Source organism: Medicago truncatula, chromosome 4, assembly GCF_003473485.1.
Source record: "Medicago truncatula cultivar Jemalong A17 chromosome 4, MtrunA17r5.0-ANR, whole genome shotgun sequence".
Taxonomy (NCBI): Eukaryota; Viridiplantae; Streptophyta; class Magnoliopsida; order Fabales; family Fabaceae; genus Medicago; species Medicago truncatula.
The window spans coordinates 61,022,272-61,290,481 of NC_053045.1; the positions used below are offsets into that span (position 1 = coordinate 61,022,272).

General features: G+C 32.2%; 27 protein-coding genes, 2 long non-coding RNA genes, 5 other non-coding genes and 1 pseudogene across 48 annotated transcripts; 10 read left to right on the plus strand and 25 right to left on the minus strand.

Moving 5' to 3' along the window:
* Nucleotides 1-9,292: 9,292 nt before the first annotated feature.
* LOC11441754 (protein CHLOROPLAST IMPORT APPARATUS 2) lies at nt 9,293-12,663 on the plus strand. The gene is made up of 3 exons (XM_003610006.4): nt 9,293-10,913; nt 11,676-11,840; nt 12,407-12,663. Exons 1-3 carry the CDS (start codon nt 9,945-9,947, stop codon nt 12,452-12,454), a joined length of 1,182 nt encoding a protein of 393 aa, XP_003610054.2. The 5' UTR covers nt 9,293-9,944; the 3' UTR covers nt 12,455-12,663.
* A 916-nt stretch (nt 12,664-13,579) lies between these two features.
* LOC11425442 (uncharacterized) lies at nt 13,580-17,888 on the minus strand. The gene is made up of 4 exons (XR_003011666.2): nt 17,736-17,888; nt 17,560-17,629; nt 16,527-16,838; nt 13,580-14,102 (listed from the first exon to the last, which is right to left on the minus strand). It is a non-coding gene; the product is annotated as an uncharacterized lncRNA (long non-coding RNA).
* Nucleotides 17,889-19,695: 1,807 nt separating this feature from the next.
* Nucleotides 19,696-23,777, plus strand: LOC11431040 (putative clathrin assembly protein At5g57200). Its single transcript, XM_003610008.4, has 15 exons — nt 19,696-19,885; nt 20,024-20,093; nt 20,349-20,446; nt 20,793-20,931; nt 21,057-21,187; nt 21,284-21,376; nt 21,495-21,545; nt 21,669-21,734; nt 21,819-21,884; nt 21,981-22,061; nt 22,142-22,219; nt 22,431-22,607; nt 22,701-22,779; nt 22,930-23,042; nt 23,326-23,777. Exons 1-15 carry the CDS (start codon nt 19,796-19,798, stop codon nt 23,731-23,733), a joined length of 1,740 nt encoding a protein of 579 aa, XP_003610056.2. The 5' UTR covers nt 19,696-19,795; the 3' UTR covers nt 23,734-23,777.
* An 881-nt stretch (nt 23,778-24,658) lies between these two features.
* LOC11431041 (TBC1 domain family member 5 homolog A) lies at nt 24,659-30,005 on the minus strand. 2 transcript variants are annotated; one of them, XM_003610009.4, is made up of 5 exons: nt 29,340-30,005; nt 28,549-28,652; nt 27,538-27,714; nt 25,083-26,944; nt 24,659-24,948 (listed from the first exon to the last, which is right to left on the minus strand). In XM_003610009.4, the coding sequence occupies exons 1-5, from the start codon at nt 29,552-29,554 to the stop codon at nt 24,796-24,798; spliced, it is 2,511 nt and encodes an 836-aa protein (XP_003610057.2). In that variant the 5' UTR covers nt 29,555-30,005; the 3' UTR covers nt 24,659-24,795. The 2 variants fall into 2 exon arrangements, with proteins under 2 accessions (XP_003610057.2, XP_024637876.1); XM_024782108.2 differs by lacking the exons at nt 28,549-28,652; nt 29,340-30,005 and having other exon boundaries at nt 27,437-27,681.
* Nucleotides 30,006-45,963: 15,958 nt separating this feature from the next.
* Nucleotides 45,964-51,643, plus strand: LOC11443780 (subtilisin-like protease SBT2.5). Of its 2 annotated transcripts, none has more exons than XM_003610011.4 (12): nt 45,964-46,184; nt 46,284-46,339; nt 46,463-46,680; nt 47,101-47,245; nt 47,358-47,752; nt 48,120-48,215; nt 48,300-48,372; nt 48,537-48,822; nt 48,945-49,270; nt 49,498-49,765; nt 49,874-50,155; nt 50,889-51,643. In XM_003610011.4, exons 3-12 carry the CDS (start codon nt 46,502-46,504, stop codon nt 51,293-51,295), a joined length of 2,457 nt encoding a protein of 818 aa, XP_003610059.2. In that variant the 5' UTR covers nt 45,964-46,184; nt 46,284-46,339; nt 46,463-46,501; the 3' UTR covers nt 51,296-51,643. The 2 variants fall into 2 exon arrangements, with proteins under 2 accessions (XP_003610059.2, XP_024638508.1); XM_024782740.2 differs by having other exon boundaries at nt 46,284-46,325.
* A 390-nt stretch (nt 51,644-52,033) lies between these two features.
* On the plus strand, nt 52,034-54,720 carry LOC11424704 (oxysterol-binding protein-related protein 4C). 2 transcript variants are annotated; one of them, XM_003610012.4, is made up of 6 exons: nt 52,034-52,257; nt 52,512-52,679; nt 52,899-53,247; nt 53,583-53,877; nt 54,058-54,160; nt 54,270-54,720. In XM_003610012.4, the coding sequence occupies exons 1-6, from the start codon at nt 52,246-52,248 to the stop codon at nt 54,525-54,527; spliced, it is 1,185 nt and encodes a 394-aa protein (XP_003610060.1). In that variant the 5' UTR covers nt 52,034-52,245; the 3' UTR covers nt 54,528-54,720. The 2 variants fall into 2 exon arrangements, with proteins under 2 accessions (XP_003610060.1, XP_003610061.1); XM_003610013.4 differs by having other exon boundaries at nt 52,035-52,263.
* A 4,546-nt stretch (nt 54,721-59,266) lies between these two features.
* Nucleotides 59,267-63,930, plus strand: LOC11441755 (oxysterol-binding protein-related protein 4C). Of its 2 annotated transcripts, none has more exons than XM_024780314.2 (7): nt 59,267-59,539; nt 61,396-61,545; nt 61,642-61,887; nt 62,647-62,743; nt 62,912-63,206; nt 63,342-63,477; nt 63,557-63,930. In XM_024780314.2, exons 1-7 carry the CDS (start codon nt 59,537-59,539, stop codon nt 63,806-63,808), a joined length of 1,179 nt encoding a protein of 392 aa, XP_024636082.1. In that variant the 5' UTR covers nt 59,267-59,536; the 3' UTR covers nt 63,809-63,930. The 2 variants fall into 2 exon arrangements, with proteins under 2 accessions (XP_024636082.1, XP_003610062.1); XM_003610014.3 differs by having other exon boundaries at nt 59,277-59,539; nt 63,342-63,447.
* A 4,057-nt stretch (nt 63,931-67,987) lies between these two features.
* On the minus strand, nt 67,988-68,748 carry LOC11445795 (uncharacterized). Its single transcript, XM_003610016.4, has one exon. The coding sequence runs from the start codon at nt 68,637-68,639 to the stop codon at nt 68,082-68,084; it is 558 nt and encodes a 185-aa protein (XP_003610064.1). The 5' UTR covers nt 68,640-68,748; the 3' UTR covers nt 67,988-68,081.
* Nucleotides 68,749-76,224: 7,476 nt separating this feature from the next.
* On the plus strand, nt 76,225-83,113 carry LOC11446017 (glycosyltransferase BC10). Its single transcript, XM_003610018.4, has 11 exons — nt 76,225-76,451; nt 76,779-77,291; nt 77,983-78,081; nt 78,757-78,857; nt 78,954-79,025; nt 79,150-79,240; nt 80,371-80,451; nt 81,266-81,325; nt 81,415-81,537; nt 82,438-82,476; nt 82,554-83,113. Exons 2-11 carry the CDS (start codon nt 76,902-76,904, stop codon nt 82,686-82,688), a joined length of 1,191 nt encoding a protein of 396 aa, XP_003610066.1. The 5' UTR covers nt 76,225-76,451; nt 76,779-76,901; the 3' UTR covers nt 82,689-83,113.
* Nucleotides 83,114-88,834: 5,721 nt separating this feature from the next.
* Nucleotides 88,835-89,291, minus strand: LOC112420967 (uncharacterized; the record flags this gene model as incomplete). The annotated part of the gene is made up of 2 exons (XM_039832832.1): nt 88,835-88,979; nt 89,104-89,291. Coding segments are annotated over 2 exons (333 nt in total), but the record flags the coding sequence as incomplete, so codon positions are not given.
* A 3,364-nt stretch (nt 89,292-92,655) lies between these two features.
* LOC11446018 (probable calcium-binding protein CML46) lies at nt 92,656-93,556 on the minus strand. Its single transcript, XM_003610019.4, has one exon. It carries the CDS (start codon nt 93,326-93,328, stop codon nt 92,729-92,731), a length of 600 nt encoding a protein of 199 aa, XP_003610067.2. The 5' UTR covers nt 93,329-93,556; the 3' UTR covers nt 92,656-92,728.
* A 10,338-nt stretch (nt 93,557-103,894) lies between these two features.
* Nucleotides 103,895-108,841, minus strand: LOC11418636 (importin subunit alpha-2). 3 transcript variants are annotated; one of them, XM_024781904.2, is made up of 8 exons: nt 108,686-108,841; nt 108,502-108,593; nt 108,274-108,402; nt 107,433-107,593; nt 107,218-107,317; nt 106,475-107,129; nt 104,952-105,079; nt 103,895-104,850 (listed from the first exon to the last, which is right to left on the minus strand). In XM_024781904.2, the coding sequence occupies exons 6-8, from the start codon at nt 106,694-106,696 to the stop codon at nt 104,304-104,306; spliced, it is 897 nt and encodes a 298-aa protein (XP_024637672.1). In that variant the 5' UTR covers nt 106,697-107,129; nt 107,218-107,317; nt 107,433-107,593; nt 108,274-108,402; nt 108,502-108,593; nt 108,686-108,841; the 3' UTR covers nt 103,895-104,303. The 3 variants fall into 3 exon arrangements, with proteins under 3 accessions (XP_024637672.1, XP_039689200.1, XP_024637673.1); XM_039833266.1 differs by having other exon boundaries at nt 106,475-107,317; XM_024781905.2 differs by lacking the exons at nt 107,433-107,593; nt 108,274-108,402; nt 108,502-108,593; nt 108,686-108,841 and having other exon boundaries at nt 107,218-107,426.
* On the minus strand, nt 107,036-109,027 carry LOC112420968 (importin subunit alpha-1a). Its single transcript, XM_024780830.1, has 7 exons — nt 109,020-109,027; nt 108,747-108,814; nt 108,502-108,593; nt 108,343-108,402; nt 107,527-107,593; nt 107,218-107,317; nt 107,036-107,129 (listed from the first exon to the last, which is right to left on the minus strand). The coding sequence occupies exons 1-7, from the start codon at nt 109,025-109,027 to the stop codon at nt 107,036-107,038; spliced, it is 489 nt and encodes a 162-aa protein (XP_024636598.1).
* A 247-nt stretch (nt 109,028-109,274) lies between these two features.
* LOC11440752 (putative inactive cadmium/zinc-transporting ATPase HMA3) lies at nt 109,275-117,387 on the minus strand. Of its 2 annotated transcripts, none has more exons than XM_003610021.4 (10): nt 117,259-117,387; nt 116,903-117,122; nt 114,736-114,993; nt 113,671-113,768; nt 113,166-113,421; nt 112,942-113,079; nt 112,074-112,401; nt 111,768-111,970; nt 111,388-111,593; nt 109,275-110,906 (listed from the first exon to the last, which is right to left on the minus strand). In XM_003610021.4, exons 2-10 carry the CDS (start codon nt 117,096-117,098, stop codon nt 109,488-109,490), a joined length of 3,102 nt encoding a protein of 1,033 aa, XP_003610069.2. In that variant the 5' UTR covers nt 117,099-117,122; nt 117,259-117,387; the 3' UTR covers nt 109,275-109,487. The 2 variants fall into 2 exon arrangements, with proteins under 2 accessions (XP_003610069.2, XP_039689199.1); XM_039833265.1 differs by having other exon boundaries at nt 116,903-117,106; nt 117,259-117,348.
* Nucleotides 117,388-138,833: 21,446 nt separating this feature from the next.
* LOC11424706 (small nucleolar RNA SNORD14) lies at nt 138,834-138,955 on the minus strand. Its single transcript, XR_003011781.1, has one exon. It is a non-coding gene; the product is annotated as a small nucleolar RNA SNORD14 (small nucleolar RNA).
* A 75-nt stretch (nt 138,956-139,030) lies between these two features.
* On the minus strand, nt 139,031-139,155 carry LOC112421452 (small nucleolar RNA SNORD14). The gene has a single exon (XR_003011782.1). It is a non-coding gene; the product is annotated as a small nucleolar RNA SNORD14 (small nucleolar RNA).
* Nucleotides 139,156-139,194: 39 nt separating this feature from the next.
* On the minus strand, nt 139,195-139,283 carry LOC112421500 (small nucleolar RNA snR60/Z15/Z230/Z193/J17). Its single transcript, XR_003011826.1, has one exon. It is a non-coding gene; the product is annotated as a small nucleolar RNA snR60/Z15/Z230/Z193/J17 (small nucleolar RNA).
* A 59-nt stretch (nt 139,284-139,342) lies between these two features.
* On the minus strand, nt 139,343-139,426 carry LOC112421504 (small nucleolar RNA Z43). The gene has a single exon (XR_003011830.1). It is a non-coding gene; the product is annotated as a small nucleolar RNA Z43 (small nucleolar RNA).
* Nucleotides 139,427-143,462: 4,036 nt separating this feature from the next.
* Nucleotides 143,463-147,594, plus strand: LOC11441756 (protein ALTERED PHOSPHATE STARVATION RESPONSE 1). The gene is made up of 5 exons (XM_003610023.4): nt 143,463-143,598; nt 144,118-145,308; nt 145,581-145,768; nt 145,956-146,179; nt 146,701-147,594. The coding sequence occupies exons 2-5, from the start codon at nt 144,177-144,179 to the stop codon at nt 147,371-147,373; spliced, it is 2,217 nt and encodes a 738-aa protein (XP_003610071.2). The 5' UTR covers nt 143,463-143,598; nt 144,118-144,176; the 3' UTR covers nt 147,374-147,594.
* Nucleotides 147,595-148,702: 1,108 nt separating this feature from the next.
* On the minus strand, nt 148,703-151,825 carry LOC11425443 (mitochondrial outer membrane import complex protein METAXIN). Its single transcript, XM_003610024.4, has 6 exons — nt 151,600-151,825; nt 151,140-151,480; nt 150,745-150,824; nt 150,543-150,603; nt 149,877-150,015; nt 148,703-149,160 (listed from the first exon to the last, which is right to left on the minus strand). Exons 1-6 carry the CDS (start codon nt 151,742-151,744, stop codon nt 148,982-148,984), a joined length of 945 nt encoding a protein of 314 aa, XP_003610072.1. The 5' UTR covers nt 151,745-151,825; the 3' UTR covers nt 148,703-148,981.
* A 981-nt stretch (nt 151,826-152,806) lies between these two features.
* Nucleotides 152,807-157,155, minus strand: LOC11421941 (18S rRNA (guanine-N(7))-methyltransferase RID2). 2 transcript variants are annotated; one of them, XM_039833757.1, is made up of 9 exons: nt 156,964-157,155; nt 156,796-156,871; nt 156,549-156,722; nt 156,247-156,302; nt 155,981-156,037; nt 155,682-155,731; nt 155,334-155,486; nt 153,737-153,869; nt 152,807-153,246 (listed from the first exon to the last, which is right to left on the minus strand). In XM_039833757.1, exons 1-9 carry the CDS (start codon nt 157,060-157,062, stop codon nt 153,079-153,081), a joined length of 966 nt encoding a protein of 321 aa, XP_039689691.1. In that variant the 5' UTR covers nt 157,063-157,155; the 3' UTR covers nt 152,807-153,078. The 2 variants fall into 2 exon arrangements, with proteins under 2 accessions (XP_039689691.1, XP_003610073.1); XM_003610025.4 differs by having other exon boundaries at nt 156,639-156,722; nt 156,964-157,153.
* A 1,035-nt stretch (nt 157,156-158,190) lies between these two features.
* LOC11431043 (spermidine hydroxycinnamoyl transferase) lies at nt 158,191-159,736 on the plus strand. The gene has a single exon (XM_003610026.3). The coding sequence runs from the start codon at nt 158,214-158,216 to the stop codon at nt 159,597-159,599; it is 1,386 nt and encodes a 461-aa protein (XP_003610074.2). The 5' UTR covers nt 158,191-158,213; the 3' UTR covers nt 159,600-159,736.
* A 1,601-nt stretch (nt 159,737-161,337) lies between these two features.
* LOC11431044 (villin-4) lies at nt 161,338-171,527 on the plus strand. The gene is made up of 23 exons (XM_024781873.2): nt 161,338-161,540; nt 162,730-162,843; nt 163,015-163,114; nt 164,104-164,172; nt 164,278-164,514; nt 164,644-164,821; nt 164,899-165,031; nt 165,370-165,532; nt 165,618-165,765; nt 165,900-166,000; nt 166,986-167,141; nt 167,415-167,483; nt 167,586-167,654; nt 167,752-167,889; nt 168,003-168,131; nt 168,534-168,681; nt 168,814-168,824; nt 168,917-169,057; nt 169,434-169,559; nt 169,644-169,709; nt 170,350-170,677; nt 170,783-170,979; nt 171,113-171,527. Exons 2-23 carry the CDS (start codon nt 162,788-162,790, stop codon nt 171,224-171,226), a joined length of 2,877 nt encoding a protein of 958 aa, XP_024637641.1. The 5' UTR covers nt 161,338-161,540; nt 162,730-162,787; the 3' UTR covers nt 171,227-171,527.
* Nucleotides 171,528-173,124: 1,597 nt separating this feature from the next.
* Nucleotides 173,125-173,196, minus strand: TRNAK-UUU (transfer RNA lysine (anticodon UUU)). The gene has a single exon. It is a non-coding gene; the product is annotated as a tRNA-Lys (tRNA).
* A 1,843-nt stretch (nt 173,197-175,039) lies between these two features.
* Nucleotides 175,040-176,744, plus strand: LOC11444192 (peroxidase 16). The gene is made up of 4 exons (XM_003610028.4): nt 175,040-175,305; nt 175,409-175,600; nt 175,757-175,922; nt 176,022-176,744. Exons 1-4 carry the CDS (start codon nt 175,099-175,101, stop codon nt 176,426-176,428), a joined length of 972 nt encoding a protein of 323 aa, XP_003610076.1. The 5' UTR covers nt 175,040-175,098; the 3' UTR covers nt 176,429-176,744.
* A 509-nt stretch (nt 176,745-177,253) lies between these two features.
* Nucleotides 177,254-180,056, minus strand: LOC11428346 (uncharacterized). Of its 2 annotated transcripts, none has more exons than XM_003610029.4 (3): nt 179,580-180,056; nt 178,294-178,527; nt 177,254-177,881 (listed from the first exon to the last, which is right to left on the minus strand). In XM_003610029.4, exons 2-3 carry the CDS (start codon nt 178,375-178,377, stop codon nt 177,474-177,476), a joined length of 492 nt encoding a protein of 163 aa, XP_003610077.1. In that variant the 5' UTR covers nt 178,378-178,527; nt 179,580-180,056; the 3' UTR covers nt 177,254-177,473. The 2 variants fall into 2 exon arrangements, with proteins under 2 accessions (XP_003610077.1, XP_039688864.1); XM_039832930.1 differs by lacking the exon at nt 179,580-180,056 and adding an exon at nt 178,838-179,513.
* A 6,057-nt stretch (nt 180,057-186,113) lies between these two features.
* LOC11421942 (uncharacterized) lies at nt 186,114-188,496 on the minus strand. Its single transcript, XM_003610030.4, has 3 exons — nt 188,241-188,496; nt 187,978-188,157; nt 186,114-186,543 (listed from the first exon to the last, which is right to left on the minus strand). Exons 1-3 carry the CDS (start codon nt 188,396-188,398, stop codon nt 186,291-186,293), a joined length of 591 nt encoding a protein of 196 aa, XP_003610078.1. The 5' UTR covers nt 188,399-188,496; the 3' UTR covers nt 186,114-186,290.
* A 4,153-nt stretch (nt 188,497-192,649) lies between these two features.
* Nucleotides 192,650-193,725, minus strand: LOC11424707 (transcription factor bHLH146). Its single transcript, XM_024780331.2, has one exon. The coding sequence runs from the start codon at nt 193,324-193,326 to the stop codon at nt 192,871-192,873; it is 456 nt and encodes a 151-aa protein (XP_024636099.1). The 5' UTR covers nt 193,327-193,725; the 3' UTR covers nt 192,650-192,870.
* A 1,606-nt stretch (nt 193,726-195,331) lies between these two features.
* Nucleotides 195,332-202,049, minus strand: LOC11445796 (plasma membrane ATPase 4). Its single transcript, XM_003610032.4, has 16 exons — nt 201,777-202,049; nt 199,721-199,840; nt 199,393-199,629; nt 198,286-199,047; nt 198,078-198,200; nt 197,891-197,995; nt 197,647-197,791; nt 197,365-197,529; nt 197,011-197,249; nt 196,886-196,918; nt 196,699-196,780; nt 196,433-196,593; nt 196,185-196,352; nt 195,918-196,100; nt 195,632-195,813; nt 195,332-195,523 (listed from the first exon to the last, which is right to left on the minus strand). The coding sequence occupies exons 1-16, from the start codon at nt 201,831-201,833 to the stop codon at nt 195,427-195,429; spliced, it is 2,859 nt and encodes a 952-aa protein (XP_003610080.1). The 5' UTR covers nt 201,834-202,049; the 3' UTR covers nt 195,332-195,426.
* Nucleotides 202,050-229,136: 27,087 nt separating this feature from the next.
* LOC11446019 (lysine--tRNA ligase-like) lies at nt 229,137-235,331 on the minus strand (annotated as a pseudogene).
* On the minus strand, nt 235,268-237,201 carry LOC112420969 (lysine--tRNA ligase-like). Its single transcript, XM_024780831.1, has 7 exons — nt 237,154-237,201; nt 236,957-237,082; nt 236,591-236,873; nt 236,402-236,501; nt 236,159-236,315; nt 235,426-235,569; nt 235,268-235,342 (listed from the first exon to the last, which is right to left on the minus strand). The coding sequence occupies exons 1-7, from the start codon at nt 237,199-237,201 to the stop codon at nt 235,268-235,270; spliced, it is 933 nt and encodes a 310-aa protein (XP_024636599.1).
* On the minus strand, nt 236,954-240,208 carry LOC112420970 (lysine--tRNA ligase, cytoplasmic-like). Its single transcript, XM_024780832.2, has 8 exons — nt 240,095-240,208; nt 239,531-239,562; nt 238,626-238,729; nt 238,450-238,534; nt 238,191-238,276; nt 237,873-237,997; nt 237,742-237,791; nt 236,954-237,082 (listed from the first exon to the last, which is right to left on the minus strand). The coding sequence occupies exons 1-7, from the start codon at nt 240,206-240,208 to the stop codon at nt 237,750-237,752; spliced, it is 588 nt and encodes a 195-aa protein (XP_024636600.1). The 3' UTR covers nt 236,954-237,082; nt 237,742-237,749.
* Nucleotides 240,209-241,444: 1,236 nt separating this feature from the next.
* Nucleotides 241,445-242,355, minus strand: LOC120580156 (uncharacterized). The gene is made up of 3 exons (XR_005645846.1): nt 242,147-242,355; nt 241,869-242,018; nt 241,445-241,755 (listed from the first exon to the last, which is right to left on the minus strand). It is a non-coding gene; the product is annotated as an uncharacterized lncRNA (long non-coding RNA).
* A 4,768-nt stretch (nt 242,356-247,123) lies between these two features.
* LOC11423898 (lysine--tRNA ligase) lies at nt 247,124-250,475 on the minus strand. The gene is given in 12 exon segments (XM_003610038.4): nt 247,124-247,259; nt 247,386-247,437; nt 247,527-247,544; nt 247,546-247,674; nt 247,969-248,037; nt 248,127-248,270; nt 248,561-248,717; nt 248,811-248,910; nt 249,014-249,296; nt 249,380-249,505; nt 249,945-250,004; nt 250,092-250,475. Coding segments are annotated over 12 exon segments (1,203 nt in total). The 5' UTR covers nt 250,149-250,475; the 3' UTR covers nt 247,124-247,251.
* A 2,411-nt stretch (nt 250,476-252,886) lies between these two features.
* LOC11424708 (homogentisate phytyltransferase 1, chloroplastic) lies at nt 252,887-260,729 on the minus strand. Of its 6 annotated transcripts, none has more exons than XM_039833621.1 (14): nt 260,513-260,729; nt 260,154-260,279; nt 260,006-260,059; nt 258,253-258,527; nt 258,024-258,107; nt 257,842-257,916; nt 257,401-257,484; nt 257,214-257,303; nt 256,241-256,342; nt 255,746-255,841; nt 255,573-255,644; nt 255,401-255,496; nt 253,552-253,656; nt 252,887-253,147 (listed from the first exon to the last, which is right to left on the minus strand). In XM_039833621.1, the coding sequence occupies exons 2-14, from the start codon at nt 260,212-260,214 to the stop codon at nt 253,106-253,108; spliced, it is 1,236 nt and encodes a 411-aa protein (XP_039689555.1). In that variant the 5' UTR covers nt 260,215-260,279; nt 260,513-260,729; the 3' UTR covers nt 252,887-253,105. The 6 variants fall into 6 exon arrangements, with proteins under 6 accessions (XP_039689555.1, XP_003610087.2, XP_024636696.1 ...); XM_003610039.4 differs by having other exon boundaries at nt 260,472-260,729; XM_024780928.2 differs by having other exon boundaries at nt 260,431-260,729.
* Between the last annotated feature and the right edge of the window lie 7,481 nt (nt 260,730-268,210).

Genomic DNA, 268,210 nt, shown 5'->3' on the forward strand with positions numbered 1-268,210 from the left:
TCAAAGATAACATGATCAACACCTCTGTTACACACCACTTGAATTGCCTCAAAACTCAAGTAACGTCGCAACCTCTTCTTCCCTTGGCTCATTCTTCCGGCTTTGAATGCAAGTACAAATTCTCCACCGTTGTTCCGAATACAACAACCAAATACTTATTTAAAATGATAAAATGCAAGATCATTTCTATTATGAAAGAAGCCATCCATAATAAAGACAAGAACAATACTCCACTGAGAGAAATTATGTAAGCTAAAAGCATGATAAACAAGCTTATATGCACGATGATTACCTTCTCTATAAATATGAGAAACAATATGAGGAGACTTGTAAGAAGAAATCACTAATTGAGAATTACACTCAAGCCACAATTTTCTTTATTCTTTAGAGCAGGACCGACCCAATGTATTTGTAGCTCTAAAGCGAATTTTCAAATTGATGCATTTTAAGTGTATTGACATAGTAATATAAAAATTAAGAACAATAAATCAATAATATTATTTGAGGCATGTCAGACACTAAATATAAATATCACTCTCAATCAATATTCAAATATTGATTTATCAGGTTGTAAAAGTCTAATCCTTCTATTAGACCCGACCCCATCAGTGCATGAACTTTTTAAAAACAAATTAAAATATTTAAAAATCAATAAAGTAGCTACCTTTAACATCAAACTTGCAACATGAACTAAAAGTCTGCCTCTCCATTTAACTAGTAATCGATCTAGGCGCAAAAAATATTTAAAGAATTTGACTTACAAAAATATATTTAAAATGAAAATGATTAGGGGACCTAATATGAGACTTAAAAACTTTGAGGGCTTAAAACCCTTACTTTAGTGGCAACTCCCTTAGGCTAACCCCACTTTAGAGAAAGATATTTCAATAGTTGTCATATCCTCAATTAGTTCAGTGTTGTGCGCAAAAGGAATGGCAATAGGAAGCCAAAACAACCCAAAGCAGCGTCATCATAATCTAAAAAAATACCGCCACGAGAAGCAATGTCAAGGCTACCCCTAACGGCACCATTTGTATTACATAGTAGCCAGTTGATGTTTGGACCTTAACAGTAAAAACCTTTTTTTCCTTATAAATTACAGCAACCGCTAGGAGGAAAACCCAATGAACTTAAGACAGTGGGAAGATGAATACAAAAAGAGACAGAAGGAGAGATAAACTTTGAGATGTGTTCATATGGCAAATAGGAACACTCAAGTCTGTCCATGCGTATGAATGATGGAATATATGGTCCCCAATATGTGCTATTTTTCGTAACTATATGGTTTGTTGATCAACTAGCTTGCTGCATTAGATAGTGACACACCGTGCTACAAAATATGGATCCTTTTGGTGATCCATATATGTAATTAAACCTTATAAGGTCATTTTAATCTTCAATGTACTAATAAAGATTTTTCTTACTTAATTGGGTATGTTTAGTATACAAAAGATGGCTCATTTTATACTACTGTACTAATTTGTTTTTCCTTGTTGCACAAGCAGCTGCTACTACTAATACTCAATATACATTTGACAACTGATTTCAAGGGATAATATGACTGAAATTTTACCTTTTTTTTATCAATAATTTTTTTTTGGGTACAATTTATGTACAAAATTTAGATTAGATAAGGAGAAACACAACCGTATATATCTAAAGGTTGGAGAAAATAACAGCGAAAAATATAATGAAATATATGTATACCTTTTTTTTTTTGGAGAAATTCAAACAAAGTTGATATCTGAACACAAAATTTTGATATTATAAAAATTATATACAATTTCAGTGTGTTTGGGATCTAAGTAGATAGTAATAATTAAAGGGGGTATTGGCTAGGAACCCGGGGGTGTGCTTCTCCTCAAGGTTTTAGATTTGATTCTCTCTGATGCCAATTTAAGGGGGTTAGTTTAGCTTTTTTTTTTTTTTAAAAAAAGTAGATGGTAATAATTAAAATAAACTTGAAAACTAAATAGAATATATTTGGAATACGGTATTTGAGTCAAACTCTAATGTCTAAAATGCGTTAAAAATTTATTTAAATTTGAACTTAAATCACAATTGGCGTGAACATGAGATCCAACCATCTATGTCATTCCACAATTGGTTAAGTTACATCTTTTATAAGATTGGATGGAGAGGAGACAATTTGCTAGATTACAAATTTGGATTTGTATACTAGCAGAGTTCAGTTTTTAATCAACCATGCGTAAAAAATTTAGTCCTAACAATGTGAGTATCTTTAATTTGGTAATAATTTCATACTTAACAATATTAATTCAATTGACTTGGTTTTTTTTAAATATTTTTGGCTCAAGTAGTACAATGTCTAGAAATTCACTATTAAAATGAATATAAATATAAATGAAATATTTAAGGTTTGAATTCTAACACCGCATATATTATGTAATATACTTTACCAACTATTCATATTAACTTAAACTAATCTATTAACTTAAATTTAAAATTTAGGCTTAATACATGCTTTGCTCCCTTAACTTATTTTCGGATTTTTATTTTGGTCCCCTAACTATAAAGTGTCTCAATTTGGTCCTTTATGTCTTTTGCCGTTACCTCTTTTGGTCCTATCCGTTACATTTTAAATCTTTGATCTATTTTTCAAATAGAAACCGTTGGATCATGTAGATTTATTGTAGCCTACGGTGAATGATTAACAACTGAATTTTTTGAAGCCAAAAATATATAAAAAAATTCGTATTTTTTTATAAAATATGAAGAAAAAAATATTCCAGATTTTTTATAAAATCATTTTCAAAATTTAAAAAATTAATTTTTTTACGAAATTTTTAAAAAAGGACAGATTTTTTTTTCAAAAAAAAAGGTTTTTTAAATTTTTTCCTACAAAATATTTTAATTTTTAAAAATCTGGAAAAATATATAAAAAATTCAGATTTTAAAATTAGAAAAAAATATATATATTCCAGAATTTTTGTAAAATCTTTTCCAAGATTTAAAAATTTGAAATTTTTTTAATTTTTTACGAAATTTCAAAAAAAGGTCAGTTTTTTTAACTTTTTTCTACAAAATTCTGGAAAATATTTTAATTTAAAAAGATTATAAAAAAGGTCATATTTTTTTTAATTTTTTCTACAAAATTCTGGAAAATATTTTAATTTTGAAAAATTTATAAAAAAATTATTCCTGAATTTTGAAAAAGATTTTTCATAATTTATTTTCCAGAATTTTGTAGAAAAAAATTAAAAAAACATGACCTTTTTTTGAAATTTCGTAAAAAAATAATTTTTTTCTAATTTTAAAATCTGAATTTTTTATATATTTTATCAGATTTTTAAAAATTAAAATATTTTCCAGATTTTTGTAGGAAAAAATTAAAAAAAATCTGACCTTTAAATATTTTGTAAAAAAATAAATTTTTTAATTTTGAAAATGATTTTATAAATGTTCTGAAAAAAAATCTGGAATATTTTTTTCTTCGTATTTTATAAAAAATATGAATTTTTTATATATTTTTGGCTTAAAAAAATCAAATGTTAATCATTCACCGTAGGCTACAATAAACCTACATGATCCAACGGTTTGTATTTGAAAAATAGATCAAACAGTTAAAATGTAACGGATATGACCAAAAGAGGTAACGACAAATGACATAAGGGACCTAATTGAGACACTTTATAGTCAGGGGACCAAAATAAAATCCAAAAATAAATTAAGGGACCAAAACATATATTAAACCTAAAATTTATAATAACATAAGAATCTTGTATACTGGATTGTAGAGGTATCAACGAATTCGTCAAGTAATTCTAAAGAACATGAGCTTGACTTCTTTCTGCTCTCATCATTCTAGCATTTGAAATCCAACTTATCTTAACTGTTTTTCCCTAAAAAAATCCTCTAATTCCAAAACATAAATAAATTTGTCTTTAGTCAAAAAAAAATATTGTAAAGATAATCCCATTCACTCAAATAATACAGGTTCAATATATCAAACCGTGGCTTGCTACAATCCACTCGTTAAAAAACTCACATAACATCATGAAGATAACATTTTGATGACATGAAGCCTAAATAATTGTTTAAAAAAAATGAAGCCTAAATAATTACCTAAAAAATAAAAACAGAAAACATAAAGCTCAAATAATCGATGCCTAACCTTGCTACTACCATAACACAGAGTCACATGTTTTGATGAAATTTCAACCTTACATAACATAATACTACCCTCTCTGCCAGGATAGTTTATCCAAATCCAATGGTTGTGGGGAGCCCATGTCACTCACCTGTAATGATAAGGTACGTACAGCCAAATTCAATTAACTTTCTTTATTTGGATTTAATTAATTTTACCTTACACGTCTTTTAAACAAATTAATTCACCTTTTTTATGAAGAAACAAGTACATTCACGAAAACATAGACACCTTTTTTAGCCAAAAATCAAAACGGTGAATTAAACATAATATTATATTAAAAATTAAACTGTGATAATTTTTTGAAAAATACGAAACCTATATAGACTATAGTTGGACAAAAGGGACCATAAAATTTGACCAAAAAAAAAAGGGACCATAAGATAAATAATTTTCTTGTAAATAATGTTTTTTCCGTTGTCTGTTGTTACTACCAAATTTATCTTTTAAAGTTTCAAATTTCAAGTGGGAATGTGCAGTCGGATATTTCGTTAAAATATCTTACTAGAAAAGGACATTCGACTAATCGGGCTCTCAGACACAAACAAAAAGTGCAACATTTATTATTAGTACTTGTCAACATTTATATAAGGTTTGTACCCAAAAAAAAACATTTACATAAGGTTATTTAAATAAAACATTTATATAAGGTTATTTTAAAAATAAAAAATTACATAAGGTTCCTTAAAAAAAACATTTGTTAAGCTGATTTTTCAAAATGATTTTTTCCGATCAACAGTAAATAATTATGTTCAAGGTGTCGTACACAAAATCGTAGACATCTTTTCTAATGAGAATTGAAAAGCCAGTTTGCCATCTTGATAAGCAAAATGAATTCCTTACTTAAAAAAAAAAATAGTAAAATGAATTCCTGCCAAATTTTTGAACATATTTTTAAATTTAAATGTTTTGATTGAACTAACTTTGATGGAATATAATCTAAAAAGGAACCAACTTAGATTGACTTAATGAGATTTTGAAGAATACTCCTCTTAATGTCTCAAGTTCAATTTTCTAGATGTTGACTTTGGTAAACAATTCAGCGTGTAGTCACCCTAACTGAAAATGATCAAGTATCCATATTTGTCGATCTCAAAAAAAAACTTCACTAAATCTTTTTATAAGAAATATAATTTGATGACTACCACCAAAAATACGAGTTCTCAAATTTGTATGGTCATTAAGGGTGTGTTTGATTCGGAGAAGAAATAGAGAAGAGAGAAATAAGGAAGAGAGAGTATAGTAAGAGAGAAAGATAAGAGAAATAGAGTAGATTTGAGGTATTGTTTGGTTTAATGGAAAGAGAAGAGAGATAGAAAAGATAGAAGTGTTGATGATTATTGAAAGTCCTAAAATATCCTTTTATTATAAACCCATGAAACTCACTTTTTTTTTTTAATATATATAGTTTAAATTTAAACCCATCAATTTCAAGTAATTATTTGATTTGAGAATTGAAAATATAGTCAAATTAATTAAATTATTCAAACTGCATTAGGTAATTTATTTTATTTAAAAAATAATGAACTTATTAAAAGCTATATTAACATATGAACTACCAAGAACAAAATTCGGTTAAGAATAAATTTTTTAGAAAACTGAGAAGTGGGTCCGAGGGTATTAGTGGAAATTGAGCTTTTCTCTTAGCATTTTTCAGATTTCTTCGCACCCTAGAGAAGAAAAGCAAAAGTGGTGGGGCCCACCATAATTCTATCTCTCTTCTCTATTTCTTGGCGTACCAAACAAGAGAAGTTGGGTATCTCCCTCCAATTTCTCTCTTGGCAATCTCTCTCCCCCCTATTTCTCTGATACCAAACAGAGTGTAAGTAAGTATTAACTCTTTATCTAAAAAAAAAAAGTAAGTATTAACTCCTTCAAATAAAATTAAGTATTGACGACATCAATCACCCCCTTAGAATCTAACTCAAAAATGAACTCTTTTATCGTAGTGTGAGGATTGAAGAGAGCGGAGTGAAAAGAGCAAATGATAATGCGATGTGAGGATTAATATGAATTGGTTAGCATTCTTCAATCTTAATATATAAAAAATATTAATGGTTTAAATTCAAACAAAACATGTTGTTAATTGTGTGGTAGCCAATCTTAGGCGTTGTTCGTTTGATGAGCACCAAAATGCCTACTAGTAGTGATTTGATGAGCACCAAAATGCCTACAGGTGCTGTTGTGTGCAAGTGTGAGTTATATGTCCCACATCGGATAAAATAGTAAAGGTTGAACACCTTATAAGTAAGATGATCGATAAACCCATTGCCTTAAGGTTTTGGGGTAAGAGTGTGGTGTCTCTCTTGCTTGTGCGGTTGATCTAGCCTCGATGTGCGTGGTCCCCGTGGACTCACACTTGAGGGGAGTGTTGTTGTGTGCAAGTGTGAGTTATATGTCCCACATCGGATAAAATAGTAAAGGTTGAACACCTTATAAGTAAGAGGATCCATAAACCCATTGCCTTAAGGTTTTGGGGTAAGAATGTGGTGTCTCTCTCTTATTTGTGTGGTTGATCTAGCCTCGATGTGCGGTTGATAGAAAAATGGTGTTCGAGGTTGTGTGTTGATCAAGGAAGGTCATGTTGGTTTCTAAATACGAGATTGCGGGAGGTCATAATAGGGAAGAGTTATTAAGGCGGTTATTTGGTGGAAGAATTTATGTGGTGTTAGGGGAGGGGTTGGAGCGGGTTGGGGTGGGTGGTTTGAGGAAGAAATGCAATGTGTTACTTTTTCTTAAAAAAAGAAAGAAAAAAAGTCTAAGTAAATTGTCTTAAAATATCGATCATGTAATACTAACCGTAAATAACTATGATCCACCATGATTCACTTGTCCCACTTAGCTCTTGCCTGGATAACGATGACAATATACTAAAGACATATACAAATGTATTTATAAAGAAAATATAAAAATAATTATACATTATGTACGGTTCTGGACTAGGCCTAGTCCAATCCAACAAAAAAACCGATCACCGTACACTATAAAACCATACATTGGGCTCGCCCTAAAAGGCACACCCAAGCGAGTTCAGAGAGCCAATTAAGATCGTGTGATGAATATCTTATAATGATATGTCAATATTTGTCTCCAAAGAACATGTCCAATTAAGGCTTTCATCCTAAAAGACCAACTCATGACTCAAGTACATCTTCTCTAAACTTAAAACTTAAGACTCGCATTTTATCACTGACTTAACCATTGTAATGTTTGCAGGTCACTCCTATGTGCAGTAACCACCATCTTCAATCACTCATTTGTCTCTTAGGTCGCCGATCTAGTCACCTCAAATCACTTTTTTTTGTTGTTGTTATTATTACAAATGACATATCATTTCATGTACGCATTATATTAGTATATTTTTGCATTAAAATTATCTTTTCTCGTCCTTTGCCATACAAAATTGTGTAGTAAAAAAATATCGATCGTGTCTCCAAATATATATCTCCAAAAACGTCATAATTTATGATTTTACTAGAGAACAAAACTGAAGATACATATGGATTATGGGTATATTAGCAAGTGTGTGCGTTTTAATATTGACATGGAAGTTGAAAAGAAAAGATTTTGAATTGCTAATAAGGAGTCATTGAACATAAGAATGGCAACGTATATCGTTAAGATGCCACAGATAAATTGCGAAAGAGAACAAAAAGGTCGGAATCATTGATCACATAACACGTCCAAGAGTTCACCTCTTTCATTGATACACGTGATAACTGGTGAGCCACTATGTCATACCACGCAAGCCATGAAAATCTATAACATCCAATCAAATCTTGCCTCGTCATCAGATAAGAGCCTTTTCCATATATCCTAAAGAAGCTTTTTTTTTGCAGTATTGGGTATGGTATGAAATTATCCTCTAGGTCGGGATTGCCATACTTTTAAGATTTTAATTGCTCAATTACTAAACTGCCCAACTTCAAGAACCTCAAAACATCCCTTTTATGTGATTAGAATTGCAGTTCATTATTTTATTTACATGATTAGTGATACAAATTGAATTCAATATTGTGCATTTGGGTTCAAGTTTGAGTTGGCTTTATTTTGCAAAAGCAACCCTACTTTGCTTTCATTTCAAAATAATTTTCTGAGTTTAACCTAAGCAAAACTTATTTTACATTTTTTTTTTGAGGGGAGCTTATTTTACAATCAGACCCAACAGAAAATTAATATGAAATTTTTCAATTTGACTTTTTAAATAGTTTGACGAAAATACCTTCCACTTAAATTGTTTTTCAATCGAAATTTCAATTTTTTTTTAAATTTACTTATTTTTAAAATATTTAAATGAACCTATAGGCATTTCGTTACGATGCTTACAATAAAATAAAAAATAAAAAAACTAACTAAGTTTTTTTTAGATAGACAAAATCGTAAAAATCATAAAAACTGATACAAACAAATGGTGGGAGCGATTCAAACCTCGATTTAGATATCCGATCTATAAATTACGATATTTTTATCAATTGAGTTAGAGCTTGCGAACAAATTAATCACTTTAATAAAACATAAATAAATTGATATTGTAGAAAAACTAGTTAATACATTAAAAATAATATATATTTTTTAAAAGATTCCGTATATTATTAATAAAAAAAAAAAGTATTAATGTTTACTTGTTCAAGATAAGTAAAAAAAGTATTTTATAACAAAAAGAGTGTCCCCAGTTTTTCAATTTTTACTAAATTAATATAGTACCCCTACTAAATAACCTCTCATAAATTGCATATTTAAAAGTTTTTTTATTTTGAAAAAATATATATGACTGGTCAATTATTTTTAATATTTGTTCAATTTGAATTCCCCTAAATATTAATTCTTCTAGAAGTCCTAAACTAATGTATTTTTAAAGAAAATCGGAAGTACTACCATTTAAAACTTACACATGTAATCGTATTATTCATTCATTTATGAACATAAAATGAGTGAGCTAAAGTAAAGTATTAAGAAAGAAAAAAGCAGAAAGGAAGGACATTATAGTAAATAAACAAGGTAGAATAATTGAAGAGATAGTAAAAAAGATACTGAGGAGGTGAATGGTAGTGGTCCCACAATAGGAACAAGAAAGAAACTGAGCACTGTCTCTTCCTCCGTTCTCATCTGTATCTTACTAAGGTAAGGTGAGACCTCCACTCTGCAAGTGTATGTTACTGTGTCTCTCTCTCTAGAGTCGGTGGTGTGCTTATTCTTCTTCACTCTCTCTCTATATGTCAGTCTTGCCTATATCTACACACTCTCTCAACGGACCTTTTCCTTTTATCTTCCTTCTCCCGTGACCCTTCTATCTCTCTCTCTCTCTCCATCTCACTTATAACTCTTCTTATAATTAACACTCTTATCCTTCAATTCATTGGCCACCCTCCTTTCTTCACTGTACTTTCCTTTCTCCTCGGGCAACTCCAATTTCCTTTCTTTACTCTCTGCCACTTTGCAATGCCCTGTTCCTGTTTTAACTCACTTTTCCCTTAATTCATATAAATTCCGGAATTGCAGAATTTTCAAACTTTTTTTTTTTTTTTTTTTTTTTTTAAAAACCAATCAATTTCAGGTTCTTTGTTCTTTCTCTATATTCTAAACTAAACCCCTTTGGCTTTTTCTTCATTTGTCTATCTCTTTTTTTAAAACTAAACTTTTGTTCCTTCTACCTTTTTGGGTTTAGGGTTTAGCTTGTACTTTTTCTTCCCATCCTCAATATGCAATTCTTAATTCCTTTTTGAATTTCACTTCTCCTTTGTCACTGTTTATTACTTGCAACCACTTGCCAAAAATGTCTTCTTGTTTTAGTGGAACAGGAGGAAGAACCATCGGTTTGGATTTAGATATAGTTAAATCATCACCACCATGTTCATGGAGTCGAACATCACAAACATCTTCTTCACCTTCTTCAACAATCTCCGAATCAAGCAATTCACCACTTGCAATCTACACCACTAAACCCAGAACCCCAAGAAAACGACCCAATCAAACCTACAACGAAGCTGCAACACTCCTTAACACCGCATACCCAAACCTCTTCTCCAATCCAAATCTCAAAACAAACCCAAACCATAACAATAATAAATCCACCAAATTGGAAAAAGCTTATGAATTCGACTCTTCTGAACTTCTTTTACCTTTCAGAGTATTGGACACGTCATCGTCTTTTTTACTTCACGGCAAGCCCGATTTTCCATCGGAGCCTAAACCGGTGAAACCATGTCAGAGTCCCGGAGAGATTAGTTCAATGGTCAATTGTCTTGAATTGAATGATGATGATGATGATTTTGATGCGGAATCGATACTCGACGAGGAAATTGAAGAAGGAATTGATAGCATCATGGGAGGTAGAATTGAGGAGAATGAATCTAATGTCTCTTCTTCTCATCCATGGATTGGTTTTGGCGGGAAATTCGATTTCCGGTTAGGATTACAGAGAGGTGGAGTGAGAGCTCTTCGCCATGTTGATGAAGGGAATTGGTGGAATTTTCCGGCGGTTGATATGCTTAAAATTTCGCCCAAAATATGCAGTGTCGGTGGTAAGACGACGGCGGCGGCGGTGACGGAGAAGAAGAAAAAGAAGAAGGTTGTTGCAGTGGAGAGACTGAATGCAGAATTGAAAGAAATGGAATCGCCAAAGTTGAAAAGTGGATTGTTGTTGAAATTGAATTACGACGGCGTTCGGAAAGCTTGGTCTGACCGAGGAACGCCATTCGCCGATGACAGCCCTGTCTCCGATGCTTCGGGAAACGATGTCAATGTATGTTTCTCATCTACCCAATCAAAATTCAACACCTGTTTTTTGTTTTTGTAGTACTTGTTTAAACCTTAATTAACGAGTTACTATTACCGATTTCAATGCTATGTTTTCCGACATTTTCAGTACCTTAATCCCTCATATGTCAATTGAACAACATATATTAGACAAAACATTACTCCATTTTTCTCTGTTTTGAAAATATATATAGATAATCCCTCTAGTTTTTTTATAAGACTACCTAGGTGAGATTTTAATCACGTGGAATATGGGAATAACACCTTTTGAAACTAAAATAGTAAAGTATTTCATGCATGTCATGCCCCATTCATTTTTTACTTTACTTTTCAAGACAATTTCCTTTTTCTATTTAAAAAAAATAGAAACATTCTCTTACAATATGTTATGTTGTTATCCAATAAAAAGGTTAAAGTAAAAAGATATTTGTGGTCTCATATTCTATAGTTTTCAGTCTCACTTTTTATGAACCAAAATGTTGTAATAAAATTATGCTACATACTATCTTTGTGTATTTTCATTCAATAGGACTACATGTATGTTATGTTAAGATTTTGTCTTGGGTCAAAGGTATGGGTGATGTGATATTTTTTCTCACTTTCTAGTTTCTAGTAGCATAAGTATGTTATAATTTAGGTGACGTTGTGGCATTATTTGAAATAAATAAATAATATCATAGTCGTGACACATTTATTTAATAGATAGTGTGTGAAGGTATGAATAATTAATTGATATTGTGGGAGACAGGCACGGTTGTCACAAATAGATTTGTTATGGGAGAATGGAGGAGGAAGTGGTGTAAGAGAAGCCAGCGTGATGCGTTACAAAGAAAAGCGTCGTACACGCCTCATCTCTAAGAAAATCAGATATCAAGTTAGAAAGGTCAATGCAGATCGACGGCCAAGAATGAAGGTATGATCAATCAGTTGAAGAAGACACTAGAAGAAATTTGATTAGAAAAGAGAGGAAATCTATCTAGTTTATGATAATTGGATAATGAGCATCGTCACCATAGTTTCTTTTTTGTTTATGGAGAGTGGACCCCCTTTGTGGTTGTTGCGTTGGTCACTTTTTGTCCAACTTTTGAGGATCTATCTATTTCAATTTTTCAATTCGTTTAGCTCTACTGCAGTCTGCACCAATGTTTAGGTTTTCTTTATGTTTTTTTGAAAAGAATAATAAATAATTCATCAACAAGCCTAACGCTTGTCTTGTTTTGGCTATCTCTTGAGATTCTTTTTCAATTCAAAAAATAATGTTTTTGTCTACATTCTTATGATATACTACATCATGAACTTTGTCTCCGTAACTCGATTAGTAACTAGTCTCAACTGCAGAACTATGAAAAAAGAGTTTGTGATTTTCACGCCAAACTGAAAATAACACGTAATTACTTCTTATTACAAGCGAAGGTGAAAGCGATTTGAGCAGGTTCATCATGTTTGTCACAATTAACTCAATAGTTTGTGATATGGCAGGGGCAATTTGTTAGGAGGCTGAATGCTAGCTCAAATGCACACAAATGATAGTACAGTAGTTTGTAGTAGCAGTAGAGCACATGTTTGAATTTCTATTACACTTTGAATTTCTTTGCGTTATGGCCATCCGGGAGAGGTTCTTCACCTTTATACTTCCTCCCAATGTGGCTGGTATAGATAGATAAATGTTGTTGAAGTCGAATGTATCACCTTGGTACTAAAGATTTTTTTTTCCTTGATATATTTTTAATACTAAAGAAATGTTTTTTTTTTTTTTTTTATATAAAATAATAATGTAAATGCTATTAATGGCATTCTCAGCCCAACTTTGATTACTTCATAAATTTGACAAAAAGAAGATTAATTTTCGATTTCCATAAGGGTAAATGCAATTGATGATAATTGATAAAATAAAAGGAAAAGGAAACCGAACCTAGTTGGCAAACTGCTTTCCATCGTTGCTTTGATTTTTTAGTAGTCGATTAAGCAATATATGATATTTATATAACCATTTTGGGACAATTCTATTTCAAATATCTTTGTTGTGTTTTTATTTTCTTTCTCTTTCTCTATTGTTTTTATCCAATAAAAAAAGATAAAAATAGTTATCTTATAAGTTGTCACAAGTTGTACAAATGTCATAACTTTTTTACTACATATTTTAAATTAAGTGTAGTTAGTAGAGTGTTTTTGTTTGTTTGTTACAAGGCTAATCAACAAACAAAAAAATGAGACATAAAAGAAAATAAAGAACTACTCACTAATAAAGAAAGTTCGTAAAGCATTATTTTTAGGAAGATCAATAATAGGATCCTTTAATACGAGTTTGAAACACTAATATGATAGGATCAACTCTTCTCCTACTATTGATAACTAAACATTGATAACCACCTGGCTAATTATGCATCTAGTACCCATTCACGTCATATTTTGAGTTTGTCTGATCAAAACTAAAAATATACAAAAATACAACACCAAACTTCACCATTTAAAATAAGAGTAATATTATTTGAACAATCAAATGAGATAACTTATGTGACAACTTTTTTTTTTCTCTCTCTTTTCATTGGTCAAAAACAATGGAGAGAAAAAGAAAGAGAGAATAAGAGCATGATGTGAGTATAAGAGAGAAAGTTGTCAAAAAGTTCTTAGAAAATAGTTGTACACATATCATTTCTCTTGTAATAATGAATAACATTCAACCAAGTTCTATTGCATAACAAAAAAGTTAATCTTAAATACATAAAATAAGTGATCTCTACTTTTGTCAAGACGGTAACATAATCAAGGAAACCACATGTAAATATAATTGTAAAATGAAAATTGATGCGAATCCGAACTTTGTAGATAAACATGGTCTAAACTTTATGTCGAGTTAGAGACATTTGAGTTTCTCGGGAACCACTTGCTCTTAATTGAGATTACAATTCTTGAATGACACAATCGTCAAGACATTTGCTATAGCTCCTTTTTGTACACATTGCGATATCCATGGAAATATGCTCCCCGATTATCCTTTGTTCTATACTGCACTCCATGTGACATTGTTATATCCAAATAGTTTTGCAACAAAATGTGGTTTATGATGGACCACATAATTGTTGGAAAAAATTGGAATGACCCTCTTCGCCCAATTGAAATCCGACTGGAGCTGAGCTGACAGTTCCCACCCTTCTTAGGGTAACCATGAGATGTCCTGTCATAATGAATATTAGAAAAGTAATGAAAATTAGAAAAGAATGAGTATATTGTTTTATCCAATGCCTAATGTAACAAAAACATGATAAAAATTCGGTTAGTTTTTTATTACAGAATAGTAAAAGTTACTATATATTGCTTCCCTACTCAACAGATTGGATGATTTATTTTTCCTTAATGACAACAATATTGAGTCCAGCAGCAAGTATCATAAAAATATGTAATTTCCAAGCACCTGAAATTCATCATATATATAATCTAACAAACCAATTACTTCCTTAACCAGAATAATACAAGTATCATATCAAAAAGCGACTCGCAAAAGCAATAAGGGAATAATTATTCATCATTGAAAAATCAAGTCCACAACAATAATCCCAATCACCAAGAAAAAAAAAATCGGCAACGCAAGTATCATGTATGCATGACGCAATGCATCACTACAAGATGAGTTAACTGCTCAGGCAACAAACCAGTACACGTTTACAGCAATTAGGATCACAAGAAAGAAATGCAGTGCGGGTTTTCGAGATTATGAATGTTGGCAATCTAAAAAAGTATGAATGCTAGAACAATATATCCTAATAGACCTTTTCTCAAGGTGGATGATAGAACACCGGCCCCAAAGTACAACTTACAACTGGATGAACCAGATTAATATTAAATAAGGATCAAGAATATGCTAGAACAAACCATAGATGTCATCTTCAACACCAAAGTGCTACTATCCTTATGGAAACAAAGTTCATTAAAGTTCAAAAACAGCAAGCATATCAGAAAGAACAAATACCCTATTTCCAATTTCCATAGTTTATATATGCTACCTAATTGCTAATGCAAATCTCCAAGTTTCTAACATCCAGAAATCTATTGTCATGAATCATGATGTAAAGTAATACAGACTTACATTATAGGCAGTATGAGTAGTATTAATTGCAGCATGTTAGGCATCAAAATATTTATCATCCTCACTAGACATATGTTAGCTACACTAAAGAGATAATTATAAAAATCCTTAAAAGTACAAATAACCATCCCCACTGGACTGCTCAACAACAACAAATTCACATTTCTCACACAATCTAACTGTCACTATAGTCAGCAAGCTGCTGCATGGAACATTAACATGCTTGCATATACCAATTTTATTATCACATACACATGCAATTTCACTAGTAGCTACCATAAATTAAAATCAATTAACAAGGTTGAGAGGGAGCAAGAGTGAGGTGTGTACTTTAGAGGCATAGGAAGGAATGTGCATGTGCCATAAAATGAATAAAATAAAAATTTGTTATTATAGCTAAAGGAAGCATAGCATAGGACCAAACGAATTGACATCGGTTAAATATGGTAGAAGTTAGCACTCACAAGTGGTGCGCATCACTTCTCTAATTATTGACACTGCAAATGCGAATATGATAAAAGATAGAAATTGTGAGGCCTCGTCTCATATTGAGGAGGAAAGGGAGTAATGAAAATGACAGGACTTCATAACTCTAAACATATCAAAAGGTATATAGTATAGAGCTATGAATGAAGAAAAGTTTCAATATTTTAATCGATTCATCATGAACGAAAAACACAAGAATTGGAGTAAGAGGTGAGACAAAATCTATCATTTTAGTGAATTTAATTTAATTAAATATCCATACTTTGGTTGTATTGTGTTAGTTACATGGACTTGGTGAATTTCTTTGTCATAATAGTGGAAACAGAAGAAAAACAAATGTTGGGAACTTTTAGTCGTCAGTGGAAAATATAAACATATGAATTGGAAGAAGAAACACTCCTTCGAGTATATTTGCTAGGGGAGCCTATGCACTAAGAACCAAGGTAAAATAATAAAACATATGGAAATCAAAAGGCATTGGTGGTCCAAAAACTTTTCTCATATCAAGGCCACATACTTTTTGCTCACAGATGAAATCAGAGATGGAGAGAAGGAAAATTTCATGCATACACACAACAAGAAAGATCATATATTGTTGCAATAGGAATACCATGGAGATTAATTAAATCTAAGGAGTCAGGCATACTTTTGTGTTTTGACATGATAATTAAAAAACTATCAATAAATATGCAGGTTGAAATTAAAGGCTAAAGTTACAAAAACATACTGGAACAAAAGGACCATTCAAACATAAAGATTGTAATAAGTTTGAAAAACAAATAAACTTAAACATCAAAACCCTTCTAATCTGGATTAAAAAATAATCAAATAAGCAAAAGAGGGATAAAGAAACTAATCAAATGTGACAATAAAATTGAACTTCCAAGAAATTTCCCCATTTGATTGCAAAGACAGGTAAGCATGAAAGAAATATGGTATACTATATATAAAAGGGTGCATTAAGGGGACAATTATTGAACTCAAGGAGATAAAAGCTGTCATAAAAAAAAACGCAAATGGAATTGTTACCAAGCTTCACTTCACTCTTCCAACGTCAATGTGTTCCTCACTCTGCTGGGTCCAGGTGTTCGTTGATTCTTCTGATACTGATTTGCTGCCTGTGGGTGGTGGTGAACATTTGAATGTGAATGATAATGATTCTTGCAGAGAAATTCCAATGGACGAAAACCCTGTCCAAGAGGAAAATGTTGCTCAAAATTCTGGTGGAAACAAGTCAAGTTATGAGTTTGGAGAAGGTTCTGGAAATGTTAACTTGGTTGAGGGGCACAACAGGTCAAGTGGTGAGGTTGGAGAGGTCAAGTGGTGAGGTTGGAGAAAGTTCTGTAAGTGCACAACAGCAGCACAACAAACACATTAGTTCCTTTTTAACTAGAGAAAATGATATTTGTACAACCATTTCATGACAATTTTTGTGACAACTTTATCTCTCATAATCACATTATGTTTTTATTTTATCTCTCTATTGCTTTGATTTTCGTGTCAATATCTACATTTTCTTTGTAAATCCATGGTTGTCAAATGAGTTGTCAATCAAATGGTTGTTCAAATAAGTTGTCAATCAAATGGTTGTTCAAATAACACAACTCTTTAACTATATACTACCTCGATAACTAACAACAACAACAACAACATAAAGAATATGAACCCAAAGCGCATAAGAAATTCATTGGACACACAATTAATAAGTTTGTTCCTCTTTTATTTTTATTTTTTCATTGTCTCGAAATTAAATAGCTACCGTAACAAGAGTTAGAAATGAAGTAAAAGTACATATAGAGTAAGACTGCACAAACTGAACATATGACTAATCAAACAATAAAAAAAAAGGGTCCTGCTAACCGGTGCAATGGTTAAGGAAACCAAATGTAGTATATTTACATTGAGTTCAAGCATGTTTTGACTTTTAAAAAGTTAAAATTTTCACTTTTCACAATTTCTCAATACAATGTTTCTATTTTTATCATCTTAACAAATGCCCAAAGACACTCTTTAGCATTTCCCTGAATAAAAAAAAAAAAAAAAGTGTGATAAAAATTCTTACTTTTGAGAGATACACATTAATCAAGGAAATTACGGTGGATAATGAATGTTCAACAGATTGGAGATATTCCCTGGAAGTGAAGATGGCAGATGTGAAAGTTAGACGAGAGATTAAAAGAAGATAGAAAAGTGGGATGTGGAATCAGATCCGACGAACAAGTGGGGATATTGATTTACCTGTAGTTGAATTGAACAGAGATCATGGCAGCGAGGTTTGACGGTGGAAGGAAGAAACGAACGGCCGACTACCCAAACTTTTGTAGCTCAAAACCCTATATCTCAGAGGCGAGAGTGAGAGTCCATTTTTACTCGTATAAAAATTAGTCTTGAGACTCCTTTGTAAATATTAAATATTCGACTACAGGTTGGACTAGATTCCACGCTGTAACATGCATGTAACCATTAAAACAATGAGTAAATAGTCAATTACCCTTTGAAATTGTAACTTTCGTCAAAAACCCCTCTGAATTTTGTAAAATGTCAAAAACCCTCTTGAAATTGTCAAGCGTCTGTCAATTACCCCCCTCCGTTAATTTCCTCCATCCAACATGCTGATGTGGCCGTTAACTGCCACGTGGCACTGACACATGGTCAAAAAAGTCATGTCACGTCATAGGGGGGTAATTGACTATATTTTTTTTTTCTTTTTGAAAAAAATCTGATTTTTTTTTTTTTTTTTGAAAAAAATCTGATTTTTTTTTTTATTTTAAAAATCTGATTTTTTTTTTCTTTTCATAATTAACATTTGTGTCATCCACTGAACATGCAAATACCCCCCCTGAAATTAAACATTTATATGCAAATACCACCCTCAAATTTAAAATTTATGTAGCAAATATCCCCTCAAATTTATAGCTTATATGCAAACATCTTCTCCAAATGTAAAACTTATATGCAAATTACACCTTGAATCATAAAACTTTAATGGTTAAGTAAAACTTATTCTTAATCTATAATTTACTATATCTCTAATAACAATAAAAAAGAAAAAAAATCACATCTTTAAAATAAAACAAAGGGGGAGAGGTTATTGGTGCATGAATGGATGGTTGTGTGTAGGCTCACGTAGAATTGTTTTTTGGCCAAGAGCTTGAGAATATTTCTAGCTATGCTCCTTCAGGGGTTCCCACGGAACACACCACTAGTTCTATATCTGTTAAGGCTTAAGGGTGTTGCTCGAAATGATGACAAATTATTGCCATTACACTTTTGCTGTTGGAGAAAATTTAACTTCCCGCTGTAATTACACTTTGCCATAACTACCAAATTTACCTTCATATATTATATATATGTCTTGGTCAAATCCTTGTTAATTTTTTTTTCTCTTTAGGATCTGCAATTATTTGCTCTCAAAACACAACATTTTGATGCATATGCATCTCTGTTTCCATGTTATTTTAAAGATGTGGTTTTTTTTTCTTTTTTATTGTTATTAGAGATATAGTAAATTATAGATTAAGAATAAGTTTTACTTAACCATTAAAGTTTTATGATTCAAGGTGTAATTTGCATATAAGTTTAACATTTGGAGATGATGTTTGCATATAAGTTATAAATTTAAGGGGATATTTGCTACATAAATTTTAAATTTGAGGGTGGTATTTGCACATAAATGTTTAATTTCAGGGGGGGTATTTGCATGTTCAGTGGGTGGCACAAATGTTAATTATGAAAAGAAAAAAAAAATCAGATTTTTTTCAAAAAATAAATAAATATAGTCAATTACCCCCTATGACGTGGCATGACTTTTTTGACCATGTGTTAGTGCCACGTGGTAGTTAACGGCCACATCAGCATGTTGGATGGAGGAAATTAACGGAGGGGGGTAATTGACCGACGCTTGACAATTTCAGAGGTTTTTTTGACATTTTGCAAAATTCAGGGGGGTTTTTGACGAAAGTTACAATTTCAGGGGTAATTGACTATTTACTCTTCAAAAAATTATTAAAACCATTCAAAATATTATATAGGCATATTTGTAAATTAACATGACCAAATCTGCAGACAGCCGGTTGAAATAAATTAGTTATTAGTTAAGGCTCATGCAAACAAAACTACCAAAATACCCTTTTCATCGTTGGTATTTTGTTTTTATTATTATTGGAAAACGAAACATTAACAAAGAAAAGAAGAACAACAACAACAAGATTGTAAGAAGAAGGACAACAACAAGATTGTTTGTTCCTTCTTCTTTCTTTGTTTCTCTCTTTGATTCCAAATTTAATAGCAATTGATGCATGGGAACGTTCCAAACATGGAGAAAGGCCTACGGAGCTCTTAAAGATTCCACCAAGGTTGGCCTAGCCAAGGTCAATAGCGAATACAAGGTTCATATATATACTATTTCTCTATGTATCTCTATTTTCATCACCAAATTTTATTTTCTAGCCCAATATTCACATTTTTATTTTCCTTCTTTATTCATTCAAATTAATTATATGTGTTTTTTCATTTTGTTATCATAGGAATTGGACATTGCAATTGTAAAAGCTACAAGTCACTTAGAATATCCACCTAAGGAACGTCATGTTCGAAGTGAGTTTTCAAAATTTGTTGAATATATATAAAAATGATTATAACTATTTCAATTTCATCTTTCCGATATTTGAAAAAATTCTTGATCGGAGCATTGGTTGATCAACCTATTATGTTTGTTAATTTTCCATGACATTGCTTGCATTAGAAGAAATTAGAAATGAAAACAATACAACAGGGCCAAATTGGAATATTAAACTTATTTGCTATTCCAATATTGTGTTAATTATTTCTCTCTTTTGCTCTTCTTTGCAGAAATATTCTATGCTACATCAGCTCACCAACCAAGGACAGATGTATCTTACTGCTTACAGACCCTTTCCAAGAGACTTTTAAAGACTCGAAATTGGATAGTAAGTCCTTTTCATACTTAATGTAGGTTTATGTACACCGGCAGTGAATTTGACATAATTATGGTGAGCCCCTATGATTTTGACAAAATTTATTCTTTCGAGCTTTAACAAATTGACTGTATCAGCGTGATTTCAAACATATACTAGTCTGGCATCATTTCAATGCACTAACAGCTAAAGAAAAAAAGTTCAATTCTTCTTTCTTTTAATATGATATGTAGTAAAAAGTTTTGTGCCTGTGTCAGAAAAGTGTAGGTAAGGTTTTTTGTTATGCCTGCATTCTTCGTGTAATATATTTTTGCTCTAAGGCATTTATTTGTATGATAACTGAATAATGAAATTACAGGTTGCCATAAAGACATTGATTGTGGTCCATAGGATATTGAGAGAGGGTGATCTTAGCTTCAAAGAAGATCTTGTAAACTACTCACACAGAGTACGGTTTCTCCGAATTTCCAACTTCAAAGATGACTCAAGCCCTCTAGGTAAATTAATTGGTTTTATGGATTAATTATTTGTTGTGACTCTTCTATTGTGTGGTTTAGACTTTAGACCCTTTTGTTATTTGAATTTTCTTGTATGTCATGCCTAATTAGATTCCTCTATGCAGCTTGGGATTGTTCTGCATGGGTTCGAACCTATGCACAATTTTTAGAAGAAAGACTTGAATGTTTTAGAATTTTTAAATATGACATCGAGTTCGAGCGTTCAACAAAATTATCATCGCCGGCTTCAACTAAAGTGTGTACTTTTCCCTCAATTTTAATCACACGCTATATGTTCAATGCAAATTTTTGTTACTGTTTTCAGAAAATGAGTAACTTTCAGCTTTGACAGACACATAGCAGAACAACAGTGTTGACTAGTGATGAGCTGTTGGAGCAGTTACCGGCGCTGCAGCAACTTCTTTACCGACTTGTTTGCTGTCAAGTATGAGTTTTTTTATAAGAAAAAGTTAGATTTGGAATCTGCATGAAAAAATTGTTGCGCTTTTTTTGTGCTTAGATAACATATTAACATTTAATTAATTTGCTTTAATATATTGCAGCCTGAAGGAGCAGCTTTCAACAATTATCTAATACAGTATGCATTAGCGTTGGTATGAATATTTAGTTTGTTCTTTTTCACATAATAAAAAAACGTAGCAGTTTTAATAAGTATTGTTTAGAAAATGATGTCATTTCTCTAACAATACTTTTTCTCGTATGGAAATATCATTCAGATTTTGAAAGAGAGTTACAAAATATATAGTTCCCTCAATGATGGAATCATAAAACTTGGGGATGTGGTAATGTCTAGCTATCTCAGTTTAATTTTTTATTTTGATCACCTCACTTGAATTTTGAATGGTACTAACTAATGAAAAATGCAGTTCTTTGATATGGCGAAACACGACGCTATAAATGCTTTGCATATATATAAAAGAGCTGGCCAACAGGTTCATAATGATGTTTTACGTAACACACATCCTTGTTGTCCAAATTGAATTATATTTATGCTTAACAATTGATGAATATTTTTGCTATGTATGCAGGCTGAATGTCTTGCTGATTTCTATGAATATTGCAAGGGCTTAGACCTTGCAAGAAATTTTCAATTTCCAGTTTTGAGACAGGTTCTTTGTTGGCCGTTAATAGTTATATTTCATTTTGACATAAAATAATTTGTGACTAAGTTCTTTCCTACAATAAACAGCCACCGCCTTCTTTTGTTGCCACAATGGAAGAATACATTAAAGAATTAGCACCTACATCAGGCAGTGTTAAGAGCTTGGTAAGAAAAGTAATAGCTGTTAATACAAATTCATAAGACATGCTTATCTATTCTGCATATCGATTTTGACGCACTATAGTTTTTCACAAGTTTTTTATCATTATATTTTGCTCAACAATCTCGCATCTATGTTTTAGTTCAATTTTTTCATAAACTTTCATGTATGTCCCCGATGTATATGTATGTTAATGAAGGTCATTTTTAACGTCAGGATCAAGAAAATGAAGAACCACCGAAAGAAGAACCAGAAGAAAAAGAAACTGAAGAGCCTGAAGTAATTGAGGAACAAGCTGAAGAAATCAAGGAGGAAGAACCTGTTGAAAAGGAACAAACAGAGGAGGCTGAATTTCCTCCTTTGATATTGACTGATGGTTATGATGATTTTCTGGTATACTTTGGTTATGAACTTATATGGTAATGGCTTTCATGTTTGTGAAACTTGGTTTCATGGAATATATAATATATTGTTTTACATTTGCAGGGTCTAAATGAAATAAATCCAAAAGCTCAAGAACTAGAGGATAGCAATGCTTTGGCACTTGCAATCATACCACCTGATGGTAAGGACTAGATTATATGAAATTCATTATCTAGTCTTCTGGATGCTCAAATAATTACAAAATATGCTTGTTTGGATTTCCATCATTTATTTAACCATGCTTTTTTGTTTGATACTTGATCCAATTCTAAGATTTTCCTACTTTATGTAGGAAACAATTCAAACAATCTTGCTTTGACTAATATAACTGGAACTACTGGTTGGGAACTTGCACTTGTTACCACGCCAAGCAACCACACCTGCCAAGCGTCAGATCAAAACATGGTTTGTTTTACAACTTCATCACTTGCTATCATATAAGTTCACACTTCAATACCAACATAAAGAGTTGTGTTTGGAAATAGTTTTTATATGCACACACTATACATACTCAAAATATCAAATTACTACTAGTATGACTGTTAAGAAAAGCTCAAATTATATTATGTTGCATTTAAATCATGCTGAAGTTCTTTTCGTATTAAGTTCAATGAGGTTGCAGACAATCCTTTAAACCTGTAAGAAGAAAACGTTGATGTTCACTCTCTTCCTTCTTATGTTGAGTCAGGCTGGTGGATTTGACAAGCTATTGCTAAACAGTTTGTATGAAGATGAAAATGCAAGGAGACAACTTCAACTCCAAAATGCAGGTTATGGATATGGGGGGGCGGCTACACATAATCCGTTCAATAGTTATAATCAGCATGATCCATTTGCAGTATCGAATAATGTAGCGCTTCCATCTAACGTACAAATAGAATTAATGTCTCAACAACAAATGATGTTCCAGCAACAGCAAATGATGTTCCAACAACACAACACAATGATGGTACCTTACCAGCAGCAGCAGCCATATACTCATTACCCTCAACAGAAGTCCGTTATGCGTTCTTCTAATCCATTTGTAGATCCTTTACCTGTACCTAGCTATTCTTATGGTTCCATGCCCCACCAAGGGAGCTACAATATAATGTAGACTTCAGTCTCTAAGAAAGGATGTATTGTTTGTTATTTGAAGCAGGGTTAATCCAAGTCTTGCCTGTCAATGTTGCATATGATGTACATTTTTATTTGTAACCATCGATCATTTATTTTTCATTGAGCCTTCTTGGTTGCACACTTGCAACCGCTCACATTAAATGGTTAACTTTTCTAAGTAAAATGCCAAGAGTAAAGGTCCAAATAGAAACTAATAAGGACGGGAATAAAACTCCATTAACAATTATTCAAAGCCCAATGATTCATTAACCTTACTAAATCAACCTGACAAAGTGTACTCAATGTCGGTGATGGCTTAACAGACCCCTTGAATTGCTCAAAAATTCATGAAAACAAACATTAGGAGTTAGGACCCAGTCGGCGCTAAAAAATGTCTAGTGGGAGTTACGGTCCGATGGGATGAGCAATTCTGAGGAACCTATTGAGTAATCATTCTCAATGTCACTGAACTCTACCTACAGTTTGGGGGGTCAAACCATTTAAGTGCCTTGTGTATCCAAGATCAAGGAATTTGTGGTCAAGATTAGTCAAGAATGTAATCTAAGTGCCAATAAAATTTAAATTTCCATCTAAAAGCAATCTTAAATATCATAGTCAAGATCGAACTGCCGATGTTTCAACTTCGTAATTTTATTCCAAAATACATGATTAGAACACCAGTCATTCAATGTCGATTTGGCTGTCCAAGTTGCGACTTTGTAGACGTAGTAGGAAATTTAAATCCATCATAATTTAATAGTAGTAATAGTAGTTTAGGATTGATTTTTGCATCCTCCGAACACGAAAAACGCGAACAGGAAAAAATCATCATAATTTATTTCATTTCATGTAACACGAATACATGTATTTACATATTCATCCCTCTAAACATCTGCAAACTTTATATTCATGAATTGCAGAAGTAAAGCATACGAATGACACTTTTATATTATCACTGCTAAAGAGACACTTGTATATTATTACTGCTAAAAATTGTAATTAGAAATTACAAAAAATATACATAATATATATACACATGTCAACCATCGTAAGGCTCGTCTCACATCTCAGACAAAAGGTTGCTAATTTTGCGAAGCTCCTTGAGAGCTGACATGGCAGTAACCTGCCCTTTGCCAACCAGAACATTTTTAGACGTATTATTATCCAATGAAGTTCCCTGACCACACTCTTGTTGGAAAGCATACTCAATCACCTGTTACACAACCACACGATCCTTAAGATAAATTCTCTGAAACATAAGTTTAGGATTTACGCATCACATTATTGTCAGGTCACTCACCAACTTGTTTTTGATAAAATTTAAGTTACTACAAAAAAGAACTTTACCTGAATATGCTCAAGCATGGACTGCCCAATATTCTTTAAAGTTCCCATGACATTCTGGTCAGCAGAATCTCCATTAAAATTAACAGAACTGCAAAGATCACCAGCTGTAGAAGAGGAAGCTGTATTACTTTGATCGTTATACTTGTTGGTTTGTTTTACAGCCTCAGAAGCAAGTCCTCTTTTCTCAGACATCAACTCACCATTATTACGGCCAAACTTCCAAAGCCATTGGAATTTATTCAGTTTTATATTCCTAGAAAGTGTGGCGGAATTTCCTGTGGAATCATTATTGCGCCCTGCCACCGGAGATAGGTTGTTCTCAGGATGATCAGAAATTGGAAGAGGTGAATCGATGGGACTGCTATATGAAATTTCATTAATTACATCAAGGGATAAATTAGACCCAACACTACTTTTCTGTGAGACATTTTCATGATCTTTGAACTCATTAGGAGGACTAGCTAGGTTGAATGAGTTTTCCTCGCTGCCGGTGTTTCTGCTAAGACATCTATCATCAGCACCGTAATTGTTGCTTACGTCAGAGTCATCATCTTGTTGCTCCGCCTCAACTGCTAAAGAATGATTATCCTGCTGGCATAAGGTTTCATGACAGCCGAGATTTTCTATATCTTCTTCTGACCCAAGTTCCTTGGATAGATCTTCTAACAAACTGCGCTTAACAGATGTCTTAGATTCCTTTTTACCATTCTTGATTGTTGACGAAGATGGTTCAGATACTGTTCTTTTTAAACTTAACTTTACCTTTTCTGTCCATCTCTTTTTCTGAGATGGAACCTGCTTTTCTACTCCATCTTGTTTAAGTTCTTCAGCACTGTGGACAACTCTCCACTTTTCTTCCCAGTAGCTATTATCAGGTAATAAACTCTTAGGAGTTTTTGGTGAACCTGATTCACATGCAATGGTGGTAACAGATCTTGTAATAACTGATTTACCCTTGTTGTTATATTCTACAAGTGCAGGTGTCGAGGATGAAATTTCAGTACTTAATGCAAGAGTCTGCAAGGATTTAGCTTTCTCTATTAGTTTTTTAATGTTTGTGTTCTCAGGGAAGCTTAATAATCTCTGGAGACATGTCGTAGGATTTTCAGTTGCAAGTAGTGAAGATCTTATATGAAGTAACATTGCCACAGCAATAGCTGAGATAAATGCTCCGCGAGATGAATGAAAGATCCTAAAACAAGTGTCTGTGTTGTCCTCTGCATGCTTTTCCATTTTACTATTATCTGATAAAAATATTTCATCCCAGACGATCAAGAGGTTGTCAAGTGAAAATTCTCGTCCAAATAAAACTCTCAACCAGCGGAGAGCAAAGTACTGTGGTTCAACCCCGAGATCAACAAGATGGCTATACAAAGATGAATCCACATGCGACAATAAATGATACAATGCAGCAGAAGCTTCAATTACAGGTGGCAAACCAGTATGGGACCCAGCAACAGGAGAATAAGAGAAAAAATCAGCCATTGCAACTGAACCGTGAGCCCCATTCATTAAAGCTTCAAACATACAGTAAGCATCATGCTCAATAAATTTCTCAGATAAAACAATGCCCAGTTCACCTTCAACCCCATAAGCGTCACTTAGCAATACAATGGTCTGTATCTTAGGATCAAGCTCATCAAGACTCTTGATTTTCATTCCTTTTCCGTGAGAACCGATTTCGTCATCCGTCAAGTCTGAAGATTTTTTAAAATCAAAGCTGTAAGAAAGATCATTCTCTTGACAAAAGAGACCATCAAATCTGTCTGTAAAATGATCTTCATAAAGTTTTCGAACTTCTGCAAGGCGCTCCACATCAACTTGGAGAACATAAAGCAAAGGAGCAAGCAACTCGTGCATACCTACAAAATAAATAAAAAGAAGCTCATTAATGTTGGTTCAAAATTCAAATAGTTGCATTTGCATAACATAAACAAGTTATACGGAATCTGGAAGCCCAAGAAAGGCAGTTCATAATTCATCAAGTATCAGGTTCGCCAACAAGTTAATCATTTAATGTCCAGTAATTCATGAGCCTTTCAATAAACCAGATGCAGGTTTTAACATTTCATTCATACAGATAATACGGCAGTGGTCAACGCAAAAATATTTATAAACTTGTTGCCATTAAAGATTATATGACAAAAATAGTAACTAAATCCCGTTTCCGATAGTGTAGAGAGCATGAGATTTGCAATGAGTAAATCATATGAAGTGCCGTTTTTTATTAGTTAACTAAAGCTTTCATTCAATTAGACGTGCTAATGCGCTAAGGCTAGTTATATAAGGTTGCAAGGAAATAACATAAATGAAAAAAGTTTAGAAAAGCGAACCAATTAAGCACGGTTACTTACCGAGTTAGAAGGAAAAGTAAATACCGTCCCAAAGTGAGCAAACGTATTTAGGAGGAAGGTAAACATATTGTGTGTAACTGTTGCTTGGCTGAGGAATTTACCTTGTCTATAACCACAATCGGGATGTCTAAGACACCATAATAATAAAATCCGTCTCAATATGCCTTGGCACCCTTTAGTCTGGAAATAGTTGCCATGTTCTGGGTATAAACGTGATAAATCCTGATCCACCATCCTCTCCAGCTCTGCATTGTGAAAAAAGCGACCCCATGTACTATCTGCATGTAAAGAACATTTTATTGTCACCACAGATGGAGCCAGCGGAAAGAGAGGGTTAGATAAACTAGATAAAAATCAACTTAATAGCATTCCAAATGCTGGAGACAGCACTAAGACAACATATTCAGCAACTTAGGCCCCGTTTACTTTCTGAAAACATTTTCAGTTTCATTTTTAAAATCTATATTCGTTTTAAATTGCTAACAAGGAGATGGAAGACTCGTGTGGTGAACAATTATGATAGAGAGAAGATGGAAGACGAGTTTTAAAGAATGCATTTTAATAAACAATAAAACAGTGTTTTGACCTTTCAAAATTTCTGAAAATGCTAGATTTGTTTTCAAAAACGGTGAGGAAAATACTTGATCTATATTCTCTTATGATTATTAGTTGAAGTGAAAATGAAAACAGAAAACATTGGAAGTAAATGCCCCTTAGTTTCTTATCTTCTATTATGCTCTCTCGTCACACCAAGCATTTGTTGATTGCCATTATTGTTTAGCTTAACCTTCTTGTGAGTTCGGTTGGCACTAAATAAGCATGTAGCATCACTAAATTCCTCCAGGGAAACATAGTTTGATATAAATTATGGAAGTTGGAACGTAGAAATAAGTATATAATCTGGCCGAAAACAAATAGACGGATAATGGATGATTGAGCTCTTGTTAAACCTATCTCATGAAAAGTGCAAGAAAACAATATACATTAGCACTACATAAATCTAACTTGCTCTATACTGAGTAAATAGGAATTTATGGCAGTATAACGGCCAAATCCTGGAAATAGATTTATCCAGATGACATAATGGGGTGTAAAAATTTGCAAAGATTTACTTGGATTTTGTGAAAGCGGGTTGTCCATGACAAGATTGGGTGAACTACTTTCATCCTTTGGAACGTGGGGATCAACCAGGAGCCGCCCTCTCAAACTAGCATACCTGACAGGATTAGAAACATTACATTACATGTCAAATAAGCAAGAATATCCAAAAATAAAATGCAATTGGATCATATGTGACAGACATCAAGAAAGACCAAGTTCTATTAACTATTATCTCTCAAGATGGCAACAACACTTCACATGACGAATAAATTAACGCCAAATGCCCAAATCTATATAATTGAAACAAACAAAGCTCAACCCAAATGGAAAAACAAATTTCTATTCATTTCTGCCGATGAAACAAAACAACTACACCTTGATATACAATGATAATGATCTGACAGAAAATCAAATAAAAAAGTAGTATTGACTTTAACATGATGCATAGAGATCAACATTCTCATTGTCAACAAAAAAAAAAAGTATTTCCATGTATTGTGCTTGTTGAGAGTTGAAAATCATAAGTCATAATCTGGACCAATCATATGCAAACAAAAACAATTACATGTATAATTGTATATGTTATGCTTATCAACAATAATAGCAAGGAACTTGGGATATTTTAAGCTAAAAAACCCATCAATAAAGCTCTGAACTTTGCACTGAGTCTAAGGAATACAATTATCCAAATACCATGAATTGGATTAAAACATGTAAGAAAAAATGGAAATAATTTACTTCTTCTATAATTGGATCAAAACAAAGACACTATAAGGCATGTTTACCAAGTGAATTGGCTTACCTTCTTCGAGAATTAGCAGTGGCACGACGAAGATCATCAACGGAAGTTGAAGATGAAGAAGATGGCAAAACCCCAAGATTTATACGCCACTGCAAACCTCTAAGATCATCGAATAACCGATTCTCCGGCACCGGTTCCTGAGAAATGGTGCCGGAGATTAAAGATGAAACCGACGATGTTTTTGACAATGGTGGATCCAACAGAGCCGGTGGCATGATTTTCCGGCAATCGGTCACCGACCCAATTGCTTAAAGGCAACGATGATCAAGAAAAATGGCAGCTTAGGAGAAAACAATAACAATAAAATTGGTCGAAATGTCTGAAACACAAACCATAAAATGAAACGAAAAGCTTCAATTTGTGTATATATGGAAGAAGAAAAAAGAAAAAAAAAAGGTTAAGTTTGTGTTGGGGATAGGTAAAAATTGAAGATTTAAGGAAAAGAAGAGAGAATTGTTGAAGAAAAGGAATTGAAATGTGTAGGAAGAAGGAGGAGAGAGAAAAATGAGAATAAAACGAAGAGAATTGGGTTGTTGAAATTACGTGGCAATAAATGATTGGTAGACTTGCTATAATGTTTGTTCTTGCCCGTTTTGATTGTGAGAGGATACAGAAATGGAAGAGACCAATAGAGAAAGAAAGAATACCACTGTTTTCCTTTTCTCTTTTGACTAGGAAGGAAAGAAAGAATGCAAGTTTGTTTGGGCATGGAAAAGGGAAGAAAAATAATCCCACTTAGGCGTAAAAAAAAAAATACTAGCTTATAGTTGTTGGACTAGCTTATAAATTAGTTGGATGAAAATGTGATGTGTTTGATAACCAGTTTCACGAGCTTATAGCGTTTTTTTAAAAACTATTTCAAATAACTTTTTACCTTACAGTGGATAGCTTTTTACATTTTCTTCTAATAATGACCTTATTATTTTATTTTTATTACTCTTTTATCACTCACTCACGTTTTATTTTTTCCTCTTCTATGATACTATTTCGTTTGTTCCTCTTTTCCACCGTTCCCTCTTTTGATGAATTGTCACTTTAATCCTTGTATAGAGTTGCAAGTTAAAATGAATAAATCTTAATAAGTAATATAATAAAACAGTAGATTAGTGTGTTTTCACATTAGTTCTTTAAACTTTTGTCATTAACATATCAAACATTGAAATGCTCCATGTTACTGTTGTAAAAAGTTTGGGAGCTTCATTTTTCCCATTGTTCTCTAAAAAATCACTTGAAACTGAAAGTATATTTTTATACAGAAAAAATGTGTTTTTGTCTAGAAGTTTATTTTCAATGGGCATAAAAAATCCCAGGTGTTTTTAAGAAAGTAAATTTATGAATGAATGTGGGTTAAAAAAAAAAACCATCATTTTTTTTCTTTTCTAAATCAATATCTTGAAAATACACAAAGTCTAGTATAGTTTTTTAGATTTGTGAGATGATAATTTAGTCACTTAAAATAAGTATATAATTGATTTATTCTTTTTCAAATTTAGCATTATAGTACATTCATTTTGATGTATGAAGAAGGGACCAAAGACAATACGTGACTTTCATAGGTTTTGATGAATATTTATTTTCAATGCTTAAATATGTATTTCATCTTTGCAATTAGGGGTCGTTCAAAAATTGGTCACTGTAATCGCTAATCCTGACAATTTACCCTTGCATTGTTTAATCATTTAAAATTTCGTCCATCTCCCCACTTAATCACTGCCATGTCACTAATTTGATGATGTGGCAATCACTGCCATACATGAAATTTCAATTTTACCCCTGGGTTTCCAATTCTTTCTTCAATATTTTGTCCTCTTCTTAAGGGCAAAATTGGAATTTCATGTGTGGTTGTGATTGCCACATCATCGAATTTGTGACGTGACAGTGATTAAGTTGGTCAAAGGACGAAATTTTAAATAATTAATGATTGCAAGGCTAGTTTGCAAGGATTAGCGAATACATAGACCAATTTTTAAATGATCCATAATTGCAAGGATGAAATACATATTTAAGCCTATTTTCAAAGGTTATATTTTTTTGACATAATTTTGATTTATTTTTAAAATTAAATTATCATGTAATTTTAGATCATTTTATATTTATAAAAGCTAAATTTATCAAAACTTTAATTTTAAATTAGTAGCCTTTAAGCTATCGGCTAGTTTATAGCTTCTTTTTACCAAACAGAGCTTGCAAAATCATAGTACTCCTTTTAGTTGGCAAAAATAAGGCATAATAAATGTTTGAATTCGAACCTCAAACACTATATATATATACTCTTTTTATCGGTAGGTAGTGGTGTTAAAATATATAAAAAGAAAAAGGTGTTTGTCTATTTAACGAGAGACAGCTTCTTTTTCTGGTAGTGTCCTTTTTGTTTTTTATAGCACTTATGTACCATTATGGTATATACCATTGATCAATTAGGGTGTGCCACGTGGCATACCTTTTAATTTTTTTATCAAATAAAGCATTTATAAAGTAATATTGGTAGGTGGCACACTTTAATTGGCCAATGGTATATAACATTGGTACCATTATGGTACACAAGTGTTATCCCTTTTTTTTTTTTTTGGTAGTGACGAGAGACGGCTTCTAGTGCGAGCAAAACCAATTATATTGTGCAAGTTTAAAACTAAAGGATGTGTAAATATCATTTTAATAGGCTTTAAAGGAGATAAATGTAACTTTTCCTACGTTATGATGAATTTATGTAGAATTTTGTTTTTGAAACTTCTAAATATATTTCAAAAAAGAATGAAAGGAACGCATGGAAACGATGCTTCAGTCTTTGAAAGTATTATGAAACTAAAGGGAGAAATGATTTGAAATGAAGAAACTAAAGAGAGAAATGGAAAGCATTGTATTATTTTTCAATGAATCAAATGTTACAATAGTGATGAATCAAACTTATAGGTTAGCTCTAGACTAGGATAACAAGCGTGATACCAATTCTAACTACTTCTAACTGTAATGCCAATTGACAGTGAGCTATTGATACTCGTAATTATTTGTTAGTTAAGGTTAGATGAGTTAGCTTGGTTCTCAAGTAATCTTTTTTCTTCCTTTTTAAGAAAGGAAGACAATCACAAATTGTGATGCAAAGACAATTCAAATACCTCATCCTGTGAATAAAATCATACATGGTGAATAAAAGAAATTGAATAGATCAACAGATCATTTGTAATAACAGTACAAACCCCCTTTTTATATCTAACACTTAATTTTGAAAACTGGCCAAATGATTCCATAAAAAAAAAATGTTCAAATGATCAAGTTTCTTTTGTTGAAGACAATAATTAAGATGTGATATAAAAATAAAACTGAACAATCCATGGTGGTTTTTATATTCTAACCACCAATCAGCGCCTTTAGGCTCTCATTTTTTTTATCTTCGGACCAATTTTTTATTTATTATATTTTTGGTTGATAGATGAAATGACAAAAGTCATCGAAAACTCACATATAACTGGAGGAGCCGGACTTTGAACCTAGTCACGGTGTCCAACCTAATAATTTTGGTATTCTTGTTAGTTGAGCTAGAACCTGTGGACTCTTGAGACCAAATTAGCTTAAATGGTTTTATTCTTTAGTATTGTCTATTCCCACCCCTAATTTTAATCTACACATATTCTATTTTTTGTTTTTTGTGAAAGCAACATAGCAGTGGCCGGCCGTATAACTCACAAGTCAAATTGACAGGCATAAGGCAAATGGAGCAACTTTTTACACCTCCCTTTTTCCTATTACACTTCTTTTAAAGAGGACAATAGCCCCTTGCAAAGTGTTATCGACACTTCTGACTTGAAATGACAAGGACAAAAGTAGTCCATGCATAATTATGATCTTAAATATCTTTAATAATCTGTTAAAAAAATAATAAAAATTTGTTATTTTAAAAATATGTAGATTCAACAAGATCTTATATGCTACCATTTGTGTTTGTATATTAGAGAAAAAAAAATATGATCAAAACATATTACATAAATAGTGCACATTTTCAAAGTAGGCCATTTAAATTGGAGCAATGATATATGAACAACCATTGGTGACAACTTCAATTTTCTCTATTTCTATTGGTCAAAAATAATAGAGAGAGAAAAATGAAGGGAGATAATAAAAACATAATGTGAGTATGAGAGAGAAAATTGTCAAAAAATTATTGCAAAATGGATACGAGTTATGTCAAATTATGTTTGTCCCTTGGTTGTATCATCAGATATGGCTAACTTTTTTAGACCCGAATTCAACCATATGATATGTCACTAAGTAGTAATAAATGAACATATGTTTTGTTAAAAAAAGTTAATCAACAAATAACTCATAATATGTTCCCTCCCTCCCTCAAAAAAAAAAAAAAAAAAAAAAAAAACTCATAATATGCAAGAAAGATCTGTAATTGAGGTAGTATTGTTTAGATAAGTTTTTTTTTTTTTAGTGGTTTAGAGATAAGTATTACGAATGAATGAAAGAGAGGGAAAATTATCATATACCGACTAAATTGACATATTGAATGACAAATGAAGCAACCAATTCAAATAGTTGTTTTTGACAGAGTAACCAAACATCAATCATGTCATGTTCGGTACTTTTCTTCGGTGCCGTTTACAGTAGGAGACGTGAATAGGTCTCCTACGGTAGGAGATCATATAAAATACAGTTTTTTTTTTTTTTTTACCAAAATGACATGTGTTTGTAGTTTGTGGTACATTGGTAACCTACTGTTGAAGGTAAATTCTATATAAGTTATTTATTTAAGAGTTTTTCTATTTACACCCCATGTTTTTCTGGTTACACCCAAATTTTCTTTAAAAAAATTTATAATATCAAAATTGCCCTTTTATATAAATTTTCTTAAAACCCTAATTTTATTCATTGTCAGTGAGTTTCGCCCTCTTTCACCCCATAAAGCGATCGATCAAACAATTTGATGTTCAATATCAATCTCCATGAAAATTAAAGAGTGAATCAAAATATTTTTCATCCATACTCAATTGGATATAAGTAAGTGAATTTCTTCTTCTATTTGCTAGTTTCAATTTTTTTCCTTCAACTGCACTGATGCACTGTACGATTACGGTTTTAATTTACATTGGCAAGGTTAACTTAAATTCAGTTTAAGTAGGTTCATGTAAACACATGAACCTACTTAAACTGAGTTTACATGAACCTACTTAAATTGAGTTAACATGAACCAACTTAAACTGAGTTTACATGAACATACTTAAACTGAGTTTACATGAACTTACTTAAACTGAGTTTACATGAACCTACTTAAACTGAGTTTACAAAATCGCAGAACTGTGAATCGCAGAACAAGGAAAACACAAAATCAGAACTGAGAACCCATAACAAGAAAAACACAATCGATTGAAGAACAACACTTGCTAACCTGATTTACTTCGAATTTTCTTTGAAATCATGAATGGACGTGAGAAAGTATGGTTTTGAAAATCTTCGCAGAACACAATCGATCGGTTGGAGAATTATGGTTTTGGAAGAAGGGTTTTGGGGTGTAACCAAAAAAGAAGGAATAGGCTTTTTGAAAATCAAATTTTATGAAAGGGTAATCTTGTCATTTTGGGGTGCAACCATGATTAACTAGGGTGCAAGTAGAAAAACTCTTTATTTAACTGTTGGGCAATCTTGGAATTTCCTCCGAATTAAAAAATTATTTTCCCAGCAACATTGTAATTGCAGCATCGTTGCTATTCCTTGAACGCCATTAACATAATGGCTGCAATTTCTTTTTAGAGAAATATAATGACTGTAGTTGAAAATATATTTACGATTTTACTATACATATTGAAGATTATGAGTTTTTTAAAAAAAAAATAATTGAATATTATTAGTTGAATGGTCAATATACAACAAGAGTTAAATAAGTTTTTAGTCTCGAATGAAAAATAATTTGACATGTTAATGTCTCAGCGAAAAAATTCAACCCCCAATTTCATTCTCTACTTCATCCGTTTTTAAATATAAACAAAATTTACTTTTTAGGTTCATTCATTTAATATGAAATAACTAATCAACAAATAATATTAGCGATTAAAAATTGCTATCACACATGATTTGATTATTGGTAGCTCTCATACGTTATTAACTGTTTAGAAGATATTTTAGATTGATCATTGAACATTCTTTCATAGTGATGTATCCAAATAAATATTTTCGTGTCCTGCCGTGGCATTGGAGTTATGTTTGAAAAAATAATAATAAACGTTGATATAAGGTAAATTAGTAGTATATTCAAATTTGACTTTTTCATATTCCAAGGTAAATAAACGTAAAAAAAGGTAAATTAGTAGTATTAATTAGGGTTATGTTTGGAGTACAACTATAATAAGCAAAAATTAACATTTTAGATTCATTCATGAAATGATGTATATAGTCTTTATTATAGACCACATACATCATTTAATGAATGAATCTAAAATATTAATTTTTGCTTATAATAGTGACCTTATGGTGTATTTAGAAACAATTTTTTCTCTCAATGGGTGCTTAGAATTAGGGACGGAGGGAGTATTATGTTTTTTTGAGGGAACAGAGGGAGTATTATGTTGTTAGCCGTAATCTTATTTAATTCAAATATTCGTATGTTTTCTATTATTGTCTTTTGCATTAAAAATTTAATTATAATACAAAATCATGCCCCAATTAGTCAAATTAACTAACCCTTTAATAAACATCCCCACCCAAAAATTCAATAAGGAAAAATATGAAATTAACTTTTTGCTTAAAGGGTTCGTGAAGCAAAGATTTTTCTGCGAACATATGCACAAGAAAACCATATGCACAACAAAATCATTTACTTAAATTGACAATAACACCCTTTATGTAAATTGTTTGCAAAATCATTTAAGTTATTAAAGATCAACTTTAAAGATTAAAATATATTATCCTAGTGGGTCAACCTGTTAAGAAATTTGTGTCATTTAAAACGTTCTCTCTAAATCCAATGGCTCACAACCAATTTACAAACCAATAAAAAAAAAAAATTGTAGTCTCGTATGATAGAAGGCCCATTAAGATCGCCTACCGTAGCCAGAGCCATTTTCTTCTTCTTTTTTCATTTTACACACAAAACTACAAAGAAAAGTTTTTTTTTTTTACCTCAATTTGATTTCTGTGTTAATTAAATGGATTTTTTTTTTCACACAAGTGATCTAAGAATAGTATTGCTTACGAAATACATAAAAGAAAATTTTATTTTAAAAATATAAGTCAAATCCTTGTCAAAGTAATAACTACACATCCTATCTTATATATATAAATGTAGGCTAAATTGTATTTTTGGTCCCTTAACTATTTAGGTAGTATCGCTTTGGTCCCTTAATTAAAATTCGATTTATTTTGGTCCCTTAACTTCTCTCTGTTACACATTTTGGTCCTTTCGGTTAATTTTAATTCAAAAACGTTAGGTTTTCTTCATTTTCTTCTGGCACTTTTCTGGGATTCTTGTTGTTGAAGGTTGATGGAGATGATATGAAGATGAAAAAGAGGAGAAGAAAACCTAACGTTTTTGAATTAAAACTAACAAAAAGGACCAAAATGTGTAACGGAGAGAAGTTAAGGGACCAAAATAAATCGAATTTTAGTTAAAGGACCAAAGCGATACTACCTAAATAGTTAAGGGACAAAAAAAATGCAATTTAGCCTATAAATGTATTTCTTCTTTTTAGCATTCTTCTCAACAAAAAAAGTTATTCATATCTTCACAGATTTTTTTTTTTAAGAAGAAATGAAACACTACTATCATCACTGAAAAGTGTGCATTACGTGGACAGTTGAATAGTATTTCCTCCGTTTCAAAATGAGTGTCGTTTTAGGTCTTTATACACATATTAAGAAATACAATGATTAAAAGAAAGAGAATGATTATTTTACCAAATTATCTTTATTAGCTATTGGTTAGTTTTAAAAGTAATACTTTGGAAGTAGTGTGCAGAGTATTAATTGGATGATACAATTGAAAAGAAAAAGTTATTATTGCATTGGAAACTGAAAGCGACATTCATTTTGAAACAATTTTTTTTGGCTAAAGCGACACTCATTTTGAATCGGATGGAGTATTATAATTTTCCAAATTTCAAGTATGCATTCAATCTCTTAAATGAGAAAAATATCCTATTGTGTAAAAAAATAAACCAGGCCAAATATAGTTTGACATTTTGCTTTGGGTGGCATTTAGGGTGGGTAGGGAAAAGATTCTCCTACCATGGGAAAGTTGTATCAAACCATTAGATCTAATCAAGATTGCAAATTTACTATGGTCAGTCAGTATCAAATCTCTCTCAGTTTCTCTCTTTACCTCCTCTCTCCTACCTCAAGAACAAATTACAAAACCACCACCATTTTTAATTTCAATCTTCAACCTTTACCATTGAACAATCTTCATTGTATTTTAATTTCACTTGTCATTGAAAGAAAAAGAATTAAACATTTTCATTGAAATATTGGATCCATTGCCCTTTTAAAAAAAGAGAAAACGGTAAATAAAATTAAGCAAAAAGAAAAGAATAGAAACCACACCCTTACAGTAGTACATCCATAAAAACAACGTCTCCTAAACTAAAACCCATAAAATCTAAACTTAATTTCAAAAGCAAAGTTAATTGTATAAAAAATGTTGTTCTACAATTCCTCTCATATGTTCCCTCATTACCTCTATCCCAATCTTCTTTCAAGTCCAGTAAAAGAAATATATATTTCTTTATTGTAAGAGAAAAGTGTTTTGTTGATCAGATCTGTAGTTTTTGTCTCAAATCTGAAATTGAAGAAAAATGGATGGGAGAGAAGGTTTTCGAATCTAAAATTGGTTCTCTTGTTTGATGAAACTAATCAATTGTTTTATTTATTTTTTGTTTTAGCATAGGCCTTTGGGAAGATAAACAATGGAAGTATGAAACTCTGTAAAATTCCAGATATAGATGATGAAGAAATGTGAGAGAGAAAAAAAATAAAGTGTAGATAGACCATGATAAAATCAATATACACCTTTTTAATCTAATAGTAAAAATATAATTTTCCCATGGTGGAAGAATCTTTCCCTTACCCACCCTAAATGTCACCTTTGCTTTGGTTCTATGACTCTATCCTCTTCTAAATTTTCGGTTTTGGTTTAATAATTTGATCTCTCACTGAAACTCATGTATCTATCAATTGGGAGTACGTAATAATTTGATTCAATTGGTTTAATGATTTGATTCAGCAGGTACGTACATTACCTGACCTGACCAGAAGTGAAGGGCCCCTCCCTGACTCTTTCCCACCCTATGCCTTTCCTCGCACACCCTATTTTTTTCTTCCAATTTTACCCCTAGTCTGGATTTCGTTTTCCGGATTGCATTGTTAGAATTTTGCAGATGTTTTCGGATTTGAAAATCCAGAATAATGTTTTACCAGAACTTTTGCAATTTTAATCTTCAAAATTCGTAAAATAAAATAAAAAATAGAAATAAAAGGACACAAACATAAAAACAACTGATTTTATTAATATATGAACAATACATTACAATAACTTTCAAGCTTTTAAGCTTATTGCATAAGATCCTAAATCTATTTCTACTATTAACTTATTACATAAGTATTACTGGTGGCTCCAGCCACCGTTGGAGAGGAAAGAGGGGGGAGGAAAGAAGGTGGCGGGAAAAAAGAAACTAATGCTGCCTGATAGGACATACCAGTAACTTTGGTGTTGGTGGGGAGACAGAGGGGGCACAGGGGCCTCTAGGGAACAAGAGACCATGATGGTCAACATGACACCTAGGCAAACCAACCTCACACCCATACTGACCCCTTCCCTATTGACCGATCATATGACCCCTGATGGATTTCCAAAGAGGCCTCTTTGTATGAAAGGCCAACGATGGAAACACATTGTTGTAGAGGAGAATAGGAGAAAGAAGAAGGTGTGCAAATGTTTGAGGAAATGAACCATATTTATAGGGGAGTGGGATTAAAAAAACGTGTGAAAGCCATCAATGTCGGTCAAAAAACGTGTAGAAACACGTTTTTCAACTTGACCACCGTCCAAAGCGTTTGAAAAACGTTTTCTTTGTGGTGCAGACCACCGACCAAAAGTTTCTGGGTTAATCCATAATATATAATCTAGAATACACATATATTCCGGAAACATACGATACTAGGGTAAACAAAGGGAAACTTAGGACTTTGAGCATGGTGAGGGTTGGTTCGGATTTTAGAATCCGAATTTATTCAGCATTGGATTCTTTTGTGTGTCCTACATTGCACCGACAACTTTTGTGGTCCACAACACCTCTATAAATGGGGTCCTTGTTTTCATTACAAGTAAACTACATCAGACAAAAAAACATGGAATTCCCTGGCTTTGATTCGAACACCAAGATAGCGACAGTCTACTACAACGGTGGAACACCACCCCATCTGTTTAGGATTCGAGAGGATGTCACCCTCTCCGGGCTGAAGGATGAGCTGGATCAAATCAACCGTCAACTCAACCACAAAGACACGAGGAGGGTGGTCGGAGTTGAATATCGATGTCCATTGTCCGACTCAGCCGGATCTCTTTGCTTCAGCCGGATGAAACTCAAGAACGACGACGACGTGCAAACCATATTCTCTGTCTTTGGTCAGCACAGTACAAGAGGACCGATCGAGTTGGACGCTTCGTTGGTTATATCTGCTGAACAAATTCTGAAAAGTTTGCACCGGACCAGGAACTACGAAGAGATCAGGGCTATGCTGGAGGGACGAGAGTAGGAAGAAGTTAGTTTAGATGATCCGTGATAATGTGCTATGTTTTACTTAATCGCGTGTTTTATGTTGTTTTAATTGCGTGTTAGTTATGTGTTGTTGAATTAAGTTGTTGCATTATGTTTTATTTTACATCAAATATGTTCATTTATTTGATAAAATAACCAAAGATATGATTTTCGGATTACGAAATCTGGATTTGCCTAGGGCGTATGTGTGTTCCGGAAAATGAAATCCGGAATACCTCAGCATAGGATTCTTTTGTATGGACCACATTGCACCAGGAGTTTATGTGGTCCACAACATCCAAGGACCTATATAAATACATCCTCTCCGGTTTTCAGCTTCAACACCATCAAAACACACAAACACAACAAAGAATACCATGCAAATTTTTGTCATTAAGCTGAGGATATTCCTCACGTTGTCGCAAATAGATGAGTTAGCTCTCTGTTTGACGGCGTTATGAAGATCTTCTGCATGCTGTCAAAAATACAAACAAGCACACCAAAGAGACCATGCAAAATTTTGTCATTGTGTCGAGGATCTTTCTCATGCTGTTTTAAATATATAGATCTCTATATAACAACATGATGAAGATTCTCAGCATGCTGTCAAAAATATATAGATAGTCCTTGATGCCTCCTTGATACATAGATAACTCAAAAATATCAAGAGGTTGCTATGAGTTAGATCGTGCTGCCTGCCAGATGAATATGTCATTTGGCAAGGCAGCAGGATCTAACTCAAAGAAATCCTCTTGAAAACACCTTCCCAAAAGATTCATCATTTTTGTTATTATGGTTTTTTTTAACTGTTTATTTGTCTTATGTTGCTTCAATTTATGTTATGTACTTTTGTTCTATTTTTTTTCCAAGGCATTTGCAACGAAAACGATCCAAACAAAAGGGTCTGATGCTAGTTTGGACTTTAAAATCCGGAATAACTTCATGCATTCCGGATTATAAAATCTGGAAACCCTCAGTAACATTTTGGCCGGTGACGTTTCACCAAAGATTATGCTGGTTAGTGGAGTTTTAATACGTTTTTTTTGATGATTTTGAATAAAAACATGTTTTCCTTGACTTGCAAATTACATATGACTTGTTTTTGGCTATAAAAAGACTTGGATCTTCAACATTTTCCTTCATTCTTCTTCACCCTCCATTCTTACATTTTCTTCAATTTTTTTTAGTTTTTTAGGTAGATTTTAGAAGTGTTAGTGGTGTCATGGTCATTGTTGACCGCTCATGCGGGGGTCGTATAATGGTCAACAAAGACCCTTAACATTAAAGAAAGACACAAAATATTCATATCGTATTTGTCCGGATTATATATTCCTTAAACAATAACAATCTGATCCGGATTATGTAATCAAGACCAGAGATATTTATAGAATTTTTGCAGAGCACGCGAGAAGGCAACAGAGTGAAAAAAATAATAGTCTTAGAATAATGAAATTCAGAGCCTACCTCAATGGACTAATTATCACACCTCTCAAAAAAGTAATGACCAAATTAAAAAGGTACTACTACTGTAAGAAAAAGGTTATTGGTAGTCAAATTCTTACTAGGGACTAGAAGAGATAGGTAAGGATGGGAGAAAAATTTTAATATGGTCGTAGGATAAAAAAAAAAAAAAGTGTTTAGTCACACATACATAAAGAAGTATTTTTTAATAATAAAGAGAAAATTGATAAAAAAAAATGATTGAATATTTTTAAGTAAATCTTTTTATTTATATGTATTTAAACATTATTGATTTGGTCTTGTGACCATGGAAGAATACCTAAAGAATTCATTGCAAAATTAGTAAAAGAGCAATCAAAACAGTGTGACTCGTGAAAATCCCTGAAAGGTGAGTTTGTTTAGGGTGATTGATTGTGATTCTGTGTCCTAAACTAGGATAAAAAGACCATTGTCTTTTTCTTCTGTCGATTCGAGACAACCACTTTTTTTTTTGTTGTTGTTACCAATTTAACAACCACTTTTGTCCCCATTTATTACAGATCAAATGAATGAATCAATTTCAATAAATCCATCAACTAGAGGAGAGGGTGTCCTATTACTAATATTTGCTATGAAAAGAAACACTTTTTTTTTTTGACAATGAAAAGAAACATTTTTTATGGCAAAACTAAACGAATTAAATATAACTTAGTCTAAGTTCATACTCCATCCGTCCCAAATTGTATGATGTTTTGAGCATTTCACACATATTAAGAAATGTAATTAATATTGCGTGGGAAAGAGATATTATGAGTTGTTTTACAAAATTATCCTTAATAAATGATATGAGAAAGATAAATGAAAGAATTGAAAAAAGAAACAATAATAAATAGTTAAGGATATAATAGGAAAAGTAACATTAATGTTTCATTGGTATTTTAAAGTGACATACAATTTAGGACAAATATTTTTTCTAAAGTGACATACAATTTGGGATGGAGGGAGTATTAATGAAATATTTTTTTTTTGAGGGAATTAATGAAATATTTTTTTTATATGTGTGATATAACTTTTTTTTCTGTGATGTAATCTCACTGATCTTAAACACAATGTCGAAAATAAAAAAAGCAAAATGTTTTGTCAAAACCTACTACTTTTCAATTTAATTTTCTCTGCCTTTTCCATTATTATTTTGCGCACTTACATTTGTTAATGATGAAATAACTTGAATTCCAATCACACTAATAATAGTTTTCTTACCAGACAGCTATCACCAACTGGCAATGTAGAAATTGTAACTTTTTCCTATTTTTTTCACTCATTCTCCTCTCCGTGGTCATGAAAATAACTTTAAAAGACACTATTGTCAACAACGGTGTGGTTTATGTGAATAATACAGCAATGTGTTCATATATGACAAGAGTATGGTTTTTGTGCTTCTTTTTTTATTTTTTTTTTATTTTAAAAGAGTAATATGATAAACAGCAATGTGAATAATACAGATATTTAACATATGCACTCCCAAAATATGTGTGCCTTGAGTAGTAGAAAAAATAGATAATAAAGAAGGGTTTTACTGATGCGTGTTATTGGGACACTCTTTAATCACATGGAATAAAATGTATAATTTTGTGTTTTTATTCACATTTTTTTTTGGGTTAAGTATGTTTTTAATCCCTATAAATATGTCAATTTTTCGTTTTAGTTCTTCTAAAATTTTCCTTCAACTTTTAGTCCCTAAAAAATTTTCAATCTTCACTTTTGGTCCCTCTTTTAAAGTAAACTCATATCTAGAATTTATATTTTTCAATAAAATTTTCCATAAAAATTCAAAATATTATAAGAATCACTTCAAAAAAAATTTAGAATTTTTTAACAAAACATGAATTTATATATTTTTTTACGGTTAAAAATTCATATTTAATTTGTGTTTTGTTAAAAAATTCTAATTTTTTTTAGAATATTTTACACATTTCTGCACAATTTAATTAAAAAATACAAAAATTAAATTAAAAATAGGGATCAAAAGTAGTAATTGAAAATTTTATAGGGATTAAAAGTTGAAGGAAAATTTTAGAGGGACTAAAACAAAAAATTAACATATTTATAGAGACGAAAAACATATCTAACTTTTTTTTAAGGATTATTCACATTCTTAATATCTTTTAGAGTTCATTTATGTACATATGAGAATTATTATATGATCTATAGTTTGGAATCATAGAGAATCCAGTTTTAATAATCTTATCCCTTCGATAAGGGCATCTCATCAAATCACATGTGTAGTGTATTAGCGTTAAGACAAAGTTGGTGGGTCTCCCAACATGTGCAATACACGTACAGTAATTGTATATAAGTGGCTAAAAGAAAGGAAAAATACAAGAGACATCGTTTGTCTATTCTTAAGCATGAACTCACGAGTCTTTACATCTAATTAGTTTCATTACCTTAAAAATTCCAAGTTCCATGTTATAAAAAATATCCAGATTCTACCTCATATGTAATTCATCAAGTCCTTTGGGCGGAGGTATATATTTGTGAGTGAGTCTGTTGTTGTGTGTGTATATTCGGGGCCACGATGCTAATAAAGATGCTATAGGCCATGATGTTAATAAAGAAAGATGCTTATTGAAAATGACTTTCACATAAGTTTTTCCTTATCCTAGGTGCTATTGTTCGAAAGGATGAATCATAAAGGCCATAAATTAAGAAAACGACTTTCATCACATTAGTGTCAATTAAGGTTGTTTACCCATAGATTAGTATATGATATGATGATATAATGACTTGAATGTGGTGTTCAATGAATCCAAACACGCTCTCAGGTCTCAATCTATACTCAACCAAATTTAAGGTTGGCAAAATGAGGTCAGTATGATCCATTTTAGACGTCGAGGTGAGTTGAAATTATGAAGGGGCAAAGCTAGTGTTGGAGAACCCATTTGCTCTATAATTTTTTTCGATTGATAACCTAAGGAATATTGAATGAGATTTAAGAAGGAGGTCATCGGTTCGATCCTAGAAACCAAGATTTATCTCTCATCTAACGATTTACTGACAACTAACATTTGAATATAAAATAATAAGAAGAAATCTCTCCACAAGGGAAAACACACAAAATAAGCAAAAAAAAAAAAAACTCACAAATTGATTGTAGTTCAACACTTCATACCTACACACGATCTCTCAACAAAAAATATATTACTCAACTTATAATCTTCATACAGTTTTTGCATAGACAAAATTGCAAACCCTCTCAACAATAATTGCAATTTTTACAAGGAGAAAATTACAAACCCCGTCAACTACAATTTTTCCATTGAAAATAATGTTGGGTTGCAAGCTTCTAATCTTTGGAAACAGTGGTACACATTGAATCGGTTGCAATAACATCAGAATGGGACGGTCTAACAACAAAATGAGTTGAAATGAGAGAAGCCTAATGAGGGGTGGCTATGGACGTGACATTTCATGTAGAAGCGGGTATTTCTTCAATCATTGTTAGTAGTAATCATGGGGATTTTGTGATGGCACAAACAAGTTGGAAGCAAGTGAATATGTCAACTATATTGAAGGGGAGGTTACCATGTTACTTGAAGTAATTCAGATGGCTAACAATATGGGATGGTAAGGTGTGATTTTTGAACGTGATATACAATTTATACCAGACTCAATATATTCTCATTCTAGATATCTTTCTGCAACATAGTTTCTTGCATTTAGTTTTAGTCAAGTTTATTAGGCAACAAACAAATAGGGTTATTCATACATTTGCAAGGTTGGTTATTTGTTGGAGGATTCATCCATTAATTGAGTTAATTCCTTATTATTTTATTGAATACTTTTTATTAATGATATGAGTTAAGTTGGAAAGTTGTATTGAGTACCTTTTAATTAATGATATGACTTAAGTTCGAGAGTTGAACTCAAAAAATAATTTTGCCACATGGATTTTTTTTTTTATGATGTGCCAATTTATCTATTTTGCTTAAAAAAATTGTGGTGGAGAGTTGAACTCACGTCCATCCGAGTACAATGTCAACTCTTACTCATTAAATCAACATTCATTAACTCATTTAGTTGAAATTAGTCGGTCGTAAGAATTTTGCTAAGCTTATTTGTGGCGAAAACTAGCATTATTCTTACTACAAAATAGTAATTTTTTTAATAATTGACATGCATTAATTAAATTAAAAAGAGCACGACGAAATTTGTTCCCTTTTTACCAGTCCCTATAATTTCGGAAACGCGTAATGGACATAAAAATTGAAGGGCATTATTGTCTTTCCAGGTAAACTGTATCTCCGACAGCCTGCGCGCGAATGTCCCCCCCTTCCCACCTTTTTATTTTACTTCCGTGAACAAAACCAGAAAACTCAGAAAATAATGTCAAATTTTTTAACATAATAACATGAAAATAAATAAATAAATAAATTGAAAAGCAACAATAATGAATGAATGTTAATTAAAAATTACCATTCCCTGCATCAAGATTCAAGATCATAAATCATAATGTTCTCAAACATTTAATCATACCAAACAAATCAAATCAAATCAAAACCCTATCTTTCTCTCTCTCCCTCTTCACTCTTCACCACCATTTTCCATTTCCATGGCATTCACGTTTAACCTTCGCCGTTAGATCTCATATCACTCCAATGTCAGTCATACCATCTTTCTACTTTTCTTCTTCACTAAGATTCTTTTCTTCCACTTTTAGTTCTTGCAACTTCACACTTTTTCTTTCTTCTTCTTTCAGTTACTAGATGCGAGTGATCAAGAACTTGCTACTTAGATCAGAGTGAGTGAATATTGGTAAAGTTTGTAACTTTAAGCTGTTTTTTTTCAATGGTTTACTTTACTTCAGTTTTTTTTTTTTTTTTAATATTGAAGTGAACCAACTAACTTATGGTTTGATTGGATTGGACATTGGAACAGATCTTGGAAGCTACTGGAGTTGCCAATTAATTGGTGAAGATGAGATTTTTGGAGTTTGGGTGTGTTCTGTTGATTGTTGTACTAGCTCTTGTGGTTTCTGTAAAAGGTGAGATTTATATAGTAACTGTTGAAGGTGAACCTATCATAAGTTATACTGGAGGTATTGATGAATTTGAAGCTACTGCTGTGGAATCTGATGAAAAAATTGATACTACCAGGTACCTAGTTTCTGTTACTCTCAACTTCTTAGTAATGTTTATTTCATCCAATTCATGATTTGAGTAAGTTTAGACACTGTAAGAATATGTGAATAGTTTTTTTAAGAAACTAATTTTATTAATGATTGAGTAGATTTAGACACTATAAGGACATTCAAGGTAATGGTTGTTTAACTTATTTGAGAAATAGATATTTATATTTCTTGTATAGGTAACTTCTTAGAGATTCTTTTTAGGGTAAATAATTCAATAATCACCACCCAACTTCTGTTTGAACAGTTATTTTTATGTAATTAATTTTTTTTTGGTAAGGTTTATGTACTTAATCTTAATGTGGTATTTTCTTATCTAGTATATTATGAACCAAGAAATGGATATGCGGTAATTTACCTTTAATACTATTTTTGAACTTCTTTCCAGTGAACTGGTTACTTCATACGGTCGTCATCTTGAAAAAAGACATGATATGATTCTAGGGATGTTGTTTGAGCAAGGGACATACAAAAAACTATATAGCTATCGACATCTTATAAATGGTTTTGCTGTTCATATTTCGCCAGAACAGGTGAAGTTTTCTGTTGTTAGTTATCCTTTTGCTATTGAATGATTAAGCATGGATATATTTTGAATTCATTTCTTCATTCTAATTTCCTTATGCTGTCCCCTTATATTAGTAGGCAGAAACTCTAAGACATGCTCCTGGAGTGAAATCTGTTGCAAGGGACTGGAAAGTGAAGAGACTTACAACACATACCCCTCAATTTTTAGGGCTTCCGACTGGGGTATGGCCAACTGGAGGTGGCTTTGATAGAGCTGGAGAAGACATTGTGATTGGATTTGTAGACTCGGGGATCTATCCTCATCACCCCAGTTTTGCAACTCATAATACTGAACCATATGAGCCAGTTCCAAGGTATAGAGGGAAATGTGAAGTTGATCCTGATACTAAAATAAATTTTTGCAATGGGAAGATTGTTGGAGCACAACACTTTGCCCAAGCTGCAATAGCTTCTGGAGCATTCAACCCTTCAATTGATTTTGCTTCTCCTCTAGATGGGGATGGACATGGAAGGTTAGAGCAAGTCACTAGAACTTTAAGTAAAGTAGTCTTTCATTCTATGGTCCTGTTTGAATAAACAGCTTAATAAGTGCTCGTGTGTCAATTATTTCTATAACAAAAGATAAAATATAGTCAAACTGTTTTTTAATAGTTATAAGTTGTTCTCATAAGCTGTTTCTTTAAAAGCTTTCCCAGACAGTGTGTCAAGTGCTTATGTCGGTAGATAATCTTAAATAAGCCAGCCAATCCAAACATGCTCTAACTTCTGAGCATTTAAATTGGATCGTATTAGCAGCCATGAAGTTATGCTTAAAGCCATATCTACCAATTTGACAACATTTTAACAATCCTTCTATTTCCTTGCATCTTCATCTGCCAGTCACACAACCTCTATCGCAGCTGGAAATAATGGAATTCCTGTGAGAATGCATGGCCATGAATTTGGCAAAGCAAGTGGGATGGCTCCTCGTGCTAGGTGAGAAATAAATACCCATAATTGATTAAAAACTGGGAAACAGTCCTTTGCATTGGATTAGACATTTGTTTTATTTATGTTCAGGATTGCTGTATACAAGGCACTCTATAGACTCTTTGGAGGGTTTGTTGCAGATGTAGTTGCCGCAATTGATCAGGTATGCAAGTATATGATATATTAATACATTCACTTGAATATTTCAACAGTCAACTTAAAATTCAACCATTTGTCTAAATTATTTATTTAATATAAAATCTCATTGTTTTCACTAGTAGTATTCTATCTCGAAATTTCTAACTTTTAAAATTTGTGAGTTAACAGGCTGTATATGATGGAGTGGATATACTCAGTCTTTCAGTTGGACCCAACAGTCCTCCAGCAGCTGCCAAAACTACATTTTTGAACCCTTTTGATGCTACACTTCTTGGAGCCGTGAAAGCTGGTGTATTTGTTGCACAGGCCGCTGGAAATGGTGGTCCTTTCCCTAAGACAATGGTTTCATATAGTCCATGGATAGCATCTGTAGCAGCTGCAATTGATGATCGTAGATACAAAAATCATTTAACGCTTGGAAATGGAAATATCTTAGCTGGAATCGGGTTATCACGTAAGTTTTCAAACTTCCTGCTACGCTTCTTCAGATATGCTATTCTTTTTTAATGGACTGGCATCAGGATATATAAATATAATCAAAAGATTTTTCTAAAATCTGCGTAATGGCTTGTACAGCTTCTACACATTTAAACCGAACATACACTTTGGTTGCTGCAAATGATGTGCTGCTAGATTCTTCGGTTACGAAGTACAGCCCAACAGATTGCCAGAGACCAGAATTATTAAACAAGAAACTGATAGAGGGAAATATTCTTCTCTGCGGATATTCTTTCAACTTTGTTGTTGGTACTGCATCAATGAAGAAAGTATCAGAAACGGCAAAGGCCCTTGGTGCAGCTGGATTTGTTCTCTGTGTTGAAAATATTTCCCCTGGTGCAAAATTTGATCCTGTCCCTGTTGGCCTTCCTGGGATTCTTATCACTGACGTCGGTAATTCAAAGGTACTCAAACTCATCTTTACCTGTATATTTATGTAGAGGTAGATTGAATATCACGACAGCAAAATCTGTTTTTTCTCAGGTCATAATTCCACAATCACCTAATTATCTTTGCTTCTGTTGTCCCTATCTCTCCTTGTTCTACTTTTTCATCAATAGTTTCTGTTTATAATAAATTAACTCAATGACTATATCGTGTAATTTAGTATTGCAAATCTTTATGTTTTCAGAAACTTATAGACTATTATAATATCTCTACACCAAGAGACTGGACTGGACGGGTGAAGAGTTTCAAAGGTTTAGGTAAAATCGGAGACGGTTTGATACCTATTCTACATAAGTCTGCGCCGCAGGTGGCATTATTCTCTGCTAGAGGGCCAAATGTAAAGGACTTCAGCTTCCAAGAGGCAGATCTTCTCAAACCAGATATATTAGCTCCTGGTTCGTTGATTTGGGCTGCTTGGAGTCCAAATGGAACTGATGAGGCAAATTTTATTGGTAAGTAATGGCTTCACTAAGTTGTAACTTCTTTGTAGTCGTTGTGTGAAAATTAATATTGATACATCGTAGAGTTGATTTATTTTAAGCGATTATGTGATTGTGCAGGTGAGGGATTTGCGATGGTATCTGGAACTAGCATGTCTGCACCACATATAGCTGGAATTGCTGCTCTTATAAAGCAGAAGCATCCACATTGGAGCCCTGCTGCCATTAAATCAGCATTGATGACAACTTCAACAACTCTAGACAGAGCAGGGAATCCTCTTCTAGCTCAGCAAACTTCTGAAACAGAAGCTATAAAATTTGTCAAAGCTACCCCATTTGACTATGGGAGTGGACATGTTGATCCAACAGCTGCCTTGGACCCTGGCCTCATCTTTGATGCAGGTTTCATTTCTTCTTCCACATATAACTAATTACTTGTTCTTAGAACTTTTAAATTGCCAATCAACTTTGAAACATGGATTTACTTCAAGTTCAGAAATCTGAAGAGTAAACCAGCATTTAGGTCCTCGAAATTGCAAGGGTCGATCGATTTCGTCCCTCCATCAAAATTAAAGAATGTCAATAAATTTAGTCCCTCCATCAAACATCAAAACCAATGAAATACCTATACCTATATATTGACTTAAATAGTCTCTTGCTACGTCAAGACAAGTATAGAATCTTAAAAACTATGGTGCTAAATTTGAGAAAAAAAAGACTAAATTGACTTACAATGTTCAATTTAAGGAAGGACTAAATTGATCGACCCTTACAGTTTCAATGACTAAATTGCTGATTTACTCAATCTGAATCTCGGTTTACTTAAAGGACTTCTTTGAACCCTTTTTATGATGGTAGGTCATGCAAAAAGTTCATCAGAAAACAAGATACTATAACATGAAATATGGCTGAAACGAATAAAAAAACATGGATGGAAGTAATAATTAAAGCCACTTGATATATATCTTGCCAAAGCCTTGGATTTTCTCTCCCATCTTCTGCACTTGTTTGCTATTTTCTCCCATAATTAATGGTTCCCTAAAAAACAAGGGGAAACCCAAAGTATAATAACAGCAACAACATCTACAACAATATTAGTAAATTTATCTCATCAATTTTGTTGTTCGTTTTGCAGGATATGAGGATTATCTTGGCTTCTTATGTACAACACCTGGCATCGATGTTCATGAGATAAGGAACTACACTCATGTACCATGTAACACTAGTATGGGCAAACCATCGAATTTAAACACTCCATCCATCACAATTTCCCATCTCGTGGGAACTCAAGTTGTCCACCGCACTGTAACCAATGTAGCGGAGGAAGAAACCTATGTGATCACAGCCAGAATGGAACCAGCAGTTGCCATTGAAGTCAACCCTCCTGCAATGACTATCAACGGCGGCACATCACGTCAATTTTCTGTGACACTGACATCTCAATCAGTGACAGGAAGTTATAGTTTTGGAGAAGTTTTAATGAAAGGGAGCAGAGGGCATAAGGTAAGGATCCCTGTTGTGGCGAAAGGATTCCCACGATAGAGTCTTGTTTGATATGTTGAAAAAGGCTTGTAATATTCTTTGTATGTTGTGGGGTAATAAGTTAAGGTATGGTGCTAGATTTGTTCATCCAAAAATATAATATATTATATATGATAGGTGTAATGTAATGTAAAGGGGGGTGAAGGCTAGTTTGTTCGATTCCACGTATAAAGTTTTGGTTATATTATTATCTAGTCATCATCATTTGTTAAATGCTTCTTTGTGAGAAGTTTTTACATGTATCTGTAACCATTTACCAGTCCAACAGTTACTTGCTTCCTTCCTGCAGGTAGTATAATACATGAAATAAATAGTATCCATCGGCTATTGAATAGCTATATTCACTCATGTTTTTCCAGGGTTTGTCTGTCTGTCTGTCTGTGTAAGAAGGAAGTTAATAATTCTTTGCCGTGAATTGATCTTTCGTGTTGAATGAATGGCCAATATAAATGTTTACTATTGCTTTGTTCTTACATTAACTAAATCAATGCTGATCCCTTAACCTGTTTCATTTTGGTTCACCTTAAACCTTATTACTTTTTAAAACGTTAACCATTAATTCAAAAAGATGATCGCTGTTCAAGTAAGACAATCTTTATTCGTGTTTACTATTACTAGTATGTAGTTGTAGTACGTACGTGGCTCTATATATTGCCAATTTCACACACGTTTCTGATGATTTTTTATAATACTAGTTGGGGGATTACTTGTAACAAAAATTATTGATTTTAGAGCATGTTGATCCAAAAACGGATCAATTATTTTCATTTTCATTTTCATTATTATATTAATAATATATGCGGTTGCGGTATATGATGACAGACAAATGACATTTTGCGACCTAAAAAATGTCAGAAGTCATTTCCTTATTGTTCTCTTTCTGTCTGTAAAGTTAAGAGGCGGTCGCGATCACAGTTCAGAATTCACAGCTCAGTTGAGTTAATCTTCATATGCTATCTATGGTAATGGTATGTTCTCTCTCTGTTTCTCATTTTGTTTTTCTTTCTTTTCTGTTTAAGAGGCGCGTGGATCAAATACCGTACTTTATGCTTCTTTTGGGTCAATTAATGAACTGCTCCATATACCGTAGTACTTGTTTAATGTTCCTTTTCATTTTCATTTTCATTTTCATTTTTGGGTACACTCAATTTTCATAAACTTTATAACAACCTGTAGAAACTAATTTAAGTTGGGTGTTAACTATGTATTACTAAAGGCAACCGAAGGGAAGAAGCAGCCCAAAATTGTTCTGACAAAGCCATTCTCATTGGAAGTTGAAACAGATTCAGAACCGAGTTATGGTTACCGAGCACCTAATCTTATACGACGCTTGTTAAGCTTACTTAAGAATGTGCGACCAGGAGCAGATCTCACCAACTTACAGGCAAGTACTCTTTAACCAATTACGGTAAACTCAAAAAATTATGTGGCCGATCATGATTCTGTCAAACTCACAGTCAATCCATACATACATACATGTAGTCTGATATATTGTATAATATTGTGCTCAAACTAGGATAGGATACATTGATAATATAAACCATCTGTACGTCTAATACGCATTGGAAATTAACAAGTGACCTTAGCTTGTATTCATGTGCAGCTTCCACCTCTATTTTATTTCCCAAAATCACAGCTTCAATGCTACGGTGAATCAGTATACAGCACAACTTCAAATTCAAACTTGCTGAACAAGTGCAACAATGAGCAGACTCCATTGGAAAGGTTCACATCTGTGGTAGCTTGGAGCATATCTACCACACGCCCTACATCTTTTGGAGTTGCTCCTTATAATCCCATTCTTGGTGAGACACACCATGTTTCCAAGGGCAACCTTAACGTCCTACTCGAGCAGGTTTCCACCAACCCTCCGGTATCTGCTCTCCATGCAACAGATGACAAGGAAAACATTGAAATGATATGGTGCCAGCAAGCTGTTCCAAAGTTTCGAGGTATCTCAAATATCACAACACTCACTCCTCATTATATGTCATTACATTGTCAACTTCATATGCGCCGTCAGTGTCAAGATTTTTACATTGTTAATCAATCATAATCATTGATCATTAAAAACATTTGACATGAAGTCTTGAATAATATGATTGGTTTTGATTTGGTGACAGTGTAAAACTTTTTACTTACAGAAATGATGTATCAAAATTAAACTCTTAATATAGAGCCTGTCCAATATAATATATATTTGAGTCTAATACGAATAAGTAAAAAGATAAGATTTTAATCTGATTCAAGTAAATTTCAAGTTGTTAATGATGCTCCTTTACTTTAGGTACAAGCATTGAAGCTGAAGTTCATGGCAAAAGGGTGCTAAACCTCAGAAATCATGGGGAAACGTATGAAATGAATTGTCCTCGGCTCTCAATTAGAATTCTTCCAGTTCCAGGAGTTAGTTGGGCTGGGATTGTTAATATACGGTGCAAAGAGACCGGCCTTGTGGCTGAGTTATCCTACGAATCATCCTATTCTTTTCTTGGACTTGGAGGGAATAGTAAGTTGATCAAAGGGAAGATCCTTGATTCCTCATCATTCAATGTACTGTATGACATTGATGGTCAATGGGATAGGTTAGTGTAATCCCTCATCACTTCACACCATATTATACCTTTCACTTCCATTTTCTTTGTAATGAAAACAATTAATCAAGTCTTATAGACAACTAGCTAATCATTCGCTAGTGACATGCTTGTTATTATGCTACGTGTTTTAGTGTCACGTTTCTTATCAAATTTGATATTTGTATTTAGGACTGTTAACGTGAAGGATACAAAGAGTGGGAAAGTCAAAGTGATATATGATGCAAAAGAAGTCATTTCAGGACTCAAAGCTCCTATTGTCAAGGATGCAGAGGTAACTAACAAGGAATATTTGAGTTCTATTGGTATAAGTTTTGTTGTTTTAATTAAGTGGCATGTTAATTTTATTGGATATGAGCTGAGATTCTGTTGTTCATTATTAGGGTGTTTGGCAAACTGAATCAGCTCTTATTTGGGGTGAGTTGACTCAAGCCATTATTAGCAATGACTGGGAGAAAGCAAAAGAAGCAAAGCAAGGTGTGGAGGAAAGACAAAGTAAGACGTTGAAAGAAAGAGAAACCAGAGGGGAACGTTGGACTCCTAAGAATTTTTTGGTGTCTTACAGTAATGAAAGTGGGTTGGACTGTGATTGTTCACCCATTAATACATGGGTACCTGCTGCACCTATCATAGCCCCGTAACTTTTATCTTTTTGAAAAAACAAGAACAAAGCAATTTCATTAGCAATATCAGAGAAGCTAAACTTGTCGCCACCTAAGTTAAAATGTGGGGAATCTCATTTGTTAGTCTCCGAATAAACTCAACATGAAGTTTGTGAAAGAAAAATAAAGTGCACTGAAATTAGAGACATCATAACGAGTATGTTTAATTTAATCCACCACTCGCTTAGAATCCAACTCGATGTATGCATTATACATCTTGATATCACAAATACATTTTACAGTTAAGCTTGAAAGTTGCAACTTGCAAATAAGAGATGACCCTGCGCACCAATCTTCCAACTTGCAAATAAGACATTGTTTGGTGTCCGCCGAAGGGGATTTGGATTAAAGTTAACTGCGACGACTCTGGTGGATTATGGTCTTAAAGCTGTGGGTGGTCGTGTTATAAGTACATCGCATGGCAATTTTGTTGTGGGTTTTTCTCCTAAAGTTTGATTGAAAAAGATTCTCAATCAATGATTAATCTAATTGCGAGAGGTTACCCTTACCCGATAACTCATCCTCCTTGCCGTGAGTTGGTAAGTGACATAAAGAATCTTGCAGTGCAAGTGGCGGATGCTTTGGTTAAACTTGGTCTACTGAAGATTTATGGTTTCTCCTCGAATTGTATTTCTTTAGTTTTACTAACCGGTAGAATTGATACTCTCTTTCGAAGAGGTTTTCAGTCCTTCTTGTTTTTGGTTTAGGGTCTAGTCTAGCAGCTCCTTTTTGAACTCTTTGTTAAAAAAAAAAAAAGGAATAAAAATTGTGAATAATTATGTTGGGAAAAAATAATGGTGTAACATGTGGCCGCTCAATGTTACCTTACCTTTTTTTCCTCATTTTTTTTTTAAATAAAACGATATTCATTTATTCAAATTGATAAAATACATTAGATACAATAACATGACCAACATCGCTAAAAATGTAAAGCGTAAATCTGCGCACAAACTCACATCACTCAAGTTAATAACATACAAAAGCAAAATACCTACAAATAATATGATAAAATCTAAATCACCATAATATTCCCAGATCTGAAATGTTGTCGTCCAAATTATTGATTGAATCTTTGATCGATTGAAGCTGATCTTTCAATATGAATCAAAATAAGCACCGCAACAAGATGCGAAATCAAACAACGCTGCACAAAATGACGAACAACACAACGCCGCACTCAGACGATGAAATAACGAAAAACACAGGAAAAAAACTTGATATCGGAAAAGAAAAAAAAAAAGAAAAAAAGATGCAGAGGGGTGACTCTAAGTCAAAAAATGAATTAATCTTCGATGAGTGAAAGAGAAAGAAAAACATAGAAAGAAGTCGAAGTTTCTTTCACTAAAAAATTATGGTCTAAATCTCTTTCTTGATTTTTTTTTTCACATTATAAAAGGCTGATTTATTTCTTATAAGACAATTAATAGAGGTTAAGGATTATCTAACAAATAGAGGTGTAAGACCCTGGGGAGCTCAATACTCCCTCCATCCCTTTGAACATTTTGTAAAAAACACGGTTATTAAGAAAATTTGTTGGAGTAATAAATTTGTCTTTTTAATAAAAAAAAATGAGTAATAAATTTGTCTGAAATGTGTATGACTATTACTAAATTATCCTTTGTTTATAAATACATTCAATGTTACTTTTCATATTCCAAGATGAATTGATTGTATTAATAAGGGGTATATAGGAAAAAAGATTGATAAATACACCTAATAATTCGTAGTGAGTCTTATTTTTAGGGACAAATGTTTTTTTTTTATACCTAAGAATAGAGGGCAACATATCACACCAAAGAATATCAACAATTAATTTGTCTACGCACTTGTTACCCTCCCTAAAGATGTTTGAGGAAATAACCTCAACTCCCAAACGAAAATAATTATACCATCTTTTTGGACTATTAGCCTAAACCAGAGAAGAATTCATGAAAGTCAAGAAAACACTGGTTGAATCACCTTCTAACCACATCTTAAACCAACCATGATGAATATAATAAATAAAGACATGAAGCTCCGCCTCAAAAATAAACATATGACCAAGATTAACTGCAAAACAACCCATAAAAGTGCAACGACAATCTCTAAAAATTCCCCCACGAGAGGCATTATTCCCCAAAACGGCCCATCTGTGTTAACCTTTCACCAGGGTTGTGTTGGTGGCTTCCAATAAATTGTAGCAATGTCTTTGAAGCGATGATGTTCAGGAGAAACGAGAAAAGAATCCATAAAACCAGAATCAGAGGGCAAACAATTGCCATTAGAATAATTACCAGACGTTGCAATTGTTGATCCTTTCAAAGTTTTAGCCGCACAAATAGAAATCTTTCATGTGCCAAAGCACAAAATATTTCTAGCCAACCAGATTGTATGCACGGTATACGCCTCAACGCGATACATAGGAGGACCGATCCTGTAATAGATAAATAAAAAACACACTTCAGGTTGGCCCCTAACCACATCTAACGACTAACTGCAAAAGGGCATCTAAAAACACATGGTCAGATGTTTCGGCACACGACATACAAAATAAACAAACCGAGACAACGGTACAACCCCTACAACGAAGGTTATCATCGGTAGGTATATTCTGGTGACAAGTTTAAATTTAAATTTGTTAAAATTAACCTAATCCATTAAATTAATATAAAATTGAACTAAATTAACTTAATAACACAATTTTTTATTCAACGTTTTTTAATTAAGGGCATTTTGGCATTTTAAAAAGAATCAACACTTATTCCTTCTCTATTTTTTTTTATATTTCTCTTATACCGGTTAACTCATCAAATCAACTATATTTTTCATCTACTTCTCTCTTTTTCACACTTTTTCTCATCTATTTCTCTCTTAGTTGGATGAAATAATCGATATGAGATGCAAAAAGCTTATTTATTATTTTAAATTGTAGACATGTTTGTAAATATTTCTTGTATGACCAACGATCATTTCATGCTAAGGATGAATGGCTTGAGATTCTCAGGGTTCAAAGTATGAATGGCTTGGGATTCTCACATTTATTCCAAAGTAATTTATTCTTTGTAGTATTGACTCTATCTTGAATGGTGGCCGTCATTTATGTTTTTCATATAATCTTTTTTGAACAAATGTTTTTCATATAATTGAAGATATGACAATAAACGATATTCAAACATACAAACAAGAAAATAGTTTTCAGATACATTATTCTTATAGCTAATTGGCATTTTGCAATGTCATGAAAATATACGACACTGCAAAACTCCGGTAACTATGTATTTTATAAAAGTGTATATGTTATAGTATATTATGCTTATCCGATTCAATTTATATTGATTTAGGGTTTAGCCCATGCATCGGTCATGATATGAAATTGAGTCGTACAAAGTTGGACATAATGCAAATGAATGGAGGCCAGGATGCACAATTGACATGTGACATTTTTTTTCTTTCCAAAATGGAGTTAGTGCAGTTCATACAAATGAGTGTTAAGTACTGTATGTGATGGGATGAGGTGTGTCGTGTTGGACTTTTGGCCGTTGGCAGGACGGGCCCGTTGATGTTCTTGTAGTATTAAGTGTGGAAAGCTACTTTTATCCCCACCCCATCCTAACTTAAATAAGGTTGCGTGTGGAAGAGAGATGGATCTATCTTATGTGTGGATGTCATTACGTGGTTGTCTTTTCTATTCAAAGGCAAAAGGAAAATTTTCATTCAAGATCAGCAGACACAAAACGTGCAGGAAACAAACCTTAAATACACAAATAGTACTTTATATATTGTGAGCTTAACTCAGTTGATAGAAACAATGTATAATATATGTAAGGTTTGAGGTTCAAACTCAAACCCAAAAAAAAAAAAAAATTTGGTTTTAGTTGTTACAATATTTGTTTTTTTTTTATTTGTTTTAGTCCTTCCAAATATCTGATATGTTGCTTTTGATCTTTGTTGTTTTGTTTTAATCCTTGCAAAATTGCTTATAATATATTTGGTATTTATAATATGTAGAATATTTGATTTTAATCTATCAAAGTAAAAAATTAATATGAATATTATAAAAACCAATCAGGATCAAAATAAAAGATTTTATATTTTTAAGGATCAAAACTAAAATCTGAGTTTATACTTATAAACAGTGGTTTCCATAAAAAATAATAAAAATAAACAGTAACTATTGACATAGGAAATAACTACATGGCATACCAAAATATTAGGTCATTATGTAGTTTTTTTTTGTGTTTGAGAGGTTATTATGTGGTTGCTATTGAGAGTTTTGTTTTATTATCAAATTTGACACATGATTTTTTTACAAAGGGAAAGGTTATAGAGTATTCTTACGACATCGGTGAAAAAACAAAAATAGAAATATTGCAGTGATCAAATTTATTTCTATTTTTGATTTAACAATTTGCTATTGAGTTTTATTAAGAAATGGTGAAAAATAATGAATTTAACATTTTAAAAGTTAATAAATTGTTAAATTCAATACTAAGACATTTGTTGGCGTAACCCAATTGCATTTAACCCTCCAACACTACCGGTGATTCAATAAGCATGCGTCAATAGATAACACTTAACACCAACCCCAACCCCAACCCCAACCCCAACCGTCAAAATTATTGCAATGTCCTTTTATAAGATTTTTTTTTTATTGCTATGGTTGAGAATGAAACATACATCATTAATATTGATAGATTCCCTTTCCTTAACATGCAATCACAATAGATTCTCTATTTTTTTTAGAGAATAAAACAGAATTTTAAGAATTTGTTGGGATGAAAAACATATTTAATAAAAGATAATAATTATGACATTATAAAGTGTTCTAAATTGTGGCAGGTGTTATGTTCTTAAGTTTGGGAGGAAAGAGACTAGAAAAGAAAGTTTGTGAGGAAAGATAACAGTCTGAGTGGGTGTGGTTTTTCCATCTATACATCATTACTCATAAAATCAGCTCAGATTCACGTTCAGCTACTTCATCTTCTTTACAAAGTTAGAATTTCAGAGATATGGTAAGTTCATATTCTCATCTTTCTGTCTCTCCAATCCATCTTCAGTTTTCTTTCACCGGCTTTACAAAGTGAGCAACTCTAAATTTACTTTAGAGTATAAAGTGAATGAATCATTGGTTAAGATTAAAAGTAAATATCGTAGCTATATATTATAATAAATCATAAGTTTGGTAAAATAAAATTCTTGATTTTCTTATTTTATATTTTAGTTACTTTAAATGATTTAAATCCGTAGATCAATATAGAAAGATGAATTTGGAGGTTTTATTTTAGGTGGTATTTAATATGGGAACCCTTTCCCATGATGCACAACTTGCCTTTTTCCTTACATTGTTGGCAAGAAAATGAGTTTTTTTGTTATCAAATGACATAACAATATTTTAATGGTCATCAATTATTTCTAATACACCTCCTCATTAGCTTAGCAGTAAGAGGAAATCTGCAACACTATTATCATATCAAACCAGTTCGCCGCCGGCCACCTCTCTTTGCCGCCAGCGCAGTCACACTAATTTCAAACACTAAGTGGGTTCAATTTTTTTTGTTAAAAAATAAAAATATAGGTTCAATTTTCTCTTCAAAACCGAATTTAGCATTTATTTGTTTGTTATTAACTAACTAAAGACCAATGTTGTTGAGTTAGATCTGGGACGATTAAGAATGATGAACGAGGCATGTGATGGTACAAGGTTGTTAGATCTTGGTATTTTCCTCATGTTTTGTTTGGATAGTTATCTTAGGTAACATTTCCATGCCTGTTGTTGGGTTATGTTTTGACTTATGGGAATTAGGTGGCGGTGCTGTGAAGGGACGACGGTGGCAATTTGATTGCTGCAAATGAACATTCCTAATTTCCTTTTGGATTTTAAATATGCTTGCTTGGACCATTAGTGCATGTTATCATCCGATAAAAATAGCCCATACACAGTATAAACAAAAGCATTTATATGTATAAACAATTAAGTGTGGGATTTCTTTTTTTATTTTGTGAGCAGTGCTAAAAAGTTGTTAACAGGTAACCAATCCTAGATCTAGACCATTGATTAAATAAAATAATATATCAACGGTGTAATATAAACTGCACCATCATAGGAAAGGATTAACCTTTCCTATGTTAAATGCCACCTTTATTTTACCATGTTATTGGTACGAAGTGAAACTAATCTTCGTCTAAAAAAATATGTGAGATATATAAGATAGGTTATTCTTTTTCAACTAATTTTCTTCATACACAATAGTCGAGGGTCGAATCCTTACCAAGGATCCAAGTTCCTTATCACTATGAATAAGTGAAACTAATGAAGTTGGAGGATATTATTTAGTTTTATTTTATTTTTGCATTGGAGTTGATCATTGAGGTTGAAACAAAGATCTCTTAATTTATATATCTCGTCATTATGTTTTCCATCGTTTTTTACTTTAATTTGTTAAGACAAAATTAATTAAAATAAATTTGATTATATTTTCATGTATTAATTAAGATTTATTTCATTTTCATATGTTTTAAATATTTAATAAGTACTATAATTTTACACATTACAATAAATGAATTAATATTTAAAAGTGTGTATTGCCTAATTTTTTTGTGAACGTAGCAAAATGTGAATAAATTGTTTATGGATTTCATAAAAAAAATTGTTTACGGAAGAAAATGTTTTAAGTGTGTGATTTGAACTTAAGTTTGAAATTCTTATGGCATGCATAAGGGGATACATCCCTTAATATAATTTATTTTGTTACATATAATGTCTATTTATTTTGGCTACTTTCCAAAATCAAATGAAAGTCCAATTTATGTGAAAGTCTAACTAAAAACATAGCACTCAATCTTGTTAATTTGGGTATTTGTCGTGTAGGAAACAAACGTTGTACTCACAAAGCCATTCACAATAGATCACAACAAATCATCGGATTCCAATGGGAATTATAAAGCACCAATTTTTTTGCAGCAAGTACTAAGTCTCTTTAAGAATGTGCAGTTAGGATCTGATTTGTCACGCTTCAAGGCAAGTTTTGATTTACCTTCAATATCCAATTAACTCAATTTGTATACTCCTATTTTTAATGAACGATGAATTTGAATGTGCATGTATATTCCACAGTTACCACCTACCTTCAATATGCCTAAGTCACAGCTTCAATGGTATGGTGAATGTGTATATTCCACAGGTGTAGATTTGATAAACAGCATCAACAATGGGAAAACACCATTGGATAGATTTATATCAGTAGTTGCATGGAGCATTTCTACTACACGACCACAAACTTTTGGAGTTGTTCCCTACAATCCCATTCTTGCTGAAACTCATCATGTTTCCAAAGGAAATCTTAATGTCTTGCTTGAACAGGTAGTATCTTGTTTTCCCCATTGTTTATTGGGATGGTGGAAGGAGCAAATCTTATGTTTACGGGAAAATAATTTAATCATATTTATCTACTAAAAATTATTTTAGGGTTCATGCGGAACCATCTTTTAGTAATTTTTCCCTTTAGAACTTGTGTAGATTGATTTACTTAACTTTATCTATCAAGATAAAACTTGTAGCAACAAACAATTTGTGACATGTGCATAGTTGTTTTTAGTTTATTTTCATAAACTCTTTAAGATGGCAAATTCTATGGTACATCCAACAATTTGAGTGTACCGGTGCACCAAATTATTAAATTAATAATTAAACGAGTTGTTTTTTTTGAAGAAAAATAATTGTTTTCTATCATTGACAATTACAATAATTAAATCGTATTTACCAAAAGCGTCGACGAAATAAAATTTACTTTTTTTGAATTTTTGTTACATATAACAAAGAATATTGATTATTTTTTATGAGAAAATGTTAAAAATTTAATATAATTCTTATAAACAATGAAATGATGTTTTTTCTTATAAAATGATGTTTTCTAAAATATAAATATCGATAAATAACTCTTTATTTCATAAAATAATCCTTAAATTCTAAATTTTTGAAGTAAGAATACCGGTACACCTCAATTTATGTGGTGTACCGTAGAAGTCCCCCTTTAAGATAGGTTAGGAAACCGTTTATTACTTACATGCACAAATCTGCATAAACTCTTTTCATGTTATAAAAACAACTGCATTTTTGCAGGTTTCACACCATCCTCAGGTATCTGCCTTACATGCCACTGATCGGAAGGGAAACATAGATATTACATTGTGCCACTCTCCACTTCCAAAGTTTGTTGGTAAATAAAACTTCACCATATTCATAGGTTTTGTTGTGTGAGAAAATAAAACAAATTGCCTTAATTTTTTCAAAAGTAAACATTGATTTATTTTTAATGTTCTTTTACATAATTAAAAATGAGTATGTAGTTAAAAACTTAGTAAAACTGAAATATATATATGTGTAGGTACTGGAGTAGAGGTTGACATGCATGGTAAACGACATCTGCATCTCCATAATCATGGAGAGACATATGAAATGAATTGTCCTAATTTCTTATTCAGATTTCTTCCAATTCCTGGTATTGATTGGGTTGGCAATGTCACTATCCGGTGCCTAGAAACAGGCCTTGTAGCAGAATTAAGCTACATTAGACAATCTTTCTTTGGATTTGGGTCGGGAAATCGAAGACGGATAAAAGGGAAGATCTTTGATTCATTAACAAAGAATGTTCTTTATAAAGTTGATGGTCACTGGGACAGGTACGTATCTTAAAACATAAACACCTTTTACTTATTTTGCTTAATTGAAAACATTAGATGAATGTTTAATTATATATTATTTAGATAATTAGATGGTATGTTCCTAATTCCTAATCATATAAAATAATGTTGCAGCACTGTAATATTGAAGGATGCAACTAATAATGCAGAAGTAAGGGTAATATATGATGCAAAAGAAGTTCTTTCAGGGCTCCATACTCCTTTTGTTAAGGATCCAGAGGTAATAATAAATAACAAAGCATGTATTAAGGTAAAAACCTAAATGTGCATGCATGGATGTCTTGTTGATTTGTTTGATATGAGATTCTGACTATGTTGTATTGTTTTAGAGTGTGTGGCAAACAGAATCAGCTCTTGTTTGGGGTGAGTTAAGCCAAGCCATCATAAGCAACAATTGGGGAAAAGCAAGAGAGGCAAAGAACACTGTGGAGGAAACTCAGAGGATTCACCTTAGAGAAAGAGAGTCAAAAGGGGAAACTTGGGTTCCTAAATATTTTACAGTGACTCATAGCAAAGAAGATGGCTGGAAATGTTCACCAATTCAAAAGTGGGTCCCAGATGCCCCTATTGCCACCTTATAATTATTTATCTGGATGTTGTCTGGGTCGTTTGATCTCAAATTAATGCTTGAGATTGTTTACTACGTGTGACTACTTGTGTTTCTGTTACAATTCTTAATATGATAAGCATGTTGGATTGTCAAGCAACCGGGCCAATTGGTGCAAACGCTAAATATTAACTTTTTATTATTTTCATCTATGTGTGATTTTGTTGCAAATTCGATGAAAAAATCACACAAATAACAAATTTGATGTGTGGAGTAAGAGATAATCAGGCAATCAAAATCAAAGTGTATGGAACAATTATAAACACAAGCCAAAAGTAGAAAACAACAGCGAGAGGAAAAGAAGAGAGAACACAAAAGAATTTGTTGACTCAGTTCGGTCCAAATTGACCTAGTCTGGGGGGAGTAATGTTTACAAAAGAGATATCAATGGGTTACAAGAATAAGTCTCCCGCCTAATTCTACCCAAACCCGTAACCAAGAGACTCAATCCTAATAGTGTTTCCCAAGGTGAATCAATCCTCAAACCCTAGTGTTTGTTTCAAAGAGACAAACTCTATACAAACCCTAGTTTTGTTGTTGCCTTTCTAAACCCTTGTTTCAGCCCCTCTATCTCAAAGTTTAGTCTGATATACAAGGTCTATATTTATAGTGAAAGTATTACTTAAAATTTGGAACAAATCTGCACCAAAAAATATGTTTATGTTATTCGCTGCCAGCGCATCATCGTGCCACGTTGTGACCCCATCGTGCCACGTTGTGACCCCATCGTGCCACGAAATATTCAGTGACTTGCCTCAAAGCTGAAACCTCCAATCGTGCCACGTTGCCCAACCATCGTGCCACGATTTTTGCAAAACCTGATTTTAAGTTAACTCATGTTATTTCAATTTTTTCTAAAGCTAAATCAAGTGTATTCTTTCTTTCACCTAGAACATAAGGACGGTTAGACTTAGAGGGAGAAACTTTCTTCTACATCGTAGAACAGTTGTAGTAAAATCAGATACAAAAGCAATTCTAAAACATCCTAAAATGCATTCTTATAGTTATATAATTTTTGAATATAGAAGATGTGTGGATGTAGTAAATAACAGAGATGTGTAGCTAGGTATTATATGCATGTGAGTGTGTGTGTACATTAGATCAGAACAAGTGGGGTTTGACAATTGATAATTTGATAACCAAATTGAGATGTGGGGGGTTTTGAAAACCTTTTTTTGGAAATTAAGTCAGTTGACAAATGATAATTAATTTGATAGTCAAATGGATGAATTATCTGGTTTTAAAGACTTTATGAAATGAAATTAAAATGAATGGATAACTTGCAAATGGTCCTGCTTGGAAAATACACGTTACTTTTTTTTTTTTTTAAGGAAAAAATACACGTTACTAGTATTTCAAATGCTGACACATTGACACCTAACAGTGAGGAAAAGTGCAACACATGCAACCCCTAATCAAGGAGTACTAACAACTTTGTGCTGCTAGCATAAACAAACAAAATGCAAATAATGGGGCTTTCCACTTGTGCCTTTTGAAATAAGTATTTCTCCTTTACTCGTGGTCTCGTAATATTTTTTAGAGTCAACCAACTTTATTTTTTCTTTCACCTTTAACTCATGCAATAAAGACTTCATATCACAACATTGTTTTTAAAATCCCGACTTAAATAGCTAAATTATTATTGCTACTATTATTATTATTACCATCATCAAATTATATAGCTAAATTCATTCCACTAATTATCAAATAGTGTACCTTGTATCATTTATGCATATTATTATGGTAAAGGGAAATGACTTGGTCTTGATACCTAATTGTCTTATGTACTAGTAGTTAGTATATTGTAGGTTTGAGTTCCATTTGTTTTTCAATGCATGTACGTGTAGCAAAACCAATTTTCATCTTTATCTCATGTTACTATTAAACTAATATTAAATATAATGACCGATCCAAAATTGTAGAAAAGAAATGGGGACATGTATTTGAAAAGAAAATTTTGATCCAAGTTTTGGGCACTAAAACTCAAATTTCTCTGTAAGTTTTCGTTTTCTTTCACTCGTTAAGGTTTTTGATCTAAAATCATCCCTCTGTATCATTTTTCCCTTTTCTTTCAATCTAAATAAGTGATTTTCACATATAGTGTTTTCTTTTGTGCTTTTTCGTGATTTCGTAGTCTGAGTGCGGCGTTGTGTTGTTCGTCGTTTTGTGCGGCGTTGTTTAATTTTGCGTCTTGTTGCGGTGTTCGTTTGTTTCATATTGAAAGATCAGCTTCAGTCAATCACAGATTCAATCGATGATTTGGACGTCAACGTTGCAGATCCGGAAGCATGGGTATTCTGGTGATTTAGATTTCATCATATTTTTTGTAGGCATTTTGTAGTTATATGCTATTAACTTGGATATAGTGCCACTTATTTAGGGAGTTAGTGATAGGAGTATTTCACTATTAATAAGAACCGGTTACCTCCCTCGTTTTATTCATTCATCACTTTATTATTTCTTCAATTAGAAAAATAGAAAAACTGAGAGAGAAAGGAAACATTAGAGAGTCTCAGAACAAAGACTGTTGGGTGGAAACTTTAAGAGCTACTATTGAGAAGGTAAGGGCATCACTCCACACGCTTCCGTACATGTATATGTGTGTGTGTGTGTGTGTGTGTGTGTGTGTATATATATATATATATATATATATATATATTTGTGTTGTGATAATTATTGGTGTTGTTTTGAAATGAATGCTATGTATTATTAATTGGTGTTGTGATAATTACCTTGGTGGTTTTATTTTAGCATGAAATATTATGTGTTATTATTCTTGTGGTGTTGTTTTAACATAAATACTATTTGTTTATGGGTGAATAATCTTGAGTAACTAAAATGGTGATTCAACACTATATCCAAAGGTGGGATACTAGACCTTAGAGGCGAGGAGTTAGTACCCAATGGTGGGGTATTTATGGAGATATTCATGCATTAGATGACTCAGACAAATGCCCAATGGTGGGGGTACTGAACATCAAGTTTTAGGAGTCATTACCCAACAGTGGGGTGGTAACGATTCATATGCATTAGGTGATTCAGAATAATGGCCAATGGTGGGATACCGAACATTGAATTTTTAGAAGTTATTATCCAACGGTGGGGTATTGCCCAATGGTGGGGTATATTGTCCAATGGTGGGACATTTGGCTCCGCATAGAGGTGAAATCCGGATCATGAGCATTGGCATATAGACTTACCAATAGGATTAACGCATTTTAGTTAGGTTGTATCTTGGGGGTTAGGTGTGGTGATTATGAAATTGAAGTAACGTGTCATGTACGTTTTTGTTGTATTTTTATCGTTATAAAATTTAAGTCTGCATGCCTATTTGTACCATGTTTGTTAATTGGAGATGACCCTTACTTTTGGACAGGTGATCGTCAATCGTTTTTCCTCCTTGGCAGTGACGCCAAGGAGACAAAGCGATATAGTAGAAGAAGACGCACGTGAAATGGTGGTGCACATTTGGAGGCTTGATTTACTCTGACACTGGTATTAGCCTTGTTGAGAAAACTTTTCACAAGCATCCAGAACTTCGACGACCTAAGTGTAGTATTAGGTAGAAAAAGGTCAAGTGTCTTGTTATTAGGAATATTATATTTTTTACGTAAAATTTACAATTTTGGAAATTCAAAGAGAAAATTATTTATTGGTTTATTCTAGAGTTGATGAGTTTCACGTACTGATACTATTTTTTTTAAAAAAAAAATATTCGTCTTTTCACTAAGAATTATGCTAATTAACGTCCGAAAATTTCGGGTCGTTACACTGTGAATCTTTATCTTGCAGCAAAATGTGGAAAAATGCAACCGATGCGTGACCGAAATTGTATCAAGAACCTTTATATTATGATCGCAATTGCGGTTGCAGACCTCAGTTTAAAACCATGACCAAAAAATTGCATGGGAAAAATTGCCTTGGATCCGCTATAGCTATGGTCGCATAGCCGTTGAATCAAATTAAAGATAATTGTTTTTAACTTTGATTCAACGGTTGTACAACTGTTGCACAGTGTCTGGGCTTTCAGTAAGAGATCCAAACACAAACAATGATCTAGGTAAAAGCATACCTCAGTTCCAAATTTTGTAACATGATTTTGCATATGAAATTATTATGTCCTTAATGACAACGGTAAACACAGCTTTAGGCATATAAAAAAAATATATACAGTTTTATGAAAATCAGATACAAAAGCAATTCTAAAATATATTCTTATAATCAAATACTACACACATACATGTCTACTAAAAAATAATATTTTTTTCTTGCAAATCTGATTCACTTCTTCTGTTGAATGGCTTCTCTGTAATAGTATCCAAGATAGGTTTCCAAGATTGCATTCTACAAGGGCTTCTTCCACCACTCATCATGTTCATACCAATTTTCTCTTGCGCACCAACTCTACAAGGACTCCTTGAAGAAGAACTCCAAGGGATTGTTTGGTTCAGTGAAGGAATTGCTGTTGGAAACTTTTTGTAATCACATGGCTGCTTGGTTTTGGATTTTGCAGTGAGTCTCTTAGCTAAGCAAGCTAAATCAACAGGTGAAAAACCATCTTCAAGTATTGAGTATGGTAGCATGAAATATAGTTGACCAGGTTGGAGTTGACTATCTCCTTTCAATGGATTGTAGGATGAAGAAAGAAGCTGAATTGAGGTACAGACAAAGTAGTTTGGTGGATTTCCAATAACTTGGCTTGCTGAAATTGGTTGATCAAAATCTTCTACAAAACCATTCAGATGAATGACTCTGATATTATTTTTTAATATAGAGGATGTGTTGCAAGAATAACAAGCACCCATATCTCTCTGACTCTGCTTCTCAATTTGTGTAGATGCTAAATGAAACAAAATGAAAGAGGTGTAGTGAATAATAGAGATGTGTAGGTGGGTATTATATGCATGTGAGTGTGTGTTAATTTTTGTGCACATTAGACAAGTGGGGGTTGACAATTGATTATAATTTAACAGTACTTGTCAATTTGACAAGTGGGGTTTTAAAAGCCCTTTTTTGGAAATGAAATCAGTTGAGTAATGATAGTCAAAATTATTTTTTGGGTATCTATGTCATTGGTGCGGATGCTTGCCAATTTTATCAACGATTAATCTCACTTTAAATTTTGACTAATTATATGCAATAGAGTCTTTCCTTCCAACCAAGATTTTTCATCCTGAACACTTAAATATGAAACTTATATAAGGGATTTGAGTCCAGATCCGTTCAGATCAATTTTAGTAGAATCTCCCTTTCAAACCAAGATTTTTAATCTACAAGGCTTGAATCTGAAACTTGTATAAGGGATCTGAGTCCAGATCCGCTCGAGTCAATATAATGTTGACAAATGATAATTAATTTGATAGTCAAATGGATAATTATCTAGTTTTAAAGTCTTGAGGAAATGAAATGAAATGAAAATGAGTATGGATGGATAAGTTGCAAATGGATCTGATCTGGTAAAAAATACAAGGGTTAAATATGTTTTTGGTCCCTATAAAATTGGAAACATCTAAGTTTAGTCCTTACTTAATTTTAATAGCTTTTTTAATCCCTATAAAAAAATTACATATAATTTTAGTCCCTGCTAAAATTAAATTTATTTAATTATCCTTAAACTGTTAAATTTTAGAACGATTTTTTTGGAGACACTTTTAGAACATTATAAAAAGTTCATTTACTAAAATTTAGAATTTTTTTAACATGAGATAAATTAAATATGAATTTTTTAAATGACAAAATTTCAAGATAAAAGTCACAAAAGTTTGGTCGTAGAAATCAATTTTTGAACTAATTTTTCGGGGAGCAACTTTTAGTAATGTTTTGAACACATATATAAAAAATTGTTCAAAAATTCAAGAGTTTAAACATAATTAAACAAATTTGAATTTAGAAGGGATCAAAAGTGAGTGTAGAATTTTTTTACAGGGACTAAAAAACCTATTAAAATTAAGTAAGGACTAATCTTAAAAGATCTTAATTTTATAGGGACCAAAAACATATTTAACCCAAAATAAAATGCGATGAGTAAGTAATAATGCAGTTGAAATACTGAAACATCAAACAGCTATGACCTAAGCGTGTGAAATGTGCTAACACATGCACCCAACGGTGAGGTTTAGTAGTAAGACTTTTTCTAAAACAAGTTTGATTGGATGAGATGATACACTTTTCAGCCAACATGTCTCTGAATTAAATGAAGATATAGCCACCATTATAAAACAAGTTTGATTGGATCGATAAATGAGAACACTTTTTTCTTTGTTGCTCGTTTGGGTTGGACCTACAATGACCTTGTGGGCCCGTTCGGTGAGATGGGATGTATAGAGTGTGGAGCCTTGACGGTGAAGAATAAGACAAAAGTCTATGACAAATATAGAAAAATTCTTATCAAGCCTTTTTTTAACACATTTTTCTTATTGATCAAAATTTATGAATCTACTTCAATTTCATTGGATAAAATGTGTTTTGAGGCTGCAATTTGAACAAAGATTATAGTAGATTATCACAGCCAGAAATTCATATATAAGGTGAAACATGAGTTTAACTTTAATTTTTTTGTTTTTTTCATTAAATAAAGAGTAGGAGATTTGACTAGAAATTTGCTATTTGTTGTACTATAATTCAACAAATAACCATAAAACAGATTAGGCATCTACCGTAAAAGAGAAAAAGGTTCACCAGGGTTTATTTTAGTCAAATTGTAGTTGACACCTAGTAAAAAATGAGAGAAAAATGATTGACAATGATAGTTGTTACATGCCAGAAGTTCTTCTCAAGAAACTTCGGTGATAATTGATCACACAAGTAACTAAAAAGAGCTGGTACATCGATGCTAACTTATTTAATACAGTGGCTGTTGTTTTGTTCAAGGAAAAAAACAGAAAGTGAATTGAGTGCTAATTTTTTAATATTTTGAACAATTTTAATATGTATATTCTGCTGAAAAAGATGGATGAAAATAATCAAAATATCATAAGGTAGTCAATGTGAACAAGCCTTATAGTAGCAATAAGCAATTATAAATGAGTCACTCGAAAGTGAACAAGCCTTGTTTTAATGTGATCTCAACTTCGAAACTGTATTCAAAATCTTCATTACATATACGCGTTTAGCATGAGTATTCAAAAGATGAGAAAGGGAAAAAAGAAAATTCATTGCATTATATCTAAAGTTTATGTTAAGGGTCTTGGGGCACACTCACAGATACTTAAATTTCCTACCAACCTACATAATGATGAATTTTATATGTTATACTAATTCATTTGATACTTTTATTTTTTTTCTTTAACACCTTGGAGGATTGGATAATATGATACTTTCTATTTTTAGTAGGATGATATTATTACATCTAGGGTGCGTTTGGTTTGCAAAACAGCAAGTACAATACAGAATGGTACAAGAAAGAACAGCACAATACAAGGGAGAATAGCACGCGTTTGGTTTGCAAAACAGCAAGTACAGTACAGAACAGTACAAGAAAGAACAGCACAATACAAGGGAGAATAGCACAGGACAAATTTTTATGACATTGAATAATTTTTGTTTTATACGATTTTTGGGGGACAAAATGCTATTTTGATATTTTAGACAACTTGTACGTGGGACAAAAAGTTGTGTTGTGGTTTGCTGAGGGACAAAAATATCAGTTTTTGTCCTGTCTCTTGCCTCCAGTTTGTCCTGTACCTGAAACAGTTTTACAAATGAAACACTGGACAACTAGAGTTGTTTTGTCGTGTCCTTCATTTTTTAACAAATCAAACGCACCCCTAGTGTATAAGTTTTGGCCTTCTAACCAATTGTGGTAATAAGTAATGACAGTCAATTTTTCAGGCAAAGATAGATGTACAAAATGTCCTGGTCTTAACCAAGTTGTTTGGGCTCTAGTGGCAAGGAGCTCCTTCCAAGGACGTACCTGGGGAATATCGGGTTCGATTCCCAGGGGGAACAACGCTTGGCCAGTGCGCATGACTCTACACATGAACCAGATTAGTCGTCCACCTTTGGTGGGTCGGAAACCGATGCGAAAGCAAAAAAAAAATGTCCTAGTCTTAAGCCCAAACTAAAGCATCACAGATAAATGGTGCATATAATTACATGTGTCACTTAGCTCATGAAAATAAAAATTATATATATGCACCACATAGTACTTAAGAATTATATTCACCAAGCAAAGTAGCACTTTGAGTTATATTTTCTTATTTTCCAAGATCATAAAAGAGAAAACAAAGATGAATCAATCCCAGAATCCAAGCCATCAAGCCGGCCAAGCTGCGGGACAAGCTCAGATGAGTTTTTAGTCCCATCATGCATTGGATATATATATATATATATATATATATATATATATATATATATATGCCCTTTTAGATGTATATTTTAAATTATTGAAGCATGATAGTTTGATATAGTGTTATTGCTGATTTAGGAAAAAGGAAGCAGCATGATGGACAAGGCGAGCAATGCTACTCAATCTGCCAAAGAGTCTTGCCAAGAGGTTTGAACATTTAACTAAACAATTTAGTTATATTCATAGAATTTTATCAAGAAATTATACACAAATACCAGACATGTCACTCATGATTCGTGGACAACGATAACAATTTAAAATTAAAAATATGAAAGTGATTCAATATAACTAACTATATGGGTCGTGTTAGACACTGATATATGTCGAACATCAAACACATTTTCAATCTTATATATTGATACTGCATAGATAATCAATAATAGTTGAGAGGAACATAATGATTGGAGAGAGACGGTGATGAGGATTCGTGTCCCTCACTAACATTTCTAACAATTATTAACATTTGCGATAAAAAGAAAACTATGTCTCTGATGATTGTGGATAAATAATTTAATGAAAAAATTAGAGTAAAAAGTATGTAAATGGTCATTCTTAAATTATCAATTTTGGTAACTGATGAAACTGTTTGTTGTTGTAGGCTGGTCAGTAAATGAAGGCAAAGGCACGAGAGGTTGCTGACGCAGTAAAAAGTACAGATGGTGCTCACAAATGAATCTATGAAGCGGAGAGTTCTCTTAAGCAACTATTTGCAAACATTGATCTTTTGTTGTTGTTTTATCTTATGGTTTCTATGCATTGATTTTTTTATATTTGCCTCTAGTAATTTTTTTAATCCTTTTTGGATGGTTTTATATGATTGGTTGTAACACACCATATGCTTCAATGGAGAGAGACTATAGTTTTATCCCACAGTTTGTCATGATTTTTGTTTGTTTAAATTATAAGAATTTTCAAGGTAATATATATATTCTTTGGTTGTTTTGATAATTATATTGACTTTGATGTGAGCACAAATCTATGGTGGTTAAGCATTATGCTTCTGCTATGGGCCATTAATTAGAGATTGCTATATTTGCTTATATCTTGAGTATTTAAGTGAATTTTTTTTTTATTTAGGTGATTTTAATAGTTAAGTTATCTTTATTATTAATGTAATCCATTTTGCTAAAAAAAATAATATTGCAATCCATAACATTATTTGCAGGATTCAAATAAAATATACATAGTACTTTTCAAAATAAAACCAATCAATTCAAACAAAAAACACTCTCTCCGTTGTAAGCTATAAACCACTTTAAAAAAAAAAATTGTTTCAAATTATAAATCATTTTAAAATATAAAAAAAAACATTAATGTTATGTTTTTATTAGACCCTTGGCCATTTATTATTATCTTTTTATAAATTCTTAAATTGATCTTCTCCGTATCATTAATGAATAATAATATTATAAAATAATTCATAATTCTCTTTTTTATATAAAATTAATTATATTTTTTAATTTGTGTAAAATTACCAAAGCGCCATATAAAATTAATTATATTGAGTTTCATAGTTATTTCACCTTTTAAAAATAAGACGATTTTTTCTACTTCCACCCTGAAAATTACTCGTTACATCCAAATTTCATTAGAATTTGTTGAGAATATCAAAATTGCCCTTTTGCATCTAATTTTTCAAAACTCCTTTTTTATATCTCTATCTAAATATGCATCTGATCTCTCACAAACATGCATGGAGTCTGACCAATCTCAATGAAATCAAGCTTCTTCAATTTCTTTCTGTCCTTTGTGTTTGAAAATTGTTTTTCGATTGTCTTCGATTTAAAGTTTTTTCCTTGGTTTTAGGGGTATAGTGTAAAGTGTCGTAACCTAATATTTTTTCTTCAAAAAAAAAAAATATTTTCTTCGATTTTAGAGGTTTATGTGAATTTAGTTGTTTATAGTTTAGTATGTATAAACCCAGTTTTTGATGGTGTATGCAATTTGAGTTGAGTTTACGTACGACTACGTAAACTTAGTTTACAAATACTACCGTAAACTCAGTTTACATGACTTACGTAAACTGAGTTAATATAATCTTAATTTATTGGATAATACAATGAATCATTTATTTTATTTTAAGGGTATGTTAATCATTTTGAAGTATAACCAGATTTCTTTCGAATGTGACTAGAAAAATTCAAATAAGACAAGACCATATCATCTTTTTCACACACAAATTTATCCATATTTAATCAAGAAAATCATAATAGTTTAAGATAAACTAAGTAACCAAAAGTAGTTGTCTCTTTTGCAATTAGGGCGTAACCACAACTGCATCTTGGCATCTGCTTTGATCGTATACAATTTTTTTAAGCAAAGGAAAATATTATAAATAAAAAGAAAGTACAAAAAGTTGAGGGGGCGTATCCAGCAGACCCAGATTCTTTGTTGTAAAAATATTACATAGTTTCACTTTGCTAATCTCGACCACTGATTTTTGATTGAACGTTTTAAATTATAAAATCAATAGTACATAGTAAAACGATCTCAGTCGTCGATTGAAGATTGAAAACCAAGATATGTTATAGCGTCCTATTGTAACAACAGCGGATCTAGTTCGGTATCCCAGCAACTCTAAATCACCCTAAAATGGATATTTCAATAACGATACACAAAAGTGGTATTCCAAAACCAAATTGTAAAATCTGCAAGCATCATATCAAACAAGAGAGAATATGAATAAACTCAAACTCATCTTTTGAGGAATGGTGAATGAATCGACCGCTGGCATAGACATATTGTGAACCAACGACCCTTAGTAACAACAAAACAACAAGCTTAAAACGCCCTTTCGAGCCAAATAAAACCGTGGCAATGAACAATCGAAAGAAAATCAATGACAACTAACTTGATCTTGTTCATCACCGACCACCGTAAAGTGACAAGTCTAACTTCTAGATCTTAGAAAATCAATGACAACTAACTTGATCTTGTTCATCACCGACCATCGTAAAGTGACAAGTCTAACTTCTAGATCTCAAAGATTGACGACGTCATACTCAATGAAGTGAGCCGACGACGAGCAAATCTACTTTTACGGCACGACAACGAACAAATCCTTACTGAAAATAGCAAAAACTATCCATATCGACGAAACTCAAATACTGCATCATATAAATCAATTTTTTTTTGAGAGATGCATCATACAAATCAATGTTAATTAATATAATGTGGACATTATTTTTTAGATGGTTTAAGAAAAGTGTACTATTTCATGTTTTTTTTAAGGAGTACTATTTCATGCTTGTTTAATATAAAAAGAACTTTTATTGCTTCTCCTTTTTTTCTTTTTTTAATAGATATTGCTTCTCCTTAACTATATTACAATATATATAAAGAAAACAATTACGTTCGGTTGTTTTGAACTAACTTTTTTTTCTTTTAAAAATATTCTCAATTTTCAATACAAATGTAATAAATATATAATAATAAATTTAAATATTAAAATAAAAGTGGAATAACCACGATATAAATTTACATATGTTCAAATTTTTTTTTTTTTTTTTATCAATTAAAAAGTGTATCAAACTAAACTATTATATTTATATTTACTTTTTCACTATCCCAATTAGACTCTTAAACAACTTTTTCTATAATAAAGATTGTTGTTGGTGTCATTAAAAAAAAAGAATTTATATTATATATTTCTATTAGATTGTTCGTGTCATTGAAATAGATAATCATGGTTAGTTTTGTTTGTTATAACTGAAAACAACAAACATTTATATTTTTGATTTTAAACTAAATCAGAAGAATTTCATAACAGAAAATACCATTCATATTTTTAAATATTAATGCAATAAAAAGAACAAATATCTGTCTTTTTCGCTGGTAAACATAATTAAAACCTCCCTAAAATAAAACCTCCCTAAAAAAACGTAATTAAAATCTTAAAAAAACACCCCCTAAATTACAGGCACCTTTGTGTTGTTTTCTTGAATAATATAGGAACCTTTTCAAAAAAAGTCTTTAAAATTACAGGCACTGTGAAAGTATTGGGAAGAAAAGATACAACAATTATCCACCACCAATCACAAATCGTTTTGTGGCATTCATAATCCCAAACACCAACAAACAAAGTTTTGATCTTTTTCTTCCCAAACCAGAAATTTAATTCAATTCAGTTTTAATAGTTATCATTATTCCCCATCTCACTAAGAAAGTTTTGATCTTTCGTTTCTTCCAATCATTATTATCAAGATTTGATTTGATTTACGTTAGTTAATCAATCAATCAATCTTCCTCAACCTCTTTCGACGCATTCCAGGTATAAAAAGGGAATCTTTTTATTTTATTCTATTTTCTTTCTAACTTATGCCAAATTTTAGTATTCTATATTTCAATTTCAGTTTTTGTACCCAAATACGGAAATGGTATTTCGATTTTTCTACTAAAGTTTCTATTTTTATTTTTAATTGTTAATTTCTTAGGTTTTTACATGTTTCTGTGCATTTTATGTTGCTTTTGATGTCTTGTATATGTTTCTGAACATGTGGGTGATTATTCATTTGCTACTAGGATTGAATTTAAGTGTAAGATTTAGAGGTTTAAGAAATGTGACTTATTCTTTATTCTTTATTGTTTTTGTTTTCAGATTTTTCTGCATCAATCTATTTAGGATTCATTGTAAGGAGTAGGTTATCTGCCCTTGATTTGTGTGTGGACCGAAAAAAATTGTTTCTGGAGGTGAAAACCGTGTGATGCATTTTTTAATTAGATGAAGTCGGACAAAGATTGGCGTTTAGGAAGCATGGGTGATATGCAGATATTGCCCGGGTCTCGGCACCGTCCTCCCATGAAGAAGCCAATGTGGATTATTGTCTTAGTGTTATTTGTATGCGTATTTCTAATAATTGCTTACATGTACCCTCCACAAAGTAGTTCTTCAGCCTGTTACATCTTCTCTTCTAGAGGGTGCAAGCGATTTTCTGATTGGCTTCCACCTGCTCCTGCAAGAGAATACACCGATGAAGAGATTGCATCGCGTGTTGTGATTAAGGATATTTTGACCTCACCGCCGGTTGTTTCGAAAAAATCAAAGATTGCTTTCATGTTTTTGTCGCCTGGTTCCCTCCCACTGGAAAAATTATGGGACAACTTTTTCCAAGTAAGTGTTGGCTACTTTACTCATTTGTTTTATTACATTCAAGCTATTGTTTCTCAGTTATCGTCTTATCGGTTTGGAAGAAATTCGATGTTCATTTTTGAAATATATTTATGACGGTTGTTTAATCACAGAATATCTCCCAGTTTAGTAGTTTAGTTGATGTTCTGCATTTTTTTATCAGTAAAAGAATCAATGGTTCAAATTCATTTATTTGTTTTTGATGATTCTTAATGCTTCATAAAGAAGTATTAACTTGTTGGGACCTGGGAGACTTTGGGAATTTCATTGATTCTGTAAGAAAACTAAATTGGAATGGTTAATAAGGGGAGCCACTTATTGTTGCAACCTTAGCCGAAATTTATGTTTTGCTTGAAAATTGCTAGAGTTTCTCAAACTTGGGTAATGATGTGCAAAGGATACTGTTGCATGGTTTATACACAGCATTTTCCAACATGACTTGTGTTTGTGGAAACAGTTGTGACAATGATGTTTACGGTGGCATAGTAGATATACAATGCAAGTTGTGAAATATGTTTTCCTAATAAACTCTTCATAAATGTAGTGTAATGAATAAATATCCTGAACATTTTTTTTTGGTAATTTCAATGGCTGATACTTGGTTGTCTATGCTTCTGAATCCTGTTCATCTAGCAATGTGCATTTACCTGGAAGATTTTCTCCTTTATGGCAGGGTCATGAAGGCAAGTTCTCAGTTTATGTGCATGCATCCAAGTCTAAACCAGTTCATGTGAGCCGTTACTTTGTCAACCGGGATATACGCAGTGGCCAGGTACATATAGTCTTGTTATTGTTCAGTTTTCTGTCATTTGTGAATTGTATTCTATCATATGTTTGAGTTTATACGTTCTGTTACGGAAATCATACTTTAAATATGTGTCATTTTCCTTTTTTGTTGAACTTGTGAATTTCAAGTTTTGATCGTAGGAAAATAGAATATTATTGTTGACTTGAGAAATTAATTTGTACTGATTTAATGAATGGGTTTTTATGTATAATGTTTTAATACCTCTACATTATAGACATTTTATATTTTCCAAAGCAGAAAGTAGAATGAGTACCACATATGCAAACCATTGGAGATGCCATTGTTTTTTTTGGCAATCTAAAATAGAAGTATAAAATTCTACTGCACTTTTTCTTGTTAAATATGAGATTGCAGCTTATGTTTTATTCAGTGGAATAAGTATAACCTCATCTGGTCCAGTCTGGGTTTTGACTCCAAATTTACTTTATTTGGCTTGCATGAGCAATTTTATGTCCTCCTAGTTGATGTTTTGATTAATTCGTATTTTATGAATTCATTGCTGATTTTTTTGGTTCAAGCTAATTTCAACTTTTTTGGTCTAATAATTGTAATACTGACGTCAAGTGTAATTATCTGCCTTCCAGTAACCAGTAGTTTTCTAGTGGAGGTTCTTGTAACCCGTAGTCATGTCGTTTGCAGGTGGTGTGGGGTAAAATTTCTATGGTTGATGCAGAGAGACGGATATTGGCGACTGCCCTTCAAGATCCTGATAACCAGCACTTTGTTTTACTTTCTGATAGGTACATGGTTATGAGATTGCTTATATTCTGTTCATGCTGATTAATTAGTTTTATTGGTTTAATTAATTTCTTATTTTTTTGCATTGATTTTTGCAGCTGTGTACCTCTATATCATTTTGACTATATTTACAACTATCTGATGCATACAAATATCAGCTATGTTGACTGGTATGTGAGTTATTAAGCAATATTACATTGTAGGGCATTTTATTGAGTCGATAGTTCTTCTCTATGCTTTTTGCTATCAATCTGATCTCATTCGCTAAAGCAAAATTTTATCTTCTCTTATTAGCTTTAAGGATCCTGGTCCTCATGGGAATGGGAGGTACTCAGATCGCATGTTACCTGAAGTTGAGGTGAAAGACTTTAGAAAGGGTGCACAGGTATGTCTATGCTGAAGCATGTTGGAGATAGAATTCAGTATTTTAAATATAAATTTTACTTATTTTTTATAGAATACGAATTTAAACAGTGTTTGCGCTAGTTTTTGAGAGCTTCTCAATTAAATTAAGTACTCACTCCGTTTCAAAATGAGTGTCGCTTTAGCCAATTGCACACAGATTAAGGAATGGAATAAAGTAGTCAAATGTCATAGCAATTTTACCAAATTATCCTAATCAACTATTGGTTTGTTTTTCATTAAAGAAAAAATAATACTTTGGAAGTAGTGTAACATAATATTAATTGAAGGGTACAATTGAAAAGAAAAAGTTATTATTGCATTGGAAACTGAAAGTGACATTCATTTTGAAACAATTCTTTTTGGCTAAAACGACACTCATTTTGAAACAGAGGAAGTATTATTTTCTAACTTATAGAAAGCCTCATATAAGTTGACAAGTGTTCACAGAAAAGCTCGATGAAGTAGCTTCTACAAAAGCTGAGGTGTAGAAATTTATTACAACTTATAGCTATTAGTTTGAATACTCGAAGTCATCGTAGGATATATATATATTTTTTTTCCTATTCCCATTAATTGCTTATTGAAAGCATTGTCTGGACCAGGGGTTGCAACATTTTCAATTTTTTTTAAAAAAAATTGGGGAAGGGGGAAATTTTATTAATCAAAGTGGCGGCACTAATGGCCATTTTACAATTGTCTCTGAGGGGATTCGAACTCAGTACCGTGAAGTTACAAGGCTAATCTCTTTCCACTGAGCTAGCCCCTCAAGTGTGCATCATTTTACAATTGTCTTTCACAGGATTCCAACTGGATAAACTGAAGTTCCTATTTCTCCATAACTTTTCTTTCCAATCAATGACTTTATGTTCAATAGAGTTGACTAGAATATCAATTCTAGTGCATGGTATTAGTTGAGTCTTTTGTCATAAAAGGTGATAAATAAATTCTAAATAACGAAAATTACACTTGTGTGAAATTCTTTACACTAGCTCTTGTTTACCCAATCAGTATCACTACACGTCTATTTCATCGAGTGTTTTGTTTGATATACGTGTGTATGCATGTACCCCATTTAGTAGATTCATTTTCATTGTTCAATTTCTTCTGCAGTGGTTTTCTATGAAGCGGCAGCATGCTGTTATAGTTATGGCTGATTACCTGTATTACTCAAAATTTCGGGCTTACTGCCAGGTAGAGTTATTTTTATATATTGTTGTCGTTAAAACTTAAAACAATTTCTCTCATAAAGGTTTGTTGACCATCTTTATTTCTGCCCTAAATTATCCTAGTCATCAAACTAAACAAGTTTATCATTTCATTTAATGAGGTTATATATGCTGGGCTTCTAATTATCTCTCTTTAGCATAGTATATGGATGTGCATTCTGTTACTTAAGCTTAAATGGATTGTTCTATCATTTCAGTCCAAGATGTTATTGAAACATGTTGTCTCTGTTGCTCTACGATTTTATAGCTTAAAAAAACAATAATAGTAGTGTAGATGTAAACACATACAGGGAAATGCACAAACTACAAAGTGTGCCTCACAAAATTCTAAAAGAATAGCAAAATGGAAAACCAAGCGCATCATTATCTTAGATATCAGGTCGATGTTGCGTAGGACAATATAGTGTTTCTTATGTAGTTTGTGAAGTAGAGTTCCTTGCAACGATTCAGGACTTCTAATCCCATATATGATCTGCTCCCTAAAATACAAAAGAAATTCCTTATTGTCCTCGGAGCTATAGAACTGATGTGCAAATGATCTATTGCTAGTCATCTTATGTGCCAGTTTTATGGCTTAGATGGTTAAGGTGATTAATTTTGTTGTGATAATTCAGAATTTTTTAATCCCTCAGATGAACTTCCATCCAAACTAGAAAAGCAACACCTTTTTGTCCGTAGAAAACGTAAAATGTATTTGCAAACTATCTATGATCAGTTATAGGTCCCTGAAGCTATGAAATATAAGTTCGACATTGATGTGAAATTTCTTAATACCACAGCCTGGTTTGGAGGGGAAGAATTGCATTGCTGACGAGCATTACTTGCCAACCTTCTTCCAGGTGAGAATTCAACTGCAATATATTTATTTCATTTTTTACATTAACATTCTTCAATTTCCAGTTAATCTAACTTATGCATTTGATTTTAGATTGTTGATCCTGGTGGAATTGCAAACTGGTCAGTAACCCATGTTGACTGGTCCGAAAGAAAATGGCATCCAAAGTCATATAGGGATCATGATGTTACATATGAGCTTTTGAAGAATATCACGGTATAGTTCTGTTAACATAAACTTTTATAATACTCAATATTCATTCCTTTTGGTTAGCAGCTAGGAAATAAATGTCATTTTATTTCATTTCACCCCTTTCCATCAATAGAAACACAAGTCTGGGACCGGTACCACTGGAGTAGATTTAAATACTGGTTGGCAATACATGTACATTCGTAGATATTAGCAGAAGCGAATGCTATTCTTGTTTAAAGGAAAAATACAATTTTGCTTTATGGGACAGTTAGCGTGGGACTCTGGTTAATTTTCCATCTTCACTTTTGATCCCTCCTTTTAAGTAAACTCATATGTAAAATTCATATTTTTGAATAAAATTTTGCAGAAAAGTTTATGATATTATAAGAATCTCTCCCAAAAGAAATTAGAATTTTTTAACAAAACAAGAATTAAATATGAATTTTTATATTTTTGGTGGTTAAAAATTCATATTTAATTCATATTTTGTTAAAATATTCTAACTTTTTTGGGGAGAGATTTTTACAATATTCTACACATTTCTTCATAATTTCATTAAAAAATACACGAGTTGACTTAAAAATAGGGACCAAAAGTTGTGATTGAAAATTTTATAGGGACTAAAAGTTGGAGGAAAATTTTAGAGGGACTAAAACGAAAAGTTGGTATATTTATAGGGAGGGACCAAAAACATATTTAACCCTTCCTTTTTTATAATAAAACACCAAATCCAACTTTTAGGAGAATTAAAAGAGACATCAAGTTGGGGAATCCCCTTTCTGTAGTAATATCATTATAGTTATTATTTCTGTAGAAAGTCAAGTTTATTGCAACTGTGCAAGTATCTGTCCACTCATCATTGCCTTTTCATTTTTTCTTCAAGTTATGTTTTGCGGATATTCACTGTAATTTTTATACTTGCAGTCCGTTGATGTTAGTGTACACGTCACCAGTGATGAGAAGGTATGCTATATGAGATACTTATCTGATTTGTTGAGAATGAATGAACTGGCTTGATGAATTACCTTGTGTTTCTACAGAAAGAAGTGCAAAGTTGGCCTTGCTTATGGAATGGGATTCAGAAGCCATGTTACCTATTTGCTAGGAAATTCACTCCTGAAACACTGGACAAGTTGTTGCATCTATTTTCCAATTATTCAACACCTTGGACTTGAATCCTCTTCGGCTAGTTTGATCGATTCTTTGGTCAGATAACTTGTTGCTTTTGGCCTCCATATTGGTTTCTCATATCACATGAGAGTTGTAAATTGCAGCATTGTTGAGGCTTGATCGCCTGCCGGCCACATATTTTGGGTGCAAGGTAAACTGGCATTGCTAGGGTGGCCTGAGACATTGACAGGAGGTTAACGATATAGGGTTGCTTCCTCGGGGATTGTTGGATGACTGAACTAATATTTTCCCTACCATTTTTGGTTATATAAGTTTTATCTTTAACATGGTAAATTTTGGGGGAATATTATCAGCTCATCTAATGCTTGTTGATCTTTGTAAAACTTGCTTAAGTTGAAAATATACAACGCCTTACTGTCTCTATTCAGAAGTTCCTTTCTCCATTCTTATGTTTACTTTTTTGATGTCATATATGTTGCTTATCTTTTGTCAGTGTTTTTCTATCCCTCCCTTGATGTCAGCCTCGTGTGTGTGTGTGTGTGTGTGTGTGAATTATTAGGATAATAATAAAAGTTTGAAGACTGATAAAAAATGCAAGGTCTAATGACATATGGTAAACAAGATCACGACTGCGATTCATTTACCACATTTACTTCAGTTACAAGTAGGCATTTAGAAAAGAAAGGGTGCAATGAAGAAGGGTTTTTGGAGTCTGATATGAGCGTGAAAAGAGCAAACATGAACCAATGACAACTGCCAGCAAAACAACACCCTTCTTGCTTTTCAGGCAGCATGCCGGCAAGTCATCTTTGGCTCAAATCTACTCTCTACACTTTCATACAAGACACTTTCTTTCATCCATAAAAACATTTATATTGAGATTTATATATAGGCTCCCATATTTCAGTTATTACTGCATGCACATTGCACATGCAACTGATCATTATTTATAGGTAGAGAAAGGGAACATAATGAATCCTACATACATCTCATCTCACAGTTCAACAACTTTATCATTTGATTCCCAAATTCTTTCAACCTATACGTGGCCCTACATTGCCATGCTATTTCTTATCCAAAACAAATCTTTGTTTCAGAATCAATTTACACTTTAGCTATTAGCTAGGAACACTAAGCATAAGTTGACTTAATCTATTTCATTCCACACAATTAGTTGATTGCATTAGTGTATCTCAACTGGCATTTGGACATGCGCAGTTGACTAAATCTAGATTTTCCAGTTAAGAATTTGATTCTAAATGAAATTAATCATAGAAATTTAAGTAATGTTATTTGAACATCTAAAAATTGACATCATATCCAACATCATATAAAAATATATTATTTATAACTACTGGTGTGATTGAAATAGATAGAAAACAATAATAAAAAAAAACAAAATTGTATCCATACCGTATAAAAATACGGACATCAAAAGTGGTCTCCACATTACATTTCTCTTAAATTCCTGCTAGGGATACAGAATTTAGAAAAGTAAAAAGGAAAGTATAATTAAAGCTGAAGAGAAATACGTGTTATATAATTCATAGATGTGATAATTGAACTATATTTATCGAAAATGTTGACTGTGTTATAGAAATGGTGCTAAGAAGAAAGAATAATAAGAATATTGGTACGTTGTTACTGATGCAGTGTACTATCTGAATATGACACGTATGTTGCTAGGAACATATGATAGAAATGCCCATACTATTTTCTTGTACAGTACTTAAAATTCAAAGTAACCAATCAGAAACCAATAAAGAAGTCAAAATGTAATGAGAATCTGTTTTGAGATGAGTGAGAACAAATTTTGATTGAAGACATTGCCATATCAGAAGAATGGGGTAGGGATACCATTAATTGATTACTGTTTGTTTTATACTCTATTCTATTCCCACAATAACAAGTTAATGAATGAATCATCGGTTTTAAGTGTGAGTGTTAAGTTCCATATTGCAAATGTATAGATAAAATTTTGGATATACGATAGCGGTATTAGATGGAGATGTTGTATCTTCTTTTTTTGTGGTCCTGGGGCATTTTAACTCGTTGTTTCTCATGCAATCCTCGAACCTTATTAACCTAATGTTTTAGGATTTTGGATGGAGATGTAGCGTTTCCCTCTCTTGTGATCGTGTGGATCTGTTGTTGCTCCCGTGCCCTTGAACTTCCCAACAAATCAACACGAAGGTTTGGCAAGATATGAGCTGATGTTGACTATGCCATATTCATTGATAAGTGGGCAAACACTTCAACGTATCCTAACGGATCAAGTGGACAATAGTAATTAAACAGAGTTATGTACTCTCTCACTTCTCCAATTAGTGATCTATTTATAAAAAAAAATTATCCCAAAATGAACTACTCATTCAATTTGCAATACAATATTAGTTGGTTTTTTTCTTCTTCTTTCAATTGTACTCATTCAAGTCATATCTTCCACTTTTTTACATTTCTTAGATGAACCATACAACTCTAACTCATTGCATAGAAAAGCACATCAACTACTTTTATGTAATCAATTGTTATATTTTTGTGTGTTTACTGTTTATAAAACCTAATTTGCTACTATAAGAGCAAATAAGTTTATTTGATCAATTGGTCCTCTAAATAATTTCAAGTTTTCATTTTGGTCTCACAATTAATAAATCGTATGTTTTGGTCCCTCAAGTTTTTCTCCGTTTGTCAAATAAATCTCGACTGTTAACTTTAACTCCAAATGTCTATGGTGGACCAGCCTTAAAAGTGGTCCATCATAGACCTTCATAAATTTGTTAGTTTTAACCTTTAGATCTATTTATGATAAAAGGGACGGTTAGATTTTCATAAATAATACATATATGAAATACCTAAAATACCCTTAATGTCAAATTAAAAATCACGTTCTTTCCTCTTCTTCTCCAACGATGACCAACACAACATCTTCTTCCTCTTCATGGTGAACACAACAGAAACACAACACAATCCACAACAAAACAACATAGCACAACCCACAACAACAACAATTTATCTCTTCTCCTTCATCACCAAATAACAAAAATCCAGAAATTAACAAACTTAACATAAATCCATAAATTAAACTCAAAACTTGAACCCAGAATCACCTAATCCGATGTCCAAAATGAAATTATTTGATCAAATAAGCCGAGCAAATAAGTCAACTTTGGTTTGATTTGATTCCAAACAAGAAGAACGATTTTGGATAAGGAGCAGCATGGGAAAAAGTTCATAGCACGTGGGGTCAATGTGTATCTGTTTGCTAACAATATTTCAGGGAATTAATCACTCAATCATATTTGAACACGTGTCAAAAGTTAAGGATTCCAACCATTCACGATCCATCTCTGTTTTATTATAAATTGGCAACAATATGGTGCCCAAAATATATAATACATCATGCTATCTAGTGATGAAAGATGAAATGAAAGTATGGTTGAAGTTGAATTGCATTTTCACTCTGAAAGTGTCTGTTATGAAGGTAGAGAAAGTAGATTTGAGCCAGGATGGCCTGCCAGCATGCATTTATGGTGTTGCTAGCGGGACTTCCTGTCTCATATTTGCTCACTTTCCTCTTATATTGGACTTTTAACAGATCTTAATTAATTAAGTGCATCAAGTTTGAAGTAGAATGCATCAGTTCTTAAGTGGGAGATAGTTTTTTTGAACAATTGGAAATCGAACTCAATACAACATGCACATCAACCACTTACGCTGTGTCTGAGTGGCAACTTTAATTTGGTTTATTAGCCTTATTTACGTAGAGAATATATATATATATATATATATATATATATATATATAACACATAACTTTTTAGATCCTTTTGAAATTTGAAATGTTTTTATGGGAAAAGTTAACTTGTGCCCTTAAGACACATGTTAAGAATTCCACAAATAGAAAGAAATTAGTTACTTAAAAATCATGTTAGAACACCATTAATGGTATAATCCAATGTATATGGTTTAATTGGGCTCCATCAAACCACCTCATTTTAAAACAACGCTAATTTTTATTTTTTTTTGCAATTGTAGAACTCTTGAGAACTTACTACGGGTTTCACAATTTTTTTTTTTTTTTATCTTATAAGTTTTTTGTTTAAATCGTTGATGCGTACTCGAACTCAATTTTAAAGCTACAATTTTAGTTAAATTAGAAGAGACCATGTTATCTCATGTAAACCTCATTGACACTTACCTCATAGATTTATAATTCATTTACATCTTATTCCATTTTAACAAGTAAAAAAAGCAACAACAAAAGTGAATGAGTGTGAAGAACCATTACTTTCAGAAATTTTCAATTTTTATGGTGTTAAAGACTTGGGAAAAAAAAACACTAGAGGAGCTCTTATATCCTTCTACATATTTTCCATTTTATACAAAGGAAAATATTTTGATACATTGAAATTTAATAATTTCGAGTTTGTTATTATGATTAATAGTTAATACTATTTTTTATAGAAAAAATAATAATATTCTAGTGGTTGAAATTTACCTCTAAAGTGAATAAATGAAAAATCTTAAATTTTAACTTAGTATGTGTGTGTGTATATAATACAATTTTTGTCAAATGAGTTATGTTAGGACAAAAGACTATTGTTTTAAGCATTTACAATGAAATAGTTTCTCAAAGTATAAATTAAATGCTTACGAGAAGTTAAATAATTCAACCGAAAACCAATAATCTATTGGTCGAAAACAACAGTAACAAAATCATCATTGGATTATTTGGGTACCGAATCTTCCATCATCCGAAGCTTTGTTTAGTGCTTGTTTGATTTTGTTTTCACTAGAACTGATTTTGATTGAATTTATTGTGCTATATTAATTTCTATTAAAAATGAGCTTTAAGTAAAATGATTTGTGCTTGTAAAAGTGAGTTGAATTATAAATTTATGTGTTAGAATCAATTTTAGAATCAAAAGCTATAAATAGTAACTTCAAGTAGAATCGTTTTAGTTTCCAAAAAAGAATTGAGTAGTTTTCTTTCTTTTTTTATTTTGAAAAAAAAGAATTATTATTTATCATTTACAATGTTAATGACTAAATCATATTTAGCAAAAGTATCGGAAAAATAAAATATATTTTTTTGAATTTTCACTACTCATAATAGTGAGTATTGATTATTACTACATCCGTCCCTGATTATAAGACCCTTTTGAAAAAAAATTGTCCTTTGTTATTTCCAACTACATTAATTATTTCTTTACATACATGTCCCTATTTATTATACATTTTTTTCTTCAATTAGCAATAAATATCATATGTAAAACATAAACTAACTTCCTCTTTTAAGGATAAAATTGTAAAAATAATAGGGATTACAAATAACTTTAATACAAATATCCACTTTCTTATTTCCCGTGATTTTAGCAAAATGATCTTATATATAGGGACAGAGGTACTCCCTCCCGACCCAGTCTTTATTATAAGAAAAATTTGACTTTTTAAGTTCATTGTATAAGTGATGTATCTAGTCTATATTTATAACAAGATGCATTAATTATTCTATGAACCAAAAAAGTCAATTGTTTCTTATAATAAGGACCGGCAGGAGTAGTATTTAGAATAAAATGTAAAAAATTTAATATAATTCTTATGTCTTATAAATAATAAAATGATGTTTTTTTTTTCTAATGAAATAACATTTTTTAAAATATAAAAGTCGATAAATAACTTTTTATTGCAGAAAAACTATCGTTATTTTATTAATTTAAAAAACAAGTACACTAATATACTTTAATTTGAGAGTGTAACATAGAAACTCCCTAAATAAAGTTGCTTATATATTCATTACTGAGAGTAGAAGTTTATTTTCTTATGATGATCTATTGAACCTTGTTGTTGATAAGTTGTTAAATTTTGTTTCTATTCCTTTTCACTCTTTTATACCAATTTAACATTTGTATCCCTCATGGAATATAAGCTTATGCTTGCACTTATGCTGTTATGCATAAAGTTGCATTCAATTACTTATATATTATTTGTTAAAATATTAACGTGTTTGTGTTTGTGTTTGAATCAGTGGTTTATATAAGCTAATTAATTTTTACTAAGTTTTAACTTAAAGAACTGGTAATTTCCTTTAATTATTTCGTCCAGAACCTTTTTGAAAATTAATAAGTTCATATCAACCTGCTTTTCACGTCATATTATATGAATATTCTTAAACAAAGGAACAAACAAAATCAGCAAAAGTGGTTTCCCTTAAATAATAGTATTAATAAATTCAATGATTCAATTCTTTCATCTTGATTTTCATCAAAATTCTTGATAATCTTTTGACATTTCTCAAATTCTGATCCTTGTTTGAACCCCAAAAAATAGCAAGAACTCTTTGCAACTCCTATGCATCAAACAAAACCATCTTTGTTGTCATCAAAAGCCATCTTCACCTCCTCAAGTTTGGCTCATTCTCCTAAAACACTTCACAAACCTCCTTGAACTATACTTTTACTCAAGTTTCTCACTTACTGAGCTGCCAAAAAATTCCATATTTTCCATAAACATTTTGACTTCATTAAAGTCTAAAACCTTCTTCTCTCCCTTAACTTCTGAGCAACCAGAATAAATTTGGCGAAGAAGGAAAATCGGAAAACTTGAGAAGAACTTGTGAAATTTGTTGAAAAATGTTAAGCATAGAAAAAATGTTCAATTTTGGAGTCTGATATGAGAGTGAAAAGAGCAAACATGAACCAATGACAACTGCCAGCAAAACAACACCCTTCTTGCTTTTCAGGCAGCATGCCGGCAAGTCATCTTTGGCTCAAATCTACTCTCCACACTTTCATACAAGACACTTTCTTTCATCCATAAAAACATTTATATTGAGATTTATATATAGGCTCCCATATTTCAGTTATTACTGCATGCACATTGCACATGCAACTGATCATTATTTATAGGTAGAGAAAGGGAACATAATGAATCCTACATACATCTCATCTCACAGTTCAACAACTTTATCATTTGATTCCCAAATTCTTTCAACCTATACGTGGCCCTACATTGCCATGCTATTTCTTATCCAAAACAAATCTTTGTTTCAGAATCAATTTACAGTTACACTTTAGCATTAGAACAAGCAAAAGTTGACTTAATCTTTCCTTCCACATGTATCTTAATTTGATTCTGAAATTAAGCATAAAATAAAATTCCTGCCAGTGATAGAATTTAAAAAAAGTTAAAAGGAAAGTGATTGAAGTTGAAAAGCAACTTGTGTTACTTATATATCTTGCAGATCATTCAAACTTGTGAAATTGATGGTTATATACAAGTGTTAAACTAAAAATTATAGAAAATGTTGGTTGTTAAAATTAATTCTATTAAACAAATGAAATATATATATATTGTGATCAAGTTTAGATCCTGGTTCTGGTTAGCCTTTCATGGAAGTTCTATTTAATTACTGTCCATTATAATGTAGCTTAGACTGATGCAATGTACTATTATTTGAGTATGATTGACACGTTTACAGTACTTACGATGCAAAGCACCAAATCAAAAAACCAATAATGAAGTCAAAATGTAATCAGAATCTGTGAGATGTGTGGGAACAAATTCTGATTGAAGAAACTGACATATCAGAAAAATGGGGTAGAGAAACCATTAATTAATTAATTAATCACTGTTTATATTCTATTCTATTCCCATAAAAACAGTAAGCATTACGACGAACGAATCAACACCAAAGTTTGGGGAGGGCTGACACATAATTTTTAGAGGGAGCGATGTCTCTCACAAGACTTTGGACACAGATGAAAAAAGGTACAAAGAGAAAAAGTTAAATAATATATATTTTATAAATAGTTAAATGATATGTATTTTTATATGTATGTGACAAAATTTTGCGTCCACTCAAATATTTTCCGAATTTTTGATTAAGAAATAAAAATCGTAGGAATGAATAAATTCCAATAAATTAAACCCAGGAGCTATGCTCCTCAGTATATATATGGAGAAAAGAAAACTGTCTCTTGACTATAATAGGCGCTCAATTATCTTGTTTAAGCAACATAATTCACTCGTCTTAATATTTAAAAAAATGTTAACAAGTGTCAACTAAGGGATATCAAAATCGTCAAATAAACATCTTACCCTACTCAATATTTAACATTTATTCTCAGCATACTCTTTATTACATTTTTTTTCTTCTTCTTTCTTATAAGTCCTTACTCGGCTCTTTATCAACAATTGATTGAATTTCTCGATCAATCGTTGTGTTTTTTGTTTGTTTATCTTGTTACTTTAGAACCAATAAGAGCTGATAAGTCAACTTTGGTTTGATTTGATTCCAAACAAGAGGAACCATTTTGGATAAGGAGAGCAGCATGGGAAAAAGTTCAAAGCCACGTGGGGTCAATGTGTACTTTTTTGCAACAATTATTTAGGGAAAAAACTATTAGTCAATCACCTTTTAACACGTGTTAAAAGTCTAAGTATTCCAACCACTCACAATCAATCTGTGCTTATAAATTGGACACAATATGATTACTCAATATGTATAATAGATCATGCTATATAGTGATGAAATGCAAGTGTGGTTGAAGTTGAATTGCATTTGTAGGTTATTCACTCTGAAAGTGTCTGATATGAAGGTAGAGAGAGTGGATTTGAGCCAGGATGGCTTGCCGGCATGCATTTTAGGGTGTTGCTAGCGGGCCATCTTGTCTCACATTTGCTATCTTTCCTCTTATATTAGACTCTTAACATATCTTAATTAGTGTACATGTTTCTTGTAGCATGCATCAATTATCAATTGTATATTAAGTGAGGGTAAGAATAATAGGTGTATTAACAATGGATTTCAACCGCTTAAGTAAATGTTCATAAATTCGATCCCTTATGTATATGGAGAAAATTTGATTGAAAGAAAAGAATTTATTTTATATGCTACATGTTTTTTGACAAACTACGAAATGGTATTGAAAATTTCAAAAGTAAAAACTACATTCTCGCCTTTATACGAAATTCTCGAGCAAAAAAACAAGTAATAAAATAATTTTAGAGTTTAATATAATTAATACTAATTAGTACTTAGATCACCAATTTTTTTCTATTTATCATAAATAGTTTCTTCAACTTTCAAGAGAAAAACTATAAATTTAATGGCCAAAGACAGAGGTACCAAAAAATTTCAATAAGTTGGGGCCAAGGTCCCATTTAAGTCTCCATTATCTGAAGTCTTATTTAGTACTATTTTATGGTAAATTCTTTGTTTTAGGTCAAGTGCTTTGAAGTTTTTGAGGGTACCTAACAAAATATACATTTTCATTGGTGGGTAAGTGAGAGTGGGATTCCAATGTTTGATCAAGTATATTAAATGTAGGCTCACATTGATTATGAATGAGTTAAATCTTAAATATTAAAGAGGAGAAATGCTTAATAGCACGACATACATTGTCGTGTAAGCCGCACGACCTTTGTATTCCTATAAACCTGAATTATATTTATTTTAATTAAAACTTAATTTAGAAAGACATGACTCATAATTTTAATGTGTGCGGTGTCTCGATTTCTTGGCAGTCATTAGTATGTTGTTGTAATACATTTTCCTCTGAGACTGAACAAGTGAAATATAGGTCACGTTTTATTATAATAAGGAAGTATGCAATTTATTCTATATCACATCCTATAAAATATGCTACAAACCTTGACTTGTGATCCTACATATAACTGATTATCTAGTAGTGGAATCTTTAGGAAGAAACCACATATATAGTCTAGTATTCCCAGCAAAACAATATTATAAAAGCTGTTTGATCATGAGACAGTGCTACTTATCAAAGAATATTGATTAAAATAATCTTAACATAGATTGAACGGTATTAATTAAAGTTATGTGAAATATCGTGTCTTATGTCAAACATGTACTTGCTTCTTTGTTTTTCTTGAGAAATCTGTTGGTTTATTATATTTGTCATATGAATTCATTTTAATGGTTGGATTGAGCAAAATTAACATTTTTTTTATATTCAACTAAATCACGTAATTTTGCCAAAAATCACCATGGATGCAAACATCAACTAAGCTTATGTTATATTATATGAATATCCTTCTTAAATAAGGGAACAACAAACAGATCAGCAGCAGAAGTGGTTTTTCATAATATTTACAAACTCAATGAAATCAATTCTTCCATCTTGATTTTCATCAAAAATTGTGATCATCTTTTGGCAGTTCTCAAATTCTGATCCTTGTTTCAATCCCAAAATAACAAGAACTCTTTGCAACTCCTTTGCATCAATAAAACCATCTTTGTTCTCATCAAAAACATCAAAAGCTTGCTTCAACTCCTCCAAACTAGGCTCATTCTCTTCAAACACTTCACAAAGCTCCTTGGAACCATACTTTTCTTCAAGTTCCTCGCTTTCTGAGCTGCAAAAAAATCCCATTTTTTCCATCACCATTTTCACTTCATCTCTTTCAATCATGTCACCATTATCTCTGCCAATATTTGACTCATTCTCTTGACTGCTACACTTAGATTCTGAAACCTTCTTCTCCTCTCTTACCTCTGAGCTACCAGAATGAATTTGGCAAAGAAGGAAAAACCATATACTTGAGAAAAAATTGTGGATTTTGTTGAAAAATGTTAAGTATAGGAAAAGGTCTATCAAACCAAATAAGGGAGAAGTTGAGTTGCTAATGCTATTACTCTGTGAAATTTGAGGAAGAGCCATTGCTTCTACAAGGTTAAGTTAAAATTGTTAAGTTTTTATTTAGCCTACGAAGATTAGAAAACTTGTTATTATGGTTTAAGAAGGTGGATGAAAGGTTGGTTATATAATTCAGAAGTTGTAACTTGGACCATTGGAGAAGCTAAATTGGTCATCTTGGAAAGAGGGAGGAAGGTGCATGTAGCAGAAATGGTAGAAAGAATATGCCTATGATAATGATATTATAATGCTATGGTTTTTTCTTGACAACATCAAAGGAAATTTCCTGTTTCTAAATTGCAGCATACATGTAACTTTCTATGTTGTGTTGGTCATTGTCATCAATATTTTTCTCATGTGACTTTTTAGGTGGATTTAGTGGTCAATGAGGAAATGGAAAAGACAAAATTTTCAGCACTTTCCTGGAAGTATCTGAGCACTAGGCTGCCTAACAAATTACTAATATTGTCTATGTTTCACACCAAATCATCTATTCCTTATATTATAAGCAAAAACAAATATGTTTGGTTGTGTTTTGTTTTTTAGTTTTCAAAATCAATTTTTAAAACCATTTTTCTAAAACTGTTTTAAAGAAGAAACATATAAAAAAAAAAAACGTGTTTGGTAATTCTTTTTTAAAAACTGTTTTTGAAATAAGAATTTGAGAAGACTTGTTTGATAAATTTGATTTTTGAATTTATTTTTCTTACAGCTGTTAGAATGTATTTAAAATAAATTTAAAAATTGAAAAATTTGTTTGATAAAAAAAATGAATGTAATAATTACAAATGAGTTCCTGAGAAAAGTTTAATACATTGATTTCTTTTTTACAATCAATAAATTTAGAAAGTTTTTTCTCGAATATGACACATGATTAAGCTACTAAAGTTTGGATTCCACTCGTATCAATGGCAAGCCTTTGTTATATAGGTGGTTTTTTTTTTTTTTTTGAAAGAAAAGTATCGTTATGTAGGTGGTTAGATGGTTATGCCTTACTTTACATGTTATCTGTATGACCGTTTGATTATGGTCAGATAATTCAAACAACTTTGTGTACTGTTCCATTGCTTCGCGTAGTATCCACATTTGACTAGACAAATTAATAATTATAAATCAAGTTTAAAAATAAAATAAAATTAAGATTTCCAATAATAAAATAATTCAGTGAAATATCAATAGGTTTAAAAATCGAAAAAAAAAATGAAGTTGGAAAAATATAAATACAAAAAGTTGAGAATGTTGTTCTCAATGCCAATCACGAACTTATCCTTGAATATAACATTTCCGTTCCCTTAACAATTACGTGCAATTAATAATTGGAAAATATTTGTACAACTTCAATATAATTACAACAATTGCCATTAATGAAAAGTGTAGTTTTCTCTGTGTTTTCTGTTTTGAAAACTAAAATTAAAAAGCAAAACATGTTTTAGTTCTTTTCATTTTATAGTTTTTAAAAACCGATAATGAAAATTAATTTTTAAAATTGCTTTTTGAAACTTGATGCTTGAAACAAATTTTTTATTTTGCAGTTTTTAAAAATTAAAAAAGAGTTTTTGAAAACTAATTCAAACAGGCCCATAACTTTTCAGATCTCCTTTGAAGGAAAAAAAAACTTTTCAGATCTCCTACCGTGGCATGAGCTAGTCTCCTACAATGTGTCTTAATCTGGATTACCTCAAATAAAAAGAATATTTAGAATTGATGATTTTATATATTTTCCTTTTTATATTTTATATGCTATATTTTAAAACTATACTAATTATATTTTATGACATTAAATATTTAAAATATTTTACTAAAGAATCGTACATTTTTTTTTTGGTCAGGATAATCGTACATTTTTATCGTATACAATATGTAACACAAGTAGGAGTGGGAATAAGTTTGGTTAAGCTGTGCTTTGAAAGGCCTAAACCTGCCATATGAACTTCAAATGATTTTTAGAATTTGAGTCTAGCATGCGACTTGCCATATGTTTATTTTTTTAGGTCCTGATCTTTTGAAAATCTGATATGACCTGATAGCTTGTTTAAAAACCTATTTTATTTGAACATCTTTAAATAAGTAATGTGATCTAAGTTAAAATAGACTAGCGAACTAATAGATCAATGTGATTAAATTTCCTTTTGATAATTAACATGAATGTTTAGAGAATTGGACTATATATTATATCATATTCAATTCTAGTTTTACATAATACATTTTAATATACGAAAAAATAATGTATACTAATACGTCTAAATTAATGAAAAGGTTAACAAATTTATAATTCAATTCAAAGTATAAAATTAATATAATAATATTAGTAACAAATAATATTATTCATTGTTTAGCTAAATAATATTAGTAACAAATAATATGGCCCGTGGTCTAACTTTTTTAGCTAAATATGCTTCTAAAACCCAAGTCTTCATTGTTTAAGAAAAAAGTTTGGTCTGACATGTCGTAGGTTAGGACTTACGGTCCTATAAGCTGGTTTGTCTTATTCTCATCCCTAGGTACAAGTCATCATTCCTTTGAAAAGAAAAGATTTTTTTATACCAAAAATATATATTTTATTCTATATAAAACTATTTTTTTGTACCACATAATATATAATCCACCTCTGCTTTCGCCTACTTCTTCATTAAGAGTTTAAACTAATAAAACATGCTATGTGAAAAAATTGGAAGAAAGAAATAATATTAAATATTTTTTATGATAAATAAGAAATATTGTAATCACATTTCCAAATTGTTCGATAGATGTAATTGATCATATATACATTACTGACCGGCTAAACGGATTTAAAAGGTGTCAAACAACACTTAATTACCGTTTTGTGGTTAGCCATAATTAACTGCATTTGGTTTTTAATTGTTGGTGAAAAGACATTAGCTAAAGAGCAACCCTACGTTTTATTCCATAACTCTTTTAACCCCTTTACTCAGTCAAGTGAATTATTCATTACTGAACATAACAAAAAAAAAAAAGGTAGATATGTTTTAGCTCACTTCTCTACCAATGAGATATAAAATAATGGAAATGGAAGGATGCCATTTGTTTAGTAAAAATATAATATGAGAGATACATACACAATCAGGAAAAAATATGACGAAAAGAAGTATGTTCTAAAGTATGTAAGAGAAGAGAAGGGGTACACAATCAAGTTCACCATACAGAATGATGAGGGTTGAGTGTGCAAGTATGGAAAGAGGCTAAAAATGACTTAGATATGAGCTAACAAGTCTTTGCGCAACTGGAACAGGGAGAGAGCGAGAGGATACAAAAGTTTTTTAAAGAAAGTTATATTTTTTTTTTTTTTTTTAAGAATGTGGGGTGTGCTTGGCAAAGTGTCAGGGTAGCTGTAGCAGCAATCTAAACAATCGAAAAAAAATTTGGAAATTAGCTATGAGTTGGGCTTCAAGCCCATTAGACCTTGCACAAACACAAAAGAATATGAGAATTTCTTTTCTCATCCCCCGTCTTTCTCGCACGCCCTCCATTTTACCCATTTTGCCCGTTTAAATTTTATTATCCGTATGTATTAGACGTATTTCAGATTATAAAATTTGAAAGGTGTTTGACCCAATTCAATTTATTAATTCAACATAATATATTAAAATACATAATTTAAAATTGACAACAAAATTGATCAATTGAATACAATTTCATAATACATTTACATAACATCATAGTATAAAATATTTGACAACAAACACTAAATTTGTAGTATAGGAAGATGGACGGAAAAGGAGGAAGAGAAGGTTTGCCATCCCTCTTCTGCGCCCTCCAAAGAAGATGGGAACACAAGATGATGGATCAAGAAAAGGTGGAAGCTAATTTGAACAATCACAAATCCAAACTAATCCAAAAACAAAGTTGAGGTAGGCAACCAACTTTGACCAATCATACTAACCTAAAACTATTGATATGAAGACCTCAAGTTAACCCTTTGTATGAAATGCCAACTATGAAACCATGGCATTCTAACCATGAAAAATTATGATGAATGGATGGCTATTCCAACCTTGTTAATCAAGCAACCATACATAGTCTGAGTGTTTTGAGATTTTATAATCCAAAATGATGCCTAAACTATTTCAGATTATGTAACTTGAAACGTGTTCAGATTGTGTTAAAACTTGTGTTTTTGGAGGTTTGGCACTTTTTAGATTAGATTATCCAAAATATGTTCATAACAATGAAAATAGAAAAAAATCTACTATTTAATCAAATTCAACTAACAATGTCGATATTATTAGACTACATATTTTCAATCAAATTCATATACAAGACCTCATAGTTGTGTTTGAATCAATACCATTATCAAGTATCGCTACTAAACCTGTTAGATTTCATGATACGGTGATAGAAAAGATCTCTAACGGTAGCCAACGCCTCTTGTTGGAAGATGTTGAATCAATAGTTAGATTTTATGATTTAGTGTTGATGCATTCATCACTATTATTGTTGAGTTTATTTCTTAACTCTCCGATAATATTTCATGAGCATTAGCATAGCTCTAATACCACTAATGTTAATGCCCAGTTCTATGAGAGTTGGAAATAAATAAACTATTCTTTTACACGACAATACTCGTTTATCTTTATTTATTTTTTTTTAAGTTTGTGCACCTATCATTCTAGAAAGAAAAAAAAAACGCAATATACCCTACCTCAGTATGAGAAGCACGCACCTTTTTCGTGATAACATATAGGCATCGTTTTCCTTGTAAATAAAATTCTAAAGACTGCAAACTGAAGAAGAGTCCTCAAAGCATCACATGAGAAGAAAAAAGCAAAATGTAGTCAAGAACAACTTGCCGGAAGAAACCAAGGAATTAGATATATTGCCGGCAAGTCATCCTTGGCTGCACTCCACTTTATGCCTCTTCATGTGAGTTGAGAGAACCTAATTAGAATATTTAGATTTCAGCAATAATAGTGAAGCATAATAAGAGAAATATATATATAGTCGTTGGCTAAAATAAAAATAAAAATATTGGAATAAGAAAGTACTAGATAGATCCGTTTCTGTTCCGTACCTTTCACGCTCATTCTGACTCACCGACTTTCCAAAACAAGATAGATCCTATTTTATCAGACACTGCCAGATAAGGAAAACAACCACGCGGTACTTTCCAAAACTATCCACGTGAGTTTGTCCTCACAAATTGATTTCAAGTAAAAAAGAGTTGGATATAGAGTCATTTCTTATTCTTAAGAGAAATGAGTTGTATTAATTTGAAGTCTAGTCACAAAGTAAGTAAAATTTTATTAAAAGGTGTTTTTCTTCAAAAATTATACTTGATTCTTTTTAATGATTATTTATTCATAGAATTATTACTTATCTACATATCAAACTTAGAATCATTCCTTCAAAAAAAAAAAAACTTAGAATCAAAAGCTTTTACGTCAATATAATTTTATAGACAAATCAATTTTACTTGAAAGCAATCAAACATATCAAAATTAATTATAATCAATTTTGCCTCACAAAAGTGAAACAAATATAAACTATAAACACAATTTGATTAAACTGCGTATGTTAAAAATGTAGTTGATCACATGTAATCTTTACAATATCAATTTAAAAAACTAAGTATATTGTCTAAATCATCTTCTGTAAGTATCTTCCCCCTTCATTTTTAAGTATGGTTGTGATCGCTTCATACATATCGGTGTATAAAAAGAATTAAGTCTATTGTCTAATTCATCTTTTATAAGTATACTTCCTCCGCTTTTTAGTATCGTTGGAGTGTACTAATCTTAAGGTTTCAGATTCGATTTTCATCAGTATTAATTTTGATGAGTTAGTTTGATTTTAAAAAAAAATATATATATATTGATGATCATTACTTCGCACATGTCAATGCGTAACTTGTATAGCTACTCCCTCTATATATAAGCCCTCATTGCTTCTTCTTTTTTCACATTCTTAAAAAAAGTTGTTAATGCAATTCATGTGTCTATTTTATGTGTTAATATTATTAAACTATTTTTTATTTGTATGTGTACTTAATTTGACTTCTTATATTTCAAAATAAGTTAGTAGTATTAATTAGAAGTATGTTTAGGAAAAAAAATAAAAATAAAGACATCTAATAATTTGCATAAAGACTTATATTTAACGACACAACTTTTCTCAAATAATGTTTATAATTAGAGACGAAAAGAGTAATATCTTTAATTTTTTCATAAAAAATTATAAAAAGTTGATATTTTAAAAATATTCATTAAGACAAAATGAACAACATGTGCTATGCTAACGTTGATCTTTATGTATTACTATCTTTGTTCATTTTTAATTGTTACCTTTTGACATTTTACACAAACCAAGATAATCAATAAATATTACTCCCTCCGTCCCTAATTATAAGACCCTTTTGAGAATTTTTTTTGTCCCTTTTTATAAGACTCCTTTGTTATTTCCAACTACATTAATTATTTCTTTACATACATACCCCTATTTATTATACATCCTTTTCTTCAATCAACAATAAATAACATGTTGAAAACATAAACCAACCTTCTTTCTTAAAGGATAAAATTGTAAAAATAATAGTGATTACAAACAACTTTAATACAAATATTCACTATCTTAATTCCCGTGATTTTGGCAAAAGGGTCTTATATATAGGGACGGAGGGAGTACTATTTTTTATACAATAGTTTTTGGTTTTTCTATAATAGCCTTATTCATTTAATATCTCTTTTCATATATTTCTCTCTACACAATAAATAATAAAGGGTAAACTTGTAGAACAACATTTAATATTAAATTGAACTTTGAAAATAACACTTAAACATAAACAAGTTTTTTATGCAAAAGAGAAAATTACAATGGAACAAAGGGGGTAATAAAAAATAAAATCAAGTAGATTACAAGAATAACGCACATAGTCAAATTAATGATACTTAGAAAAGAACGAAGTGGAAATAATAGTATTACAAATATCCTATTAGTGGAAATAATAGTTTAGCCAACCTTAGTTTTCTAGTGAGATAAACTTCAATTTCTCTCTAAACTTTTTTTTTTCTTCATTAATTTCATCGATGAGAGATGGTTTTATGTCATTTTTGACCTAAAATCACGCTTTACATCTTTCTTTTTTTCCTTTATTTCAATCTAAATAAGTGATTTTCACATATATCAAGTTTTTCCTTTGGGTTTTTTGTGATTTCGGCGTCTAAGTGCGGCGTTGTGTTGTTCTTTTAATTCCTATTGAAAGATGGATATCGGTAAATTACAAAGTCAAGCATGGGTATTTCGGTGACTTAGATTTTATTATATTATTTGTAGTTATTTTGTCATTGTATTTTATTAACTTGGATGGTGTGAGTTTTGTCGCAGATTCACCCTTTTTGTTTTTAACAATGTTTATATCTGATGTACTAGATCAATTTGAATGAAAGAATATCGTTTTGTTTTTGTAAAAAATAATGTGAAAAATACTATTAGTGGCAATGGGAAATGAGTAGTCTATTGTAACCAAAGGTCTCAGTTGACCTCATACATGAATCATCTACAATAAATTAAACGGTTGTGTATTTTTAGTTATTTATTCTATGGTTAGCAATGAGGTTTCCGTCTATAGAAGAAACATATATACATTGAGACGGTGCCGCGGTGCTAGTGGCCACCGTTTTGAGGAAGAGGGAGAATGAAATTATCTCTATAGCTATAGTGACTTTGTCGAATTTAGGAAATGCTTATTACAGTTTTGATATCCCTGTTTCACCATTTTATAAAATTCATCCCTCTTCGTATTTTTAAACTAAAATTTGATGATTTGGTATATTTTAGATGAAATGATTGATGATGAAAACAAATATCAAAATTGATTAAAGTAAGAAAATTTAATTAAAAACATCATTTAAAGCATGTCATTTAATCATATTTTAGACTAAATAGTTGATGAAAGGAATAAAATTATTAAATTTTAGAATAGGAAAAAATGAAAAAATAGAGAATCAAAACTATAATTAAACCTACTTTATTTTATTGATATAGATAGGAAAATTAATTAATCAACCAGCTGTTGTATTCAATTGAATTTTTCAAAATAAATGATATATAGAGCATGAAATAAATGTATGTCTAGATGATTTTTATTTCTCCCTTCGGGAACATCTAATAGATGATTTTTATTTAGATTTATGACCATACAAATATTTGGTGTTCTTGATAAAAAAGAAATTATCAAATATTCTACAATTTTGTACAAAGGATGTGAATCCATATAACTCTAAAGTTGAAAAGTTAGAGAATGAAGAACCGAATAGAAATAATAAAGAGCTAGATAATTTGGCGATAATAACGAAAATAAAGATTATCATTAAAATAGAATTGATTGTTGATATAGCTTGTAATGAAAATGAACAACCTTGTGAGTCTATTCCATTAAATATTTATGATAGCATCATTCGCTCCCTTAACTTATTTTCTATTTTTACTTTAGTCCTCTATGAAGTGTCTCAAATTGGTCTCTTATGTCTTCTGCTGTTTACCGTTTTGATCCTCCATATACCTTATTAAATTTTTAAATTTTAACCTTTTAATTTTTTCTTTAAAAGAGGATTGTTGGATTATGTAGAGTCTATTGTATTTTATTGTAAACCACCAACACCTAATATTTTTCTCACCTTTCTTTTATTCTTTTTCATCTTCATCAACATAATCATTCCTAAAAAATTGCTACCAGAACCATAATCAATCTTAAAAAAAAAAATCTTAAAAACATTCTCTATATTACTACCAGACACAGAATCATCATCATCTTTGTTTCATTCATCCTTCAATTATCAAGACCCATTGTTCCTCAACAACAACAACAACCTAGAACCAATGACAACAACAACAACACATCAACAACAACAACAACAACAATATCAAATCAAATTCAACCCTTTTTGCTTTCTTTTATTATCATTATCATTTTGGTGGTTGTGTATTATATAGGTGGAGTTCTGGCTCTATTTGATGCTAACCCTTTTGGGCTATCTCCCTAGAATTCCATATGTTATCTATGCTATTACCTAGTGTTCAATTTAGCCTTTCTAAGTTGTGTGTGTTGTAGGATTTTGATTTATGGGTTTTATCAACATTTAATTTTGGGTTTTTATTTTTGAGATTGATGAAGATAAAAGTTAGAAGCAAGTGAAGGTTGTTGTTGTTGAAGAAAATGTTGTTATTGTTGATGGAATTGTTGTTATTTAAATTGAAATTGGGTGTTTGTTGTCCTTGAAAAGGTTGTTATTGTTGTTGATGATGAAGAAGAAATTTTTGTTTGTTTTTATTGAAAATAGAGGATCTGGAGAGAGGGAGAGATAATTTCATAAATGATAGAATTTTTGTTTTGTCATATGAACAATGTTGAAGATGATGAAGATCAAGAGGAAGAATAGGGAAGGAGAAGAAGAGAAGGAAACAAATCAAATATGGGTGGTTCACTGTAATATACTATGGACTTGCAATCAAAAAAGTTATAATCATATTAAAAATATTAGACATAAAAAAACTAACTGCGAGGACCAAAACAGTAAACAACAGAAGACATAAGGGACCAGTTTGAAACACTTGATAGTTTGGGGACCAAAATGAAAACTAAAAATAAGTTAAGGAATCAAATAATGTAGTAAGCCTATTTATGATTTAAGAACATGGAATACCTCTGGAAGTGACTTGAGAGATAAAATGGACATTGAAAAGAGAAAGTGGTGAGACATGAAGCCTCTTGTTGAAGAATAGAGAAAGCAGATTGAAATTTGTTGATATACTATAATTAAGGTGAATGCAGTAGAGACTATTTTAATGAGTTTAAATATTCTATTGTGTCAAGTGCAAAATGGACATAAACCAAGATAAAGTTTTTATGGTATTTGAGATAATTTTGTTGTTTATCTTAATGCATGTTTATATCTTATAGAAAAATACGAATATATTTGTTATTGTTGCATTGATGAGATAATTTTTTCAAAATTGAAATTGTTAAAATTTATTTGCATTCTACAAAGTAAATTAGATAATTTTGACTTGATTTCAATTGAAAATGCTTTACTTTAAGAATCCTGATTACAAACATCTATTATAGTATTATTAAAACATACTCCAAAATTCTTTGTTGTCCCCTCTTTGCTTTGTACGCCACATCTAGTTTAAGTGTTTAACCCCTACTCCCCAAACTCGACCCCAAAGCATCAATCCTACTCCAGCTAACCAAGATCTTGCAATTATTAAAAATGATTAGTTTAGTAAACATAGCGGAACAAAAAATTAAACTATAAAATTGGATTTAAACCTAGGCATATTTACCCAACAAGAAGTCTTCAACCGAAGTTGAATCCAGCAGATGGGTCCAGAAGATCACTCACTGCCTCTGATCTGAAGTTAAAACCAAGGTGAGAATGAGAACCATCACTTGGAGTAATGTAGTCAAATCAAAATCTATTAACATGATTAGAGAGGGGTTACAAGTTCGAGAATTGGGAGATTGTAACATGAATCATAAGATCCTACAAACTTTACAAATTTATAAATGTGCATATTGATTCATGTGTATGCATATAAAACAACATAATTAGGTAAAAAAAAAAAATCACACCCAAGATTCTTTATTAAAGTGGAAATTTGGGATTAAGATTCATAACATGAAGTCATACAAAATTCATAAATGCCACAAACAACTAAAAAATCCCCATAAGCAAATCCAAAACATCAAAATCAAAATTTAATCATAATCATAAGCCACTCAAATAGTAGCGAAGAAGAGAACTTTGCTATCTTGCATCCAAAACATAGCAAAAGTGAACATAGCAAGGTGAGAGAGAGTTTGTATGCACAAAGTCGCAGACTGTAGTATTGTTCTCTTGTATGCGAAACAGAGCATAACACTACGTGATAGAGGGAGCTCGTACGTATAGAAATTTGGACAGTTAATCCACAAATAAATAGGATTAGTGGCTAATAAATAAACAAATTGTCACAGCTAATGAGGTGTTTAAAATGTGTTATCTTAGGGTTTTAAATCCCAAAAGGCGCTGTTAATGAACTGGGCTGCAGACCCGACCCTCGAAAATATATCTGAGAAACCCAATAATGGAAACGACATGTTTGCACGATTCCACCGCTCCCACGATTTTTCGCAGCGATCCCAGCCAAGCCAACCAACTTTCGATTCCAGACATACACGAGCATGCCAAGGGTTGGCTAGACTGTATAAGCGTACGATCTTATGTTTCAGATCACGGTCTTGTCGACCATGGCTTGGAGGTAGTGTCTCATCTTCATCTTCCAACCAATATGTCTCGAGAATTCTAACAGCATTCTCATAAATTTCATTGTTGTCATGACTCTGCAAGTTTTCAATCTTTTCCAATCCCTCAGCATCCTCTATCATCTGAGCATACAAATTGACATCTCTCGTGTTACAAAACCTTTTCTCCGCTTCTCCAACCTTCAGAATATTCTCAAGACATTCTAAACAGACAATAATAATTTTTGGATCAGGGCAAACAAGCAAATCACACAGAGGCTTAATGCAATCATAGCTCACCAAGTACCTTGTAATAACAACAACATTTGGTGAGTTAATAAGTAAACTCTCAAAGTTGCCAGCATGAAGCAGAGCCATAAAATAACAATTAAAAATATATTCACATACTTGATTTGCTCAGGGGTACCACTAAACGTAGCATTAGAGAGTGCCCATGCAGCTTCTTTTTTAATGTCAAACTCGGCATATTGAAGAAGATTGACTAGGGGAGCAATCAGACCAGCTTCAATAACAGCCTGTATCATACATAAAAGGTAGAGTTCATAGCGCTTTTTCGGTAAATAAGCCAACTAAAAATCACATACTTGGTAGTAAAACGCAAACAAAACTCAAGACATAACCAAAACAGAAAACATAATGTCAATAGTCAAGCATTGCAATACACCCCCTTCATTGATGTCTTTAAAACAAAATGGAAAATAAGGGTTTGCAACCCATTTGGGGTTGGCCTAGTGGTTGGCTTGAGATCTTGGAGTTTGCTCCTCCAGAGGTCTCAGGTTCGATTCCCTCTGGTGCCAATTTCAGTGGGCTAAGTCCATACAGAGCTTGCTCTGGCTTTAAACGGGGCCCCCGCAAGTGGGCGGTGGGATTGGTCCCCTCGGATTAGTCGATTCTTGGATCGGATACCGAGTTTGCAGGTCACCTAAAAATCCAACCATTACTCTGGCGGTGTAACCTGAGAACTAAATATACCATCAAGAAGACTGCAATGGTTACTATAGCACCACATCTCCATTTTAAACAACATGTAGCTTCAATTTATATGCATGTGATACCTGTAAGAGATATTTCCAAAATATTAAATTGGAAGGTTGTGATTATGTACTGGTTAAGTACTTATTGTGAACTAAGTTCACAACAGTTTCATTGCTTCGTCCAGTGGTAATACCTGTATATATTAAAGGTTCCCAGTTCAATTCCAAACTAGCACGTTTTTAGAAACTATTTTTATTAATTATTGGAGAAATTGCAAAAATAATAGTGTGCAATGCAGCACACTTTAAAAAGGGCAGTTAGCACTACACCGTTGCAATAGTTATCAAATAATGTGAACGTTAATAGATCTTAACCGTTCAGAACTACCAATACAATTATTTGAATTGTTGTGTCTCTTCACCAAGTGACATTAATTTCCATATAAAAGCAGTATGACACACGAATTTTGCAACAATTCAATTTTTCTCCCATTTACAACATTCTAAATCGTCCCCCATTACTCTGATGCATGAGAGAAATGTATGTATGAAACATATTTTTGTAAACTATTATCAAAAGATAGGCTTGTTGTATTTATGCAAATCACATCAAGATTTCCAAAGTATCCTTAAGGGGATTCGCCGGTATACCCGTTTGCATATCCAATATACATAGATTGGTGAGGACGAATCGAACCTAAAGTTTAGTGTGTTACACGTTTTGGAATTTCTTCATGCAATACTAACAACTCTAACATCATCATCTTCTTCTTCTTATCTTTGGTTTTTGCAGCAACCCCCCAATAAAAGTTCTAACAATACCCAAACATCAAACTAGAAGAAACGCATAAGCAATAAAGAAATTAACATTGCACTTTATTAAACATGATATTTAACATCATTTGAGTATCAAAAAGATGGGATTTGTTAGCTTACCTGTATCATCTCTCTTTTCCCAGCTGTTATGTTTGATATAGTCCAGCAAACTTTTCTTTTAATACTATTATTATTGTGATTATGGGTCAGCAGGCTCAAAAGGCATGAGAGTGAACCATGATTGATAATAGCCTGACAAAAAGAGTCCCACCAAATCAGGTAATTCTCACAGGTGACACATGAGATGAAAAAATACAAGGGGCGAGAAGAGACTAGATTCATAATAATAATAAATAGTAGTGACTCACCTATGTGACTAGCAAGTATAACTTTTGGTTCTTCCGAAGACAAAATCCCCCTACCCCTCAAAAAAGAAACTTGATTTATAGGCTATTATTTCTAAAATTGTCGATCAAGTTTCAACAACCACATATAGCATTTTGGTGTCTTCCGTTAATCAAATTAGACTTACAAAATTTACCTATCAATAGTTTCAGGATATAATATTTTTAAATTTAAATTTAATTTCCAAAATAACTAACACAATACTAATTCAATAATTTACTCTATAAAAGTTAAATATTTAATTAGAAATAATTAGGTAGCAACAATTACAATCCATTATGACGACATTACTTGAGTCTGCATATCGTCTCCAGTTACAATATTTCCAATTGTGCAAATTACAGGTATCAGCACTGAAGGAGATGGGTGCCTTCAAAACATGCACATACATTTAGAGCCAAAATAATCAATAATTGCAACAAAAATTGGTTGACCAGGGATCGAAAATTGGTACTTACAGAAGTAGCTCCACCAGTCTGCCACATATACCTGCCTCAATCACCTCTTGGATTATGTCATTTGTTCCATCAGAAAGATATGAGATTGCCCAACATGCATCTGTTTTCAATTTTCATCATTAGAAAAAACCAAACGCTCAAGAGTAGGAAGCGCTAGCCTCACCTGTCCATCAATATCCTACTATTAATTAATACACATATAAAGATCTTCTTACGGTGTCAGTTTTAATTTTTCAAAAACAACGGCAACTCTCAGCATAGAAAGCCTTGTTTGATCATTGAACTGGGATAGCAATGGGATCAAGGCACCATGACTGAAAACAAGATCACGGCACATAGGGGAATCAACGGCAACGTTTCCTAATGCCCGCACAGCCTACAATTTCAGAGTTATGGTGTTCAGCAAAAAAAATCCCAGTTCTACTGCTATTACATTTTACTCCCTTCAAGGTTTTTTCCACACAAATTAAGAAATGCAACGGTGCTGTCAAAAAACATTACCCATTTACCAAACTAACCTTATTCGCTATTGGTGTATTTCTCACCATCTTAAATACAAATTGAGTATGATGCTTTGAAAGTAGGGTACTAATTAAGTATTAGAGGGCAAAATTGGAAGGAAAAAAGAATTAATCTTACATTGGAAGGTGTAAATGACATTCCTTTTAAAACCATTTTTTGTTTTGCTAGTGACATATTCATTTTGAAATAGAGTGAGTAGAATAAGGCTCTCTTTGGTAAAAATAAATAAATAGCGGATAGTTGATAAGCTAACGTATAGTAGATGACTTATAAGCTAGCTTATAGATTAAATTTGTAGTGTATGGTAAAATTAGCGGTTGAAGTAGCTTCTAAATATGAAATGACCTAAATTAAATGTGTACTTAATTAAAATGGAGATAAAAAGTGATATGCTATAAGCGTTAAGCTATAAACTACTTGAACTAGCTTATCAAAAACTGTTATAATCTCATGAAATAAAGTTATAAACTCGTGTAAAAATGACAATTATCAAACAAATCTCTTATAATCACACTTATAAGCTATAAGCTATACCTGTCCCGAACATCATCATGAGGTGAACTAGCTTGACAAACATTGGTACTGCTCTCCATGATCAATTACCACCTTAGTGTTCTTAGAAGTTCCAGCTACTATGTTTGAAAGTGCCGAAGTAGCTTCAAACTAAACCAACAAAGTCACAAACAAACAAACAAACAAACAATCAAAACAACAAACTACAGAAACTTCCAAAAGATAAAGACAAATTTGACACAAACAAACCTGAAGTTGAGGTAAATCGTCCCTAAATAGAAACTCAACAAAACGAGGAACAACAGCAGATTGAATAACTTGCTCAATCGGAGAGCTTTTTTCTACACACAAACATCAAACGCTTTAACAGTTAGAATGAAAGCAACATAGTAGTAATGTAATGCATTAAAAACATGAGAAAATCAACAGTTACTGTTGAAAGAAGCCTCCGAATTTGCTTAGTTGCTTCCAGTTGTTGGATGTTATCATCCGACCAGACCATAGGGCTAGGCAAACACCAATTGAAGGTGAAAATGATGATTTGGGAATTGAAAGCAAAACCCTAATTTAAGATTCAGAATTAACAGACTTTGAGAGTGAGAAACATTTATATAGGTTTTGGTGTCAAGAAGGTGGGACCCGGATTCTAATTTATTTTTTCTTTTAAAAAATGTTTTTCAGAATTTTGTTAATTTTTTATGAATTATTTTAGTATACTAGTATCCACATTGGCAAAGTGACAAGGATGCCACGTCACTAAAACTCACCACCTCATCGTCAAATTGGGGAAAGTTTTGTGAGGGACCTTGAAATCAAAAAAGAAATAAATGTGGGGTTTAAATCGTTCAAAAAAATTATGAGTGAAAATTTTTTAGATTGAGAAACATGAAGGTTAAAAGTGTGATTAGGCTTAGTTGATTCGGTTTGTCATTTCGTGCTTATTAAATGATGAAGAAAGTAATTTTTTATTTTTTTGACATCCTTAGCTCCAATCTAAAAAAAAAAAAAAAGGCAAGATGCACTAAACAAAGAAATGTTTGCATAAAAAACTATCATCTATTCATCCCACAATTCTGGTCCCTGTATCAAGATCAAGATGTTGTAGCCTATTAAATATAACCAATTGCAATTATTTATTTAAAGTTTTCCATATTTGTTATTCCATATGGTAAACATTAATTTGCATAAACAAGATTGCTAACTTTGTTGCTTATGCTGCCTGGAGTCAGTTACACCTATTCTGTAACAATTTCTGATAAACCTACGAAACTACCAGCCCCTGAATGTCCATGCCTGCCACAGCATTCCTTCATGTAGCTCTTGCAACATCCACCAACTTCTCTCTTGTCAAAACTAATGCAAGCATGCATAATTGACGATTCTATCGATTCCTTTGAATAGCCCTCATTCTTGCAACATGGACTAACTTCCCTCTCATTTGGACCCTCACAGCCACCACACACAACAGGCAATTTGGGGCAGTCTTTACAAGAATCTTTTTCTTTCTCTGCCAGATTTGAACAACCATGCATCGAGGCTAATTCAACGTGCTCGGTTATGATGTCAATAGATATTTCATCTGTCTCGTGCTTCTTAAAATCAGAATGACAACCTGATTTCTGGTGCTGAATGTCATGAATGGTTCCATGGTCTTTCAGATTTTCACAACCATGGTTCGAATGGCAATGCTTAGTGACTTGTTGAGTTTCTTTCTTATCACAGGGACTGAGATGGCAATGAGAACCAAGTGAAGTGTGATCATGAGTATCCATGTTGATATTTTTGTAATGGCAGTGTTTTGTCCCGTGGGACTTATGTCCCTGGCAATTGCCATGACTGTTCACCGCATCTGCTCCAATATCTTCTGCATTTAGATTCAAATCATGAAAATCTGAACAAAACTTGTTTTCAATATTATGCTTCTGGACTCCATCTCGACTCTTGTCGCAGCTTCCTTGATGACAGTGATCATGATTCTCCATGTTTTTGAGAGGGTTAACATTTCCAATTAAACTTGGATTTGAAGTGCAGGATGGATTCTTTGAGGAGCATGACTGGGAGGCACACTTCTGGGGCTGAGCTTTTTCTGAGCAACAACGCTTATGGCTATGATGTTGATGCTGATGGTGGCGATGATCATGATGATGAGAGGAGCCGTCGTTTGTGTCGCCACATCCATTTTTGTGGACATGATGTTGATTTGACGATTTACAACTTTTTCCTCCATGCTTGTGCCCTCTTGGCAGAAGTAACATGCTGTTTAAAATGACCAACAGACATGTTCCAACGTCAGCAAGAACTGCTGCCCACACAATTGGGTGACCAGCAATGGCTAAAGCAAGAATGGCAACCTTAGTGATGACTGACAATACAATGTTCTCTATCACTTTCCTTCGTGCTTTTCTTGCAAGCTTAATGGCTTCTGGTATCTTCCTAAGGTCGTTCGACATAAGAATTATGTCGCCGGTTTCACTTGCAAGTGCAGAACCTGAAATGCCCATCGAGATTCCAATATCAGCTGAAGCTAATGCGGGTGCATCATTTAAACCATCTCCCAGCATGGCCGTTGGGCCGTCCTTTTTAAATTCTGTGATGATTTTTACCTTGCCCTCTGGCAAAAGTTCCGCATGGACCAACTCCAGGGCATGACCTAGCTGTAAATGAAATCAGTCTTGCCGTTAGTATTTAACTCGTCCATGAAAAGTAAATCTTAAACCTAGACCTTATTCAGATATCTTCATATCTACTCTAGACCTTATTCCGATATCTACGTATCTACATATTAGAAAGAAAAAAAAAAAGAATTTTATGGTGACCTCACACAATATTGAATGCAATTTCAATTCATCTTTCACAGCACAAAAGTTTGTCGGGTTTGAGAATATAGAATATGATATTTGAATACAACCACATATAGAGTTAAATTGTGGATTACAATTGCAATTCTGACTGCAATATGAAGGTTTGAGGTTTTCGCATTGGCATCACAACCACAATTGCAGCCACATCAGCCACATCAGCCGCATTTTTCCGTAGTATCAAGGTTCGCAGCACCACATCTGTGGCCCCAACCTCAATTTAGGCCAAAAAGTCCATATTATATTCATAAGGGTTTATCCATATGACATCACATACCTGCTCTTGTGCTTGCATTGCAGCTGATTGACAATCTCCAGTGAGCATGGCAGTTTTGATTCCCAATAACTTCAACTTCCTTATTGCCTCCTGAACTCCTGATCGACAAGTATCAGATAGAGAGAAAATTCCAACTGGGGTTGGTCCTGAGTATATGTATCCAATGGTCTTTCCTCCATGAGCTTCACCTTCTAAGGTTGGAACCACTATGTAAAACCAATAGAACAGATATTTACTCGGTTAAAAGAAAAAAGGGAAGAAAATAAAACACAATGATCAAAGGTCATAAGCTAATAGACAGGATTATATTGAAACAATGTTACACTTCAATTCAATTGGCCTCAAACATGTAATGTCACTGTAGGCAAGGGCTTTCTCACCTGTTTCAGACCCTGCTCTTGTTGCTATCTTTTTGTTTCCAATGTACAGAACTCTCTCATCAATTTTTCCACAGATTCCTTCTCCAGGAAAATTTTCAAATTCTGTCACCTTTTCTGGATTTGGCACAATAGAGAGAGACCTTCCATGATCAACAATTGCTTCTGCCAATGGATGGCTTGACTTGCTCTCAATGCATGACACCCTGAAAAGTTATGTTTGTTAATCTCTCATTTTTTTTTAATCTCAAAATCTAACTATCTACTTAATCGATATTCAAATAGAAAGGAAACTAGGTTCGTCCTCACCAGTAAATCAATGTGTTCAAATCTATGTCATCTGAAAGAGATTGAAAATTTGTGACCGCAAATTCACCCTTTGTTATGGTCCCAGTCTTGTCAAAAGCCATGACCTTAATCTTTGCCAGTGTTTCAAGAGCATGACCCCCTTTGATGAGAAGACCAGATGTAGCTGCTTTGGTATAAGCACAAAAAGTTGCAACTGGTGTTGAAAGGATTAGTGCACATGGACATGCACTTACTAAAACAACCAGTGCAAAGTGAAGCCAGTATTTCTCATTATGTACTTTTAACACAACTGGAACCACTGCTACTAGAGTTGATATGAAAATAACAGCTGAAAATGTTACCACCAAAACAATAAGACCATCAAAATTGACTGCAGACAAGAAAGCATTGACAGAAAAAATAATGTCCGTTAACCATAGCCAGAACTATGAGAATCAGAAACAACATTAGTTTGATTATTTGATCTGTATTTATAGTTATATAATTATAAAGTGATCATATGAAAAGTTTCTACACAAACATTTAATCATTTATCATAATATTGCTTTTTAAAACATCTACACAAATATCTATAATGAAGAAAATATAATTGAATGTTTGCATAAAACTTGTTTCTACTAGTCAGGCATGATTACTAAATTCTTATATTAATTGTATGAGCACTGTCATTCTCTTGATGCAGGTAAAATTGATCATTCTCTCAATAGCAAAATGTCATTCAAAATAACCTCTCTCTTTTTTCTTAATAGCAACATGACTTTCAAACTCAACTCCTTTAATCTGTTCACAAACTTTGTAAAACTAAAAAACTACCTTTTCAGGATCATGGAAGAATGCTTAAAACAAATACTCAATTATTTTGACTAACCTGGTGTATAAAACTTGGCAAACTTGTCTATCAATCTCTGAGTGCTTGTTTTGCTGTTTTGAGCATCTTCCACTAGCTTTGTCATTTTAGCCACCACACAGTCTTCAGCTAATGCAGTAGTCTTTACACTAATATAACCTTTTAACCAATAATGAAAATCAGCTAAGAAATAAAATCATTTTATTTTATATCTTCTCTTGTGCTAATGAAGACTAAAAATTTACCATTTAAATTGATTGTGCCAGCCCATACTGTAGAATCTTTTTGTTTGGCTACAGGGAATGATTCCCCTGTCAATGTCTTTTCATCGACTTCGCAGTCACCATCTACAATTATTCCATCAATAGGAATAATCTCTCCTGCTTTGACTGCTAAAATTGTATTTACTCTGACCTCATCAACATCCACGTCCTCTCCTGTTTCAGCTATCACTGCTTTTTGAGGCGCAATGCTCATCAACGATGTCATCACAGCATTTGACTGAATATATACATTTTTTACGTCATTTACTGATAGAATAGAAAGAGTACCCAGTTTCTTCTTATGCAAGTAACATGAAAATAAGATTTTCTTTTGTTTTTGTTAGTCCAGTTTAGATTGTTTCTAGTTAGTATACTTAAAAGCGTTACAATACCATAACTTTGATGATTGAAAAATTTGCACTTGATTAATAATTCAGGAATAATAGTTGAGTTGGTGTAAAGCATGAAAAATAATATATATAAAGACCTTGTGGCTAGCACTTGACTCCAACCAGTCTGAAATTGAGAAGAGGAAAACAATGGTGCCTGCTTCCAAATAATCATTCATAGCAATTGTCCCAGCAACTGTCAAATAAGAAAATAATGAGTAGATGTTTTAACAATATCTTTAATTACAAGATATTTATGCAATAAATTCTTGTCAATAGAAATAATTATGCATTGTTACTGATAGGTAATTCTCTCTTTCTCTCTCTCTCTCTCTCTCTCTTTAGGAGTGTGACTAGACCAATAATTAGTTAGGGACCTAACTCGCTTGAATGAGTTGTTACCTAACTTGTGTTAGGCATATGAAGTTCAAAATATTCGGTAAACTATTTTTTTTTACCCCTAAAAAGAGTGTATATAAATATTTAAAAGTTTATTTAAAAAGTTAATTTGTATAAACAAATTAGGCTTGGTAGTCTGATTTTTAAAACTCTGTCTTGATAGTCTAATTAAAATAGGTGGTATATCAATCATTTCGGCTATGTTTGAGAGACTTCAGCTTATAAATTGTTTTTACCTTATTAAAATAACTAATAACTTTCATTTTTTATTCCAAAATAACTTATACGAAAACAATATAACAAAATTTTCTCTATAATTAAAGAACTAATGTGTACACAAGTGAAGTGATCATATAATACAAAATAAATATATTAAAAAATTATAGCATTTTTCAACTTTGAAAAAAAAGTATACTACCTATATTTCTTAATAAGATACATGTGAACGGTTAATTAATTACTTGTAGCCATAAGATTAGTTGTCTTATTTGATACGTTAGTTTACTACTTTCTACCAACTGTTAATGAACAGGAATAAACCAAAGTGGGAAATAAAGGTGGAAAATGGAACTTCCGAGTTTTATGAGCAAACGCAACGGCTTTTATTTGAATCTCAATAAAATTAACAATTTGAAAATTGGTCAACTAGTAAACCAACTTAAGTAGTATGAAATAATACCCTTTCACATGTTTGGGAACAAAATAGTACTAAAACAATATATAGTAAATAAAAAAATTATAGTATTAAGCAAATGAAATTATACCTGCTATGATGACAAGAATGTTAATGTCAATTCTAAGATTCCGAATGGAAACAATAGCTTTCAAGAAGATTGGATAAATGCCGGCAACAACAGCAGCAAGAGCAACATATTTGAAGGGAGTGTACACAAATTTGAGAAATGAAAGCAATAGTAGCAAACCAGAAGCAACTGAGTAAATACTTGGCCATTTCTTTTTGTGATTTTCATTTCCATATATTCTTATATTTGCCTCTAGTCTTGCTTGATTCAATGCCTTAACTGTCCCCACAACAACACATAACCAATCAATTTATTTTTACCAATTTTTTTATGTGCAATGCATAGTTCCTTGTAAAGATATATAAAAGCTAAAAATCATTAAAAGCAATATACAAACTTTTTTTGAGCCAAGGAACATAAAAACTTTATTCATATCATAGTGCACAATTGATGCGATGTATGTAACTTACCACCGACATCTGAACTACACAAAAGCCTATTAACCCATTAATTCCTGCACAGTTATATGCAATGAAGGTCTAAAACTAAAGAATCTTTAAATTACATGGGATCTCTAAACTTTATTTTTACATGATGGTAAACCACATTTCGTCTATATGACAGGGGGTAAAAGCCTATTAACCTAAATATAAATTATAGAAAATATTATTTTGACAAGCAAATTATAGTATACGAGTATAATAATTAATCTTCTTCTTTACTTGTATAATACAGGATGCGAGAATGGAAATAAAACGTGGTTCCACATCACTTTCTCATGCATTATTTCATCAATCTCTATCTTTCGTCCAGCAAGTGATAAAGATAAAGGAAGGAGTATTTCCATTCTAAGTCTAACGTGAACATCTATTTAATAACACGATAGTTATATTTATTAAAATATTAATACTTTAAACGAACATTATCTTCCCATGAAAACCTTTCTTTGGCAATATCAACACGTTACTTAGCAAGCAAAAGGAAACTCTTTGAAAAGATTATCGAGGAATTGGTTAAATGGTGTTCTTATTTCATGGGCCAAGAACTAAAGATTACAAAGTGCGTTAGAAAGCTTGCTCTAAAAGAAAAAAAGTGCGTCAGAAAGCAAAAGCCAGCTTTTTTTGTCCTAATATTTTGCATCACCACTAGGAGAGCGATATTTATAAAATAATTTATTGATTACGTGAAGAAAAAATATATATTTTTTAAATTAATTAATTAAAAAAAATATTTGTTTGGTATGCAAAGTCAGAATAAAATAATATTTTAAACATACATTTAATAACATATTGTCATGTCATTTAATGAGTTTTCAAAGACCAGACTTACTATGTTGACTACGTGAAGAAAAAACATATTATTTAAAAGTAATTAATGAAAAAAACATTTATTTGGTATATGCAAAGTAAGAATAAAAAATTTATTTTAAACAAACATTCAATAATTTATTGTTACGTCATTTCATGTGTTTTCAAAGAACAAACTTACTATCTCCGGTTCTAAATATAAGAAGAATCTTTTTTTTAGATTCATTGAATTATTAATCTATATGAGCTATAATATAAATCAAATACATCATTTATTCAATGAATTTTAAAAAAAATATTCTCTTATAATTAGGATCAAATGAAGTATTATATTGATTGAATAATGTATAATATATCATCGGATGAGGAGTGCTATTGACATTCTCTTTTTAATATATTTACTCATTTCTTACGTGAAATTCAATTGTGTCTTACACTTAAAAAATGGATATACCTAAAGTGGTGAGACTCCTATAAATTTCATTCAATAAAAGAGTAAAAATTAAAGAGAATATTAGAGAAGGTGTTTTTAACGATTTTGGTCATCAAATATCTATAAAATCATTTTGCATCGAAACAAAACTCGTAGTTAATAAAAAATTCTCCCAATGTGGGAGTTAGGTAACAGCACTAGCACCTTTCTCTTGAATCATGGCAATGTGGTCCAATCATTATCAAAAAATGGCAATCCAATATTAACATGTAAACTACCGCATATAAAATGTTGCCAACTTGACATTAATTTGATAATCAACACCATGTGATAAAAACAAGTTTTTTGTGATATAAACATGATGAATGTGGAATGCACAATCTAAAATGTATAATAAAGCATATGTGAAATTGAAACAAGAGAAAACAGGGGTAAGTAAGTAAATTACCAATTTGAAGTTGAGAAATGAGAAGAGTGTCATGAACAACGATGACTGTTCTTGATGGAACTATAACAGAAACCTCTTTGACACCTTGAAGAGGTTTGAGAATGTTTTCAATCAGAGGTACCTCTGAGGAACAACATAATCCCACCACATCAAAGTAGCTTTTTTGCAACTTTTTCCCTCCTTCAGAAGAAGACATCTTGATCACTACAATTTTGATCACCTAATTAATTAGACCAAAATGAAAATAATTTAGTTATAAAAGAGAAAGAGAGAGAGAGAGAGAAAGTAAAAATAATCTAAGTTGAAAAGAGAAAACAATGAGAATTGAGTTTAAGAGTGTTGGAAAATCATATCACCTTGTTACTTAGAAAATAGAGAGATGAGAAGAAAGACAAGTTGGTAATATTTGATGGTAATGGTGTATGAGGCGGTGGAGAGGAGGTTTAAGTAGGCAATTTTTTTTTTTTTTTTTTTTTTTTGAGTGGGGTGGTATATAAAAGTGAGAGAATTGATTTTTGGATAGGACCCAATGCTACTAACTTTTAGAGTAACAATATCAGTACGAGTAATTCTAGGAACATGATCTTTTGAACACCTTTTTTTAATGCTTACGGTTTAAATCATTGCGGATTTATATTTTAAAATTTAAATTCATATAAAATAATTGAACATATGTTTATTTCATCCAATAAAAAAAGTAAGTGTTAGAGAAAGTGTTGAAAAATAAATGTTGCTATTGTTATAATTATTTTCTAAATACTTATTGGTTAATTTTTTATTTTTTTTTACAAAAACAATATAAAGAAAGAGAGAGTATGAGAGAAAGTAAAACACAACATATCTTAAAATAGTTATACAAATATCATTTCACAATTTTTTAAGCATAAAGAATAAATAATATTACCACATGGTGCAAGAATTTTTGCCCAACCTCGTTATCTTTTTTCTTCGGCAGAGAATATTATTTTTTTGGAGTATATAACAATTGTGGTCTATGAACGTGTATGTTGTCGCTATATTCTTTGTATATATCAAAATTACAAAAATATATTTAAATGTATTTTTTGTTAATTACATTGGTAAAAAAAAACTACGTTTTTAATTGTTTAAAAAAATAAGTTTTTAATGATAATTAGTTTGTCTTCTTTAAATGTGTTTTTCCCAATTTAATCTATGACTAAAATGTAATCTATAAATTATTAATAAAAAGAAGTATTTGAAAACATGTCCATAGTTTGAATACATTAAAGAAATACGTTTAAGGATTAAAATGATTGTTTACCATAATGTCTGTGTATTTTTTTCGTGTGGAGTGGAGGGCAGTGGATCATCCCACATGAATAATGGAATCCACATATGAATCCACATTTTCCATGTTATTTTCATCATTATTTCAATAAATAAAAACCCAAACTAAATTACAATCAATATTGCTTTCTTTGATTGCTTCACTGAACACATTCACATGGAAACTCAAATTTGAAGCTTTGTCTTTCATGAGTCCAACCCGTATCTAAAGATAAATCCATTGTAATTGTACACTACTAGAAACGGAAAATAAATAGTAGATGGTTTCACACAAAAAAAAAAGAAGTTAATAAAAAATTACTTTAAAGGAATGTGGTACTATAATTGATATTACTTTGTATTTCAATTTACTTGATATATAAAACTACTTTAAAGAAGTATATTAATTTATTTATTTTTTGACAAAGGGGTATATAATTTATGTTTCTTATATTTACATTTAAAATTTTTTGTTTCTGTAAAAATAGGTATCCACTACACGTAATGGTGGAAATTAGTTTATTGAATTCGGTAGGACCATAATAGACACCAGAAAATATTCACTTGATCATGAAATTACTTTTATCAAATGTTTTATTTTTTTTATAAGATAGAAATTTATTTAAGAAAAAAGAGAAACAAAAAACTGAAAAATATAAACCTACCTCAATAAAAGAAAAAGAGTAAAAAAGGATAGAAAAAAAAAAAGGAAAAATGAAAAGTTTATCATGTTAAAAAGGTTTTTATTCATTTTCAAACATAGTTCTTCTCTCTAAGTACATCACACACAAAAAATGCATATCAAAAAATATATTACTTAAGGTGTCCATCAATTTGTACATCTTCCGATCTATTGTTCAAACTTAAGATATCATAGTAGTTTACCCCACTTGACCCTTTCCTTTACCAATCTTATTTGCATCTCGTCCATAAAGCTTTGTTTTTCATGAGTCCAAACGATAACAAAATATATTTCCACTGCCATTGTATGTTACTCGAAACAGAAAATAAATAGTATATGGCTTCACACACAAGACCAAAATGAAATATATTAATCAAACAAAAAAATTTACCCGGCATAAAAACCAACAAGTTCGATACAGGATCAAAACACCAAACAAAAAACCAGCTAGTTGAAAAACTAATGCACAAAATAGGATTACGCCACTAAAGTTGAAGATCAAAGACTAAATTTGGAATTATCCCTTCAACCACCAAAATGATAAACATTTGACTTTGTCAAACAAGTAAAGAATTGATTTCTACTTACGCTGAAAAATACGACTATTCATTTCCTTCTAAAGAATGCAAACACAGACTATCCAAATCATATTTAATGAAGACCTGATAGTTCAAGATGTTACCTAATTACCAAACTGCACAAGATGGTCAGACAAATATAGCATGCTCATTAAATGAATTCCGAGCCATTGCATAACTAGGCCTCAAATACTCCAAAAAGAAAATCACATCCCAGAAATAGATGATCAATACTTTTCTCCTTCCTGCAACCGCTCACACAAAAAAAAAATGATTCCTCGCCTAGCGAGATTATCCTATGTAGGAATTAGATTACGTAATAATTGTCAAGCAAAAAGAGACACTTTTAACGTAACTGATTTATTCCATATAATATAATTAGAAATCGCCTGAACAACCGGCTTCATCTTGGTTAGCATATGATAAACATCGTTAGCAGAGTATCCTTTATCTGAATCCAAATGTCAATGCCACCTACCATCCACACCAACCTGCAGAAAAAAGTGTTATTTAATAGGTCACACCACTCACTCAACTTCGTATCCTCAAGATAATAACCAACGCCACCATTTCCAAACATATGCCCTACCCCTCGAATTAGAGTATACATCACAACAACTAACACCAATTGATTATCTGATGAATCAAAAAGGTGTCAAAACCTTGAAGGCATTACAAGTTGGGGAGATTACGTCCCAAGATCAAGTCTGAGAAGGAAAATACTCATAGAACGTAGAAAAAAGGCAAAAATTTGTATTAGAGCCTGAAGTCATGCGCCGCGCACATGGGACAGAGAGAAAACTGCTATTTGTCAGCTGCCATGAGCCTCGCGCGGTGTGCAAGAAAAAATAGCTAAATGATATTTTTTTTCTTTGCGGGTTTTGGGAAAAAGCCCAAAATTTCAACCCAACCTCGAGAGAAAATATGCGTATAAATACAACTTCTTCCACTCATAAATATTCATTCAGAACTTGACAGTTCAAGAGAAAGGCAGACGCTAAGAGCATCAAAGAAGAGTCTCAGATCTTCTCAACCTTTGTTCTTAGAGTATGTTTTATTTCTTTTGTATTATGTATTTTGTTACAATGAGTGACTAAACACCTTTTGATTAGGTTTCTATGATGAATCTCTATTATTTATTGGATTTTATTAATACAAGTCTTTTATTTAGTGGCGATGCAAGTTGTATCTAATTTCTGCATGTTTCAAGCATTAATGCTTTCGTGCCATAGGGAGTGTGACATACCTAGCCAATGCGATTGATCTTAGATTAGGTGATGATTGGGGTCTTGCTTAAATCATAATTGTTACATTTGAACTTTATTCTCATTTCTTTAATAAATTAGAGATAACTAGGGTATGCAGTGAACTTCTAAGATTCGTATGTTAACGTGGTTCCTTTAGATGGTGATTTTGGAATTTCAACTATATTACGTTTCAATTACTTGTGATAGTGTAATTTCCCACTTTAAATAACTATTCAACCTTGTACGTAACTCTAAAGGAGTGACGACTCTTACCCCATATTCCATGTATGCAATTTTAAATGACGAGGAGCAACATGACATCTGGAGGGACTTTGCCCCCACGGGTTTGTAAGTTTAATTGATTGCAAAATATAAATTAGATTTTGGGTTGATTCATATGATTAGTGGTGATTATGGTTTCCTTGAATACTCTTTATCTTATTTGTTGGAATTAACTTAGATTTCTATTAGTTATGACCTGACATTGATAAACAATGGTTCTATTATAAAATGTGATGAACCACCGGAAAGTTATAGTGTTATTGTATGTGTCTCAAAAAGGGCTATACTTTTTACTTCCCTTAGAGATGAATCATAATCATAATATCACACTTAAATTCAATAGTAAAATTAAATTAAATAAGCAATTTATATTGTTCATGTTCAAGTGAGAGCAGGATAGTCAATCATATACCATAACCTAAAGATCAGGTCAACCACTAGTTGAAGAACACTATAACGTTGAGAACAAATAGAATTTATATAAGACTATAATCATAATTGAATAAAAACTTTAAATGATTGAATCCACAAATAAAATAAAAACATACTCAAGAACAAATTGGAAGAAGAAAACCCTCTTTAAGGCTTCAGATGCTTGACTCTTGCCTTGAACCTCCAACTTTCTGAATGAAAAATAGAGAAATAGATGGTGATTTAGGATTGTGGCTTTAATCATAATGGTAGACCCTTGGCATCCCTATCTATTTCTCTATGTTATAATCAGTTCATTCCTAAGGACAAGGTGTTCATTTGGTATTTCATGTTTCCTCTCTAAATAAATGAATGTATCTCAAAACAATAATTAAACATATTATCATGGTTTATCATCATTGATACCCTTTGAGTGCAACCTTATTGTCCCAAAACTCTCAAAACTATTCACATGTTTTGATTATCTTGTCTAACCTCATTTGATACAATATCAAACTTCATCTCTTCGGTTGATATTTGGGATATGATTAAATAACAATATCATACTTCACCTTTCAGTAATTCGTTTGATATTTGATATAAAATTTAATAACGATGAGATTAGATTAGAACATAAATTCAAATAAAATAGAGTCTTATTTCAACAATTCCAAGATAAGAAAATTCTACTCACACAAGATCATATTAAACAAAAACTTAAAATATGAAGGCATAATGATAAATGACATAAAAGTAAATTGTTGAAAATGTAAAGAACAGAAAGTAAAAGACAAGAAAATAAATAAATGCAAATAAAGAACAAAAACTTAAGAATAATGTAGGAATTTGATTTTAACTTTAGAGTAAGATTACAAGAATGAAGAGTTGTCCTTTGCTCAGAAATATGGTCTATTTATAGTTTAGAATCATAGACAAGGCATTAATTTCGAGTTACAAGCCATAAACTATAGAATTCCAAAGGTTTGTAACAACCATTTTTGTTCTACACCGGACGAACGGTCGTGCTTCACCCACACATAGGTTGTGCTTCACTTTCAACTTTTGATATAATGCTTTGTTTTTTCTCTCGATTCAGCTAAATTCTTTATTTTTTTTTTATCCTAAAAATAAAATTAACATTATGTAGTAAAATAGCTCGAAAGAAAAACTAAAATTATACACTAAATTAAGACTTATCAGCCATGCACTTGTGCATTTTCAGTATGTGTAGGAGAGCTTTTGAAAGACATGGGGGCAAATTATGCATTTTTCCGTCCTTCTTCGAGTATTCTTCCATCTTAAAATGTCTTAGAATTTGAGATTAATTTTTCTCAACTAGTATTGTCTTCAAAAGCCTTCTAAGTATCATTGATCTCCATTCTTCAATTTCCACAATCCTTCATGCAATGTCATGATTTGCCGAATTACATATGTATCATTAAAAAGATTAAAAACACTTATGAAGTTGTATGATTAGGAAAGAAACTAAATTACAATGAATCGAATGAAAATAATATAAAATATCCTTCAAACCATGAACAACTCCTCTAAATTACCTCTAAGTTGTCTTCAAATGCTATTAAATAACTAAAATATAGCCTAATATCATATGATGTTCCGTCATCACGTAGTATCACTCAAGTTTTTTTTTTTATATGATAGCTCAATATACTACTTTTGTGAGCAACTATTTGACATCTCACAATGAAAAATGCTCATCAATAACATGCTGGCTCTCCTCTAAAAAAAAACATGACTGGCTCAATGTTAAGGCGACAAAAACAATCACATTAGGCTTTCATTATAAAATTTTACTTCGAGAAAAGGCCTCAAATACTACTATTTTTTAAAAGAAATGTTAATTTGCTAAATTTTTTTTAATAAACTCTTATTTAAAATAAATTTTATCATCAATTTAAAAAATATTAAAAGAAATAGGTTATATTAATTTAATAAATAATTTTGTGTTCTAAAAGTTTCTTAAAAATAAAATTTAATAAAAAATAAATAATTTTATTAAAATACTAGTATAACTTATAAAAGGAATCCGGCTAAATTTAGTGCAACTAATACTGACTCCTTGAAGATGTGGACTTCTCCTCCTCCTCAATTGGATATCATCATGCTTGCGGATACCTCTGGACTGGGGTATTTAGGCAGCAGATTGGATAGTTTGGTTTTCTTGTCTTTTAATTTCCTCTTCATAAAAAAATAAAAAATAAAACTTATAAAAGGAATCAACTTAAAAGTTAAAACCCATCTTGGACCTCAATTTTTGTTAGGCCGACCCTGATTAGTAATTTAAATTCTCTCATGCATGAGGAGTGCAATTTACTCTCTTTTAAAAGTAAAAATAAAAAGAAAAATCCGTGAACAACATTTGATGCTATATTTTTAAGGAATAAATCGTTGAAAATTCATAACTAGTTTCTGGCAAAAACTAATCCATCCCTAGTTCACAAAGGGGGTTGGCTATTATTTGATAGATATTATTTAATTTCTTAATATTTATATGTTCTTTAATACCTTTGACTTAATGACTTCAAAATTTTATTTCTTGTAGTCTTGTTGATTATTTAGGTTAAACTAAATGTATACCATGCTGATTTTTTTTTCACTTCTAAACTAAACAAATTGAGGCTTTGATTTTGTAATTTATATTCAAGAAGTTTACATTTAAATTATCCTTAAATATTTATATATGAATAACATTTTAATTTACCTCTAAAAAAAAAACATTTTAATTTATAAAATTATCCTTCAAACCTATCATAAATTTGCATTTAAAATAAGAAACGTTATGGCCACCTTTTCGATCTTCATAATATCATATTCCCATCAGTGAAGAGTCTGTGACGTCCCTTTCTGATTAAGGTATGTAATGATAGCTATGGTGACTAAACCTGAGACGATGATTAATCGGTAGAGTACACTATCTTATGCCACAGTCAACATATAGCGACTTTTCATTACGTAATACTAATACTAATATAATAAGTGTAATAAATACCACTCTACCAAAATACAGTAAATAATAAACCTAATATACTTAATAGTTTAAAAAAAAAAATTAAGTTTATCATCAATAATAATTCAGACAGACACGAGTAAAAAAAATTCGCAGCATACAATGCTCAAATGTTGTTCTACCTCATACGTGCTTTTAATTAATCAAACAATCTGTGTTAAGTCTTAAAGTGGTAAATGAACTACATCAAAGGACGAATTATTCATAACGATTTGAGTTATTTTTTGAACAATTTTTATTCAAACTTAACTTATCTTTCGGCTGAACTTCGAATTACCAGAAACGTTTTCCCTAAAAACTGGATGGTTATACACAAAATTAAAAAAGCATGAAAAAAACGACGCTATCTTTTTGGGCCAGCCCATTGGGTCTGCATTTTAGATGGGCTGGGCCGGCCCTTTTAAAAAATAAATAGTTTATAAATAGTTTTATTAGGTAAGACTGAATTATTTTATTATGTAATATTGAATTTTGTTGTCTTCAAGGTTCACTTTGTGAGTTATGATAAATACTCTACTTTTGCATTGATTCTTTTGTACTATTTATCCTTATGGATGTTGATTTAATAGACATTTTATATATAATTTAACTAAGTTTACGAAAACATGTGATTTATTTGATGTATAATAATTTATGCAATATGTTTCTATTAAAAAAATATGTGATATGCAGCTTTATTGTTTATTCCATCGATTTTTTTTCGAAAAAAAAAAAAACAAAATAATACATTTTAAAATATGGGTCGGGCTGGCACATCGGGTCGTGTAGTCCACTACTAATTGGGTTGGGCTCAATTTTAATATCCCATTAATTAAGTGGGTCGACCCACTCAGGCCAATTTATATGAGCTGGCCTACCGGACCGACCCATTTGACGGCTTTACATGATATAAACTAATTAAAGCATGTTTATTGTTAGAACACGTTTTCTCATTTGCACATGAAAATTCCTACTCACATGGTATAAACTAATTAAAGCATGTTTAATGCAAATGCAAATGTGCACATGAAAATTCCTACTGACATTGAAAGAATGGGATATTATACTCACTTTCAGACTGATACAACAAGGTGAAAAATGTACTAAAATTGAAAGAGATCAAAAGTGAAATCAAAGAGATTCTTTTAGGTAGACTCAATATTTGCTCTAGGCAGTTTGATAGTCATTTACTCAATGTAATTTACTCAATATTTTAAAGGGTCCTGCTAACCGGTGTCCCGGGGACACTGATTAAGCATATCATAAAAGAGAATTATTATTTTAAAAGGAAATTATTTTTGACTTTATTATACATTAATTACACAACTGCTATATAATTTCCTTTTTGACTTTATGTTTATTATTTACATTGTTATCGAAATTTAATGCAAATTGATCAAATAATCCAAACTGAAAAGAAACTATAATAGCACTTTGAAATCTTTAAATTAATAGTATCGCATAAAAAAAAGAAGAACACCCTACCACGTCCTTCATTATTTTCAATACTTTTCTTTGATAGAAATTGCTTTACATGGCCATCGATCATTAATGCCAAAAGAACAACAACAATGATGCTTTCATGAGTTACTATCGCATACAAATGATGGATAGTGGACTTAGGTTTGCAATCCACTATCTGTGGAATCTCCCATAGTATATTATTATAGGTGTACAATGGAATCTTTTTCCTTAGTTCAATTATGTATATCTTGATTCTTTGTAGTTATTATATGACACACAATATGTTATGATTAAATGACACACAATAATGTTATTTTAATTCTTAAAAAAAATGTTATTTTAATAATTTACCGTGGAGTTTTGTTGAGTATTGCTCAAAATTAATTTAAAATTTAAATAAAAAAATGCATAGGTACTATGCATTTAGTTTTTGGATACATGTGCTGATGTACATGCAGTAAAACTAGTTTAAAATTTTAATATACTTTAAAATATTTATATACAAAAAATAGATGATAAGACACATTAAACAATTAGATATTCTCATAAATAATTATACATTTAGATTCATACCCAACAAAACTGCAGCACCAGAGTGTTAACTTTCTTTTTTATGATAATGACTCACACCCTTCCTTACCTTGTTTTGGACGGTTAAAATTAAAAAGATATTGTTTTATCAGAAGTGTATCTATACCTAACTGAATACATGGATAAATTCACGTAGTGTTTGGCTGACACGCTCAATTTGAAATTTTACGAAACTTTTAACTAAAACGTGAAATTAAAATATATTTAGTTAAAGCTCGTTTGGACTTTTCAGATAAAACAAATATAGATGGACAACTGAGAGTGTCAAGACATGAGTCCTTTAGGATTTAATACTTATAAAACAATAAAGTGTTTGTTCTTAAGAAAATAAAACTAGAAATTATCGTTGTTACTTGTTAGGTCTTAATTGATTACTTCGTTCATTTAGTAAAAAAATATATTAATCCCTTTTTTTTTACTGAAAAAAAGAATTAATTACTTCGTTCATAATTAATGTATAAATATACATGTATTCTCTTTTATTTTTTTGAAGAAAAATATACATGTATTCTTATATAAGCTAATGTAATATATCTTTTATGCCAATGTCTCGCTGTCTAATTAGTAGAAATATAATATATTCTTTTAAAAAAAAGTAGAAACATGTTAGATATGGAAGAATGTGTATATGAATACCTCTTAGTGGAAAATTTCCTACTTTATTCCTTCAAAAGATAAATCACATGAAGAGAGTGTTTATTCTTGTTCATTTGTCGACTACAAACAATTAATTTCGTGCTATTTAATTTGAATTTAGAACTCCTCTTTGTTTCTCAAAAGAAATTCATACCATAATTTTGGATGCATAAATATTCAATTAATATCATATATTTTAAAAATGTGTGATTATAATAATAGAAATGGAGAGTATATTTGTACTCATTCAAAATACATTGGTATGTAATGTTATCTCTTCAAATGATGAATCGTCTGGGAAAATTTGAATTCGATTTTTGGATGGAATACAGTGACGGACCTACAATAAGGTTTTGTGTGGCTATAGCCATGCGAGAATTTAAAAAACACTGATACTACTAGAAAATTCTTTTTTAGTGACCGAAATTTCAATCGCTAAAGCATAAAAAACAATCAATAATTTATTTGTTTGGCGATAGAAATAGTGACCAAAATTTCGATTGCTTTTAAATATATTTTACTTTCGGTCGCTATTTCAGTTACAAATGTTGGACTTCTTTTTTGCAACAGTTTCTATTTATCGCCTTTTCCGTCGCTATATATTTGTTTATCCTCACAAAAAAAAAAATATATATTCATGGGTTCGTCTCAGGTGCAACAATTGTTGGTCAAACTTCACTTACTTTTCAGACGAACTCTGGATTACTAGGACTCTTCTCCAGTGAACGAAATGATTAAAAAAAACATTTGATATGCACTGTTACCTTTCAAATGTTTTGTCAACTTATCATATAAGTAGATAAGTTGAGTCTCTTATTGTCTCTTAATACCCTACATAGTATAGTATTACATTTTTAATGTTTACTATATGAATTCTTATGTGCTCCCCTGCCTGCACGATGGAAACAAACGTGGTTCATGTTCTCACCTTACAAACATAGAGTCATCTATTGTATTTAATCTCATTATTTATTTTTCTTTAGGCAAGTATCTTCCACTTAAAATGATCTTTGGAAAGTTGTGGCAGTGCGTTATTTCTCTAACATAATAATTAAAGATGGGTGGAGCTGATTCAAGGAATAAAGAAAGAGAAAAGATATTGAAGTAAAGTTGTAGGGGTCTAGAATTGCTCAAGATAATATATTTAATTTATAGTGCGGAATTCAATTATCCATTACACTATCTATTCAAGAATGAAATTGGGGAAGAAGTTAAGGATTTGATTGGCATCGGCAAAGGGATAAAGGTTACATGGTGAGAATTTCAGATAGGAAAAAAGGTGGGATAGTAAGTGCATGTTTGGAATGGTTATGAGTGTGTTAGAATTTTGGTGAACTAATGCAATTTTAGTAAAAGCTAATCAAGCTTTAAAAAATCACAGCGTCAGTGTGATTTTGCAAAATCCATTGCTCATCCAAACTTGAAAATGAGATCTTAAATAGAGATATATAGTAACGTGTCAATCATGACTCTTACAATTTTACATTATAGGTTTAGTGACCGATTCTCGACATCATGGGTTCCCTAAAACTTTTTACGAGAAAATTTACCTACAACATCTAACCATTATCATATTATATTGTCGGTGATTGACTCGTTGATCTTAAAGTAGAGAATAACTGACTCGTTGATCCTGATTTTTGTGATTTTGTTCATGATTGTTGGAGTTCATATGGGAACTAACAATTTTCGGATAAACTAAAGATTTATGCTTCCAATTCATCCTTTTGGAATAAAAATCATTTCCAACACCTCATACACGAGATTGACAATTGTAGGAAGAAAATTGATTGAGTCATAAAGTTAAGTTGATTATGAAAATGTTAATTTGTTTAATGCTTCGAGAAATCGTATGTCATATTTATTAGTATAGCAAAGTGTGTCTTTGCAGCAACATGCTAAATCTTTTGTAAAAAAACCTTTTTCCCTGTAAAAAAAACCTAATGAACGAATATTAATATTTAAAAGTAAAAAAAAAAAAAAAAACAAATAAAAAACAAAATCAGCTGCAATTCAACTCTTACTATCATTCAACTCAATATAATTAGATTATTTATATAAAATGTATATAATTAGATTGTAATTCAAATAAATAAGTGATTTGTCTCAAGTAGTTAATTAGTTCTATCAAATAACGAATTGTTCGGAAGAATTTAAGTTCGATTCTTAAATAAAACAATCATAGATTAGATTTTATTTATCTTTCAACCAAACTTTAGACTATTAGAGTCTTTTTTTACCTAAGAAACGGATGATTATCGTAAAAAAATTGTGATTCAAATAAGATTGGACCAGCTACCAAACTCATATTCTTATTCAACCAATTGAATTGGCCTATTCAATTATATGAAATATTGGTGCGAAGTACAAACTATAGGCTTTCTTAAAGGCAGTGGTCTTAAATTTGGGTGCCATATAAATCATCTAAGATTCTAAAGCACTATATTAGGATGCTGGGCCCTACGATGGTTACTCATCAGGTGACAACGTGTAGTGGACAAATTTCACTGATCCACCATTCTGGTGTAGTTTTACGATATTCGGCAAATAAATTTGGATTAAATATATTTTTGATCTCTATAAATATATAAAAAATTTATTTTAGTCTCTTTAAAAAAAAATAGAGACAAAAAGATATTTAGATGTTTTTTTTTTAAGGAATATATTTAGATGTTCATGTGTTTTGTATGTCCATTGTTTCGTAACAATTAGCATTTCTCATTCTTTACTATTGGTTTAGTAATTCAGTTTAGTTAGTTTTAGCTTTATCTTTGATTAGTAGTTTGTTTAGAAACTTGCAGCTTCTAAAGTGCAGCTTCTGAAGTATAGCTTCTGAAGTACAGCTTCTGATGTCTTCAGAAGCAGAGTCTAGTAACAAACATTGGTTAGCGTATTAACCAAACTAGTTAGTTTGTTAGAGGAGTTTGTTACAACGTCCAGTTGTATATATACTCACTTCCTGTGTTGTAAATATATGCCAATTAATTCAATAAAATTACAAGTCTTTTATTCATATCTCTCTTTCTCTCTCAAAACCATAGAAACCCTAAAATCTTTATTCCATCTTCTTCAATGGAACACAATTTTAAGTGTTGGTTTCATTCTAATTTCATGCATTGTTCCATCAAATTGGTATAGCAGAGTCTGGTTCGTTCATTGTTGTTAGAGAATTCGTGAAGAATGTCAACTCATAACAGCAATATTCCTGCGCATCTACCAATCTTTGAAGGCAAGAACTTTGATCAATGGACCGTGAAGATGAAGGTGATCTTCAGGTTCCAGGATGTATTTGAAGTTGTGAATGAAGGGATACCAGCACTGGCAGCGAATGCAACTGATGTACAACAAGCAGCACATAAAGAATTGAAGAAGAAAGATGGAAAAGCTCTGTATGGTTTAAAGCAAGCTCCAAGAGCTTGGAATAAGAAAATAGATAGTTTTCTTCTTCAACAAGGTTTCCTTAAATGTGTAACTGAACATGGAATTTACTGCAGAAACACCACTAATAAGCTTATTGTATGCTTATATGTGGATGACATGATTGTTACTGGAAACAATGAAGAAGAAACGTAGGTTTTTAAAAAAAAACATGATGAAGAGGTTTGAGATGTCTGATCTGGGAAATCTCACATACTTTCTAGGAATTGAGTTTGAAATGAATTCACAAGGATTTCTGATACATCAAAGGGAGTATGCACAAGATGTTTCGAAAAGGTTTAATATGATGAACTGCAAATCAATTTCAACTCCAGTTGACACATGAGTGAAATTGTCTTTGGTAAATGATGAGAAAGAAGTGGATCCAACTCTATTTAAGCAAATTGTGGGTTCATTGAGGTATTTGTGCCATACAAGACCTGATATTGCATATGGTGTAGGTTTGATCAACAAGTGATAGAAGTTTGACAAGTGTACCAAATACTATCGAATTAGTAAAAATATCGTTCCCACAAGGACTGGTTTTAATCTCAATAATTCAATTACGTTGTAAGTTAGGATGTATAAAATTTCTTTTGATTGCCACTAGGCAGTTGATTGGTTTGTTTGCATAAAAGTAATGACAGAAATTAAAGATTGGTTTTAAGAATAAGAGAGAGATGAGTTTAGGTCTTTTGAATCGTCTATGTTCCCCTAATTAGTATACTGCACCTATTCTTGTGAATGATTCACTAGTTCCACGATAGTTAACAAAATAGTCCTAATTAATCTCTTGAGTTAGGACCCTCTTCTAGGGTTACAGCCCCTAATTTCTTAGGTGGTCTAATAACCGTTGAAGGTTTAAGCACGTTAACCTAATATCACTAATAAATGGTTATAAATTCCTAGACTAACCATGTTTATTAGAACAATTCAATTAGGTCTAAGTCGAAAGCTAGGGTCAGTAGTCATTCGTTCTCACTAAATCATGTTTATATTTGATCAGGATATAAAAAGTATTAAGAACAATTGAATTGAATAAAACCTAGATTATCATTCACAATAAATAGAGTTTCACAGCAACATGTTTCAATTAGGATTACAAAGAATCATCTCAGACCTAACCTCTGATGGATTTAGCTACTCATAATGGTGTTTACAAATAACATAATCATTAGAGGGATCAATACATACATGAACTGGTAAAAGAGTGAAGAAATCGCCCTTCTAGCCGTCTTGTAGTCTCAAAATCGCACCTTGCTCTCTCCAAATGGTAACCCCTGTTTCTTGCACTGACTTCTGTTTAAATAGGAAATATTTTCTAAGTGAAAAATCGCGTCATGCCTGCATCCAATCGCATCACGATTTATAAAAACCCTAGAGGTCGTCCAGATTCTTCTTCTCAATCGTGTCACGTTCCCAGCAAACGCGTCACGATTTTAGCAATCCAAAAACATGCCTTTCTGCCACGAAAATCGCGTCACGATGTAGCAATCGCGCTGCATTTTGATGCTCAAAGCTTTTTAGTGTTTTTCTTGCTGCTTAATCTTACTTGTGAACTCAAAAATATCATAAAAAGACTCTAAAAATAATGAATGACTGACTATCATCAGCAGGTACATGGTGAAACCTATCACCTCACATCTAGTTGCAGCAAATAGGATTCTGAGATATGTGAAGGGTACTAGCAATTATGGTATCCAGTACTCTAAGAATCAGAGTGGTGAACTAGTAGGGTACTCAGACTCTGATTGGAGTGGAGATAAAGATGACAGGAAAAGCACTGCGGCTTATGTGTTCATGATTGGAAATGCAGCCTTTTCATGGAGTTCTAAGAAGGAATAAGTAGTTGCACTATCTTCCTGTGAAGCAGAGTACATTGCAGCTTCCATGACAGCATGTCAAGCTCAATGGATCAACATGTTACTGATGGAATTGCAATTGGTGAAGGATGAGAAGATGGAACTCAGAATTGACAGCAAATCTGCTATAGACTTGGCAAAACATTCAATAGCACATGGTAGGAGCAAGCATATTGAAACCAAATTCCATTTTCTAAGAGTCCAACTGGACAATGGAAAGGTTGAAGTAAAGCACTGCAAAACAGATGAGCAGATAGCAGACCTACTCACAAAGCCATTGAAGCTAAGCAGCTTTGATTACTTGAAGAAGAAGTTAGGAATGGCTGAAGCATCTAACTAAATGAATTAAGGAGGTGTATTGGTTTAGTAATTCAGTTTAGTTAGTTTTAGCTTTATCTTTGATTAGTAGTTTGTTTGAAAACTTGCAGCTTCTGAAGTACAGCTTCTGATGTGCAGCTTATGATGTCTTCAGAAGCAGAGTCTAGTAACAAACATTGGTTAGCGTGTTAACCAAGGTAGTTAGTTTGTTAGAGGATTTTGTTAAAACGTCCAGTTGTATATATACTCACTTCCTGTGTTGTAAATATATGCCAATTCATTCAATAAAATTACACAAGTCTTTTATTCATATCTCTCTTTCTCTCTCAAAACCATAGAAACCCTAGAATCTCTATTTCATCTTCTTCAATTGAACACAGTTTTAAGTGTTGGTTTCATTCTAATTTCATACATTGTTCCATCATTTACTACGTACACTAATACATTTTGGTGTATCTACGTATTTATATCGGTGCTCAGGCCCAGCCTTGAGGGTGTGCAAGGTGCTCAACCAGACCGGCCTCCAAATGCTACGGGCCTCTAACGAAAAATTAAATCTAATACCCATCCCCCATTTAAATAAAAAATATATGTTATATCATTTTCTTTCTTTAGTACACGTTTGAGTTTTTTCTAAACTCTAATTCTCCTTTTTGTACATAAATCAGATCCTATCAAACCACCCCTAATTTGTATAATCACTTAATCAGTCAATTTGGAAAGCTATTTCATTAAAAGAATCACAACAATCATTTTTTTCTTCGCATAAACCATTCATTTTACCCTTTTCCACAACAGAGGAGTGACAAATCCAAACGACACCGTTAGATAAATTTCACCTCTTTCACTTAATTTTTTTTTTTAATTCCTTTCATGTTTAGAAGTTCTTCTGATTCTGATTTTTTTTAATGAAATTTAGCTACACAAAAAAATTACGTTTTATTTTACTATGAGCCTATTTTAAAAAGAGAGCCGAGCCTCCTATTTCACAGGAACGGCCCTGTGGGTGATATTAATGATTTAGAATTGCATTATTGCAATGATTTTTCTTAGTTTAAAAAAAAAAAAAAAACTAGTGTTTAAAATCAATCACGAAATTATTTTCCAGTTGCCATAGTCAAAGGTGACACAGTTCCAGCAACACTTTCTCGTATCACCGTGCCGTGTTCTTAATTTTGTGTGTGTAAGAAAGCAAATGGGGACAAAGATATGATAGGCATTTCCATAAGTGGTGTGGATTATTTGGAACACTTAGATCCAACCACATTGTGTCACATACTAATATGGTGGGTTTTGCTGAATCACCCTCCCATTCTGATACACAAGATCCATAGTATAGTACTTGCAATATTTTCAAAGTATATAATTGTTTGACTTCACAATCATTATCTTCCTATTCCAATAGAGTTCTCAACAGAGAAGAGACAAGATGGAACATTTTAGTGAGTGGATCTCTCTTTCATAAAAGACCCATATTTATAAAGAAGCTAAAGACAACAAACGTATCTAACATGCGCACGGCCTATTTTTTTAGTTGAGTTGAGATAAAGCACAATTCTTCTATTGGGTAGTACTAAAAGTTCTAAATAATATTAAAGTGTTCTATATATTTACTTTTAAAGTTTGATTAAAAAAAAAAAAAAAAACCGTGTGATAATGTAATATTTTCCACCGACGTCCAACCATATATCACTACCAAGTGTACATGTTCAAATCTCTATTTGTGGCACATATAATATAATTGAACGTTTTCACAAAACTTGTTTTACACAAACAAATTAAATTCTTAGTTTGATATTTACAAAAAGATAAAGATAAAAAGATAAAAAAAAACATTTGCTTCTTAAAAGCATGGTTTCAGGTTGGAATTCGTACGAAAATGTTTAAACTAACAATATCGATATTTATCGGTTTGAGTTAAGTTTTATGAACAAATATAAAGAGTGAATGTTGTACTGTAAAATTATAGATAGCAATATTTTCAACCGTAACAATCATTACAAGATTTTGTTATTAGTGATATGATGCTCCATTTCCATAAACTCCACTAACTCGCACAGGTAATTCTCTGATGCACGTCAATCGTAATATGTAGGTATGTATTGTTATAGTGATACTACTTTATAATATAAGTTAGGCAGACATTTGAAATTATATGTATATAGGGCTTCCTTTTGATATAGTTGAATACTTGTTGTTAAAATAAGAATTCTAATTTTTCCTTAAGAAAAAGATTTATAATTCTTAAAATAAATTATTATCATCAATATTGTTTCGGGATTGGAGCGAAGGGTACAATCCTTAGAACCATAGTCCACTCATAAGACGAGATTCAATAAGGTGTCAAGCTCAAATACTATCGATTATGTTTATATAAGGCTCACATCGTCATCTCATAAGGTATGTTTTATTTTAATCCTAACTACCCGTACAGATTTGTGTTGTCTAAAACTTTGTTTGCGAGTTTGAAGGAGAAGGAAGGGGGAGGAGTTTGGAAAAAGAAAGGAATGAGTAGGTGTAAGAAATAGATGACATTGAGAGAGAAAAACTTTGGAGGTTCATTTTTCTTCATAATACAAAATCTTCCTCATTTGAGATGAGTTTAATCATAAACATTAATCTAGGTGGTTATAATATTATTTTTTAGGGGCTAAGTAGTTATAATATTGTTAAAATTAAAAATATATTAATCATAAACATTAATTTATCATTCTCTAAAAAATTGTTTTTTCAAAAAAATGTAATTTTTTTTACCATTTTCCTCTGTATTTCAAACTCTCAAATAAAATCTAAGTGTCTTTTGCAGATACACTCATCCTTGAGGCTGACCAAACATTCAAGGAGCCTTCTTCCATTCGTCAGTTGTCTCAAGATCTCGACAAGATCAAATACTGAAATTCACCGCATTGTAAAAACCTTTCACTTTAAACACTAATTCAATAAGTTATAATTTAGACGAGATTTTTAACCATATTCCTCTGGCTGATCCTCCCCGTTCTAATTTAGATGGACACGACACTAGTATAATTGTTTTGAAGTATTTTCTCATGTTGCAAGGTTAGACCCAATTGTAGAAAGAAATTAGGGAGGCTATGACAAGTTCTTATCGAATCACAATGACATACTTAGGCTTAATGTCTTTAAGAAAATGTTAATGAGTGCCTTCGGGAAATTCGTTAAGCACTTTAAATGGTATGTTTTTAATAAAAAGTTGTGTATTGAATGTATTGGAAATTGTAATAGTTAATTTTTTAAAAAGATAATTACTAAATTTAGGATGTTTAAAAAGTGCCCAAGGACACCCGTTAACAAGACTCGTGTCTTTATCTTTAAGCTTCTCGAGGTCATTCAATAGAATGGTGAAATCTAAATTTTGCAAAAGAAATTTGCAAGTTAATTTGAAAAAGTTTAAAATAATAAATTCAAAGCTCATTTTCATGCCAATTGAAGAAAAATTAATGCTTACAAGATAACAAAATAGCAGAAAGTGTAGATTTTAAAGTTAAACTAACTCATCCCAAATTGACTAAAAGAATCAAATTTAACATCTTAAAAAAAGCACACTATAGGATAAGAAATCAATGTTTAAAGTGTTTGATTCTTTGGCTTGTTTCGAAGTGTGAGAAAGTCTGAGATATTGGTTGCAACAAAACTAGATTTAGACTTTGGAGGTGGCCTGCTTAGCAGATTTAGAATTTGAGATATTTAGTGTTTGATTCTTTGGCTTGTTTTCATGAGTTTAACCGGTAACAATTTGTCATTCTGAATGTTCAACCAAAAGTGTCGAACACTAACACATGACTTGTTCAGAAGATTTGCATTGAGTCATATACATCTATAATGAATTTTTACAACATTGTCTCACTTTTTTAATCATTTTTTTTAGGATACGTATTTGTGAAGTATCTTAAAGTATCTGTGTATCTGTGGAGTATCACATAAGTATTCGATACTTCGTGGATACGTATCCGCAAGTATCCGTATCCAATACGGGTACATCTCTGTTTTGAAGTATCCGGGCTTGATAGGTTGACGGTGAAAACTTAATTTGAGAGGCAAAATATATTTACCTTAAAAATGAAAATAAGCCATAAACAAATATTTGTTCTAGTTACACCCCCATAAACTTTCAGTTACACCTAACAAAAATATCATTAATCCCTTTTCAAATCTACAACATCTAATTTTCCCCTCTTATTCCTCTACTCATTCTTACTCCTCTCCTCTCGTTTCTTTCCATCCTCTTCAAAATCTAAGCACAATTGGATTTTATTTTATTTTATTTTATTTGAGACAATGTAAATTTGAATATATTTAGCCTATTATATGCTTTAGTTATTTTTTTTCCGATCAAATATATGCTTTAGTTATTTAATAAATCTAAAAAATGGTCTTGTTTTCCCAAGTGATTAGGAAAAATTTCACTTATAAATTCATTGAATTATTTGGTTAATTTATTTGGTTCAGCCCCTGGAGCAATTTCGGCCCTTTAGGGTCTTTTGTACCTATCATCGACATCCATGACCTACACCTTACGGTCAAAGATGTCATTTCAAATCACCAGCGGTCCCTCATGTTGTACACCCCCTCCCTCAAGCTGTGACTGAGTTCATAAACAACACCAATTACAGGTTCAACGATGCTATAGATGACGCCTTTATTTGGCCTCATAATAAAAATGGTATATATTCCACCAAAAGTGGTTATCAGTGGCTGATCTCTCTCAACGGATCCAACATTGCTACCCATTCTTGGTCTTGGATATGGAGGAGGAAGATTCCGGAGAAGTTTAAATTTTTCATATGGCTGGCTTGCCACAACTCCCTACCTACTTTATCTCTGCTCCATCACAGGCAGATTGCTGCTTCGGCAAATTGTTTATGTTGTGGAGATTTCGATGAAACTATATTCCATTGCATTCGTGACTGCAGTTTCTCCAGTGTTATTTGGCATCACATTGGTTTTTCGGATAACTCTTTCTTTGCGGCTACATGCATTGAGGACTGGATAAAAAATGGGTTAAATGGCAACAAGGGTAGTCTGTTCGCAGCAGGTTTATGGTGGATATGGAGGAGCCGCAACGCTAAGTGTTTTAACAACGAAACAATTTCACTTCACAGGCTAGTGTCGCAGATCCGTCATTCGGTGGAGGACATTAATTTCTGTCTCCATCGGCAGCTGCCAGCAACGCAATTGGACAGGCATGTGAGTTGGAATAACAACAATTTTAATTGTACAATTCTCAACGTCGATGGAAGTTGTATTGGTTCTCCAATTCGGGCGGGATTTGGTGGTCTATTTCGTAACAGTGCTGGTTTGTATCTGTCTGGATTCTCGGGCTTCATCCCTTCGTCTTCTTATATTTTACAGGCTGAGCTAACTGCTATCCATTATGGTATCTCCATTGCTACTGACATGGGCATTACCGAGTTGGTTGTTTATTCCAACTCCCTGCTTTCTATCAACATTCTCACGGGAGAGAGCTCAAAGTTTCACATTCATGCTGTACTCATTCAGGAAATTAAAGATATGCTTTCTCAGGCCAATTTTTCTCTCCATCACACTCTCCACGAAGGCAACCAATGCGCAGATCTTTAAGCTTGGAGCTAGCACAGACAACGACATCCTGATTCACCAGTCTCCTCCTGACGACCTCCGAACTTTGTTAAGAAGTGATGCATCAGGGACTTTATACCTGAGAGTCTAGCCTTTTCTTGTTTTTTTTCTTCTGTTTTCTGTTTCCGCTTTTTCTTTACTACTGTAACCAAAAAAAAAAAGGCGAAGCATATTCTTCAAAAACAATATATAAGTGAGCCCTTTGAAGTATTAAAATCCTTACAACAATTAAAATTCTCTCACCCGAACTATAATCATAATCAGTCCCATACATATCATGTACTTTGATTTGCCACTGACAAGGTTTTTTTTGCTCTTTTAAGTTTGAAACAACACATGACAGTCATCGATCATTTACTTAACTCTTAAGTTGAATTTTTATATTTGAATGTGTTTTAACTAATAAATTTGAAAACACATAGTAAAACTGCATAATTCAAGCCTTCGGATTTGTCAAAATAAAAGCAAATGTATACAAATATTACTTGGAATAATGGCAACAAACGAAAGAAGAAGAAAAAAAGTAGCCCTCAAGTCTCAGACATCCAAGGAAGGATAAAGCAGCACTAGCTCTCAAGCCTGGCGAAGGCGAAAGCTCTTAGGCGGCCACTGCGAATGTTTTGAGAAACAAGCCTTTGGATTATCATCATTGAACAATCATTTATAAACAAACAACGACAAACAAAACAAATTATTAAAGCACCACCTGTGTAAACTACAAAATTAAAGTCGTCTCAGACATCCAAGGAAGGAAAAAAAAACAGCATTAGCTCTCAAGCCTGGCGAAGGCGAAAGCTCTTGGTCGGCCACTGCGAATGTTTTGAGAAACAAGCCTTAATAATATCATCACAGACGACAATAATACAATGTCAAACAAAATAATTTAGATCATTAAGGAGTCATCAGATAGGAGCGAAAGACTAAAATTTGAATAATCACGAATTCATCATTTGAACTATGCTATTAATCATCATTTGACTCTCCAATGTACTATTTTATTTATAATCATAGGCCAATTGAAATGAAATTAAAAAATAAGAAGGGACTCAGAGTATAACAGGATTTGTCGGCAAGGCCAACTTGGCCAATTACGACGAACGAGACCTAATTAGGATCGTCACTGTCACCTTCAAATTCAATTTTGTTTTAAACATAAATAAAATTAGATTGAACAAAGATGAAAACGATAAGGGATGTTGGGTGAGAAAGAAATTGAAATCTGAGGCGGCGGCGGCTGCGGCTGCGGCTGCTGCTGCTGCTATGAGAAACCCTAGTCCGAGTGAGGACACAATTGAGAAAGGGGTGTATACTTATAGAGAGTTGTTTATAAAGAGTAGCGAGTGAGAATTAGGGTTTTGGGTGTGAAACGTTAGACAGCTGTCTAATGATACGGCCGGACCCAATCGGGATCCAACTTTTATAAATGGATCGGATTTGGCCCTCTCATTCAATTCAATTGCTTATAAGTCCCTCAAAAATTCCAAAATATTTGCGATCCGAACCTATCATGTCCTAACTATCGATCAACGTGAATTAGGGTTACGACCCAAACTGCCTCAAACTAATACTACGAAGGTCTTATATGGTTACGGGTGTCAGTACAATACGATATGGGTACGTGGATACACGAATTTTTAAAAATTTACGATACGTTACCAAAAAAATTATAATAAAACTTATATGTATGTAAAATACTTGAAGAAAATTAACATTGTTTACTCTTCATTATTGTATTATAAAAGTTACAATTTTTTAAGAATAATACATGTGGTCAAAATAATAAATTTTGAAAGTTTTCTTATACCATATTACATTTTCATATGTCAGGACATCGAGAGAAACATCATTAAAAGAACTCAACATAAATTTTATTTAATGTTGATTAACTGAATCACCTATCTCGCTATGTTCATCCACAATAAGTATAATTTTAACTGATTCATTGAGAAACAATTCTATTGATGCATATCTAAAATTGAATCATATACAGCTAGAATGAATTTTTAAAAGATTGTCTCATTTTTTTACTCTTCATCTTTTTCTAGGATACGTATATGTGAAGTATCTTAGATGTATCCTTGTGTATATGTGGAGTATCAAATAAGTATCCGATATAATATTTATTAAAAATTAAAATAACTAATTTTAATACTTCGTGGATACGTATATGTAGAGTATCAATATCCGATACGTATCTTATACGAATACGTCTCTATTTTGGAGTATCCGGGCTTCATAGAACTAATATGACTCGAATTCAATTCGTAACACATTTAAACACACTCTTTAATTTAGTCTTTGATTTTCATCTAACTAGAGTCAAATAGACTTTGCATTCGTTCTCACTTATATCTTCATTTTACTAATAGATATTTCAAAAAACATAGTTACACAGGACTTGAACACCAAACAACTCAATAGTTTGTTTTTATTTGTTATGTATCTTGACATTTTCATGTGACATTGATGTTTTCATGTCATAAATTTTTACTCCATCTGTTATTAATTATAAGCAAATTTAACTTTTTAGATTCACTCAATTAATGATGTACATGACCCACAATATGAACCACACATATCATTAATTGAATGAACTTAAAAAGTTAAATTTGCTTATAATTAGCAACGGAGGGAGTATATTGGTATTTTTGATACCACAGTATTGAACATGCTGTGTTTATGAATTTTATGTCAAGTCATGAAATTTATGTACTTTCCCAGGTATTATTATTGCTTCGAACTGGCATAAAGCCCAAAGATAGCGCCCCAACAGGTTAAGGCCCAAATCACTTAGAGAGAAATATCGCAAAGGTGCACGTGATGCCATGTGCGACTTACCACACATGAGTGCACCCAAAACCAATCTTTACCGTTGAAGTCATCCTCAACGGCTTTCGTAGATCACGCCACAAATCATTAAGGTAATTATCAACCTCCTCACCGTTAACACCAAAAATGAAATATTTGGTCGAACTCATGATTCTATTTTCGACAAGGCAAATGGGTTATTTCGACATGTTGCAAAGTGCAAAGAGATTTCGACCAAGACCATACAGACTTCGACACACCGCAATTTCGACCAAAGACAAACATAAATAATTCGAAGCTGCAATTGGAGCGCATGGCGGGAAACAAGGCTGAAGTGCATTGAAGATTATATCCTAGTGTCTTAGTGCATGAAAGTTATTTTCTAGTGTCTTGGGAAGTTATAGGAAGTTATTTCTACTTTTAATATAGACCGTAGGATTTAGTGATAGTTTTCTCTACAAGGTCTATATATATCAGTTTGTAATAATAACAAGGGGTTGGTTTCTTGATTCCTGAAACTCGAAAACCCCCGCCGCCACATAGAGCATATGGGTTTATGAGTGTATGGATTGACAGATTCCAACCACCCTTTACATTCCTGCAATTTAATATCAATGTTCTTGTTTTACTTTCCTTTTTCTGTTGCATTTCTTTTCATCTTTATTCTATTTCTCTTTCTTTTTAACATGCTCGCTTGAGCAATTTTCTATCATGTTGTCATGAGACAACTTGTTATTACAAGATGTTGGAAGAAATTATGACATTAATGTTCTTAAAGAATGCATGAAGTGATGTCATAAACCGCGAGGCTTGAACAATCCCCTTTTAAAAATACATTTGTCACCATCGATCGACATTTATGTCCTAAAACCATTGATAGATAATGAAGTTTACATTACGAAAAATCGGTGTAAACACTCACCTATATAATCGTGATCCAGCACCACGCTTAGGGTACGATTCATTCACCACTTTTCTGCACAAATCCACCTCTTTTGTGATACTGACTTGAGCGTTGGATTGCTAACGTTCTTTCAAGAACCATTCTACTCCGTCACAGAAAATTGCCTTGCCCCACGCTCGAACACCCCGCACAACTACTACGACATCTACTTCTGCCGGAGAACCACTACAACATCTCCTTGCTTTGTACGGACAAATCGAGTATGTATGAATTTTGTGCATGAATGGCACAAGATCTTAATGGTACAATTTTGCATCAATTTTGTGCACTCCAAATGATACAACTTTGTACATTGCAATTACGTGCATCAAGCGTATTAGATTTCAAGTCTCAATCCAAGATTTGTGCGTATCCCTCAAAAGAATCGATGCTTAACACCCGAACCACATGAATCGGTATTGTTTAAAAGGGATATTTAAGGAAACTTAAGGGGCATGTGAGCATTTTGAAGGGAGTATAGAGCAAACTTCCGACCACTATAAACTATGTGGAATAAAAGAACGTTTGGAAGGCTGAATTATGTAGGCTACAATAACTAGTTTTATCCAAAAACACGACACCTATACATTTTATTGACATGTAATCAACCATATCAATATAGTTTTACAAATTTATCCTTTATCTTATGCTTTACTTTTGACATATGCAATTCTTAGTTTAATAGCTCATGAAAAAACTCAATTTTATACCTTTGTTTTTACAATGTTTAAACAATGCTTTACTTATATAACACTCTTAGTTTAAACAATTTTTTTTTTTGTACGCAACATACCACATAATTAAATTGCAACATGCTATATAAGTAGGATGTTCAGAGTTCGAACTCTATCCCTTAAATATATTATGCATTGTCCCTTACAACTAAGTCAAGTTTATGAAGACAAATATCATTTTATTTTATTTATAACTTTACTATTTAATTGATATGTAAGCACAACTTGCAAGAACATTTTTTTTTTGTAGTGATCGAGGTTCAAACTCCGACTCTCCGTTTTTCCACACGTAAAGAGTGTGAGTTTCATTCACTATGCTACTTAACAAAAAAAATATGACTTGTCAATATTTTTTTAAAAAATATTAATATGATGGAACATTTATATATATTTTTTACGGAATGATGAAACATTTATCAAAAAATGAAAAGTGAAAAAATCCACTTGGTTAAAAAAATATTTAATTGTTTGTATTCTTTTCTTTTTTTTTGAAAGGATTTGTACGCTTATGAGTATTTTCATAATCATAAAAATGTTAAGGTAAATAAAATGGTCTCTTTATTCCTCTAAAGAAAAAATAATATATATCTTTATTATTTTATTTTTTTGAGAGGAAATCCGTCTCTTTATTGCTTCCAATAAACAAATGAACACACTTTTTTGTTAGTTAATTTAAATTTTGTCTCTTTATTGTTCCAAACACATTTGCTCTGTTCCTCTTTTTATGTCTTTTGACCGTTGCTTTTCTCAACGTCTCTCTTCGTTCACACTCACTCTCTCTGATCAAACCTTCATCGAACTCGCTCTCTTCAGGTACAATTCTTCTAACCTTCACTTCACTGTTCATCTTCTTCCTTAATCAAACCTTAGTAGTACCTTTTCTCTTACTATCACTATTCACCTTTTTTTTTATCACCTTTTCTATGACCCTTTTAGTTATAATTCGATACAATGTGACTCTTCATTACCTTTCTTTTTATAGTTTTTGCTTTTTCTTTTTCTTTTTTTGGGGTTAAAATAAAAAACCCATATTGAAAGTTTCATGCTTTGTTAATGTTTTAGTATTGCAGTAGTTCATAAGTTTAGTTTTTTATAGAAGAAAAAAACAAATAGAAGGGGTTTTGGGATTCAGGAATATTTATTACTTCTTTCGCATGGCCAAGTATTGTTTTTCAAAAAATCTTTACTTGAAAATAAAGAAAAGGATCAAACTTTATTCACATTGATCAATACATTATTACTTTAGCTCAAAAATAATGTTTAATTTCATTTTTGTTATATTTTTTTTTCCTTAATTCAATATATTTATATTGAGATTTCCTGTTTCTGCAGACAAATGCAAGCCTGAGATTAGATATATTATTCATAGGGTTTGAATTTGAAAGTAAGAGATGGGATGTTCTCAATCAAAATTAGATGATGAAGAAGCAGTTAAGATTTGTAAAGATCGAAAAAGATTCATAAAAGAAGCTGTTGAGCACAGAACTCAGTTTGCAAATGGACATATAGCATACATTCAATCTCTCAAAAGAGTATCAGCAGCTTTGCTCGATTATTTTGAAGAAAATGAGGCACTTGAATTCTCATTCGATTCATTCGTGACTCCACCTGCGAAGAACAAAGCCAGTCCTGCAGTCATTTCGATATCGAAACATTCTTCACCAACAACAATTGAGTTTGGACCTAATACTACAACATTGAAAGTGAATTATTTGAGGCCAAGTGGTAATCCACCGATTTCAGTCGAGGAAAGGCCTCCATCGCCCGAAATGGTTCGAGTTGAGATGTATTCTCCAATGTACCAATATGGTATGGATGGTTTTTTTGGTATGCAATCCCAGCCTATGAATGCGTCAATTTTTGCCTATTCTCCAAATAACAGGCCTGTTATCCCTCCCGCTTCACCTCAGTCTTCTCAATGGGATTCCTTTTGGAATCCTTTTACATCGTTGGACTATTTCGGTTACCCTAATGGAAGTAGCCTTGAACAGATTGTTATGGATGATGAGAACCGAGGACTGAGGAAGGTTCGAGAAGAAGAAGGGATACCAGACCTGGAACAGGAAGAAATGGATGATGAACAAGAAGGTTGTGTTGTAAAGAGAAATGTAGCCGAAGAAAGAACCAAAATTGATGTAAACTCCTCCAAAGAAGAAGTCATGGTTGAAGATGTTGATAAACATAAGGAGGAAGAGAAAGAGAAGGGAACGGATGCTGAAACCGAAACTGCACAGGAAATATCAGACTCAAAAATCAATGGCGGCGAGTGTTTTCAAGTATCGAAATCTCAATCTTCAGGTCATATGGAATCTAGCCATAAAGAAATGGCAATTGATACTGAAGAAGCTAAGGAAAAAACGCCTGGTTTTACTGTTTATGTAAACCGAAGGCCAGAAAATATGGCTGAAGTGATAAAGGATCTTGAATCTCAATTCACAGTTGTCTGCAATGCAGCCAATGATGTCTCGGCATTGTTAGAGGCCAAGAAAGCCCAATACTTATCCCCTTCTAATGAACTTTCAGGTTTGGTGGAAGTGTGCAAATTATATTTTCAATTTGTTGAAACTGTTTCTTCAAATGCTTTTGCATTTCATACGTTCTTGTGAGTTATGTCTCAAGTTTCAAGAATATTATTCATTCTCAAAATGTTTATCTATGAATGAAAACATGAACTTTGATGTTCATTTGGTCAACGCATTAACTCAATGCATTTGATTTTAGCAAACCATTTTGTGTTCACTCTATCTATTTGTGAATTTTCAGGAATATAAGTTCAAATTATATTTATTTTGCAGCATCAAAGTTGTTGAATCCAGTAGCTCTTTTTCGCTCGTCCCCGTCAAAAATTATAACAAATTTTTCAAAAACTAGGGATGAAGTTTATGATGATCCATCAGAGGAACAATGTGTGTTTTCTGTTAGTCACCAGTCAACATTAGACAGGTTATATGCATGGGAGAAGAAGCTCTACCAGGAAGTCAAGGTATAATATTAAAATCATAATATAAATCTTTCTAATGTACCAGAGACCAACTTCAACAATTGAATTTATTTTAGTAATTTTTATTTCAGTTTATCATATTATTATTTTTACAGGTCATTATCGTGCTTATGATTTCATACTATAATAATAGAAAACTTAATGCTATGCTCACCTTCTTTTTCAACAGTCAGGAACACGTGTTCGACTTGCATACGAGAAGAAATGTCTGCAACTGAGGAACCATGATATAAAAGGAGAGGAACCTTCGTCTGTGGATAAAACAAGAGCAGCTATTAGAGATCTACATACACAGATAACAGTTTCAATACACTCAGTTGAAGCTATTTCCAGGAGAATTGAAACCTTGAGGGATGAAGAGTTGCACTCACAGCTTCTTGAATTGTTGCAAGGGTAAGTAAACATTCGGTCAAAATATAAAGTATCTTTTCCCCTTCAAATTTCTAACACACTGCTAATATTCCTTTGTTATTTTTAACCCATATCATCACTCAATGTAGCACCGACACTTCATATTGAAAACTTCTTCAGTGTCTGACACGTATTGGAAGTGTCGTATCTGATGTTTGTGTCTGTCTCAATGCTTCATAGTCATTTCTTTTTAGAATACTTAGCATTAATTGGGGTCATCAAATTTACACACCATCTGTTTGACCTTGTCCATAGAGTACCCTATTTTGGTGCAGAACTTTTGATCGTGCCGTTCTTTACCTAAACGAATCTGCACATTCTTTTTATGATTGTTATGCTTTATCTCTTGTTTCTGATTTTTACATGGAAAATATATTGCGTTTTTAATGGAGATGACACTCTATGTCGAATATATCAAATGCAGATAAGATATATCAAACTATATTGGCTTGTAATTAGGCATACTAATATATCTAGCTAATTCTGATATATACAAACTACAGGCTAGCAAAGATGTGGAAAGTGATGGCAGAATGCCATCAAACACAGAAGCAAACATTGGACGAAGCCAAGATTCTTATAGCCGGCATTGATGCTAGAAAACAGTCTTCTATGTCGATAACTGATCCATACAGGCTCGCACGCTCAGCCTCCAATCTTGAAACCGAATTGAGGAACTGGCGAAACACTTTCGAGTCATGGATCACTTCTCAGAAATCCTACATTCACGCACTAACTGGCTGGCTTCTTAGATGCATGAGATGTGAGCCTGATGCATCTAAGTTAATATGCTCTCCTCGAAGGTCTAGCTCTACTCACCCGTTGTTTGGCCTTTGTATTCAGTGGTCAAGGCGTCTAGATGCCTTAGAAGAAACAGCGGTGCTTGATAGCATAGACTTTTTCGCAGCTGAATTGGGATCCTTCTATGCACAACAGTTAAGAGAAGATTCTGCACAAAATGCAACAGTTGGATCCAATGTGAATATGGAAATGGTGGAAGTTGCTAAGGTTGGAGAAGAAGTTATGGAGGTTGCTGTTAAGGTACTCTGTGGTGGAATGTCTGGTGCGATGAGCTCAATGTCAGAGTTTGCTATTGACTCTGCTAAGGGATACAATGAACTTGTTAAACAGTGGGAGAATGCGAAGTTACAGCAAACTTGCGAGGCCGCAAAATGAATACAGATGCTTACTTTTACGATTTTAGTTAGTTAGTTTAGCAATGGTGTTGGTGAATATAATTTATTTAAGAGTAGGTTTAGACAGAAGAAAATGAATAGGAGGGAAAGGTTTTGTGCTAATCTCTTTTCCTTGGTAGAATTTTATTTATTGTTTATTTTTTATAATTAGGAGAAGGAAATGATGAATTCTCATGTCATTCTCAAGACATTTCTTTATTAGTTCAAATTTGAAGGATCATACTCAATTTTACTTGCTTTTTCTTTTGATCTCTTCCCTTCACTCCATTTCTATTTTCTGTTAAATTGTTGTTATTAAATAATTGAACAAACACTACGATTTTTGAACATATCACTTTCTTTGTTGTTTTTAATCAGCTATCAACTACGCACAATTGTAGAGAGTAAACCTTTGAGGTGGGTAGGACCACAATGAACAACAAAAAAAAAAAATTGCTCCAAAAACTTATAACTTTTTAGAATAATGATGCATTTACAAAACTATTATTCTTTGAAAGAAATAAAAAAGAAAATGAAATATCTTTCTGAAACAATTTTTTTTAGGGGAATCTTTGTGAAAAGTTATTGTTCGGTTCCTCTTTGTTAATAGGGATGTGGTTAAAATTTTGAAAATCGCTCTAATGAGTTATATAAATAAAATAAGATCATACGGAGGTTTGATAGTAGAGTCAAAAGTGATTACATGGTTTAAGATGAACATTTGGTGTATTGGGATGATATGAATGTCGCTGATAACAAGCATTTAGTGTATTTGGAATTCATGATCGAATGACCATGTTTGCTGTGATAAAATGGAGTATCTGGAAGAAACATAACCGGTTGATGGTGTCATTATTCGAGCCAAAGACTTGTCGCCTCGTGTCAACATGCTAATATAATGTTATACGACTCAAACCGTGTTAACAATATAGATGGCACCACATTTCAACAATAATCTTGTTGTGAAAGTAGGAATGTGTATGAGAGATTACTGTGACCATTTTGTCATGGCAAGAACAAATTAATATCATATCATATGAACCATTAAAATTGTTATGGAAAAAAATCCAATATCACAAAATATAGTTCTCTATTATAGATGATTTTTTTGAGAGAAGTTCTATTATAGATGATTTTAGAGCTATTCTTAAGAGTCACCATAAAAGTTGGACAATGATTTTTTTTCTTCTTTCTTTTCCATTTCACCAGAAACACTTTATATCCTTACTCCTAAAAAAGTAAAACAAAATCCTTGGCTGCCAACAGTATTTTATAGGTACAACAATTGTTTTTAAAAACAAATTAAAATGAAAATAAAGGCACAAATATATAATATATCAGCCCTTTTCATTAGATTGAATTTCTCTAAAGCAAGTAATTTAATTTAAAATCTAAAGCTAAAACTTATTTAAGCCTTAACCCAATTCTTACAGCTCATGATGAAAATGTTTTATCCAACTTGTGTATACAAAAAATTAGACCATATGTAGATAGTAATAATGAATGATAATTTTACCATTTTCAAAATTGCACAGTAAAAAAATTGTATGAGACACTTGTTTTATGCTTTGTAATTGAGAGGAAGATAAACAAATCAGTGGATCTTTATTCAATATTCACCAGCATCAACATCTTCTACCTCTCCTTCAGTAATGTCAAATGTCACCATAAGAGTCAGAAAAACAACAACTGCAACCAACTGTGCTGCCACAAAATATTTACCCTTCCTTTTAAGGGTTTTCTCCTCCTTTGTTTTCTCCCTTTTGGGTATGCTCTTAGACTTTGGTCCTAATGAAAAAAATTGATGAATTAAACTTCATGAATAGGGAGGTATATCCTAGTAATACAATATTTTTTAACCCAAAAAGCTAAATAAATACAAGCATATCAAAAAGGAAACAACTTCACTGTTAATTTTAGTGTTGTAACAAGAAATTTAAATACTTTTGTATATTTGAATTGATAAAATTTCAGATGATTGCATTATCCACTCCACATGAAGAAATTTTGGACGTGTCAAAAAAATTAAAAGGCAATCAATAGTTATGAGCACTAATAAGCAATTTCTAGTTTTATTATAAAAATATGGGCACAAATCTAAGTTAAAATTACCTTACACGTTTTTTGCAGAATAAAATAAACTACTGATTTAGTTTTAGGCAATAATGTGTACATGGTGATTGATGACAATTTTGAAGTTTCAATTGAAAATAAACACTTGCACAATTAAATCTTTAAAAAAAAATAGGGAATAAAGAAATTATTATTAATTATAGTGGCACTAATGGTCATTTTACTCCCCAAGGGAATTTGAACTTTGTCCCTTGAGGTTATAAGGTCAAACTCTTATCACTGAGCTGCACATCATGGACTTGTACAATTATGTCCTTATTCACCAACAAAATAGATATCTAAATTAAAAATAACTTTGAAAATGAGAATAGTTAATTCGCTATTATTAAAAGAAACAAGATTTAGCATACAAAATCATGGACATATCTTACTCTGAGTAGATTGACTTCTGGAACCAGATGGAGCAGAGGGGGGAGATGTGCCAGCATCTTTAAGTTCAGTCTTACATTTGTGCACATATCTAACTAAATTATCATGTTCCGAAAATTTGATCCGCAGCGTTGAAGATTCCTAATGTGTACATAATAGAAGCAATCAGAGTTAGAGTTTTCTCAATCTAAGTCTTGACTGATTATACTTTGTAGCCAGTATTACTATTTTTTGATTAAGAATGGAACTTCTAAAGATAAACCTCGGTTGTTTCAGAATAATCTTATTCTTACTTAACTATCATTTATTCAATGAAAAAATTTGGCAGCCAATCAAATGTTAGAAACAGATTTCCTATACACATATTCTCTAAAAGGATTCCTATCATAATCCCTTTTCTTTCAGCATCCCTCATTCACCAAACTATTGGCTAAAGTCTCTCACCCAATAAAGCGCTATGGAAAACATTTATTCACATTCTGAGCATCTGACCAATTTCTATATAGTTCCCAGAGTGTATAACACAATAATGTAATCGTAAACCACTTAAGTCAAACTTTAGTTTATCGGTAGGTGTAGCTCAAGCAGCATTAGTCAATGTGAATCCACAACTACCTTAAAACAAACATTAGAAACACAGTTGTTTGATATTTGACAACAACACTTACTGGTAAAGCTTGAAGAGCAACAAGTCCATGGGCAAGAAAAATTGCATCCAAACTTGATGGCCTGCATAAACCAAATAAAAGAATTTGAATGCATCATCGCGATGTCAAAGTCAATATTTGCTCTAAAAAATGAAAACGACACCAAAGTATTGCCAACATATGAACATAATGCGATAACAAAGTTCTACTCCAGAAGATTCACCTGCTCTCATCAAATAGGTAGTTCTTTTCGCCTAACAATTTAGATAGAGCACCATAAGCAGAGTTTGCCCTCTCATAAATCTGTTCATCACTAAAAGTCATACATAAATAAAATATTTAAACTATAAGCTATTGGATTTAATTCGTTTACACAGTTAGTGTAAAGATGATTTACACTTTCAATCAATTATAACCGTTACCATTACAAACATTTGACTTTATTCTTAAACTACTTTTAAAACCATTCATTTGATTGGTTGAGATTCGCTAACGGTGTAAAACAAACTTTTACACCGGTTTATACAAATGACTAAACTCTAAACTATTACTCACCAAGAGAATATATAATGAAATTAGAGTAATTAAGGTAGTTAGAAGAAAAAGTGAAAAACTGACCTCTTCTTTCTTGACTACAGCATTGTCATCAGTAATCCCATGCTTCAGTTTCACCCAACGCACTTTATGCGAATAGAGAATCTTCCCTAAGGGCCAAGGAAGATCAGAATAATAGATACTATTAGCAGAAGAACCATCAGATCCAACCCAAAGTTCATATGTAAGTGCATCATGAAGCCAAGTTGTGAGAATTGCTTTGATTGATATCCAATCAGGAAGTGAAGAAACTTCACTATCTAAATCAACAACACCAACATCTTTCTTCAAACACTCAATTATCCCTTCAATCTCATTATTATATGCCACATAATCATCACCAACCTCAATGTAAGGAATTTTATCTAAACAAAACAGAACAAAAACACAAACATTACCCATTAACAGAAAAGATAAAAAAATGAAACTTTATGAATCTTAAAGAGAAAATAAGAGAAAAAGGGATAATGGGATGTTGTATTACCGGAATGTGGGTGATTAACGTGGAAATCTAATTGGAAGGGAATTTGAGAGAAATTGAGATAGATGAGAGAAGAGAGACATTGAGGGCAACCAGTTGGAAGACCAAAACAGGGTTTCCTGACAACTAGAGTGTAAACTTCAGCCATGCATGCATCGATCGACAAACAAAGATTGTTGTTGTGTTGTGTTGTGTTGTGTTGAAGGAACAGTTTTCCTCGTATAGTTCGTTAACTAGTTAGGGTTCATGGTACTGTCGTGTTTTGCACTGCATTATAAATGGGCCTAATTTTTTCATTAGCCCAAAGGAAAACAACTATTTCAAACAAAGTAGGATTTTACTTTTCGCACCTTCAGAGACTATTTAGAACGAATTTAGATTGACTAAAGTGTAAAGTAAACAAATTAAGGGTTGTTAATTTATTAAATATGATGATGTACCTCCGATTATTTAATTTGTTAATCAATAGTTGACATTACTCATTTTATTCTTTGAAGTGAATTGGTCGTTTTAGAGAAGTTACCATTGAGACACTATCAGATGTAAACATTCATGTGTAACTCAGGAATATTCAGACATAAATTCTTTTTTTTTTTTTTTAGAGAAATTTACAGACACAGTGTACTACTCAAAATTGAGAGAATAAACTGTCAGTTTAATTTGTAAACTATAACTCTTTTTTTAATCGGTCTATAAACTATATAAATATAATAAATAGTTGCTTAAGTGAAATATCCTATTCATTTTCTAAATGTTTAACCACAGATTATGTTGTTGAATATATTATCAAAAGGATAAATACGTGTGATGAATATCAAAAGGATAAACCGAGTTTGAAAACTTATGTAAAGGCGTGCAGAAAGAAGTATCCTCAAAGTAAGGGTTGCGTATTGCACATTTTTTTTTTATCTTAATGTAGTAAGTACAATTTTAAATTTTTAACATTTTGCACTCTTTTTTGCGTATTGCTCAACTTCGAGTCACTTCAAATTATGGGGTTGCTTTTTGCACCCGTGTTTTCTAAAACCAATTTTTTCTGTAATCCCTTATGTCCCCAGCAACAATCACATGAATTGAAAAGAAAAAAAACCTTTTGAAACATTAAAGCTGAGATTTACATAATTCTGATTTGTTGGATTAGCAAAATACAATCATCATGTGATATATCATTAAGCTGATAAACCAAATCATAGAATCAGCCACTAGTACCTAATCACAAAAAGAAACACGATAACTCCTGAAATTTATAAATCTCAAACCTGACAAGTACAGCAACGGAGACGTCTATAAATATCCAAAAAAAAAAAAACCTACTTGTATTCTTGAATTGGACCAAGCATACTATTTAAGTGCACATGTAGGAACCAATTCGATCAAAACTGAGATTTTAGGATCTATATTTAAAAAAACACGTACATACTTCAAAGACCTAATAATATGCAAAATAAATATGCAACACTCTGAGGCAAAAGCCAAACACTGTCAAAAGCGGCCCTTTCGTTTCCGACCTGTGTACTTGGTATCTAGAGGGACATCGTTTCCTCTTCTTCTCATTTGATCCTTCTTCCTCAGTATCCATTCCTTTCCCTTGCCGCTCTTATTATTCTTTCTCTGCTTCTTAACGGGTCTATGCCTGTCTGACAAACGTACCTGCAATTTTTTAAACTAAATATAAGCTTGATACAAAAAGGAGGGGTTGCAGCTAAATAAGCAATTTATCATCATATTTTGCATTTTCCAAATCTGAAATAAATTTATGGGAATTCAACACCTTGAAATGCAGCTCTCTCTTAACATGGTAAAGACATCTTATCTTAACCACTTATAAGAAAAATAATAACTGACATATTAACACATCCATAATTTAAATTATATGCATGTTACAGTAACATTGATTTTTTTCATCAACAATTGAGATTTCTCACTTTACTATGTAATGTAAATTGCACTCTTTAAAGGAGTCATGTCCAATTTATTAATAGGTAGTGATCTTTAAATAAATCTAACTAATCAAAATAAAAGCATAATTTGTAACAAAATGAATAGGTAGAGTGATCTTTGAAGGATGAAATTTAAAGAAACATTCACTGTGCCTATTGGAAAATTCCTGAACCGAATACACAGATGTGGTGAGACTTACTGTCTGATTTTCTTCATCTTCACTCTCTTCATCAGATAACTTCTCTTCATCTTCAATTTTACCTTTGGACAAGGATGCTTTCGTTGATAGTTGACCACATCCGAGAACAAGAAACTCTTTTCTCTTCTTAGAACTAACATAAGACAATTGTTCTCCAGTAAGTGGAAATCCATGCTCAAGAAGGCAATGCAATGATTATTTTCAAAAGAAAGCAATGCTAAAAACCAAATCGAACAAAACAAAAACACGTAACACTGAACTATCGTAAATTTTCTTTCAAACATGTTACGTAATCAACAATGCATGACCAGATACATTACACATTAGTGATCTTTATCCCATCTTTCATCTCGGCAGGCGCTAAGATGGTTCACTTTTTCAGGTGAGAGTGAGGAAGTTAAGATGATTCAGTAAGGCATTTAATATATTTCAACTGGTTCTCACCCATGACTTGATTGATACGGGCACAGTACCAACATAATTAGTCAAATATTGAAAATTTGTAAGAACTTAAGATATGCTACGACCGAGATATGTTAAAGTTTTATGTAAATGCATAATATTTGTAAAGAGACGTTGATATTTTTTATTAACATACAACTATATATGTAGACGATAATCAAAACTTACAAAAAGATGTGTGAACATAAAAAACACATACACATCCTTCTCTTATCGATATAAAAAATATATTACTTCCCTTGTAAATAAACCACAAGTGTATTCTTTAACCTAACCAATATCAGAATATCAAAAATATCATCAATCCTATTTAAAAATAAGGGCCAAGACTCTATTGAATTGCTTACTATTTACTGTCTAATAGTATCATTTTCATCTCCTCATTCTCATCATCCATAAATGCGCATATATTATGACTAGTTCACCAATACTAAACTCTCCCAATTAAAGTAGGTCGCCCCTATCATCAAATAGATCACATACATCTACACTAAAATACCACAACCATGTCTCTCTTATTTTTATATCCTCAAAGAATGAACAAAGGTGTCTGTAGTATGTTCTACAATTCCTTTCGCAACATGAAGAACAAGGCTGTACAAAATACATTGAAATGTTTTTGGAGCTGTCTCCCGAAGTAACGAAGAAGTATCCTAAATGTACAAGTCATTACTTTTTTAAAAAGGAAAAAAATAGGATGAAACTCCTTGGATGCATATACAGGAGTATGTACGCATGTCGGTATTACTATTAGACACGAGTACGACGTGGATACTTTAGCCATTTCAGAATATCTGGCCTTTATAGATTCTCGCAAATAAAGTTAGGCCAAAACAAGCAGTGACAGGAGAATGGATGAATGGACATAGAGAATGCCCGAGTTACATAATATTATTTTACTCTATATCACATTAAGGTCAAATATAATATGAACCTTTTTCACTGTAATGGATAAAATTTTACACTATAATGTTAATCTGTCATGAGACTCCATTCCCCAGTGATTATGACACCTACCAAATACTGGATGCTTATGGATAAAAAAAACACTAAAAATGAATAAAAACATATTTTTCAGGCATATTACTTTTGATGGAACAGAGAGCCCCAGTGGTATTGCAAGATTTATTCATACCTGTGTGGAAAATCCACCACTATGCCACCAGAAAATCCAGCATGCATTGCAGCATTCAAAATCAATTCACGCTGGTCTACATTTTCAGGATACACTTGAAAAACTGCTTTAGCGCCATTGGCCAAACATCTGTATAAAGATGTAAAGAAAGCCCTGCAAAAGAATATAAAATATATAGTTATCGAGTGAGTGTAAAAGTGAAAATTTGAAGCATAATCCAATCTTAATGCAGATGGTAAGTCAGAGAAATGTGGAATATATGCTTAGAGGAGTTAAAAGAGATTCAACACAAATGAGTTTTGAAACAAACAACTAAAAGTAGTATAATAAATAAAGAAAGGAACATACTTCAATCTTAACCGAGGGTTGTGAGAAGATCTATCAGCATTACATAACCACTGCATTATCATACAAGAGTCGACAAATTAGTAATGGAAATGAGTAAAACTAAATCAATTTTGGTAGAAAAGGTGGAAAAACATAACTAAATAACACCCAGTCCAAAATAGGGAAAGTGGTAGCACAAAAATTTCTCCGAAACTTTAAACTTGACCCACTATAACTGGGTATCATTTCTTCCATACTATAGGCCTAACACATTCTCGTAATCTTTTCTAGTTTGATTTTCTCAGTTATCGAAAGCACACCTGAACAGCAGATATACTGATGGCCCCATCAATAACTCCAGGACGAAGCCCTAAACCCTGAAACCAAAGATACAGTATAAGATACAACCGTAAGGCAGGATACAGAGCATTCATTATAACTTCATTAGATATGGATAAGTTAATCATTGAACATGGACATAATCAGAAAGGGAAGGAAGCTGAAAGCGTTTAGTGCATAATAACATTTAACTGACATGAACAGAAGCAAAAACAAAAAGAACTGTGAAATGAGGTAAATATAATACCTGACCCATGTCACTGAGTAAAAGATCACCCTCAACCTCTCGCTCCAATGCAATGTCTACGAGTTACAAATTTTAAAATAAAATTACAAACAATGAAAAATAGACAGGAACAACCATACTTGGGGCTTGTTTGGTTTGACTTATTTGAGCTTATCTACTGATATAAGCATTCGTGTGACTGTCAAAGAGCAGTTATGAAAACAACTTACGACATGTTCATAAATTGTTTTCAGCTTATGGCTTATATAAAGCAATTTAATTTAATTTTTATTTTCATCTTTAGTTATAGAAATAGCTCTTACATAAGGACTTATGCCATAAGCTGAAAATTAAGTTATGTTTATCCAAAAACGGCCTTAGAGAGCGAACAGTAGGGGAAAATGAAAACATACTAAGCATTGAGGGTGAAATGTCGAGACCAATCCAATGATGACCTTCCTCAGAGAGTGTCTCACCACTGAGTCCGGATCCACAACCTACAAAAATCAGGCATGATAATTGAAAATGAAAAAAGAAATGAGAAAATGAATTGAAATTGAAATATAATACCAATGTCAAGGAGTAGTTTGGGAACACCGTCTTCAGGTAAAGCAAGTAGCTCCAATGCTCGTTCTGAGAGTGAGGCCTATTTGAGATAATGTGCGAAATCATGAGAAATTAATAGAATTGAATTGAATTGAATTGGAAGAGAGAAAAGAAATTGAAGTTGAGAAGAACCTGAATATCGATAATACGGGAAGAAGAAGTATACTTGCGAGCTTCGGTATCATCGTAGAATATCTCAGGTGGTGCCACCCGCTCTGGTCGAGACGCCATCGCTAAAACCCTAAACCCACACTCTCTTACCCGCCGCCGCGACACCAACCAACAATCCTGTAATTCAGCGTTTGGAAATTTCCAAAACTAATAATTATTATTTTATTTCAAAAGAAAAAAAAACATGGCAGTAACATTATAAGTTTATTGACTTGTAGTGAGAAAATAAGCTAGAGGTTGCAGAAAATATAACTGAAAAAAAGAAAGTGATTTTTTAAATTGACCCAACAATAAAATCGCTCTGTTTGTTAACTTAAATTCAGTTTAAGTAGGTTCATGTAAACTCTAAACTAAGTTTACATGAACCTACTTAAACTGAGTTTACATGAACCTACTTAAACTGAATTTACATGAACCTATTTAAACTGAGTTTACAAAATCGCAGAACTGTGAATCGCAGAACAAGGAAAACACAAAATCAGAACTGAGAATCCGTAACAAGAAAAATACAATCGATTGAAGAACAACATTTGCTAACCTGATTTGCTTCGAATTTTCTTTGAAATCATGAATGGACGTGAGAAAGTATGGTTTTGAAAATCTTCGCAGAACACAATCGATCGATTGGATAATTATGGTTTTGGAAGAAGGGTTTTGGGGTGTAACCAAAAAAGAAGGAATAGGTTTGAAAATCAAATTTTATGAAAGGGTAATCTTGTCATTTTGGGGTGCAACCATGATTAACTAGGGTGCAAGTAGAAAAACTCTTATATTATTCTGTCTTTTTTTAAATATATTTTTTCTTTGATCAAGTAGTTTAAGGCCGAAAATGATGTTGTTTCCTTTAGCATAGAAAAGTGAATTACGTGTGAGGAACAAATATAGAAGCCAACTTCAATTGAATAATCCAATCAGAACAACGTCAAATTAATTCATAAATGAAATCTGCATGTATCATGTACACATTGCATGGGTTAATTTCAAGCTAAAATTCCGACTCTTTCATGCAACAAAAACATCATCACAGGAAATTCATTTCATCCAACTGAACACATCATTTACGGCAACAAAGACAAAACATTTTTATTTTCTCAAGTTTATTCAATTTTCCCAATTAACCACAACCTCTTAGTAATTAGTATATATATATAACACACCTGCAATGAATTTTTGATCCAACAAACTATACTATCAAAAAGTGTGACAGAAATATGATAGCAAACATGTCATCATCCTCCTCCTCCTCAAAAGTAACATTGAAAAGTTGTTACTCTGTGAGACCAATGGAACCAACATGGTATGGTCGATTACCATTATCCGAATGGGATCAAATTGGAAACATAACACACGTTTCAACAATTTACTTTTACCGCCCCCCACAAAAATGGCTTACCTCCCCCAATAAAATCGCCACCACTTTGAAAGACTCATTGAGCAAAGTCCTTGTGCCGTTTTATCCACTAGCCGGTCGTTTACAATGGAAAGAAAGCGGTCGTTTTGATGTCGAATGCAACTCATTGGGTGCTCAATTCATCGAAGCAGAATCGTCGTTAACCTTATCCGAACTAGGTGACTTTTCACCTTCTTGTGAATATTATCCTTACCTTATCCCGCACATCGATTACACACGCCCAATTGAAGACATTCCATTGGTTATTGTTCAGCTCACAAATTTCAAATGTGGTGGTGCTAGCATTAGTTTGTTAATCTCACACGCGGTTGCTGATGGACCAAGCGCATTGCATTTCACTTCTGAGTGGGCACGACTTGCGCGTGGCGAGCCTGTGAGAACAATGCCATATTTTGATATAAACGTGTTGTCGTCAAGGTCAAATGTTAATGTTAATGAATGGGAGTTTAATGAACCTCCGTTATTGTTAGGAAATTCGAATAATGTTGAAGAAAGGAAGAAAAAAACAACGGTGGCTATGCTAAAAGTGAGTAAAACACAAGTTGAAAAGTTGAGAAAAACAGCAAATGAAAGTTGGGAAAAACCTAGCAATGGTCGAGGTTATACGAGATATGAAACCTTAACCGGTCATGTTTGGAGAAGTGCAAGTAAAGCTAGAGGGCATGCAAATGACCAACAAACTTCGCTTGGTGTTTGTGTTGATTGGAGGAATCGTGTGGAGCCTAATTTACCAAAAGGGTATTTTGGGAATGGGACTTTGGATGTTGTGGCTACTAGTCTTGCAGGGGATTTAATATCTAAGCCTTTAGGGTATGCTTCAAGTAGGATAAGGGAAGCGATTGAGAAAGTGAATGATGAGTATGTGAGAATGGGAATCGAGTATTTTAAGAAGCAAGAGGATTTGACTAAGTTTCAAGATCTTCATGCTAAGATGGGGAGTGATGATAAAGGGCCATTTTATGGGAATCCAAATTTAGGAGTGGTTAGTTGGTTGACATTGCCAATTTATGGACTTGATTTTGGATGGGGGAAAGAAGTTTATATGGGGCCAGGAACACATGATTCAGATGGAGATTCTTTGCTTCTTCCTAGTTATGATGATGATGGATCTTTGTTGGTTGCTATTTGTTTGCAAGAGGTTCATATGGATGCATTCAAGAGGCATTTTTATCAAGACATTGTGTGATCCATGGATGTATTGACATGCAGAAACTAAAAATAAGTTGGGTAATTCTAGACTTTATAAATAACCTAAACAAAATAAGTATAAAATTTAATTGAATTATATGTAGCAATGTAATATTCATTTCATAAGCATATGTGTGTTGCCTTGTAATCTTGTTTGATCGATGTCATTGTGATAAAAGTATAATGTATGAATTGAATTGCTTCCCCACAGATATGATTTAACTTTTTTTTTTTTCTTCTTCTTTTTATGAGTTTCTATTGATCGGTTTTCAATGTTATCACCCATGTCTAAAAAAAGTAAACAACCATTTTGAGTCTTAACCAAAATGCTCATTTTGTGGACTGGTACCACCTCTTCTAATAAGAGTTGGAATCAAATACATGAACATTTGTCGAAGTCCCAGACCCTCTCAATCATAATATGAAAATGAAACTCTTATTTATAGGTAGTGTGAATTATCTTAAGGGAGCATTTTGACGCATGCTAGACAATTTGAATGAGTTATTTCATATTCGGTAAATTTAAAGTCTCAAATTAACAAATATTTTAATGATACCTTACGTGGTTGAAATACAATTGAAGAATGAAATGACATTTTAATTGAGAGAAATAGTTATAACTTATAATTGATTGATATGATTATAAGTGATGCAATGTGAAAAGACAATATCAAAAAATACGATAATACAGTACAAACTTATATATTCCAAAATTAAGTTGTCAATTTCCGTAATTTTAAAGGATCCAATGATAAAAAGTAATGGAAAAATAAGGTGACCTTTTTATAAATATTTGTATTTGGAAAATAATTATTGACTTCATAAATTTAAATGGTTTGATATGAAAATACCAATGTGTATATGAATAGTGAGCAACTATAATCTGTGTTCAAAATGAGCATGAACAAAGTTCATTATTTATGCTCATTTGTGGATATAAAAGGAGTAAAGGACAATCACATTGAATGTTAGTTTAGTTGGTAAAAAAATATTCATACCCTATAATTAAAAACATGAATTAAATTTTTACGTTGTATGTGATGATTTTTTCTTTATCAATGATGTGTTCTTTGAGTCCTGACTTTTGTGAGTCATCGAAATTCAACTCAGTTAAAATTTATTCTACATATAAAAGAAAAAAGAGATTGAAAACATAACAATACTATTTTATTTTACTTAGACATTAGGTGTTGGTTTGCTTAATTTGAAATGTAATATATACTTACTTATTGTTATGTCAACCACTATATTTTCTAAAAAAAAAAAAAAACACTATATACAAAAGTTAATGTCAATATTGATAACTGTTTTAACGTCAGAGGTTATTTTAACTAATAAATTACACAATAAAAGACTATTTTAAAATTTCAATGTGGCTCGATAATTATTTCAATAAAAATTGTTTTATAAAGAGAAAATGATATTAGGATGATGTTAACTTGTGTCCTTAGGGCATATGTTAAGCATTAATTTCATTTCATTAATGGTAAAAATTTAATAAAAAAAAAATAAATATTAAACTTTTTATGCAATAAATTAACACAATTATCAATACATAATTTCTATTAGTGAAATTCTTAACATGTACCTTAAGAGCACAAGTTAACATTTCTCTTATTTAAATTGGTAAATTAAGATGGTTTTTATCCGACCAGATAAATTAATCCATCTATCTATGAATTCAAATGAATGATATATGTAGGTATAAGATTGGGCGGTAAATTAACTGACAATCCCCCATTCCCGGTTTTTCTAGTTTTTCGCATCCAATCCTCACAATGCGCTCTTCCACTACCACAACTCTTTCTCCGCTCATTCATTTCCTTCACTTCTCTCTACATTTTCACATTTTTTTTTTTCAAAATTAAATTTTCACAAACAATAATCGACTCTAAATTCCAAGAAGAAACAGCAATGAAATTTACAGATTTGTAAATTGGTAGGTACTTCTCTATCCATTTTCATTTTCATTTCTTAAATTCCAAATTCTTACAACAATTGGAATGCATTGCTTGGCGTGTCCGACATGACACCTACAAATGTGATTATTTTACTTTTTTCAAGTTTTTTTTTTTATCCGTGTAGACGTGTCCGTGTCATTAGTGTGTCTGGTGTCTGTATATTTGTTTGTGTTTCATAGACGCATTGAATTATTGAAATTGTGCTTGAACAATTTTGTTTTGTCTGTTATATTGGATCTGTTCCTATTCCTTTTGTTTCCCTTAATTTTAGGTGTGTCATGTCAAAAACACAACATGACAGAAATAGAAGTAGAAAGAGTAAACAATGTTATCTGATAAGTATTGAAAATGCAATTTCTAAAGCCAAACACATTCTGCTGATTTTTTTTTAGAAAACTTGGCATTTAGCATAAGGAACCTTTAAAGATTTTCATATTTATCCGTGTATTCAATATTTTTTTGCAAACAACCATGAATATATAGTTTTTTTTGGTTCAAATAATTCTAGTGGCGAAACTTACCCACACTAACTAAGAAGTGAAGAATTGCAGGTTCAAACATGCACCACTACATATCAAATATCTATGTAGTCTTTCACGATCTTAGTTGTACTTACGAGTTATGAAACACCATGAGATAGAGATAGTCATTTACACACTAAAGAATTCAAATGTGCTCTTATTCCTGCAATGTGCAGTCAAAATTTAAATTTAAATGAATGGAAGGTGAAGAGATTAGATGAGTGGTGGTGAAGAATTCACCCTTACTTGAGTTTACATTATGTGGGCTATTAATATCAGCTGAAGATATGCCTAGAAGATTACAATACCTCAATATGTTAGTTAACTATGATAAAGTTAAGTTAGTAACGGTTTTTACTGTTTCTCCGGCGTAAGTGCATATATGGGTAGCAGAGAAAACATAAATGGCTGGGCTTACAATTCTATCTTTTATTATCAATTTTTGTATGCTGAAGGATCAATTAATAATGTTCACCCTCTGTATCATCCTATAAATTGATTTTTATTCTTTACAAATTATGTTTGCTCATTAGCCAAATTTTCCTGCATGGAAAAAGATAATTGAAGCAAATATCATTGACGACTATAGACTATTCAAAGCTTAGTTTTCATGATTGAGATTATATGACTGGTGGCTTCCTTTCAGGGCAATTCTTTGCTAGACTCAAGCTAGATCGTGAAAGACCAAACAATAGAAGAATAATATGGGCATTTCTGTGAGAGATTTGGACCCAGCTCTCAAGGGAGCCGGACAAAAAGAGTATCCTGTACAAGTTGAAAATAGTGTATTGCATTGTTTACGATTTATTATATTTTCATTCTCATATTAATTCATTCAAGCTTGATGCTTCATTTAGTTGTGAATGTTTGGTTTCAATTATGCTCGTACACTTTTCAATGCTTTTGCATTCTTCTCCTTAACCATATATAGTGGACTTGAAATATGGCGTATTGAGAACTTTAATCCAGTTCCCATCCCTCAGTCTTCTCATGGAAAGTTTTTCACTGGAGACTCGTATGTGATCTTGAAGGTAAGTCACGTGTTCTCGATGACTTTTCGTTCATATAATGCTAGCCTCATGTCGGTATTCACATTTGCAAGAAACTTGTTTTTTTGTTTATTATTACTGTGTTATATAGAGATTGATATTTTAAGAAAACAAAACTTATATACAATGCTATCGACATTGTTATTATTGTTCTTATGGGGCTAATGTTAGACTCAAAGAAACTAAGAAATGAGGGATGTTTAAACTCAGAGAGACTAAGAGAAATGAGGGTCAAAACTGTGTCCCTCTTCATTCTGATTTCTCATATAAATACAATGCAATTACAAGCTTTCAAGTTGACTTTCAACCCAATAAATTAGCTAAACTGACATATATACATTTACAGCTAATTATGCTAATTGATAGAATGATTATTTGACTATTTACAAATAAATGTGCAATCTTATAAAATTTGATTTGCCATTAATTCCATTGACAGCTAACACTTATATAAGAGAAAATTCTGAAGCTTAGATATTTACACCGCCAGGTCCTTTGATTGTCGTCATGTATTAAGAAATACAAGGAAAGGGAAATTGTGTTATAAAATAATTCATACAGGAATCTAATTCAACTGGGTCAGTTTTATTTAATAGGAACTTTTGTTTCCTCATGCTTTTGAGTTTTGGGACAAAATGATGGTTGCAACAATGATTTTCTTCATTTACAACATATAACATTTTGTCTTAAATTTAAATATACATGAAGACATTGATGGCTTCTTTTGACAAGTTTTATTTTTCTCTTGTTGAGGAATATAATTTATTAAATCTTTGGTTCAAATCTCAAACCTCTATCACTTATTTAGGCTAGATTCACACTATTTGTTGTTCTTTGGTTTTTGTGGATAATGTTGTTAATCCAGTAATTTATAATTTTTCTGAGTTTATGGTACTCCCTCATAATAGATTATGCAACAATGTATTTAATCAGTATTAATTTTTTTCTTTTTCTTTATCATCTTCACGTAGACAACGGCATCAAAAAGTGGTGCTCTGCGCCATGATATTCATTATTGGCTTGGTAAAGACACCAGTCAGGTAAGTTTTATTGTTCGTATATTGTCATCCCCTTTCGCCTGTTTTTAGTTCACTATTTGTTATAATTTTCCCATTTACTCAATGGTGATCATAACTATAAAATAGGATGAAGCTGGTGCCGCAGCCATCAAAACAGTTGAGTTGGATGCAGTTCTAGGAGGACGTGCTGTTCAGTATCGTGAAGTACAGGGTCATGAAACTCAGAAGTTCCTGTCATATTTCAAACCATGTATTATACCACAAGAAGGTGGAGCTGCCTCTGGTTTTAAGCATGTTGAAGCTGAAGAACATAAGACACGGTTGTTTGTCTGCAAAGGGAAACATGTTGTGTATGTCAAAGAGGCAAGTTTGATATTATTCCCCTGTTATTGATTCATTGAGGTTTGAGACTTGCACATTATTAGTATAGACAATCACACATATATAAACGCTAGTTTCTACCTTTTGATTAAATATTTATATTGGTTATAGGTTCCTTTTGCTCGATCTTCACTCAACCATGATGATATTTTTATTCTTGATACTGAGTCAAAAATCTTCCAATTTAATGGTTCCAATTCATCTATTCAAGAAAGGGCTAAAGCATTGGAAGTTGTTCAATATATTAAGGATACCTACCATGATGGGAAATGTGAAGTGGCTTCTATTGGTAAGTTTACTATTATATTTGGATGTTCTAAAGGTCATTGTTGTGTATCGGATGTTTACATTTGAATTTCCATGAAGAGGATGGAAGGTTGATGGCTGACTCTGAATCTGGAGAATTCTGGGGTTTGTTTGGTGGCTTTGCTCCTCTTCCGCGTAAAACAGTCAGTGATGATGATAAGACAATTGATTCTCATCCTCCAAAGTTGCTTTGGTAATATGTTCTTTTAGTTTTTCAGTTGATATATTCATTTACACTGTCAATATATTCCTTTACTTATTAGCAATGATATTTGGATGCAACTCATTAATGTTTAAGTGTGTTTATAGTTCTCCTCTTTCATTGTTTTAATTCCCCATTTTCTGTAAACTTATGTTGTTTACCAATATAAAAAGGTAGTAAACTTACCATTTTAGCCTGAAGTTGCTTAAGTTGATAATTCAGAAGACTTGGAAATAATTCTAATTATTGTGACATCTACACTGAGGAAATTATATCGAAACATTAGACTTTATAATACTCTATTTATAATAAAATTATCATTTTTCCAGTGTGGAAAAGGGGAAGGCAGAGCCTTTTGAAACCGATTCTTTGACAAAGGAATTACTGGACACCAACAAATGCTATATTTTAGATTGTGGGTTAGAGGTGTTTGTTTGGATAGGACGAAACACATCTCTCGATGAAAGGAAAAGCGCAAGTGGATCTACAGATGTAATTTCTCTTCTTTACTTCTCGGTATTGTTGAGCATTTGTTAGGAGTGTTAATGATTATTGGGTTTCTGCTGGTTAAAAACAGGAACTAGTCAGTAGCACCAATCGACCAAAATCCCAGATAATCCGCGTAATGGAAGGATTTGAAACAGTGATGTTCAGGTCCAAATTTGATTCTTGGCCTCAGACAACTAATGCAGCAATGCCTGAAGATGGCCGTGGCAAGGTAGCAGGTGAGTTTTAAATAAACTTTAATGTAACTAGCCTGAATAGGTTTTTTTTTTTTGTTGAGGGGTATTCTGAATAGGTTTCTTCAGCATCATTTTCCCTACTGTTATCTTATTCTAATATTGTGTCTTGTTTCCAGCACTTCTTAAACGTCAAGGATTGGATGTCAAGGGCCTCGTGAAAGCTGATCCAGTAAAAGAAGAACCTCAACCCTACATTGACTGCACGGGACATTTACAAGTACTCGAATACATTTTATATCAAATAACTCATCGCAACTGATATCTCATGATGCAATTTTTATCAGTATTATATTTAATTTTTCAGTGGTCTTATATCCCCTATGTATTTGATTTCTCTTAGTGGGAGAATCTTTAGAATTCCAATCACTATATTCTCAAAACTCTACCCCATTCTAAAGATGATCATCAAAATGAGAAACTTAAATGCACAAGAGCTATATTCTATCATATGCTTCAAATAGCCAGCATCACACTTCACAGTTCCTACACAAAATGGATGTAGAAATATCAAACTTGGGGCCCTTGTTTTACCTGATTTATCTGCTAACTATCAACCCTGGGATAATTTCTTACCGCACTGAATTTTTATTAAAATAAGATCTTGGTGCTGTAGTTTTATCCATTTGTGTTTGGTCCCTACTAGACATTGTTCCTAGTCCCTACTTTTTCACTAGTTTGGGTTATATGTTCCACACATAGAAGTATAGGTTCTTAATCGTTTGGGTTTGCCCATACTGTTTCTACCCAATAAGCCACTGTTCCCCATTTTCCACAAAGGTTTGGTTCCTATAGTTTCCAGTTGGTAAGGTATTGTCCTTTACAGTCCAAAACTAAATCAATGGAAACTAAAGGGGCCATAATAAGACTATGTTAGAGATTTTTTCTAGCGATTAAGTTAGGAGCCAGTCAACTGTAAAATGATTTATTTCTCCTACTAGTGATAGGTATATAACCTCATTTAAGGATTGAAAAAGCTATTCTGAGTAGCGTCCTTTTGGCTTGGTATTCCAATTAATTTTCTCACATTCTACAACATAAGGATTTAAGGATTCAAAATCTCTTGAGAAATTTCAAAAGACATGTTCTGTACTTATCCTTACTTGGATGAATTGATTGTGATTTTAATAATAGACTTCATTTCCAACATTTTCTTTTGCTTAATTGTTTATGTTGTTGACAAGTGTTATACCATAACTTCTCAGGTTTGGCGTGTGAATGGTCAAGAAAAAAATCTTCTCGCAGCCACTGACCAGTCAAAATTTTATAGCGGAGATTGCTACATCTTTCAGTATTCATATCCAGGAGAAGATAGGGAGGAGCATCTTATAGGAACATGGATTGGAAAGAACAGTGTTGAGGTGAAAGATTTATAGTATTTTTTTCCAGTTCTTTCTGAATGTGTGTGTCTGTGTTGATTTATTCAATATAAAAATCTCAAAATCTGTCTTAAAATATTTATCTGGAGCGGAAACTTATGTTAGTGAATTATAGCTTATCAATTTTATTACACCATACACAAAATTGGTAACTGCTCTGGGACCAGGAAGTGTTGAATAAATGCATAAACTAATTTGGTCTTGTTATAAAATTGCATTATCCTGCGTTTCTTACAAGCTCTCTGTTGAAATTAGGATGAAAGAGCCTCATGTCTTTCACTAGCAAGCAAAATGGTCGAATCAATGAAGTTTATTCCATCTATGGTATTTTTTTTTTCTTAAATTGATATTTTCAATTTGTTGAGAGATTATTTCTGCTCATTTCTCATGTCCTTACTGATGTTATCCATGTGTAATTGATTGAAGGCTCGTATTTATGAAGGCAGTGAAACAATTCAATTTTATTCCATCCTCCAAAGCTTGATTGTTTTTAAGGTTTGTTGGATTTTGATTGGTGTAACTAGAAAAAGCTATTTTATAGCTTGAATTATTTTTTATTTAATACTGGTCATTTATTTCAACTGTCCATCAGGGCGGACTTAGTGATGCATATAAGAATTACATTGCGGAGAATGAAATTCCAGACGAGACATACAAGGAAGATGGTGTTGCATTATTTCGCATCCAGGGCTCTGGACCAGAGAGTATGCAAGCTATACAAGTTAACTCAGTATGTCATCTTGTCTGTTTGTAGTGGCCATTCTAGCCCCTCATTTTGTATGGGCAATTTATAATAAAATAAAAATAATCACAATTTTTCTTTTCATTGTCTTCGTCAACCAGGCTGCTTCCTCCTTGAATTCCTCTTATTGCTACATACTTCAGAGTGAGTCCGTTGTTTTTACATGGTATGGAAATCTTACAAATTCTGATGACCAAGAACTCGCTGAGAGAATGCTGGATTTAATTAAGGTTTGTATGTTTCAAGATACTTATATGTGAAAAATTCGAATAGTTCAAACAAACACCACAATGTTTTTTTTTTCCTAAAAAAACTGACTAACATGTTCGCGTTGAACAATTTTATATGTTTGCATATATGTGGTTAAGAAAATATTGAGCTTATTTGACTTCCTTAAGACAAACACTTGTATAAGTGTTTGAAAAAACATGTAAAAAAGAGATTATGAATCCCCAAGATAACTTGTTATTGCCAAACTTGCCATTGGACTATATGGAATTGCCTCAGTTTTCCAGTGCCTTGGTTTTGATCCCAGAAGGCATTATTTTCCCAAGCCACATTACCCAGCCCAGAAATTATGCAAAAATATAACTGTGTCTTTATCAACACATATGCTTGCCAATTGTCTGCAGCCGGATTTACAATGCAGACCACAAAAGGAAGGTGCAGAAACTGAACAGTTTTGGGAATTGTTAGGAGTGAAAACAGAATATTCCAGTCAAAAGATTGTGAGGGAAGCTGAAAATGATCCTCACCTATTTTCTTGCAATTTCTCAGAAGGTAAGGACCAATACCTTGTTATCTGGGTAGTTTTGTTTGATATTCACCCACCCACGCCCATTTCTTCTTGAAGGCAAATAATGACTGACTTATTTATGATGGTTTCTTTCCCTGCCTGATGTCAACATGCAGGAAATTTAAAGGTGTGTGCACCCATGGATCTGTTCAAATGCACGATTTTTTAATATTTTGTGTTGAGTTGATCCCATCGTATGAAGGAAATGTTTATTTACAGGTGATAGAGATACACAACTTTTCCCAGGATGATTTGATGACAGAAGATATCTTCATCTTGGATTGTCACTCTCAAATCTTTGTGTGGGTTGGCCAGCAGGTTGACCCCAAACGTAGAGTGCAGGCTCTCCCAATTGGTGAGGTATAACTGGTTTTGCTTTGGTTGGAACTAACAAACATGCTGGTATAATTTAGTCCCTAATACTTTCAAGAGTTTTTCATCAACCTAAAATCTTACACCTTGGTTATTTGCTCCTCCTTTTAATTTTTTATTGTGGATTTAACTGACATTTTTTTATCGTTAAAACACCATTAAGCATTTTAACTGCAAATCTGGCAGAGCTTTTCCTTGTCGAAATCATTGTTTAAAGATCTTAAGCAATTATTGTTTCAAAATTAGCGCACTGAATGTCTTTTATTCCGTATTAGTATTTCTGAAGTCATATGTGTAATTTATTTTTTGACAAGATCGGAAGTCATATGTATAATTCTTAACTTATTATTTTGGAAATGTACAGAAATTTCTCGAACAAGATTTTCTTCTAGAAACAATATCTTGTTCTGCTCCAATATATATTGTCATGGAAGGCAGCGAGCCGCCTTTCTTCACTCGCTTCTTTAAATGGGATTCTGCAAAATCTGCAGTAAGTTTTACAGTGCAATAGCGTAATTATATGACTTCCAATAGTCTTAAAGTTCTGACAATTGAGAATTCCTTTTTACGGCAGATGCTGGGAAACTCATATCAAAGGAAGCTTGCAATCATGAAAAATGGGGGCACTCCACCTTTGGTTGTAAGTCATCAAGTCAATGCTGCCTTTACAATCATGAGTATTGCGTTTGTATTATGTGTGTCCAAATCAGACCACACTTGCATGTTGTGTGCTAGCTTAGTGGTGGTGATTGCCTAGCTTTGTTTTCTGAAGGGACTTAAAATTCAAATCCTCGTTGAGGCGTGCATGGTCTAGTGCCTCCCACTAAATAAATATAATATTGTTCCTAACTTATTAAAAAACTTGCATGATATAGACACGAAAATACTCTTCTGACTTTTATCTCAGATGATTTTAACATTACTCTTTGCTCCACTTATACAAATGTAGGGAAAGCACCTGGTCTTCATATTAATATTTTGATCGTAGAGTAAAGAACCATATTTGCACTAAAAAAACACAAGACCTATTTATTCTTGAAAAATGAAAAGTACTCATTTGACTCTAAAAAATTACAGATGTGGATCAAATTAGTCTTTGTTGCGATGGCTTTTAAGGACATATAAAAGACTAATTTAGCCTAACATTTGAGATTTTTGACAATCAAATCGATACTTATCATTTACCATAGACTGAAATAGGTCTCGATGTCTGTTTTCAAGAGCAAGTTTGGACTTTCACTCTTCATTTGCATTGATATGTTTTGTTACTACATTTTCAGAAACCCAAAAGAAGAGCATCTGTATCTTATGGGGGAAGGTCTGGTGGTTTGCCAGAGAAATCCCAGCGCTCTCGCAGTATGTCTGTTAGTCCTGACCGTGTTCGTGTGAGAGGAAGATCTCCGGCCTTCAATGCATTGGCAGCTACTTTCGAGAACTCAAATGTTAGAAACCTTTCAACCCCACCTCCAATGATTAGAAAACTGTACCCAAAATCTAAGACACCAGATTTAGCAACGCTGGCACCTAAATCATCAGCCATATCTCATCTTACTTCTACTTTTGAACCACCATCAGCACGAGAAAAATTGATTCCTCGGTCACTTAAAGGTATGAGTAGACGAGTTCATTGTGATTTTATTATATGTTAGAATTTGTTCTTTTGTAAAATGCGTATTCTCTTCTCTGAGCTGCTATGATGTGATGGGAGCACAGATACTTCCAAATCAAACCCTGAGACAAACAGTGACAATGAGAATTCTACGGGCAGCCGAGAAGAATCTCTTACTATACAGGAAGATGTGAACGAGGGTGAACCTGAAGATAATGAAGGTCTTCCAGTTTACCCATATGAAAGTGTTAAAACAGATTCTACAGATCCTATGCCAGACATTGACGTGACTAAACGAGAGGTATACTATCATGACAATGTCAACATATAACCTTGTCTTTTTTTTTTCTTTACTTTATTCTTTACAGGTTAAATGATATAATTAAATTGTGATTTCATTTTCATTCTGACTTGTTTGAGCTTGGGGCATGCAGGCTTATCTATCACCTGAGGAATTCCAAGAGAGACTGGGAATGACTAGGAGTGAATTTTACAAGTTGCCAAAATGGAAACAGAACAAACTCAAAATGGCTGTTCAGTTGTTCTGAGTCAAGTATACTTAACCACATACTTTTTCCTTGCAGTGGTTTGATGTATAGGATTATTTCTTGTTCATAGCTGCTTCGTATTAATTTTGTAGGGCAACAAGGGTTGTTGGTGAGCTTGTCTTTTTGGGGTTCCTTGTTAATCATTTTTTGATTCAAAGTATTTTTGGTGAAGCAATTGAGCTTGCAATAGGAAGGTTGTATTGATAGTTGAGTTATGAAGTTTGTACAGCAGAGTGTAAAAGCCACTCAACACATTATTTATTTTGGAAATTAAATAATATTCTTTAAAATTATTCTTCAAGTTCCTTGTGTTTCATGCTAACATTTTCTTGGTATATATATATGTGTGTGTGCGCGTGTGTGCAAGCGTGAGTTTAATGGACATGCACTGTCAATGTAAAATAGTCTTACACCGACATGCAAGTCCCTTTTGCAACTCCAATTTAAAAATGACCTCAAAATACTAAACATTAAAGCAGTTGGACCGAAGCGGCTTTCTCTAGTCAATAAGCTCCCCTTTTTGCCTCAGTTCAATCTCCAGTTAATAGCTCATTTCCTTTGTTTTGTTGCAAGGACTGATGCAGCAGACTTACTCTAGAAATAAAGAAAATCATTTTATTGTGTTCTGTATAAGAAATGATCATTTTGATCCTTTTTGCATATCACTAGATCATCCTCTACATGGGTTTACACTTTACAACGATTACTGTATTTTTAAATAGTATCTATCTAAGTTTGTGAGTGGATCATAACCTTACTTAAAGTACTTATCTGTTTTCTTCTCCTTGTCTAATTTCTACCTGTTAACGGAGTATTACATAAACCTTTTCTGACAATAACTCCCTCCCCATCCCACATTTAAGAAACCTTCGGTAGCTGGTACATAAATATTTGCATTCTTCGGATTTACATCATTAATATTTTTCACTAGTGATTGCTTGTTTAATCTGTTTTTACTCTAATTTATTAGTAATGTATGCAGTGGTGTGGTCTCCTTTGGATAAGAAAGCAAAGGTTATGGCCGATATTGGTGAAAATGAGTATAATTGCATTATATGAATATATTTCGTCGCATAACATAACATTATATTATAAAAATTGAATCACGTAATCCTTGAATTACACTGTTCTGTCGTGAAATTCTGAATAGATTAGAAAATAGAAAGGGAAGCCCTTGTTTACAAGGATTTCAATAGTGTTTGAGGAGAAAATGTTTTTCATTTTCAGATATAGAGTTATACTACACATGTATTTCAGTTGGAGTTTGGAATGATGTCACAGCCCTTAACTCTGCTCTATCAAATTTTGGTATGGTTACTGTGATTTGATACTTGTCATCTACTACATATACAGTGATACACATTGATCATTCAACAGAAATAAAATAAGTTATATGCATTGATCCGTTTAAGTATTTCACTAGTCTTTTAGGAAATATTTATCTGCAGGTAGCATGTTGCCACGGCAATGAATGATGAAAGGAATGTATGTGTCTGTCTTCCAGCAAGTTTTTACATTCATGTTCCATTTAAACCTCCTTGATTAAAGTAGCCAACTGTTATGGAAAATCGAAATTAAAGCCTACAATTTAGCAGATTTTCATATTGGGTTGAATGGGCTAACTACAATTCAGGAGATTGTTTATTTATTTTATTTTTTCATGCAATGCATGTATATCTTTGAAAAATATTTATAAGATCATTTATAGACTTGTAGTAACAAATGTTAGTCAACAATGTAATATTATATATCAATAATTGTGATTTGATTGATAATATGTAAAAAATTACACTGCAAGTGTAGACAGACATATTCAATCAACCAAGTAAAATCCTTACAGTAACAAGGAAGTTCAAATTTATATATTTACAAAAAAAAAAAAAAAGATCTCAAAAGAACGCCGTCTGTGGGGATCGAACCCACGACCACGTGGTTAAAAGCCACGCGCTCTACCACTGAGCTAAGACGGCTTCTGTTCACTTTTTCCAACATTTATTTAATTATTTCTATCTATTAAATTTGACAACAGACAAAACGCTGTATGAAACTATTGAAGGTGTAACAATTTTATAGAAGGAATATTATGTTACATTTCTGTATTTTTGTTTTGTTGAATAAGCTCTGAACATGGTGGTGACACAACAGTCAACAGGTAATGTAAGGCTTAATATATTTGATGAGTGAATTTCTTTCATTCTAAAACCACACACTACTACAGCTAGCTAGTGGGATGACAATTTGATTGATAACGATGATATTATGAGTTAAGCGCAAGTCATGGTGAAAATCCATGCATCACCTCGTGGTACCATAATTATTAATACATTAATTAGCTTATCTGTTGTTCATTTATGCTGGCTTATACTCATATATGTGTCATCTTGCATGTGCATGGCTACAATATATATATGCTAATCATTTTGCTTGTGGCTAGATGATGATGATTATTATAAATAAATAAATAAAATTATGGTAGAAGGAGTACAATATTGCTGCAAAGAAGAAAAAAACAGAGAAGGAATTCAAAGATGACTCGTACCAAAATATAACAAGATGGAGGAAGTACACCAAGAGAGACTAGGACGAAAAAAAAAAAGGACAATATATTAGAGGATTCTTGAAAGCTTTGTAGAACCAAAGAAGAGTAATTAGTTTCTAACCACATGTAATTCCAATGTTTCAGAATTGTTTGTTTGTGAGATGAATATGCTAGCAGCATTCTTATTAGGTGAAATACACATGAATCAGACCACTTTATTGTGATATATTCTTTGGTTGGATCCACGTGTATTTCACTCAATGAAAGAGTGAGTACGTGTTCAAAAAAATTGTGTGCTAAAATGAATGTTGCTAGCATTGATTACCATGAGATATGATCGAACATTTTGCAAATAAAATTAACCACAATTTTGAAGTTTATTAACTATCAACCAAGGTTTAAAAAAAAATAAAAAAATCAATTAACCACAATTTTGAACATCATTAATCATATTTTTTTTAGGTGTCCAAATATGCATATACAAATAAAAATTTGTCTACAAAGGCAAGTGTTTCACCTATTTAACACAAAGTTAAATAGACGTCCCATTGTGAAGTGAAGAAATTAGAGGTGTTTGTAGCGAACGGGGATTATGAACCCTACACTCTCTCTTTACTATTTTGTTATGTGTATACATATTGAACCCATCTACGTAACCTTAAAAACATATTTAAACTGCATTAACCATTTAAAATTGTTGTTAAATTTTGATATCAAATTTAAGTATGAAAATGCCATTTCTCGTCTCTAAACTAGTAGAGGGATGAGAGGGAGGAGTGGCCGTGGGAGTAGTACTTTTGTGAAAATACAATATATATTTTTTTCTCCTAGTGAGTTCATAAATTAAGTTTTCTTTGTTGTCATGAACATGCACATCCTTGGTCGTGCATACCAACCACCCCATATTATAATAGTAAACTCTGGCTGCCCAAGCAGTTTAGTTTAGATGCTTCACGCAATATACTATGTTACTCTAATAGTCTTCAAATTTTTAAAGTCTTTTTGGTACTTTGTCAATATTGTAACCCCAATCATCCTTTAGTCCATAACATAGCAATATGACACATACTCTTAAATAAAAATTATATCACTCTAGCCAGACTGTCCATGTAACAGACTTTCGTTTTGATTCTCATCAATCAATTATTCTTTAATCATGCCCCTTCAAAAGTGTAACCCTTTTTTATTTCTTATTAATTTTTTAATTACATGTCAATTATACAATATTTTATTTTATTGCATAAGCTAGCTCAAGTTAGTGCCATATTAACTAACTATAAATAACTGTGTTGCAAACAACAATTGTAGCAACAAAACAGAACATTCATTAGCAATGGAAGCTCCAAGCTTTGTCTTCTTGTCATTGCTTCTTCTCCTCACAGCTACTACAAGCTCAGCTCAACTCACTCGTGGTTTCTATAACAATGTATGCCCCAATGTCGAACAATTGGTTCGTTCTGCCGTGAATCAGAAGTTTCAACAAACATTTGTCACTGCTCCTGCCACTCTTAGACTTTTCTTCCATGATTGTTTTGTCAGGGTATGTCTGTAATTTACTTCTCATTTCATTATTTTCTTATTAATTAAACATTAATGAGAAATTTGTGCATGTTTATATGCTAAATAGATACTTGCTTTTACAGGGTTGTGATGCTTCGATTTTGCTTGCAACTCCGAAGGCAGAGAGGGAACATCCTGATGATATATCACTAGCTGGTGATGGTTTTGACACGGTGGTTAAGGCCAAGGCAGCAGTTGATAGGGATCCTAAATGCCGAAACAAAGTCTCTTGTGCTGATATTCTCGCTCTCGCAACTAGGGATGTTGTCAATTTGGTACCATTCATTTCATGACTTTCTTTAATAGATTCTTGTAGTTGTAGTATTTGTAATTCACTTACAAGGAAAACTTTGTGCATATTTACAAACTATTAATAAGAACATTAGTTTAATAGAGTCTACCAAAATAGTTTAACTAGTACAATATTGTAGGCAGGGGGGCCATTTTATAATGTTGAATTGGGAAGGCGTGATGGGAGAGTATCTACTATAGCAAGTGTTCAAAGAAGTCTACCTGGCCCTCATTTCAATTTGAATCAGCTTAATAACATGTTTAATCTCCATGGCCTCTCTCAAACGGATATGGTTGCATTATCAGGTACTGATTAATTTCCTTACCATATAGTATATACTTATTTTTAATTCTATCTATATATGAAAAGTGATGTGTTATATATTATATAATATGTATGTTTAGGTGCACATACAATTGGATTCTCTCATTGCAACCGTTTCTCAAATAGAATATACGGATTCAGCCCAAGAAGTAGAATTGACCCATCATTAAATTTACAATATGCTTTCCAGCTTAGGCAAATGTGTCCTATAAGAGTTGATCCTAGAATTGCAATAAACATGGATCCTGTCTCACCTCAAAAGTTTGACAATCAATACTTCAAGAATCTACAACAAGGAAAAGGTCTATTCACTTCTGATCAAGTGTTGTTTACTGATTCAAGGTCAAAGGCTACAGTCAACTTATTTGCATCAAATCCAAAAGCTTTTGAGAGTGCTTTTATTAATGCTATTACTAAGTTGGGAAGGGTTGGTGTTAAAACTGGTAATCAAGGTGAAATTAGGTTTGATTGCACCAGGCCCAACTAGAAAAAGTAGTAGTACTGTTATGCCATCAATGTCCGGTTCGGATTTGGATTCTCTGCATTAATAAAAGCACGCAGTTATATGGAGTAGTCAATCTCAACCATTGATTCGAGATTGAACTGTTTAAATTACACGTTTATATAATTTGTTTTCAATGGTCTTGACCATTGATTTTGATATGATGGTCGAGATCTGTAACTGCGTCACGTGGTTATTCAGGGAATCTATTTCCATCAACATCTTTTCTTTTGGGGTTTCTGAGTTTGTATATTTGATAATTCATTGTTTTTTTAATAAATTATCTGAGTTCTTTGAGGTATATTCCTGGCTTCAAGTTACTACTACGTCACATTATATATAATGCATCAACCTTTTAGAGGCATTGATAATTTGATTTGGTCCATATGATTGCTTCAAATGACACCAAAAGCAAAACATAAAACAAGTTAAATATGGAACCAATTCTATATATAAATATTTATTACATCTGATGTGATATAACTTATAAGAATTGGAAAAGATATATATCTGATAGTGGTATTTTACCATTTATTGGTGTAACTTTTATTAATAGTACCGTATTGGATAGGATATGAATTGCAAAGGTGTTTATAAGTGATGGAGATAATCCTCACATTACAAATTAGTTTTGTAAGATTTGAGTTACGCTCAACCCAAATTCTAAAACATTAAGCCTGTCTAAAATCCATTGGACAAACCGCTATTGAATTATAAATTTTTAATGTTGAGTGATGAAATTATGAAACAGAAATGAGAACACATTGTCATTCAGAGCTTCTGAACAGGCAAAACTGTGTAATTTGTGACAGTTTAGGAAATAATGTAAGTACTGCAAATCAAGTCAACTATCTAGGAGTGCACAGAAAATGCACTTGGTTATAGATCTATGTGTATCAACTTTTCATTATATTATTAGAATAAAGTAGAAACTAATCTAAGAATGTGAATACATGAACCATCTAAATTCAGTGGTCCATGTAGAGTTGAAAGGTTACAAATACAAAGAAACAAACAAGTTAATAAACTTCTATTTAAGCTGTAAACCTTGAGTAAATGTCACACTGTTACTCCTAATGGGGTTGGTTGTGTCACTGCATTCTCCTAATTGAAGTTTCATATTAGAATTCTTAAGCTGGCTACCTCCTATGCTTAGTGTCAAATCTACTTCCAATTCTTCATTAAAATCATCAAAAGTGCTTAATTTACAGCTCTGAAATGCAGCAGTGTTGGAACTAGTCCCTACCTCACCTTCATCAATGCCAAGTGATGATCCAATAAAAGTGTTTTCCACAGCTGGCTTTTCAAGATCAAAACCTCTTGAAAATTGTTTTTCTATGTCATCCATTGGATTCCAAAAATTTTGTTGCTTAATTTTATTTTTTAGCTCATTCATCAGCATCTTTTGCACACTGTATACTCTGTGAAGTTCTCTTACCTGCAAATTCCAAAATCATATGGTTGCTAACTAGTAAATATTCAAATTAATGTAGATCATAATGTCCTTTCGAAATCAATAGGAGTTTTAATAATTAGAATGTTTTAGTCACTATAAAATTACGACTTTTCAAGTTTAGTCCTGCGTAAATTTTGTCCGATTTTAGTTTCTATTTTAAAACAAATTACAAAAAATAAATGTTTTTCGTCCTTGTATTTAATTCCTAAAAAAGCAAAACAGAGAAAAAATAAAAAATATGCAGATAGTAAACTTTCAAAATTGTGAATTTTTTAGAAAATAGAAACATATATAAGCCTACCAAGTAGCAACTAGTACTACTATGGTTTTACTTTTCATGTAATTTAACATTTGTGAAGATGAGAAGTTCAATGATATGACATCTTCAGGATACCTGGTGTTTGAAGATGTCCTCATGCATCTGCATTGTCTTTTTGATGGATTCTATGTTGTTTCTGTCAAGCATCCTCCTATCCATGATGGGACCTTGCAATTTATTGATTCTAGTCCTATGATGGTTATTGGTCAGCCTCCCTTTGTTCTGATAATAATGCTCCCACAGCTAACTTATTGCTCTTTACCAAGGTTGCTACAAGATTTATGGAACATTCAATTTTGGTTCCCATACCTAAATACAATAATTAAAACCATCATTAATCATGTAAGGTTAAACAACTTAATTAAGCATACACACGCACACACACATATATTTCTATGACAAAAAAATAAAAATAAACTAAAACCGTTTTCATGCAGGTTTTATAGGCTATCCTGAAGAACTTATGAAAATTAGTTGAAAATAGTCTATAGATAGGTCATGATCTCTCAAGCTACAATGTGAAGATGGGGACAACATTCAGTTTAAAAAAAAAAAAGAACAATTAAAAGGAACTAGAAACTCAAATTTTGGAACTGTTGAGATCAAATTAGTAGGTAACCATGTATAGCTGAGACCACAATCAGTCAGTGCCTTTGGCAAGAAACTGAAACAAAAATCCAACAGGACCGGTCATGAATCAAACCAACCACCAACCAGTGAATTGGCCAGTTTTCGGTTCAATTGGTAGAACTGGCCGATTCGGTCTGTTTTAAAACATTGACATGAAAATTGAAGTAGGATGTAACATGAACAATAGATTTAGGCAACAATGAAACCAACTAACATGTCAGTTTATGATTATATGATGACAGCAGCAGTGGCAGGCAGTACCTACCATAAAGCCCTTAACAGTAGTACTTAATTCATCTGCAACTCTGGCCTCAGAAAATCCAACACGAGGTGAGGCCTAAAGTTATGTGGGGGAATCACAGTGAAAAAATTTATGAGAGAGGTCATATCTACAGTTTTTGTTAAATATCAAAATGAATGTAAGTCCATAAAATTACTGATCTATGCATAAGGCATCATAAACTAGATACTAGCAGGAGTTTACAATTACAAGTCAAGGACATGTGCAAGTCAACTTATTTTCACGTTATTCTTCAGAAATTTTTTATGTATCACCATGGACTAAAAGAAGCATTAAATTTCAGAACTACAACATCTTCACACATGCACCATATATATATGTTTGGAAACTCCACATAAACACCAAAATATAACTATAGGTTTGTATATCTAATTCAAGTTAATGGAAAGAAATATGTATCTGTGAAGTGTAGGTCTAATACAATACATACCTGTAATAAGAAGTAGCAGAATTGCAGTTTTCTCTGGTGAATGTCATTGAACATCTTCTTCCTCCCTCATGCCACCATTTCTACACTCAAGTCCAATATAGTAATATTATTAATTTATACAGTTGGTCATTTATCTCATTATTCTCTTTGAGAGACAAAAAGGATAGATCAATCCAACAACATGGGGGATCCTGAGAAAGATATATCATAGAAAACAACAAAACTCTTGTGTTCAACCCTTCACTAAGAAACAACAAAGAAAACAGCTCAAATTTAAAACTATAATCATGGGATTAATAATAATTCATGCTTGACAGGCTGTTGCAAGAAAAAGATGGATGTAGTTTGCAATGTGTCTGTATATGTGAGTGAAACTATGATATTTAGATTTTTTAGACAAAGAAAAAGATGTATGTTCCTAGATATTACAATATGAATATTTTGTATTTAACATGTGTTTATAATTTATACTATAGTTGATTGTATTTGTTTGTATATATTGTTGCTAAACTGTAATAATGTGGGAGAGGATGGGGAGAGATAGAGAGAGAGAGGGACCACAAAATTGTATATAATAAAAAGAAAACAACCAATGTAGGACCGGGAACAGGATATTCCAGACAATGTATTCAGACTTGATCAAGATATGAAAGTTACTGCTTCTTTATCTTTACACTATAGCAATGGAGTATCTATCTAAACTTGGTTGTTTTTGGAAATTCAGCAATTGAGATTGAGATTTGATTGTTATTTCCGTACATGCAGAATAACAATGTGTTGTGTCATACTGTCATTGGGATTAAAAATAATGAAATTCACCTGCAGCAGTAAAAATTCCAATGGCCTTTTGTTAGATAGATAGATAGATAGATAGATAGTCATTATTTCACTCTATATACATACAAATTATCACGGTGAATATTTGAACATTAGTCCGCACGTTGTGGGAGTCTAACCATTTTAGAAGCTTGTTTAAATAATTTCACGCGATGTTGTGCTCCCTCTAATAATATGAGAAAAAGGGAAACACTTTTTGTGTGTTTATAATGCAAAGTTGAAGTAAACCTCAGTTTTGGAAAGGGATAAAAAGGGAGACAAAAAATGTACAGAAAGGGGATGCATGCATAATGCATCATTAAAGAACAAATCCTAGATTTCAACTTGCATTGTCTGCTTGTTGAGGAAATGCACGCTTTGTAGCCTTACAAAGGCACAAGCCCTAAAGAAAGTAGACCCACTCACCACCACTTATTCCGTGCATTGCATGCCCTTTTAAATTCTCTTCATTTCTACTCTTTTTTATTATTGTATATTAATCAACAAATTATTATTATTATATTCATCAATCCAAACCAATAAAAGATTCTTTTTCTCATGATATAAATCCAAATGACCACTTATCATCTTCTAATTGCAGCTGTTTTATTCGTTTGTTTTTGTCTCTTCAATTAGTTCATGATTCTTATAGCTACTTTTAAGTTTTGTCGGTTTCTTAAGTTAATACTTAACTAAAGAGGATCATTATCATATCCAAAGTCTGTCCCTGTCTGCCCTGTATTCTTCCACCCATCAATACTTAACTCAAATCTAATTAGTACAACATGGTTTATAAAAAAAAAAAAAATGATCAACACCCAGTAACCAAAAGGTGCACAAGATTGTCACTAATTTGATCAATTGATATGTGTTTGATAAGCAAACTTCTCTCGTAGTTTATAATTTTTCTTAAAATAATATTTATTTTAACTTTATATGCTATTGTTTTATAATAGCTTTTATATAGTACTATTATTCAATACCAATCTTTATTTTTTCTGTCATCACTATCACAAAATCTTATAATTCAATTTCTATGTTGGACACATCTTTTGCATCACATACTGATTAAGGTATAAAATGTGATATTTATGTTTTCTTTCGAGGAGATTGATGAACCAATTATATTTTTTTTATTATGAATGTATCTCTATATCTAGGGATTTTTTATAAAAAGGAAATTAAATTGACAAACAAAGACCAGGACAATACTGCTCGTAAGGTCGTCTCCTAAGAGACATCTAATAAAGGAAAAGATGGGGGAAAAAATGCAAGTCTAATAAATCATCACAGTTATTTGAATAGCTACTCACTAGATTAATGGAAGTTTTCTATCTGAAAGTCTCACATTGAAAACATCACACATACTAATAGTGTTTATATGGTAGAGGTGAGACTCTTGGGGTGTATCCCAAAGATTATCTACTTTTATAAACTGAGGAGAGTGCACTCAAACATAACACCACACATGCGCCATCCTTTATAGGGTCAAAACGCCCCCACTTTTTTAGCACATGTAGGTTGTCAAGTATCTGTTCGACGCAATTTTGAGATATTTTTCTCTGGGTTTCTATCCTCTTATAAGTGGTCAAGTATCTGGTGACGTCGTGTCTGCATTGTATAATTTTGGACAGAATAGTGAAACTTAGCGTTTTTTTTTTTTTTTTTTTGGTATAATTGCACTTTTGGCCCCTTATGTTTTAAGAAGGTGCGATTTTGGCCCCCTAATTAATTAAAATACAAAACAACCCCCTATATATTGAATCTTTGGCAGTTTTGGCTCCCTATACCAATTTTGACTCGGTCAACACTGACGTGACACTTCAAAGCCGCCACGTGAGCATTGTTTTAATTAAAAATAAATAAAAAAAGCCACATATAAATTAAAGAATTAAATAAATGAAAAAAACAACAAATAATTAAAAAAATAAAAAAGAAAGAAAAAAAGGAAGGAAATCGTGTTACAAAATCTGATTCTCCCTCTTCTTCCTCTCATCTCTCTCTAAAACACTGATTCTCTCTCTCTAAAACCCTTTGTTCCAAAATCTTGAAGCTTTCTACCACTACTTCATCACCACCATGGATTTGCTCCGATCGAATCACTCTCGTATTCAAATTGTAACCAGAAACACGAGGAAGTAAAGTGACATTGTAATTTTTCAAACACGTAAACTAGTTGTAGCATTCAGGAATACAGTTGATGAGGAAATATAAATAGAAACTATCATTATACTTTTAATAATGTAAACAGTATGTGATTGTTCTGATTTTTTTGAGAGATCATCAAATTGATACTACAGGGAGTTCTTATTCATGCATTCAAGGTAACATGTAGGAGTTATAAAACACTTTTTAACTGATTCAAGAATTGATTCAAGAATAGATATTCATACTATTAAAGATTATTCAGATATTCCTGCATTATTCATGCTGACACAAATAATATTGCATTTATAACTGCAAATTAACAAATAACTTAGCAGTTTATAATAAATATACAGATAGGAAACGACAGAGTAAGGAAAAAAAAGAATTTATATGATAAATATATCAGGCTATTGGACTGTTAAGGAACAATGGAGGTGTAATTCTTATTCAAGTTATTTATGTTCCCACAAGCAACATGCAACTAATATAGCTACCTTGTTTTGTGCCCTTTATGTATGTCAAAGTGCATGTGATATGCTCCTTTTTCTTTTGATAAAAATGAAACTTTCGTTTTGTTCAATAGAACATTATTTCATTATCGTGCTTGCATTGAGCTGCTCATCCTTTTTCCACTTTTTCATGCTTCTGTCAATGGAGCTTCTGTCAATGGAGCAGGTTCTTGAATCAGTGTTTTAGAGAGAGAGATTAAAGGAAGAAGAGGGAGAATCAGATTTTGGAACACGATTTCCTTCCTTTTTTATTTTTTTTAATTATTTGTTGTTTTTTTTCCATTTATTTAATTTTTTAATTTATATGTGGGTTTTGGCCACGTCAGCGTTGACCGAGTCAAAATTGGTCTAGGGGGTCAAAACTGCCAAAGATCCAATACATAGGAAACTATTTTGTATTTTAATTAGTTAGGGGGTCAAAATCGCAACTTCTTAAAACATATGGGATCAAAGGTGCAATTAAGCCTTTTTTTTTCTTTCAAAAACAGTGACTGATTTTTTTTCTTTTCAAGAACAGTTTTAAAAACAAAAGTGTGGACAAAATGAAAAATATATGAAGTGAGATTAGGACCTATATATGAGGTCTGACCGAAGCATAAATGACTCATCTTTGTAGAGAGACCAAACAAAAACACCAAAGAAAATTGACATATACTGCTCCCAAAGACTTTTAGGGTGTGTTTGGTTTAGAAGAGAAGTTGTGAAGAGAGAAATAAGTAAGAGAGAGTATGAGAAGAGAGAAAAAAGTGAGAAATGGAGTAGATTTGATGGGTTGTTTGATACAAGAGAAAGATAAAAGAAATAGAGAAGAGAGAAGTTTTAATTGAATCAAAAAGTACAAAAATACCCTTGAGATAAAAAATCTCATAAAAATAATTTAATTAATTCAATCACTTGATATAATTTTGAGTTGTTTAAATAACTAGATTAATTTAACTACCTATTATATTACTTATTAATTAAAATTTTAAATTAATTCAATCACTTAGATATAATTTTGAGTAGTTTAAATAATTAGATTAATTTAACTTATATTACTTATTAATTAAAAGTTTAAATAGTTTAGTTATTTTAATTATTAATTAATTTGATGAATTTAATGTTTTAATTAAAAAAATAACTCACGCCTTAAAAAAAATAAGAAAGGAACTTGTAAGAAAAATAATAATAAGGGAACTCACACGTAAAAAAAGAAGTTTGAAACAATGAATAAGACAAGGAAGGGCAAATATGGAAATCTGAGAAAAGTACCCTTTTCTCAACTCTTTCTTCGCTCATGAGAAGAGAAATAAAAACATGTGGGTCCCATGTGTTTTAACTCTCTCTCCCCTATTTTTTTGGTTTCCAAACAAGAGAAATTGTCAACTTCTCTTCTATTTCTCTCGCCTCAACTTCTCTCTCCCCGAATTCTCTTCTTCCTCCCAATCTCCAAGAATATGCATCAAAGTTTTAGGAACACTGACATATTGGACAAGTAGGATCTTGAGTCATACCTCTTTTCTCTCATTCAATATTAGAAAGAATGGTAACATGAGCCTTTTCTCTCTGTTTTGATTTGTATTTTTTTAACTCCAAATAATTAAGGCATGGACAAACAACTTTATGTCATTTTATATTTACAACATCAAACTTATCAAATACTTAAACTTTAATCAGCTAACTTTTTAGATATAAGTCATCAAATATCATATAACATGAGTTTAAATCAGATGACAATTTAAAAACTTTTGGATAATCTATCAACATCTATGCCAATAATTTTGAGTCTAAATATCTATCTTTATCTCAGGTGAGCCAGTGACACCTTTTTTAAGGCATGACAGTCAATTTGTCAACAAAAAGAAAGAAATGAAGCAGCAAGTTTCATGGAAAAAGAAATTGAAGGGGCAAAGAAAATATTGTATCCAATTCAGCTCCCACATTCACACTAGATTAGTATACTCGTGTTGTTGAATACCCTTCCCAACCAATAAGATACAAAAGGAATCTCCCCAATCCCCATTTATTTTGTGACGAAGGCTTATCTCTTTTCTAGATCCAATGCACACTCTTCATAAACAATACTCTCATCCATCCACACATTTTACTATAGCGTTCAACCATTTATGCAAATATTTTCTAGTACTCTTTTATGGACTCCTTGATTGACATCATTATTGCACATATTACCATGACATTTGTTTTGTGTCTTCGTATTAGACTCGAGTTGGTCGTCTTAAATACTTTGGATGTTCCGTTCTAATCTTAGGCATGAATCTTCAAAATTATTACTAGAATTTGATGTTCTCAAGAGTTACTAATTGTTGTTGGTCATAATCTACTTATTGTTAGAAAGAATTGAAGGAGGTTGAGACGAATAAACATAATAGTTGCAACGAGACATGGTAGTTTGTAAGAAATTTTAGTTATCAACAGAACTTTTTTTTTTTTTTTCGAAGGAACAGAAAACCATTACATGAATATAGTTAATCAACACAAAATTCTTCTTTTGTAAAACAAAAAAATACAATTCTTTTTTGATTTCTTTACTATTTCTCTTGTTGTATAAAGCAGTCACAAATAGTCAATTTCATTCATAATAGATCATGATATTTTACCATAACTTTTTTCCCTACTTCAGAATCGTTGATAGAGCTGTTTCTAGCGACTTCGAAAAAATTGCACATGTCTAGAAGTACATACACTTCCGAACATAAGAATTTACATCATTTTATCTGAATTTGCTTATCCGAAAGATAAAAGAACTGTGTATTTTCCTCGCCAAAACATATACTTTCGGACAGGTGCAGTTTTTACTTATATCGGTCGTCAAGGAAATGGACTGAAGAAATGTTTAAAACTTGAGACATAGGACTCTCTCCAAGCAAAATTGTTTTTTGGAACACAAACATCCTCTGTTATTTTAGGAACAAAGGTATATGCATTCTGAAAATTTAATTATGGAATGCAAATTTGTGTTCCAAAAACTAAATTTTGATTTTTCTCAATTAGAAGTAAATATGCATCAGAGTGACTATGCTTATGCTCTTAAAGCACTCTGAGCCACCATTAGAAAAATCTATTCACGCTCTATATGATTGCTTCTCTTTCAAGTAAAATATATATCTCAAATGACCAAAATATTGGTCACTCATATGTTCGATCTTTCATTCCTTTAAACATCTATATTTAACACGACACTCTCTTCAATTAATCAAGTATAAGTATTGAAAAGCTTTTTGTACTGCTAGCCAGCAAGCTAGTAATCATCATCATCATCAACATTTCTTGATCCTCCCAAGAATTTCCTCACAACTGCGGCTGCAGCACCAAAAAACATAAACAGAAGCAGAGTATCAAATCCACCTCCAACGCCTACTGCGACACTTGGACCTGGTGCAAAGAAAGAAAATGGAGACCATCCCCAACCACCACCGTACCCGTATCCACCACCGTACCCGTATCCACCAACTAGTGGAGGCGCCACCCGTGGATTTATGTAGATGTTGGTCCTGTCGACGTACAGATACGAAATTTTCAGAAATAAGATTCCAACAAAATGAGACAAACAGGTGAAATGTTATTTCATTTCTTTTAATATGATCTCTAATTATATAGGACAATTATATGTTGACTACAAAAAAAAATACACCTTAAGTATATATCTCAGTTGGAGAGGTAAGAGACATGTAAGAAGTTTTAGGTAGGTAAAGAGTTCAAACTTTGAAATCTAACCTAATCACGAACTTCCTAACATTTGTCTATATAAAATTAGAAACAAAAAAATTGGAAAAGATGCACCTATTTTCAGCATAAGACTAAACATTTTTCTATTATGGTATCCGTTGGAAACTAAGAGGTCCCACACCTCTAGGAACATGGATAAGTAATGGAGAATTTTGAGTCCATTGGTTTGAACTTTTGAACTGTTGGACCTCCTACTCTTAAGAATGCCAACTAACAGATATATTTCTATACTCCATTGGGCTTGTGCAATATGCATCTGGTATCAGAGCCTCATTCACTGGTCCCTAAAAAAAATGAAAGAACTAAAATTTGAAGGGTGCAGGTTGCCGCACGGCCGGGGGCCTCTCACAAGCCTAGAAGAAAAAACCTAATATCTAAGTGACAAAAAGGTAAATAAAAAGAAAAAAGAAAAAAACCTCATTTGGACTTGAGGGGGGAGAGTCTTCGAAATTAAGAAGTCTCACTCGGTGAAAACAAGGAAAACTAAAGAGTTTACAAATGATGGAGAGTTTGAGTCTGTTTGTTCGAACTTTTTAACCGCTGGACCAACTACTCACTATGTTACCATACTCTATTGGGTCTGTGGAATAACTCATCTGAAGTATAATCAAATGTACGACCCTCTTTAATTCAAGCCATACTAATATCGTAAACACGAGGCCATCTAATACTCAAGTTCAAACAAAACACACAAGCCTAAGCGACTAATAAAAATGATGGCTTGTGGCCTCTGAGTCTCAGCTTGAGTATGTACTAGCCCAAGAAGAAAAATACAACTAATAGAGCAAGAAGACCCCGTCAAGGTCAGAAGTCTTCAACAAGGCCGACAAGGAGGCAAACAACAACTATAGTGGCAAAAGGTGTGAGAGAATTATCAACAAATACAAGGTGAATCCAATATTTTCCAGTATAATTATGATTGGCATCAATGTCAGAGGAGATAATTTCGTAAGAGCAAGATAAGCAACGACAAACTATGCTTGGGGATTCCAAAATTTGCATCAGGGATGAGTGTTGTTGGAGATGTGATACAAATTTCTAGAATAGTCTAATTAATACTACCTAGAGAAAAATAGGTTAAAATAATCTAGAATAATACTAAATCAAATATGCCTATAGGTATGTATATAGTATAATCAAATGCAAAAATGTAATGAAAATTCTAGAAACATTTATTTTTTTTCCTTTTTGTTAGATACCTGGAATTGTTATTGTTGATTCTTGGTGAAGAGGGGCGAGGAGCGGATGATCTGAAGGACTGACCACCAATTCTGCCACCAGTTTTGGCAGCTGATGCATCATGAACTGATCCAAACGTTAAAACACCAGCAGCCACTGCAATCATTGCTAACTTCCCTAACTTGTTCTCATTTTTCTTCCTATTATATATACAGTAGTTAAGCAGCATGCAAATATAAAAAAGAAAAAAAAGTATTATGAACTAGTGTTTTGATATAGTTACCTTAATGGAGTTAAAGATTGTTGTTGTTGATCATCGTGTTGTGGCTGTGTGCAACTGCAGTAGACCACCACAGTCTTCCTCGTCCTGCTGCTCCTGAAATTTGGGTTAAGAAGTGTTGGTAAAGGGATGAGGAAGCTTTGCTGTGACAAGGAACACATTTTTGCACCAAAACCTTTTATGATTCTTAATTGTGTGTTCCTGTTTTTGATTGTTTATTTATCTTCTACTATCTCATCTCCCTCAAACACAACTCTTTTCCTGGTTCTTGAGTTGCCACGTGCTACAAATACAATTACCATTTTGTTTTGATTTTTGCTAGTTACACCCCATCTCATCCTAGTTAGACACCTTCACACAAATTATTTAACCATAATATCCAAAATATTACTATTATTGTGTCAGAGAAACATATATAAACTAAGTTTAGAATGGTTAAATATAGTTTTTAATTTGATTATCCATGTTTTTGTGTCAATACTGTTTGAATTATAACTTAAAATGTTTTTCCATGATTTTTTGGTGCAAGAAAGATGTATATGGGTGTTCGTATTCTAAAATCCAAAAAATCAAAACACTTTAGATTTTATAATCTAAACGCTCCTATATATGTTTTAAAGTGTTGTGTTTGGATTGGGTTATTTTACCATTTTAGAGGGCACATGAGAAGCTGGTTGAGTTCGAAAAGAAATTCTCAAAATTCTTCAAAAAAAACTACTTAAAAAAGAGCATTGCTTGAAGTGTATACCCCTGCTCTTGGTAAAAAAAAAAAAGGAAATTTTACCTTGTACCCGAACAACAATACCCTCACCCCTACATTTTGTATGAACTGTCCATTTTACCCTTGAGTATAAATTAAAACCTTCACTTATCAATCATCACCAACAGCATGGTGGATTAATTGAGTTTGGATGCATTTGGAAGTTCCCTACCTCACTAGGTCCCTTATTAATTAATTGGATGGATATTGTTGAGATGTTTTTTTAAGAATATTGTTGAGATGTTATTCAACACTTTGTATGTCTAATCAATGAGAGATGAATCCATTTCACACCCTTCTCCTTTCGTAACAGTAAAACCACCGTTCATTGTCCTCCTGATGGCTTAATTTCTCATGGCTTGATGGGAAGGATATCAAATTAACATCCTTCTCATAATCAATAATTGTTGGGTAATACATAAATACAAATTAACACCCTTCTCATCACACCCTTTTCCTATCAAATTAACAATATTCTTTCGTAATTCGATATCAAATTAACATCCTTCTCATGAATCCATTATTGTTGAGATGAAGCCATGACTGTCTAATCAATAATTTCTCATGGCGAGATGTTATTTCACACCCTTCTCCTTTGTGTTGCAAGTTCTATGCAAAAAATCCGGAAAATCTAATGAAAGTATTTCGGTAGAGAAGTGACTTGATGGGGTGAATGGATGTGATTTGAAAAAAGGGTTAAAATTGGTATTTTTATTTTATTTTTATTTGTAGGGTAATGCCAATGGTATAATTGTTGGGGTAGAGGGTAAAATGTTCAAAAAAGAAACATTGAAGTAAATAGAAAATTGCTTTTTTGACATTGAGAAGTTCACAATGACACATGTAAATGATCTAAAAGCTTCTAGCGGCAGTTAACTATCGTTTGCTAAACCGGCGGTACTTAACTACCGCTGGAAATTGCTTTTCTGCACATGCCCACTTGTTCTGCCACCAACTTCCATTCTTTAATTGCTTTTGTTCCTCATTTTAATTCATGTTCATAGAAACCCTCAACAATCCTTTCTCTTCGTTCTTCAACTGTAAATTTACAAAATTATGGCATCCTCAAGCAGTACTGGATCTAACCCAAGCTGAATTCGTTGTACCAACATGAATCATAGATGTTTAAAACAAAGTCGGATTCATGCTCTGAGGCGATTGATGGAGAAAAGGAGATCGGTTCGGAAACTAGAATTGATGTACAAGGATCGTTTGTGAGGCCGTTAAACATGGAAGAACAGATCGAAACATTGATTGTATTTCAAACACCCAATTGAACTTTCACTGATATTTGTGTTATGAAACTCAGTTCAAGCAAATTCAGAAAAATTTCAATATATTACTTAATTCCATTGTAGAGAGGGATTATTGGTGTTTGGTGTTTGAAACGATGAAGAAGGGTGAAAATATACTTTTTCATATTAATTTGTTTCCTTTCATTTTTATTTTATTTTTACAAGATCCTTCCATTTGTTATGTGGTAAGGCTTTCAGCTAATGTGTTGCATATTTACTGCAAAATTAAAAAATCAGAAAAGCAATTAAAAAATGGAAGTTGGTGGCAGAACAAGTGGGTATGTGCAGAAAATCAATTTCCAGCGGTAGTTAACTACCGTTGAGGCCAACGGCAGTTAACTACCGTCGGTTTGACAAACGGTAGTTAACTTCCGTCGAAAACTTTTAGATCATTTATATGTGTCATTGTGAACTTTTCAATGTCAAAAAAGCAATCTTCAAGCAAATATACCTACTGCACTGTCATTGAATAATACGGTATAAGGAAAAAATTCCTTGGTGATTTTGAGTATTAATATTACTGAAAAAATTGTCCTTCTAATAATCTCTATTTTGACGGGAAGGAAGGAAATTAAACTTAGATGAGACTATAAACAACTTTTCCCTCTATTTTCTTTATAGTATATCTTTTTATACTTTTCTGGTTCTTTTACTTTAAAGGACATAAAGGACAAGACCAGTGATGTCGTCAAAAATATATGACATGTATCTTTCTAGTATTATTATACCTTTTCTTATCAAATAAAGGGTTAATAGTGTTTTAGCCATCTGTAATATAGATTATTTTCGGATTTGTCCCATGTAAAAAAATTGTTTTCGTCCTTGTAATTTTATTTTCTTTACAAAATACCCTCTAATAGGCCATTCAAACACCAAAATTTCTAAAACTGACCTATTAGGAGGGTATTCTGGAAAAAAGAATTAAAAGGACAAAAACCAAAAAAAATAAAATAAAAAATACAAAGGATAAATCCAAAAATAACCTATATTACAGGAGATAAAGCACTATTAACTCTAAAATAAACTTAGATTAGGAGAGGCACATCACTAAGCAATGTCAGCCAGAACTACCAATATTTTTTAATTATTTCGTATCCTAGAATTATCCAATATTTTTTAATTATTTTAAAAAATTATCATGGGATGCGTTTGAGATATTTCATTGATACTTTAGAAATGAGTCTCGCATAAAGTTTATGAAACTTATATTAGTTTCATATGATAGAAGAGTATTAGAGAGGTTGTTAAAAAGAGGGTATTAATAGCATTTCTTTTGAGAGAAAAAAAAAACTCTTTCCCCAATAAAGATGTTAAAATATTTTAATTTAGGCAAAAACTCTACAATTTTAGTTTTAACCATGATTATCTTTTGTAAATTGAGATTATACATTAAGATGAATTAATTAGTGATGTCTATTTCTTTTTTTTTCTTCTTTTAGTAGATTAGTGGCTAGAGCTCACACAATTTAATTGTGAAGAAGGATGTTTCTTTACAAGTATTATATATGTACATAAGTTATTCATTAAATGTTATTAACGTAACATGTCGTGTCTTGAATTTTAAAAAAAAATGTGTATCAACGTATTTGTATTGTATTACACTGGCATCTGTATGGGTTTTAATATAACCCACCAATTGTAGAACTTAGGACTTTAACCCAAATCACAACGGGTGTGAAAGGAAGGTCCAATCATCTAAGCCTATTTCTTGGTAGAAAATACTATTCTTGAATAAATGTGTACAAATGCTCTCCATCACTTATGAATAACAGACACACTCCTCGAGGATCGGGAGATAGTGACCTATTGTACGACATGCGTTAGTGTCCAACACTTATATGATATGTTTCTAACAACTTATGTTGTAAATATCATTTGTTTCGACACACTTGAACACTCTCTAGACACATGTCAAATAGAGTGTTGTGTTGAAGTAACGATGATATGTGAAGCTATTAAAGACATTATATTTAATTATGTATATCATTAATAATTTTCAACACTAGGTGGAAGAATGAAGGTAAAACACTATCATATTTTGTTTTAATTTTTCTAAAAGAAATTGTACAATTTAGATGTGATCATTTTAGATATTTTATAATAATGTTTGTATTTTATTTTGATATTGTGTACATATTTATATTGTGTTATCTCAGGTGTTCATATCGAAGTTTGTATGTGTTTCGTTCATCACAACATATTCACTCTCCTCCTTCCCCTTGTTTTCCTAGAGAGAGGATCCAAAGTGATTAAACCAAACTAGAGGATTGAATACGATAACTTTTTGTGCTAATTAAAAGAATAAATATAAATTAAAAAGTTAATTTCAGTTAGTTTAACTGACAAATCTTTACATGTCCAAAACCAAACAGCATTGTATACTTGATATATTCTCTTTTAAGATAAAAATCTCTTCATTGCAGTGGAGATGATTAATCGAATAAATTACTACTTTTCTTGAATAAATGCAACAAATTACAGCAGAAAAATATACTATAGTTTTTGGACAACATATCTTGAATCTAACATATATAGTTTATATTGGTTTGTGAAAATGCAAGATTAAGACATAAATCAATCAACATGTCTCTGCTAGTAAACATTGAAGAACATTCACCTGCATTTGTAAACATCTTATATAACTTTCTAATTCATTAACAACTTGTTCATCACAAATATCTTCTCCACCAGGTATCAACCTTATTAAGTTCTTCATCTTCTCCTCATCTTCACTAGCTTCATTCTCAATTATGCTTCTACTGTTTGTAGCTACATCATTGACATTACATTCCTTTTGAAGCTTGAGTTTAAGGCCATCACTCCATGCAAAACCTTGTGCTGATGAAACCATTGCCATGTCCACTTCATACTTAACATTCTTAATATTTTCCTTTGAAGAAATATTATTTTCCTTTATCTTCATCAATGCTGGAACTAAATAACTTAAATAGTTTCTAGCAAATATAGTTTGCACTATTGTGTTTGGTTCCACAGAATAAACACGTCTACGTTTATTTTGTTGTGCATCTTCCATGTATAATAGAAAAAATTGTGAGGAAAATGTTGGAGAAAAGAACAAATTAGATTTGTGAGAAAAATGTTGGGAGTGGTCAATTTATTTAGATAGGCACATGGAATCACATGGAGAATGAATTAATAATATTCACAAGTCTCCCATGTGCCACTAGAAGTTAACATAAAACACTAAAACCCCACTGAGACACTATAAATGCTCTCACATGACTTCCCCTCTTTAAGTGGTAATTCTTTCACTTTTCTCTTCATGGGGTTCCCTACTTATATATACCTTTTCCCCTCATTTCCAATCAACCAGCTCATCCTATACTCTCGTACTAGTACTCATCTGCCACTCACACATTGTGTGTCTCTCACCACACATATATTAAAGGTTCAAACTTAATGATCCCCCAAATTCCTGAGCTACTATAGCTTTTCCAATGAACCAATAAGATGATGTATATACTATACTATACTTATATAAGGAGAAATGGTTAAATTAGTTCAAATATGTGGTATACGTTGAATGGAATTAATGAATATCATGGGTACTTGAAAGTAGTGGTTAATGAAATTCCGGTGAAATTTAGTGCATATAGAGATTGATAGTGATAGACACAAAAACTCATACATACAATACTATTGAAACTTCAAATTGAAATGCCCCTACTAGATTTAATGTGATGATTACAAAGCAGTTATGATAAAACTTGGAGTGCTGTAGTTAAAGTCAAAAGCTTGTCTTCATTGAGAAAGAAAAGAAAAAACGAAAATTGAAAAACGTTGGCTCATGGGGTAGCTAACTACTAACTAATATATCTAGATAATCTTTGACCTTCTTTATTGCTAATTTGTTTTTTTTAAGATTCTTTTTAGCTAAATTTGTATATATAAATCACTTGTCCTATGAGAATATCTTATTCCCATTTATGTATTTACTTACTATTCCAAAGAGGAAACATAAAAGGTGAACATAATGATAAAATTTGGTTAGTTATGCACCCTTGTTGAATAATTTTATGTCATTTTATATTTTTGTTTTTTATTTATTTTAGAGTTAATACTTCAAATAGACCTTATAATTTGGGTGAGGTGTGAGAATACCTCCTATAAGAAAATCACATATTTTACCCATTCTTTATATTATTTTCTATAAAGACTTTTTTAGACGTTGCCCAAATTGTAGAGATTATTTGAACTATTTTCCATTTATTTTAAAATCAAATCAAATGTTAAGTAAATTTTGCCTACAGTATCTGACCAAAAAACAAAGTACCTAAACATAAAATGTTACTATCAGCTTGAGCAAATCACAATAATAAAGAAAGTATGTTGTGATATTACATGTGTTGACAAAAGATATTATTTTTACAAGTACATGGTTCATTAGTTAAGGTTTATATTATACTCCCTCCGTTTCAAAATGAGTGTTACTTTAGATAATGACGCACATATTAAGGAATGGAATAAAGTAACATCCTTAACCGGATGGGACTCATTCCTGATTCCACTCTATTACATCCTTAACCGGAAGGCACTCATTGACCACCCTTGGCACACTAAGCACAATCTCCCTAGTTTCTTTCACATGTAGATTTATAAGTATAAGTATATGCCTACCTTATCTAATCGCCTACAGTTTATATATTTTCCGATAAGAACTTAAAAACTTTAGATTGAACACCAAGTCATTGAAACCATACACAACCACTTTATTCACCCACCTTAAAAAATCCCAATATCGACATTATCAGACTGCCATCTAAATGTGGCATACAATTGAAATGAAGGAGCACCCAAAACCATATGAAAAGAAGCATGGTAAAATCAAAGACTGAAACTAGTGGCTTAAAAATAAAAGGAAAATGAAATTGAAACTAGTTTGCTCCTATAATTGAAGCAAAAAGAAGGCAAAGACTATCCATTTAGGCAGAACTTAAAAGTACACAGGAAAAAGCTAAGCTAATACATTAAAAGGTTCACACTCTCCTCTCCATTCCTGGTAAGCACTAAAGTAGTAGTTAGGCCTTCTCTTTGACTTTTATTGCTTTCATTCATTCGCTTATCATGTTGTTGAACTTTGGCCATTCTGGTATCTACAATTTTAGAGAGCTTCTCACACGGTGTAGTGCTGCTGGATAGTATCAATGTCCAAACCTTTCAGCTTCACCACAGATTCAACATGTCCCTTGAGTGTGTGAAGCTCACGAAGCCTGTAAAAAGCATAGATGAAACGGAATTAATCTTTGTATAGATAGTAATGATGATGATTATACATATATTTGTAATCTCAGAAGTGAATGGCAGGCATGGCTGCTTACCTTGCAACTTCAGCTCTTCTCTTCGCTTGCTCAGCAATCTCGGACAGTTCTCTGTAACTGCTCTTCTCATTGAAAATACCAGAACTTTCTGGTGGTTGAAGTCCATGTAGAGTCCTCTGAGCATGTGCCCATTGAGCTTCCCTCTCCTCTTTTCCATAGTCTTTCTTGGTGGTGAATGCAGTCTGTCACGTATTATAAAACAACCAATTCATGAATATCTTCATTCACTATTTTGAGAAACACAAAAAGAGTAGGTTAATGAATGAATGAATCAATCAATCAATACCTTGTTGTCTAGGAGATTGTTCCAAGCCTTGCCACTCAATATGTAGCGGATGGCAAACTTCATCACGTCGAGTGGAATATAGAAGACAATGCTGTAGAGCCAGATTACTCCTGCCCAACCCCAACCAATTCCTTGTACCTTTGCGAATCCCCAGTTGGCATATACTGCTATTATGGTAGCAATCTGCAAGACACATTGCTCAAGACATTATTATCCTTTCACCACCTTTTCTACACAATAAAACATTGAAGCATAACCATTCCTTACCAGTTGAGCAATAAAGAAAGCAATGACTAATAGCGCTCCAGGGCGTTCAAGAAACGACCAACCACGGGAACGGGTTACAAAAATCAGAGCCTGGCTAACTATACTAACTTGTAGATACAAAGCAGACATCATTTCATCATGATTCAGCTTCCTAACTCCAAATTTGTCCTGCAAAAATAATCAAGGAGTATTTATATATTTGGTCCAGACCAAGAACTTGAATATAGGCCAGTCTCATTATTTCTTACAGGGAAGAAGTCATTTTCTTTCATTGCCCAAAAGAATATCACAGTCATCAGTGCTAAATAACCTCCAAGAACAATTCCAGTAGCAAATATTTCTTTCAATTTCCAGCTATCAGGCAATGGAGATGGAACCACCCTATCTTTTGAAATTGTCATGATTGTTCCTGATAATAGTATAAAAAGTATTTTGTCAGACTATCATTGTCAATCAGCGTAATCATGAAGAGAACTCAAGTCTTAATCAGAGAAATATCTGCAAAGAGTTTTACCATCATTAAGAATGGCAATAATCAAGACCATGAAAGGAGAGAAGTCAAATTTCCAGATCAGTGCAATGAACATGAAGCCAAACTGCAATCAAGGGGGAAAAGAGAATGAAAACCCAAACTGATGAATATTCTTTCATTTCTTGTCGTATTGAATTTACATACAGACATAACATTCTTATTCACTTACCACTATACGGATAGTGATGGATACAGCATAGATCTGCAATGAAAATAAAATAATGGAAAGGGTGTTAATTTGGAAACTACAAGAGCAAAATAAATTGATTATGAAGAAAGCAGACAGAAACTGACCGTGTAGTTTTTCATTCTTTGAAAAATAGCTCTACTAGTTAAGACTGCACTGATGATAACACTCAATCCAGGTTCTGTCAAGACAATGTCAGAAGCACCTCTTGCAGCATCTGTAGCATCAGCAACAGCGATTCCAATATCAGCCCTTTTCAAAGCTGGAGCATCGTTGACCCCATCTCCGGTCATCCCACAAATGTGCTTCCTTTCTTGCAACTTCCTTACAATTTCATATTTGTGCTCTGTGGGTATAAAGAGGATATGTATGGTAAGCAGAGAAACAGAAAGTAAACCATCTCATAGAAAGAAAGGAGGAGGATGGGGGGGCATAGAAAGGCGAAATGGTAGAGCATGAACCTGGAAATACTCCAGCAAACCCATCAGCCTTCTCAATCAGCTCTTCAACTGGAAGTGCGGCAATATTTGCGTCTTTGTCTTGACCAAGTAAGGTGGCAGATGGATACATATTAGTTCCCATCCCAAGTCTCCGGCCAGTCTCCTTTGCTATGGCAAGTTGATCACCTTAAATACAGAACAAATGTATTAACTCAAAGATACTTGGTAACAAATTACTTTTCCATACAAGAGTCACCTTTGAAAAAATATGGGGGAGATGGGAAGGGAATTAATTATACTTACCAGTAATCATCTTAACATTGACACCAAGATGAAGAGCTCTCCGAATAGTTTCAGCACTGTCATGCCTAGGTGGGTCAAACAGTGACAACAAACCAACAAACTGCCAAGGAGCACCAGGGCTTTCTTTAGTTTTCTCAGGAACTTCCTGCAGATGTAGCACAGGTGACCAAGGGGATCAGTTAAAAGCAATATAAAATTATAAATTTTAAAGACAAACTTCAAACATGAAAGTAGCTATAAAAACCTGTCTAGCAACAGCAAGAGAACGAAGCCCTCTCTCTGCAAACTTGTCAATAATTGCATGGATGTTCCTCTTTGTATCTTCCCTAAGCTTACACAGGTCCATGATCTGTTTGCCACATAAATTTGTTCAGATCGATAGAGTAACTAGGAATATCACAATTATTGAACAAACAGAATCATGAGCTTACCTGTTCTGGAGCACCTTTGCTTGCCCGGTGCCAATTTCCATTGCCATCAATGTAAGTCAAGGCAGTTCTCTTGTCAACAGGATTGAATGGTAAGAAATGAATCTCTCTTACCCCAGCTCTTGCCTGCACAAAGAAAATATTTGTTCAAGATAATCAGTCATATCAACATTTTTCTAACAGCAATTCATGCAATTTATAGAGAATTTACCTCTTTTGGGTCAGCTAGTGTTCCAACAATGGCGGCATCTATTGCGTCCTGGTTTTCAACCCTGGAAGCCCTTGCAGCAAGAAGCATCACATGTTCCTTGTCCACGCCCTTTTCAAAGACCTCAATCAAGTTCTTGTCGACACTCAGCTTGTTAAGTGTGAGGGTACCTGTCTTGTCACTACAAAGCACATCCATACCAGCCATTTCTTCAATAGCAGTCATACGTTTGGTGATAGCACCTTGTTGAGAGAGCCGGTGTGAACCGATGGCCATTGTTACAGACAACACAGTAGGCATAGCAATGGGAATTCCTCCGATCAAAAGGACCAAAAGATTGTCAATTCCATCTCTGTACTTGCGGTGCTGAATTGGGTACATGACTATGATCTCAGCCAACATACCAACTGCAATCGAACAAATGCAGAAGTTTCCAATTGCAGTAAGCACCTTCTGAAAATGCCCAACTTGGTTGGTACTGTCCACAAGGTGAGCTGCTTTCCCGAAAAATGTGTGGACACCAGTTGCAATGACAACAGCTTCAAGTTCACCTTGTTTACAAGTGGAGCCGGAGTAAACCTCATCTCCAGGATTTCTAGTCACAGGAAGTGATTCTCCAGTCAAAGCAGACTGATCAATTTTTAAAGGATCTCCCTCCAGCAAACGAGCATCCGCTGGAACAATATCACCTAGTTTGATGCTAATGATATCTCCAGGGACTAGAATTGCAGCTTCTTGTTCACTCCATTTACCATCCCTAAGAACCTGCAAAGGCGTTGCAATTTTGAGTCAGTCCCTAAAGCATGCTTGTTAATCTAAATGACCTAACAGTTCAATAGCATATAACAGTGGAACAAAACAATGAATTCAGAGCTCATAATAGTAGCCATTTAGTTTAATTTTTCAACAAATGACATGTATCAGTATAATATAAGACATGTCACATTTCTGATCATTTGATAGCAACACTTGCAAACCATTCATTAAAATACACAAATTCTTTTACAAACAGGAAATGTTATAGGCTGCATTGGCTGTACAAATCTTTATCAATTGATTCATATGCATGCTTTATTTGGTGCAGGACACATACACAATTCAGTTTATTACCTTTGTCTTGGGAGCAAGACCAGCCATAAGAGCTGCAGCAGCGTTACCGGCATTATTTTCTTCAATGAAACTGATGGTGGAGTTGATCACCAACAAGCAAATAATACCTACAAAATCTTGCCAATCCGGGGGCTTTCCATTACCATTTGCAAGACCAATTGCCATCAAAGCCGCAGCTTCCATGACCCATGACAAAGGATTCCACATGAACCCAAGAAACTTGAGAATTTTGCTGTCCTGTATTATTAATACCAATCAGCAATTGCATTAGTAATTGTGAACATTTTGATATGTTAGCTATTAGTTAATGTATCGTAAAGAAAGGAACCTTTTTCTCTTCTAGCTTGTTTGGTCCAAAGATTTGAAGCCGATTGGCTCCTTCCTCCGACGACAATCCTTCTTTGGTACATTTCAGTTGTTCAAAAACTTCTTCAACAGGGATACGTTCCTGCAACAACAAATGATATTAGAAAACGCTGTTCTTTCCGACATTCCAATAAACGACACAGACACTAGCATATCCCACCACGATAAATGATGTTGCAAATTGAGTCACTTCTTGATTGATTACTACAATTTAGCAATTATTGGTTCATTTTCTGTTTCAAAGCTTCATGAATGCAATTCTTCCTTCCTTTTGTTCATTTATTAGCATAGTATGTCATCATTTGTTTCGATTTAGAGCGATGTGCGCATATGGAAAAATATTTGTTAGGAAAGACTGACTTTTTTAAAGAATATTTTAAAACCCGGATCGTTGTTAATGAGACTATCAACCGATCCAACATCGTCATAAAAGTGGTCAAAAGGTTTCTACTTTTTAAAAAAAAAATTATGGAAAACAAATCAAAAAGTTTCATTTTTATATGTGGAAAACAAATCAAACATATTCATTTTTATTTATGGAAACAAATCAAACAGATTCATTTCTATTTTGTCTAGAGTCAAAAAAAGAAGCAAATAAAATACATTTTGAATAGTAATAATTGGAATTGTGAAGTTCACTCACAACCGTTGAATCAAAAAGATAAAAAAGCAAGTAGTGGATGACTCAATCACGTAGATGAGACGCCAACCAATCACAAAAAGCGTTGACTGTCACCGCCCAAACCAAACAATGTCTTATGTCAGAGGAAACATTACAACTAGCAACACATGTGTGACACCTTGCACTAGTTGCTTTCACATCTTAGGAAAATACCAAACAATAGTAACACTACATTATTATTGTTAGGAGAATTATTACTAAAATATTATTATAAAAAAATTACTAACAACAACATGAACAGCAACAAATTGACCAAACTAGGAACAATCAAATCCATCAAGGGCTAAATTAACGGACCACAAAGAAGATATATACCAAACAATTAATACAATTTATTTAATTGTGAAAACAACATCAATTTTTTTATGACAAAACAGATTCACTTTCCAAAGAGTAGGTTACAAATCTTCAACAAGTAGTGGTTGAGGGTAAAATGGACAAATAAAAGTGTGCATCGAGAATTGTACAAATAGTTGAGGTCAAAATAGAGAAATAGTAAAATACATGTGAAAAAGTGAAGGACCATGTTGTGTCAGAAATAAGGATCGTTAAATCATAAATGTGAGAGTTACTATGAAAACAGTTTATCAGTTAGAAGCAAAATAAAAATAAAAAAAAGTACCACGGAAGAGTACATAAAATTCCTTACTGCCAAACAAGGCGCAGACACAGAAAAAGACAGATTGATTAGACATATAAAAGAAAATAAAACATCTAGACAAATAACTAAAAAGTTAAACATAATATTAAAAAACTAAAAATAATTGTACCACAAATAAAAAAATACAATTGAAAAATGAAAATAACCTAACTGTGTCAATCACGTTTAGATCCACTGATTCATTGGACAGGAAAAAATAAAAAACAAAATAAAATAAAATAAAAATATCTAAAGTCTGTTTGGTATCACAGAAAGAAATTATCTTTTTTTTTTGTATAGTTGTTAAATGCTTTCAGAATCAAACCCAGTTTCCTTTCAGAACATATATGTATACTTTCATCTAAATCTATAACCCTTTATTCATAAACTACTCATCAGAGAAACAATTACAGATAAAAAGTTTCATGTACAGTACAAAAAACATGGGATAAAAAGTTATGTATAAACAAAGATAAGATTTTTTTGATGATACCCTTTTGTATAAGAACAATTTCACTTAGAAATCAAAGGAAAATTGATAACCCACATGAATTATGAGTGTAAAATCTTTGACCTTGAAGTCAATCAAAGAGTCATAATATGAAAAAATCAAAACTTTACAAAGATTGAAGCTGTTAATCATGTAAAATAGAAATGAATTGGAAAATAAAAAGATGGGTGAGTGAGAAATTATACCAGATCAACGGTTTCATTCTTGATTTGCTCAAGAGAGATGGACTTGCTTTCAGCCATGGTGGTTGTTGTTGTTCAGAAATCTGAAAGCAAGCAGAAAGGATTTAGGGTGATGGAAATGGAAGGAATCAGTGGAGAAGAAGAGAGAAAGGGTTCATGAGGATTGAAGGGAAATGAAGATGCAAAATATGAAGAAGGGATTGTAAGAGCTGCGCAAGAGCTCTCTTTTTATACTATTACTCACCCAATAGTACTCTTCTCACCCACAAAGTTAGAGAGAGAAAGAGATAGAGAAAGAGAGAGAAAGAAAGATTATTTCTATATAATATTGAGTGCCATTTTGCCCCACATTAGTGTGATGTTGACTATCATGATTCATTGGACTACTAAATTTTATTTTATTGTATTAATTTACAATACCCCTCCCCTTGTTATGTTTCTTTTTCTACAACTACCCCTTTACTAGTTTTGTTTTTTGACTAGATCCCTTATTTGTGTTTTTTTATAGATGAGCGTTGCTATATATCACGAAGTTGGTTTCACGGGACTCGTGAAAGCTTACGTGTTTGTTTTTGAGAGGTCGGTCAAATTTTCAATCCGTGTTTTTAAGAAAACGCCAGAAGGTGCAGGTGGAGTTTGAAAATTTTATTGTTGTCGTTTTATTTTACGAAGGTGTTGTGTTCTTGAAAAACAATGGTTTACGGTTTTTTAAGTGTACGTTTGTTTTTACGGCGAAATATCGTATTATTGGATGTTTGACTGAAGCTACGATTTTTGAGCTTTTAGGAAATAAGGACAATATGTTCATTAGAATGGGGGAAATGTTTTCCCACCACCAAACTAAACGAGTTCCAAGTCTAACTGTAACGCCCGTTTTGATTAATTGATTATTTTTATGAATTTTAGGATATATTTATATGATTTAATGAAGAGTTGTGATTTATTTTATTGTTTAATAAAATAAGATTTGAAAATAAAATAAATATTGAGTTGAGGGGTTGTTTTGAGATTTTAGAGAGTTTTGTGGGAAAAAAAGGAATAAGATAGAATAGATGGAAAGAGATATAAATAAGTGAGGGTTAGGTTTAGAAAAGTTTTAACGTACGATCAATTTTGGAGAAAAGGGATAAAAGTTAAGAGAAGAGAGAAAAACCAACAAGAGGCTGCGATTTCGATTTTCTAAGGTAAGGGTGAGACTAGCATTCAATCTTATTAAGTCTGTAATTCTGATGATTAAATTTAACAAGTGTATGATTAATTTAGAGAAGTTGGAAATTAGGGTTAAAGTGAGAAATTGATGATTAATTGATGTAGAATTGTTAGATTGATGTAGAAACTGTGTACATACCTTAGATAATCTATAGGATGATTACAAGAACCAGCTTTAAGGTTTAAACCATGTGATTAGGTGAATTTTCGTGAAAACTGCAATTCTGCCCGAGCCAACATTCATCGCTCGTCTCCCGAGTGATGATCCTCGCCCTCGCGAGTGATGATCTTCATCGCTCGCCTCGCGAGCAAGTCCCATTCGCCTCGCGAGTTGCATGTTGCAGCTCGCCATAGCGAGCAGATCACTCGCCATATCGAGTATGACCAATGAGGAACCTGATTTGTGATTTCACTTATTAAGTCGAACTTTAGATGATTCTGAGTGCCTAAACATGTATAATAATGATTAAGCAAGTTTTTAGATTGAGATTGAACCTGGAAAAGTTTAAAAATGGATTTTTGGATGAAAAATGTCAAATTCCCGAGAGCACCCAGTTTCTTGTTCGCCAAGGCATGCCTTTTTCCTGAACTCGCCATAGCGAGTAGAGGCTCTCGCGTCGCGAGCCCTTGTGAGACAGAACACCTTGTTAGGTTAAATGTGACATTTGTCGCACGAGTTGATGTGAGTTGATCTTGGGGGGTAAGAAACTAAGTTGCTTATCTTACTGTTGTTGTTTCAGTAAGCCTGAATTATATGATTTGATGTTGTTAATAATGTGATATAAATGTATATGCATTACATGAATTATATATGATGTTTGAGATGTTATTGATTTGCTTTGATATTGTTATATCATGAACTGTTTTATGTACTGCTTATGTTGCTGTTTGTTTATTAACTAAGCTGCATGAGTCGGTCTAAGATGAAAGATGTTGTTCCAAATTATTGGATTTATATAAGAGGTCGATGTTTCTAAGATGTTAAGTTGTTGTGTCCATGCATACTCATTCATTGCTGGGGGGTTTTATGCCCTGGAGCCTTTGCTCAACACGTTGGGGGCTTGATGCCCTGAAGCTTTAGCTCAATTAAGTTGAGGGCTTGATGCCCTGGAAGTATATTAATACTTAATACGTTGAGGGCTTGATGCTCTGGATTGGTACCACATGCATGATTAAGAGGTCTAAGTTGCATAGTCAAGTTGGAGTCGCATTGTCGAGTCAAGCTGTTAAGTTGTCAAGTTGATTAAGTTGTGTTCTATACTTGAGCTGTTAATGAAGTATTATATGATTATATTATTAACTATGATGAATTTATGATGTTGTTATGTTGTTAAATATAATTGATGAATTATATGTTTGATATTATTGTTTTGTGAAATCTCATCCCTTCTGCTTGGAAATGTTGCTCTTCGTATGAGTAATTTGCAGGTGATCGAGAATAGGTAGCTGTTGATTGCTGTCGTGAGTGGCTATCTCTCATTGTGTCTTTAGGTGCTCTGATACGTAACGGGATGGAAACTTTTGTGGCTATTTTCTATTCCTTACGTATTGCTTATGATTTTACATAATTATGATTTGGTTTGGAATTTTTATGAGATGTTTTGATGAGGCCTTCGTGCCAAGACTAATTATGTTGTTGAAATAAATCCGCTGCGAAGTTTTGAATAATTATGTTGAAGGATAAATTGTTATTTATCCCATTTATGATTTTTAAGAAGTGTAATATTCCGTTTATGTGTTGAATACTCTGATAATTGTTATGAAATTTTTATGTTGGGAAAACGGGGTGTTACACTAACCAAGCTATGGTTAAGGAGTGTTCACGCGAATTTAGTTTTTTATTAGTATAATATTTGGTCCAAAAAAATATTAATAAAATACATATAAAAAAAAAGTTGATGATATATTTTATATATGTTGACGAATTAAAATTTGATATATTAAAAAAATTAAAAATTGATATAGAATTTGATAATTAATTAATATTTGTTGACCAAAACACAATTTTTTTGACTGTGACAAAAATACAATTAAATAATACAAAGTGTAAGTTTATTTTTTGAATTATCAAATATAAGTATACACGTATTGATTTCTAAAAAAAAGAGGTAAAATAATTACAAATACTCTTTCACCAGTATAAAGCAAATTATAAAAGTAGTTTACATTGAAATAATCAATACAATTGAAAATTGAAAATTTAGTGATATTTTTTCTTGACAAAATATAGTGATATTTTATTTTCAGGGTCTCCCTTTTTCTAATATTTAAATGTGGTAAATATTCCTCTCTTGTTCTTTTGTTTTTCCTTTTTCTTCAGGAGCTTTCACATCGAATTTATGATTTTTTTGTTTTATCATTTTTATTTTCATTGTGAATTACTTTTGGTGAAATGTTAACAAATGTTAACAAATGTGTAGAATTCATTGTGAATTACTTTTTGTTTTATCACACACGTTGAATTATATCGAATCTTTAGAATATTTGTTTAAATTAGCTCAGCCTCCGGTGGAGGTGTATATGAAAGAAAATGTGTTAAATTATTGAGAAAATGGATGATAAATAAATTAAAGAGTTCTTTTGGAAAAAAAAAAGATATAAATTAAAGAGTTCTTTGTATTATTTTATTTTTGTCAAGAGTAAGAAATATTATTGGTTTTTTCTAGAAAAGTAAAACCAAAATTTGCTTACTAACATTTAAAATTTTCAACAACAAAAATAATGTTTCATCATTGCAATAGAGCCCTTATACCAATATTCATATAACTAAAACTAGGTTGGACCTCCCTCAAAAAAAAAAACTAGGTTGGACCACCACGTCACTTGGTCCACAAGAGCTTTGAAAAAATAATAACGTTTTCAGGTCTTTTAATCTCTAAAATTTACAGTCTTGTTTTTGAGGAGATCTTGTTGATATTTTTAAAAGCAACCTATAATCAAATAAAAGCATACTCCACCGCACTTAATTACCCTATAAAATACTACTAAATTGTCAAAAATGGGAAGCATGACATAACTAGGAATGAAGAAAATTAGTAATTGTTAAAGGACCTCAAAACAACACTAATTTTACAAAGCTGTCTCAGACTATGGTGGACAAAATGACACGATGATCCACCCTAGCATTTCCCTCCACCTCTTAATATATCAAAACATTTAGTGACAACTGTTCAAAAGCTACATGATATCTCCGTTATTCTTTTTAGTCTCTCTAAAATTGTATTCGACTTTTAGTCTCCAAAAAATATTTTCATCGATATTTTTTTTTTGAACAAATTAAAATGGAATATAATGCTCAAAAGAAAGGTGATTTATCTCGTACAAGGTATGCTAAAGAGAGAAAAACACCCAAAATCTGTTACAAACAATAAGCATCTAGTCACCTAGATACGATGCCAAAACATGAAAGACCAACAAGTTGAAAACAAGAAAAGATTACATTTTTAATCGATATTTTCATCGATATTTTTAATCAATATTTTTAAGTCACTCATGTGTACATTTTTAAATGGACTAAAACAAAAAGTTAAAATATTTATATGGATCAAAAATTTATCTAACCCTTAAAATTTTAATAGTGTTTAATTTTTTATTTTTTTTTGTATCTGATATTCTCCGTGTGCAAGTGTGAAGACTAATCTCTCGAGTTTTGTCGGACCTAAATAAACGGTAAACTCTCCCTAAGAGTTTTCAACAAATGTTACGTCCAATGTTAGATTCGAACCAAGATCTTGGTTAATCTATAATAGATATGTGTCATCTCATATAGACGTTCTTGGGTGAAATTTAAAGTATTTATTTAAAATCAAAGCAACATTCTTTATCAAAAATAAATTAAATCAATTCTTTTTCTTAAATCAATTTTTTACTTATATATAAAAATAACAATCTGCAACATGTTACATATCGATACGTTAATATTAGTAAAAGTTTATTTTCTTTCAAAAAACAAAAGTTAATTTGTGGCAATGAGCTTTATTTTCGTTCCTCATATGAATGTTTTTACTTATATATAAAAATAACAATTTGCAACATATTATTGATACGTAATATTAGAAAAAGTTTATTATTTTTCAAACTAAAATAAGAAAAAGTTTATTTGTGGCAGTGAGCTTTATTTTTGTTTCTCATATGAATGGCTTGAGAAATTTCTTCTCTTATCTTTTCCTCTTTCCCGTGATAATCATAATTATATGGGCAAAAAAGGTGTTATGTATCCGGGAAAAATGTTGGAAACGATTCATACAACCATATAAAGAACATCGAATCTCGCTATAAAAAAATTTACTAATTTTTTTCCAGTCAAAAAAGAAAAGAAAAATTGTCACTCTCATATAACAATCCTTTGAATTAGAGCCAAAAACAAAAAAATTCCTTTGAAATTTCAAATTAGATCACACAAATCATTCTACATATTTATATTTTCTATATCCATTTAATCTTCTTTTCGAAAAAATATTGTTGCCAATAAAAAATGGCTGACAAATTGTTTTTCCAAGGAAAAAATGATTAAAAGTGTTAATTTACTTCATTTGGAAACAATACGTAGAAATTAATTATTTTTTCTATAATATAGATAGATAGATAGATAGATATAAACACACATATAAATACATAGGGATGGAAAAGCGGGGGGTCTCTCTGTATAGGTCTGTACCGTCTAAATCCGCTCAAAACGGAATGAGGCGAGCTGAGTTAGTTAGGTGGCAGATTGAAGAGTTGACGGACCGGTCCACAAACAAAAAACTTTTTTTTAATACATTTTTTACAATTTAATTGTTACAAAAAAAAAACCTATGTTGCTTTTATCATAAAAGAATAGCCGGAAAATAAATTTATAGTAACAATAAGATAATTAACAAATTGTCGAATTCAACATTATAATTAATAGTAAAATAAGGCAAATCAGTCATTATAAAACAAATATGCAACATAAAATAAATCCAAAAAGAAATCCAAGTATAAATGATTGTTATCCATTATAATTAGTTGCCTACAATAACTTTACTGAAAGCACAATTAGCAATGAATTTAATCGATAAAACAAGGAGCTTGAATTGGCTTTGACCTTTCTTCAAGGAATATTTATGTACAAGATAACGCTCAAGTAATACATGGAGAGATGCATTGTGATTTGTCGGTTATGGATGAGAAAAATATAGGCAAGTATTGGATCAAAGAAAATGTTATTTCTTTGTCCTATACACTTATGCAACTCAGATAATAATTAATGATTACATACTTGAATTATTAAAAAAAATTGAAAAACGAGTTAAGCGAGCCGTCACACCCCATGCCGCTTTTTCGATGAATTAAGCGGTATGAGCCAACTATAAAAAGTGAGTTCAAAACTTCAACTCAATCCGCAAAAAGGAGCAGGTTAAACGAGTCGGTTCGACAGATTGAGCTCGTTTTGCCACCCTTATATATACATATGAAACAACACATATGATTTTTTTTAATAAATTAAATTAACCTACCAAAATTAACACTGGGAAGAATCGAACCTGACCAAGCCAACACCACCGGTCTAACTAAAGTAGCTTATGAGTTGTTCAACCTCATAGTATGTTGATATTTAATTGTACAAAATTAGTGAAAATTGTCGTAGAATGTTGAGATTTGGTTGACCAAATGATCACAATAGTAGTGAAAATTTCCATCATATCATATGTCATTCGTATGAAGTCATATTTTACAATATATATATATCTAACTACTACTTTTTGAAAGGAACTTAATAAATGCTTTAATTTGCTCATAAGTGCCTCAAAATTCTGAAATTGTGTCCATCGGTTCGTAACTCCCGAACGATTTAGGAGTTAACTCTCGATTGCTCAAGTTTGGAAATTACGCCCGATGCGTTGTGAGTACATACTGAAACAGAAATCATCATTCATGTTTCAAACACATTTCCTTACATATCTCCTCCCAACTCCAACAAATCAAACCCCATCAAAATTCGTCAAACTTAAACAACAAATCAAACTCAAACAACAAATAAGTATTCAAAATCTCTAAGTCTAAACATTCCTTCGCATCTTATATATTAGGGTTTTTTAAATTGCTAAATATGATTGTGAATTTGAATGTTTTTTTAGTTATTTGGGTAATTGTTCATTAACTAAAAGGTTGTTTTTAGTGTGATCATAGTTTAAATTAAGTAATAGTGCAATGTGGTAGTTTAAGAATTGAAATAACACAAGGAAAATTGTTTGTTATTTTGTGCTCAAGGTGTTTGATGAAATGCTTCAAAGAATATTAATTGATATTTTTTTTTTCTGGTTATTGTAGATAACATTGGTAGATTGAGACTTGGCAGCCTAGCCCAACACAACTTTGTATGCAAAGAGTGTGCTGCAACTCATCCTCCTCCTAAACAGGGTCGTCTAGGAGGGTTACTAACGACGACGAAGCCTATGCTTCACAAGCTCCATAGACATTACATGCTGCATAGCAATATGATAAGAGTCATTCATAGTCATACAATGTTTTTGGCATTGCTTACAAGTAAATTTAGAGTCATTTTAGCAAGTTTTCATTGGTTTTAGTTAAGTTTTTCTAATTAGATCAACGGATAAGCATGGAAGAGTAATAATAAGCATGATACCTTGAATCATGTTAAATCATCCAAACCATACAATTTTGTGGTCATGTTATGCTTTTTACAAGATTATCAAAGTGATTTTTTGGGGTATGGTCACTACGAATGTTTTATTGAGGATAACTGTATCGCGCAACCACAAAGTGAGATCAAGTGTACAACTATTGGTAGATGCACCATGCATGCATGGAGCTGCGCTGCGTGTCACGAAGCCTAAAATGGCGTGCATCATGCATAAACTGTTCCATAAATAATAAAAATGCTATAACAATCAGAAATAGGAGAAATCGCAATTTAGGAAAGTTTCCAGCGACCGAAAGCATCCCTAAGGCAAGGAATCATAATATAGTACATAGAATGTATAAATACTAACAAAAGATACATGAAAAATAAGTTTTATCATCAAATAACATTGCAATATACATATATACATGTGAGCCAGTTTTATCACTAAATAATACTCCAATATAAAATTACATATTGATGTCTGCTTGCAGAGTTGCAGTAAATGAATTTTATGTTAATAATAATAAGACTTCAAAGCTATTGTATGGATATGGCGATCCTTTGCACAGTCAGCGTTATGAAAGTCAAAGTTTAACCATTTGAAAAAGTTATTCTCTCGATGATTCATACAAGAAGATATCAAAACAATCATCTTGATACAACGATCCTCTATAAGGATCAAACTAAAGATCATGTTCCAAACTCTAGGTTAATAAACTCTAGATGATCTTTCAAGTGCAATGAAATAATTTTCTCAAAATCATTCATCATAAATAGATCCTGCTCAAACAAATAAAGACAACAATCAAAAAGTAAAATGTTGTACAATCTATCAAATGCTTCTTTGTATCTGATTTTATTTCACTCTTCAACGGTAGTATTCTAGGAGTATAAAAGAGAAACTGTTCAATGTGGTTGATGGTGAACCAGTATAAAATATGATATATGATGCATGTGTCTTATTCTCTCCTGCTTTATTTACATTCTATTTTAATCAAGTTCTTGATGGTTTAACTTTACTCTATTGAACAATGAACATATCATCGTGGTCCTCCCCACCATACGCCATCAACTTCCACGGTCACCTGAGCTCCACCCTGAATCAAGAAGTAATAGAATATAGATAGATAGATAGATAGATAGATAGATGAGCCAAGTATAGCATAGATTCTTATTCTTCACTTTTCTAATAAACAAAATGAAGGATAATTTAGCAGGTAACATAATTAATTTTTTCAATGATTATGTGATCAATCACCTTAGCTTTGGACTTTGGTATAATGGAATACTCTAATTATTTTTAAACAAAAACGCATATAATTCACTTGCACATGTTTTCCAATACAATTGTCCCTTTAAAGCAGTGGAGGGTCAATGATGAATGACTAATTCCAACATGGCTGAAGCTAATCAAGCACGACATGTTACAGCAAAGACACACACCCTTTTCATGGTGACTAAAATGTAATTTATATATGTCCATATACATGTACACATATACATAATATGCTCCTCTCAAAAAAAAAAAAAGTACATGATATGCTAAGTAATAATCCTGTCAAACTCAATCTTAGTTGTTTTGGTCGGGTATGTATGTATGCATGTGTGTGTATTCAAATGGGAAAACGATCATGGGCACACGATTCTGCTAGTGAAGCAAAGCAATGAATTGTCATCTTAAACAAATTAAATCCCTTCAGAACGGTGATTTTTCTTTTATTAAGAACACAATGCATTATTATATGCAGGGGTCGGAGTTCGAATCCCGAACACCCCAGAAAGCATAAATACTTCCAACATATAACAAAAAAATGTACATGTATATAGTGTTAAAAATTTATGGATCTCATCTTAAAGCTAGCTTTAAGGATGAGGGTACTCAAACATATTTATACACTTAACAGTCTGGGAACCTGAGTAAAGTGGGACTAACAACAAACTACATGCAACTTCAAAACTACCTTCAACACACACCCTCACCTCTAGCGTGGGCCTGGGCCCAATTCTCACATTACAATCTTTAATCCAACTCCGATATCATGTTAAATAGGCTTGGATTTTATGTGAAAAGCTAGTTCTAAGGAGGATGAATGTACTCAAGCATATTTATACACTCAACACCCTGAAAACTTAAACAATGTGTGACTAACAACAAACTACAAACAACTTCAAAATCAACTTCAACATATAGATTCATTCACAATTTTTCTTATGTAAATTGAATATCCACGCAAGTGTAGACATTCATATGAAATAGGTGACAATCTTTTCCTTAAAATTTTGACGCCGAGTTCAGTATTCACAATTTAGGTCATCCGTTTCTACGTTTACAATTTTAGACTAAATTTTCAAAATATCTATAATTTTCGACTATGCATGAAAGGCTAAAATTCGATGAAGTGTCAAATGAAATATTTACGAAGGTGGACACTCTATCAAAATTTGATGACCCAAAAATGAGTTGCTAATGTTGTGCACAACAATCTCATTGTTTACCCCATCATCAAAATCAATTCAAAATACATAGATTAAACTAACTCAAACAATTTAAGAATTTGAATTTGAGGTTCAGATAGTGTATCCAAAAGTTAAAAAATAAAAATCGTAAATAAGGCAAAATAAAAAGATAAAATCTGAATTCAAGTCAGAATTAAATCAGTACTACCCCCACAGGCCACAACATAGAAACTTGCAAAAACTTATCCACAACAAGAGTATGTAGTACTATGTACGTTTATGACACATATTAAAGTGTGAAACCTCCGAAACGCGCGCATGAAATAACGGTCCAAGTGTAGCAAAAGACGGTTATATAATTAGTTTGATTGCATAACACACTAACATGCAAGCATGTGGGGAGGTATATGCAATTAATTAATGTCCATATGTATCTTACAAGAAAGTTCTTATTTGTTCATAGCCACTCCTGGTTTAGGCAGCTATATATATATATTATACATCATTGTACATACTTGTGTGCTGTCCCTGCCTCTTAAATAAATTGATCAATTCTGAATATAAGAGCAATTTGATGATTTGAAAGGAGGAATATATATATATATATATATATGGTTTAGAAATATAAGGTGATGTTGGTTCGTATTCTTCCAATAATATTACTAGTCTAAAATAATTCATTTTCATTTTGTGACACAACTTGCGGTAAATATTTAGAGTAGTGATATTTGAACAACCATCCATTTGATACAACTTTTGTGACAACTTCTTTTTTCTCTTCTTTTATTGGTCAAAAACAATGGAGAGAGAAAAATGAAGAGAGAGAATAAAAGAATAATGAAAATATGAAAAAGAAAATTATTACAAAGTGGTTGTACAAATATCATTTCTCAAATATTTAATCTCTTAAGTGGTCAGAGAGTGTGTGTCTATGTAGAGGGAGAGGCAGAGAGTGAGAAACATCTAGTAGAAGATATCAACATTTTAAATTAGTAATCTCATATAATTATTATTTTTGGTTGACAAATCTCATATAATTACTATATAATAATATATGCTCACTCACATTTGCGTGCCAGAATATGTTTGTTTACACAAATAATACTGGAGTATTCTCTATTTTTTTTTTTTTGAAGGAACTGGAGTATTCTCTATTGAATAGTTTTCATTGCTAAAATATAATAAATAACTTATGACTTATCACTTATATGACCTTTTTATTATTTTTTCCTTTAAAAAGTATATCCATATTATTGGTCTTCTCTTTAAAAGGCCATCACCCGTTCAGGTTCAGCACTACATCACTTCTTTATTTTTCTTAGAATAAGACATACATAATTATGACATTAATCAATCCTCAAGTCAAGGATAGCTCAGATTTTTTTGTTTGTTTGAAAATGATAGCTATGTTTAGCATTTTCCTAATAATAATACAACAATTTTAAAATTAAAACCTTTAGTAGTGTAAGCAAAAGTTCTCTATTTACAATCAATCGATTAATGTCGTCAAATAATTAATAAGCTCTACCGAAAACAAATTGTTTAGGGATTTGATTTTTGGTAAAATAATTTTTTATCATACTTTGGTTACTTCCTAACCAAACTTCGAATCATTTGAGTTCTTTCTCCTAAAAATCGGAGGTAACACAAAAAAAAATCTCTATTTAAAAAGACTTTTTCTCTTTGACTAATATTTTTTTTTTAGGGAACCTTGAGTAATATAGTTATTTGTACTGTACTGCATCTATTTATTATCCATGTTAATAAACGTCGTTTGTCATTTTCACCTATATATTAAGAAGAATAATGCAATTTATTTATAATATATATATTCATAATCTATTCTTTAGTCAATGTTTAAAGTCAAACAACAATATTAATTATTGTCAAATCAGGAAATACATAACAAATTATCAATATATTTTGAAAAATAAATGTATCTAGATTTTTTTTTTAAAAAAAGAAAACTTATATTCATAATTAAAATTAAGAGAATAAAAGACACTCTAATCCCTAATAAACTCAAATCCTATTCCAAGAGTTCATCGTCTTCTTTTCAATTAAATCGCATTAATAAACGGAAAAAATGTTTTTTTATACTAAATAATTATAGAATTTTATTATTAGTAAAAAGTGATTTTTAATCAACACGGTTTTGGAAGAATTGTTTACATAACTTTTTAGATAGAAAACTGGTTTTGATTTTTAAAGTCTCGCATTTGGGAGGCAATTTACAATGCATGAAAAATGATTGTTTAAATAAGTTTTCGGTCTGTATAAATATATCATATTTTGTTTTTAATTCATTTAAAAAATAATGATTGTTTAAATGTTTTCAATCAATATTTTTTTAGATCTGTTTTTAAATCAATTTATGTGTATCATTCAAAATTTTAATAAATTTATGTTGTCATGTTTAGTGCTACAAATGATGAATTATAGGAACATCTCTTGTAAAAGTTTAGAATTTTTTAACAAATGATGAATTAAATATGAATTTGTAAATTTTTGACATTTAAAAATTCATATTTTGTTAAAACTAAAAAAAAATTGGGAAACATTCTTGTAATATTTTAAACTTGTCTAAAAACTCATCAGAAAGACCATTGGTTGGAGAAATTATTTAATAGAAACTAAATGTGAAATATAATATATTTATAAGGATTATAATCTTATTTAACCTCAAATTATGATATAGAGATGTAATTCTATCGTCGTTTTAACAATTAGATTCCTATGATCTACGATATAAGGATACTTTGGAACATTTTTAAGACCATGACTAATGAGAGATAACAACAAAAAAAAAAAAAAATTAAGTGTGTGTATAAGTAATACTCACTCACCCCAAAATATTTGACATTGAACATCATAAATTATTCATCGAGACAAATGGAACAACATAATAACAAAAAAAAAAATATCTAAATTATATTGTAGTTCAAATACATCAGCTATTCAATGAATCTCGAAAAAAAAAAATTGTTTATAAATATGATCGAAAGAAATATATTTAATTCTTTAACCGATGCTCCAAAGACATTGATTAACATGACCTTTTATTTTAAAGGATGATTTTCTAGCAAATAAGCTATTTTAAAAAAAAAAACTATTTCCAGATCCCCGACAAGCTACATAGAGGGCATCGTAGCCGATGGCTTTGGAGCCGTGCGCTATGGTGGCGGGTCTGGAGATATTTCCCTTTTCGGGTCGTGCATCATTCTGCTGCTCCTCCAACGCAGTCATAACGACAGGTTTTTTTTTTCCAAGGAGGTTCGGTGCCGCCCCCTTTTCGATGGTGATTCACCGATCAACTCGCGTTTTGATGACAGTAGTCATTACATTATTTTTATTGTAAATTCATGGTCTTTTGAGTTCACAAGCAAGCTTAAACAGCAAGGAAAGCATGAAAAGTTGAAGATTTTGAAGAAAGTAAAATCGTGACACGATTGTTGAAAACGTGTCACGAATTGGAGCACAGGATGAGGTTCATTCGACATTGGTAGAACGTGTCACGATGGCTATTTCGTGACACGATTTTAGAAACCCTAATTTGAAAAGTTTGTTACTCAAGACAAAATCGGGTCACGATTTCATCAAACCATGTCACAATTTTAGGAGCAGATGTTGCCTATTTAAGTTTAATTGTTTTCAAAAACAAGGGTGACGAATTGAAGAGAGCAAAGTGTGATTTTGAGACCTCAAGACAGCTAGGAGGGCGATTTCTTCAACCTTCTATCAGTTCATGTATGTTTTAATTCCTATATTGATTATGCTATTTGTAAACTCGATTATGAGTAGCTAAATCTCTTAGAGATTAGGTCTAAGATGATTTTGTGTAACCCTGATTGAAACATGTTGCTGTGAAACTCTATCTATTGTGAATGACAATCTAATTTTTATTCAATTAAATTGTTCTTAATGCTTTTTATATATTGACACCATATAAACATGATTTCGTGAGAACGAATTACTACTGACCATAGTTTTCAACTTAGACCTAATTGAATTGTTCAAATAAACAGGGTTAGTCTAGGAATGGATAATCGTTTATTTCTGATATTAAGTTAACGTTCATAAAACATTCAAAGAGTATTAGACCACCTAAGGAGTTAGGGGTTGTACTATGAGAAGAGGGTCCTAAGTCAAGGGATTGATTAGGCCTATTTTGTTAATCATCGTGAAACTAGAGAATCATTCGTAAGAAATAGGTGCAGTATACCAATTAGGGGAACTTAGAGGATTTGAAAAGACCTGATCTCATCTCTCTCCTTATCTTTTCCAAAAATATATTTATTTTCTGTTTATTTAATTTTATGCAATAAAAACTACTGTCTCAGACACTAAAATAATTTACACATCCTATATATTAACCATATTGCTAAATTGAGATTAACACAGTCCCTGTGGATACGAACTTATAAAGTTTATTACTTCGATTCATTTATAATACACTTGCTAAAAGTTTATCATGTTTCCTCTCTCATCGGTGGTTCCCCTGGTCACCGCCAATTTTTTAATTCGTTGTGCGGTCATGCCGTGCCAGATTTGAGTTGGTTCGGGAAAGCTTTTGTTGAAACTGTTGGGTTGGTTTCTATGCCGTCGTGGACATGTCGTGGTGTTGATGCACTGCCTGTTGATTTCTGATTCTTCCAGGTATGTTGAGATCTGCAGTTTTCCTGATTTGGTTTGTCGACAAACACAACGACAATGTTTTTGGTTGCAGTATTCGTTGTGGAATCTGGTTCGGTCCGGTGTGATTGAATTTGAACTGTTGGGCCAGAAGTGACTATTAACTTGTTGTGGATTATCGCAGTAAATGGTTGGTGCATGTAGATTCGTCATTTACCGTGTTGGTGGTTGGATCCACTCTCCACTCATTAATGCTTGCTGTCGTGCAGGGAGTTGATGAATCTTGAATTGTTTCTGTGTTGGCAGAAAATTCATTCGCCAACTTAAGATCTGTCGTTCACTTTGTTTGATTTGGACTTTGAGGCTTGAAATGGTTGGTTAGCTTGTTGTCATTGTTGCATGAAGTTGATGGTATATGAACTGCCTCCGTGTTGACAGAAGGTTTAATCACCGCATCGAAGATATTTAGTTAGTTTTAGATTAATTAGAGGTTGATACACGCTATGTTGTTTCATTTTTGTATCATCCATCTGGCCGACTTAGACGCCCGTGTAATTTTACTGGGTTAGGTTTATGTCCCTGGTTTTTATGTATTTTCTTTTTCTTTTTTGAATATCTATGAACATTCGACGAATATAAAAAAATATTTTAAAAAATCAAATTGATTTGGGAATTTTTTTTTTCGTTCCGTTTTGACCTTTGATATTTTAAATTTTTGTTTTTTTTGTTCTTTTATTGTAAGTTTTATTTCTTCTTTTCCTATAACGATTAGTTTAAGGATGATCTTGTTGGTCGACGATCCAATCAAGTGTGCCCCACCCAAGAATGAATCCGCAAATTGCAAGAGGTGGTTGTCCTTTTGAATCTCGATTTTTGTTCAAAAGTCAAAGAGAGTTCCGTGGTTCTTACAAACAATTTTCACCCATTTTTTTTATCACTCAGAGTAAAAAGAAAAATGGTCGTGTTCTTCAACGAAGTCTTTACTTAACAAGAATCATTCTCCGTCAAGAATTTTTTATTGGAGGAAGAAAAAATTAGCTTTTATTAAGCAACAGACAACTATATAAAGACTCTCTCTCTAAAAAAAAAAAAAAAAAAAAAACTCTCTCCTAAATGACTAACGAGTTTCACATTTAAAAGAAGTAATAAAATATATACTAATTGCTCCCACTTGGCAAAAGCAGTAATATTTATGTACTTTAAATTGAAGTCTTTATTAGTGGGACATATTCAAGTACGTTTAATTCGAGTCTTTATTAGTGTATTGTCGTTAGAGTCATTGAGTCCTTAATATGTAATTTCATTAAAAAAATTATAAATAAGTGATGTGTACATGCGGAGTCCGTTTAAGGAGTCCTTATTAGTGTACTACCATTGTGGATGCTCAGGATCCAGAATGGAGACACTTATTTTTGGGTACTTGAATGGGTTACACGTGTACGCAACACTCACTTATAATATTTTTTTTGTCAAGTAGTCCGGCGGCCAGAGAAATTCACCTTTAAGGATGAATAAGTGGGGTGTCTGAGGTTCGAACACTAGTCCCTGCACATATTGTGCATTGTCACTTATAATTTTTTAATAGTAATACTTAATAAGAACTCAATCCCTTTAACCCAACATCTCACACAAATTTCTTAAATGGGACCAACTAATCAACTATCAATAACTTTATATTATTACATATCAAATTTTTAATAGTATTAAAAAGATGTGGGTCTCACTTAAGAATGAGGTCTTAAATGAGACCCCGTGTCTTATAAGACCTCGAAAAAAATTCCTCCCGAAGGGGATACATAATAGTTACAGGGTCCTAAAAGGTTAAGATACTTCCATTGGAGATGGTCTTAACGAACACTCAAGTGTCTTGAAAACGGGTTTGGATCCTTTCCAATAAAATATCATTCATTCAATTGCTTTTTTAATATTTTAAACTATATGCATATACAATGTAGATATAATTTTAATATTTAAAAAAAGAAAACAATTGCTAAGTGTCTTTTAAATTTTTTTGGTAGATAAACAAGTAAGACTTTATAGAACTCGTTAGCGTTTAAAAAAAAATATATATATACATTTAATGAAAACTTCATATTTAATGAATACTTCATGTGGTGCATATACATTTAAACAAAGGTATAGAAACAGAAAAATATATGCTTAAATGCAATCTTCCCCTTTATATTTTAAAATGTTGTGATTTTGGCTATCTAATAAAAAAATAAAAAACTTGTCCTCGATCTTTATGAAAATATGCTCTTTCGACCCTCCAACTTTAGCGAAATATGCTATTTTGGTCCTCTATCTTTAGGAAAATAAGATCTTTTAACCCTTTATCATTATAAAAAGTTGTGATTTTGCCTCCCTATTTTAAAACATGTGGCGTCTTCTCAGCAGCTTTTGAACGTTTTGTAAAATTAAGGGGTAAAATTGTTATTTTTTTTGTTAGGAGGCCAAAATCGTAATTATTTAAAAGTTAAGGGGTCACAAATGCATTCAAGCCAAAAATATAATGATGTAATAGATTATAAATATGATAGGAAGAGAAAGATAAAGAAAAGTTAAAATGTTGAATAAATGTATGAATTTAAAAGGTGTCTATTTATCATCAGAACAAAACATCTTTTCTTTGTAGATTTATCCATTGAAATCAGAGGAAAAACTTTTTTTTCCTTCGATACTGACTTATAAATCACATGGGTGTGGTTTTAATAAAGCAATTGAGGTAAAAGCAGTTCACACACATTCATATTCATATAGTGTGACTGTTATCGATCAAATAATGGGTAATTTTATAAGTTTTTAGTAAGTTTGATAGAGCAGATATCAAACGGACCTCTTCAGAAGGTAATTTTAATGTTGCCGATTTTCTCTCTTTTGCAATCAGTTTCGCTACAGCACCAGCCGCTCTAGCTAATTGTCCACCCTTTTCAAGTGTTATTTTTATGTTATGTATGGCCGTGCCTAAGGGCATATCGGTTGAAGTAGATTCTTCTTTTTGATCAATCAAAACCCCTTCCCAAACTGTACAAGCTTCTTCCAAAGCATACGATTTTCTGGATGTAGATTATGATATCTATACAGCTGGATCTTATATATATATATATATATATATATATATATATATATATATATATATATATATTGTATAATTCTTATATTATGACATAACGAAGTACCGCATGAGTGGGTATATAGTAGAGTTTTTTTTTGGATTAAATTTTATTTACTATTATTATATATCAAGAATTAATTACACATGAATAGAAGACAAACATGCAATAAGCTATGCCGCGAGGCATTTTTGGATTGTAAAATCAATCCTCGTAAACACAGTATTCTTGGACATAAAAGTCACGACATTGATGGGCATGACCATTTGAACTCTATGTAGAAGGTTAACAACCTCTGATGCTAGGAAACCAAAAATGTCAAAAGGAAACGGTTCAAAAACATGTTGATTGTCAGAATTTGACCACTTTGTTTAACTCAACTTTTAGGATTGCATGTCCTACCGTAAAAATCCGACCCCTAATCCATGAGTAGTGAAACCCCCGATCAAGTCCACATTTGCATGTTTTCCTCCTACCCATCCGTACACCATAACATCTATATACCTAAATTAAAAAATCAACTTATCATAACTAAATAATTTTTTTTTGAAATATTTATAACTAAATAATTTAGGACCTCCGGTGATCTTTAGTCAAAAACAAATGTTCAGAACTCTCGAATGCAAAACTTTGTGAATCTGGGATGGTCCCCTTCTTGAATAATTCATCTTTTGGCGTCATCCGATATGTGATTGTTTGAAGCTCATTAAAGGCAGTCTAAAAGAATGGCATTAGTGACATTCGCAGAATTCGGAAGGAAAGTGCAAACAGGTAAAGGAGCGGATGTCGCTCCTAGACACTAAAGGGGATACATTCGTTCTTTTGGAAGAGGAGGTGTATGAGCTCCGTGAATTATCTGTGACACTTCATTCAATGATGCGCATTCAGACTAGTGTGTGTTGGCAACATGTGAGACTAAAATGGTTACAAGAAGGTGACGCCAACACCAAAAATTTTAATGGCTTAATGTCTGCAAGGAGAAGACACAATTATATTCAGGTGCTTCAGATTAACGGCGTCTGTGTTGAGCGGGTTCAAAATGTCCGTGAAGCAGTTTTTAATCATTTTTCTTCACATTACAAAGCATAAAATTTTGAGCGGCCAGGGGTGGAGGATTTACAGTTCCATAGGTTGTCAGTGGTGGAGTTGGGTGGTCTTATTCAACCTTTTACGGTGGAAGAGGTGAAGCAAGCGATATGGGATTGCGACAGTTTCAAAAGTCCAGGTCCAGATGGTGTTAGTTTTGGTTTCAGTAAGCAATTTTGGTCGGAATTGAAGGAAGATTTCATGCGGTTTGTGATAGAATTTCATCGTAATGGAAGGTTGACAAAGGGAGTGAATGCAACATTTATCGCTCTCATTCCAAAGGTCGAAAGCCCGCAAATATTGAATGACTTCCGACCGATACCTTTGGTGGGGTGTATGTATAAGGTGCTTGCCAAAATTCTTGCTAACAGACTATGTGCGGTTATAGGAAGTGTGGTCTCAGATGCTCAATTCGCTTTTGTTAAGGGTAAACAAATTTTGGACGGAATTCTGGTGGCAAACGAAGCGGTGGAGGAAGCGCGTCGCCTTCATAAAGAAATGTTGCCTTTTAAGGTTGACATTGAAAAAGCGTACGATTATGTGGATTTAAAGTATTTGGACACGGTCATGCTTAAAATGAATTTTCCTACTTTGTGGCGGAAGTGGATATCTGAATGTGTTGGAACGGCCACAGCTTCAGTTTTGGTGAATGGGTGTCCTACAGATGAATTTCCTATGTAGAGAGGTCTTCGTCAAAGGGATCCTTTGTCTCCGTTTTTGTTTCTACTTGATGCCGAAGGCTTTAATATTCTCATGCAGTCGTTATTAGAGGCTGGGTTATTCCGTGGTTATATGGTGGGAAATGTCTCAGATTCTTGGTTACATGAGGTTGCTTTGGTGTTGAACTGTCAGGTGGGAGATTCTCCCTTTGTGTATTTGGGCTTGCCTATCGGAGGGGATCCTCGGAGGTTGGACTTTTGGAATCTGATTTTGAACACTATTACCTCTAGATTGTCGAGCTGGAAAAGTAAATTTCTCTCGTTTGGTGGTCGTCTAGCACTCTTGAAATCTATCCTGTCTTCGATTTCAGTTTACTTTCTTTCATTCTTCAAGGCCCCCGCAGGTATAATTTCTTCCATCAAATATTTATTTAATTTTTTTTTTGGGGGGGGGGGGGGTTGTGAGGATTTTAGGAAAATTGCTTGGGTGGATTGGGACTCTATTTGTCTATCTAGGGAGGAAGGTGGTTTAGGCGTTAGAAAATTGAGGGAATTTAATGTGGCGTTATTGGGGAAGTGGTGTTGGCGTATGTTAGTTGACAAGGAGGGTCTGTGGTATCGAGTTTTAAAGGCAAGGTACGGGGATGAAGGGGGGCGGCTGAAGGAGGGTGGGAGGGACAATTCTACATGGTGGTGGATGGTTTCTAGCATCCGTCACGGTGTGGGATTGTCGAAGGGGAGATCGTTTGAAGATAATTTGCCTAGGGTGGTTGGGGACGGTGGTAGTAAATTTTTTTGGTCCGATAATTGGGTAGGGGGCGCGCCTTTAAGGGTGCAATTCCCTCGCCTTTTTTATTTAGCGGAAAACAAATGGGTAACAGTGCGGGATATGGAGAGGAGTGGCTGGGGAGGTGGTGGAGGTACCTGGATGTGGAGGAGGCGCCTTTTGGCTTGGGAGGAAGAGACGGTGTCCGAGTGTGCATCTTTATTGCATAATGTTGTTTTGCAGGATAATACTATTGACAGGTGGATGTGGAGTCTAGATCCTATTCATGGCTATTTTGTGAAGGGAGTTTACACTTATCTGTCGACAACAACTGTCCTTGAAGACCATGGTGTGTCAGTGTTTTAAGGTGTGTGGCAGAAACAAGTCCCCCTCAAGGTGTCAGTGTTTGCTTAGTGACTGCTTCGTAATCGATTACCAACTAAAGACAATCTCATCCGAAGAAGAATCATTCAGCATGATAATGTTCTCTGCACAGGTGGGTGCGGTTCAGGTGAAACTGCAGATCACCTTCTTTTTCGGTGTGATTATTTTGGCATGGTGTGGCATCGTATTTATCAGTGGTTAGGCATTTCTTTCACGGCTCCAGCGTCCGTTACACCCCATTTTCATCAATTTGGTCACTTAGCAGGGTTACCGAGAGTGACATATTCCTATTTGACAATAATATGGCATGCTAGTGTCTGAACTATTTGGAAGGAAAGAAATGATAGGATCTTTAACCAGAGGAGCGACAAATTGGATCAGTTAGCAGACAACATCAAACTTTTATCTTTTTCTTGGCTAAAGGCCAAAATGCCTACTATCGCTTTCAGTTATAATGACTGGTGGCGGCATCCGTTGATTTGGATGGGTGTTATTGTGTAGTTCTTTTTTCTGTACGCTCTTCTATTGTGTTGTTTATGTGGGAAACAGACTTATAACTGTGTATTTTGGTGGGTGGTTCTCCTTTGCACACCTTGTGCAAGGTGAATCACCTCTTATGACTTAATATATTCCATTTTAGCTTGTTAAAAAAAAAAAACAAAATTAACCACTTTTGATGACACATAATTCAGCAACAGTTACGAATTTACAATTATGATCAAAATCAAACGATTATAATGATTTGACCATTGTGGTTGATTCACGGTATAAAAAACATTTCTAGTAACAATGAACAATCTACTTCATGGGTCCTATAAAACTATATTATAAGTGAAAGAAAGAGAAAAATGATTTTGAGTGTCTTGTCAATATGCATTCTCCAATCTATTATCATAAATGCAAAATAAAATATCTTTTTGAACTTAACTCAGTTGGTAGGGAAGTTACATATTATATGCAGAGATTAGAGTTCAAACTCCGGACACTCAACTTCTCTACATACATTAAATTAATAGTGATAAAATTAATATTAATTAGAGTTATAATTAAAAAAAGTAATTAATATTATATCAAAAATGAAAGAGTCTAATTATTTTGGAACAATTTTTTTTTAGAGTAAATTACACTCCCCTCCCTTTAAAGATGCTTGAATTACACTCCCCTCCATTAAGAGAAGCTTGAATTACATTCCCCCCCCCCCCCCCCCCCCCATGTTAAAATCTACTCTTTACTCCGTTAATATTTTTTTTTTTATTTCTAATAATCTAGCAAAAAATAATAATCTAACACACTTTGAAGAAAAATAGTATCGTGGATCCATTTTAATATAATCAAATTTTGAATATATATTTTTCGCTATTTTTTATTCACAATTTCGTTAACATATATTTTTAAACCCTATTATAAAATATGAATCAACCCAAAATAAAATTAAAATATGTGAAAAATTATGAAAGTCAATAAAGTATGGTTAGCTGAATTTTATACTCTATTATAAATAATAACAAAATATTTAAATTTAATTATCATTGACATTTAAATTATAAAGAAATGATAGTTCAAAATTAGTATATATCATAAAAATATTGATTTATGTTAAAATTGATTAAAGTGTAGGGCATATTTAATTATTAAGGGAAGAGGTTGCAATTCAAGCATCTGAAAGGGGATGAGAGTATAGATTTTACTTTTTAAGGGAGGGAAGTATATATTTTAACATAAGATGGGAGGGGAGTGTAATTCAAGCATATCTTAAGGGAGGGGAGTGTAATTTACTCTTTTTTTTACAATTGACTCAGTTATTTTAAGACGAAATGAGAAAATTTTTACTGGGCAGAGGTTACAAATATTTCCTTGAGGAGGAGAACATTTTAATTTCTTTTTTCCAAGAGCTAAAACAAATATTGAACTTTCGGACTCTGTCATGTTCATGTTTCTTTATTTTTTTGCTTTGCAATAGTGGGAATATGACCAACCCTATAGTTTTTTCTTTATTGCTCTACTTGGGTTTGTTTCGCCTAAATTTTAGGGTTTTTATGTCTCCTATATAGTTTTTGTCACGCCAATTGTTTTTTTTAGCTTCATTGTATCTCAACATCATCCCTTTCACCTTATTCTTCTGTCCACTTTTTTCTCAAAAATTTCACCTTATTCTTCTGTCCACCTTTCTCAAACAAAGACCTTAACCTAAGTTTTCAGTTATTATTATAATAACATTTGTGACATCCCTCTCAGCCAGTTTCAAGTTCCTTACTTGAATGATAGTGTACTTGCATGATGATCTCAAAAGTAGAAGGCAAATCGGATCTTGAATGGTGCAAATCAATTGGTCATTCACCATCGGAATGTAAAATGATGCAATATCTTCTAAAAAAATGCTCAAAATTGAAAGAGAAATAATTTGCAATGGAAAGTTAGGGAAAAAAAGCAAAATTAAATAATTTTTCCCTTAACTTAATTTAAAAAAAATATCAACATTGTTATCTTTTTTTTTAAAAAAAAAAACAAAAACTCATCAAACTCATAAACAACCCTAAACCTTCATCATATAAACATCGAAACCTAGATTTCATTGAAAAAATTCCATTAAAAATGATACAATATTGACACTTTATAACACAGGATTAAATCGGTAAAAAATAAAATAAAGGACGATAGTATTACCTAAAATTAAATTAAGGAACAAGTTGTTTATTTTTGTCAAAGAAAATCTCCCTTAAAGTGTAATAAATGATTGAATTTTGTGAGGTAGCATAATTTTAAAGGAAAATTCAAACACTTCAACACAAATTACTCTTGGGTGGATAACACATTTGGAAAATTTCCAATATGAAAGATTTTTATGTTGAGAAATTGTTAAAGTTAATTTTTGAAAATTTGAAACACCACCTAAAAAAATTCTCTTAGAAATTATGGATTCTCAAAACTACTTTAAACAAACAATGTTGTCTCTCGCGTTGGAACTTAACTATAGGCATTTTAATTAATAATATTCCCTACAAAAATAAAGAATGAAAGAGAAAGGAAAACCTAAAAGGAATTGTTGCCTCTAGAAAACAAAGCACGTCCAATAGTTAGGAATCCAAGGTGATTGTGTACGCACTAATTTCCTTTTCTACACCTATCCCCCATTGGAGTCATGTCATTACCCTCTTTGGATTTTAGAAGATTCCAACATTCCGGTATGGAACTATAAATGGTTTATAATTTAGGATATATGAAAAGAAATTGAGGCCAAAGAAAAGTAAGATGTAGTAGTTGAAGATAATCGGTTTTCTATTAATTCGATACTTTGAATATCTACGAATTTGAAAATTTTGCGGAAAGTGAGAAGCAAATAGCATCTACTTTTCCAAGTGGCCATATTCTTCTCTCATATATATACTTTTTCAAAGCTCAATAATAACGCCATTTAGATAATCCACTACCCAAATCCATATTCCTTTTCTCCTACTTTCCACTAGACCACTCAATTTGTATGAAGCAAATGCCAAAACCCATGATCAACATCCATTGAAGCACAACTAGATACAACTAGCTATCATTGTGGATATAGGGTCCACTTGATTTTCAACCCTAGGAATAATTGTGATAATGTGTCAAATGGTATATATATATGATTTATTGGATCCAATCATAAATTCAACGGATGTACAATGACATAAAAAACATAGGAAAAAATGCCATCTAATTATAGTCAAAAGAAAAATTAATTAAATCAAGTAAAATTTTACCCTTTTACACTTCTTTTCCATTATGACGGCCTAATCGTGTTTTCGTTACTTTTTTGCATCTCGCGGAAACTCGTGCGAAAAACTTGAAATGGACTATATGGTTAGACAAAGAGATTGAGTGACTTGAATAATGAATATTTTTAAGAGTTTAATAGTAATGTAATGTGTTAACAATATAAATTATTTTTATGTTGTTGTCCAATCAAAATCCATCATCTTGTCATCTAAATTTATTTTATGGTGATTGTTTTTTAAAGATATTTACGAAATACTATATTTTTATTAGACATCAATGTAAAATTAGTTTATATTAACGATTTTTTTTTTGGTCAGGGTTTATATTAACGATTTATATCATTCTTTTTATTTATTTTTAACTTGTAGTCTTGTGTAATTTAGTCAAGAAAATCTAGCAGTCTTATAAAGTTTAAAATGATTAGAATAAAACGTGGGGATAGTTTTAAAAAATTATATTTCTTGGTAGTTTGATAAAAAAAAAAAAATTAAATTACTAGGAGAAATGCACGAAATATTAAGTGGAGGAGGAGGTGAGAGAAAGAAATGGGAAAGGTTTATATGGTGGGGAAGATGACATGGTAGTTTGACAATTGACCAGCCACATGTGCATGATTATGTGAACTTTATTACAAGACATTTCTACACTTCCACGTTAGTTGAGCGTAGGGACTAAATTCAGTACTTTCATATCTTTGATGAAGAAATAGAATTTCATATCAAGTTTGCTAGTTTTACCCAGACCAAAAATATTATATCATAGTTCTTAATATCATTGTTCTTGTCAAAAAATATCATTGTTATTGTTGGCACCATCATGGTATAATCCAATCATAAATTGAATAGATGTACAACAACATTATACGGAAAAGAAAGGAGTGGCAGTTGAACCACCTGGCAAGATCCAAGGCATACATTTTGTTCATTGTAGTCAAAAGAAAAAAGTCAATAGATTTTATTATTATTATTATTATTATTATTATTATATGAACTGATTTTCCATGAGCTCGTCCTAAAAAAACTATGGTGGCTGAATTAAGTTTAATATATACTATTTGACGTAAATCATTCAAGCGACGGAGAACCATATGAAATAACAATGAGTCAATATTTTATGAGCTTAAAAGAGTGAGACGTCACATCTTAATTTAAAATTTTAAGATATAGATATATGAATCATATTTTTTATATATCTAACATTTAATTTATTCAAAGTCAATATACGATAATTTAACCACTTTTACTTGAACCAATAATAACATTATTTAAATTGGACCTTGATTTGTATATGAATTGAGTTAATGATAAATTGATGATTGCAATTATAAATAGGTTTCTAAAAAAAGTTTGGGACTCTGGCTTGCGGCCTAACTTTTTAAGCTAAATGGACTTTTAAAAAAGCATATATCTTCTTTATTTAAGAACAAAGTCTGACTTGATCTGACCTGGTATAAGCTAGGCCATAGTCCTATGTAGATCGGTCTGGCCTATTCTCATCCCTATTCATCATAGAATAATTATTTATCTATGAAATTCATGACATCTCACGGACAAATTGCTCGGTAATTACAATTATGCAAAGTCTAATTACTAACAAGTTGGTCTTTGATGATGCGTTGTTGATGATAATTTTTTGAGAGGGGTCATTGATAATCATGAGATCAACAAGCAACATATTCGGTTAAGAGGAATGTTTTTTAAACCATTATTTTTTAAACAACTTATGACTTATGAGACAACTAAAATTTACAAATAAATGTGGATATTAACAAAAGGCAAAGCAACAACGGGAGAAAAGTAAAAACACAATTTAAGTATGAAAAAAAAATAGTCATCATAAAAATTATCATAAAATAATTGTTCAAGTATCATTTTTGATTTGATAAACCATGTTGACCAACACAATAGTTAGAAACTGATTTAACTAAGACTTGTAATTTTGAGAATCGATTTGCTTATTTTTTATACGAATTGTTAGCATGGAACCACAAATCACAATTTTTCATTATTTGACTACGATAAATAGGATACCGCTGACTAGACCAAGGACAATAGTATGCGTAATTATCTTTGTTACTGTTCCCATTCATTCAATGATTCAACCATTCCTTACCTTAGTATTGAGAGTTTTCACATCGTGCAACTTATTCAGTCAACTTGCTCTTAAAGTTATTGACTCAAAAAATATTGGCCATCTAGTAATCTCTATTGGATGAAGAAAAAAATTACAAAATGAATACACACACACAAGATCAACATTTTTACAAGATGCTTTGTATTCAAGACTTGAACTTCTAACAACACTGTTATAGTAGTATGTGTATAGAATATACATTCATCTATATGATTTAACTGTTAGTTTATTAAAACTAATTAACTTTTTTTATAATTAACTTAAAAGTCATACAAAACGGTGATGTGTAATTGGTTGATAGTGTGAAACATTCTCTCATTTTTAAAATCTTTTTTTGACAATAATATTCTCTCAATTTTAAAATCTTATGTAGAATGAAATTCATGTATGAAAAGAAATAAAAATTGAGGAATGACCTCGTGTCAATTTCAAAAGAACAAACATACTTATAATCATTTATTTATTTACAAAGAATGACCAGTTTTGGTCAAGAAAGAATATTGACCAGTAATTTGTTTAGAAAACAGAATGCACTAAGAACATAAATCGAACCAAAGGCACCCATTGACCATACCAATATTAACAAATTCACCTCATTGTAGAAAAAAACAGAAAGTAGCAATTTGAACCAGTGAGGGGTTGGGTGGGTAGCTCAACTCCTTTGAACAAAGGGAAAAGAAGTTGAAGATATTACGTTCAAATCCGGGTGAAGTAGTAAATATTAATTTAACAAAATAACTACTAACCTTTGTCATTTAAAAAAAAAAAAAAACTATTTGAGCTAGGCTTGTGTGCGATGTAAGTAACTATCCTAAAAAAATTCTTTTGTTCACTGTTTATTTGGTTTTCTGATCATCTTGAATTCCTCAAGTTCCTGAAATCAAATATAGGGAAAAATATCAACCTTGCAGTCTCCAAGGAAAAAAAATGGACTGTATATAGTTAAGAAGACCAACATGAGCAACATATATAAACAAACATTAATTTTCAATGAAAAGAAGGGGAATGCATGTACAATACAAACCTTTAGTTGAAGGTACATCTTGAGGTTTCATGGCAGGGAAGAGAAGAACTTCCTGTAACCCAAAAGGAAGAAAGAATATAAGAATTTAGAAAAACAAATTAAACATGCAGAAAATGAGAAAAAGCAAGAACCTTGATATTCTGTGAATCAGTCAGTATCATTGTCAACCGATCAATGCCCAAACACCAACCACCAGTTGGCGGCAAACCATACTCCAGAGCAGTACAAAAACCTTCATCCAAGGCCATTGCCTCATCATCGCCTGATTGTCGATCCTGACATGCACGAAAACATAAATCAATCCGTTATTACAACTGTCGGTGTATACAGATTGAATCCTAACTTATATGCATTGCAAGTATACAATTTTTTTTACGCATGCATCTAATCACAAAGTATAAATATTTTTGAAATTTTTTTAGAACTAAAATAGCAAAGTGATATCATATAGTGATTTGTTTGGATGTATATGAAAAAAAAACATTACATGGTCACTATCTCTTAAAAAGAATATCAAACGATTGGAGAACATAATTAATTTTGTACGCTAATCTTTACATCATACCTTGAGTTGTTCAGCAAATCTCTGACGTTGCACTACTGGATCATTCAATTCAGTATAGCCGTTGCAAAGCTGAAAATTAACAGACAAACAGTGACAAGAATCAAAAAGTTGTTAACTTGCTTTTATTTTAATAATAATCACCTGAGTTTCATTAACTTACTTCATGCTTATTGACGAACAATTCAAAACGTTCGGTCAGGCCTGGTTTTAATCTGTGCCACTTTGCCAAAGGACTCATGATCTCGGGATGATTTATGATGAATGTAGGATTGACACATGTTTCTTCCAAAAAGTGTCCGACAAGCTGCAATGTGACCAAACTTAGAATCATTAACCACAGCTTATTAATCAAATGACTAATATTGTGAGTTAAGAATGTCCCATATTTCTATGCAAAGCAGATCAGATCACATTTTAATCCAATTTCTGAACTTTTTTACGTTCAATTTCTGAACTTCTTCTGAAATTTTTTGCTAAAATTTGAAAAGAGGTTGCAGCCTTCTTTTGAATAAGAACAAAAATTTGAAAACAAAGCATATTATAGGCCAACAAAGAAACAGATTGTACATTACTTTATCCATCAACCGAGCAGTGGTTTGAGGGGGAGCGCATTTGATGTCATAGTTCAAGCATACATTCTTCAGATATTCATTAGCTTCCTCACTGGCCAAGTCCTTGGGAATACTAAGTCCTGTCATACTCTCTAGTTCCTCAATCATATCAATCCTCCTGTAACAATAAAAATACAAATGAGTCATTCCAAAGTACATTAGGTTGTATAATCACAATTGATGACTGACAAATTTACACTGCACCTGAAAGGTGGAGTGAAGTCTATTTCAATAGGATCTTTATCAACCCCATTTGCATGATATTTGATTTTATAGCTTCCCTTTGTGAGTTCGTGAACCATACCTATTTGAAATTTGCCATATAATGAGATTAATAACATGGCCTGAAGAAGATAAAATCAAATGTAGCAATCAATAGACCTTAATAATTCTTACCACTCAACATTTTCTCTGTTATCCCCATTAGGTCATTATAGTCCATGTAAGCCATATAAAACTCACATGCAGTGAACTCAGGATTGTGTGTCATGTCTATACCCTCATTTCTAAATTGTTTACCAATTTCATAAACACGTTCCAGCCCACCAACAACCAGCTGCTTGAGATAAAGTTCTGGAGCAATTCTCATGAATAACTTCAAGTCAAGTTCATTGTGATGAGTTACAAATGGGCGAGCTGCTGCTCCACCGGCAATCGTGTTCATCATAGGTGTTTCAACCTGAAAGTAGTGAAAAGAGTAGGTAAAGGGAATGGAAGATATTATAAGCAACTGGCATCAGAATATTTGGACAGAACAAACCTCCATGAAATCAAGGCCATCAAGGAATCTTCGGATGTAAGAAATGATATTACTTCTAGTTTTGAATATTTCTCGAATTTCTGAATTCAATATCAAATCCAAAAAGCGTAAACGATATCTTGTTTCCTATAAAGATAATTACGTTGCAATAAGAGAAAAGACTACTGTTAATAGATGAGCGATGGGTGATTTAATTTATAGAAAGAAAAAGAACAAAGGATGCATGAAATCCGTATTCCCCAACTTCACACCTCAGATAAGAACACACTATTCTTACAAATAGAATGCTTTCACAGCTTAAGCCATAATGGATGGTAAGACAAAAGGTCCACGCTGTTGATTAATAATTAAAATTTTCTTTGTTCAATATTGAATAGAAATCAACGTGCAAATTTTAGCGAACAGAAATTGAAAAGGGAAAATCCTAATATAATATCAAGCAGGTTATGGCCTAGTTTAAACTCAAACATCAAATTTTACTTAAATAGGAAAATTTGAATAACAATAACTTCATTTTTGCAGCACAATTAGGAAAATGAATGCCAATCATACTACATAATAGTGAGAGAAAATGCCTAGTATTGGTCTATATCAATCCATTTTTTATCCTACCCCAAACCACCAAAAAAGGAAGGAGTACTGAATGCTATTGCACCCTAACATTTTCTCAGTAACATGTGTTTCCATTTAATTACAATATGCTTGAAAATAAACCCCAGAAAATGAGATAGTATTGGGCACGAAATATTTTTATAAACAACCAACAACAGTGAAGAAAATATCCAAGTACATTCAAGACTAATAACACCTGATCCTTTAAAATGTATTTTTCAGGGCTCCTGGCACTTCCTGGTACCCATTGATTTCCCTACAGATAAATAATGAAATAAGGATGTCACTATGTATGAATGTCAAGTATCAACTAGTATCAAACACCAAGAGAAATTATGTTCACCATCAAATTTGCATTATTTGCAGCAGCAGCAGCAGCAGACTTTTGGTTGGGCATCAAGTGCAGACAATGAGACAGCACTATAAAAGTCTTGGGGAAAATGCTAAGCTCTCCTGTCTTACTTTACCCTGGACAATCAGACAAGGGAATAACAGGCTTAAAACATATACAGAAGCACTTATTCTCTTCATTTTAAGTACTAATTAATGAAGTCATAGGATGGGACAAGGGAGACAGCGGGAGGGCGGGGGAAGGGAGGTACACTTTAGAGGATAAAGTACCGTTGATCAGAAAATCAACTGTTTAGATTGTGCTAAAATACAAGCACATATAAAACAAACTATGAAGATCTTAAAATCTAACCATTGATTTTTCAATTCATAGTTTTAAACTTATAATGGCATATTATCACACACACCCCTCACTTGAGAGGAATCAAATCCAACAAAGATAACTCGAAAAGGGAAATGAAATAAGTAAGAAAGAACATATTTGACTATTTAAGCAAACTAAAACTTTGTAACATCTCAAACCTGGAAATCCAGTGACACCAGCAATGTCACCTCGCTTCACATTAGAATGGAATTTTCCAAATTCAACCTCATTCAAGTCAGATTTTCTGCATCCCAGAGATATAACTTGTTTTAGTTTTGTGAAATAAAAAAAAAGAGAGAGAGAACGTAATGTACAGAAGATGGAAAAAAAAAAAAAAAAAAGAGATTTCTAAAATGGCAGCATGATCAGATGAAAAATCATCCATCTGCTACAAATTTAGTCAAACATCAAGGTAAGAAGGAAAAGGGATACTACACCGTATAGGCTATACTACACCAGTATATGTGAATAAGGAGTTGCTCTATCCCTATGACTTATTTTTCATCTTATACAACCTACACGGATTACGAAAATACACAAAACACATAGTTGAATAGAAACAGAACATTGTGAACAATATGATAATTGTTCTTATCATGATGTCTAGTTGTTTGACAGATTTGTATATCCTTCAATCTGAAATACATTAATTTGACTTGTTTTAATCACGCATTTCTCAATTATGGTGATGTTTAGTGAGACAGGAGTTTTTCTTCAAAGTGTAAAACTTTAGACATGATATTTTGTCTTGCCGCATTTTTACTTTAACTCGACTAATGAAAACTGAGGAACAGCTGCTGCATTTTTGACAAATTGGTACATGGAGCACTTAAGCAAAGTGCTTAAATTTGAAATTTCATTTATACCTCGAAATCATAGGCCAGACTTTTCTCTAAAGGAAAGGGAGGTTGGAAAGCATTGGTCTTCTTTTCCTATCTAATGAACAGAATCATAAAATAATAACCATTGAATGAACAATAGTAATTCAATCAATTCAATCAACTAGGGGTGACAACTTTAATTTTCTTGTCCAAGCCGCTTGATCAATAAATTTCTGATATATTGCATCAGCCACTCGAAATAACAATTCAATCAGAAACTGAATCCAGATCATATACAGGGGGTGACAAGCTACACTGTTTTTTTTAGGTATATAGGCTACACTAAAAAAATGAGAACATAAGAACGATTATCGTATCGGTGACAATAGTCTGTTTCTATTCAAAAACATTTTCAGAATGGACTTTTTGGTCTGTTACTATATATCAAAATAGCAACGTAACATACCTCACATCAGCCATAACCTGGACTTTGAAGGCTCCACCATGCAAGTCATAAAAGAAAAGCTTTTTGCCCGACTTGCGTTTGTGCATAATTCGGCCTAACACGCAGAAAGACGATTAGCATCAACATACAACAAGAATACAAGAGATCACAAACTCAAAAAAATATATTCAAAAAGAAATCGGTGACTACTAACCAGCCAAAGAAATAGACATGTCTTCAAGGTGCTCCCCATTGCTTAAACCTCCGTATCTATCGATGTATTGAACAATAGGCATAGAGACGGAGAATTTGTGTGGATAGGGGTTAATCCCTTCCGTCTTCAGTGCAGCAAGATACTTAAGCCTATTCTCACGGTACTCCTACAGTTAAATTAAAACAGGTAGGAAAAACAAAGTTCAATCAATCAAATAGTATATCATTAGTCGGAGAGAAATCGCAATTTGAAATCATTGCAGTGACAAAAAGAGGAACCATACATACCTTTGGGTCCATATCTTCATCAGCAGCTGCAGGTCTGTTAGGTCTAGCAGGTTGAATTTCAGCAGCCTAAATATCAAAAACAAAATAAAATAGCATTCATGATACATCGATAATCCTAACAGAGACAACTAATCTTAATCAGAAACTAATCCTAATCAAAGGAAATGAAGATTGAGAATGGGAAAGAGAGTGACCTGTCTGTTCCGTTCATCGTCAATGCACTGCTTACGCTCTTGGTGGTTTCCAGAGATGTAGGCTTTGACGAATTAGCTTCTATCATCAACCAAATCAAATTAGACAAAGCAATTAAAACTACAATTTATGATTTTGCAGTGACCTTCAATTCCCTCCCTCTATGTTGTGCTAAATGTAACTGATTCCTTTTATTGTTGGCCGATAAATTATTCCAAATATATATGCATGTAAAAAAAGAAACTTGGTATGCACGTTTTAGCTTTTTTTTTTCAAATATATATGGCTAGGGGTAGGAATAGTGTAAAAACTGTGATAAGGGTTTATGACCTAGCAGAGTAATGTCATATAGTGATTTGACGGGATGCATGTGTAAAAAAAACATTGTCCACACATCTCTTAAAAAAACAATTAGAGCATATAATTAGATTAGTAAGCTAATCTTTAGATCATACCTTGAGTTGTTCGGCAAATCTCTGACGTTGCACTACAGGATCATTCAATTCAGTATATGCATTGGAAAGCTGAAAGTTAACAGAAAAACAGTGACAAGAATCAAAAAGTTGTTAACTTTACTAATAATAATCGCCTGAGTTCATGAACTTACTTTAAGCTTATTAACAATCAACTCAAAACGTTCTGTCAGGCCTGGTTTCGTTCTGTGCCACTTTGCCAAAGGGCTCATGATCTCGGGATGATTTATGATGAATGTAGGATTGACACATGTTTCTTCCAAAAAGTGGCCTGCAAGCTGAAATATGACCAACATAGCATCATAAATAACAGCTTATTGATCAAATGACTAAATATGTGAGCATTTAACGACCTAGTCAACACCCCTGATTAATTTTCATGAGAACAGACGCAGGTAAAAAAGACAACTGAAGAATAGAGTGACCATGTCAGCAACCAATCACCACTCTATTTGAAGCCATATGCCACGAAGATCACAATTCTAACTTTTTTTTATAGGAGAAAGACCTCATATCCAGAAAATAGAGTTATATATATCAGTCGCTGAACGGTTATCTGTTGTATGAGATAGAGTAAAAATGCATGTAGTTTTTTAACCCCCACCACCAAAATGACAAAAACTAGTGTCCCAGATTTCTATGCAAAGCAGATAAGACCACGTTTTAATCCAATATCTGAACCTTTTCTTATTAACAGAATATATGAACTTTTTATGTTCATATCTGTTGATCAACTGAAAACCCAGACAATTGAATTTTTGGCTCAATTTCAAGAAGAGAAAAGAGGTTACAACCTGATTTTGAATAAAAACAAAATTTGGAAATAAAGCATATTATAGGCCAACAAAGAAACAGATTGTGAATTACTTTATCCAACAATCGAGCAGTTGTTTGAGCGGGAGCGCATTTAATGTCATACTCCAAGCATGCATTCTTCAGATATTGATTAGCTTCGTCAGTGGCCAAGTCCTTGGGAATACTAAGTCCTGCCATACTCTCTAGTTCCTCAATCATATCAATCCTCCTGTAAAATTAAAAATCCAAATGAGTTATGAAAAAATATAATAGATTTTATAATCTCAATTGATGAGTGACAAATTTAGACTGCACCTGAAGGGTGGAGTGAAGTCTATTTCAATAGGATCTTTATCAACCCCATTTGCATGATACTTGATTTTATAGCTTCCATTTGTAAGTTCCTGAACCAAACCTATTTGAAATTTGCCACATCATGAGATTAACAACACATGAAGAAGATAAATTCAAATATAGCAATCAATAGTCCTTAATAATTCTTACCACTCAACATTCTCTCTGTTATCTCCATTAGGTCGTTGTATTCATTATAAGCCATATAAAACTCACAGGTAGTGAACTCCGGATTATGTGTAAGGTCTATATCCTCATTTCTAAATTGTTTACCAATTTCATAAACACGTTCCATCCCACCAACAACCAGCTGCTTGAGATAAAGTTCTGGAGCAATTCTCATGAATAACTTCAAGTCAAGTTCATTGTGGTGAGTTACAAATGGGCGAGCTGCTGCTCCACCAGCAATCTTGTTCATCATAGGTGTTTCAACCTGAAAGTAGCGAAAAGAATAGGTAAAGGGGATGGAAGATAGTATAAGCAACTGGCATCAGAATACTTGGACAGAGAACAAACCTCCATAAAATCAAGGTCATCAAGGTGCCTCTGGATGTAAGAAATGATTCTATTTCTAGTGTGGAATATTTCTCGAATATCTGAATTCAATATCAAATCCAAGGGGCGTAAACGATGTCTTGTTTCCTATACAAGACAATTACGTTGCAATAAGAAAAGAGACCACTATTAATAGAAAGAAAAAGGACAAAGGATACACCAAATCCCTTCTCCCCAACTTTACATCTCAGATCAGAACACACCATATTCTTATTCTTATAAAGAGAAAGCTTTCGCAGCTTAAGTCATAATGGATGGTGAGGCAAAAGATTCATGCTTTTGATTAATAATTAAGGTTTTTTTTGTTCAATTTTGAATAGAAATCAATGTGCAAACTTTAGCAAACAGAAAATTGGAAAGGGAAAATCCTAATATATTATCTAACAGGTGCATGGCCTAGTGTAAGCTTAAACATCAAATTTCACTTAAATATATTCTTATGGTTATGAATAACAACAGTACCTTTATTTTTGCAAAGTAATTAGAAAAATGAATGCCAATCATACAACAAAATAGTGATAGAAAATTCCTAATAATTGTCTATATCAATCCATTTCTAACCCCCACCCCTAGCCATAAAAAAAAGGAAGGTATACTGCATGCTAACATTTTCTCAGTAAAACATGTTTCCATTTTATTGCCAAATAAATCCCAAAAAAATGAGATAGTATACGGTAAAGAAGATTTTTATGAACAAACAACAGCCATGAAAGAAATCATCAAAGTACTTTTCACACTAATAATACCTGATCCTTTAAAATGTATGTTTCAGGATTCCTGGTACCCACGGATTTCTCTACAGATAAATAATGAAATAAGGATGTCACTATGTATGAATATCAAAGTAGTATCAAACACCAAAAGAAATTATGTTCACCATCAAATTTGCATTATTGGCAGCAGCAGCAGCAGTAGACTTTTGATCGGGCATCAAGTGCAGACAATGAGACAGAACTGTAAAGGTCTTCGGGAAAATACTAAGATCTCCTTCCTCACTTTTCCCTGGACAATTGAACAAAGGAATAACAAGCTCAAAAGGTATTCAGAAAGAATTATTCTCCTCATTGCAAGTACTAATTATCAAAGTGATACAAGCACATATATAACAAACTATGAAGATCTTAAAATCTAACCATTGATTTTCCAACTAAAACATTGAATATTTAAGCAACTAAAACATTGTAACATCTTAAACCTGGAAATCCAATGACACCAACAGTGTCACCTCGTTCCACAGTAGAATGGAATTTGCAAAATTCAACCTCATCCAAGTCGGATATCCTGCATCCCGGAGATAAAACTTGTTATAGGTTCAATATAAGAAGGTAAGAAAATTTGATTTTTGAAAAGGCAATAGAAGCAAGTTGAAAAACTATATCCAACTGCTACAGAGTTAGTGAAACATCAAGCTAAGAAGCCAAAGGGATGCAACAGAACGTGGCAACATAATGTACCATGCATCAGCGATAACCTTGACGCCACCCTTGAGGTCATAAAAGACAAGCTTTGCATCCGAAGAGTCTTTGTTCATAATTTGGCCTAACACGCAAAAAAAACAATTACAGTAAGTCATCAACAACACAAGAGACCACAAACAAAAATGTTGAAATAGAAACTTGAGACTACAAACCAGCCAAAGACACAGACACGCCTTCAAGGTGCTCTCCATTACTTAATCCTTGATATATATCATTGTATTGAAGAATAATGCCTAAGCCTGTTCTCGGTGTATTGCTGCAGTTAAAATAATCATGTGGAGGAAAATTAAGTTTAATCAATCAAATAGCATTGTTTTTAAATAGAAGCTATTAGCGGTGATGCCAGCACAAATCACTATTATTCTAAGATACATTATTTAGTACAAACTGTAGTCAATTGGTGGCTATAGTAGCACTCTTGCCACTACAAGAAACATTACCAAGAAAATATAATGATAAAAATACAAATTTATTATATTTTTTTATTTTATTTTCAAGGAGATTTATTAATTTCATTGCTGAGAAGGGAGAGGACTCGTTTATTTTTTTTTTATTATATGTTTGTTTTTTGAAGTTATGCTATTCAATATTGTGTTATTTTATTGTTAATTATTATTTTATATATTAAATAAAAATATATATAATTTGAACCTCGAACCTATATCCACGCCGGTTTAATTTTTGAAGGAATCCACGCCGGTTTAATTATGTTCGGTTCAATTTTGGTTACCTTGATGTTAATAACTTCAAAAGGAGAGTGTAATTTATTTATTTTTTATTTTAGGAGAAAAAGTTACATAATTGCCGCTTCCAATACAATTTTTTTCATAATAATGTCATAAAAAGAGATTTAATTGGTGTATTGTAAAGGATTGAAACTACCAGATAAAATAATAATAAATTATCTTGATTAACAAACTGAATAATCTTCCTCCAACAAAACTGATTAATCTTGCTAAAGCAAAGTAAACAATACTATCTTGTAACCAAAAAATATAAACAATATCAAACAATTAGAGCACAGACTTAATTTAGTACGCTAATCTTTACATCATACCTTGAGTTGTTCGGCAAATCTCTGACGTTGCACTACTGGATCATTCAATTCAGTATATGCATTGCAAAGCTGAAAATTAACAGAAAAACAGTGACAAAGAATAAAAAAGTTGTTAACTTCATGCTTATTGACGAACAATTAAAAACGCTTCGTCAGACCTGGTTTTGATCTGTGCCACTTTGCCAAAGGACTCATGATCTCGGGATGATTTATGATGAATGTAGGACTGACACGTGTTTCTTCCAAAATGTAGCTTACAAGCTGCAATATGACCAAACTTAGAATCATAACCACAACTTATTAAGCAAATGACTGATATTGTGAGTGAAGAATGTTCCATAATTCTATGCAAAGCAGATCAGATGACATTGTAATCCAATTTCTGAACTATTTTTATGTTCAATATCTGTTAAGCAACTCCAAACCATGCCAACAAATCTTTTTGCTCAATTCAACAAGGGAAAAGAGATTACAACATGATTTTGAATAAAAACAAAAAATTGAAAATAAAGCATATTATAGGCCAACAAAGAAACAGATTGTACATTACTTTATCCAACACACCAGAGCAGTGGTTTGAGGGCGAGCGCATTTGTTGTCATACTTCAAGCATGCATTCTTCAGATATTCATTAGCTTCCTCACTGGCCAAGTCCTTCGGAATATTAAGTCCTACCATACTCTCTATGTAAGAAATGATTTTATTTCTCGATTATGAGGGATGCGTGATATTATTATTATTTATAGAATGAAAAAGAATAAAGGAAACATAAAATCCCTTCTCCCCAACTTCACATCTCATATCAGAACAGACTATTCTTATAAAGAGAATGCTTGCACAGCGAAAGTCATAATAATGGATGCTGACACAAAAGGTTCATGATTTTGAATAAGTCTTGAATATGATAATCATCCATGTAATTTGGGTCAGTTTTAATTTTCATCTTGTACAAAAAAAACTTTGAAATACATCTGTGAAAAAAAAATTGTTTGAAAAAGGTCCCTGACCCCACATCATATCTGACTTGGCATGTTATTTGTCACGTGGCAGTTGCTGACTGTGCAACTTTTGCCACGTGGCAGTCCACGTAATTAAAAAAATTCTAAAAATTATTTTTTAAATTTAAAAATCATAAAATATTTTCGAAAACTTAATTTTTAGACATAAAAACTATTAAAATTAAAAAATTTGAAAAAAAAAAATGTGAAAATTAAAATTTTCGAAAAATAGATTTTTTTAATTTGAAAATTATATATTAATTTTTTTTCTAAAATAATGACAATTATATTTTCAAAAGTTATAAATTTAGAATTTTTGAAAATAAATTATAATTTAAAAAAAAAATATCTAATTTCTTGTTCTTTTACGAAAATTTTAATTTAATTTTTTTTTTCTTTCAGAAATTTCTGAATATATATTATTTTGCAAAAAAAAAAAAAATTATACAAAAAAATAAATCATAAAATTATTTTCAGATTTTTTAAATTGTTTTTTAATTTATTTAAATTTATTTTATTATTTTTTAATTTTAAAAACAATTTTCAGAATTTTAATTGTTTAAAAAATATATAATATTATGTGGCGCGCCACGTGGCAAAAGTTGCACAGTCAGCAGCTGCCACGTGGTCAAAACCATGCCAAATCAGCTGAATAGTGAGGCCAGAGAGCTTTTTCAAACAAAAAAAAAATTACAAGAACAAAATCAAAATTGAATCCAATTACAGGAACGATTATCATATTTAAACCTTTAAATAATGATTAAGGTTTTCTTTGTTCAGTTTTGAATAGAAATCAATGTGCAAACATTAGCAAACAGAAAATTGAAAAGGGAAAATCCTAATATAATATCAAGCAGGTGCATGGCATAGTTTAAGCTCAAACATCAAATTTCACTTAAAAATATCTATATGCTTATGAATAACAATACCTTTATTTTTGCGAGGTAATTAGGAAAATCAATGCCAACCATACAACAAAATAGTGATAGGAAATGCCTAGCATTGGTCTATATCAATCCATTTCTAATGATCCCCACCCCAAACTACCAAAAAAATGAAGGAATACAGCATGCTACTGCACGCTAACATTTTCTCAGTACCATGCGTTTCGAATCCAATGACGCCAACAGTGTCACCTAGTTCCACAGTAGAATGGAATAATCAAAATTCAACCACATCCAAGTCAGATATCCTTCGCATCCGAAGAGTCTTTGTTTATAATTCGGCCTAACACGTAGAAAGACAATTAGCACCAACATATAGAGTAAGTTAGTAACTACACAAGAGAGACCACCGCAAACAAAACAAAACTGTTGAAATAGAAACCGGAGACTAACTACCAGCCATAGACACGGACACATCTTCAAGGTGGTCTCCATTGCTTAACCCTATTGAAGAATAGTAATAGGAACAGATAATTTGTGTGGATAGGGATCATTCCCTTCTGTCTTCTGTGAAGCAAGATACTTAAGTCTGTTCTCGGTGTATGGCTGCGATTAAATTAATCAAGTAGAAAAAATTATTAAGTTTAATCAATCAAATAGCAGTGTTGTTAAATATCAGCTATAGTGACGACGCTGGCACGATGAGTTGAGAGAGAAGGTTCCGAGTTGCTTACAGTGTTGGTGGTTGCCGGAGCTGTAGCCTCCAACGTTGTAGCTTCCATTATCAAGGAACCACTACTCTGTTTGTGAAATATGTCGTTCGAACTCCATTCGAAGACACAACTTCTCGATGAGGGATCATCATGAAGTTCCCTGACTCTCACGGCATCACCAGAAGCAGCACAGGCCTTAGCAATGTGAGAATATATGTATGTATGTGTGTGTACACTTAACACAAAAAAAAATGTTTGATTATATAAGATATTAGTGTAAAAAAGTTTTACATTTACATCAAATAATGTGTTATCACATCATACAATTTAGCATGTAGTTACTAAGACATTGATATGAGGGGTTAGGTTCGGTCTTCAAATTCTACATTTTTTCTCGACACTTAAGGTGTGTGAGCCACTAAATTAATTAAAAAAAGTAATGAATTAAAAATAATGACTTGGCATACCTTATTGAATTCATGTTAAACTCCTAAACAAAATTGCATAAAAAAAAAAACTCAAAAAAATACATATCCATAGAATCAATTAAATATATGTTGATGTAGGTGGTAAGGGTTTGTTTTGGGAAAAAGATCGGTAAACACCCTTTAAAGGGTGTACCTCCTATACACACGCTGACATGGCACATTTCTAATTAAAAGATTTAAAATTAAAACATAAAAAATTCATTCTCACCTCTCTTCCTCTCTACGTAGACTCTCTCTCTCTCTCTCTCTCTCTCTCTCTCTCTTTTTCTCACTCAATGACTCTCATCCTCTCTCTCACATTCAACTCTGCAGCCTCCAAACTCTCTCTCTCTTCTCCCTTGCCTGAACGCTCCATCTCTTACATGAGTTTTCAGATTTAAATCTGATGACCAGAAATATAGTGGACGGAGGTTGGTGTGATGGACGACGGCGTCGACAGTGGTGGCGTGTATGACGGTGGTGGTGGTGACTGAGATCCATGGAGAGAGAAAACAAAAGTGGGTCTGAGAAAGAGGAAGAAGAGAGGTTGTAACAGTTGGACAACTTAACACGGTTGTGGTGGCGCGACGGCGGCGGTTGGTGTGTTGGACGGTGAGGAGAAGAAAGAGAAAAGAGGATGATAGTTGCTGACTGTGTTGGACAATTTTGTCCCCTTGTTTTTTTGAAATGGACAAAATTACCCCAAAATAATTAATAAAAAAAATGTAATATTGAAGTGGTAGGATGGTGTATGCGACGTTAGGATGTATGGGTATAATTACTCTTGTTTTGCTTCCTAAGAGCATCTCAAATAGTAGTCACTTTTTACGGAACTCATTTTGAGTTTCACACACTATTATATGTTGTCCTCGTAACTGCATGTCATACGTATGTATATTTTGCACGGGAGTGCTTATACACGTAGACACAGATAGGTGGTATACACCCCTTAAACCCCCCACAACATGTGGCAATGTGGGTACATATTCTTAGTTACACATTACCAAAATACCCTCCTACATAGGGCATATATTATGCATTGTCCTTATCAACTGAAGCTAAGCTCACGAGTACCTATATTTTCCCTTTGCTCTAATGGTAAAAAATTATGCAAATTATTAAACAATCCACATTATTGTGATATGAAATGTTGTTCCCTTTTTTATGTATTCGTTGGTGTGATTGAAGAAAGAAAATAAATGTTTTATTCAATTTTTATCGTAGCCTAATCAAGGTTTCTCATCAAATAAAATTTTATGAAACTCAAATTCTCAATGTAGGTCTTTCTCCAATAAAAAAAAAGATACAGGTTCACCTTGTTGTAAAACTCTCGTTGATATTATTGGAGATACTCTTTTCTCTGCTAGTTTTGATTTATTTCTTGAGTGCTATTATACGTATTGTAGAGCGTTAACATCAATGACGATGAGGATGTTCTCTCTTTCATCAAACCATTGGCTACCAAGTCTATATTTGGTACCACGGTGGACATGTTGGAATTTGTTATACCCATCGTAATATCATACATTAATGAGAATGAAGGGGCATATGTTAACTCTTATTCTCATACTTTTTTTCAACAATTATTACATTTGATTTATGAATATAACTATTTATTTTTACAATTATTACAGTTCGTTTAAGAATATAATCGACGGAAGATAAAATTTTAAAATTCACAATAATAAGATGGAAGATAAATAATCGTTGGTTAGTATAATAGAGAATTGTTAAAAGAAATTTTGTGTAGATTCAATTATAGATGGTTTTCGTGACATATATCACATAATCCAAAAGATATCAAACTCAGTGGTTAGAGCTACTTTATCATTTAGAGGGACATAGTTTGAATCTCATCTAAAAAAGTTATAGTAATATAATCATCAGTGTCATTGATATTAATAAAAAAAATTCTTCCCCAATTTAATATAATATCGATCTTTAGATCAAAATTAATGGTTGAAATTAAAAAGTATCATCCAAATAACACATGTGATTCTTCATTGAAATCAATTATATGTACGACTTATATTAACGAGTCATATAAGGAAAGAAAAAAAAAACAAAGATAGGAAATTTGCCAGAGCAATGCTATATATCAAGAAAGATTTTTTCAAAGAAAATTTCAAGAATGACATGGCAGAATAATCACCCTTAGATTTTATCAAGAAATAGTCCTGAAATTAATGTTAACCAATAAAATCTCAGTCTGGCCGGAAATCATGGGGTGGTGGGTGTTATGTATCTTTTTTGTATGAAAGATTAATAAATGAGACTGAAATCTAAAGATGATTATTGTGCCATGTCATTCTTGAATTTTTCTTATAAAATCATTCTTGATATCTAGCATTTTCCTTAAACATTTGATTGAAGAAGAAAAAACACCAGTTTTGGTAAAAAAATGAAAGATTGACCCGTAGTTAGTTTCGTAAATAATTACAAAAAGTTGAATGCACTTGGAAAACAAATTCACCTCATGGTAAAAAATATGAAATATTAAAATGCACTCCCTCTAACAATAAGATTCTAGAAAAAAAAATTATCTTAAATATAAAGTATTTATTATACTTTTTTTTTAATTTATCTCTTATTAATATTACTAATTAACCTTGAAATATAAAAAGTTAACATTGAAAATTATACACAAATGCTAATCAAGTATAGTCATACACAAATTACATACATTTACACTAAAAACTTTTCTTAATATTGTATTATAAATAGAGATAAAGATGAGACAAATGTCATGCTTGAAAATCAAGCACAAAGCATCTGAAAACGAGGAACATACTACTCCCAATCTAAATTCTACTTGGAGTAATTACAGGTTAAGTTTAGTATGGGAAAGGAAACTTCTTTTCCTTCATGACAAAGTTAAACGAGAACCATGGATATAATTGTTTTTTAATTGGATGGCTAGGATCTGTTACCTGCAAAATGCTGGAAATTGTTGGCCGATACGGTGAACAGCAGGCGTGGTCCCCACCTTCTCATTAAACAATAGTTTCTGATTTCTTAGTTATAATTCATGGACCTACCATTTTATTTTGGGCTTTTTAGTTGTAAATAACATTTTCGGCTAGGCATGTATAGTTGCTAACAACACTACCAAATATAATTAGAGAAGAAATTAATAGGTCTTTTTTGGTAGTTTAATTAATAGGTTTTTAAAATAATATTAAAATGAAAAATAATGTTTGACATAAAATTAATAGGCCTGGATTATTTTATACGTAACATAAAATTATGTGACATAAATAACGTTGTTTAAATTAAATTAAATTATAGTGTTTATGAAATTTTAAAAAATATTTGAAATAACATGATTATAAATTAAATTGGAAAATTATATGATGAAGTCATTAAAATGATTTTTTTGGTGAAGTTAACACTATAACATCAAAAATATAATGAGTAACACCCCACATTTATTAGTCTTAAACTTATTATTTAGTGTTTTGCATTTTTTTTTTAAGAAATTTAGTGTTGGGTATTACTAAATAAAAAATTGAAATATTCAATGGGTATAGTTATACAGTGGTAGTATACCATTATTATTGATAATGCACTAGTTACGTGTTTTTTTATAAAATTTATTAATTAAAAAAATAATAATTCTAAGAGGGGTTAAGTTAATGACCCGAAGTTCCAGAACCATCTTCCTCAAAATTATTACTACACCATTTATCACCAACGCTAACACTTCACTTCTTCTTCACCCAACTCCATTAACACCCAACTTCAATTTTATTTAAGCCTAATTTATTTATTTACCTTGTAGTTCCTTCAATTGATTTTATCATCTCTTTTTCAATTTCATTTTTTTTTTAGAAAGGGGTAGGTGGGTATTCCATACAGGATTTGCAATTTCTCTATTCCACCGCCATAGCATCCTTAAAACTACCACAATCGAAATCATCAAGTAATAGAACAAAAGAAGAAGAATTGATGTTTAAAATGAATTTTTACAATATTAGAATAGTATATATACTTTGGATATTTTTTAAGCTTTTTTTGCTGGGTTTTGTTATGCTCTTCTGGAATGTTTGAGAAGAAGAAGAATAGATGTTTTAATGCTTTAGCACTAAATGTAGGTGAAGATTACGCTGTGCTGTTGTGAGCAAATGGGGAGGTGGAGCAGGAATGTTACAAACAACTTTAAAAAATAAAACTGAGTTTTTTTTTTTTTTTTGGCATAGTCAGTTATAACTGACAGCTGTCCTGGGAGAAGGGACCCATGGTGGGAAAGAAGTTTCCTTTGCTAGGTTAAACTGCACCGTAATTACATACTACTTAATTGTCATATTTTGACATTTTACACAAACCAAGATAATCAATAATTGTTACTATTTTTTATGCAATAAGTTATACTTTTACTATAATGACCTTATTCATTTAATATCTTATTTCATACATTTCTTTCTCCGCAATAAATAATTAAGGGTAATATTGATAAAACATCATTTAATGTTGCATTGAACTTTGAAAGTGAAAGTTAAATAGAAACAAAAAAATTCTCCAAAAGAGACACTTAAAAAGGAACGGATGGAGTAACAAATAGCAGTCATAACTATAATATTTTTAACTTGATTCTCAATAAAAGATTTCAAGATCCCAACTTATTTACATGCAATTTGGTTTCTGATCATCTTGAATTTCTCAAGTTCCTGAAATCAATGTAGGGAAAAATATTAAGCCTAGGAAAAAATTGAATTGTGTATAGTGAAGAAGACCAACATGAGAAACATATCTAAATAAACATAAAAGAAGGTGAAGGCATGTACATTACAAACCTTTAGCTGAAGGTACATCTTGAGGTTTCATGGCATGGAAGAGAATAACTTCCTGTAACCAACCCAAAAGGAACCAAAAATGTAAGAATTTACAAAAACAAATTTAACATGCAGAGAATGAGAATGAGAAAGAGCAAGAACCTTTATGTTCTGTGAATCAATCAGTCAGTAACATCGTCAACCTATCAATACCCATACCCCAACCGCCAGTTGGTGGCATACCATACTCCAAAGCAGTGCAAAATTCCTCGTCTAAGGCCATCGCTTCATCATCCCCCGATTGCCGATCCTAATATGCAGGAAAACGTAGACCAATTAGTTATTCTTATTGCATTAAAGAAAATGTAATTTGTATGCATTATTAGGATTAAAATAATTCTACGCGTGCACTCAATCACATCACATCTCAGCATATAGATATTTTTGGAGATATTTTAAGAACTAAAATAGCAAATTGATATCATAGAGTGGTTTGATTGGGATGCATATGTAGAAAAGATTTACATTGGCTTTACATCCCTTAAAATAAAATCAAACAGCTAGAGAAGAGAATTAATTTAGTAAGCTAATATTTATATCATACCTTGAGTTGTTGAGCAAATCTCTCACGTTGCACAACAGGATTATTCAGTTCAGTATATGCATTGCAAAGCTGAAAAGTAACAAGAAAACAATGAGAAGAATCAATAAGCTGTTCACTTGCTCTTAATAATAAATATCACCTGAGTTTCATTAACTTACTTCATGCTTATTGACAAACAATTCAAAACGCTCGGTCAGGCCTGGTTTTTCTCTGTGCGACTTGGCCAAAGGACTCATTATTTCGGGGTGATTCATGATGAATGTAGGATTGACACACGTTTCTTCCAAAAAGTGGCCTACAAGCTGGCATCATAAACCAAGCTTATTAATCAAATGACTAAAATATCATTGGAACGGTTATCTGCTGTATCAGATAGAGTAAAATATCAGATCAGATCACCTTTTAATCCAATATCTTAACTTTTTTACTAATGTTCATATTTGTTAATCAACTGTAAACTATGACAATGAATTATTTATTTATTTTTCTCAATTTCAACAAAGGAAAAGGGGTTACAACCCGCTTTTGAATAAAAAGGAAAATTGAAAATAAAGCATATTATAGGCCAACAAAGAAACAGATTGTACATTACTTTATCCAACAACCGAGCAGTGGTTTGAGGGGGAGCGCATTTGATGTCATACTTCAAGCATGCATTCTTCAGATATTCATTAGCTTCCTCACTAGCCAAGTCCTTCGTAATACTAAGTCCTGCCATACTCTCTAGTTCCTCAATCATATCAATCCTCCTGTAACGATAAGAAAAATACAAATGAGTTGTGCGTGCCAAAATATAATAGATTTTATAACCATAATTGATGACTGACAAGTTTACACTGCACCTGAAGGGTGGAGTGAAGTCTATTTCGATAGGATCCTTGTCAACTCCATTTGAATGATATTGGATTTTATAGCTTCCATTTGTAAGTTGGTAAACAATACCTAATTGAAATTTGCCACGTATTGAGATTAACTACATGACATTAAGAAGATAAAAACATGAAGATAAAATCAAATATAGAAATCAATAGTCCTTAATTCTTACCGCTCAACATTTCCTCTGTTATCTTCATCAGGTCATAGTAATCCGCAAAAGGCATATAGAACTCACAAGTTGTGAACTCAGGATTGTGGGTCAAGTCCATACCCTCATTTCTATATTGTTTACCGATTTCATAAACACGACCCAGCCCACCAATAACCAGCTGCTTGAGATAAAGTTCTGGAGCAATTCTCATGAATAATTTCATGTCAAGTTCATTGTGATGAGTTGCAAATGGACGAGCTGCTGCTCCACCGGCAATCTTGCTCATCATAGGTGTTTCAACCTGAAAGTAGTGAAAAGAAAAGGTAAATGGAAGGAAAGAAATTATAAGCAGATGGTGTCAGAATACTTGGACAGAGAACAAACCTCCAAGAAATCACGGTCATCAAGGTATTTCCGAATGTATTTAACGATTTTACATCTAGTTTTGAATATTTCTCGAACTTCAGGATGCAACATCAAATCCAAATGGCGTGAACGATATCTTGTTTCCTATAAAAGATAATGAGTTGTAATAAGAAAAAAGACTACTGTTAATAGATGAGTGATGGGTGATATGGATGCAACATCAAATCCAAATGGCATGAACGAAATGCTAGCAACACTCATTTTAACACGCACTATTTGATTGGTTAAAACTCACATGGGTCCCACCATATCAAGTGGGTCCTATATAAATTTGGTGGGTTCCATATAAATTGTAATCTTTACATGGAAAAGCCTACTTCGGTCTATCTCAATCTATTTCTTATCCACGCCCCAAACCACCAAACGAAGATATACTGCATGCTATTGCATACTAACGTTTTCTAAGTTACATGTTTTTCCATTTAATTATAATCTGCTTGAAAACAGTTCCCAGAAAATAAGATAATATAGGGCACAAAAGCAATGAAAGAAAATATCAAAGTACTTTTCGTACTAATAATACCTGATCCTTCAAAATATATGTTTCAGGATTCCTGGTACTTCCTGGTACCCATTGATTTCCCTACAGATAAATAATGAAATAAAGATGTCACTATGTATGAATATCAAGTATCAACTAGCATCAAGCACCAAGAGAAATTATGTTCACCATCAAATTTGCATTATTGGCAGCAGCAGCAGAAGCAGACTCTTGTTTGGGCATCATGTGCAGACAATGAGACAGAACTACAAGAGTCTTGGGGAAAATACTAAGCTCTCCTGTCCTACTTTTCCCTGGACATTTTGACAAGGGAACAGCAGGCTTAAAACGTGTACAGAAACACTTATTCTCCTCATTGCAAGTACTAATTATAAAAGTGATAGGATAGGACGAGGGAGACCTAACTTTCTGTGAACTAGAGATGGATTTGGCTCCTAAAATGAAGGGGGATACACTTTAGAGATATAAGTACCGATGTTAAGATTGTGTTAAAATACAAGAACATATATTAAGAAAACTATGAAGATATTAAAATCTAAACCACTGATTTTCCAATTCATAGTTATGAACTTATAATGCCAAAGGTCGCTAATTATTTTTTTTTGAGGGAATAATAATATATAATATAATACAATACAAAAAACAAAGGTCACTAATTATTTTTTTTTGAGGGAAAAGGTCGCTAACTTGGGGTCTACGTTTTGACTAAGGGATTATCTTTTTATTTTTTTACAGAAAAATATCTAAGGGTTATCTATACTAGAAAATTTAGTCTCTTTTTTTAAACAATTTTTTTTGGCAGTATAAGACATAAGTATGTATTATCAAGTAATTAAAACTAGACCGGACCTTCCGATTTAATCGGTTGGACCAAAAACCGAACCTGCATCCGGTCCAATCTGGTCTTAAAATAGCTCTGTCCAAAAATGGTGAACAGACCGGAAAACCGAATAGAACCGGCGGTTCGACATGCTGAACCGTGTTTTGGCTACTTTTTCTACAAACCTTAACGTCATCGGTCTAGAAGGGGATGAGTCTTGTTTTACTTACAGATTTAGAAAGAAATGATTCTATGAAAGAAAAAAAAGAAGAAAATGTAGATGTAGTATGTTATGTATTTCAAATCATAAGCACACTATAGAGGATAAGTGTTCTGATGTACCGTCAAACAAAGAAGAACAAGTGAATGAGAATATGTTGTTGGCGGTTGCTTTTTTTCATAATTTTTAAAAGGCTTAAATATGTATTTTATCATTGCAATTAGGGATCGTTTAAAAAATTGGTCATGTATTTGCTAATCCTTACAAACTAGTCTTGCAATCATTAATCATTTAAAATTTCGTTCTTTGACCAACTTAATCACTGCAACTTCACTAATTTGATGACGTGACAATCACTGCCACACATGAAATTCCAATTTTGCCCTTAAGAAGATGACAAAATATTGAAGAAAGAATTGGAAACCCCGGGGTAAAATTAGAATTTCATGTGTGATAGTGATTGTCACGTCATCAAATTAGTGATGTGGCAGTGATTAAGTGGGGAGAGGGACGAAATTTTAAACGATGAAACAATGCGAGGGTAAATTGCAAGGATTAGCGATTACGAGGATCAATTTTTAAACGACCCCTGATTGCAAGGATGAAATACATATTTAAGCCTTTTTAAAATATCAATATTAATGTGGTGTTTTTATTAAATATTTTTTATTTTATATACAATATATAGTTAAAATATTTGAACCGCATCTATTGCAGATTTTATGTGCTTACATTTATTGAAGCAAACTTTTATGTACAGATATGAAAAAGTTGATATGATACAAATTTAAAAAAATCGTGTTTGTTTTCAAAATATAAACATTAGTACAGATCCTTCAAAAAAAAATCAAAATTTGTAGTGTTTCAACTTTTTATTAAATATTTTTTATTTTATATGTATAACAACTTTAAATATTTGTATCTCATTCGTTGTGGAGTTAAAAACATGTGACTTGTCATATCTCATTAATTGATATGACAACACATCCAATGTGTATGAATTAAACTCTAAAGTAATATGCCTAATATGTTATGTTATTGCAAAATTGTCACCACATGAGTTCGAGTGGTCATTGTAATCACTTTGGAGGGTAATTCATGCGTTTGTTCCAACTTAAAAAAAAAAAAAAAAAAAAAAAAAAAAAAAAAAAAACTCTTTTTTTATTTTTAGAAACAAAATCTCTAAGAGTATTTTTTTTCATACAAAATCTGAAAGTTCTTTCAAATGAAAAATTAATTTTTCTAGAGAGAGAAAAATAAGTATCAAAAGATTAAAGTAATTTTGTAACAAAAGTTATACTCAAACAAACTAAATTAATTTTAAAAAAAAAAAAATTTAATACAATAGACAAACGCAAAATACATTTTGATTTCTTATAAAAAAAATTGCTTGTTATTTTTTTTTTTAAGGAAAAAAATCATTTTTTTTAAAATAATATGTTTTAAGAGTATTGCATTTGTTTGTTACAACTTTTTTAAAATATTAGAATCTAAAAACAACTTCAAATGAGAAGTTAAGAGCTTAAAAAAAAATTGAAGGGAGAGAGAAATTATGGGTCAAAAGATTGAACTAATTTTGTAACAAAAAATCTCTTTTATATAGTTGTATCCAAACAAACTAAATTATTTTTTAAAAAAAATGATTTTAATACAAAATAGATTCTGATTTTTTTATAAAATCTCTAAAAAAATCATCTCTAAAATATTCAAAGTCAAAATCAATTTTATTTTAATCCGTATTAAACGGACTCATAATCTCAACAAAAATAAAAATTCAATCAACATGTACATTTACACCGTCTCTACCTATATAGTCTTAGTTGATGAAGCAATTGTTATTTATAAACAATTTCTCCAAGTATACATCATGCATGCAGAGGATAATGAAGAGATACAGGACTATCGAAGTAAAAGGCACGAATAAGAGTAATAAGATTAAGAATAAGAATGCTTGAAGCCAGAGTTTTTTTAGTTTTTTTCATAATAGGCAAAAGAAATTATTATTATTAGAGAAACCACTATAAGCTAAAAAAGAAATAACCCTTCATTTACAATTGCAGATAAACCAATTATAAAATCAAAGGTCTAAAACAGCATCATTTAAGTAAAATTAGTTCTCAGATCAACAATACCGCTGCATTCTCATCTAACTAAAGGTATGAGGAAGTACTCTGCGTAAAATAGCTGCAATGAGAAACAAGATATCAATACAAGTTCATGTTCTACTTTATATGTGAAAAAGACAGGATTTAGTGCAAACAATTAGAAAATAAATACTCCCTCTGTGTCCTACACTTCAAAAAGTTTTGAATTTTTTACCAGAATATAAAATAAGGCCAATGAATGACCAAGTTAATCAGTATAGTCATTGAAATTCATGTTCTCAAAAATAACTTCAATGTAGCTATTGTACCCCGTCTTTTGCATTTCAATTGGAATTTTAAGAAATCAAACAACCATTATTTCTCAAAACATGGAATAGTCAGATTCAGATAGCCATTTTGTTAATAACTAACAGTACTGATAATAAAACTCAAATGATAAACAGCAGGTCCTACCAAAAAGAATGCTAAACAGTGAGTGATTACCTTCCAGATAAACATGTAGAAAGATGTTATGGAAGCTTTGCTTTTCAAATCTACAGATTTGGCATGATTGAAAAGAATTGACGCAAGTACAGCATGTCCCAGACTCTAACACATTGGAAAAGAATAAAGTTAAAAATTGCTGGAAAGTTTGAACAAGTTCATCCTCACTTAAAACTAATCTGTAAAATAATTCAAGATTATATATAGTTGGAATATTTTGTGCAACAGAAACAGCATTACTAGGGAAATATTTCCATAGTAGGCAGTATAAACAAAAGTTGAAGACTAGGGTGAGGGTGGTTCACTATGAGCCATCAATTTTGATCATTAGGTATATTATTTTTTGAACAAGATCATTAGGTATATTATTATTTTATTAAACGGTTCATATAAGAATAATATTTTAAAAAATGCATATTAGCCCCCTTCTGGAGGACATCTGCTGCTCCTTCCAAATTAATAGAGATGGTATGATGCTAATTTTGTATCCGAATGGGGACGCTAGGGATTTGGGGGTTTGTGACTGACCCCAACAATCGCACATAGAAAAACTGATACCGTAAAAGAAAAGAGAGGTTTTGCGCAATATGTGGTGGATCTCTTCTTTGAGAACATATCAAGCTAGCATGACCAACCCCTCTTTCATCTTCTTTGAACCTTGATGTTTTAGGATGTAAAGTGGCTGAAACAGCCCTCAACGGTGGAACTCATGCCTTCTTCAATGAAACCCTTCCTTATACCCATTTTGAGTTTTGCATTAAAATTTATAACTTTGATAGAATCAATGAAAATCAAGTGTGCAGGGGAGTTGATTTTGTAGGAGAATTTTCCAGGACAATTTTGCATTAGACAGGGAATGTTTTGGAGTGAGTATAACCGGATGGGTGGAATCAAACTAAAGGGATCGTGAAAACTGGTGGTGTCAAACTAAAAGGATTGTTAAAGTAGTTCGGTACTTTTGGAGATATTTGTAAAAAAAGAATACCAATTTATAGAAAATGCAACATAAGAAGGAAGGAAACTGTGCTAATGATGATATTAACCACCAAATATTCCATAAAAGTGCAGCATGAAAAGGAAGTCAATCCGTGGACGAACTTGCTAGTCTAAAACTATTTGAAAATTATAGTTTTATTCTTTCAGGTATAAAGAATAAAACTCAAAGTAATACAGTTATATTGACTGGCGGATAGACGAGCACTCCGTTTTTCTGTTGTACATAATTGTACATCGAAAGAGAATTAACTATTTTTTACAATAAGAGTAAAATAAGGTTTTTACATACTGTTCAAATATTGTTTCTATTGTTGTTGACTGTTTCTCCTATTGTTGTGGATTGTTTCTATTGTTGTTGACTATTTTAAATTAAGGGGTAAAATTGGAAAGGTAAAACCCAACCTAAAGGGTTTATTACCTTTGTAGATTGTTATAGATAATGATGTGCCACAAAAGATAATACACTTATAATGTAATAGTAGACTTCTATTTCTTTCTTCCTCTTTTTTTATGAAAAAAACAAATCATTATGTATTTTTATATATAAGGGAAATGTTAACTTGTGCCCTTAAGGCACAAGTTAATGAAACAAATATAGAAATAACTCATTGGAATATGTGCATTACATTTAATCTTTAAATTTTTAATGAGTTGAATGCGCAAAATTTTATAAAATATTTCTTCTTTTAGGTTTCTTAACATGTGCCCTAAGGGCACAAGTTAACACTACCCTTATATATAATATAAGGAGTAGAAAAATCAATGCCAAGATGTAATCTAAATTACTCTAAAAGATACATCAGACCTGCAAAGTGCAAACACAGTATATATGTGTAAGTAACAAGCATATTACCGTAACAATTTTACTCCATAGGCAAGAAGATGTTGCCCCAACTACAAGGGAGACTCCATAGGCCAATTCAAGAAGGGTAACACAAATCCAAAATACCTGTCAGAGATTAGTTAGCGACAACCATGGGATAAAAAAGGGAACAATGTTGAGAAGTTGCATTTGAAGAACATACCCGCTTCTGACCTAAACGTACTGAAAAAGATTGGATGCCAAATATTTTATCTCCTTCAATGTCAGGTATATCCTATATAAATTCAGTACAAAGGTTTGTATTAGGTACACATATTGAATCAAAAATTTCATGTTGAGAACAATTGCATAAAAAAAGAATCTAGAAGCATTTACCTTGAACAATGCTATAACTACAGAGAAGAAGCTCATGAATGCAGTTGCAAAGATCAATGGTCTTGAAAAGACAACTGGCCTCTTGTACACAAAAGTCTGGACATCGTTACATGAATTAGAAACCGAAAATATCAGAATTCAAACATAGATTTGGTGGATGGAAAATTATGCCATGCTAGTTAGTCAGACACCATGCTTCCAATAATATCATTGTTAAAATGCATCTGTTCCTTTAAAAAAAATCCCCATTCATCTCTTTCACTTTAATTAATACTGTTGAAAAGGTTATTACTTATCAGAGAATAAAGGCCTTTTGAGGACTAAATGACGAAAATATATTATAGATATTAATCTATAGATAGTGGTTTCAATAGTTGGTCATGAATTGAAGGAAACCGGTCCTAAAAATTTGTTATTGCTACAAGTATACAAGTTAATGCATGTTCATCTAGAGCTAGAAGCCTCCAAAAAGCACAATACGCTATTGTATAAGACCTGCATGTGAAGGAAAAATGCTAGTTGAACTATAACTGCACGAACAGAAAGAATGCACATAGCGGCGAGCACTGCAAATCTCTTCCATCTCAACAGGGGCACCTGAAAATTTTCAAAAGACAAAGTTATAAAATTCTGCAATGACCATCATCAAATAACTCTTCAAAATGTGGCTTTCTTTGTGAATGTCTGCTTAGAGATGTATTGCAAAACCATGCTTGTCTCCTCCTGATCAATTAAGCTTTAGGGATAGTTAGTTTATGGCACGATATAAGAGCCTTTATGACCAAGTGATCAAGAGTCTAACCCTTGCCGCCCCTTCTGATAAAAAAGATGAATTTCAACACAATATAAGTGGATGTGTGTATTGGCTGTGCTACAAGCCTAGAGGGCATTCACGAGTGAAGGAGCATGTTAGAGAAGTAATATAAAATCATTCTTGTGTCTTCGCCTAGTAACTTAAACGTTTGGGATTGTTAGTTCACGACAGACATTAAAAACATGATATTTTTCTGCCTGCAAGCTCAAACATGGGTAGAGTAAAATCTTTATCAGATAGAACATGTGGCAATATCTTGAGTAGTGTTCAATAACCAGTAAAAATGCAATTAAATTTTTTATTTGAACAAATCTATGTCCTATTAATCAATTAAGAATTTACGACTTGAACTAATAGTGCTATTACTAAAATATGAATCTCTTTTTAAGATGAACATTCTATTGTTAATATCAACTCTCGCATTCCACATTTAATTGAAATAGTTTTTCTCTACAAGGAAAAGTTAAAGAAATGGATGTTATTTGACATTTGTCACCATGATATTTGGCAAAGCAAGCATTGTGCCGAATCCTTAACAATTATGATACTGTTGTAGATTTTAAAAAGTAAGACTTTATATCATAATCTTTACATAATACTGCATTAAAAATGTGAAAGGAGAAAGGAAATTTAGATGCAGACAAAAGAACTCACATTGATGGAATAAGCCGTCCCTAGCACAAAACTGATGAAAAGAGCCCAAAACAATGGCCATGAACCTACAATCCAGGCAAGCCAAAAACTCTGTAAAAGAGAATAAAATAGTAAGTCATCTTCTACTCTGTCAGTATAGCTCATCTTGTAAAATATCAGTGAAAAATGGGATGAATCTGTATGGCACCAGAATTGAAGAAGATACAACAATAATGGCACCAGTTGCAAAGGAATATTCTCCGGATGCCAATGGAAGATATGGTTTGTTTATCTGCAATAAATAACACAAACCATATGATAGTTCCTCGGAATAATATGTAAGATGTAAAAGGATGTGTGTTTTCTGGACCACATATCAGAGACTACAATAATTCGAGAAGCTTGATAAATCAATGTATAAACCAGAGTTTGGTTGTCAAAATCATATAAACTGATCAAATTTTTGCACATAAGCGAATACACTTGCATGCATATTGTCAATATGTTTCTAAATATCCGACTTTGGATTAACTAGAGAGCATTTCTGAATGCATCATATTTTTTATACTGGAAAGTTTCAGAAGCCCAAAGGAACAAAATTAATTTATTAGAGGTCCAGATTGTTTTATTCTAATAGTAAGTTTCATACCTTGTCTATTTCAACATCAGACAATTGATTCAAACCAACAATATAAATGTTCATAAACAGGGCAGCTACTACAGCCTGAAACATAAATAAAACAAACAAAAACAATTATGAAGTTAGGGGCAAGCCAAGGGAGCAATAGGATATTTAAACTTGAAAGAGAAATAACGGATTTGGGGTCTCACCTCCAATACACCTGTAAAAAATAGTGGGGATATATCTGATAATTTCTCCGCTGCAAGGAGAGAAACCGAAATTATGCTTAATGCCTGTCCAAACACAGATATAGTCAGCCACATAATAGGACAATCATCCAAATTAGTGATTCATACAAATGAATTGTATTAAGTATTGACCAAAAAATTTGAGGATTAGTTCAGAGTAAATCTGAGGGGAAAAAAAATTAAACTTAACTGTGCCAATAACCGTGTGTGGCCTGGAAAATCTGTAGAAAGCATCCAAGGAATTTTTAACAGCGACCAAAATGTTTTTTGGATCAAAAGCAGGATGTTCAGATTCAAAAGATTGTTCAGGTGCCGCTTTCACTACAAATTTTCCATTGCATTCTTGATATGTAGACCGTCCTTCAGCCCCTTTGCAGTAATGATTTAAACTTGGCTGCCAGAACCTCAAAGTATTATACTCATTTTGAATTTTTTTGTGCCTTGAAGCTTTTGATGCACAAGAACCTAGAGCACCAAATTTCAAATGTTAGTATGAGAGACCGTGTAGAAGAAAAGACAAGAAAAGGAAAAGGACTCTTGTTTTAAATGAGTCAGGGTCATAGGAAAATCTGCAGAGGAGGAACTCTACAATCAACTTCTAAACTTCTGGAAAGTGAGGATCAAAGAGGCTTTGTCGTTCCATAAAGTGGAGGTACCAATATAGAGAGACTCACACAGATTGAAAATGAGTGCGAGTCCCATATTGATTAAATGAAAACAGTGTAAAAAAAAAAAAAAAAGACCCGCAATGCCTGAAGGTTTCGGGTGAAAACGTAAAATGAAGTTTCCACCTTGCAATTTATTGCCTTGAACCATTGGTGTAACTGTGTAAGGTACCCCCATACCCCCAACAAGTGGTATCAAAACGGATGGCGCCATCGTAAAGTATTTGGAGATGGTGGTTGAAATGTTTGCAACTCTCCACGGTAAATTGTTTTTTCCTATTGTCATGCATCACCTTGTTTTCATGTTCCATCAGACCCCCAACATATGGTATGTGCATGTTCATTATCAATTGATAACACAATGCTTTGAATCAACAAAACTGCAGAGCTAGGTTATACATTCACAAATGTTCTTCCCATAACATGTGTCTCCCTTTGAAGGGAAGATTTTTATTGCACCCAAGTAATAATAATCAGCATCAACATTTTCAACATTTTCTGTTACTTAACTTTACTACAGCGATTCAAAAAGAAACAACTCTTCATTCAATTTATCAAAGTTCAAACTTAAAAGTATGGATGTAATCTACTATTTCCCTCATAATAATAATGTCAACACAATTATAAAGTCAAAGTACAAGGTTAAGCATAAGGATTAGCAATGGTAGCTGCCTAATTACAAGGTCAAAGTACTTAATTAAAATATGAATCCAACCCTAATTTAGCCCTTTTTGTCAAAACAATTCCATTTTAAGGTTGAGTCAAAGCCAACACACGTTGGCGGATTAAACATTTTACATGGCAGATGAATTGAAGTAAACTTGTAAGACTTAGGCCCCATTTGGATAAACAGCTTAATTTTACGTTTAAAGCATAAGCACTTGCCATGATAAGCGCTTATGTATAAGTTATTTCTATAAAAAAAAAAAATGAAGTTACATTGTTTCTGTATATATTATAAGCTCTTTTGGTAAGCTATCCTGGAAAACTTAGGAAAATAAGTTGAAAACAACTTATGAACAGTCTCACAGGTGCTTATGTCAGTAAATAAGCTCAAATAGGTCAATCTGAGTCTGAAGAGTCTCACAAGTGTTTATGCCGGTAGATAAACTGAAAATAAGTTGTTTTTATAAATTCTCTCGGAAAGTCTCACAAGTACTTATGTGAGTAAATAAGTTCAATAAAATGAGTGAATCCAAACAAGGCCTTAAATGGTGAGTGGCAATGAAATAGTTGAATAATAATAATAATAAGATGGAAAATGTTCCAGGGACATACTTGGAATTGAATAGTAATTGTTGACACAACGTTTACTCCGCCAAAGATTCCCACCTGCAACTTGCAATGGCACAGATATGTTATTATTTTATAATATTTAAAAAAAAAAAATGAAATATGGAGGAAGAAGAAGAGTTGACGTTGATACCAGTGGTGGTGAATGAATATGAGAATGACTTAGGAAAAGATCCAGCAAGTAATGAATCCATGGAAAGTGCAGTAATTCAGAGAAGAAAGCAATGGCATGCAATGAAGATGCTTTGGTTATTTTCACCTGCGAATTACCAAAAACATATTTAGTTATATTTTCAGCAACACGTCGTCGTGTTTCGATTAATTGAAGTGAAAGACAAAAAAAGTACTAAAAGCCAAGCTGTAGTAGAAACAGGTGTCAATAATAATAGCGGAGTTGCTTCTCCACTAACATGTAATGTAATGTATTATTATTGTTGTTGATGATGTATACCTCCTCGTACATGCATCGTTCTCTCTTTTTGCCTCTATTACCTCCGGATTGTGATTCACTGCACTCATAAAATTGACGCAGTCACACAGTCAAAGAAAACAGAGCCATCCGATCAAATAAACGATGAAGATTAATTGTGGGAACGATGATTGAGCCGTAGGGGAAACCAACAGATCTGAGAGAGTTGCCGGAATTTGCAGAGCACCACGATGACGACGAGTTGCCGTTGGAATTTACCTCAAACAACAATAGAAAGATCCTTTAAAAATCTATGTACTGCACTGTATATAGTTTGTGTCTGAGAACATTTGTGTCGTTGTTCACTTTTTAGTGTCCGCCATTACCCCTTTATAAGTTTCGTCAATTACTCTCTAAATTAAAAAAACTTCAATTATCCTTTTAAAATTGCATTTTGTTAGTCAACCATTTTGTAAATATCCCCGTCAAGTTTCAAAATGCCCTTGAACTTGAAATTTTGTTTTTTCTTGTATTTGACTCAAAAGATATTAAAGGCAAGCAATTAACATTTGGTTTTATGTTGGGTCAATTCCCATCACATTATTCTGCACCATAATCGAAATTTATTTGTTTAATCTATTTATTTGCTGTTTTCTTTCCTCTTTGATAGCAATTCTTGTTAATTTTTGAACTACTCATTAACCATTTTTGTTGTATGGAATGATGGGTAACTGTTTACTATTGATCTCAAATGCTCCAAAAACATAATCTATATCTATATGCATAAAAGGAACACAAAAACCCTATCCAATGCAAACAATATTCATGAGCTTCATGAATGAAAATTGTAAACAAACACATATATGGAAATAAACAAATGGACAGAGGAGAATGGCACCATAATCAACTTTAAAAGGAAGGTCAACAAGTCAAAGGTGAAATCACAGTAATGATACACATGACATTGATAAAGTTCAATAATTCTATTCCAAGAACTTAAGAGGAGACATAAAGGTAATTGTTAATTGTCTGTCTTTAATATCATTTGAGTCAATGATAAGAAAAAAAATATATCAATTTTAAGTTCGGGGGGCATTTTGCACATAAGTGCAAAACTTTAAGGGAGTATTTGCAAAACGTTATGTTGACTAACAGAAAAACTTGACGAAGGGGGTAAATTGATTAATGTTGTGCAATTTCATGGGGGTAATTGAAGTTTTGTTAATTTCAGGGGGTAATTGACGAAACTTACAATTTCAGGAGGGTAATTGCCTATTTACTCGTCCAGTGTGTTGTTGATTTAGAGCATAAAAGTTAGAGAAAGTGAAATCTGCCTCGTTGATTTAGGACCCATTTGTTACGGATTAAAATAAAACTGATTTTGACATAAAATAATTTGAGATTATATTATAAAGATTTTATGAAAAAATAGGATATATTTTGTGTTTGTTTACGGTAATAAATATTAAAAAATCTATTTTTTAAGAAGTTGCTCTTAACAACTTCTAATTTGAAGCCATTTTTAGATTTTGATTTTTTTAAAAAGTCGTAACAAACGGATGCAAAATTCTTAAAAGTGATTATATTTTTAAATAAAGTGATTTTTTTTTCTTAAAAAAACTATAACAAACGGGTTCTTAATCGGATAGCTCTCTTTTCTTCAACTGTGTGACTGGGTCGTTTTTATGACTGCATTGCATTGGATCACGATCCATTACCTCCTCACATCCTAGGGATGGCAATGGGTACCCAATGGATAGGGTACTATAGTATCCATCCCCATACCCTCATTTGTAAAAAATGTCCGTACCCGAGCCCGTACCCTCGTGGGCAACAACTTTAATGCCCTTCCCCATACCCTATGGGCACTTAAGTGCTCATACCCCCACCCATTACCCGCACTTTCTCTATGAAAAGACAATAAAAAACATCACAATTGAAATAAAACTATGATCCAAAATTATTTAAATCAACTAATAAAATAATACGAATTGTAGTATTTAGCCAAATAAAAAAACATCCAAAATATCCCTCAAAAATTAAAATAAAAACATTCAAATAATCGTAGTATTTAGGTTTAAACTTAAATAGCTTAGATTTTAGGTTTAGGTTTAGACTTAAATAGCTAAATAAATTAAATAATTGTACACCAAAAATAAATAAAGTATTTATTATATTATATAAATATGTACATGCGGGTTGCGGGGCTGGGTAGTATAGTACCCTTACCCGTGTCCATACCCATTAAAATTTGCGGGTAATTACCCTACCCGTGCCCATATCCATGAAAGCGGGGTTTTACCCTACCCATTGTGGGTATTTTTTGCGGGTATCCATCGAGTCTGGGTCCAATTGCCATCCCTATCACATCCTCTCACTGGTCACTTCTTTGTATAACCACTTTTCTTTTCTTTTTACCGGCGTAATTAACATATTTTATGGAACTGAATTTTTTGTTGTAACTGCTTCACGCAATTACATGCAGTAGTTAATCTCAACCGTATAAATGTAATATAACAGTTCAGATTTGTTTGATCAATTTCACACAGTTTGATCTCAGCCACCGATTAAAGATCAAACAGCTGAGATTAACTACTACGTGTAACTGCGTGAAGCGGTTAAAGCCGAAAATCCATATCCATATTTCATCCGCTCTTCCAAACTATTCATGCGTTTAAAATGTGTATTTGGTAGTCTCAATCAAATCAAAGTTATATAAATTGTACCTTTAGTAAAATCAATTCAATAAGCAAAATCAATTATCCTTTGAACAATTCAAACATGATAAATCAATTCTTTGTCCTTTGGAATTAATTTTAACTCCTCCAAAACTGAAACAAGCTGAACCGGCGAGGAGATTGCATAATTTTAAGGTGTTGAAAACACGTTGTCTACCATAGTTTTTTTTAAATTGTTATATTAGTAAATTTAAATGAGCTTCACTAAATTATATAAGACCGCGGACCGGTCTATACTCTCGTGTTTAAGACATGTATCTATTAGATACCTAACGAGCACAAAGTCTCAAATAGGTACCCCCTCTCTCCGTGGGTCATACCATTTTTAGAGATTAAAATATTGAAATGTAATAATATATAATTGTTAATAGACAATAAGTCTTGTTTAAGAACTTCATGTGGAGCGTTGAGTAGGAGAAATCGAATGTTTGTTAAGTACTAGTAAAAATAAGTGACATGTACACATGGTTCTCTTGTGTGCATTTAAAACATTTGAAATAACTTGTTTGTGTTTGGTCGTAGTGGTGTAAGTAAAAGAAAATGTGAGTGTGATTTATCACGTGGACAAAAAATTGATTTACCATTTGGTATCTTCAACGGACACACAACCATAAATGATAAATATTTAGACACACTGATATCAAATGTAAAAATTAAAAGAAAATAAAATTAAATGATGTTGATTGATGTGATTTAATTATTTTTTTATTTAATGTGAGTGTGCCTAAATATTTATCATTTATAGATGTATCTATTGAAAAGTTTCTCGGTGTAACCGAAATTCCAAAAAAATATATATATATATTTTCCCTCAAAAAAATTATATACATTTGAAATCATGATACTTAACGTTTTGATAAATGATTTTACAATCATAAAAAATAATCGTAACTTTTGTTAGTTTTTGTTTAAAGAGTTTTCTGTTTTCTTTTTGAGAGGTTTGGTGCTTGACGTCCACGATTTTAGTAAACTAAAAAGAGTGGATAGAATGCGTACACGTTATTTATTTATAATTTTTAAATAAAAGTATTTATTAAAGATCAATAACTCTAATGGTGCTGCTAAATTAAATAATGTTTGTCCTCATGAGCTTAGTTCAGTTGCTATAGATAATGCATAATATATGCAACGTTCGGGGTTTGAATTTAGCCACTATAAAAAAAAAAAGTTAAATACAGTTTTGAAATAGGTCCACTAATTTTTACTTCAATAGATGCATTTAAAAAATAAGGAGAACGTTAAACGGCGTCCTTAGAGCATTGGTTAAGCAACCGAAACAAATAACTTTTTATAAAAAAATGATGTAATTATTACTTAATCAAAAGTTAAAACTTATATTTTCATGACAAATTTTTTATTTATAGCTTCCTTAACCATTGTTCCGAGGACACTGGTTAGCAAGACCCAAAAAATAAATAAAAACAAATTGAAAATAGAAGAATCGCATAAACTTGAGATGGCAAGACCAAATTTTATCTATTTTATTTCTTACTATATTTTTTACCCGTGCGCTCTGCTCGGGTTTATTGTAAAGGGATTGACATACAAATAATAAAATGCAATATATAATTGATAACGGTGAAAAAAAAATAAGTTGTAAGGTCACGTTTTCCATTTGCAAAATTCTAAATATCAAAATATATGATTTTTGTGTTGTGTGTGAAATTTTTACACGGTTTAGGGTTTTTTTTTTAGAGAAACACGTTTAGGGTTTGGTATATATAACCAAGTTTACATGAAAACTAGATTTTTCACCCGTGCTGCCGCACGGGTCATATACATTGTAGATATAATAGACAAAAACAAATCTCAATGCATATCAAAGAGAATGAAATATGTGGTCCCAAATATATGCAGATGTTGGAATTCGAACCTCAGACACCACGCTTATTCACCAAAAAAATATTAATTTTTATCAATCGTGTGTTACTTCATTCTTTTGTTAAAATTATATGTCAATATTATATTATTGGTATGTTACTTCATATTTTTCTTTTTTTTTTTTTGAAAAAATGTTACTTCATTCTTTTGTAAAAATTATATGTTAATGTTATATTATGTACCTAAAAATAGTTCATTCTTAACCTCAACATGTAAAATGTTTTATTTAAATAATTTTCCTTTTATCGAATATTTGGCTTTTACCGTAAATGATACCCTTTAACTGTTTGTTTAAATGTTTCTTCCACCTGTTTATATAGATTGCAAAATTCAGGTGCATTTTGTGTTAAATATTTAACAAAGAGAGTTCAGTTCTAATTTGGATGAAAAGTGTAATATTAACAAAAAAAATTTTTGCTATAATCTTTCAAAACCCTTTTATTCCAATAGGGCGATTTGTTTTGTTGAAGAAATAGGGGGATTTGTTTTGAAGAAATAGGGGAAATAAAGCGATGCCGATTTGCTTTGTTCATGAAAATAGGAGATTAGGTGTGAGCATTAGCGTTGTTCATGAAAATAGAAGATTAGGTGTGAGCATTAGGGTTAAAACGGTAAAATTATGCAACAGGGTTTAGGTTAAAATTAGGGCTCATGAAAATATGAGATTAGGTGTGAGCATTAGGGTTGTTCATGAAAATATAAGATTAGGTGTGAGCATTAGGGTTAAAACGGTAAAATTATGCAACAGGGTTTAGGTTAAAATTAGGGCTCGTGAAAATATGAGATTAGGTGTGAGCATTAGGGTTGTTCATGAAAATATAAGATTAGGTGTGAGCATTAGGGTTAAAACGGTAAAATTATGCAATAGGATTTAGGTTAAAATTAGGGCTTACGGGTTACCTTTAATATATAAGAAGATAAGAAGATTAGGTGAGAGCAATAGGATTGTTCATGAAAATAGGAGATTAGGTGTGAACATTAGGGTTAAAACAGTAAAATTATGCAATAGGGTTTAGGTTAAAATTAGGGCTTACTTGTTAACTTTAATATATAAGAAGATTAGGGTAGCCGAGTTTGCATGGAAATTAGGGTATTCTGTTTGTAAACGTATTAAATAAGTGTAGAAAATATTGTAAAAAAAAAAAAGGCAACGGGATAGGAATGAAATAAAGGCATGAAATTGATTAAAAAAAAAGTGTACAAAATATTGTAAAAAAAAAGACATGAAATTAGTGCGATGAATTTTTCTAGTATTGTATACAAAATATTGTCAAAAAGAAAAAGGCAAGAGAATAGCAAAAAAAAAAAAAAGACAAGAGGATACGAATGAAATTGATGCGATCCATTTTTTTAGTATTAAATAAGTGTACAAAATATTTCCTTAAATAAGAAAGTATACAAAAAATTGTAAAAATAAAAAATCAAAAAAAATAGAAGGCATCAAACGTTATCATTGATATGCTCATAGTTTCTCGAACAAATATGCAACATCAAATAAGTGTAAAAAATATTTCCTTAAAAAAAAGGCAAGAGGATAGAAATGAAATTGGTACAATGCATATTTTTAGATGAAATTTGTTAGGTTAAATAATTACAAACCTAATAAAGCAAATGAGCGGGAAAAAATTAGGTTAAATTGCTGCAGATCTAACAAAATTAATAAATAAGGATTTTAACTATGACATCCGTTTGTTATTGAAGAAAGAGAGAGAGAGAGAGAGATCGATCTTGGATAGTCGTCGATACCTAATAGATATCCACTTTTTTCTTTTTTCAACGGAGTCCTTGATGAGATGAGGTTCTTAGTTAACTAAAGGATTCATTGTTGGAGATGCTATTAGAATTTTGAGTCCGGGTCACTGATGAAGTAAGCTGAAAATGATGTGTTTTCTTGATTTTTCTTCTTTCGACAAAACTTATATTTTCATGATAAATTTTTTATTTATAGTTTCCTTAACCATTGTCTTGAGGGCACTAGTTAGCAAGACCAAAAAAATAAATAAAAACAATTGAAAATAGAAGAATCACATAAATTTGAGATGGCAAGATCAATTTTTATCTATTTTATTTCTTATTTTAACTATGAAATCCGTAAGCTATTGATGAGAGAGATCTTAGATACTTGTCGATATCTAATAGATATCCACTTTTTTCTTTTTTTCAACGGAATCCTTGATGAGATGAGGTTCTTAGTTAACTAAAAAATGCCTTGTTGGATATGCTATTAGAATTTTGAGTCCGGGTCACTCATGAAGTAAGCTGAAAACGATGTGTTTTCTTGATTTTTTTTCTTTCGACAAAAATGAGTTTTTTTGACTGGTTGTGGCCGAAGGTAGTCTTTGGTACGAATGAATGTGATAAAGGACGTGAGATTTGTTTTGATAGAACTGTACAAGTGTTTCAATTGGTTACCAAAATTTTGGACAATTTTGCATTTATTTTCATTTGAAGAAAAGTTAACCACATAATTTACATTTTTTTTAAATTAAGCACATAATTTACATTTATAATTTTCTTTAACTTAAATTAAGCACATAATTTACATTTTTTTTAAGTTAACCACATAATATACATTTCTTTTATCTATTTTTCATTTATGTTTTATCTATTTGCATATGAATTTTCAAAATTTAAATATAAGATTCGTATGAAAGCATAGAGGAAAGACCATATATTTAAATATTGAGTGGTTATATTCCCTCAAAAAAAAAATTATTGAGTGACTATAAGAAAAGAAAATCATAGATTCAAAACTTGAAATTTCATATGCACATGAACTAAAATGACAAAAATAAAATAAAAAAAGATAAATGACCAAATTATTATCTTAAATTAATTTAAATAATTAAAAGTTTAATTTTGTCTTTTTAAAAAAAAATTGTAACTTATTTCCATTTTATTGTCTTGTCTAAGGAATGAAAAATTTATAAATTTTTTCTGGGAATGAAAAATTAATATTTATTACGAAGGAGAGAAAACAAGAATAGAGATAAAGAAGAGAAAGAGAAAACAAAATGTATATCATGCTTTTCACCTGTGTGAACTATGTTACAACAGGGTGGGAGACATATAAGAGAATACAATGGACTTATAACATGTGATATGGAGGACACATTTATATCTTCCCACGCAAGGATAATTATGAGACAAAGAAAGTCAAAT

What these genes read in the sequence shown, in the direction of transcription:
- LOC11443780 (XM_003610011.4), top strand. Translation starts at nt 46,502, where the DNA reads ATGAGATTTTTGGAGTTTGGGTGTGTTCTGTTGATTGTTGTACTAGCT. An exon ending in TTCATATTTCGCCAGAACAG is followed by an intron (nt 47,246 to 47,357) that starts GTGAAGTTTTCT and finishes TTATATTAGTAG; the next exon opens with GCAGAAACTCTAAGACATGC. An exon ending in AGCTGGAATCGGGTTATCAC is followed by an intron (nt 48,823 to 48,944) that starts GTAAGTTTTCAA and finishes TGGCTTGTACAG; the next exon opens with CTTCTACACATTTAAACCGA.
- LOC11445796 (XM_003610032.4), bottom strand. Translation starts at nt 201,833, where the DNA reads ATGGCTGAAAGCAAGTCCATCTCTCTTGAGCAAATCAAGAATGAAACC. An exon ending in CCATCACTATCCGTATAGTG is followed by an intron (nt 196,781 to 196,885) that starts GTAAGTGAATAA and finishes CCTTGATTGCAG; the next exon opens with TTTGGCTTCATGTTCATTGC. An exon ending in TATTGCCATTCTTAATGATG is followed by an intron (nt 196,594 to 196,698) that starts GTAAAACTCTTT and finishes TACTATTATCAG; the next exon opens with GAACAATCATGACAATTTCA.
- LOC11431043 (XM_003610026.3), top strand. Translation starts at nt 158,214, where the DNA reads ATGATAGCAAACATGTCATCATCCTCCTCCTCCTCAAAAGTAACATTG.
- LOC112420968 (XM_024780830.1), bottom strand. An exon ending in TTGCCTAGCCCTATGGTCTG is followed by an intron (nt 108,594 to 108,746) that starts GTCGGATGATAA and finishes GTTTGTGTGTAG; the next exon opens with AAAAAAGCTCTCCGATTGAG. An exon ending in ACGATTTACCTCAACTTCAG is followed by an intron (nt 108,403 to 108,501) that starts GTTTGTTTGTGT and finishes TTGTTGGTTTAG; the next exon opens with TTTGAAGCTACTTCGGCACT.
- LOC11418636 (XM_024781904.2), bottom strand. Translation starts at nt 106,696, where the DNA reads ATGAATCTAGTCTCTTCTCGCCCCTTGTATTTTTTCATCTCATGTGTC. An exon ending in GGAAAAGAGAGATGATACAG is followed by an intron (nt 105,080 to 106,474) that starts GTAAGCTAACAA and finishes TGTATGATACAG; the next exon opens with GCTGTTATTGAAGCTGGTCT. An exon ending in GGTACCCCTGAGCAAATCAA is followed by an intron (nt 104,851 to 104,951) that starts GTATGTGAATAT and finishes TGTTATTACAAG; the next exon opens with GTACTTGGTGAGCTATGATT.
- LOC11421942 (XM_003610030.4), bottom strand. Translation starts at nt 188,398, where the DNA reads ATGTGTTCCTTGTCACAGCAAAGCTTCCTCATCCCTTTACCAACACTT. An exon ending in CAATCTTTAACTCCATTAAG is followed by an intron (nt 188,158 to 188,240) that starts GTAACTATATCA and finishes TATATATAATAG; the next exon opens with GAAGAAAAATGAGAACAAGT. An exon ending in ATCAACAATAACAATTCCAG is followed by an intron (nt 186,544 to 187,977) that starts GTATCTAACAAA and finishes GTACGTCGACAG; the next exon opens with GACCAACATCTACATAAATC.
- LOC11431044 (XM_024781873.2), top strand. Translation starts at nt 162,788, where the DNA reads ATGGGCATTTCTGTGAGAGATTTGGACCCAGCTCTCAAGGGAGCCGGA. An exon ending in GAATGCTGGATTTAATTAAG is followed by an intron (nt 168,132 to 168,533) that starts GTTTGTATGTTT and finishes AATTGTCTGCAG; the next exon opens with CCGGATTTACAATGCAGACC. An exon ending in GATTCCTCGGTCACTTAAAG is followed by an intron (nt 170,678 to 170,782) that starts GTATGAGTAGAC and finishes ATGGGAGCACAG; the next exon opens with ATACTTCCAAATCAAACCCT.
- LOC11441755 (XM_024780314.2), top strand. An exon ending in TTAATGTCTTGCTTGAACAG is followed by an intron (nt 61,888 to 62,646) that starts GTAGTATCTTGT and finishes GCATTTTTGCAG; the next exon opens with GTTTCACACCATCCTCAGGT. An exon ending in ATAACAAAGCATGTATTAAG is followed by an intron (nt 63,478 to 63,556) that starts GTAAAAACCTAA and finishes GTATTGTTTTAG; the next exon opens with AGTGTGTGGCAAACAGAATC.
- LOC11441756 (XM_003610023.4), top strand. Translation starts at nt 144,177, where the DNA reads ATGGGATGTTCTCAATCAAAATTAGATGATGAAGAAGCAGTTAAGATT. An exon ending in AGCTCTACCAGGAAGTCAAG is followed by an intron (nt 145,769 to 145,955) that starts GTATAATATTAA and finishes CTTTTTCAACAG; the next exon opens with TCAGGAACACGTGTTCGACT. An exon ending in CTTCTTGAATTGTTGCAAGG is followed by an intron (nt 146,180 to 146,700) that starts GTAAGTAAACAT and finishes TACAAACTACAG; the next exon opens with GCTAGCAAAGATGTGGAAAG.
- LOC11446017 (XM_003610018.4), top strand. Translation starts at nt 76,902, where the DNA reads ATGAAGTCGGACAAAGATTGGCGTTTAGGAAGCATGGGTGATATGCAG. An exon ending in TATGGGACAACTTTTTCCAA is followed by an intron (nt 77,292 to 77,982) that starts GTAAGTGTTGGC and finishes CCTTTATGGCAG; the next exon opens with GGTCATGAAGGCAAGTTCTC. An exon ending in AGCTTTTGAAGAATATCACG is followed by an intron (nt 81,538 to 82,437) that starts GTATAGTTCTGT and finishes TTATACTTGCAG; the next exon opens with TCCGTTGATGTTAGTGTACA.
- LOC11425443 (XM_003610024.4), bottom strand. Translation starts at nt 151,744, where the DNA reads ATGGCTGAAGTTTACACTCTAGTTGTCAGGAAACCCTGTTTTGGTCTT. An exon ending in CGTTAATCACCCACATTCCG is followed by an intron (nt 151,481 to 151,599) that starts GTAATACAACAT and finishes TGTTTTGTTTAG; the next exon opens with ATAAAATTCCTTACATTGAG. An exon ending in CTGTAGTCAAGAAAGAAGAG is followed by an intron (nt 150,825 to 151,139) that starts GTCAGTTTTTCA and finishes AGTGATGAACAG; the next exon opens with ATTTATGAGAGGGCAAACTC.
- LOC112420970 (XM_024780832.2), bottom strand. Translation starts at nt 240,208, where the DNA reads ATGGTAGGACTTAATATTCCGAAGGACTTGGCCAGTGAGGAAGCTAAT. An exon ending in CGTGTCTGTGTCTTTGGCTG is followed by an intron (nt 238,535 to 238,625) that starts GTTTGTAGTCTC and finishes TTTGCGTGTTAG; the next exon opens with GCCAAATTATGAACAAAGAC. An exon ending in AAGGTTATCGCTGATGCATG is followed by an intron (nt 238,277 to 238,449) that starts GTACATTATGTT and finishes TCCGGGATGCAG; the next exon opens with GATATCCGACTTGGATGAGG.
- LOC11444192 (XM_003610028.4), top strand. Translation starts at nt 175,099, where the DNA reads ATGGAAGCTCCAAGCTTTGTCTTCTTGTCATTGCTTCTTCTCCTCACA. An exon ending in TCCATGATTGTTTTGTCAGG is followed by an intron (nt 175,306 to 175,408) that starts GTATGTCTGTAA and finishes TTGCTTTTACAG; the next exon opens with GGTTGTGATGCTTCGATTTT. An exon ending in CTAGGGATGTTGTCAATTTG is followed by an intron (nt 175,601 to 175,756) that starts GTACCATTCATT and finishes ACAATATTGTAG; the next exon opens with GCAGGGGGGCCATTTTATAA.
- LOC11424707 (XM_024780331.2), bottom strand. Translation starts at nt 193,326, where the DNA reads ATGGAAGATGCACAACAAAATAAACGTAGACGTGTTTATTCTGTGGAA.
- LOC11421941 (XM_039833757.1), bottom strand. Translation starts at nt 157,062, where the DNA reads ATGGCGTCTCGACCAGAGCGGGTGGCACCACCTGAGATATTCTACGAT. An exon ending in AACCCTCGGTTAAGATTGAA is followed by an intron (nt 155,487 to 155,681) that starts GTATGTTCCTTT and finishes ATTCTTTTGCAG; the next exon opens with GGCTTTCTTTACATCTTTAT. An exon ending in AAGATGAAGAAAATCAGACA is followed by an intron (nt 153,247 to 153,736) that starts GTAAGTCTCACC and finishes AAAAAATTGCAG; the next exon opens with GTACGTTTGTCAGACAGGCA.
- LOC11441754 (XM_003610006.4), top strand. Translation starts at nt 9,945, where the DNA reads ATGTCTTCTTGTTTTAGTGGAACAGGAGGAAGAACCATCGGTTTGGAT. An exon ending in CTTCGGGAAACGATGTCAAT is followed by an intron (nt 10,914 to 11,675) that starts GTATGTTTCTCA and finishes TGTGGGAGACAG; the next exon opens with GCACGGTTGTCACAAATAGA. An exon ending in ATCGACGGCCAAGAATGAAG is followed by an intron (nt 11,841 to 12,406) that starts GTATGATCAATC and finishes GTGATATGGCAG; the next exon opens with GGGCAATTTGTTAGGAGGCT.
- LOC11424708 (XM_039833619.1), bottom strand. Translation starts at nt 259,013, where the DNA reads ATGACAATAGGAAAAAACAATTTACCGTGGAGAGTTGCAAACATTTCA. An exon ending in TTGTATCTTCTTCAATTCTG is followed by an intron (nt 257,304 to 257,400) that starts GTGCCATACAGA and finishes TCTCTTTTACAG; the next exon opens with AGTTTTTGGCTTGCCTGGAT. An exon ending in GGACGGCTTATTCCATCAAT is followed by an intron (nt 256,343 to 257,213) that starts GTGAGTTCTTTT and finishes GAAAATTTTCAG; the next exon opens with GTGCCCCTGTTGAGATGGAA.
- LOC11440752 (XM_003610021.4), bottom strand. Translation starts at nt 117,098, where the DNA reads ATGTCTTCTTCTGAAGGAGGGAAAAAGTTGCAAAAAAGCTACTTTGAT. An exon ending in CATTCTTGTCATCATAGCAG is followed by an intron (nt 113,769 to 114,735) that starts GTATAATTTCAT and finishes CTTATTTGACAG; the next exon opens with TTGCTGGGACAATTGCTATG. An exon ending in AGTCAAGTGCTAGCCACAAG is followed by an intron (nt 113,422 to 113,670) that starts GTCTTTATATAT and finishes GTATATATTCAG; the next exon opens with TCAAATGCTGTGATGACATC.
- LOC11431041 (XM_003610009.4), bottom strand. Translation starts at nt 29,554, where the DNA reads ATGCCACCGGCTCTGTTGGATCCACCATTGTCAAAAACATCGTCGGTT. An exon ending in CCCGCTTTCACAAAATCCAA is followed by an intron (nt 27,715 to 28,548) that starts GTAAATCTTTGC and finishes CTTTACATGCAG; the next exon opens with ATAGTACATGGGGTCGCTTT. An exon ending in CCATGCTTGAGCATATTCAG is followed by an intron (nt 24,949 to 25,082) that starts GTAAAGTTCTTT and finishes GTTGTGTAACAG; the next exon opens with GTGATTGAGTATGCTTTCCA.
- LOC11445795 (XM_003610016.4), bottom strand. Translation starts at nt 68,639, where the DNA reads ATGGGTGCTTGTTATTCTTGCAACACATCCTCTATATTAAAAAATAAT.
- LOC112420969 (XM_024780831.1), bottom strand. Translation starts at nt 237,201, where the DNA reads ATGGTGTGTTCTGATCTGAGATGTAAAGTTGGGGAGAAGGGATTTGGT. An exon ending in GACTTCACTCCACCCTTCAG is followed by an intron (nt 236,316 to 236,401) that starts GTGCAGTCTAAA and finishes TTAATTTTACAG; the next exon opens with GAGGATTGATATGATTGAGG. An exon ending in TGATTGTTAATAAGCTTAAA is followed by an intron (nt 235,343 to 235,425) that starts GTAAGTTCATGA and finishes GTTAACTTTCAG; the next exon opens with CTTTCCAATGCATATACTGA.
- LOC11424704 (XM_003610013.4), top strand. An exon ending in AGCTGTTCCAAAGTTTCGAG is followed by an intron (nt 53,248 to 53,582) that starts GTATCTCAAATA and finishes CCTTTACTTTAG; the next exon opens with GTACAAGCATTGAAGCTGAA. An exon ending in CTATTGTCAAGGATGCAGAG is followed by an intron (nt 54,161 to 54,269) that starts GTAACTAACAAG and finishes GTTCATTATTAG; the next exon opens with GGTGTTTGGCAAACTGAATC.
- LOC11428346 (XM_003610029.4), bottom strand. Translation starts at nt 178,377, where the DNA reads ATGGATAGGAGGATGCTTGACAGAAACAACATAGAATCCATCAAAAAG. An exon ending in AGGACATCTTCAAACACCAG is followed by an intron (nt 177,882 to 178,293) that starts GTATCCTGAAGA and finishes TGGAATTTGCAG; the next exon opens with GTAAGAGAACTTCACAGAGT.
- LOC11431040 (XM_003610008.4), top strand. Translation starts at nt 19,796, where the DNA reads ATGGGAACGTTCCAAACATGGAGAAAGGCCTACGGAGCTCTTAAAGAT. An exon ending in TAAGGAACGTCATGTTCGAA is followed by an intron (nt 20,094 to 20,348) that starts GTGAGTTTTCAA and finishes TCTTCTTTGCAG; the next exon opens with AAATATTCTATGCTACATCA. An exon ending in TGCAATCATACCACCTGATG is followed by an intron (nt 22,780 to 22,929) that starts GTAAGGACTAGA and finishes TACTTTATGTAG; the next exon opens with GAAACAATTCAAACAATCTT.
- LOC11446018 (XM_003610019.4), bottom strand. Translation starts at nt 93,328, where the DNA reads ATGGCTCTTCCTCAAATTTCACAGAGTAATAGCATTAGCAACTCAACT.